General features: G+C 41.1%; 6 protein-coding genes and 1 non-coding gene across 16 annotated transcripts; 3 read left to right on the top strand and 4 right to left on the bottom strand.

Moving 5' to 3' along the window:
- The first annotated feature begins 10,673 nt into the window (after window positions 1-10,673).
- Window positions 10,674-29,364, top strand: SLC25A51 (solute carrier family 25 member 51). Of its 8 annotated transcripts, XM_006063470.4 has the most exons (4): window positions 10,674-11,033; window positions 13,386-13,511; window positions 14,647-14,771; window positions 24,889-24,913. In XM_006063470.4, the coding sequence occupies exons 1-4, from the start codon at window positions 10,867-10,869 to the stop codon at window positions 24,891-24,893; spliced, it is 423 nt and encodes a 140-aa protein (XP_006063532.3). In that variant the 5' UTR covers window positions 10,674-10,866; the 3' UTR covers window positions 24,894-24,913. The 8 variants fall into 8 exon arrangements, with proteins under 8 accessions (XP_006063532.3, XP_006063534.3, XP_006063535.3 ...); XM_006063472.4 differs by lacking the exon at window positions 13,386-13,511 and having other exon boundaries at window positions 10,674-10,870; window positions 24,889-29,364; XM_006063473.4 differs by lacking the exon at window positions 13,386-13,511 and having other exon boundaries at window positions 24,889-29,364.
- An 8,096-nt stretch (window positions 29,365-37,460) lies between these two features.
- DCAF10 (DDB1 and CUL4 associated factor 10) lies at window positions 37,461-92,826 on the bottom strand. The gene is made up of 7 exons (XM_006063477.4): window positions 92,167-92,826; window positions 77,662-77,775; window positions 57,886-58,083; window positions 49,241-49,443; window positions 47,672-47,785; window positions 43,881-44,026; window positions 37,461-42,855 (listed from the first exon to the last, which is right to left on the bottom strand). The coding sequence occupies exons 1-7, from the start codon at window positions 92,715-92,717 to the stop codon at window positions 42,487-42,489; spliced, it is 1,695 nt and encodes a 564-aa protein (XP_006063539.2). The 5' UTR covers window positions 92,718-92,826; the 3' UTR covers window positions 37,461-42,486.
- Window positions 92,827-94,099: 1,273 nt separating this feature from the next.
- LOC102391904 lies at window positions 94,100-114,007 on the bottom strand. The gene is made up of 7 exons (XM_045164720.1): window positions 113,999-114,007; window positions 113,793-113,858; window positions 113,554-113,733; window positions 102,409-102,591; window positions 99,680-99,779; window positions 97,805-97,935; window positions 94,100-95,520 (listed from the first exon to the last, which is right to left on the bottom strand). The coding sequence occupies exons 1-7, from the start codon at window positions 114,005-114,007 to the stop codon at window positions 95,227-95,229; spliced, it is 963 nt and encodes a 320-aa protein (XP_045020655.1). The 3' UTR covers window positions 94,100-95,226.
- Window positions 113,745-120,376, top strand: EXOSC3 (exosome component 3). Of its 2 annotated transcripts, none has more exons than XM_044940050.2 (4): window positions 113,745-113,872; window positions 115,003-115,754; window positions 116,488-116,637; window positions 119,913-120,376. In XM_044940050.2, the coding sequence occupies exons 2-4, from the start codon at window positions 115,431-115,433 to the stop codon at window positions 120,003-120,005; spliced, it is 567 nt and encodes a 188-aa protein (XP_044795985.1). In that variant the 5' UTR covers window positions 113,745-113,872; window positions 115,003-115,430; the 3' UTR covers window positions 120,006-120,376. The 2 variants fall into 2 exon arrangements, with proteins under 2 accessions (XP_044795985.1, XP_006063540.1); XM_006063478.4 differs by lacking the exon at window positions 113,745-113,872 and adding an exon at window positions 118,681-118,832 and having other exon boundaries at window positions 115,031-115,754.
- A 1,616-nt stretch (window positions 120,377-121,992) lies between these two features.
- On the bottom strand, window positions 121,993-135,472 carry TRMT10B (tRNA methyltransferase 10B). Of its 2 annotated transcripts, none has more exons than XM_006063481.4 (9): window positions 135,369-135,472; window positions 132,927-133,180; window positions 132,364-132,472; window positions 131,615-131,739; window positions 129,116-129,268; window positions 127,882-127,960; window positions 127,188-127,255; window positions 123,426-123,549; window positions 121,993-122,822 (listed from the first exon to the last, which is right to left on the bottom strand). In XM_006063481.4, exons 2-9 carry the CDS (start codon window positions 133,110-133,112, stop codon window positions 122,716-122,718), a joined length of 951 nt encoding a protein of 316 aa, XP_006063543.4. In that variant the 5' UTR covers window positions 133,113-133,180; window positions 135,369-135,472; the 3' UTR covers window positions 121,993-122,715. The 2 variants fall into 2 exon arrangements, with proteins under 2 accessions (XP_006063543.4, XP_006063544.4); XM_006063482.4 differs by having other exon boundaries at window positions 132,927-133,129; window positions 135,369-135,452.
- Window positions 135,473-139,291: 3,819 nt separating this feature from the next.
- On the bottom strand, window positions 139,292-242,954 carry FRMPD1 (FERM and PDZ domain containing 1). Its single transcript, XM_044940049.2, has 16 exons — window positions 242,812-242,954; window positions 183,206-183,310; window positions 168,939-169,096; window positions 167,992-168,094; window positions 164,678-164,723; window positions 161,126-161,233; window positions 158,021-158,116; window positions 153,493-153,618; window positions 152,265-152,384; window positions 151,715-151,851; window positions 150,575-150,701; window positions 150,329-150,424; window positions 148,423-148,605; window positions 147,446-147,593; window positions 144,506-145,312; window positions 139,292-141,800 (listed from the first exon to the last, which is right to left on the bottom strand). The coding sequence occupies exons 2-16, from the start codon at window positions 183,304-183,306 to the stop codon at window positions 139,417-139,419; spliced, it is 4,740 nt and encodes a 1,579-aa protein (XP_044795984.2). The 5' UTR covers window positions 183,307-183,310; window positions 242,812-242,954; the 3' UTR covers window positions 139,292-139,416.
- Window positions 208,022-208,093, top strand: TRNAC-GCA. Its single transcript has one exon. It is a non-coding gene; the product is annotated as a tRNA-Cys (tRNA).
- Window positions 242,955-243,284: the final 330 nt, after the last annotated feature.

Raw genomic sequence — 243,284 nt, 5'->3', positions numbered from 1 at the left:
TGCCCGTGAAGGGTCCTGGCGGGATCAGATGGTCATCCAGCAAGCTGCCACGTCTTTTACCTTCCACCAGCGATTACTGACAGAGACAAATGGGGCAAGTTGTCCAGTGGAACGAGCACAACCCAGAGCCCAGATGCAGGAGAACCTTCCAGAACCCCACAAAGACCCTCTCAGGCACCCCCTGGGCATGGACAGCCCCCAGTCTCTCCCCTTCTCCTCGGGGCTGTTGTGTCACTGCCAGGAGCCTTGTGACCACCACCTCCTGCTGAAAGTGTCCTGTAAAGATCTAATTCTGTGTGATGAACTGTATGATAATGTATATTTAATGTGAAGCTTTTAATATACACGTGTTTTGTTTAAACTGGACCTCACTGAGCCTGCATGTTTTCTTTCTTTCAAATACAAACGTGTGCCAGGGGTCTAGTTTGATTGCCTTCTTCTTGCCGAAGTTGAAGTTCTGCCATCATTCCCCAAAGATGGATCGTTATGGAAAAAAAGGAAACTTCCTGCTTCGTAATTAGGAGGAAGCTAGAGCCCTAAAGAGCTCGTTAACTGAAAACAAATTAATTTGTTCAGCAAACATGTGTTGAGTCCTTGAGCCTAGTGGCTACAGAGGAGAACAGAGTCCAAACCCTGCCCTCAGGAAGTTTCCAGTGTGGAGGTAAACAGGCAACTCCACGTGATGCAATAGAGGCGGGCCGGGGGTGGGGGCAGATGAGGGGGGATTGAGTCTGTTTGCAGCAGTCAGGAAAAGTTGTGCCTTGGAGGATGAGTCAGGAGCCTGAAAGCCTGGTACTCCCAGCAGAGGTAACAGGTGGGGGGTCACGGTGTAGCACAGCCTGCAGAGTAGGAGATGGCAAGGTCTCTGGGCCTCTGAGGGCTTCATCCCGTGGAAGCAAGGAGAGGGGCGTTCATCGCTTGTGGCAGGAAACCATTCTTGGTTTTCCTGAAGACTGGGAGGTGCTGGCCTGTTGAGGCCTTACCTGGTGACTCGGGCAGTAAAGAATCTGCCTGCAATGCAGGAGACCTGGGTTTGATCCATGGGTCAGGAAGATCACCTGGAGAAGGGAGTAGCAACCCTCTCCAGTATTCTTAGAGAATTTCATGGATAGAGGAGCCTGGCAGGCTACAATCCATGGGGTCACAGAATCGGACACAACTGAGCGACTAACACTTGCACTTTCTGCGTTCCGGGGAGAGGCAGGTAGGATACGACTGGCATACAGTCTGCCATTGTTTGTTCCCCTGTCATGATCATGATGATGTCCTTATGCAGCCTGAGACACGGAGGCCCAGGAGGGTCTGCAGCCTGAGCTCCTTCCTCCCTCACAGGTCAGCACCTGAGGAGGCACAGGGACCTCCCCACCCCACACCCCTGACCCCAGCTCGCCTGGAAGCCTGCTCTGGAGTGGAGCCCCACCCCCACCTGGCCCCGGGGAACTCCCTGTCTCTCCCTCCCTCCTGAGGGTGTGGTCCTCTGTCCCCTAGCAGGCTGCTTTCTCCACCACTGCTCCCCCAGGTCTCAGGCCTTGATTCCACATTGCAATCCTCAGGTCCAACTCCTGAGCCTATTAGAGCACAGCCCTCCCTACCACACAAACACACACACACACACACACACACACACACACGGCTTGCTGTAGGAGGCCCATGTTCAAGGGAGGACAAAGCCCTGGCATGTTCCCTGGCCCAACACTGGCAAACACCAGTGCTCTGAAACCAGGGATATTTCCTGAAGAGAGGAGAAAATGTCTCTGGTGGTCACTTCTAAATGCCTATTTCATGTTTGGGGAACTTTTTTAAATTTCTGTTTTGGTTCAGTTTAACAAACACTGAGAATAAAACAGGGCCTGGGAAGAGCTGGTGAGCAGGAGCAAGGTGAGCCCAGGTAACATGTTCCTTAACTAGTCGACAGGAAATGGTGGGCGACCTGGCGCCTGCCCCCCCTGCATTTCTGCACAGGGACCAGCATCGAGGGCCAGAGACTGAGGTTCAGAGAGGGACAGGAGGCCGCTCAGAGCCACACAGCGAGTCCATAGCCCCATGCCATGGGTGTTTGAGGGTGGCCAGCTCAGAGCGTTACCTTGGCTGGTGCAGCAGCTCTGGGAAGACTGGGGTAGGGGTGGGGGTTTTTCTAGGACAGTTTGTGAGCCAGTTCCTTGTCTCTCGCTCCCTCCTGAGTGGGAGCGTCCCAGCCTGCCGTTACTAGTATCATCTCTGGCTTTGGGGGACAATTTTGAAGGGACCATGCTGACTGGGAGGCAGGATGTCACCAGTGTGGTTTTGGCGCCCTCATGTGGTTCTCTTCAACACTGCAGCCAGTCTCAGCGGGAAGGGAAGGCAGCTCCAAGTCAATTGTCCTGTTACACAGACAGAAACTGAAGCCCAGGCTCTTGTGCTTTCCAGCTGTGCGACCTGAGCAAGGTGTAAAAAGCTTCCATTTTCTCCACGGTAAAGTGGCATGAGAAGTGACCTCACGGGGTTACTGCAAAGATTACACGAAGTGTTGGATAAACACCGTTCACATGTCTTAGCTTTCGTCAACCTACAGACAGCATCAGCTAGGATGAGAACAAGGTGTGCTTTCAGCAAAGGCAGCGTTCATTACAGCCACAGAATTCAAAGGAAAGAGGGTCTGGGGTTCTAGGAAGGCTTCCTGTAGGAGGTGACAGAGGAGTCCACTTTACAAGTGAAAAGTGCCCCAGCACCACTGAACATCATGAAGGATCAATGCTCAAGATCATTTTCCTGTCCGGATTGAAGTCCAGAATTGCTCTCTTCATTCCCTACCTCTGCATCTTCTGCTGTCCCATCTTTATGTATTTAAATTAATGCTAACATACTATATTATTTAAATAATAAGCAGCTGTTGTGTTTACCATTTAACTAATTATATGACATTTATTGTCTTTACTGTTTAAGCATCAAATCCATGCAGTGTGTTCACTGTTTATTAAACACATATCATGTTCATTATTTATCTGTCTCCACCCACTAGAATGTGGACTCCACACAAGCAGAGGTCTAGGAGAGCTCCTGACACATAGTAGGTGCTTAATAAGTATTTGTTAAATGACGTAACAATGATAAAAGTTCCCACATACGGGGGGCTTACTGTGTGTGCCCTACACGTTGTGCACACATGGTCTGTAGGTGTGTAGGTCTAGGACTCAGACCTGGGTCTGCTGATCTTGCAATGTGCCACATCTACTTCACTGGGTCCCACCTTTGCCTCATCATATAGTTCACTCAGGCCTCTTGTAAATTACAAATTCCTAAGCCCTTCTTTTCTAAGTACTTGGATGCAATCTCAAAAACGACAGAATGATCTCTGTTCGTTTCCAAGGCAAACCATTCAATATCACAGTAATCCAAGTCTATGCCCCAACCAGTAATGCTGAAGAAGCTGAAGTTGAACGGTTCTATGAAGACCTACAAGACCTTTTAGAACTAACACCCAAAAAAGATGTCCTTTTCATTAGAGGGGCTGCTGCTGCTGCTGCTAAGTCGCTTCAGTCATGTCCGACTCCGTGCGACCCCACAGACGGCAGCCCACCATGCTCCCCCGTCCCTGGGATTCTCCAGGCAAGAACACTGGAGTGGGTTGCCATTTCCTTCTCCAATGCATGAAAGTGAAAAGTGAAAGTGAAGTCGCTCAGTCGTGTCCGACCCTCAGCGACCCCATGGACTGCAGCCTTCCAGGCTCCTCCATCCATGGGATTTTCCAGGCAAGAGTACTGGAGTGGGGTGCCATTGCCTTCTCCGAAGAAACACCTGGAGTAACAGGCAAATTTGGCCTTGGAATACGGAATGAAGCAGGGCAAAGGCTAATAGAGTTTTGCCAAGAGAACGCACTGGTCATAGCAAACACCCTCTTCCAACAACACAAGAGAAGACTCTACACATGGACATCACCAGATGGTCAACACCAAAATCAGATTGATTATATTCTTTGCAGCCAAAGAAGGAGAAGCTCTATATAGTCAGCAAAAACAAGACCGGGAGCTGACTGTGGCTCAGATCAAGAACTCCTTATTGCCAAATTCAGACTTAAATTGAAGAAAGTAGGGAAAACCACTAGACCATTCAGGTATTACCTAAATCAAATCCTTTATGATTATACAGTGGAAGTGAGAAATAGATTTAAGGGACTAGATCTGATAGATAGAGTGCCTGATGAGCTATGGACTGAGGTTCATGACATTGTACAGGAGACAGGGATCAAGACCATCCCTATGGAAAAGAAATGCAAAAAAGCAAAATGGCTGTCTGGGGAGGCCTTACAAATAGCTGTGAAAAGAAGAGAAGCGAAAAGCAAAGGAGAAAAGGAAAGATATAAGCATCTGAATGCAGAGTTCCAAAGAATAGCAAGGAGAGATAAAGCCTTCCTCAGCGATCAATGCAAAGAAATAGCGGAAAACAACAGAATGGGAAAGACTAGAGATCTCTTCAAGAAAATTAGAGATACCAAACGAACATTTCATGCAAAGATGGCCTCGATAAAGGACAGAAATGGTATGGACCTAACAGAAGCAGAAGATATTAAGAAGAGGTGGCAAGAATACACAGAAGAACTGTACAAAAAAGATCTTCAGGACCAAGATAATAACGATGGTGTGATCACTCACCTAGAGCCAGACATCCTGGAATGTGAAGTCAAGTGGGCCTTAGAAAGCATCACTGAGGACAAAGTTAGTGGAGGTGATGGAATTCCAGTTGAGCTATTTCAAATCCTGAAAGATGATGCTGTGAAAGTGCTGCACTCAATATGCCAGCAAATCTGGAAAACTCTGCAGTGGCCACAGGACTGGAAAAGGTCAGTTTTCATTCCAATCCCAAAGAGAGGCAATGCCAAAGAATGCTCAAACTACCGCACAATTGCACTCATCTCACACGCTAGAAAAGTAATGCTCAAAATTCTCCAAGCCAGGCTTCAGCAATACGCGAACCGTGAACTTCCAGATGTTCAAGCTGGTTTTAGAAAAGGCATAGGACCCAGAGATCAAATTGCCAACATCTGCTGGATCATCGAAAAAGCAAGAGAGTTCCAGAAAAACATCTACTTCTGCTTTATTGACTATGCCAAAGCCTTTGACTGTGTGGATCACAATAAACTGTGGAAAATTCTTCAAGAGATGGGAATACCAGAACACCTGACCTGCCTCTTGAGAAACCTATATGCAGGTCAGGAAGCAACAGTTAGAACTGGACATGGAACAACAGACTGGTTCCAAATAGGAAAAGGTGTACGTCAAGGCTGTATACTGTCACCCTGCTTATTTAATTTCTATTCAGAGTACATCATGAGAAACGCTGGGCTGGAAGAAGCACAAGCTGGAATCAAGATTACCGGGAGAAATATCAATAACCTCAGATATGCAGATGATACCACCTTTATGGCAGAAAGTGAAGAGGAACTCAAAAGCCTCTTGATGAAAGTGAAAGTGGAGAGTGAAAAAGTTGACTTAAAGCTCAACATTCAGAAAACGAAGATCATGGCATCCGGTCCCATCACTTCATGGGAAATAGATGGGGAAACAGTGGAAACAGTGTCAGACTTTATTTTTTGGGGCTCCAAGATCAGTGCAGATGGTGAATGCAGCCATGAAATGAAAAGACGCTTACTCCTTGGAAGGAAAGTTATGACCAGAGACATTACTTTGCCAACAAAGGTCTGTCTAGTCAAGGCTATGGTTTTTCCTGTGGTCATGTATGGATGTGAGAGTTGGACTGTGAAGAAAGCTGAGCGCCGAAGAATTGATGCTTTTGAACTGTGGTGCTGGTGAAGACTCTTGAGAGACCCCTGGACTGCAAGGAGATCCAACCAGTCCATTCTAAAGGAAATCAGCCCTGGGATTTCTTTGGAAGGAATGATGCTAAAGCTGAAACTCCAGTACTTTGGCCACCTCATGCGAAGAGTTGACTCATTGGAAAAGACTGATGCTGGGAGGGATTGGGGGCAGAAGGAAAAGGGGACGACAGAAGATGAGATGGCTGGATGGCATCACCGACTCGACGGACGTGAGTTTGAGTGAACTCTGGGAGTTAGTGATGGACAGGGAGGCCTGGCGTGCTGCGATTCATGGGGTTGTAAAGAGTCGGACATGACTGAGCAACTGAACTGAACTGAACTGAAGCCCTTCTTTTGAGCGAGTTTGAGCCAGTAGGTCTTGACGGGCACCAGGAGCCTGTGTTGGTAACAAGCTACTCAGATGCCTTATGATTAGAGCATCCTGGGTGAAGGGCCAGTCTGCTCGCTGCTCTGCAGCTCACCATCCATAGATTCTTCCCCAAGTACCAGGCACCAGCTACTCAACAGTGCTTCTGTTCTCAAAGATAGTGGGAGGTGGTGCTGCCCAACCTCACCTCTTGATACCTACTAAACTTAAGCAGGTCACAGGACTTCCCTGCGCACGCAAATTACATGAAAACCAGAGGGGATAGCTATCGCGTCACTGCTTGGAAAACTCAAAGACTGTTGTGCAAATGTTTGATGTTGTTTTATTGACTCGGCCCTTGCCAGATAGAAATGTGTTTGTATTTCACAAGTATGTGTCACTTAGATACAAAGTAAGGTGTCCCAGGATTCCACCCCAAGGTCAACAATGTTCTGAGCCCTGAGGGCTACCAGGGGCCATAGGCTCTGCTCAGAGATGTGACTGGGAGAAAAGCAAAGCTGGGGGACAGGGATGAGGTCAAGGAAAATGAGAAGCCTGCTGTCTCCTTCCTTACACACTCCTTCCAGTCCTGTGCTTTTTCTGGAGCCCACCTTGTTTTAAGTCCTAGTTATGGTTTATGGGTCACCTCTTCCAGGTAGCCTTCCCTGATTGCAGCTAGGGCATTTTCATTCTTCTATGGGCATTCACAGTGCTTGGTATATGTCTGTTTCAAGCCCTGCTCATTTCTTGTTAAAACTGAACCCCAATTTCCTCTCTGGGCCACATTCCTAAGCCCTGCCATTGGGGAATTCAAACTTTAGGTTAGTAAAATTTTCAAACTTTAGGTTACTATTATGGATCAGGATATCGGTTCAGAGCTGTTGTTTCCCTAACGTGTCTAAAAAGAACCACCTGAGGCTTGTGTTTGAGCTAAAGAGGCCAACAAGCCTCTCCCCTGGAAATTCTGATTTCATAGTGCATCTGCTAGGATCTAACTTTTTGATCTGTAAAATGCATACAAGTCACAAAGGACAGCCCTGTGAGGGAGCTCTGTGTCAGGTAGTGAGGTCAGAAACAGCAGCAAGAAGCCTCTGCCTAAGCTGAGCAGTGAGGGGTGAATACAACTCTGTCATGAAGCAGGCAGAGCCTTTGAGGCGCAAAGGACAAAATGTACATGGTTCTAGGACAAGTCAAAGAATGCAGGGAAGTGAAGGCTCAGGGAAGGGACCCAGAAGTGGCTGGCCTGTGGCTGGAGCCTGGGGATGTGTAGGGGAGTGGCCAGAAAGGGAAAGAAACGTCACTGACCCCTTGCTAGGGACAGAACCGGTGACCTTATCTGGGCAGAGCCTCTCAAGGTAGCCAAGGCTCCACTGACGACAGCTTGTGTAAAGCTGTTTTTGTGGACATAAGGGCCCATAAGTGCACTAGACAAGTTTCTAGAAAGCATTTTAATGGGAGGTTGAAGGGGGAGTAGAGGGTGCTTAAGCAAAGATTCATCGGCAACACTCCCATGGCCCTTTTCCCAAGAACCCAGACCCTCTCCACCAGCATTTCATTTGGGGAAACACCCTTTATGCCAAGCACTGAGTTGGAGGGTCAGAAACGTCAGACAGCTCTGCCCTAGTAGAAAAGGGAGACACCTTCACAAGTGATTGTAACATAAACAGATATTAGAAGTGCCCCAAACTGTGTGCGATGGGCAGGGCAAGGGCAACCATGTCTGCCCAGGTTAATAAGACATGCTTTTCCAGGGAGAAGGCAGAGGGCCTTAAATGGTTAACATGTTTGACTACTGAGAGTCAATGATGAAAGAGGGAGGGAGGAAGGTTTAAGAAACAAGGGTTTGCAACACACTGAGAGACTGCGCAACGCTGAAGCACAGAATGAAGCTAGAGATGGGGTGGACAGATAGTAAAGGGGCAGGACACCAAGAACCCATGAGCCAAGTTAAGGAGTTTGGATTTGTTGCGGAAACAAGATGGGGCCCTTAGAAGTTTTTAAGCTGAGGAGTGAGATAATAAAAACTGGGTTAGACACAGGGGGCCTAGCCTGACACCCTGTGATGACCTAGAGGGGTGGAAGAGGATGGGGGAAGAGGCTCAAGAGGGAGGCTATAAATATATGTGTTTATATACATATTTATAGCTGATTTGCATTGGTATATGCTATCCTCCAATTTAAAAAAATTTTAAGTGAAAAAAATATGAAAAAGAGATGACTTCTCCATCAGATGGGCAGTATTCTTGGGCTTCCCTTGTGGCTCAGCTGGTAAAGAATCCACCTGCTATGCGGGAGACCTGAGTTTGATCCCTGGTTTGGGAAGATCCCCTGGAGAAGGGAAAGGCTACCCATTCCAGTATTCTGGCCTGGAAATTTCCATGGACTGTATAGTCCATGGGGTTGCAAAGAGTTGGACATGACTGAGTGATTTTTATTTTCTCCATCAGACAAAATAACATAAAATACCATCCAAATAAATAAAAGAAAACCATTAAATGCTTAATATTTGCAACTTGGAAAAAAAAAAAAAAGACTCGGTTAGAGGATGTTATCTGACAGATGCTGTGGAAGCTGGAGGTATAGACAACACTTTAAGAGACTGAAGAAAGAATACAACAATGGGTGGATGAGAATAGAGAAATGAAAGGATAACTTTATGATGAATCCTGAATCAGATAATAGAGGTTTTTGACCTTCAACATTCATATGTCCAAGAATAGCCAATTAAGGACCTGGGAGGTTTCTGACAAGGAACTAAGAGCTGGTGGGGGAGAGGCCACTGCTGTGACCTGCTGCATAAAAGAAACAGCTGGCTTAGCTCCAGACCTGAGTGTTCCTGTCCACACTGCCCTCTTTTGAGGGGATTCCCCCCTCTTTTGAGTCTGTTGTGACCCAGCTGTGTGTTTAGTTTCCATTTCTGCCTCCTCTTCAGGCTCTACCACAGGAGAATAACCTCTCCATTCTAATCAGAAATGAATTATTTATGCTATGAACACGCTGGGTGCCTGCCTAATTTATTTATTTTTCAAATAATACATCTGAATAGGAATTCACAAAAGACAGGGCAAACATAATTCTGGCATAAATGCCAGAATTATGTTTGCCCCAACTGTTGCCTGATTTTAATGATTCCAAGGTACAGAATGGCCTTGTCATTATCCGTGGAGCCTGAAATCTATCTCTGCACACTGGTTAGATGCCAGGTGCCTGCATCTGACGGTCAAGGTTTGCAATATCAGACCCCACCACCTGACCTTTACAATTTTACCTCCTATTCACTAGTCCAAATTCCACTCATTCATCCCCCAAGGCCTAGATGACTTCCTCCTCTGTGACGCCATCCCTGGTTCCCTCTTAAGGGGAAAGGCCCCTCATGCTTCTGAATTTTCAGAGTTTTTGCTTTTACAGCCTTCACTGCACTCTAAGCTCCCCCAAGAGAACACAGTGGCACACAGTAGGTACCTCAGCAGAGCACTGGCTGAAATTAGGTAGCACGGCCTCCCACATCCCAAGAAGCAGTTAATCAGACCAGCTCAAGCAGTCAGTATCTACAAAGTGCTCTCAGGGGAAGTACAAGAGCCACCCACCCTGTTTCACTCCAGGGAGTTGCTTATTGGACAAACCCCAAGTAAAGAGCATGTTGTTGTTGTTTAGTTGTAAGTTGTGTCTGACTCTTTTTTGCGACCCTATGGACTGTAGCCAGCCAGGCTCCTTTGTCCATGGAATTGTCCAGGCAAGAATACTGCGGTGTGTTTTCATTTCCTACTCCAGGGGATCTTCCTCACCCAGGGATGGAACCAGTGTCTCTTGCACCTCCTACATTGGCAGGCAGATTCTTTAGCAACGAGCCACCTGGTAAGCCATCACATATTTGATGATCCTCAAGAGGACCTCGCTCCCAGGCTGACCTTTCCAATTCCTTCGGTCCCTCACATCTGTGTGCCTTCCAGTTGATAAAAGAGTCCGATCATTATTCCCAGTGATTCTTACAAAGGCCAAGGGATGCATGCAAGGCAGGTGTTACTTTTCAGAGATCTGGGGCTCAAGGATCGCTATGACTTGACCTAGGCCTCCTAACCCCGACTGCAGTAGAGTCCAAGACGTGCAAGTTGTCTGAAATTGAAGGAAACAGGGTTTTTAAATAATCTGTATATTTTAGAGCACACATATTTGTATATTCTACAGGTGTTCTGTGAACTGCAGTATCAGTACCTGACAAAAGGCAACTCCAAGCGTTTGATGAAATCTAACCAATGATACAAAGGGTAGCGAGGTGGGGACTTGGAAGGCCTAGGCCCACGTGCGACCTTGCCATCCATAACTGTCGATTCCCAGTGGTCCTCCCACAGGCTGTGCACTAGCAAAAGCGTTGGCTATTTGTGGCACGGCAAGGCCACCATACACCAAGGGTACGCTATTCCAGCAAGCGGAATCCCAAAGCCTGACGACAGGTGTGATGGGTGACCCTACACCTGCCCTGCGGCGGCGAACCGCTGCCAGGAGTTAGCCGGCATCACCTGACCCTCCGCGGGATTACCGAGAGGTGGTGCGGCCGCGTCTCCCTCACGTGACCGGGCTCGGCGGCGTCGACCGCGTCACGCCCCGCCCAGAGCTCTGGGTCGGTCAAGGTCTGCGCCTGCGCCGTCTCGCAGGCTCACCAACCTGCCTGCGGGCCGCAACCGGGCGTGGAAGCCGGGCGCCCGCGGCGATGGGTGAGTCGGGAGGCAGGCGAAAGGAAAACACGGCGTTCCCCCGGCCTCCGCGTGGAGTGAGTGGAAGCACGAAGGAGGCTCTGAGGAGGCCGTCTGCCCGGCCCTCTGGCTCGGTTGCTCGGCGCCCACCCCCGTCCGCGCGCGCGCGCACTGCCTCCCCTTGGTGCGTCCCGCTGTTCCCGCGCGCGCCATCCAGGGTGGGGTCCGCAGTCGCCGGGGCCAGCTCTACGCTCCCTGCTCTGCCGCCCTCCACCGGGCTTTTCCGGGCCGAGGGCGCCGTCTGGCTGCTGGCAAGAGCCTTTTCGGCAGAGGAGGCTGTGCGTTCATTTGGGCGCGCCCCGGGCGCGGAGGTGCCTCCCGGCGAGCCCTGAGAGCGGGGCGGGGAGGGGCCGGGCTTTGCCTGAGTCCCGGGAGAGCGGCGCTGGGACCGCTGAAGGGCCCTTGCTATCTCGGGGCCTGGGATTCCAGGACCTCTGGTTCCGTTGAATGTCAGGGACTGGAGAGGCCTGGACGATCCCGTCCACTCCCCTCCCCTCCCCCTTAACCACAGACCGGGGAAATGGACGCCAGGGAAGCGGTAAGTTCAGCTACCCGGCCAAACAATGCTTGTTCTGCGACACCATGTTGCTTCGCGTTGCGAGAAACTCCGTTGTACTAGGCTGGGTTTTTTCCGTGATGGTGGGGAAGTGGAGGTGGGCATTGTTGTTAATTGAAAATCTCTGTACCAATTACTAAGCTTATCTAGTAGCTTATCTAGGTGGAGCGTGTCGGTGCCTCAGCTGCGTTTACGCTTTTCTTTTTTGCCCCTTTCAGCTGTACACATTTGGTCTTAATCCCCACCTGCAGGCAGTGAAACAGAAGCCCTTAAGTAACTCTGTAGTGCCCTTGTTTTGAAAGAATTCCATAAAATCAAAAGGTGTCAGGACTGGGTGGGCCCGTTAGTGGTTCCAGAGCACAGGTTAGGCACTTTGGATCTGGAGTCACCTCGAGTGCATCCCAGGGAAAGATCACAAGCTGTTACCTTTAAGAGGGAGTGGATTTATCTGGTCTCTCCTTTGGTAGATTAAAGTTAGCCCAGAGAAATGGAATTTTTAAATTATAGACATTGCTTTGTATTTATAGTATCAAGATAGTGTCCTAACTAGAACTAGAATCCAGATTAATCTTGTTCTGAATGCTGACTCAGACGTGCTGACTTGTGGGAGTCAACATCCTTTGAGAATAACAGTTGCTTTCTCCCCAGTTTTTGCACACAGACCTTTGTGCTGGCTCACATCTCGGTCTTACCTCGTGGGCTGTAAATTACAGTGAGCACTTAGACTTTACACTGTTTTCTTCTGCCGCAGAAGTTTAATTGACACTTGGAGTTTAATGAAAGTCAGCTTAATTAACTTTGTTTCCTAATGTTGACATAGGTTGAGTGTTTTAGGTAGCAAACAAATGTAAAATTATGGCAAATAAGTTTTGCAATAAATTGCAAAGAATTATTATCCATGTTAAAGAATTTAAATATATAGATCAGTTTAGCAAAGAAATTTAGTCATGTTCACACTCTAGATAAACATGCAAAATTTTAAATTTTGCTACAGAAGACTATCCTGCACACTAGCCTGCCTTCTGTTGCTAAATTGAGAACCTGTTCACACTATCCTGGTGTGTAGGATGAAATGAGGGAGAAAGCTGTAAATCTGTGAAGTATGGAAAGATTTCATTATGTTTCTTTTTCCTAAGTCCAGGCTTATTTTTTAAAACTCTGAAACGGTAAATGTACACATGTTCTTCAGATTTCTTAAAATAATTCAGTACAGTAGTAAAGAAATAACTGGCTTCTATTAGCCACAGATTTCTGTTTGTTTAATAACAGACCCAAAGAGTCATGACAAAACTAATTGAAGTACTTTAATTTGCAAAATTTTGAAAAGTAATGCAAGTACCATTCCAGTCATTAAGGGTGAACATGAACAAAATTTTGTTGTTCAGGTGTACAAGTATCTTGGTTTGTGTTATCAAGGATGTATATTGTTAAATAGCTTGTAGGTTGTGACTTTATAATTTAGATTGTTATGTGTTTTGTATGCAAAAATGAAATTTTTTTACATTTACAAATTGTCACTGTGTTAATGGCAAATAACATACATGAATCTGGATGTTTTTGTTGATTTTAACATTGGTTATTCCTGAAACTGAAGAAGAGCGAGAGAAGCATTACATGGATATAAAGTATTTCTATGCTAAGTTGTTTTTAAAATGTTGGTTAATCTTAGATTGACAAGTGTAGTACTAGTAAGAGTTTGAACTCATGTCTGGCAGCTGAAACGATAAGAAGAAAGGATATAGAAGACTGATCGATGAATAATTATCAAACTCTAGGCCCTGGCAAACTTCTCAAGCATCTATAGGACAAATTTTCTTTAACTAAAAATGCTGTTGACGCCTTGAATTCGTTAAGAGCACAAAATGTAACCGAAGATCTGTTTTAAACAAATTAAAAAACTGTTGTGTTTTTTTTTTCCAGTTCTCCCAAAGTCAGATTTATGCACCTGCAAAAGTTGTGTGTGAAGGACAGCTGTCATACATGCAGATCGTATCCTGGATTAAGGGAGACAGCTGTTGAAAGGGGAGTTAGCACAGTCAGAAACAGGCTAATAAGTTTAAAAATTGAGTCTTCAAATACTACACGGCACAATGTCAATACTATATAGATTAGTTTTGGTATGAAGGAGGAAGTCTGTACAGCTTTTATCAAAAGCGCTTTTCCAGAAAAAGAGTCGAAATAGTGCAGTCAGCAGGTCAAGGAGGCCCCAGCTGGATACCAGATTGCAGCTTCTCATATCTGTGCTGGAAAATCCTGTTTTTCCTGGATGGACTAAAAGTTCAGAACAGACATTTTAACATTTCTGGCTTCATTTTAAGATCTCAGTTTCTTTCCTCCTCACTCTGTATTTCAGCATGATCCGGCAGAAAGATGGCCACTTTGAAAAGTCTGTGTTTTATTTTCTTTCTGTGGCGAGACTGTTATGGAGCCTGGCTACTTCAGGCTTGTGTACATCCATGACCAGTGTCCCACTGTGATCAAAAAACTTAGCAGTGGACTTGGTGAACTTGGCTGCTTGCTGCTGCTTTGTTCTCCCACTGATGAAGGTCAGCCTCAAGGTGTTTTTGTCATTCAACCTTTTCAGACTGGAGGGTAGTTGTCAGATATCAAGGTTCATCCCTGTAGGATCTTTCCTACACAAGAAAGATTCTCTTCTCCTGAGCATAAATTAAAGATATGCTGTGATGCACGAACCCTAAATAGGCCTGGACTCTGGAAAGGGTGCATGTCATCCCAAATCAAAGCCACTGTGGTGAAGAACAGGAGATGATACAGATGGTAAGGTAACCACCAATTAGACCAAAACTCTCCATGGAATGGCTTAAAAAGTAATAGTAAAGGTTTTGCTTAAAGCAAAATACATTGCCTTGAACACTCAAATTATGAAACAAAGAATACATAAAAGTAAGAAAATTCCCTTTAAGAAATTAGAAGAAAATAAGCCCAGAGCAGGAGAAATAAGATGATAAAGAAGAAAAACAAAATTTTTGAAAACTGAAACGTAGTAAAATTGGTAAATTTAAGAACTGGTTCTTTGCTGTGATGAGAGAAATGTAAATTAGGTAAACTGGCTACCCTGCTCAAGAAAAAGGGAATGTAGACACACAAGAGTAAAAGTGTTCTTTTAAATAACAAGTGCTTTATAAAACTAAATAAATCAGACTTTTTCTGTTCTGTCTAGGGAAATCCAGTTATCACAGTTGACTCTGGAAAGTGAACCTAACAGGCCAGTAACAATGGAAGAAATCGAGAAGGTCTTTGTAAAGCTGCCCTCCCCCAAAACACCGGGCCCAGATGGCGTTTCAGGTGACTTCTCTTAACTTTCAAGAAAAAGATAATTATGATAAGATTTAAATTGTTCACCAGCTTAAAGAAGGAAAAATGACAGAATTCTTTTACAAAGGGAATGGAACGTTGACATCTGAACTTTACACGAAGGTAGTACTGAAATCGGAAACTCAGTATGTTATGAATAATGATGTGAAATTTTAAAATATTAGAAAACTGTAGTGGTACATTAAAGGAATATTCCACTATGGCCAAGTAGGATTGCAAGGGTGACAGATTGTCAAGCAACGCACTAACGTATACACCAAACAGATACATCAGAAAAGAGCAGCAGTACTTTATCCTTGTCGAGCCATCTGTTGTGCTGTAGATTGCTTTCCTGGGTGCTTCCTATGTATTTCTTCAATTAATTGGCTGGCCTATGAGGTAGATAGCATTCTTATTTTATAAACAAGGAAACTAAGCCATAGGGACATGCAGTAACTTGCTGAAAGTCACACAGTATATACATAGTTCAACCAGGATTTGAACCCAGGCAGTTATCTGTACCTGTTAAATGTTACACTGGCTCTGTCTCCAGGGTCCATAGGATCCTCTCAGTAGCTTCCTGGAAGCAACTGACCAGAGTTCAAGATAGATTCCTAGCGTAGTGGTGGTGGAAAAGGGTGGAGGTGATCATAAAACAGGAATAAATGTGTATTCCCTTCTCATGTTTGAAAAAACGAAGAGGCCCTTATTAGTTGATTATTAGTGGCCAAAGCAAAAACAACACCCAGTTGTGGATGTAATGGGTAATAGAAGTAAAGTCTGAGGCTGTAAAGAGAAATATTGCATAGGAACCTGGAATGTAAGGTCCATGAATCAAGGCACATTGGAAGTGGCAAGAGTGAACAGGAGATGGCAAGAGTGAACATCAACATTTTAGGAATCAGTGAACTAAAATGGACTGGAATGGGTGATCTTAACTCAGATGACCATTATATCTAGTACTGTGGAAAAAAATCCCTTAGAAGAAATGGAGTAGCATCATAGTCAACAAAAGAGTCCAAAATGCAGTACTTGGATGCAGTCTCAAAAACGACAGAATGATCTCTGTTCCTTTCCAAGGTAAACCATTCAGTATCACAGTAATCCAAGTCTGTGCCCCAACCAGTAACGCTGAAGAGGCTGAAGCTGAAAGGTTCTATGAAGACCTACAAGACCTTCTAGAACTAACACCCAAAAAAGATGTCCGTTTCTTTATAGGGGGCTGGAATCCAAAAGTAGGAAGTCAAGAGCTACCTGGAGTAACAGGCAAATTTGCCCTTGGAATACAAAATGAAGCAGGTCAAAGGCAAACAGAGTTTTGCCAAGAGAACACACTGGTCATAGTAAATACCCTCTTCCAACAACACAAGAGAAGACTCTACACATGGACATCACCAGATAGTCAATATCGAAATCGGACTGATTATATTCTTTGCAGCCAAAGATGGAGAAGCTCTATACAGTCAGCAAAAACAAGACTAGGGGCTGACTGTGGCTCAGATCATGAACTCCTTATTGCCAAATTCAGACTTAAATCGAAGAAAGTAAGGAAAACCACTAGACCATTCAGGTGTGACCTGAATCAGATCCCTTACGATTATACAGTGGAAGTGACAAATACATTCAAGGGATTGATTAGACCTGATAGAGTGCCTGAAGAACTATGAACAGAGGGTCATGACATTGTACAGGAGGCAGTGATCAAGACTGTCCCCAAGAAAAAGAAATGCAAAAGGCAAGATGGTTGTCTGAGGAGGCCTTACAAATAGCTGAGAAAAGGAGAGAAGCGAAAGGCAAAGGAGAAAAGGAAAGATATACCCATTTAAATGTAGAGTTCCAAAGAATAGCAAGGGAGATAAGAAAGCCTTCCTCAGCGATCAATGCAAAGAAATAAAAACAATAGAATGGGAAAGACTAGAGATCTCTTCAAGAAAATTAGAGATACCAAGGGAACATTTCATGCAAAGATGAATACAATAAAGGATAGAAATGGTATGGACCTAACAGAAGCAGAAAATATTAAGAAGGGGTGGCCAGAATACACAGAAGAACTATACAAAAAATATCTTCATGATCCAGATAACCACTGTGATAGAGCCAAACATCCTGGAATGTGAAGTCAAGTGGGCCTTAGGAAGCATCACTACAAACAAAGCTAGTGGAGCGGATGGAATTCTAGTTGAGTTATTTCAAATCCTAAAAGATGATGCTGTGAAAGTGCTGCACTCAATATGCCAGCAAATCTGGAAAACTCAGCAGTGGCCACAGTGGCCACAGGACTGGAAAAGGTCAATTTTCAGTCCAATCCCAAAGAAAGGCAATGCCAAAGAATGTTCTGACTACTGCACAAGTGCTCTCATCTCACACACTAGCCAAGTCATGCTCAAAATTCTCCAAGCCAGGCTTCAATGGTACGTGAACCATGAACTTCCAGATGTTCAAGCTGGATTTAGAAAAGGCAGAGGAACCAGAGATCAAATCACCAACATCCAGTGGATCATCAAAACAGAAGAGAGTTCCAGAAAAACATCTCCTTTTGCTTTATTGACTACATCAAAGCCTTTGACTGTGTGGATCACTACAAACTGTGGAAAATTCTTCCAGAAATGTGAATACCAGACCACCTGACCTGCTTCTTGAGAAATCTGTATACAGGTCAAGAAGCAACAGAACTGGATATGGAACAACAGACCTGGTCCAAGTCGGGAAAGGAGTATGTGATGGCTGTATATTGTCACCCTTCTTATTTAACTTATATGCATAGTACACCATGCGAAATGCCGGGCCAGATGAAGCATAGGCTGGAATCAAGATTGCTGTGAGAAATACCAGTAACCTCAGATAGGCAGATGACACCATCCTTACGGCAGAAAGCAAAGAAGAACTAAAGAGCCTCTTGATAAAAGTGAAAGAGGAGAGTAGAAAAGTTGGCTTAAAACTCAGCATTCAGAAAACTAAGATCATAGCATCCAGTCCCATCATTTCATGACAAATAGATGGGGAAACAATGGAAACAGTGACAGATTTTATTTTGGGGGGCTCCAAAATCACTGTAGATGGTGACTGCAGCCATGAAATTAAAAGATGCTTGCTCCTTGAAAGAAAAGCTCCTTAAAAAGCAGAGACATTACTTTACCAACAGAGGTCTGTCTAGCTGAAGCTATGGTTTTTCCAGTAGTCATTTATGGATGTGAGAGTTGGACTATAAAGGAAGCTGAGCACCAAAGAATTGATGCTTTTGAACTGTGGTGTTGGAGAAGATTCTTGAGAGTCCTTTGGACTGCAGGGAGATCCAACCAGTCCATCCTAAAGGAAATCAGTCCTGAATATTCATTGGAAGGACTGATGCTGAAGCTGAAACTCCAATACATTGGCCACCTGATGCGAAGAATCAACTGATCAGAAAAGACCCTGATGCTGGGAAAGACTGAAGGCTGGAGGAGAAGGGGACGGCAGAGGATGAGATGGTTGGATGGCATCACTGACATGAGTTTGAGTAGGCTCCGGGAGTTGGTGCTGGACAGGGAGGCCTGGCATGCTGTAGTCCATGGGGTTGCAAGGAGTAACATGACTGAGCGACTGAACAGAGTGCTAGAAAAATGGAATCCATTTTTAATGGGAAACAAATTTCCTAGTAAATGGCAGGGGGCAGGGGCTTAAATTATCATTGTAGATGTACTAATTCTTAGAATGAATGCAGAGTGAAGTGTTGGGGGTTACAGTGTAATTTGTCAGATGAAATTGCGTAATGGCTCTGGGAAGACATTCTCCAGTTCATGTTTGCAGCCCAGTCCTGAAGATGGGCAAGGAGAGATGGTAAACAGATTACTTGAGTGGGAACAAATTTTACATGGTCTTTTTTTGTATCATGATGACTTGTTTCCCCACATAAGCTTGAAACTGCTAGGACTTGGTTATAAACAGTCAGATGATAAGAACCTCATGTTCCTGAAACCACAAGCCAGCGTCATGCTTCACATACTGGAGTCCCCACAAATGTCAGAGTGTAAGGATGTTTACTATTACCATAATTCAGTTTTGTTCAGCAAGTACATGCCAATCCGATAAGAAAGATGCATACTATAAAGGAGAAGGCAAAGTTGTTTGATATTTTATGTAGTGGAAATGAGCAGATCCACCAAAAAAAACTGAGAAATAGAGGCTGTTGGCCACCTTTAACCTTAATACACAGAAACTGGTAACTGTTTCATACGCAGACAAAGAGCAGAAAATTAATTGGAAGAAAATAACTCTTTCATAATAGGTACTAAAAAGGTAAGATACCTGGTCATGAGAAATTTCAAGATCTGTGAACAAAATTTTAAATGCTGCTAAGGTTTCTAAAAAGTAAATAGGAAGAAAGCACATCCTTGTACAGTTTTTTGTTTTTAAAGGTTCAATTTAAGAGAAAGTGACAGTTATTTAAATTTATAAAGTCACTTCTATGAAATTCCAAGATTTGGGGGAGGAATATGACAAAAATAGACTCAAGTTTACCTGGAAACTTAAATGAAAGTGGTAAATGAAAACCACAGAAGTTGTAGAAGGAAGTGTGGATTACTTATAATCCATGTTTATACTTCAAGAATAGTGAAGGCCTTCTGTGGAGCACACGAAACCTAGAAGCCAGAATCAATAGATGTCAGGTCAATATTAGGAACTTCAGTATCACAAAAATGATACAAAGTGGAGAAAGTATTTGCCACAACTTGGTTAATGTAACTAGGATTGATTTTCTTCAGATACGAAGAAATCTTACAAATTAACAAAAAAAATGCCTTCAGAAAAATTGATAATGTGAAATTTTATAGTAAAAGAAATTCAGATGGTCAATAAAGCATGACCTTCAGATGAAAAATGCTCAATTTTGATTAAAAAATTTCAGTGACAAGCTTTTTTTCACCCATCAGATGGGCAGAAATTACTGTTTCATATGTGGTATTGGAAATGGTAGGGAAACTAGGAACTTGCATACTCTTAATGGAAATGTAAATCACAGTAAGGTTTCTGGGGGCAATTTGGCATATCTTTCAAATTAAAATATACTGCTGCTGCTGCTGCTAAGTCGCTTCAGTCATATCCAACTCTCTGCGACCCCATAGACAGCAGCCCACCAGGCTCCCTGTCCCTGGGATTCTCCAGGCAAGAACACTGGAGTGGGCTGCCATTTCCTTCTCCAGTGCAGGAAAGTGAAAAGTGCTGCAGTCCATTCTAAAGACTTTACCCTACAGATAAACTTGTGAGAGTTCACCAGATGTAGTTACAAAGTTGCCCCTTGCAGCATTATTTAAAAGGAAAAAAATCATAAACAGTGACCATAAATAGGAGATAGAATAAATTACATATATCCATTTGATAAACTGCTATATGACCATTCAAAACACTGGGGTATCTGCTGCTGTTAGCAGATTTTTAAATGATGGAGAGGTTGGTGGGGATGAGATGCAGTGTGTGATTAGAGTCAGGCTGACTAGTAAAGAGGGTTTGTCAGTGGTCAGGCAGGAGATGAAGAGGACCTGGGCTAGGGCAGTGAGCCTGGAGGAGAGGACATATGTGTATTTCATTAATTACACTTTTATTTTTCTCTTAAGAAATATCTTTTTTAAATGTGTTTTTTTAGTTTATTTTATTGAAGCATGGTTGATTTAAGTGTTATTTTCTACAGCAGAGTAATTCCATTATCTAGCTCTATATATGTATATATACACTCTCTTTCATATTTATTACCATTGTGGCTTATCACAGGATATTGAACATAATTTCCTATGTATATGGTAGGACCTTGTTTATCCATTCTCTCTATAATAGCTTGCATCTGCTAATCCTAAACTGCTGCTCCATCCCTCTCCCAGCCCCCTCAGCAACCACAGTTTTTACCGTCCCTTTATTCCCCATCGTGATAGTACTAAGCAACATTTAGAGATAAGTCCCAGTCCTCCAGCCTCTGCCAGCGGTGACGTTTGTTCAGGTGAACACAGTGTTTGGTGTCCAGGGGTAGTGTGACTGCTCTGGTGATGGGGGCGAACAGTGAAAAGTTAGGACCCTGGCGCTGTCTCCTTTTACAGGTGTGACCAGCTGGCAGCAGGGAGAAGAGCGGACTCCTTTTATTACCTTCTTAAGGCAGGCTTTCCTTGGAGAAGGAAATGGCAGCCTACGCCAGTATTCTTGCCTGGAGAATTCCATGGACAGAGGAGCCTGGCAGGCTACAGTCCATTGGGCCTGCAGTGGTTTCCAGGCATAATTTTTCTCAACTGAGGGCATGTTTATCTTTTCTAATAGAAATGTGATAGCAAGCCAGCTCCAACTGCAAACAGCCATTGGGCTAGAGCATATAGATGTCATATTTTCTTCTTAATGTAGTCTGTCTTCTGGGAGACGGGCACACAGATCTTGGTATAACATGCCTAAGGAAAATAGTCTATTTCTATTGGCTTCACATGAGAAAGGGAAAAAACAAACCATAATAGCATCAGAGGGTCTTGGTATCATCATGAGGGTCTCTGGTAACGCAGGGCCTAGCCAGCTTTTGTGTTACTGACTGCCACTCATCCATCTCCCTCCACAGTAAGCTCCAGCCAGACATACTCCTAAGGAATGTGATCCTGCTGCTCCTTTGATAACAGGGCCTCCATTTTAGCCTGTGCTGCCTTTGGCCAAAATGTGCTTCACCCTTACGTACAACCAGAGTCCTATTCACCTTCCAGAGCCCTGCCCAGAAGTCATAGCCCACCCTGTCTTTCCCTCCAGACAGCTAATTAATGGCCCCTTCCTCTGTGGGGCCATATACTTTGTACATGTCCCTGTGGTTGCATTTATCACACTGTGATCCAGTTATTTGCATGTTGTATCTCCCCTGAGGCCAAGGTAATTTTTATCCCTAACCTCTGAACATTACAGGAGTTGAATAAATTGATTGAATTAAAATAAAATCTCTTAATAGACTGAGGAGACCAGTGTAAAAGCAGGCAAAGAAGGAATTCCTAACAGAAGTAAATGAAAATAACATCTTGATGATGTTATCATGCAAGTCTGAATGAAGCAAACAGAAGAACACAGTTCAGAACTCGCTGTGTCTGTGTCCCCAGCATACTACTGGGACCTGCCTGCTGTACTCTGCAGCTGACTTCTGCCCAGAGCACGGGTGGGCAGCCATGGCTGGTTGCACGTGTGGAAGCAGCCTCAAGGAGGCACAGCAATTTGCCTTTGGTCACTTGGGAACTTATCACGTCCCCCTGTCACTGTTGGCCTTTTGTCCTCCTGGTTAGACCTTTAGATTTATCACTGTCTCCAGCTAATTCAACTTGAAAAATATAGAAAGGGAAAATATAGCATTATCATTAAATCAGAAAATATAAAACTAATTTTGGCTTTTCTATTTCTTATCTAAATAATAAAAACGTGATTGTGCCATGTCAATAAAAGTATTCTCCCTTATTTTTTATTTTTTCTGTGATACTTTATTGATCAAAAGAAGGACTCGCTGCTGTCCAACACTTAACACCATTAAAAATTCAAATTAATCTACTGAGCCTTAAATGTAAATACTCCTTCATTTTTAGTACCTGTGTGACATCCTGTCGGTTGGCCACGTCTTCATCTGTGCAGTGCGTGCCTTTCTGTTCCACATTTTGACTCTGTATTTCTGTTAAGAGCACTGTCGTATTCGTCCTGTAGTTGAGTCTTTGTGTACCTCTTCTATTAATAACTGTTTGCCTAGGCTGTATTTCTAGAAGGAAAATTAGAGTCGTGTAGGTGTGTTCTGTATTTTCTGTCCCATGTCTGTGGCTTCTGCACGTGTGAACTGAACATACGCTTTCTGATTGTGCCCCTCACTCTGCACTCTGCTCCACCTTCACATGATGACATTTCTCTTTAACACCTTTTGTCCTGAATGGTTAGCAGTTTACAGCAGCATGTGTGTGGTATGGGGACGAAAGAACAATAAATTTGTTTGGGAAGGGGGGTGGTTTTATTTTGGTCATATGTCAAAGACCTAGATGGTTTATGTAGCCTATTTTATTCTTGTAATTACTTATAATTGAAACCCTTATATGTATTCTTTTCTAGGTATGTGGTTAAAAAAAGAAAAAATGTATCCTAAGATTTACCATCTTAACCAATTTTAAGTATAAATTCAGTAACATTAAGTGTATTTACATTGCTATAAAACAGACCTCCAGAAGTTTTCATCTTGCAGAACTGTACACATTAGTGAACAGTATAACTCTGTTCCCACCTCCCCCAGCCTCTGGTAACCACCATTCATTCCACTTTTCGTCTTTATGAATTTGACTACTTTAGGTACTTGTGTAAGTGGAATTACGTGGTTATTTGTCCTTTTATAACTTGTTTATTTCCCCTTATCCTCACAGTTGATTCATGTTGTAGCATGCAACAGGATTTCCTTCCTTTTTAAGGCCACATAATATTCTTTTGTGCGTATATACCACGTTTTGTTTATGCATCCAGACACTGGGGTTGCTTTCACCTCTTGGCTCTGTGAAAAGTTCTGTGAACTTGAATGTGCAGAAATCTCTTGGAAACCCTGCGATGAATTCTTTTGGATGTGTACCCAGAAGTGGGATTGGTGATGGTATCATATGGTAGTTCTGTTTTTAATTTTTTGAAGAACTGCCATACTGTTTTCCATAGTGGTTGCACCATTTTGCATCCCCACTAAACAGTTGTTCTTTTCTTTCTTTTTTACTAGCAGCTGTCCTAATGAGTATGAGGTCTTCATTTGCATTTCTCTGACAATAAGTGATATTGAGCATCTTTTTGTATGTCTGTTGGTCATTTTGTATATCTTTGGAGAAATGTCTGTTCAAGTCCTTTGCTTGTTTTTAATTAGGTTGTAGATGACTGGCAAGGAGTAATCTGGCTCTTTTTAGAAAGCGTATGTATTCCAGGGGTAGGACGTTGCCTTCATTCTATTCAGTGGGCTAAGCCTATGTATTTAGGCTTCAGATCTTTTTCAGCATGGTCTGGTACAGCCAGTCTGTCCCAGGACAGCCTACCAAAGTCACTGCCATCTGTGGTGTGACAACAGGAACATGAACTCTGGAGGCAGACTTCATTTCAAGATGCCAGCTCCACCAGTTACTAACTGTATCTTGGATGAAGGGGATATTGGTTTTTCATTTGTAAAACTGGGAATGTAATGTTTATGGAGTTGTTTTTGAGAATTAAATATGTGAAGAGTGTATAGTATATACCTGCAGGCTCTCTTTGATCCTGTTCTCCCAGCCTCCACTTCACAAAGTATATACTTGCTGTCCCTTACCTGTGTTCCCACAGTAGATATTTATCATAGAAGGTATTACACTGAAGTGATTGTCTACCTTGGCAGTCCTCTGTTAGATTGCAAGTTCCTTGTCTTTGAATCTGTGGCACTTAGCAGAGGACCTAGTTTACAGTAGATACTAAGTAAGTGTTAGCAAACAGAATGATCGAATGTGTGTCTTGTTATATTATTACTTACAAGAGCCCTTTGAATCTGTTTCAGAAGGATAATCGCATGTACCATTATGTAGTTTAGGCATTACATATGATCTAGTCCAGTGGTTCTCAAATTTTTTGGTCCCTTTACAAACTTAAAAAAATTTTGTGGACCCCCCCCCCCCCAAAGAGCCTTTATTTGTATGGACTAATATTCATGGTCTTAGAAATAAAAACAAAATTTTTAAATATTTATTAATTCACTTCAGAATAACAGCAATAAACCCATTACATGTTAACATAAGCAACATGTTTTCATGAAAAATAATTATTTTCCCTCCCCAAAAATTAATGAGAAATACGTTTTACAGTTTTGTAAGTCTCTTTAATGTCTGGCTTAAAAGGTCAGTGGCATCTCATATCTACCTCTGCATTTGATCTGTTGTGGTAAATTGATTTGGTTGAAGTATATGCAGAAAATCCAGCCTTACGCAGATATGTAGCTGGAAAAAGGAGGACCCCGTGGACTGCTGAAAGGGCCTCAGGCCGCACCCCGCCCCCCGCCCAAATGTGTAATAGAGTCAAAAAATTGGAGGAAGGATTAGGGGAATTTTTCATATGTTTAGTACTGTATATAAAGGTTTACCTATTATCATTTTGTTGTTTGTAGGTTAGAAAAGTCCTTTGTGACGGAGAAAGATCTTAAGCAACATGATGGATTCAGAAGCTCATGAAAAGAGGCCCCCAATCCTAACATCTTCAAAGCAAGATATAGCACCTCATATTGCAACTGTTAGTGAAATGAAGCATTACCTGTGTGGCTGCTGTGCAGCATTCAACAACATAGCAATCACATTTCCCATTCAGAAGGTTCTCTTTCGGCAACAGCTGTATGGAATCAAAACCCGGGATGCGATACTTCAGTTGAGGAGGGACGGATTTCGAAACTTGTATCGCGGAATCCTCCCCCCATTAATGCAGAAGACAACCACACTGGCACTTATGTTTGGTCTGTATGAGGATTTATCTTGCCTTCTCCGTAAGCATGTCAGTACCCCAGAGTTTGCAACCCGCAGCATGGCCGCAGTCCTTGCAGGGACAACAGAAGCAATTTTCACTCCACTGGAAAGAGTCCAAACATTGCTTCAGGACCACAGGCATCATGACAAATTTACAAACACTTACCAGGCTTTCAAGGCACTGAAATGCCATGGAATTCGAGAGTATTATCGAGGCTTGGTGCCCGTTCTCTTCCGTAACGGATTCAGCAATGTCCTTTTTTTTGGCCTTCGAGGTCCTATAAAGGAGCACCTGCCTACAGCAACGACTCACAGTGCTCATTTGGTCAATGATTTTATCTGTGGAGGCCTGTTGGGTGCCATGTTGGGAATCTTGTTTTTTCCAGTTAATGTTGTAAAAACTCGCATGCAGTCTCAAATCGGTGGGGAATTTCAGTCTTTCCCCAAGGTTTTCCAAAAAATCTGGCTAGAACGGGACAGGAAACTGACAAACCTTTTCCGAGGTGCCCATCTGAATTACCATCGGTCCCTCATCTCTTGGGGCATAATTAATGCGACTTATGAGTTCTTGTTAAAGATTATATGAAAGAAATTGGTTCAATGCCATTTGTCGACTGAATAGACCTAAGATGGATGCAATTCGGCCTTGTTTCTAATGGGCCAAATACAAATTGGTGTCCATATCCAGGGCCCAGTGAACTCTGGGCAAAGCTATTTTCCTTAAGCCCCAACAAATTCAGAATAAATGGTTTCAGTAGGAAAATTTAAAGGTTTTTTTTTGAGCGGGGTGGGATTTTTTAAATCATTATCTGAGACCTTTAGGCTAGTTGCCTTATTACTAGCTGTCTCTCATAGCTTTTGACAAGGAAACAGCCAGCCAAGGTATGATTTTCTTTTCCAGAAGTCTTCTGTACTGAAACATAAGTGGCCATGACCAGCCAGAGAAAAGGCTCTTAGGGTCCCATGAATTCTCAAACTTACTTCTGTTACTCCATTTCTTGCTTCTCTGCTCTTAGGAGGAGTTGCAAAGGGTAGTTTTTGTGACCTTAAGCATGTACATGGTAGAACAATGGAGCAGAACAGAGAAGAAAAATAGTTTATTATGTGTAGGCTTTTCATGATAAATTGCTTGTATTCATTTTGAAACTAAGCACCTCTTGTGATGGTCATTATGTGAGTTATTTGTCTAGACATGGTAGACTCAAGCATCTAAGGTTTGCTTTCTAGGGTTGAAAGTTTTCTCTGTAGTTCTGAACGTGACTTTAAACCTTTCCAAAATATTTTTATATTTCACTTATTTCATTGCCAAAAGATCTGGAGACTTAAATTTTGTTAATTTTGTTTCATCCCATTAAGTTTCATATTGCAGGTATCCCCCACTTTTCCAGAGTTTCCTTTATGCCACTTTGCTTTTACATAAGACCTACATTAGTACCTATTTTCACTAACTAAAAGTTGATTTTTGCTTTTACAAAAAGTAATTGCTTCTTCACTTTATGCCATTTTGACTTACGAAAGGTTCCATGGGAATGCAGGGGAAACCTATAATTGTATTTCAGATCTAGCTCTGTTAAGCTCAACTTCTTTGAATTGTTTTTGACAACTTAGTGAAGAACTTTGAAGTTTTTTTTTCATTTTTTCCTTTGAGTATTAGTTTGTCATTTTCAAGTATCCTATTCTCTTGAAACTCTCTTTAAAAAACAACAAAAGTGCTTCCATTGTATTTTGGAAGTCTATTAATCGGACCTCAGATTTTTTTTTTTTTTTTTTTCTGGTTTCGAAGTGTTCCAGAGGAGGAGGAGAAAAAACTCAGGATAACTTTCACCCACAGTATTAAGCTGTCTTTTTTATTTTACTCTTGGAAATAGAAACTTCTTTTAGGATCTTTACATTTTGGGAACTCAGTTTTACCATTTTATCATTTAAATAGTAAGACAGTTTAAGAGGATAAGGCTTAAATAAAGATATTTGAAATATTTTAAATTCAAGAAGTTGGTGATAGCTGGGTAGCATAGTTATCCCTTACCTAACAGACAAAAATTTGCTTGTCAGAGGAATCAGATTTTAAAATATTTTCTTCCAGATAAAAAAGCAAAGTGATTCTTTCAGTTGGTATTGAATAACTAGTAAAACATACCAGATATCCCAGAAAAATGGTTAATCAGTTTTTTAAAAATCCACATCTGTAAGTATTATGTAGTTAAGATTGCTTTCTAGCATTTGACATGGGCAGAGCACCTAGCTATTATCACCAGTTTTTCATCTTTCTGGATAATTGCATGTGAATATGTGCACATACTGACCAAAATAAATCCAGGGCCTCAAATGATAGTTTATTCAGTTTCTGGACAGATAGTCCAACAAAGATGTTTACCTCTCAGTGCAGGATGGCTGGTCAGGTGACAGGACCATCATCCTTCCGCTGTGAAGGATGGGGGGCGGTGTCAAGTGTTTGCCAGGTGGTAATGAAGCTCGCCAGCTTTACAGAGGCTCTTTGGGAATGTTGTGCTGGAAATGGCAGTTTATTCGAGAAACGAGGTGCAGGTGCAAGGATTTGAAAAAATAAGAATTTAACGCCAAATAAATGAGAGTAGCATCTTTTGGCCTATGGAACAGAGTCAGGATTTAAAACAGATTGAATTTCAGGGATGGGTGGCAAAGGCACTGTGGTGCCTGAACCTCTCGTTCTCTTGTGTGTCCCACGCTCGGGGGCATATCTGGGTGCTCAGCATGTGGTGGGCGAGTCAGCCTGGGGTCACGTCCTGGCCCTGACTCTCCTGGCGTTCAGTTCTACAGGGCTTCCTTTTGCCTATACACTCCATGTAGGTGATAGAAATCTAAATTCTAAAGCACTTTTGTGAAATAGAAGTGAAGTGAGAATTGGAAGGCTGCTTTGGTTTCTGCTATCTCAAATATGTGGCATTTAAAAACAATAAATATTTTTTAATGAATTTAACTCACTTTATTGATTTGTCACTTTTTACAGCTTTTGAAGACCAAACTGCAAATACATTACCAGGGATGGTTTTGTGTTGTCCTGTAGTTTCTTAAATTTGACAGAAAACTCAACAGAACTTGTGGTAGCCAACAGCTTTGTCTGAAATTTAAAAGAAGTCAAAATGTGTTATTAGTAAGTAAGAGATTCTAACTATTGTTTTTACCTTCAGTGTGAACTAGTATGGTAATAATTTTGAAAAGGCAAATAATGATCGAATGACTTTATCTGAAAAGCTTTAAAAGTGGCCTTTCTGTTACATATGTGGTGCAGACGGCTCAGAGCACAGGGCAGTTCGGGTCTTGCCTCCTATACTTCATTCTGATGCCACCAAAAATATGTTATAGAGTCTATACTAAACACCCTTAGAGTGGTATGAGCCCTCAGGACTGCACTACAGAGTAAACACAACCTCTATATGGTGGCAAGTGTGTCTTCGTTTCTTTTATGGTCGGAGATAGTTGGTGCTTTTGTTTAAGTAATAGTTAATATTACATATAATCACCTGCTATATATTGTGAACTGTGCAATGAAACAGAACTGTGTGTATATAATCAGCTTTGGAGACCTGAAATTCCCTAGCTTGATAACATGGTGAGACTCAGTTATCAGGCAATACAGACCTTAAGATGACGACGACGGTGGTCCTGGAGGCCTTTACGGTAAGCCAGTCATACTGACCAAGACTATTCAGTGTAGGTGAAGTACTGTCGTGTGAGGGGTATGCAGTCAAAATGAAGGTGCAGTGGCGATCACATTTAAAGACAGGGTAAGCACTCGGACTTGATTCTTTGAAAATAATCTGTTTTCTCATGTGCTTATAAATGAGTATCAAAGACTTGAATAGGCATTCTCCTTAAATTTGAGGATTTTTAGTTTTTAATGCTGCCTTTTTGCCTAATACTGAATATATGCTTGCCTGAATGGCTCCCAAATTGTGGGGGAGTCTCTATATGTTTGCTTTTTTAAAGTTTCATTATTAAAAGTGGTTAAGCACACAAAGCTGGTTTTGTTTGATATTTTCAGTTTTGTGACTATATCAGTTTAAATGAAATCTGTTAAATGTTTCAGAGTTAATGTGCTTCTTTTGGTATTTCTGTTTGGAATAAAGTTTTTTTGTTTTTTTTTTTAAGTCCTTTCTATTTGGTCTTCTCTTGTGGTTGGGTTACGGTTACTAGCACTTTGCTTTCTGTAGTAGGTTAGTCTCTTAGTCTTTTTCTTGGTAGACCATTTAGCATGCTACCGTGACTCCGCCTCATACCTTTGTAGGTAAAACAGTTCTTCACTGATCCATTTTGTTTGGTCAAGAAAAGTTACAAATAAGTTTCTTTTCGAAATAGGTTGACTGCAAAGCATTTTTTTTTTTTTTTTAAGGAATTTTCCAAATTAACTTTTCCCTTACTGAGTATAAACTGTCTTGGTAAATTCAGCTTATTAATACTTTGTATTATAATAATGTATCTTCAGGTCATGCTTATTCCCAAGCTAAATGGTCTGGATATGGGTGCTTTCTGAGCTTGTTATATCTGCTTTTCATTTTGCTTGTTTCTGTTAGGAGACTGTGAAATCATATGAGCTACACTGTTGGTTTACACATTAAATTGTAAGGCGCTCCCTGACCCTTACAAAGGGATAGTTGAGCTTCCCTGATGAGGGACCACCAGATGAGGAAGCAGTTGCCATACATTAATAATTACTCTAAAACATTCCAGTTTTAGAATTTTTAAAGACATTTATCATAAAAGTGAATATCCTGAACTCTAGAATTGATGAAAGGGGTGTTCAGCACGTCTTCTGATAAAATGTCATTGTAAACTGCCTGCAGAGTGAAGGGAGTAGAGAGCATTTCTCACAGTGTGATGCGGGGTGGGGGGCCTGGGGAGGTCTGCAGCTGCAGCACCTCCCAGTCTCCAAAGGCTGATCCCAGCTTCCTTCCTTCCGAATCTAGTTTCCAGTAGGGAGCTTTTTCTGCGGATGACTGTATCTGATTCTGAAGTAGAAATGGATAAAATAGGATTTATCAGGGTTCTCCTCTCCCTTCAGTCCATTCTTCATTATTTCTGTATTTTTTTTAGATCAAGTGATCCAGGCCCTGTCTCCCTTGTTGTCATCTGCAGCTAAAGCTGCCCTGCCCAGCCAATGGGGACTTCTGTATTCTCTGGTCTCCCAGCCTTGCCCATGCGGAGTCCCGCTGTACTGGTTCACTCAGTAAGTCCTGCTTGATTGCCTCCAGATCTCAGCTCAGATGTCACTTTCTCAGGGTTGTCAGCTTACACTTAAGGACCAATTCGGATTCCCCTCTTACATACTCTTGTGGTACCATATTCCTGTGCTGTTTTCATAGCACTTACCTATTTTATTTATATTGTCATTATTTGATGCCTTAGCCTGGTGGCTCAGACGGTAAAGCATCTGCCTGCACTGCTGGAGAACCCGGGTTCGATCCCTGGGTCGGGAAGATCCCCTGGAAAAGGAAATGGCAACCTACTCCTACAGTACACTTGCCTGGAAAATCCTGTGGACAGAGGAGCCTGGTAGGCTACCGTTCATGGGGTCGCAAAGAGTTGGACATAACTGAGCGACTTTACTTACTTAGCTTTTCAAATGTCAGCTCCACAAGGCAGAGACTGATCTAATCAGTTTCCACAGTTGCAAGCACCTGGCACAGTGCTTTACACCTGGTAGATATCTGATAAATACTTCTTTTAAGAATCAAGAGAGTGAAGGGACATATGAATATTCAGCATCACAGCAATCTGGAATATCCTGTCTGACTTTCATTCCTTGATGGGTCATAGAAGTTTTTGGAAACATTTTAACACTACTCGGGCTGCTATAATGAAATAACATAGACTGAATGGCTTAAGGGGTTTCCCTGGTGGCTCAGTGGTAAAGAATCCTCTTGCCAATGCAGATGTGCCTTTGATCCTGGGTTGGGAAGATCCCCTGGAGAATGAAATCGCAATCTATTCCAGTATTTTTGCCTGGAGAATCCCATGGACAGAGGAGCCTGGCGGGCTACAAGTTCATGTGGTCTCAAAAGAGGTGGACACGACTGGGCAACTAAACAACAACAAATAGCTTAAACAACAGACATTTCTCAGTTCCAGACACTGAAAAGTTCAAAATCAAGGTGCTGGCAGATTTGGTTCCCCATGAGAGGCCTCTTAGTGTACAGACTTCTGTGTCATCACATGGCAGAGAGAGAACCTCTTGACCTCATGTAAATGTAATCCTCCCCGCAGGCTGCCCTCCAAATACCATCACATCGGGGGGGTCAAGAGTGCCACATACAAGGTGGGGCACACAAACCTTCAGGCTATAACATACATGTGCTAAATGAGACTTTTTTCCTCTCCTCCTTTACCTTTAATGCTTGGTTATCTTTTTTTTTTTTAATATATGAATATAGTCGATTTACAGCATTGTGTTAGTTTCAGGTGTATAGGAAAATGATTCAGTTATACATTCTATCCTTTATCCAGCCAATGAGACAAGTCTGCTTGAGTCAGGATTCCAATGTGCAGGCACTTCATTTTTCTGTTCTTGCAGCTGTTCGTGAATTGTGGAACTCAGCTGAGTCAAGCTGACTGAGAAGGGCAAGAAGAAAGTATTCCTTAAAATTAGTTTGTCATTGATAGCTGCTTTGTTACTATAGAAGTGCCATGACTTGTTTTAAGCAGACCACCTCAGTAGGTGCTCTTCCTTTTACCATCAACGTTCAGTTTAAGTTCTTTTCAGTCATTAGTCAGCAGTGACTTGCTCCTGACAGAGTACACCAAAAAAGGGGAATGCGGTTAGTTAGACTGAGATGCTAGCTAACTTTGTTTCAAATGATAGGAAAAAGACTAATTTCTTTAAAGGGTCATCGTATCTGTAGCAATAGGTGGCTCCTGGTGTATAGCTTTCTCCTTTCTCTTTGGATAAAAGAAGTTTCCAAACTTTGCTTATCCCTGTCATACTTTGCTGGAAGAAGAGTGATTAATCAAATTTCAATACCATCACATTTTCTTGGGCTCCCCTCATATTTCCCCACTAGAACATAGGGCAAAGTTGGTATATAAGGGATCCAAGTACCTTTCATTTGTAATTTGTGTGTAAAATTTGAAGGTAATGAGTGAAAATGAGTTAGGGAAGTGAGGGCCTAAACTTGGAGATATATTGGGTGTGATAAGCCTTGAGAAAGCTAAGGCAAAGTCCAGGAAGATTTAAAGCTTTGCTGTTGCTGTTTGGAGCCCTTCAAAACTTCTGCCACTTGTGGTCCAGGACCAGAAAAGCATGGAGTTTTTACATTTGGAAGCAATGCTGAATACAGCATCTGAGTTTATATCAAACTAGAGAAAACAGTAACCCCAATTTCAGTTTGTAACTTTTATAGTTTCTTTGGCAGAACGCCTTACATCTCAGTACTGTAAAACTGCCCTTTTAAGGACAAATCATTTTGAGTTACAAGATTCTAGAATTGCAGATAATACAGAGTATTGGCTGCCTGAGATAAGTTCCTAGGTACAACGTTAAATTTCCCTTGATTCCCTTCTGGTTCCCAGACTGTATTAGGTCTCCTTCTGTGGCACGTGATGACTGTCTCAACTCCAGGACTCTGACCAGGATGTATCCCCTCAAGACAGTGTGAACTCCTTGAGGGCAGAGATTGTCTGTCTGATCTCTGTATCTACAGAGTAGAGGTTCTCATAATACCTGCTCAGTGAATGCATCAGAATCTGATCCCAGATGTTGTCTTTATCACTATTCTCCCTGTTTCAGAGACACTTTGAATTTCTTAGGAATTTGTTTTCTAAAAATTATCATGGGGAATACATAATGTCTGAGTCCATTTATGTGAAGTTCTAGAACAGGGAAATCTGGTAGGGAAAAAAAGTGGTTGTCTCTGGGAAGGGACATGAGGGAACTTTCTGGGGTGATGGTAAATAAGAATATTTTGAATAGGGGTGTGGGTTATATAGGTGTATGCATTTGCCTAAACTTATTTAGCACAAGTACCATTAATACTTGTGCACTTCATTGTATGGAAATTTTACAACAAAAGAAGAATACCGAACTTTAGTTAATAATATGTATTGCTGAGGAGTTTTAGAAGGATGGGTGTAAATAACTGCAATTCATTCATGAAAATACATCAAAAATGAAGATGGATTGATAGGTGGATAGACTATTGGATAATTGATATATAGTAAAGTGTTGACAGTTGAGTCTTGCTAAACATATATTCCCTGTAAAATTCTTCCAACCTTCCTGTATGTTTTGAATATCTCATAATAAAATGTTAAGAAAAATCATTAGGGTGTTGTCACAGTATTTGATGTCAGCACATATTGAGAGACTCGATTCAGTTCTTTTAGTATACTACTAATTCTTAGATTGCCATGAAGTCAGGACACACAGAAACACCTGCTGGAGGGGAACACAAACCTATGGCATATTACTAACTTAACCGTCCCACTAGTCCTACTAATGATGTGGTGGCCACCAGCTCCCTCTCCTCAAGCCCAGAAGACATGCCAGATTGGGAGAGGACTAGTAATAAGCTGACGCTAATAAGCTGATGTTTTCCTTAAGACTACCCCAAAAGTGAGTGGTTTACTCACACCCGAAGTGACCAAGGTAGGTGGGCATCATGATTTTCCTGCCAGTACTCTGCAACTTTTAATAAAGGCCAGGAAGTTGTTCTTTTATACAAATGTTTATTGTATACACACACAAAATCTCTAAGGTAATAGCTCCCTAAGAATAATGTGTTCAGAACAGATCAGACACTTTGTATTTAAGAAAGTATTCTTTTTAGAACAAAATTTGGATTCATCTTACCCAAAAACGAATCTTTTATAGGGATGGGCTTTTGCAAGTTAATGTAAACAGAGCAGGCTCATGTACCCATAATTTAAATAGCTTTCAAAAGAGACAGCCATCCATCCCCCACCTGCCAAAAAGGGTTTAAAAGCTGTTCTGAGTGGTCTGTACTCTGGTTAGAGCTGCTATCCCTGTTCTCAACTGTTATCCTGTCCGCAGCTGCTGTAAGCTGTTGGGAGCTCCCTGTGTTTCTGTAGTGCCTCCTCTCATGTAGTTAGAAGATAAGCCACACAGCACCAGGTCTGTTCCTGAGAAGATAAGATGATCTTAGCATAATTAACTGCTCAGTAACGTAAATGCCATTTGAGAATAGGGAAGTCTTAGCTCTAGCTCTTGCTGAGAGGACGCTGTAGCTGACGGGAAGCATGGTTATCCCTCTCTCAACCTCCAAAGTTAAGATAGTCTCCAAACTGGCGTTCTTTATCTTCACAGAGATTCATGGAACTGTCATCCATGAAAAAACTAAACCTGAACTACATTTTCTATATCCCTGGTTCTCAAACTGTGGTCCCTAGATCTTCAGCATCAATGGGGAACTGGCTAGAAATACAAAATAGGGGCTCCCACCCCAGAACTGTGAAGTCAACATCCCTGGGTGTCAGCCTAGCAATCTTTTAACAAGCCCTCCTGGTGATACTAATGCCTGCACCACTTTTCATGTTCTCTGCCAGAAGGGAAGGGCCTAGAAGGAAATTTCTTAACCATTAAGTTTTTGGAAATTTGTTATATCAGTAATAGGAAATGAATATAAATAGTTCTTTAGTATTAATGAATGCCAAATCTCTTCTATTTAAATAAACTATAAGTAATCTATGTCAGTCATATTTCAGGAATAATTGAAATAGTGATCATTAATGCTATGGTTAAATTATCTAAAGAATGATTAATTTCTCCAAATAATCTGAACTGAAAGAGATTCACTCTATTTTCCTTTTCAGTGACTTACCAAAAGTTAGCATCCCATGTAGGATTGTCATTTTTCTAGTAAATTTAAAATAGCATGGCAAAATGAACTGTCACTCACACTATTAAATAATACAAGATGTCATTCTAGGGAGCAGTGTGAAAAATAAACATGTTCTAAATTTGTATGAGAACTAATCACTGTATACAGCTTGACAAAAAATTATCAACTATGCTTCCTATTTGGAATGAATAATTTTCACTGAATAAATCATTTATGAAATGACATACATTCATATTGGAGAAGGCAATGGCACCCCACTCCAGTACTCTTGCTTGGAAAATCCCATGGACGGAGGAGCCTGTTAGGCTGCAATCCATGGGGTCGCTAAGAGTCAGACACGACTGAGCGACTTCACTTTCACTTTTCACTTTCCTGCACTGGAGAAGGAAATGGCAACCCACTCCAGTGTTCTTGCCTGGAGAATCCCAGGGATGGGGGAGCCTCGTGGGCTGCCGTCTATGGGGTCGCACAGAGTCGGACATGACTGAAGTGACTTAGCATAGCATATACACATTCATATTGAATAAACTTGTAAATGGCCAGAACTTTAGTGAACAGATGTGAATGGTTCAGATCTTAATAAATGTGTTTTCAGTGTAAAATGCCAGTTCTGTGTTTTACAATAGCCTTCACAAAGTGCAGTGTGCACATAGCAGTGGAAAGACAAGGTGAACATAAAAGTGCAGGAGGTAATGTAGAACTTTGATTTTTTTGAAGCTGAAACTCCAGTACTTTGGCCACCTCATGCGAAGAGTTGACTCATTGGAAAAGATCCTAATGCTGGGAAGGATTGGGGGCAGGAGGAGAAGGGGATGACAGAGGATGAGATGGCTGGATGGCATCACCGACTCGATGGACATGGGTTTGGGTGGACTCCGGGAGTTGGTGATGGACAGGGAGGCCTGGCGTGCTGCGGTTCATGGGGTCGCAAAGAGTTGGACACGACTGAGCGACTGAACTTAACTGATCCTTCTAAAGTTTGCTTTATACATGTTTTATGATGTATATAATAGATGAGTATAATATGTGTATAATTTATAAATAACCAAAATTTAAAGTGTTTTCTCTCAACTTTTTCTGTTAGGAGTTACATGATCAAAAAAGTTTAGAATACCACTAACAAGAAACACCACTGCCTCTGTCATAGCCTTATGGTTGATTCTGGTCTAAAAACAAACAAAATGTAAACAAACGTTTTCAAACTAATACTAAATCCAAGTTTGCTATCTTTTAAATAGGTTAAAAGACACCCAAAAGGTGTGTCAGATGTTTCAAAGTAGCATTTATTTTTTTAAAGCACATTATGAGGTAGACTTAAACTATTCAATGCATATATTAATAAAACATTAAAAACCTTAAAATTGTATGTAGGTATGTAGATAAGTTCACCTGTAATTCTACCATCCATTTGAAAACTCAGAAAAGGTAAAAACCTATAAATAACGTGGGAAGAAGGAAGTTTTGTTTCAATTTTAGATTTGAGAAGTTACTAATTATTTTATGGCTAGTTTTCAATGAATGTGAATATCTTTACTAGAAGGTAGATAAAAGGTACTCTAATGCTTATTGTTTTCACTAGGTCAAAATGATACTATCCAAGCAGGACCAGCTACATAATTTGTGAGCCCAGTGCAAAATAAAAATGCAGGCCCCGTGTTCAAAAAATTAAGAATGTCAAGATTGCTTCAGCAGAGCAATAAACTAAGCTTGAGGCTTTTCTTAGTAAAGGGCCCTTGTGACTGCATAGGTCACATACCCATGAAGCCAGTCCTGGGTCTAAGTCTGTGTCACCTGCAGTTATGGAATACGAAAACCTTAGTTATCTTTGTCCCTTGAGCTCTAGTACTAGACTAGGCATCTAGTAGGGAGTCACATATTTGTTGAATGAAAAACTGAATCTCGCGGTTTTCGAGAACAATGAGAAATGCTTGGTTTTTCTGTCCTACTGTCAGGAAAAAACCTTACTCCAATGAATAGTCTGTTCATTATAATAAATGATGGACTTCTGTAGTACTGAATAATTTACACATCAAAATTCTGGCCTCACGGGAACTTGAGACCACATACAGTGAATTTGATTCATCCAACATTCAATTTATTTGATTGATCCTGCTGGGCACTGGGAATAAAAGTCCCTGCCCTCAAGGAGCTTACAGTTTGGTGTAAGAATCTAGTGAGAAAACTTTCTGGTGTTTGGCATATTATCTGGGACAATCTAAACTTCCTGAAAGTGTTAAATCTAAGATTTTCAGAAAGCACAGTCAAGAAATAGAAGATGCAGTGAAATTTAAAAGAAAATTCAAATATTCAACCTTTAATGTAAAAACTGAAATCTATATAAGGTAAAAAACTCAGGAAAGCTGAAAATTCTTTCTTAAGTATTTTGGACCAGATTTAAACTTTAAAAGTTGTTTTATTATGTCTGGCATTTTCATTTATAGTGACATTTATATACACATACATAGAGGAGGGTATGTGCATGGGAGATATATTCCTTGGAACTTTTGATAAAATCCATTAATAAAATCCATTTTCCCATCACTAATTCATTTACAACTAAAGCAGCACACAAGTAAATTTAAGACTTTGCTTTTGATAATAATTTCATATCATTTGAATGTGAGAAATTCTTCAGAATTGTGTTTAGGTTATAAATTTCGGTACATCTCATTTTACACTGAGATTAAACTATCTGTACAATGTGATAACCATATTTTTTAATAGTTATCGACAAAATTTAATGGCATTAAGAATACTCTTAAGTCTACCTGGATTTTTATTTTTTCACTCTGCACTCTTCTTTTTTCTTCAAAGCATGAAAGACCCCTGTGCAAATACAGAGCCTTTGTTTTTCCTTCCCTGTACTTTGGTACATTGCTTTCCTTAATATAGCAGCATCCTTAGCTTTTGTAGTATTTTACTTAGTGGCAACTGAAGAAAATCACTAGCCTGGGCTTTAACTGGGAACTTCAGAAGGTTGTTGTGAAACTGTCAGGAAGGTGGTGAGCAACCAAAAAAACTCTCATAGATTGTGCACCCAGAGCGCATCCAGCTCTTTAAACACTAAGCAGACTTGGTTATCTCACCTCCCAGCTCCTAACAGATGAACACAGCATATTAGAAGGAAGTGGGGAGCCTGTTAGAAGCAGGTGTATTGATAAGTGTAGTAAGAAACCACTATATAAGCAAAACAGACTGCTTAGCAGAGATAAAATTTTTTAAATTAAAAAAAAAAACACACCAGCAATCTGAGGCAAATGATTATATACCTTGGGGCTGAGGGAATCACTTTATAATAATATCAATTTGTTATAGCCCTTTACAATTTATGAAGTATTTTACATACATCAGAGCTCTTTAGATATTTGTAATAACACATGAATATCACTTACTTTTCACCATGAAAAAGTGAATTATACTGAGCATGCTGTTTAAGAAGAAGGCAGGTAAGGTATACTGACATATCTGAAAGACTTGCATCAAAAATAATTACAGGTTTTAAATTTTGGCACTTAAAGAGATATGCATTATTTATCCCAAAATTAATATATATGCTTTTCTTCATAACCCACACGGTGTTACTGAGTGAGTTTTCATAGCTCTCAGTGACTGCTGGTCATTAAATGGGGATGATTGTCATCAGTAAGTTATCAAATTATTTATCCTGTTAAACACAAGCTTAACAGATCCTTATGGATGCCAACACCATATATTCTAATATGGGAAACACTAGGCTCCCAAAAGATTCTCTGAGTGTTTTTCCTATATTGCACTTTCTAGAAAACAGCTTTAACAATAATGTGATGTGATCCTGGTTCTAGATATATAAGTGGGAAACAGGTGATTAACCTTTTCCATGCTTGTTTTCCTCAAGTTTTTGGTATAGCCTCTCTTCAGGGATGTAACAAGGAGAAACAACAAAATACACATGCTTTTTGGGCTTCTGAGAAAAAAAGACCACAGACATTTTCAAAAGATTAAAATACAGGTCTCTTCTGCATCAGCCATTTCATTTTCACAATTGAAAATGTGGAGTTGATGTTCTTAAAGTCATTCAACATAGCTTTGCCATAAATATACTACTCTGCAGAAAGCTTTTAAAAACAAGTATAATTTATACTATACTTACCAACAATTATAATACTTATCAATTATAATACAATTTACCAGTTATGAATAAAAATAACTAAAAATTTTGAGTTAAAAACACCAGATTAGACTTTATACTGTAAGTGAAATGGGACCTCAAAATTTTAAGTGTAATATCTCCCACTACTAATAGTATAGCATTCCTGATGCCCTTTAATTTCTTAATATTACCTGATGACGTTTTGATCATGATCATACCTCAGAGGAGGCTTCCCTGGTGGCTCAGAAGGTAACGCATCTGCCTGCAATGCGGAAGATCCGGGTTTGATTCCTGGGTCAGGAAGATCCCCTGGAGAAGGAAGTGGCAACCCACTCTAGTACTCTTGCCTGGAAAATCCCATGGATGGAGGAACGTGGTAGGCTATAGTCCATGGGGTCGCAAAGAGTCGGACATGGCTGAGTGACTTCACTTCCTTCTATACCTCAGAGAAGACAAAAATTTTACTGAGTTTGCTGGCTATTAATTTTTCATTCTCATCTGTGTGACTCTGTACAAGGCTATTAATCCTCCATTTTTCTTTATAGTTATTTATCCTACTTGAGGGTTTTTAGTTAGGTATGGACTGTATGTACACCCTGCAGTTTATGGCACTAATTCTAATGGAAACTGTCAATCTTGTAAATGTTCTTTTGCATAGTAAAGAAAATAAGCCAGCTCTGTTAATAAAAGACTTCCAGAGGGTGTTAAATAGGTAAATTAATAGGCCAGTTTACCATCCTTTACAAACTAAAGGGTAAAATGGTTGGGTAGTAAGCACAGGCTAGGAACTAAGACACTGGGTTTGAAATCCAGTACATGTCAGCTCTGTGCTCAGGGCATATCACCTAACCTGAGTCTCCATTTCCTCCACAGTAAATTGGTGCTCACATCACCAACCTTGCAGTTTTTGTGAAGGTTACCAGTAAAGTATGTACATTATTTGACATATCATAGAGTGGTTTAAGAATCATGTACTGAAATTTAGAGTTGGGCAACATTTGGGCCCAGCATCTAACATGGAGTGCTCTCCAAAGGAGATGCAATATATAGAAATTTCTTATAACCATTGTACTTAGTAGCTTATTTTTACTATCAGCATTAGGCATTTTTGTCTCCCAAACTTTCTTTTAAATATGTATTTTTTAAAAAGTTTATGGCAAACTTGTTTTTCAGTGTGTACTTTTTATGATGACTAAAAAAATTTACAATTTTTATTTTAACAACCATGGTAAAAAAAAAGATGTAATTTTTAAAATTTGTCCTAGAGCCAACATTATCTAAGTGAGATGTAACCTCTATGTGTGTAAATGGCTGTCTGGTAGATTCTACAAAAAATGTCATTTTTATTCATGCATTTGGGTTGCATAAATATTTCTATAAGATTTAAAACAGTTTCTCCTTATCACTGGAATTCTCAGCATCAATATTCTCATGCCTTTCTTTTTCGATCTATTGGCCAGTTTAAGGGTATCCATAGTAATACAACTTAAAGACAAAAAAAAAAGTCTTTATAAATCTTTAACAGCCAGCATAATACAGTAGAAATTGCCCTGAGCAAGGAATGGAGAGACCTGAATTCAAGTCCTGGCTCTGCCACTAATTTTGCAGGATGACCTTAGCTAAGTCACTTAACTTCTACATTCATCAAATAATGAGATTGCATCCATTTTAAGACTTCTAAAATTGCTTTCATTTGCTTATTTTTTAAACTATCAAAACACCTTCTGGGAGTTATGGTAAGCACCGGATGGGTACAGAAATATTTACTGATGTTTAAGGTAGTAATGTTTCAAGCTGTGATCTAGGAACCATCTGAATATAAATTATTTGGGGTTACTGTTAAAAATACAGATTCCTGTCCTCTCCCAGGCTGAATCAGAACCTCCTAAGGTGAGGGTCAGATTTCTCTATTTTTTACAAGCTCCTCAATGATTATTGGAGAAGGGAAAGGTTACCCACTTCAGTATTCTGGCCTGGAGAATTCCATGAAGTAGTCCATTGGGGTCACAAAGAGTTGGACACGACTGAGCGACTTTCACATCAATGATTATAATGCACCCTAAATGTTTGAGAACCACTGGCCTAAGAGAATATGTTCTAAGAGGGAAAAAACTAGCACGTGGCTCAAATTACTCTAACCTCTGGCAAAATCTCCTCTAAAGATAATCCCATTCAAAGCAGAGAAGACTAGAAAAAAGCTGCCTGCATCAGCAGAGTAGTCAGCCTTATGCCTGGCCCCTGCATGATGCTTTTTACTTGCTGTGTTCCATAACAAAACACAACAAAAGGTCTTGACAGCCGAGTCACTGACTGCCACAGTCATGACAACAGCTTGAAAACAAATGGAAGTTATCTCTTCATTAATAGTAAGAGTTGAACTCAAGGAAAATGAGAAAAACACAACTCTCTTTACTCTCAATTTTCCTTCCACCTGTCACTCTGTGATTCAAATAATGTGGTGGAGGAAACAGAAAATCTAAGCTACATTGTTCTCATCACTCGGTGGCCAGACAGACAGTATACTAATTTAATAAATAAATCCTCTTCATACAATAGAAATGACCCAAGCCCATTCCTTCCTCTCTCTTCCTTTCTAATGCTGTTGACAGGAACAAAATATCAACTAAGGACATATGCTGTAGACTTAAAAATTCATACAAATACAGTAAATTACAAACAGAGGTGATAATGTTTTTTCTAGAATTTCACAACAAAATTACTCTCATGGTGAAAAACATAATTTTGACAGGAAACCTAAAAGACATTTTGGTGCAAGACTGTAACAGTTGTAAGGATAATGCCATCATCTGTGCTCATTATAGAGAAACTAACAGCAACTTTAAAAGGCCAAGAATACTGATAAGTGAAGATGAAATTTCTTTTCAGCAACCAGTATGCCAACATCAGACTTCCGGGTTTTATTCAATACTAGCATCACGAGTGTCTCCTAATCCAACCAAAACTCCTGCCAAATGTCCACAAAATTCACACCAAAATCAAAAACAGAAAGAGAATTAAAAGAAAGAGACCTGACAAAGCTACCAGCAGAGCTGGAGTGTAGTGGCACGGGTCAGCAGGAGCGGAGGAATGCTGCAAAAGGAGTCTAACTTGGCGATGCCTCGTGATGCTGGATGATCAAGTACTCAGGTCACAGGTATGTTTGTGGACCCATAAGAACCAGGATCTTGACCCAAACTTTTAAGATCTTCTAAAAAGAAAATACTTCACCTAAATTGAAGTATATAGAAGTCGAACACCAGTAGAGTTTCTTATTTGACGTTAAATTGTGCCTAAAACTTTGGCTGATACAAAGAAACCCGTCCACTAAGGCACCCAGAGGCGATCTGACAATGTGTTGGAGAGAACTTTGTCGTCAGTACCACATCATTGTGAGAGTACAGAGAACGGATCACCCGCAGGGGACTGGCTTCTTTGGGCAAACAGTCAATAAGTTCACTGCACTGTTTGTCAAACCCCAACAAGCGAATCCCATATCCATGTGGGGACGAAATCATTCGCCCATCAGGGCTGAAGCAAAGTTCTTTGATATAACCCCTGCCTACATTGGCTTCTTCAATGTAATGAGTCAGGCGTAGAGAACAGCGAGGTGCAACTGGTCTCACAGGTGCTCCTTCTTGGAATTCATAGACACAAGTCCACTAGAGGGAGAGAAGAGAGCGAAGTCAAAGTTACAGAGCCTCATAAATGGAGTATCATCTTTAAAAATTGTGAATAACTGTAGTCAGCTGTAACTTATAAAATGCAGTACAGCAACTACACTTCAACTAAAATTAATTCAAAAACAAAGTTATAGAGCCCCAAACAGTGCTACAGATAATCTTTCTTTCCCCCAAAGGCTCAACAGAATGCCACAGCTACATCCCTGCTGCAAGAAAACATCCAGATGAATGCTACCCCTCTCCCAATTAACAAAATCTGTAGGCCCCACACTGTCTTATGTACATTCATATCAAGGTTATTGCTGTACTGTGACACTTGGAAGCATTTTATTCCCCGAGGCTACTGTGACTTCTAAAGTAATAATTCCCCTGACAGTAACAACAATCTTGATATTTTAGGGTTAAGATATCTAAGCCCTAGACTACCTCTCCTACACACTTCGAAGACTCTTCTCTCCTGTTAGCTGTGGCTTCTGAAGCTAGTGAGATTCTTGGAAGACACTAGCTTTCCAGAGTAAGGAGGATCCTAAGGTCATACAAGACCTTTCCCCCTAGTTATTGTTATCAGTTCAATCCCTTCCTTTCCCAAAGCTTTGTTTTTTTTGTTTGTATTTTGCCTGTGCTAGGTCTCAGTTACAGTATGCAGGATATTAGTTGTGGCATGTAGGGTCTAGTTCCCTGACCAGGGATTAAACCCTGGCCCCCTGCATTGTAAAAAGAGAAACTCATAATACTCCATTGACTTAGCAAAACCTCCCATTTAGTCAGCTTAGCTCAGTCCTGGGTTTACTATGTAAGAGGTTTTTTACAATGAGATGAAGGAGGCAAGAATTAAACTGGGCTTAATCCGAGCTGATGACTGGTTTAAAGTACTTCCCACTTGCCAAACCCAGGCCAGAGAGGAGGAAGAAGGATTTTGAAGGGATAAAGACACCATGAGCACACATGGCAATGGCAGTTTGTTCAGTCAGCCCCGTTGAAGGTGCAGTGGTGCTGCCCCGTACCTCCTGATCATCAGTGTTGCTTGAGCACCGAAGAAGAGTGGCCCAGCCTTTTGGGTGCAGCTGTAAGGATGTGATGCAGTTTCCACGGTCTCTCTCACCAGGAACTTCAGGGGTTAAGACTTCAAGACTATTTCGTGGTGAAATTCCTGAGATATAAGAATATTAGGATGTGGAATTCGTATTATTAAAAGACTAAGGCAGCTCATCAAAGCTTTGATTTCTGGCAGCCACCCTATCGGGGCTTTCTTATTTCTTCATCTGCCCTTTATGCTACCACATGTAAATACACTGAGGTGCCCTTCAGTGTATGGGCTATGTTTCTGGAGGTGGGTGTAGGGGAAAGGGTATGACAGGAACTAAAGAATCCAAGTTCCTGCAGCAGGAATCAACAGTAATCTATGTCTAAGGCAGTAATGGAGAAGGAAATGGCAACCCACTCCAGTATTCTTGCCTGAAGAATCCCACAGACAAAGGAGCCTGGTGGGCTACAGTCCATGGGGTTGCAAAGAGTCGGACACGACTGAGAGACTAACACACACACACACACACGGCAGTAAAGCTGACTAGGAGTCCTTTTGATTTGAATCTGCATCTCAGAAAGCTATATAAGAATCGAAGTTATGTGGTATGAAAGGAGTCTGGAAAAGTAAAAGATAACAATTCTCATCTCAGAAGACCTGGTGCTCTCTAGTCCAGAGAAAGAAATACTTGGAAGCCATGAGGACTGCCTTAATGTAGATTAAAGATATATGTAAGGAGAAGGACTTACAGCCCCTAGGATAGTACCATAAACAATAAATTGACCTATAATTTTGGAGGTAAGAGAGGACAACTCACACAGAGACATGTCAAGACAAGGGGTGGGAGATACTGCCAACTGTACATATTCCTGGTACTCTGCTATGGGCATCATTTCTTTCTACCTAGCCACTGATGCAAGTGACTGCTGTAGTGAGCCATTGTTACAAATGGGAGTATGTCATGTCCCTGAGTATGTGGAAAACCACTTTCATAAACATTGTAAAGAAGCAACTTCGAAATTTAATACCAAGAGAAATATTTCAACAATTCTGTGCCTATGCTGCTGCTAAGTCGCTTCAGTTGTGTCCAACTCTGTGCGACCCCGTAGACGGCAGCCCACCAGGCTCCCCCATCCCTGGGATTCTCCAGGCAAGAACACTGGAGTGGGTTGCCATTTCCTTCTCCAATGTATGAAAGTGAAAGATGAAAGTGAAGTCGCTCAGTCGTGTCGGACTCTTAGCGACTCCATGGACTGCAGCCTAACAGGCTCCTCCGTCCATGGGATTTTCCAGGCAAGAGTACTGGAGTGGGGTGCCATTGCCTTCTCCGAGGAGTTAGTTTAAAAATAATGAACTGCCTCTGTCAGACCCTTTGTGAATTATTTCTCACTTAGATGTGGTCTCTTCTTTTAAAAGCTTCCCTTTAGATTACTGCACTGACAAAAACCTGTTATGTTCTAAACTGCAGTTACAACCAAATTATATATAAGTAATTTCCCATGTGATTAAACTTTAACAACAATTTTAGGGAAAAAAATCCTATTTCAAGAATTAATTTTGAAAATCTATAACCTAAGCAGAAAAGAAACTCATTCTGAATAGATAAGCAGCGGTTTTTGAGTCTCTGCTCCTTGGAGGTTGCTTAAGAGCTGGCTAAAGGGAGGAACCATACAGGGTCAGAGTGGAGATGGGGCAGCAAGACTGGAGGGTCAAGGGCCTCTCTAATTACACTTGGATCAGTTACTCTACTTTTATTTGTGCTACATCCCTAAAAATCCACAGGAGAAATACTACATATCCAGGCATAAATCTCTAAGAGGAGAATATTTAACCTTAAAATGAGACAGCACAGTCTTTAACATCCAGAGGACCAGATGATGGATAGTCAATAGGTTAGGTTAGGAAAGACTCTCAAACCATTCTTGGCAGTAGCCATAAAACGTAATCAAGTAATTAAATAGGCATTTACCAGGTAAGGCCACCCAGGAAAAACCTGAATTAGAAATCTAATGTACGGTCTCTCCTCTAAATTTCTAGGTACAAGATATCTCCAAAAGGTGACCCAAAACTACCAAAAAAACAAAAACAAAAACAAAAACAAAAACAAAACCTGTATCTAGCCATCAGACCACCAAGAGGAGAACAAATAAAAAGTGTTGTAAGACCTCAAATGTGGGTTAGTATGGAGAGGGATGGTGAGTGAAATTTGCTAGATAGAAAGCATTTCAATTGAGGGGTAGATAGGCTAGATTAACCAGATAGTTCTACCAGACTGGCTGGGAAAAAACTGGCAAAAGCTAAGTGGGGCCACATTGTAGCTCACTTTATCCCACAACCCCTGTGAGGCTGCCAGGCATTGTTGAGGTAAGGAAACAGCAGAGAAAAAAGCCTACTGGGCTGGAACCAGGCGACTTTCACAAGCACCTGATAAATCATCCCTTTATATTATATATTATATAGCACTATCAGATCCATTGTTGTTACTCAGTTTCTAAGTCGTGTCCAACTCTTTGCAACCCCAGGGACTGCAGCAGACCAGGCTTCCCTGTCCTTTACTCTCTCCCAGAGTTTGTTCAAACTCATGTCCACTGAGTCAATGATGCTGTCCATCCATCTAATCCTCTTTCACCCCTTTGTCCTCCTGCCCTCAATCTTTCCCAGCATCAGGGTCTTTTCCACTGAGTCGGCTTGTCCCATCAGGTGGCCAAAGTACTGGAGCTTCATCTTCAGGCATCAGTCCTTCCAGTGACTATTTGGGCTTGATTTCCTTAAGATTGACTGGTTTCATCTCCTTGCTGTCCAAGGGACTCGAGTCTTCTCGAGCACCACAGTTCAAAAGCATATTCTTTGGTGCTCAATCTTCTTTATGGTCCTACTCACATCACTGTAGATCTGTACACATCACTACTGGAAAAACCATAGCTTTGACTATATGGACCTTTTTTGGAAAAGTTATGTCTCTGCTTTTTAATACGCTATCTAGGTTTGTCAGCTTTTATTCTAAGGAGCAAGTGTCTTCTAATTTCGTGGCTGCAGTCACCGTCTGCAGTGATTTTGGAGCCCAAGAAAATAAAATCTGCCACTGTTTCCATTTTTTCCCATCTATTTGCTGTAAAGTGATGAGACCAGATGCCATGATCTTCGTTTTCTGAATGTTGAGTTTTAAGCCAGTTTTTTCACTCTCCTCTTTCACCTTCCTCAAGAGGCTCTTTAGTTCCTCTTCAGTTTCTGCCATTAGGGTGGTATCATCTGCATTATCTGAGGCTGTTGATATTTCTCCCAGCAATCTTGATTCCAGCTTGTGATTCATCCAGCCCAGCATTTTGCATGATGCACTCTCTCATTTAATTTCTGTTACAATCTTAATTGGAGTCTGTATTTCCCAACTATTCTCTCTCCAAACAGGACCAAACTTAAATCCAGGAAGTAAAACCAAAATTCAAATTCCAACAAAAATTTAAGCCCATGATATTCAACCTAGAGACTCTGGTTAGCTTTGTGGGGTTTTGTTTGTTTTTTGGCCACAATGAGGGACGTATGGGATCTTAGTTCCTTGACGAGGGATGAAACCTGTGCCCCCTGCAGTGGAAGTGCAGAGTCTTAACCATTGAACCACCAGGGAATTCCCTGGTTAGCTTTTTGAAAATGATTATTGAGGGGCAAGGAATAACCTCATCTCTATTGGCTTTTATTTTTAAAGATTAAAATCAAACCAAAGAAAGCTATTTTAGCATCTACATACAAGATTATTAAATCCAACTTCTGACCTACCTTCTCTTTGTGAGGTGCGTGACATGTGTTTCTCAGAAGATGAATTAGAATCACTGTGATGACAAGGTGAGCCAGAAACTCTAGGACCAGACGAACTCGACAAAGTGGTAAGATCTTGAAAATACAAAACATTCCAACAGTGAATTCTGGTAATGTCTCAACTTTTAAATAATCTACTTGAATCATATTTTTAAAGTTCATATGAAGCATGGCAACTACATACCCACCTAAAAGTGGTCTATAAATAACTAAGATTGAGGTGGGCAAGATGTTTCTTTGGAATGTCCTATCCATTCCAAGGCTTAGTCGCTTTCTAAAATTCTTTACACCAATGACTTCCTTAAGTGAAATAAAAATGAAAAACCAAATAAACACAGGAACATCTTGAAAAGTGAAAGTGAAGTCGCTCAGTCATGTCTGACTTTTCGCGACCCCATGGACTGTAGCCTACCAGGCTCCTCCATCCATGGGATTTTCCAGGCAAGAATACTGGAGTGGGTTGCCATTTCCTTCTCCAACATCTTAGGTTCCCCATTATTTCTGTAGTGAAATGGAATAAGAAAATTCAGCATGAATGAAAACTGAGCTGCTCAGTCTGTTGTTTTATGTTAGAATAGCATCCAAACAACAGGCCCATTACTGAGAACACGAACAGATCTTCCTTAAAGCATAGCAACAACTTCTATCATGCTTACTGAAATTATGTGAATACTATCTTTGAAATGCAATACAAACATAATATTGAAATCTGAGAAAATAAAATGAATATCAGATAGGGGAGTTTGATGTACTACTCCCAACAGCAGTCTCTATGTCACACTTTTCTTGTAGCCCCACACATCTGTGGGGACTTCTTATTAATCTAATTTCTTTTGATGGTATTAAGTATCAGAATTACCTTTAAAAGACAGAAAACTTTCTTGGTTTTTAAGCAAAACATGCCAACTAGATCTCCTAAATCACTACTTCTCACTAAGCTTAAGTTGACTATTAATGTTTAACCTAACAAATTCTGAAATTAAAAGGACTGCACTTACATGTTAATGAATCTCTTGCTTGCAAATAAGCTGGTAAATCTTAAATTTCTACTTTCAGCAATGAAATTAGGCAACTGCAATACAATGAGGCCTATGCATTCCCAAAGATCCTCAAAAGTGGCCACATGCACAGAGAAAGATTCCAACCATTTGAAGCTGATTTTAAATGCCAATTTATCAGAAAGACTTAAAAAGATTGACAGTACTTTGGGCTATCACTAGTATTTGAGATAATGATGATTTACAAACACTGATGAAGATTTTCTGGCTACCAGAGGGCTAAAATTTTTTTTTTTAGAGTTTGAAGTTATTCTTCCTAGATAATTTGTGAGGTACAAACTAATACTACATCAAAGATACATGCAGATCATTATACTTCTTTGGGAAAAAAGCTCTCACTGAGCTTTCCAAAGAATGTCTTTTAATTTTCTTCCCTTCTTCCTGTTATCATCTCAAAAGAGAAACATATACCATCTCCACGTCTGAGATTATTTAGAAAACTCTTTCTTTTAATCAAAAAAGGAAAGCTTACCTGAACTTGATGTTGTTCTTCTTGCCCTTAAAATGGGATAGCTGCCTACTTCTAAAGACTTGGTTAAGTCAAGATCATGCAAAATCAAGAGATATCCAGAGGACGTTGAGATCAACATTTTGGAACAATCTGGTGTTAATCTCATCCGCATAAGAAAACGTGTGTGAAAGAATTTCTTATGTGGACATCCATCTTCTGTACACCTACAGAAGAAATCAAACCAACAAAACCTAGTTATCATAAACATTCAGTGATAGTCCTATTTTTGCCCTTCCAACTAGAATTTACACTCAATGTATACTCAGACTTCTACAGATGAAAAATTTTTGCTCCCCATTCCTTCTTCCATTTCTTTAACTTTTTTAAAAAAGATTATTCTTTCTTTCTCATGTATATTAAGTAAAACTTGGTTGAGGAAAACTCTCACTTTTTATTGCTCTGAAAAATCTTTATTTCACTCTTTTTGATTAAAGGTTCAGCTGAGCCTATAAGGGTTGATAGTTATTTCTTTCTAAATAGGACAATATTTCATTGAGTTCTGGCTTCCATTGTTGTTATTTTAAAGTCTGTTATCAGTTGAATTGTTACTTTGGATATTTTTTTTTTCCTTTGACTAATCTTCCCTTGTCTTTGGAGTATTGCAGTTTCACTCTGACGTTTGTAAATGTTGATCTCTTATTATTGATCTTCACTGAGATTCGTTTGACTTTCTAAATCTTAAGATTCAAATTGTTCATATATTCTGGAGGATTTTCTGTCATTATTCCAATGTTGCCTCTCACCTATTTCTAAATTCTTTTGGAGTTCTAAATAGATACTTGAAACATTCCCATGAGACTCTTGTCTCATAACTGCTCTTTCATGTTTGCTATCTCCTCATCTCCATATATTGCCTTCTGGGTAATTTTTCAGTATCTATATTAATCTGTTGTATAAACTGTTTCTGCTACTTGTTTTTATAAATTTCAACAGTACTTTTTTTTTTTTTTACTTCTTTAAGTTCTATTTGGCTTTATTTCAAATCTGCATGATCTTTTGGATACATTTTTATTCCTTGCCTAATATTTTTTATTCCCCATTTTATTTCCTTTTTATTTTTAAAACTGTGAAATGTATCATCCTTACAGAAAAGTACATAAAGTACTTGTGGAGTTTAGAGAAAAGTGAACATCTGTAACTCACCACCCATGTTAAGAAGTGTCAATACCAATACTTTAAGTCTCCTGTTTCTCTCCCCTTGTTGCATCCTTCAGTCAGCATGCAGCGCTTCAAGCATGCAATGTCTTTTCTTATCTGAGAGTTTTTCTAAAATTTAAGTCTTCTTCTCCTTATGTAGTCTCTACTTTTTCCAAAATATCTCCCCATTTGTTTAGGTCTTTCTATTAGACACTTCTGTCAAATGTCTGATTATCTTTTGACTGTCTGCTCATAGTTAAGAGTGGGGAACTAAAAAGGTGACTGGGAACTCTAAGTGCAAGGGCAGGCTTCAAAAAAGGAAGCCATTTTTTGAGGAACTTCTGATGTCAGTATCTTTAGTTCAATAGCTGAAAGAACTCTCAGGATATCTGAATTCAGTATTCAGTGTGCATATGGTCATTTAGTCCCCCAGATTTTGGTCAGGTACTCAAAGCCTTCAACTGTGTCTGGCATCCTTTAATATACAGAGATTTCTATTTTACCCTCTTTAGAGAATAAGATTTAAGATTTCTGCTGACAGAGAGGAGGTAAATCATCCAGCAGTATGGATTAAGGGAAGAGATATAAATTCTTAAATATCTTTCATTTAAATCCGTATTTTAGCTACCCTTTCTACTACACAGTACCCAGAGTTGCCAGTTCTTGTGATTTTTGAGGATTTTGTATAAACTGTCTTAAGTTCTTAACGTTTTCCACTGCTAGTTTAGTATTCAGCTTTCTTGTACTTATTATTAAGTAAGTTGCTAAGATGGTTGCCACTCATCCTCCTGCTTTCCAGATTTTAAAATTTTATTGTCATTGCTTTCTTTCCTGTTTCCCCATCTTATGAGTTTATACCCTTCATTTAAAATTTGTTTGTATTTTAGAGGAATCTGCTCATTCACAGACTCTATTCAGGTCTTATAATAACTTAAATAAAATTTTAGTTTTCTCCATAATGGTTATATAAATCTTCTGCTGTAATTTATTCCTGTGTACCAACTAAAATTTTTAAGAGTATTTTATTTATTTAATTTGGCCATACTACATGGCATACAGGATCTTAGTTCCCCGACCAGGGATTGAACCTACTATGCCCCTTACACTGGAAGCACAGAGTCTTAACCACTGGACCATCAGGGAAGTCCCCAGCTAATTTTTTTAATTATTAAAATTATGTACTTAAAATTTTTTAATTAAAGTTATGTATAGGAACACTATTGATTTTTGTATTTTGACCTCAACAATTGTAGTTAACTCTGATTCTAATAATTTGTCAGTAGAATTTCTAGAGTTTTCTATCTAGTCCACGTGTCTAAAAACTGAGGCCTATGGGCAAAATCTGGATTACTGTTTTTTTTATTAATTTATTATTTTTTATTAGAGGTCTTCACTGCTGCACATGGGCTTTCTCTAGCTGCAGCGAGCAGGGGCTTCTCATTGTGGTGGCTTTTATTGTTGCAGAGCACAGGCGGTAGGCACATGGGCTTCAGTAGTTCTGGCACTTGGGCTCAGTAGTGTGGTGCACAGGCTTAGTTGCTCTGTGGCATGTGGAATCTTCCTGGACCAGGGATTGAACTCGTGTCCCCTACAATGGCAGGCAGATTGTTATCCACTGTACCACCAGGGAAGTTCTCATTGCCTGTTTCTATATAGAAAGTTTGTTGGAACACAACCATACTCATTCATGTATTATCTATGACTGCTCAGAGACAATAGAACATGTGTGCATGCTAAGTCACTTCACTTGTCCGACTCTTTGCGACCTCATGGGCTGTAGTCCACCAGGTTGCTCTGTCCATGGGATTCTCCAGGCAAGAATACTGGAGTGGGTTGCCATTTCCTCCTCCAGAGGATCTTCCCAACCTAGGGGTCGAACCTGCATCTCCTAAGTCTCCTGCATTGGCAGGCAGGTTCTTTACCACCAGCGCCACCTGGGAAGCCCCAGTAGAACACACAAAATCTAAAATATTTATTCCACAGTCCTTTATAGAAAGTTTGCCAGCCCCTGATATAGACAATCATATCATCTGTGAATGTTGTTTCATTTTTTTCTTTTCCAATCCTTATATATTACAATCCTTATTTATTTTACTGCACCAACTACGACCCTGCCTCCCTCCACACTAAAACAATAGTGAACAGTAATAGTAATAGCAAGTATGTTCTCCTTCCTGATTTTAGAGAGAAAACTTCTAAAATTTCACCATTTCAAAATGTGCTATAGGTTTTTAGTGCATACTTTTAATGGGTTTCCTTCTATGTCTAGTTAATTAACAGATTGTTTTAAACAGTTTTATCATGGTATAATTTCATACCATAAAACTCATTCATTTTAAGTGTACAATTAAATGATGTTTTTAGTAAATTTACCGAATTGTGTACTCAATATAACCCAATTTTAGAACATTTTCATCTCTTTAAAAATCCCTCTTCCCCATTAGCAGTTACTCCCTTTCCGACTCCCAGCCACAGGTAACCAGTACTATTTCCTATCTCTACAGATCTGCCTGTTGTTGACACTGTATATAAATAGAATCATACAGTAAACTGTCTTCTGGTTTAGCTTTTTCACTTAACTTTTCTGGGGTTCTTCGACATTGTAACACCTAACAGTACTTTGTTATCACATATAATATATGTATAAATATATCATCACATGTTGTTCATCCTTTTACCAGTTTATAAGTATTTGAACTGGTTCTATTTTCTTCTGCTATTATGAATAATACTATTATAAGCATTCTTTGTGCAAACATATGTATTCATTTCTCTTGGGTAGATACCTAGAAGTGGAATTGCTAGATCATATGGCAACTCTTGTGGTTAACATTTTAAGAAGCTGCCGAAACTGTTTTCTAAAATGGCTGTATCATTTTATTTTCCTACAAGCAATATGTGAGATTCTGGTTTCTTCATATTCTTGCCAGTATTTGTTGCTGTCTTTTTTGTTAAAGCTATCTTATTGAATATGAAGTGGTATCTTATTTCGGTTTTAATTTGCATTTCCTTTAAGACTAATGATGTCATACATCTATTCAGGTGCTTATTAATCATTTGTATATTGCTCTTGGTGAAATGTCTATGTAAATATCTCATCTATTTTTCAAGTGGGTTATTTGTAATACATATAAGTGAGCTGGAAGTGTTCTTTATACATTCTGGATACAAATCCTTTAGTAAATGTGATCTACAAATATGCTATCCCATTCTGTAATATTCCTTTTCACTTTCTTAGTGTCATTTGATGTACAAAGCTTTTTAACTTTAATGAAGTCCATTTTATCTATTTTTAAAATCAGTTTGGTGTTATATGAAAACTCACTCACATGTTTTCTTCTAAGAGTTATATAGTTTCAGCTCTTATGTTCAGGTTGAAATCCATTTTGAATTCATTTCTGTGATGTGAGATAATGGTCTAAATTCATCTCTTTGCATGTGGGTATCTGGTTGCTCATATCATTTGTTGAACAGACTATCTTTTCCTGAACCACTGAATTACCTTAGCACCTTTGTTGAAAATCAGCTGATCATAAATATAGGGATTGATTTCTGGACTCTCTATTTTGTCCCCTTATGTTAGATTTCTATCCTATGCCAGTACCACCTTGCCTTGATTACTATGGCTCAGTAGAAATTTCTGAAATCAGAAAGTGTGAATTTTCCAAATTCATTCTTCCTTTTGAAGATTGTTTTGGTTATTCTGGGTTATTTGTATTTCCATAAAAATTTTAGAATTGGTTTAACAATTTGTCCAAAAAAAAAAAAAAAGGCAGCTAGAGTTGATAGGGATTGCACTGAATCTATATACTAATTTGAGAGAATTGCCATCTTAATGATATTGAGATCCATAAGCATGAAATGGTCTCTCCATTCATTTATATCTTATATTTTATTCTTTTTGATGCTATTATGAGTGAAATTTTTCTTTTCATTCTTTTTTGGACTGTTCATTGCTCATGAACAGAAACATAATTTTATATATGAATCTTACATATTTTATGACCTTGCCGAACTTATTAGTTCTAGTAGTTTTGTGAATTCAACATTTTTAATATATACGCTCATATCTTATATATAGATAATTTTACTTCTTTCTTTCCAATCTAAATGCCTGTTATTTTTCTTGTCTGAATGTACTCTCAGTGCATATCCAGTAAGATGTATAAAAGTGGTGAGAGTAGGCATCCTTGCCTTGTTCCCAGTCTTAGTGGGGGTGTTTTTAGTCTTTCAACACCGAGTATGATTTGAGCTGTAGGCTTTTTATAGCTGTCCTTTATCAAGTTGAAAAAGTTCCTTCTTATTCCTAGTTTTATCACAGATGGGTATTGGATTTTGTCTTGTGTTTTTTCTGCCTTTGGATGATCATATATATGGACTTTGACCTTTATTAATATATTACACAAATTGATTTTTAGATGTTTAACCAACCCTATCTATATCCTGGAATAAATTCCACTGGTTGTGACATATAATCCCTTACATATGTTGCTAGGTTAGATTTGCTAATATTTTATTGAGAATTTTTATCAAACTATCAGGAGAAGGATATTGGTCTGTAGTTGTCTATTCTTATGATGTTTGTCTGGGTTTGTATCAGAGTAATACCAGCCTCATAAAATGAGTTGGTAAGTGCTCTCCCTTCCTCTCTATTTTCTGTAAGACTTTGTGAAAGATTGATATTATTTATTCTGTAAATGTCTGGTAAAATTTACCAAACTTCATGAGTGAAGTCTTACAAGTCTGGGCTTTTCATTGTGGGAAGATTTTTAAATTGCCAATACAATTTCTTTACTTGCTATATAGGTCAACAGGTCTAGAGATTTTCTGTTTGCTCTTGAGTTAAATCATTTGTGATTCTGCAGGTATTTGTTTATCGAAGTTGTCCAATTTGTTGCCATAAAGTTGTTCATTGTGTTCTTTTGTGGGGCTTCCCTGATGGCTAAGTGGGTGAAGAATCCGCCTACAGTGCAGGACACACAGGAGTAATGGGTTCAGTCCCTGGGTTGGGAAGATCCCCTGGAGGAGGAAATGGCAATGCACTCTAGTATTCTTGCTGGGAAAATCCCATGGACAGAAGAGCCTGGTGGGCTACAATCCAAAGGGTCACAAAGAGTAGGATACAACTGAGTAAGCACGTATTCCTTTTTAATCCTTTTAATTTCTGTAAGGTTGGTAATGATGTCCCTTTTAATTATGAATGACTGTTGAATTTTATTCTTCAGCTGATAACAGTCATAAGGATTTATCTGTTTAATCTGTTAATGGGATAAATTATACTAACAGAATTTCTACTGATAAATCATCTTTTCATTTCTAGAATAAACCCAAAGTGGTCATGATTATTTTGATTAATTTCTTACAGAATCATTTTTTTTTTTTTAGAATATTCACATCTACATTCATATTACAGACTGAACTTTCATTTTGAATTCAAGTATCAAGGTCATACCAGCTTCATACCTAAGGTAAGGAGAATTCCATTTTTCTGCAATCTGGACAGTTTAATAAAATTGGAATGTTCTGTTTCTTGTAATATTTGGTAGAAGTCACCTGTAAAACTGACATGCTGCTGTTTAATTAGTAGCTATGTTTTAATTGACTTTTTTTTCTTTCATTTCTCTAATGGTTAAAGCAGAGGTGATGTTCAGAATATTTAAATAACCAGCCCTACATGAAAACTAGTCAGAGTTGATGCTGGAATTGGATCCTGAGTTTCAGAGCTTCAGTGCTGGAACTGGATCCTGCAATTAGTTTACTATTTAAGAGTGACTTCGGCTACTGGATCATAAAGAGAGATCTTGAGAGAGGTATCTCCAGAGAGGTTAGTGGGTACCCAGAGGTGCTAGGATATGACACCTGAGGATGATTCATGACAGTAACTATCTATTAGTTAGTTTGGAAGAAATTCAATCTTTTAACAACCTTTTCAGCTGAACCAGTGCATAATGGTTAAATATCTGTCCTGGTAATGTCTATTTTTTTCTATTCCTTTCTTGATCACTTTTGCAAAGGTGTATTTTTTGGGGTAATCTGTCAGTTTCATCAAAGTTTTCAAGTATATTGGCATAAAAGTGACCTTATTATTTTACTTTATATTGTATTTTTTATCGTCTCTCATTGTTAAGATTGTGTCATCTCTCTTTTTTCCTTAATGTATCTTACCAGAGAAGAACAAGCTTTTAAAAAAATCTTTATTGTACTTTCATTTTCTGTTTCATTAATTTCTGCTTTTATCTTAATCATTTCTATATATCTTTCATCAGATTTATTATCTTTTTCAAGTTTTTTGAGTAAGATGCTTAGTTCATTAATTTTTAGTCTATCTTTTAACTTCACTATGATTTTTTTCTTTGACCCATCAATTATTTAGGACGTAAGTTTATAAGTCTCCAAACCTTGGAATTTTAATTTACCTGTAGTTATTTAAACTATACTGATATCAGAGAAAAGATTTGTGTGATAACAATTCTTTGTTACTGGTTGAGACGTACTTTGTAGTCCAGAACACACTCAATTTTTGTACATGTTCAAACTCTGCTTCAGAGGATGTATTCACTATTTGGCAGCAGAATTCTACATCTGCCAACTAAGTCAAGGTTATTAATAACATTAAAATCTTCTAAATTAAAAAATAATTAGTTCTAAGTTTAAACAGGATGCTTGTCTTAAAGATAATCAGTAGCTCTATGCTTGGCTCAAGCACTATGCATAACTAAAAATCTTTAAGAATATTCCCCTAGTTTTACATTTGAGCGCTAAAAAGAATATTTCAGAAACTTATAATTATTTCCGAAACTTCAACTCTTTCAGTTCTCTATCAGGAGATATTCTATTGAAGTGTTTTAGTGACAACTTAGATGGGATGACTGGCCCACTGTGAAAACTACCCCATGCACCGCAGGATGTTTACAAACTCTGATCTCTGCTGACTAAATGTGAGTGGAAATCCTCTTCTCTTCTCCTGTAGTGACAACTAAAACTGCACCACACATTATGTCTCAACATTCCCCTAACATCAGTACCACTCTAACTGAGAAACTACTCTTTTAATGCATGAAAACAAACTTCAAAATTTACAAAATAGATTTAGAATTGAAGGATCAAAGGAAAACATTTCAGTTCCACAAAGGAAATAACAAAATATTCTTCCTTAAATTCAGGAAACTCATCTTATAAACCAGTTTTCATCATTAACTTGGTCTTGGTTAAGTATCTGGTACTTGGTCTCAAGTACCAAGTACTTGGTCTTTTTTCTATATAATTTTCTCCAAGTTTTTTAGTCATGATATATGACTAAGTGCAAGGAACTAAAGACAGAATCACTTTCTGATTGTTTTTCCCAAAGCCAGTTTCTTTCTTCTAAAGAAACATGAGAGCTAAGACAGAACACCGAGTGTTTTTTTTTTACCATTTTAAAACCATTTTTTTGTTGTTCATAATCCTAACATAGTCTCCTGTTCACAAACCTGTTGGTGTCCCAAATAATGACATTTCCATCAAATCCTGACGTTACTAAGAGTCTTGTATTAGTATCATATTCGATGTTCTTCACCCAGCTAGTGTGACCATGTAAAGTGCATACTTTCGTGTTCAGTTTTCTCAGATCCCATAGGGCTATTGTAGTGTCATCAGAACAGGTGGCAAACAGCCGGTTATCAAGAAATCTACAAAGCAGAAAAGAAAAACTGGTTTATTTAATCTCTTATTAAAGAAAACTGCTGTTACCTAATCAAGAAAACAAACCAAAAAAGGACTACAAACTTACTGTACAAACCCAGTGATTCTAATATATAACAGTAGTAAGTATACTTTACATAACCAGAGGATACAAGGAGTTAATGAGGACCATGTTGTAATTTTATCTACTTGTGTTAAATTATTTTATTGAAAATCAGGAATAGAGGTGGGTGTTTAGAGAACAATGCTAGAGAAAATGAATTTTAGAATCTATATAGGAAACACACATGGTAAGAGACAATAGGAGACAAAGGAGATTTTGAATACTTAATTGCAGGTGAAACATGTTAAGCATAAAGTGTTCAAAATTATGACAAATATTTACTTTGCTACAAATAACATCGCTTTCTATTTAGTGTACATTTCTCTTTAAAATATATTTACATATATACAAAATCAATTCAAAGTGAAAATGAAAGTGTTTAGTCACTCAGTTGTGTCCTACTCTTTGTGACCCCATGGACTATAGCCCACAGGGTCCTCTGTCCATGAAATTCTCCAGGCAAGAATACTGGAGAGAGTTGTCATTCCCTTCTCCAGGGGATCTTCCTGACCCAGGGATCTAATCTGGGTCTCCTGCATTGCAGGCAGATTCTTTACCAATTGAGCCACCAGGAAAGCCCAATTAATTCAAAGGCATTCCCCAAATAACTCACTTCTAGGACAATGAAGAAGAAATGGAAAAATTCTTAAAAAGGTACAGTCTTGAACCAAGATTAAACCAGGAAGAAATAGAAAATACGAACAGATCAATTATCAGTAATAAAATTCAATCAGTAATTTAAAAAGTCCTCACAGGGAATTCCCTAATGACCCAGTAGTTAGAACTCTGCTCTCACTGCTGAGGGCCAGGTTCCATCCCTGGATGGGGAACTAAGATCCTGAAAGCCACATGGCACAGCCAAGTAAATAAATTAATAAATATTTTAAAATTTAAAAATAAAAATAAAAACTCCCCACAAACCAAAGTCCAGGACCAAATGGCTTCACAGGTGAATTCTACCAAACATTTAGGGAAGAGTTAAAATCTATCCTTCTCAAACTATTCTAAAAAATTGCAGAGGAAGGAACACTCTCAAACTCATTCTATGAGTTCCTGATACCAAAACCAGTCAAAGATATCACATGCACATAGTAATTACAGGCCAGTATCACTGATAAACACAGATGCAAAAATCCTCAACAAAATATTAGCAAACTAAATCCAACAATATGAAGAGGATCATACAACATGATCAAGTCAGATTTTATCCCAGGGATACAAAGATTTTTCAATATCCACAAATCAATGAGTGTGATAAATCACCTTAAGAAATTGAAGAATAAACACCATACGATCATCTCAACATATGCAAACAAATCTTTTGATAAAGTTCAGCATCCATTTATGATTAAAAACTCTCCAGAAAGCAGGTATAGAGGGAATCTGGCTTAATATAAGGCAATATATGACAAAGCCACAACATCATACTCAATGGTGAAAAGCTGAGGGCATTTCCTTTTACCACATTATCGATCAGAGACGTATCAATATGTCTTTTGTTATCCCAAAATTATTTATCAGAGACATTTCAATATTCATTTACATAACAAACTGCCAGCCACAGGCATTAGTTTCTGCAAAAATCCCCCAGTCAATAATGCGTTAAGATCAGAAACAAAACAAGGATGTCCATTCTGAAGTCCTATCCACGGCAATTAGAGATGAAAAAGAAATAAAAGGACTCCAAATAAGAAAGGAAAAAGTAAAACTCACTGCTTGCAGATGACATGATACTACATAACAGAAAATCCTAAAGATACCACAGAAAACTATTAGAGCACATCAACAAATTTGGTCAAGTTGCAGGATACAAAATATACAGAAATCTGTTGCAGTTCTATATGCTAACAATGAACTATCAGAAAGAGAAATTAAGGAAACAATTCCATTTACCATCATGTCAAAGAGCATAAAATACGTAGGAATAAACCTACCTAAGGAGATAAAAGACCTATACTTAGAAAACTATAATACACTGATGCAAGAAACTGAAGATGAGAAGACGACACAGAAAGATATGTGTCCTTGGAATAGAAGACCTACTATTATTGTTAAAATGACCATACTGTCCAAGGCAGTCTACAGATTCAATGCAATCCCTATCAAGATACCAATGGCATTTTTCACAGAAGTAGAACAAATAATTTTAAAATTTGTATGGAAACACAAAGACTCCAAATAGCAAAGAACAGAGGTGGAAGATTCATGCTTTCTGACTATACTGTGCTGTGCTTAGTCACTCCTCGTGTCTGACTCTTTGCGACCTCATGGACTGTAGCTTGCCAGGCTCCTCTGTCCATGGGGATTCTCAATGCAAGAATACCAGTGGGTTGCTATGCCCTCCTCCAGGGGATCTTCCCAACCCAGGGATTGAACTTAGGTCGCCTGCATTGCAGGCAGATTCTTCACCATCTGAGCCACCAAGGCAGCCCTCAGACTATACTACCAAGCTACAATAATCAAAGCACTATAGTACTGGCACAAAAACACACACAGATCAATGGAACAGGATGGAGAGCCCAGAAATAAACCCACATACCTATGGTCAATTAATCTATGAGCAAGAGGCAAGAATATACAACGGAGGAAAGACAGTTTCTTCAATAAGTAGTGCTGGAAAACTAGACATGTAAGAGAATGAAATTTGAACATTCTCTAACACCATATACAAAAATAAATTCAAAATGGATTAATGACCTAAATCTAAGACCAGATACTATACAACTCCTAGAGGAAAACATAAGGCAGAAGAACACTGTTTGAAATAAAACACAGCATTTTTTTTTTTTCTGATCTGTCTCCTAAAGCAAAGGAAACAAAAATAAATAAGATCTAAGTAAACTTAAAAGCTTTTGCACAACAAAGGCGACCATAAACCAAATGAAAAGACAACCCACAAAATGAGAGAAAATATTTGCCAACGATTTGACCAACAAGGGATTAATCCCCAAAATATACGAAGAGCTCACACAGCTCAAAATCAAAACAACAACCCAATCAAAAAAATGAGCAGAAAATCTAGACATTTCTCCAAAGAGGGCATACCAATGGCCAGAAAGCACAAGAAAAGATGCTAATATTTTGAAAAACATGCTGCTGCTGCTGCTAAGTTACTTCAGTTGTGTCCAACTCTGTGTGACATGCTGGACACTGCTAATTATTAGAGAAATGCAAATCAAAGCTACAATGAGGTACCAATCAGAATGGCCATCAACAAAAAGTCTACAAACAATAAATGCTAGAGTGGGTGTGGGAAAAAGGGAACCCTCCTACACTATTGCTGTGAATGTAAACTGGTACAGTCACTATGGGGTACATTATGGAGGTTCCTTAAAAGTCTAAAAACATAACTGCTATATGATCCAGCAGTCCCACCCCTAGGCATATATCTAGGAAAAAACCATATTTTGAAAATATTTGGGACATGCACCCCAATGTTCACTGTAGCACTATTTACAACAGCTAAGACATGGAAGCAACCTAAATGTCCAGTGACTGATGAATGGATAAAGAAGATATATATATACAGGGTTGGCCAAAAAGTTCATTTGGCCAATCTAATATAATGGAATACTACTCAGCCATAAAAAGAAAAGAAATGATGCCATCAGCAGGCACCATGAATGCAACCAGACGTTATTTCACTAAGTGAAGTGTCAAAAAGAGAAATAACACATGATATCACTTACATGTGGAATCTAAAATATGGCACAAATGAACCTATCTACAGAATAGAAACAGACTCACAGACACAGAGTGATTGCCAAGGGGTGGGGGTGTTGGGCAGAAGAACGATGGACTGGGAGTTTGGGGTTAGTGGATGCAAACTAATATATTTAGAATGGATAAACAACAAGGTCCTACCTGTATACCTTGTATATCACAAGGAACTATATCTAATCTGGTGGGATAAAACATAATGGAAAAGAACATTAAAAAAAGAATGTATATATGTATATAACTGAGTCACCTATACAGCAGAAATTAGTACAACATTGTATAAATCAATTATACTTCAAATTTAAAAAAAAGACGTGGTACATATATACAATGGAATCTTACTCAGCTATAAAAAACAATGAAATACTCTAGAATTCAGTATTAAAAATATATGCATAGAAATAATACAAATATTAAGAAACACAAATAGAAAAAAAAAGAATGAAATAATACCACTTGGAGCAACATGAATGGTCCTAGACAGTATCGTGCATGTGTGCTCAGTTGTATCCAACTCTTTGCAATCCCATGGATTGTAGCCCACCAGGCTCCTCTATACATGGAATTTTCTAGGCAAGAATACTGGAGTGGGTTGCCATTTCCTACTCCAGGGGATCTTCCTGACCCAAGGATTGAACCTGTGTATCTTGTGTCTCCCGCAATGGCAGGCAGATTCTTTACCACTGTGCCACCTGAGAAGCCCAATAGATTATCAAACTAAGTGAAATAAATCAGTCAGAAAAAGACAAATACCATATAATGTCACTTATATGTGTGGAATTTTGGAAAAATGATATAAAGGAACTTATTTACAAAACAGAAATAGACTCATAGCCTTAGAAAACAAGCTTATGGTTACCAAAGGGGAAAGAGGGTAGGAGTTTGGGATTAACATATACACACTTCTACATATAAAACAGATGATCAACAAGGACCTATATATACATACATACATATACACACACACATACATATATATACACATATACATACATACACTTAACTATGTATATATAAAAACCTAAACTACTCTGCTGTACACCTGAAACTAATACAATATTGTAAATCAACTATAGTCTAATATAAAATAAAAATTGTTTTTTAAATGAAAAAAAGGACTTAGGGTTGGAAGATGTTGTTCCTTAGTGATTATATATATTTCAAAATAATTTTATGGCTATGTATAATTTGTGAACCACATTAATAAATTAATAAAAAAAATTTTTTAACTTAAAGACTTTTGTACAGTAAAGGAAATTACTGACAAAATAGTTTGAAAAGACAACCTACTGAATGGGAGAAGTTACTGCAAATGATATGACTGTTAAAGGGTTAATATCCAAAATATATAAACAGCCTACACAACTCAACATAAAAAAACAAACAACCCAGTTAAAATATGGGCAGAGGAAACAGACATTTTTCCAAAGTTGAAATGCAGATGGCCAACAGGCACATGAAAAGATGCTCAATATCAATAATAATCAGAGAAACATAAATTTAAAAATCACCATGAGGTATCATCTCATACTTGTCAGAATGGCTCTCATCAAAAAGAACAGAGATATCAAATGTTGGTATATATGTGGAGAAAAAGGAACCCTCATACACTGCTCATGGGAATGTATGGATACAGGCACTGTGGAAAACAGAGGTTTCTCAAAAAACTAAATTAGACCCATGTGACCCAGAAATTCTACTCCTGGATATATATCTGAAAATAAAATTCAAAAATATATATGCACTCCAATGTGTACAGCAGCATTATTTACAACTGCTGTGATATGAAAATAACCCATGTGTCTATCAACAGATGAATGGATAAAGATGTGGTGTATATATATATGGAATACTACTCAGACATAAAAAGGAATGAAATTTTGCCTACAGCAAAATGGATGGACTTGGAGGGCATTATGCTAAGGGAAATAAGTCAGACAGAGAAAGACAAATACTATATGATATCATTTGTAAGTGGAATCTAAAAAATACAACAAATTAGTAAATAAAAAAAAAAAGAAGCAGATGAACAGATACAGAAAATAAACTAGTGGCTACCAGCACTGCGAAGAAGGAAGCAAGGAGGGGCAGAAGAGGGATAGGAAGGGGAAAGGGGAGGGTTTATTACGGGATTATATGAAATCATCTATGTGAAACTTTTTAAAATTGTAAAGTAAAAGTGAAAGTTGCTCAGTCGAATCTGACTCTTTGTGACCCCATGGACTATACAGGCCATGGGATTCTCCAGGCCAGAATACTAGAGTGGGTACCTGTTCCCTTCTCCAGGGATCTTCCCAACTCAGGGACCGAACCCAGGTCTCCCACATTGCAGGCGGATTCTTTACCAGCTGAGCCACCAGGGAAGCCATTAAAATTGTAAAGCACTACAGAATTTTTAAAATCTTTCGTTCACCAAAAAAGAGGGAAAACATGCCATCATTTTTAATCTATTAAACTGGAGTGGGTAGCCATTCCCTTCTCCAGGGTATCTTCCCAACCCAGGGATCAAACCCAGGTCTCCTGCACTGCAAGCAGATTCTTTACCATCTGAGCCATCAGGGAAGCCCATTATTTCAAATGCATTCCCCAAATAATCTCACTTAGCGACATTTTACTAGGATCAGTCAAGATTACAAAATAATTAACAGTTTTCCAAGGCAAAAGAAATGAAAGACAAAATAGATAAATGGCACTTATGCAAACTTATAAGCTTTTGCATAGCAAAGAAAACCATAAACCAAACAAAAAGACAACCTACGGACTGGGAGAAAGTACTTGCAAATGTGACCTCCAAGGGCTTAATTTCCAAAATTTACAAAAGCTTGTACCACTTAATAATAAAAAACCCAATAAAAAAATGGGCAGAAGACCTATACAGACATTTCTCCAAAGAAAACATCTAGATAGCCAATAGGCACATGAAAAGATGTTCAACAATGCTAATTAACAGAGAAATGCAATTCAAAACTACAATGTGGTATCCCCTTACACCAGTCAGAATGGCCATCATTAAAAAGTGTACAAATAATTAACGCTGGAGAGTATGTAAAGAAAAGGGAATCTGTCTACATTCTTGGTGGGAATGTAAACTGGTATAAGCACTATGGAAAACAGTATGGAGGTTCCTTAAAAAACTAAAAACAGAATTGTCATATGATCCAGCAATCCCATTCCTGGGCATATAGCAGAAAAAATCTAATTCAAAAAATTATATGTACCCCAATGTTCATAGCAGCATTATTACAATAGCCAAGACACAGAAGCAACCTAGATGTCCATGGACAGATGAATGAATAAAGAGGATGTGATAATACATACATATATAGAGGAATACTACTCAGCCATAAAAAAGAATGAAATAACACCATTTGCAAACATGGATGGACTTAGAGATTATCATACTAAATGAAGATAACAGATGATATCACTCATATGGGGAATCTAAAAGATGATATACAAATAAACTTATTCACAAAACAGAAACAGACTCACAGCCCAAGAAAACAAACTTATGGTTACAAAAGGGGAAAGTGGGGTGGATAAATTAGGAGTTTGGGATTAGCAGATACAAACTATTATTTATAACACAGATAAACAACAAGATCCTACTGTATAGCACAGGGAACTATATTAAATATGTTGTAATAAACCATTATGGAGAACATGAAAAGAATATATATAACTGAATCATTTGCTGCACCCCAGAAAACAATACTGTAAATCAATTATACTTCAGTAAAAACAAAAACACAATTAAAATACTCTGTAATTCAGATTTTAATTATTTTACATTAATTTCTCAATCAGTGGGAATATATTTACAAATATTTAAAAATTATAACCTATCACATTTTAATTTCTGCTTAATTCAATATTAGGATGCTTTCTCTAACATATACTATTGTATGTAACTACCTTATCTCTCAAAGAAAAGAATTCCTCCAAGATAAAATTATATAGAATTATTTTCTATCAGAAATCAATATCCACAAGCACCATAATGGCCTTCCTGAAACAACAATTTAAAAAATTCCAGGCTTTTGTACAGGCTGTTTCTGCTACCTGAAACCACATTCTCCCGATTTCTTGACCTGGATAACACTTATTTCCTTTTTAATACTCAACAATTAGCCCTTCTAGGAAGACCTCTCTCTATATCCAGTCTGGGCCAGATTTACTGATCGTCTAATTTCCCAAAGCACTCTATACTTCTATCACAATACTTAATGTTACAGTGTAAGGGAATAACTTTAAAAGGCTATAAACTCCTTGAAGGCAGGCAAAACCTGTGTGCATAACTCATGGTTAGATCTTGTAGTACCCAACACACACAGTCCTACTCACAAATTCACAAATATTTATTAAATGAATGAGCACTTCACTGCCTAGTGGAGAAGGTATTATAAATATATAGCTATACAAAATAAATATGTTGAGTAAGCAAAGAAAAGAGGACAGTTAGTAAATGTTTCATGGTAGTGTCATTTGAACTTGTTTTTTTAAAAAATGAGCAGCAACTCCCTAAGGGCAAGGGGTAAGCAAAGGTACAAAGATATGCACAGGGATGTTGTACTCTGAGGCAACAGCAGTTAGATGTGCTGTGTGTGGAAAACTAGAGACAAGTAGAGCATAAATCATGGAATCATTCTATAGTGATTCCCAATAACTATTTCTTAATTATAAATACATATCCATTGAAAGTATTTTTTAAATGGAAAAAATCCACTACCAAAAATAACCACTGAAATTGATATTTAGCTTAATTCACCATATCCCATGCTTAATATTATTTTATAAATATTTTACATGTCATTATTTATTGACAAAATAATTTTTAATGGCTGAATAGCATTCACTATGAATGAATCATAATCTTTTCTCTTTTTTAAACTAACTTGCAAATTGCTGGATATTTAGATTGCTGCCAATTTACTATTCAAAACACTATGATAAACATCCTAACAGTCAAACATTAACCACATTCCTAGTTATTTTTCTAAATACATTTGCAGGAAAATGTATTGCTAAGTAAAAAGGGACTTTTTAAATGTAAGGCTTTTGAATATAAATAGCCAAATTGTCCTCAAAAGAACATACTAATAATAGCCAGTTCCACGAGCAGTTAGAATAGTGTCTGTTTCTCCAAACCCTTCCCAAACAAGTTATTTATATATTAATTCTATTAAGTGCAAGGAAAAAAATATCATCTTGTTTTAAGCGGAAATATTTATTCTTGGTAAAGTTAAACTTTTTTCATATTAATTGGAATATTATATTTCTTCTGGGAATTGCTATTCCATATTCCTTACTGATTTCCCTCTTGCAAAATGAGTTATAAAATCTGTTTGTAATAAGGATAATATACTTCAGTTTTTCAAATACAGCATGCTGAATGTTTTACATATGTTTCTATCTTTAAATGTGATTTATAGTTTTTACTATATGAAAATTTTAATTATATTGTCAAATCCATTTTTCCCCTTATAGTTTTAAATTTACTGATGAGGCTTTTAATAGTATTTCAAAGGCTTTCACACTTGACAGGAATTATATGATTTTAAAAAATACAAAATGACAAAGGCTAATGAAAAGTCAAACTTTTTAAACTGATTATCATCATAAAAGCATCTTCATACATTTGAAAAATTTAGGGAAAAAAACCTAAGATATTTTATTTAGTATAGAAAGAACATAATGTACATATGGATTTAAAACCCCAGTGGGATTATATTGCTGTAGACCATACCAGTCCACCCTGAAGGGTTTTAAGCAAGAAAGTAACATGATTGGTTAAGACTTTCAGAAGAATCTCTGAGCTGACCAGGTTCCAAAAGTATATTCATAAAAAATAAAATAAAGTGAGGGATCAGTTTAAAAATTTTGTCAATAAGGTCACTGAAAAAAATTACCATTGTTGCATAAAAGGATATTTTAATACTGCAGAAAATATAATCTTGGAAAAAAGTTAGTAATTTTGAACTGAGTAAGTTTAATGAAAAATTCAATACTTCGACTTTAGTTTTCTCATTTTTTGCCTCAAAATACATGTTCAGTTATTCAGTCATGTCCAACTCTTTGCAACTCTATAGACCTATAGACTGCAGCACGCCAGGCTTCCCTGTCCTTCACAATCTGCTGGAGTTGGCTCAAACTCATGTCCACTTAATCAGCGATGCCATCCAACCATCTCATCCTCTGTTGTCCCCTTCTCTTGCCTTTGCCTTCAGTCTTTCCCAGCATCAGGGTCTTTTCCAGTGAGTCGGCTCTTTGCGTCAGGTGGCCAAAGTATTGGAGCTTCAGCTTCAGCATCAGTCCTTCCAATGAATATTTAGTGTGGATTTCCTTCAGGACTGACTGGTTTGATCTCCTTCTGCTATACAGTGCTGAAAAAAATAAAGACTTGTGTGTCTTACAGGTGTAAGAAAGGAATGAAGGAAGATGACTGATGATAAGAACTCCTAAAAGTATTGGAGCTTCAGTTTCAACAACAGTCCTTCCAATAAATATTCAGGGTTGATTTCCTTAAGGACTGACTGGTTTGATCTCCATGCAGTCCAAAGGATTCTCAAGTTCTCCAGCACCACAATTCGAAAGTTATCAACTCTTCAGCACTCAGTCTTCTTTATGGACCAACTCCCTCACATCCACACGACTCCTGGAAAAACCACAGCTTTGATATATTGACCTTTGTCGGCAAAGCACATGAGCTCAGTCAAGTCCAACTCTTGGTAACCCCATGAACTGTAGCCCACTAGGCTCCCATGTCCACGGAATTTTTCAGGCAAGATCACTGGAGTAGGTTGACATTTCTTCATCAGGGGATCTTTCCGACCCAAGGATTGAACCCATGTTTCCTGTGTCTCCTGCATTGGCAGGCAGATTTGTTATCACTGCACCACCTGGAAAACCCTAAAGTTATGTCCCTGTTTACACTGCCTTGGTTTGTCACAGCTTTCCTTCTAAGGAGCAAGTGTCTTAATTTTATGGCTGCAGTCACCATCTACAGTGATTTTGAAGCCGAAGAAAAGAAAATCTGCCACTGTTTCCATTCTTTCCCCATCAATCTGCCATTAAGTGAAGGGACCAGATGCCATGATCACAGCTTTTTGAATGCTGAGTTTTAAGCCAGCTTTTTCACTCTCAAGAGGTTCCTTAGTTCCTCTTTACTTTCTGCCATTAGAGTGGTATCATCTGCATATCTGAGGTTGTTGATATTTCTCCCAGCAATCTTGATTCCAGCTTGTGATTTATCCAGCCCAGCATTTCTGCATATGAGTTAAATAAGCAGGGTGACAATATATAGCCTTGTCATACTCCTTTCCCAATTTTGAACTAGTTAGTTCCATGTCCAGTTCTAACTGTTGCTTCTTGACCAGCATACAGGTTTCTCAGGAGACAGGTAAGGTGGTCTGTACTCCTATCTCTGTAAGAATTTCCCAGTTTGTTCTGTTCCACACAGTCAAAGGCTTTAGCATAGTCAATGAAGCAAAAGTAGATGTTTTTCTGGAATTCCCTTGTTTTCTCCATGATCCAACAAATGTTGGCAATTTGATCTCTGGTTTCTCTGCCTCTTCAAAACCCACTTTGTACATCTGGAAGTTCTCAGTTCATGCACTGCTGAAGCCTAGCTTGAAAGATTTTGAGCAAAACCTTGCTAGCATGTGAAATGAGTGCAACTGTATGGTAGTTTGAACATTCTTTGGCATTGCCCTTCTTTAAGGACTGGAATGAAAAGTGACCTTTTCCAGTCCTGTGGCCACTGCTGAGTTTTCCAAATTTGCTGGCATAATGACTGCTGCAGTTTTAGCTGCATCATCTTTTAGGATTTTAAATAGCTCAGCTGGAATTCCATCACCTCCACTTGCTTTGTTCATAATAAGGCTTCGTAAGGCCCACTTGACTTCACACCCCAGGATGTCTGGCTCTAGGACATAATGTGTGCTCAGGTGACAAGTGGTGTCAGACTCTTTGCAACCCCATGGACTGTAGCCCATCAGGCTCCATTATCTATGGGATTTCCCATGCAAGAATACTGGAATGGGTTGCCATATACCTCTCCAGGGCATCTCTCTGACTCAGGAATCGAACCTGCGTCCCCTGTACTGACAGGCAGATTCTTTACCTCTGAGCCACCAAGGAAGCCTAGGATATAATAGAACCCCATTTAACTCTAATACATGACTATAGGAGCTCTGGATAAATTGAGGTTTTCATTTTCAGAGGATAACAGCAACTGAAATTGAATTTTCTTAAAACAGGTACCAACATTTCATTGTACAAGGGAAATGTATCTTAAAACCAAAATCATATAATAAGCCTTTTTGCATTTAATTATATGCAAATTCTTAGAAAGAGAATAAGTTAAATGTATGGGTTTTTACATAACATTTCCTATGAAATTATGATGCAGAATATGACATCCTTACTTTTGAATTTTGTACTATAATAAAAAGAGGGCCATTTCTGTATAATATTCAAGATCTTCATCAATTTTCCCAAAGGCCTTTCCCTTAGTCCTATGAGATATTCACTTAATTCTCTGAAGTTTCTATCATGTCATCAATTCTGTCATTCTCTTTTTTGTAACTGATAACTGGTCTAACTCTATCATATCCTCATTTGCCAATGATTTTGACCAGTTCATTAATATCACTTCTCAGGGTCTTGCAAAATTGTACATCCTTTACAAGATCAGAAATTTCATGTTCCCCATGATAAGGACTGTACCCACATTATATTGTCTGAAATGTAACAATCAGAAAAAGACCAACAAAGACAGTAGGAAGGAAAAGAAGATCCTAGAATATTTAAATGGGCACTGATTTTTTTAACTGCCATGTTGCTAAGTAAATAGTCTTATGATAACTTCACTTCCTCTTGCAACCTCATAACTAGGGAACCTTGATTATTATATGGACTCAAATCCTCATACAGAGTCCTCATGAATGAGAAAGAAGGCTGTATAATGGGCTTAAGAATTTAAATTACATATTTTCCCCCTGACTTTCACATGAAGCAACAGAAAATACTCTACAAATATCAGTATTTTAACTTTACAAGATAAGCAAACCTCAAAACTAAGAAATGAACTACAAAACAGCACTAAGTATGTGGAAAATGACTATCTAGAACCAAACTGGGAAACGCACGCCTGTACTTCTGAACAGTACACTGAGGTGGTCTAATGGAACTAAGTATGAATTCCAGTTCTATCACTTACTATATATAAGAGCACAGGCAAATCTCTTTATCTGAGTTGCAGTTTCTTCATTCCTTACAAATGGGTACAATATTTGTCTCACATCAGGATACTGTGAGGATTAAACAATATAGTGTATTAAAAGTGCTTCACAAAAGGTTTGGCACATGGTAAGCACTCAAAAAATAGAAGTTAGTATTATTAATAAGTAATGCACACTTAAGCTCATGCCAGAGGATCTTTCTGATGTTTATTCAAAACACTTATGAGATACATACTTCTAAATGGCTTCATAATCTGTTTTTCTAACAGATAAGAAGCAAATTCAAATTTGTGTCAGGTACTAGAGCAAGCACACTGACAGCAGCAGATGAGAACTGATATTGAAAAACAGCACAGATTCTAACAGCAAATTAGTCAGAGGTCATTTTGCATAGTGGCAAAGAACCTGACATGTCTTTTCTGAGATGAGAAATTTTTAAATTGTAAAAATATTAGAAACATAAAGAAAATAATGAAGAATATAACACACACCTGTGATACCCACCACCCAGCTTTATCACATGTGAACGTTTGGTTATCTTTTAGATTTTTTTTTTTGAACATTACAAACAATCAAAGAACCCTGTATATCCCTCCCCAATCCCATTCCCCTCCCTCCCTCTCCAGAGGGAACCACTATCCAAAATTTGTTACTCCCCTTGCAAGTTTTTAATACTATGAATTCACAACTGTATATCCATCCATAAGCAATTTAGTTTTGTTTTGCATTCAACTTATTTTGTCAGTATTTAATGAGCACCCACATGTGGCACAGTTCCAGGTGCTGGGGATAAAGCAGAGAACAAATACATGCCCTCATCAAGTTTACGTTTATTTAAACTTTATATAAATGGTATCACACTGTGTACAGCTCATTCTACAATTTGTTTTTCTGGCTCAATCCTGAATTTCTGAGATACATCTCAGATGCTGATGCTTCTACTTCATTTAACCGATGTATAGTATTCCATTGTATGAGTATACAATTTATTTATAGTCCTCTTGATGGGAGATTTGTTTCCAACTTCTATTACTGACAATGCTATAATGAAACTTCTTTACACATTGCTTTATTCATATGTGGTTTCTTTTAAACAACTGATATTCAATTTTAACCAGATATTGCTAAATTGCTCAAAATAATTTTACCAATTTATACTCCATCAATAATGTCTAAGTGTCTATTTTTCAGCATCTTTGCCAATACTCGTTCTTTATTGCTATTTTATTTGCATTTCCATGATAACTAGTAAGCTTGAAAATCTTTCCATATTTATTGCTCATTTTATTGATATTTTCTCTTAGTGAGTCTCTGCCTATTTTGCTTTAAGGTAATTTATTCATATATTCTGGATACTAATCCTTTTCTTGGCTATGTGCATAGAAAATATCTTCTCCCACCAGCTTATCGCGCATCCTCTCACACTGTTATGTCTTTAGTTACAATGAAGTTCTAAATTTTAATATAGGTGACTTTATCAATCCTTAATGGTTTATACTTGTTTGGTGTGTCTTAAAAAGAATCCTTTATTGTACTTAGAATATAAATATATTCTATATTTCTTCTAAAAACAAAGAAACTGGCAGTTATTTTTAGTTATGATATGAGGTAGAAATCTAATTTCATTTTCATCTTTTATATATATCCGATCAGATCAGATCAGTCGCTCAGTCGTGTCCGACTCTTTGCGACCCCATGAATCACAGCACGCCAGGCCTCCCTGTCCATCACCAACTCCCGGAGTTCACCCAGACTCACGTCCATCAAGTCACACACAAAACCAATCTCTTTTTCATTTCCCCCCACTGGTTTGTAAATAACCTGCTGTCATAAATCAAATTTTCATGTAGGCATGTGTCTGTTTCTGGAAGTTCTATTTCATTTCATTGGTCACTTAATTTATCCCTGTCCTAAGATAAGGTCTGATATCTAGAGGGGTGGGTACTCTTATCATCTCAGTCTTCCTCAAAGTTTTCTCAGACATTCTTGGTGCTTTATCGTTAAGTATGAACTTTTATATCAAGTTTTAAAAAAAAACAACCCTTTAAAAAAAAATTAAAAATAAAAAATCCTGTTGGGATGTTTTATTAAAACTGCACTAAATTCAGACTACTTTAGGGGAAGAACTGACTTCTTTATAATACTGAGTTTTCTCCTCCAGAGATTTGCATTTCTTCTCACAGCACTACTAAGCTGGAACCAATTTAAAATTGCTGGCTGGAGGAGTTTGGACCATATGGCTGTGTGAAGGCTGCATGAAGGCTCGCTTGTGGTTAGTAACTCACAGAGATTTTTGACATGCCTCTACCCAGTGCCACAGTCTAGATAAACAAGGTGGTTTATTTCTAGAAAACCTTAATGCTGAAACTGTAGCCCTTTGCAGAATTTGTAGCCCCAGTCTTATGCATAGTTTTCTACTAGACTCCTCACCTTGAACTGGATGTAGAATTAACTCTCCTGTCCTTTGTACTTCTCATACCTGTCAAAACAGAAACTCAAAGAGTCACAGGCATTTAGCAGATGCCTCCAGGGTAAAAGCCAGCTGAATACATGTTTACTTCTTTGCATTCTTGCTTCCACTTCATATTTGGCCCTAGGAGTCCTTACTTTCTTATCAGCTCAACTCTACATTAAAACAATATTAAAGAAAAATTATCCAACATTTCTGTTTTAAGCAGAAAGGTTATTCAAAGTATTTAAAATCTTTTACAACTTAATTTTTATTTGCTTGATTTACCAGTTTTTGTACAGAACTGTATTAAAACCTCTTACTATGATTATAGACATGTATTAGTAATTCCTTATTATTCTGTTTTTGCTTTCTTAATTTCAAGTTTTATACAAGTTCATGATTATTATATATGCTTGGTGGATTTTTCTTTTAATATGTAGTTACACTTTATCCTTATCAAAGAAAGCCTCTGGTCTTCCATCTGTTCAACAGGGATAACCTACATCAATTTTCTTTTCCCATTTCTGGGTAGTTTTATTTTTGGTATCTTCATAAAGAGTATATGTGTGATCTTGTTTTTTATTCAAATTTCTGTCTGTTAATAAAGAAGATCAATTCATTTATATGTAAATGTAGACTATTAATATTTTGGACCTATTTCTACTTCTTGTTTTCTATTTATCTTTCCTTTCCTTTGCTTTTTTATTTTTACTTTTTTAAGCTTCCCTTCTGTTTACTGATCAAGTTTTTAATAGTCTCTGCCACCCCCTACCCCACTCTGCTGGTTTGAAAGCTATAAATGAAATTTTTATTAATTTTTTATCATATATATTTAATCATAAATTGTTCTGAAAGAGTCAGAAATTACTTAGTATTTCTATCCTCTTCCTAAACATGATGTGAACCTTAAATGTTATACCTTCCCACTGAACAAATCTCCTTCACCCATACAACCTATTTGTTGTCACCATCCAGAGCTACAGTGTGCAATTTGGTAGCCATTAGACACATGTTGCTTTTGAGTCCTTAATATGTGGCCAGTCTGACTCAAGATGTGCTCTAAGTTTAAAATATACACTGGATTTTGAAGATTTAGCATGAAAAAAAAAAAGGAAGTAAAATATCTCAGTATTTTTAATACTGATAGCATGTTGAAATAACATTTTAGGCATATTGGAGCAAATAAATTATTAAAAATTAGTGTCTTTATGTGACTACCAGACAATTTTTAAGATAGTGCTGATCTAGAGCTTTCATTATAACTTTGTTTTAAATGCACCTTCTTCCCCCTAAAATCCTAACCTACCTTCTATTAATAATAACATTTATAATTATTATATATAATTGAAATTATTTATCCTAGAATAAGAATTTATCTGGATATGAAATGGTATCAAACATTACTTTGTCTTGCTGCTGCTGCTGCTAAGTCGCTTCAGTCGTGTCCGACTCTGTGCGACCCCATAGACGGCAGCCCAGCAGGTTCCCCCGTCCCTGGGATTCTCCAGGCAAGAACACTGGAGTGGGTTGCCATTTCCTTCTCCAATGCATGAAAGTGAAAAGTGGAAGTGAAGTCACTCAGTCGTATCCGACTCCCAGCAACCCCATGGACTGTACTGATATTTAAGGTATTACTCCTTTTTCTTCTAGCATCAACTATTGGTGATAAGAAATCAGGTAGTTTAATTATCATAGCTCCATAGATAATCTGGCTTCTAACTTTGGTGGTAAGATTTTCTTTATTTTTGATATCCTAGAGTTTCATCACAACCTGTCTAGATGTGAATTTATCCTTGTTTAACCCACTAAACACTACAGTTTACTTTTAATTCAAGAATTCAGGTCTTTTTTCAATGCAAAAAATTCTCAGCCTTTGTGTCTTCAAAATTTAGTTCTCCTTCAATCTCTGCAACTTCTTTTTTTCTGTATTTGATATATTACATATCTCAATTAATCTCTACGTAAAATTCTTAGTAATATTTTCCAACCCATTAATTCTCTCATCAGTGGTGTACAGGGTAATAATTATCCCATCTATTAAGTTTTTTAATATACCAACTATATTTTTAATTTATAAAAGTTCTAGTTACTTCTTTTCCATATTAACCTATTCTTGTTTCATCTCTTTTGTTTCATAATTTTGAGCTCTCTATTAATGGAAAGTATCTGGGTTTTTTTTTTTCTGTTAACTTATTTGAGCATCCTAAAAATGCTTTAAAGTGTCTTCCAATCAATGGAATACTATGCAGCCGTTAAAAAGAATAAAATCATCCCATGGGTACAAATATGGAATGATCTCTAAATATGTCATTAAGTGAAAAAACCAAGGTATGTATTAGTATGTGTAGAATGCTACCATTTATATAAAAGTGTGTATATATATATATATATGTGTGTGTGTGTGTGTGTGTGTGTGTGTGTGTGTGTGTGTGTGTGCATGTATGAGTGTATGTGTATATATGTTTGTACATGCATAAACTATTTCAGAAAAGATACCAAGAAACTGGTAATAGTGGTTGCCTCTGGGGAGAGGAACTGGGTGGCTAGGGGACAGAGGTGGGAGATAGACTTACTTTTCACTGTTTACCCTTTTGTACCTTTGAATTTTGTACCACGTGCATGTATTACCTAGTCAAAAAAAATAAATAATTCATTTTTTAAAATAAAGTCTTTGTTGGACTACTCCATAAAAGTTAATTTCATCTGGAGAAAATGCCTGTTCCAGTTGCTGATTTTGTTATATTAATATTAGATTACCTTAATGAGTTTTAGAATTTTGGTTGTAGACTCCTTTTGAGTAAGAAAGATGAAAAAAACAATTTCTTTCTCTCTTCCTATTTAATGATTTTATAGTTGTCCTGTTTGGATTTCTGGACCCAAATTCACTACTCGGTCTCATTGAGATCAAAGCTTCCAGTTTCATGATGATATTGGAACTATCACATATATACCTTCAATCACTGACTCAGCAATGGCTTCATTCAATTCATGGTCATGAGGCTATACAAATCTTTATCAGCTAAAAGCTATAGCCCCAGGTAATTAACAGCTTTCTCCTTTTTACAGCCTTTCACAAATATGGGACAGACATTCCAACTAAACCCCTGGCTTCATGTAATAATTCTGGTTCTGGTTCCTGCCTCACATGAAATACTTTAGCATTTTTGATTCCGGACAGGAGTTAAACTACTACATGTCAGTGCCAGCCTGAAAACCCAGTGGGCTTGTGTCTTCAGTTCTTTAACAGCTTTTTGTGTATGTTCCAGTCTGGCCACATGGCCACAAAGATGTTTATGTTGTTTCAGAGCCTAGCTGTATCTTTTGTGCTATTTAACCTACTGTTCTATATGTTTGGAGCATTTCTTTTTTTTTGATAATTAAAAGTAATCATTACAAAAGTCATATAATCTCATTATATAGTTTTGAAAACAGAAAACTACTCATAATCCATTCATTCTAATATATCTACTGTAAGCATTTTAAAATACTTCCTCTTTTTCTTCTGCATGTCCTATTTATACAGTTTTTATGATTTTAACCTGTACTATTTCAAGCATTTGTCCATGTTGATATGCAGCATCTGTAATCATCATTTTAATGACTGTGTATTAGTCCACCAAACTATACAACTGTTATTTCCCACATTATTGAGAATTTAAGGAGCTTAAAACAATAAAGAAGTTCTCTGTGCCTATCTGTTTTTTTCCCCTCAACAGTTTGAATCTGGGGGCTGGTGGTGAGAGAGGCTAAGCAATGGCACTGCCCAAAGCATTACAGGACTAACAAAATACATGGCTGAGGTTCATAATGATGGCCCTAAAACACAAAGAGAAAAGGTAAAATTATATGGAAGTGAAAATGCATTTCAGAAAGATTCCAATCCAAAATGGTTAACAGTAACTTTTGTAATTAAAAGGAAAAGTTGCACAATTCACAAATGTGTACCATCTAGTACTGCTGGTCAAGGCATTATAAATTTTCACTAACTTCCAAAACAGAATATTTTGGGTCACATTAATAAAATTTACTTTCTCACAGTAATACTAACCTTATATTATTTACACAGTCTTCATGAGCTTCAGAAAGTGTTTTTATGTGCTTTGAAGATATAGGATCAAAAAGTAGAACTTCAGTCTGTTCACAAGCAACTGTCAGCACTGACCTGGAAGGAAATGACACATTTCTTTTAGTTTATTTAGCATTCTCGTTTTATTGATATTCATCTATTTATGACTATATAAGATATACATGAATAACTTCTGTCCACATTAGTAGCAAATATTTAAAAGATTGAGACTATTCACTGTTCCAAGTAGTAGTAGGAAATACTACTCTCATACATTATGGTGAAGTATAAGCTGGATGCAGCTTGTATGGAGAGTACCAGTATCTACCAAATTTTAAACGTGCATATCTTTTATCTCAGCATTTTTTTTTTCTGAGAATCCAATCTACAGAAATAATAATTTCCAAATACAAAGAAGCACATATAAAGATATGCTTCATTGTAGGGAGAAACTAGAAGTAACCTAAGTGTACATGAAAGAAAGATCAATTATATAAGCCATAGTATATAATACTTTGCAAAATGGTGCAACACTTAAAAAGGGATAACTTTATATGCATATGAAGGAGCCTAAAAAACATATTTTTACATGAGAAAAGCTGGCTTCAGAAAAACATGCTTAAATGAGGCAACTTAAGATCATATAAATTAGGCAATTCTTCATCAGCATCTATTAAAATGGACTCAAAGGTCTAGCATACATCTTACCAAACCAGTTTTAGTTAAACTAAACCTTTTCTTTTATGGATTTTAGTACTGTTTCTTGTTTCAGCCCTTTCCTATTACAAAATTACATTTTTATAAACCTTTTACAAACACCATTTTTTAAACTTTTTTATTGAAGGATAATTGCTTTACAGAATTTTGTTGTTTTCTGTCAAACCTCAATATGAATCAGCCATCAGTTCAGTTACTCAGTCGTGTCTGACTCTTTGCGACCCCATGAATTGCAGCACGCCAGGCCTCCCTGTCCATCACCAACTCCCGGAGTTCACTCAAATTCACATCCATCGAGTTGGTGATGCCATCCAGCCATCTCATCCTGTCGTCCCCTTCTCCTCCTGCCCCCAATCCCTCCCAGCATCAGTCTTTTCCAATGAGTCAACTCTTCACATGAGGTGGCCAAAGTACTGGAGTTTCAGCTTTAGCATCATTCCTTCCAAAGAACACCCAGGACTGATCTCCTTTAGAATGAACTGGTTGGATCTCCTTGCAATCCAAGGGACTCTCAAGAGTCTCTCCAACACCACAGTTCAAAAGCATCAATTCTTCTGCACTCAGCTTTCTTCACAGTCCAACTCTCACATCCATACGTGACCACTGGAAAAACTACAGCCTTAACTAGACGAACCTTTGTTGGCAAAGTAATGTCTCTGCTTTTGAATATGCTATCTAGGTTGGTCATAACTTTCCTTCCAAGGAGTACAATCACCATCTGCAGTGATTTTGGAGCCCAAAAAAATAAAGTCTGACACTGTTTACACTGTTTCCCCATCTATTTCCCATGAAGTGACGGAACCAGATGCCATGATCTTCGTTTTCTGAATGTTGAGCTTTAAGCCAACTTTTTCACTCTCCTCTTTCGCTTTCATCAAGAGGCTTTTTAGTTCTTCTTCACTTTCTGCCATAAGGGTGGTGTCATCTGCATATCTGAGGTTATTGATATTTCTCCCAGCAATCTTGCTTCCAACTTGTGCTTCTTCCAGCCCAGTGTTTCTCATGATGTATTCTGCATATAAGTTAAATAAGCAGGGTGGAATTAGCCATAAGTATACCTATATCTGCTCCCTTTTGAACCTCCCTCCCATCTCCCTCCCCATCCCACCACTCTAGGTTGATACAGAGCCCATGTTTGAGTTTACTGAGCCATACAACAAATTCCCGTTGGCTATCTATTTTGTATATGGTAATGTAAGTTTCCATGTTACTCTTCCCATACATCTCACCCTCTCCCCATGTCCGTAAGTCTATTCTCTACATCTGTTTCTCCATTGCTGCCCTATAAATAAATTCTTCAGTACCATTTTTCTATATTCCATATATGTGTTAGAATAAGATATTTATCTTTCTCTTTCTGACTCACTTCACTCTATACAATAGGTTCTAGGTTAATCCACCTCATCAGAACTGACTCAAATGCACTCCTGCTGAGTAATACTCTATTGTGTATATGTACCACAACTTCTTTATCCATTCATCTGTCAATGGACATCTAGGTTGCTTCCATGTTCTAGATATTGTATAGTGCTGCAATAAACAATGGGATACATGAGTCTTTTTCAACCCTGGTTTCCTCAGTGTATATGCCTAGGAGTGGGATTGCTGGGTCATATGGTGGTTTTATTCCTAGTGTTTTAAGGAATCTCCATACCATCTTCCATAGTGACTATATCAATTTACACTCCCACCAATAGTGCAAGAGCGTTCCCTTTTCTCCACACCTTCTCCAGCATTTATTGTTGTTGACTTTTTGGTAATGGCCCTTCTGACCGGTATGAGGTGATATCTCATTGTGGTTTTGATTTGCATTTCTCTAATAATGAGTGATGTTGAGCATTATCTTTCTACATGTTTTTTAGCCATGTGTATGTCTTCTTTGGAGAAATGTCTGTTTAGGTCTTTTCCCCACTTTTTGAATTGTTTGTTTTTCCACCACTGAGTTGTATGAGCTGTTTGTATATTTTAGAAATTAATCCTTGGTCAGTTGTTTCATATGCTATTACTTTCTCCCATTCTGAGGGTTGTCTTATCACCTTGCTTATAGTTTCCTTTGCTGTGCAAAAGTTTTTAAGTTTAATCTGGTCCCACTTGCTTACTTTTGTTTTTATTTCCATCACTCTAGGAGGTTGGTCATGAGATTAAAAGACGCTTACTCCTTGAAGGAAAGTTATGACCAACCTAGATAGCATATTCAAAAGCAGAGACATTACTTTGCCAACAAAGGTCCATCTAGTCAAGGCTGTGGTTTTTCCAGTGGTCATGTACGGATTTGAGAGTTGGACTGTGAAGAAAGCTGAGTGCCAAAGAACTGATGCTTTTGAACTGTGGTGTTGGAGAAGACTCTTGAGAGTTCCATGGACTGCAAGGAGATCCAACCAGTCCATTCTGAAGGAGATCAGTCCTGGGTGTTCTTTGGAAGGAATGATGTTAAAGCTGAAACTCCAGTACTTGGGCCACCTCATGCGAAGAGCTGACTCATTGGAAAAGACTGTGATGCTGGGAGGGATTGGGGGCAGGAGGAAAAGGGGACGACAGAGGATTTGATGGCTGGATGGCATCACGGATTTGATGGACATGGGTTTGGGTGAACTGCAGGAGTTGGTGATGGACAGGGAGGCCTGGTGTGCTGCAGTTCATGGGGTTGCAAAGAGTCGGACACAACTGAGTGACTGAACTGAACTGAGGAGGTGGGTCATAGAGGATCTTGCTTTGATTTATGTCATCGAGTGTTCTGCCTATGTTTTCCTCTAAGAGTTTTATAGTTTCTAGTCTTACATTTAGGTCTTTAATCCATTTTGAGTTTATCTTTGTGTATGGTGTTAGGAAGTGTTCTAAATTCATACTTTTACATGTAGCTGTCCAGTTTTCCCAGCACCATTTATTGAAGAGGCTGTCTTTGCCCCATTGTATATTCTTGCCTCCTTTGTCAAAATAAGGGCCCCGTAGGTGCATGGGTTTATTTCTGGGCTTTCTGTCTTGTTCTACTGGTCTGTATTTCTGTTTTTGTGTCACTACCATACTGTTCTGATGACTGTAGCTTTGTTGTATAATCTGAAGTCAGGGAAGTTGATTCCTCCAGCTCCACTCTTCTTTCTCAAGACTGCTTTGGCTATTCAGGGTCTTTTGTGTTTCCATATGAATTGTGAAATTTTTTGTTCTAGTTCTGTGAAAAATGTCATTGGTAATTTGATAGGGATTGCACTGAATCTGTAGATTGCATTTGGTGGTATAATCATTTTCACAATATTGATTCTTCCTACCCAGGAACATGGAATATCTCTCCATCTTTTTATGTCATCTTTGATTTCTTCCATCAGTGTCTTAAAATTTTCTGTGTACAGTTCTTTTGTCTCCTTAAGTTTATTCCAAGGTAATTAATTCTTTTTGTTGCAATGGTGAATGAGATTGAATCCTTAATTTCTCTGATTTTTCATTGTTAGTATATAGAAATGCAAGTGATGTCTATGTATTGATTTTGTATCCTACAACCTTGCTAAATTCACTGATTAGCTCTAGTCATTTTCTGATACTATCTTTAGGGTTTTCTATGTACAGTATCATGTCATCTGCAAACAGTGAGAGCTTTACTTCCTCTTTTCCAATCTGGATTCCTTTTATTTCTTTTTCTTCTTTGACTACTGTAGCTAGGACTTCCAGAACTATGTTGAATAGCGGTAAAAGTAGACACCCTTTTCTTGTTCCTGATCTTCGGGGGAATGCTTTCAGTTTTTCACCATTGAGAATAATGTTTGCCATAGGCTTATCATATATGGCCTTTACTATATTGAGGCAGGTTCCTTCTATGCCTATTTTTTGAAGAGTTTTAATCATAAATGGGTGCTGAATTTTGTCAAAGGCCTTTTCTGCATCTATTGAGATTATCTTATGGCTTTTATCTTTCAATTTGTTAACAGGGTGTATCCCATTGATTGATTTGCATATATTGAAGAATCCCTGCATTCCTGGAATAAACCCAACTTGATCATGGTGTATGAGATTTTTGATGTGTTGCTGAATTCTGTTTGCTAAAATTTTGTTGAGGATTTTTGCATCTGTGTTCATCAGTGATACTGGCCTATAGTTTTGTGTTGTCTTTGTCTGGTTTTGGTATCAGGGTGATGGTGGCCTCAAAGAATGAGTTTGGAAATGTTCCTTCCTCTGCAATTTGTTGAAAGTTTTAGAAGGATAGGCGTTAGCTCTTCTCTAAATGTTTGACAGAATTCTATAAAGCCATCTGGTCCTGGGCTTTTGTTTTTTGGGAGATTTTTGATCACAGCTTCAATTTCAGTGCTTGTAATTGGGTTGGTCATAATTTCTATTTCTTCCTGGTTCAGTCTTGGAAGATTGAACTTTTCTAAGAATCTGTCCATTTCTTTAAGGCTATCCATTTTATTGCCATATAGTTGTTCATAATAGTCTCTTATAATCCTTTTATTTCTGCATTGTTTGTTGTAACCTCTCCTTTGTCATTTTTAATTTTGTTGATTTGATTCTTTTTTTCTTGATGAGTCTGGCTAAAGGTTTGTCACTTTTATCTTCTCAAAGAACCAGCTTTTAGTTTTATTAATCTTTACTACTGTTTCTTTCATTTCTGCTCAGATCTTTATGATTTCTTTCCCTCTACTAACTTTGGGGTTTTTCTGTTCTTCTTTTTCCAGTTGTTTTAGGTGTAAAGTCAGGTTGTCTATTTGATGTTTTTCTTGTTTCTTGAGGTATGACTGTATTGCTATTAACTTCCCTCTTAAGACTGCTTTTGCTGCATCCCATAGGTTTTGAGTTGTCATGTTTTCATTGTCACTTGTTTCTAGAAATTTTTTTATTTCCCTTCTGATTTCTTCAGTAACCTATTGGTTATTTAGAAACATGTTGTTTAATCTCCATGTGTTTGTGTTTCTTACATTTTTCTTGTAATTGATATCGAGTCTCATAGCATTGTAGTCAGAGAAGATGCTTGATATGATTTCAATTTTCTTAAATTTTCTGAGGTTTGTTTTGTGACCCAACATGTGGTCTATCCTGGAGAATGTTCCAAGTGCACTTGAGAAGGTGTATTCTTCTGCCTTTGGATGGAATGTCCTGAAGATAACAATGAGATCCATCTCATCTAACGTATCATGTAAGACTTGTGTTTCCTTATTAATTTTGTTTTGATGATCTGTCCATCAAAACTGGGGGTGTTTAAAGTCTCCTACTATTATTGTGTTACTGTCAATTTCTTTTATGTCTGATAGTCAAACACCATTTTGATTTCTGAAAATCTATTGTCTTTTATTGATTTTGTCTTAGTTTTCTGTAAATACTGATATTTTAGACTCAGACCTAGCAAACGAAATCTTGATTTCAATTCAAGATTGAAATGCATTGATTTTACTTTCAAATGAAATTCTGAAAGTGCAATCTTTTCAATTTATAATTCCAAAAGCACATGGGATTTTTACACTTTAAGATGAAAGTGCGTAAGATAGAATTCTAAATGGCCAAACTTTAAAATTCAGAACAAAGGTTTAACAAGGTAAGGGGAAGCATCTACTAAATTGAAATCTTTTCCATATTTAGAAATCATGAAATTATCCTTTAAAGGATGTCCGTCTAAATCCTTTTGTGAGGTATCTGAATTTAAAAAATTTAATAATATCCGTAGGATTTTTGTTTTAGTTGACTACCATGAGTAAAAATGTTCAAATATATGTAATTTTAGAAGACGCATAAATATTTCTTTTTGTTAGAAGAGTCATGAAATGAACTTGTCTTCTTTTCATGCATAAAAGTAATGAATCAATGATTTTTGGAAAGTCTTAATATTAAACATTATAAACAAGAGAGCTATTAAAAGATCAATAAGACTGATGGTCATTTTTTCATTTTAATATAATCTATTTTTGTACATGGCATAATTTGTAACTTTTAAAACTAGATGTCATTTGTCCCAACATCAAACTCTATACCTTTGTAAATTCCATCTTTGTCATATATAGATTTTCTTTTAGGACTCTATATTCTATTTCATGCAATTTCTAAAAGGTCTGGCAAGTAGCAAAGCAAGACCCCCTCACTGCCCCAATAAACATTTTAGGGGAAGCTAATGTCATACTCTCTTCTCCAAATGAATTTTAGGTATAGTATGTCAGGTCCTACTAAAAAATCTTGTTGGTATTTTTATTAGGAGGCAGTGACTTTACAAATTAATCTTGTACAATTTATATCATACAGCATTGGATCATCTCATCAGTAATATGCACAGTTTTCCATATATTTAAGATATTCTTAGCAAGAGAACTGTAACAATTCTTTGTACATCCTTATACATTTAGAATTGACATAGGAAGTTATACATACAGATACATATCCACCTGTGGATTTTGAGGTTGTAATAAATCTATAGAAAAGTTTGCATAGAGTTGATAGTTTTATAATACAAAGACTTCCAATCCTTGAACATGACATATCTCCATTTGCAGTGGAGATTTTCTCCATGTAGATCATGCCTATCTTTCATTAGATCTATTCTTGGGTACTTGAGATATTTTTTGATGCTCTTGTAAATTTTTTTTTTTTAATTTTGTTTCATTTGCTGCTGGTGTACAGAAGGTCAACTGATTTTTTTAAATGTTATTTATTCATCAATCTTATTTTAATATTTATCACATGTTATTTTAGGTTTTCTTTGTCAATTATCATTAATCATCTACAAACAACTGCTTTCTTATTTTTAATACTTTTTTTCTTTGCTGCACCGGCTAGGACCTTCAGTACAATGTTGAACAGAAATGTTTATATAGCAAGCACTCTTGTCTTATTCCTGATCTTTAAGAATACAGTCACCAGTTCATCATTAAGCACAATGTTTGCTATAGGGTTGGTTTGTTTGTTTTGGTAGATTCCTACTATTGGATTAAGGAAATTCTCTTCTACCTCAAATCTGTTACATTTTTTTTCATTAATATACATTAAAGTATATAAAATATTTTTTAACATTTACTGAAATTATCCTATAGTTTTAATATGTTAATGTAGTGATTTACAATTAATATATTTTCTAATGTCAAATCAATCTTTCATTTCTACCATATTGCTACATTCAGTTGGCTAAAAAGGTGGATTCACATCTCTGGCTACCCTCCTTTTGCAGAGCTTAGCCCTGCAATTTCCTCACTGCCTCAGTTCTCTATTCCCTTCAAACGTAACTGTTTATATCTTATATTAGATGTTGATGTTTTTCTGTAGATTTTCTAATTATTCTCAGTTGGAGGGTTGGTCCAAACCACCTATTCTGCTACTTCTGGAAAGCTACAATCTCTGCTTCTTGCATCTAAAATTATATCCCCCTTTTCATTCTAAATATTGTTTATCTGGGTATTCTATTGATCAATTTAATGAACATGTTTCATTATTCTTTGTCTTTTCAAAGACAAATCTTTCTGTTGCATATTTCTATTGATTTTTAGAATTTCAATAATTTTTTGCTATATTTCTGTATTTCCTTCCTCTGGCTTTCTTCAGATTTACTTTGTTATAACTTCACTATTCTGTTATCGTTTCTTGAGATAGATACTCTGCTAATTAATTTTCCTTGTCTTCCTTTCTAGTTTATTAAAAATCATAATTTTCATACTAAGTACAGATTTATTTATATCCCACAACTTTTGAGATGTGGTATTTTCATTTAGTTCTAAATATTTCTAATTTCCATTATCATTTCTACTTTGACTTATGAGCTATTTATAAATTTTTACTTATAAATATTTAACTTGAAAATACATGCTATTGATTTCTAGCAATCACATTATCCTGAGAAACTATTTAATGACAATCTTTTGAAATATGTGGCCTTATAAGAGAGGAATTTTTAACTCATCTTTGTGTGTGTGGGGAAAAAAAAGCCATGAGGCAGCTGTTACATAAGTGTGATATTAAAAAATACTAAATATTCAATAGTAATATAAATTAACATATGAATAAAAATTTTAAATTTACAAAATTAAAAAATAGGCTAACCTATAGGTTATAAAAATGCTTGCCAAGTGATATTAATTCTAACTCAAATTGTTTATCAAATTATTCTAGTAACTCCCAAACATTTATTAATTTTAGAAATTGTAGCCATAATTATCTCTTTGACCCAGATGCCTTTGTTTGGACCATGAACTGCCATAGGAAACTGCATAAAGACCCTCCAAGAATTTCCACATTAAACAGGTAGTCATCATATAAAACAAACATGGTTACAAAAGAGGAAGGAAGGAATGATAAATTAGGAGTGCTGCTGCTGCTAAGTAGCGTCAGTCGTGTCCAACTCTGTGCGACCCCATAGACGGCAGCCCAGCAGGCTCCCCCGTCCCTGGGATTCTCCAGGCAAGAACACTGGAGTGGGTTGCCATTTCCTTCTCCATTGCGTGAAAGTGAAAAGTGAAAGTGAAGTCGCTCAGTCGCGTCCGACTCGTAGCGACCCCATGGACTGCAGCCTACCAGGCTCCTCCGTCCATGGGATTTTCCAGGCAAGAGTACTGGAGTGGCTTGCCATTGTAGGAGATTTTTTTTTTTTTTCATTGTAGGAGATTAACAGATACAAACCACTACAGATAAAATAGATAAGCAACAAGGATTTACTATACAGCACAAAGTATAGTCAATATCTTATAACATCTATAATGGAAAAAAATCTGAAAAAATATACATATATCTAAGTCACTTTTCCGTATACCTGAAACTAACACAATATTGTAAAGCAACTATATTTCAGTTTAAAAATTCCTTATAAATAGGTAGTTATTAAGTAACTTGTGGTCTTGATAAGTAAAAAAAAAAAAATCACTCTTAATAGCAATAAAATTGTTCATGGAGCTGAATCCTCTTTTTATCTTTTGCTGCAGTTAACAGTAAGTATACTGGAAAAAATTTAGCCCTTATAATGCTTGCTGTTAATTTTTACATTCAATTATATTAATAACTGTCACAAAATAATTGATACATCATATTTGATATCAAACCTAATCCTTCAGCCCAGATGAGACATAATGTAATACAGTAGTTAAGAGCATAAACGTTAAGAGTACAAATCCTTTAACATCCTTTCTGCATCTCAGTTCTCTTAACTAAATGTTTCTGATATAGAGAACACTTACTTTGGCAGTCATGTTCATTAATAGAGTGTTACTGATGCCTGTGGTGGGTATGTATTCAGTGGCTTTTGGGAAAATTATACCACTAAATAAAGGTGAAATTCAGTAAGAACGATAAGATTAGGGATCTGTATCCATATGGTATTCATCCACAAACCACCCCACTGACCTCATTTACCTGCCACGGGTTCTATCCTGCAGTGGGTGTTCACACTTTGTCAAGAGAATTAACGTTTGGATGGTGCCTCCAGTAGTGCCATTACTCTCATCTGACTGCTCCTTTTATCTCTGGATCTCCCAAGAGTCTAGTTACCACAAATGGGTTACTCTAGGAGATCCTATGGAAGGTGCTTAAGTACTAGGAGGGCACTCAGTGGACTTGGGGCAGTAACTAACTATTCAACCACCATGGATATATATTAATATTTTAACAACTGGTACAGCTGAACCAATGTGTACTAGCTGAACATCAGGCCTGAATGCGGTACTCTATACTCTTTAGAAGTAGTACTGTTTCTGTCTGCCTGATTTAACTGAGGTATGCTATAATGTACATTAATATCAACTCTATAAGTTTTCTCTTTTCTCCTTGAAGTTATCAATTTTGGAGTATATAAGTTAAAAAACTCAATTTCAGAATTTTTTTATTTTTCAGGTGAATTGATCTGAATATAAAGTAACGTATGTCTAGTAATTTTTTTGCCTTAAAGCCCATTATGTTGATATTAAATATAGCTCACCATCTTTCTTTTGCTTAGGTGTTTGATATATCCTCTATCTTATGTACAAGAAGTACATTTAGTACTTCTATATTGTAATTAGTAATATTTGTATTTATTTTCAGTGATTCTTTGTGTTTTATTATACCTTTTCTACTTTTCTTCCCTTTCCCTTTCTTGTCTTCTAGAATATGTTTTCCTCATTCTAAAATTTTTTCTTCTTCTAGTCCTGAAATAATACACTTGTCTTTTGGTGGTTACCTTGTACATTTCAGTATGTACACATTAAAGCCTAAAGTGAATATATCACAATTCTCCCTCAAAAAAATAAGGAACTTCGAACATCCGTTCATAATTTATATGCTATTGTTGTCTTCTATTTTAGCTACATCTTTGTTAATCCCCAAAAACAAAATCAGATTGTTTTACATACAAATTTCCCACTTTCTTTGATCTTAATTCCTTCTACTATCTCAAGACCTTACAGCTGAAAACACTTTCTTCTCTCTGAACTTAGAATTCCATTACTGAAGGTCTGGTGGCAAACTTACTCAGCTTTGATTGGATGCTTATGTATTTATCTCATCTTTGTTCTCGACAAGAACAAAGAACCCATATTTGCTGGGTATAGACATTCAGGTTGGCAGTTTTTCCCAGCATACTGAAATGTAATCACCACTATCCTCTAATTTACACTATTACTGATGACTGATTGGCTTTCACTTGCATAGTTACTCCTTTGAAGGCCTTTTTCCCTCTGGCTTTTACTATTTTATATCTGTTGTCCTGCAGTTTCCTCTATGGCAAGGGAGAATTCCTGCTAGGCGTGTGTCAGGTTTCTTAAATCATTTGATACCTTTCTTCAATTCTGGAAAGTTCTCAGCTATTGCTGCTTCAAGTTTGTTTTATCCTATTATTGCATTTTCGTTAGGAACTAATCAGATACACAGTATGCATTTTTCTCTTTGTGCTTTGTGTCACCAATCCTCCTTCATATTTTCAGTCTCTTTGCCTCTCTTGTCTGCAATCTGGATAAGTTCTTCACTTCTATTTTCCACTATACTAATTCTCTCTACATCAGTGCCTAATGTATTCTTATAGAGGATAGCGTAAGAAAATCCATATTATTGCAAATATTATCAAATTTCCTTTTTCAAAATACCATTTTAGGAGGTGACACACTTATCTTGACAATGCTGCTATTGCTTAAAACATTTTACAGTTCTTTACAAATTACCTTCTGGTCCATGTAGCCTTCATTTTTCTTTCTTAGTGCCAAATTGTTTCTAGTCTGGTCTCTATCAAATACTTAATTTTAATTCTTACCTTCTGTATCACCTCTTCTTTTTGTGCTGAGAAGTCCTTGTCAGTGGTTACAGTATCCAGTAGGCTGATTTAACTTATATGTAACTGAAGGATATGTGAAATCATCTCATTTAACAAGATATGTCAATTTATATAAAACCATTTTAAGTCCTATAAAAAGTGGGGCATATTAGATGTAGTCAGAAGACTAAAAAATTAAAACACTGAACTATTTTCACCTATTACCTTGACAGAAATGAAAAAGAATGGCAATGTGCAATACTGGCAAGGGTACAGGAAGACAAGCACTTTCATTGGGACTGATAAGAATAAGGATTGGTACAGTCTTCACAAAGGACAATTTAATAATAGGAATCCAAAATCTTCATAACCTTTTACTCATTCTAAGGACTTACCATAAGGACATAAATTTAAAATATCAGTTTAGAGGTTTTATTTTAACCAATGAAAAATTTTAAACAATGCTGTAGAAATATATTCATTAACATAGATAATTTATAATGTATGAAAAAAAGCAGGCTACAAAACAGTAGGTTCTATTTTTATGTTAAATATACAAAGGGAGTTCCATGTAGTGCAATGGTTAGGACTCGGCACTCTCACTGCCATGGCCCATGTTCAATCCCTGGTCAGGGAACTAAGACCCACAAGCTGCACATGGTGCAGTGAAGAAGAAAATTTTTTTTAACAAATAAAAAAGATATATACAAAGAAAAAGATTCCTTAGATATTCATTTACTCTCTGGGATCATAATGGATATTCAGCTTCTTTTAGTTTCATTTACTGCCTAGGTTTTCTACAGTAAGTAATTAGTAATTGTATAGTTGCATGTTATTGCATGAAATATCAGAGTACCTAAATAAAGTACCACCCTTTACAAAAATGTTACTATAGGAAAACATAGCCCATATTCAAACAAGAACTATCAGTAATATACTCCTCATTCTTATAGTACTGGTAATGAGAATTCCTTCTTCATAACTCATTCTATCCCTCTCACCCTCTACTTAAAATTCCACCTTCAAAGAGTAGAAACAACTATTTCTGAAGGCCTGAGAAAACAGGTAGGAGGCTGGAAGGAAAGGAGCTGAGATATGCTGAAGAGAGGAACTGAAGGGTTATGAAGAACAAACTGCTGATATTTTGGGAGAAACTTTAGGAATAGCACTTGGTTGGAGGAAGGAGTGAGGAGAGGAGGTTCCACAGATAAACTTCAGCAGAATAGTTTCTCCTCTCACCAATCTTCCCTGTATTCAGGTGCACAGTCACTGTTTCAAGTCAACTACTATACTAAGAAAAAGCATTTGCAAGTGAAATGAAATAGGGTGTACCTGCTCCGTGACCCCAGATTCTAGTACTTTGCTCCTTCGTTAGCATATTTTATGTCTTTCTTCAGCACAATTTTTTCCTTTGTTAAGCTATCGTCTTTCAGTTTCTCTAACATGATATGTTAGAGAACCATAGGTCGTTTGACATACCAGTTCCTTCATCTGAAATATTTCTATCCCCTCCTCAACACTGTCTTGACTAATTTATCTCCTACTCATCTTTCCATCTTGGTTAAGTGTCACTTTCTCAGGGAAACCTTGAACACCCTAGTCCACAACAGGTTCTTTCCAGCCTTTATCTCAACTTGTAAATATACATTATGAAATTATCTAGTATGCTTATTAATGTCTAGTTGAACCAATAGGTCCCAAGACTAATGAACGCGATGCCATTTGTTGTTTTGCTCACCACTGCCACCTCTGCCTCTGGAGCATAGCAAGTGCTCCACAAATACATGCTGAATGAGGGACTGAGTGAATGAACAACTAAGCAAATGACTAGGAATCCAGAGGCCCTGATTTGGTAAGAGTTGTATTATTTATGTCTCCTCATGGTGGAACCCTGTGTAAAGTTTTTCCTTTGACTGCTGTTGAACTTGTTCCTGTACTCAAATAACAAAGTTTAAAAAATAGATATCACTTTGAAAATTCTCCATAGCTCAAAGTAAACCGAGGCCAAACATGGTATTTTAATTAGCCAAGAAAAAGGCTAGATACCGTTAACAGAACATCTAGTCTAGCCTGGAAACTTCACAGATGCCCACATCACAAGATATCTCTCTGCAGGATCTTAGTATCTTACTGGAGAAAAGGAACGAAGAAACCCACACTTGTACCCTCAGCGCAGGTCGGGCACAGGGAACAGGGATTGTGCAGGCTCCATACCCTTGACAAAGCTTAGGTGGGAAAAACATGCCTAGGGTGCCGGGGGAAATGGGAATTTATTCAAAGTGAACTTATTGAGCATCTGCGGTGTACCAGAAAACCTTAACTGTGGACTGGCTCTGACAAACCTGCCGGGATTGCTTTAGTCACTTCGGAGAGCTCTGGTCCAGAAGAGGAGCAAACCAGCCCCGGGTTCACCTACCTCCAAGTGCCGGACGGGGCCTCCAACAGCGACAGAGCGCTTCACAGAGTCAGGGGCACGAAAGCCGGCTGCCCCACTGGGACTCCCAAACCCCAGGCCTGGCTGGGCGAGCAGGCCCCGGGCAGCCGCGCACCGGCAGCCTCGCCAGGAGAAGGCGGGTCCCCGCCCTCCGAGGGGCCGCGCTTACCCGTCGGGCGAGTACTCGAGGTTGAAGACTGCCCCGTGGGTGCGGGTGCTGAGGTACACCGAATCCGCGGGATGGATGGAACCATAGAGGTTAGTCATGGTGCGGAAATTGTCCCGCGCCGGGTCCACGAACAGCCCGCGGCCCAGGCTGCGCTCTCTCAGCCACCCGAAGAGCCGTGCGCCAGGGCCGCCCAGGCGGGCTTTGAGGCAGGGCTGGCCACGGCTCCCGGCCCTGCAGTCAGGCCCGGGTGGCCGGCGTGGCGGGGAAGGCGGTGAAGGATCTCCTTGAGCGGAAGCGGCTGAGGACTCTGGAGCTCCGGGCAGCCCGAGCTCCAGCGCGCGCCCGCCGGGGGGCTCCGAGGGGGCGCAGGGACTGCGAGGGCTCCCGCCGGGCGACGGGGGAGGGGCTGCGTCAGCCCTGGGCTGTAGTGGCGAGGGCGGGGAAGGGAGCGGCCCGGCAGCAGCCGCCTCTCTCCTATAGGGTGCCGGCTCCTCAGCCCCGGCTCCAGCCGCCCTGTTCCCTCCGGGGCAACGGAGCCCGAGGGGAAACATGGCCAACGCCCCCGCCCCCGGCTCCCGGCCGCAGCACAGCCGGCCAACACCTCAGTACTCCCGCTCCAGCCGCCACTTCCGGCGTGCCGCCGCCTAACCTCGCCGGCTGGGAAACCCGCGCCGCCTCTCGGTATCATCCGCCGGGGACCAAGAAAGCGGAGACACCATTCGACTGGGGGTGCCACAGTCGAGAGGGTTGAAGGTCTAGAGCTACCGTGTGTGTGCGACAGTGAGGATGCCCAGGGCCTAGGCTGCATGGGGTAGCGCTAGCACCGGGGAACTGCGTGCCTTATTGTCGGTATGTGGTTATCAATGACCAGACTGTGTCTTTGGGGATGACAGGGTCTGACTGGTCAGTCCCAGAGGCTGAGTATGATTGGGTACTGTTTACATAATCATCTCTACTTTACACTGAGACCAACGAAGGTAAGAAATGACCATATTATGTGCTGCTCACACAGTAAGCAGCATGGTGTACTGCCTACTCAGCCTGGGAATCTAGGGACTCAGGTTTAACTTCTGCACTGAAAAGCCCTGGATGGAGCTCTGCCCAGTTACCAGCAACTTTACCTACTAGGTCAAGCCTTTACCAAAGCCTTCCTCTCTGCAAGGAGCATATACCCAGCCAGGAGTCACTGAGAGGAGCCGAAATCTGAATTCAACCTTACAAGCGACAGAGCCCAGGGTCAATCCTGCTTACATCTGCCAAGCAGGGCATAGAGGGCATAATAGATGCTGTTAGTGCTGCTGAAGATAAATACATAGAATTCATTTGCAGAAAAAGCTTAACTGGAATTGGGGTGTTTCTTGAGGAGAGAAGGAAAGTCTTCAAGGAAGGGAACCTTGAGGTATAAGAAGAGGTAGGTATACGAAATGACAACCCTTCCGGGCCTTGGAGCTTCCCTGGTGGCTCAGCTGGTAAAGAATCTGCCTGCAATGCAGGAGACCTGGGTTCGATCCCTGGGTTGGGAAGATTCCCCTGGAGAAGGAAAAGGCTACCCACTTCAGTATTGTGACCTGGAGAATTCCATGGATTGTATAGTCCATGGAGTCACCAAGAGTCAGACATGACTGAGAGACTTTCACTTTCCAGGCCTTGAGCAAGAACTGAGTTACAGAAAGCTGTGATTTGGTGACGGTTTAGGATAGTCTGAAAGATGCCAGGAGGAAAGGAATGATATTTAGACAGGGCTGAACATTCAGCAGGTCCTCCCACCAGCAAAGTTAGTAGTTACTCAATAAGCTGACTGAAACATGGGCAAGAAGCAAGTGTCTGGTGTTGAGAGAAGATCAAGGGAGACATTCTTCTGGAGATATTCCTTGTGTAAGGTTTAGAGGTCTGTTTTATGATTAACAAATAATGTCCCTTAGTGACCCACAACTTCTGACTGCAACAAATGTTTATTAAAGGTCCTCTGCTTGATTCCAAGTTATGGCCAATGGCTAAAATTTCTTTGGTCTATAAAACTTTGACCATGATATTCACCAACATTATTAACTTTCTCAGTAAGTAAAATAAAACTCAACTTTCTTTCCTTTGTCTGCCTCCTTCCCTCAAAACTCAATGTTAAAAGGTTACATATTCCAAAGTATTTAAGATATAATTCCAACAGAGCTCTGCAACAAGAGTTGTGCTGTCTCAAGATAATCAGGTTTCACAGTTCAGGCAATTCAAAATTAACTCACTATTGCTCCCAAACTAATTAAGAACTGTTCACTGGCAACTTAGAGAATCTAAAGAAATCCAATGGAAACAAAAACATTTTGTAGGTTTGCATGTACATCTAAAAGTTAGATAGCGAAAATGATTCCTGAAAAGTTAAGATAGCCACAAATCTAAGGTGGTGGTTGTGGTAACCATTTAGCAGTATTAGGTTTGGGGTTTTTTTCTTACACTTCTACTCAAAATGTTTCACCATTATTTTAAAACCTCTCAGTGAAAAAAAATAAAAATCACTAGAGATTACCAGAGAAGGCATTAAAGACAGAACAACTCTATACATGCTTCTATTTACCTGCCTTTCAGAGCCCTTAAATACCACTGTGTTAACAAGAAATCTATTTCAAACTGCAGTCTATAGACCAATTTCTATGCAATGCTATTTTTTAAAAAACTAAAAAATGTTCAACTTCAACTGCTGAAATTCACAGATATCAATTCTGTCTGAAGCATTGGGATATAGCATATCCCATATCATTTTGATATCCCATATCAAAATGTCTGAAGCATCTTCTGAAATCCTTTGCCCCGATACTCTTTTCTAATCCCGATGCGCCTTTCCAATCACAACAAAAGTAAAAAAAAAAAAAAAAAAAAAAGAAAGCAAAACCACATGTGATATCCATCACATGTCCTTTTAGCATCAATCTCATTAAGGAGGCAGAGAACAAATTTGTTTACTTTCTTCCCTATCCGTTGACTAAACATTTTTTAAAAAATTATTTCCCAACTGGTGTCTTATAATGAAATGTGCTAGAAATGTAAACACTGGCCTTTCCGTTCAGGCTTTTATATTTCAGGAGCAGCAGGTTCACTCCTGATGTCTTTGACATCACTGGTTCTGCCCATCAAATAGAATTCTTTGTTGGGAACAAGATTGACAAAATGAGCAAGGCGGTTGGACATGGCATAAAAAGCTGAAATTGCAGCTATATCCCAGGCATCTTCCTGGTTGAAGCCATGCACCTCGAGCTTTTTGAAATGGTCATCTGTTATGTCATCAGCTTGGGAAATAGCAAGTGCAAATTCCAGCATTGCCTTTTCCCGGGCAGGGAGGTCAGACTTTCTCCAGTTGATACAGACCTGTAAGAAAACACACAGAGACAGAATCTCTGTCCATCACAACATAGCCAATAAAACACATGGCCTAACAAAAGCAGCATTAATGAAAAAACCTAAGTCAGAGTAAAGAGGTGAAGTGAGGCCAAAATAAACTTTACAGACAGGAAGTATCTTGGTCAAGTTCAATATAATGCAAACCTGGAACTCTAGCTCTGCCAGGAAATCTTTGCTCACTCCAACTACAAGTACTTTTTTCTCCTCTAAACACCCATAGCATGAAAAACCTCGGAACCAAGATTCAGAGACTCTTAATACATAAGGGCCCGCAAATATCAACCTTTTTGTATGAGAAAAGTGAAGCTCAGATAATTATCCCTTTATCCCCACTTAAGTATCAGCTATTAATTTGCAAAATTAATAGCTGATACTTAAGCAATGACTATGTGCTAAGAATGTGCTCAATGCTTCATATTCATTATCTCATGTAATTCTTATAAAAATCCTAGGAAGTAATGTTTTTTATTAGTCACTCCCAATTTTACTGGCAAAGAAACTGAAGCTCAAAGAGTTCACACACTTTCCCAAGGTCACACAGCTCGAGTGGCAGAGCTGGGATATGAATCCAAGTATATTTGATTCCAGTGACTATACTGATAATCATTACCCTTACTAAAGCAAAATACTGGAAACCATTAATGACCTGGGGTTTCCTGGTGGCTCAGACAGTAAAGAATCTGCCTGCAATGCAGGAGACCTGAGTTTCAATCCCTGGGTCAGGAGAAGAGAATGGCAGCCCACTCTAGTTTTCTTGCCTGGAAAATTCCATGAACAGAGGAGTCTGGTGAGCTACAGCCCATGGGATCACAAAGAGTCAGACACAACTGAGTGACTCACACACACACTCACACACACACACTCACACACTAACTACCTAAAAATCGGAAGAACAGTTGAGCAAATGGTGTGATAGTACATCCTATAATCACTAGGGAGACTATGTTTGAGACTGGTCCTGGATGAGCAAAGTTCTGGTGAATAAGCAGGCAGCTCTGAGAAGGGCAAAGGTGATGATATACCTGTCTTGTTTAGCTTTTGGGTGGCAACAGAGGCCCTTGGAACAATTTTCAAGGTCTCCACTCAGGTGGGGTCAGGAAGGAAGGTTGGAGGATAGGAAAAGACTGAAGACTCTCCCTCAGGAATAAATGCATAGAACAGAAACATCTGTTTCTGAAGAAACATCTGGGTCAGAAGATCAGGAATTTCACTGTAGGGATGAGCAGGGTTTTGTAAACTTGGTGACAAACCCATGTTTACTGTGTCTTTATCCTCGGTTCATTTCTCTAGGAAGAATTAGCACGACCTCTGACATTCAAACAGCCTGACTCTGGATGAAACAAGAGTAAGCTGCTGGCTGGGGGGTTGAGACCCATTTCACAACCAGTCATGGTGGGAAAGAGCAGGTAGGGGCAGTTCCAGAATGGGAGACTGATAAGCCCAAGCTTGGGGCCAGCTGTACGAAGTAAAAGAAATCTTAAATCACCAGTCCAGGTTCAATGCATGAGACAGGGTGCTCAGGGCCAGTGTACCAGGATGATCCTGAAGGATGGGATGGGGAGGGAGATGGAAGGGGGGGCTCAGGATGGAGAACACATGTACACCCATGGCTGATTCATGTCAATGTATGGCAAAAACCACTACAATACTGTAAAGTAATTAGCCTCCAATTAAAATAAATTAATTAATTTAAAAAAACTGTTTAGAGCCCATTAAGAATAACTAGTGGATAGACTAAACTCACAAGGGCTTCCCTGGTGGCTCAGACAGTAAATAATCTGCCTGTAATGCAGGAGATGCAGGTTCAATCCCTGGTCGCGAAGATTCCCCTGGAGGAGGGCATGGCATCCCATTCCAGTAGTCTTGCCTGGAGAATTCCATGGACTGAGGAGCGTGCTGGGCTACAGTCCACAGAGTCACAAAAAGTCAGACACGACTGAAGCGACTGGACACGCACGCATAGACTAAATTCATACTGGAAAATGCATACTATACAATGTAGCAGAGAAAGTGTAAACTTTGAAAGTGGACTCTGCCATTCTAGTTGTGCACCCCACATTAATTCCAGGTCTGAACCTCAAAGGTAAAAGGGTTATAATAAGGTTCAACTTAGGGAGTTGTGTGCATTTAAGAGAATGTCAGGTCTGGCACAAGGCTAGAGCTTAGCTATCCCTTCGTCCCAAACATCACGTGCACACCGAAGCAGGTGGGTACAGGAATGGGAAACTGTCACGGGGAGGTGGGCATTCACCTGGTCAGAGAGCACTGGGTTCTTCGAAAAGACCCTGTACCGGGCACTGTGGACAACCACGCTATATGAGCACCTGTTGGCCAGGCTGGTCACCAAAATGATGAGTTCCTTGTCAGCTCTGCTGAGCTGGCCTGGGGAGGGAGAAGAGAGAAGAGCTGCCGTAAGCCTGGAGAGCAGCTCAGAAGAACCTAAACAGGCTCAGCCATATTTTAGCCAGTTGTGCGCCTATCTGCTCACTTATTCATTCCCAGTCCTGTGCTATGAGCTAACCTATTTTATTTTCTTCACAATACTTAACACTTTCTGAAGTCAACTTGTTCTTTTATTTTAAGTTGTTCACTATTTTCTCCTCTCTGGAATATACTTGAAAGTCTATGCATTTTTCTGATTCGTTCACCACTGTATACCCAGAGGAATGCCTAACAGATAATAGTTGCTCAGAAAATACGTGAATGAATTACTAATTCAAGAAGTATTTTCTTAAAAAAAAAAGTATTTTCTGAGGCGCATCAGGTACTAGACACTTTTTGAAAAGGAGGTTAAAAAAAAAAAAGACATTTTCCAACCTCAGGGGCCATGCTACCTCTAGGTAGAGAAAGGCAGAGAAGGGGAGAGTCCACTTTGGTACCTGGTACCATCTGGGAACTTTAGATAATCTTCACAACAGCTCTGTAGAGGAGGTATTAATACCATTTTACTAGTTAGAAAACCAAAGCACTGAGACATTTAAGTACTCTGTTGAAGCTCACATCATGATTTATGGCAGAATCAGTTCTGAACACAGGACCTATCTCTTCCCTCTAGGATGGAGAGGCTGAGGCAGTTGTGGAAGATACAGCAGACAGCACTCTGCATGCCACTGGAAAAGGACAAATGAGGGAGGCTGTGGGAGGTCAGAGGAGAAAGAGTCCCTCATAAGTGAAGGCAGGTGAGATGGACTTTGATGGAAAGTTCAGATTCACAAAGCATGGATAGGAGTCAAGGCAGCCCAGAGGCACAGTAAAGTGTGATCCAAGCTAAAGAGGAGAGATATCATGAGACTGGAGTGCTTTGGAGAGTAAAGCATAATTCACAGTTCACTTTGACTTGAATGGACAGAACATGAAGAGAGGCTGAAGGAAATGAGGCTGGGAGGCAGGCTGGTGTCAAGCCATAGAGAGTCATGGTGACAGGCTGCCTCCCATCTCTGCTGCTCACTCTTCCTTTAATAATAAAATCCCTTAGTTTTATCTGGACACATGGCCAGAGAGCCTCCCTTGCAGCTAGATGTGAGGCAAGTCTAGCCAATGGGAGGTAAATGGAACTGATGGGTGTGGCTTCCATGTCATGACCATAAAGGAAGGGATATGTGTCCACACATACCCTTCTTTCTTTTTCTGCAGGTAGTAGTGGTAAATCCACATAAGCATGTAAGCAAGGGCAATTCCAGATAGCAAACAACACTACACTGCCCCTCAGAAGCTCATGTGAGACTATAGGAGAGACAGAGAGAAAAAATACCTTGTTTAAATCAATGTGTCTTTGGTCTGAGCAACAGCAGCCTAACCTGAATCCTAAGCAAGAAATCCATGATTACTGGTCTAAAGTCCCTGAACTTTATCCAGGGTGTTGTAGGGAGCCAGAGAGGGCCTTTGAGCACAAAGAAAGTCGAGCCAGAGTTATTATCTAACTTATTTCCGTTCTATACCTATAACCATCAAGTAACATTCAGACCTCAGCGTCAGAATCCAGACAATGTCTCTGCCAGCTCCAGTCCTTCTGAGCTTCTCCCTAGCTCCACAGTAATCTGGGACTATGTGGGAATGAACTCTAGCGAGCAGGCACCTGGATCTTATCTAAAAATGACTTAGCACTTCCCCCGCGCCCCCCACTTACCTGTTTTCTTGTTACAGATGACATTGTAATAAGCAAAGAAGGCTCTGAATTCCAATGGCCGGTGAGACAACACTTTAAATACATTTGGTAAAAATCCTGTCTGCAGGGAAGGAGAGAAACAGGGAAATGTAAAATGACAACTAAGAACAGGATTGGCAAATAGTAACTGGTAGTCCCCATACTGTCTGCTGAATGCCAGATGCAGTCTTAAGAAGGCCACAGCCTTGTGTCAAAGCACAACCCACACATCCTTTCACGTTTTAGGGGATTATAAGGGTTACTTCTAAAGGCATATGTAATTTCTTTTTAGTAAGGCATTTTATAAAATTTAGAGAGTTGTATGTAAACTAAATGATATTTCTTAGAATTTAGGCTATACTTATTACCTCCCTTTTCACAGAGGGGCTGATGGTGCTCATTTATTTCTAAGAATTAAATCAGTAACAAGCCTTGATATTAGTAAAGTTCTTTCATACATCCAATCTCGTTTTTTCTTCTCCACAACTCTCTAAGGTAGGTAAGGCAAGGATCATTATCCCAGTTTACAGATAAGGAAACTAAGGCCCAGAGAGGTTGACTGACTTGCGCAAGCCAAACCAAATCTAAGAGGCATGTTTGCGATTTTGACATTGGGTTTTCTTTTCTTTTTTAAAAAAAAGATATTTATTTACTTATTTATTTGGTTGCTCTGTGTCTTTGTGGCACATGGAATCTCTGATCTTGGCTGTGGCTCAATGGCTTAGTTGCAGCACACAGGATCTTTAGTTGTGGCATGTGAACTCTTAGTTGTAGCATGTGGGATCTAGTTCCCTGACCAGGGATGGAACCCAGGCCCCGTGCATTGGGAGTACAGTCTTAGCCACTGGACCACCAGGGAAGTCCCTCAGTATGTTTTCCAATGGGACGCTATGGCAGAAAACTACTGACTGCTTCCCAGTAGCCATTTCTTTCCTCTTCCCTTGACAGTGGATATGGACGTTGTTCAGATATTAGATTGCCATGGGCTCCAGGGAAGGTTAAACCCTTCCCCATCCCCACTGGGTGAATCCTGATTGATCTAAACCAATTATAGTGATTCTATTCTACTTGTCAGTGATTGGCCTAGGAATGGGCATGTGACGCCATTATGCCAAATGAGAAATGAAGGGAAATCAGCTGGGAGACTTCTCCCCACAAAAGGAATATGGGAAAAGGGTGTGACCTCCACATCCATTCTAGGAGCTATGCAAGGACGTAATGTTTGCTGCTGTTATACCCAGGAACCAGGAGGTCACAAGTCTGAACACACAGTTCTCATATCAAGGAAGTCAGAGCTTAAAAAGGCAAAGAACTTGATCCTTGATATCACTGAGCAACTGGATTAACAATCCAGAAATCACCCTGTGTCTGGACCTACTGTTAATACAAGACACTGAATTGTCCTTGCTGTTATATCAACTGAATTGGATTTTCTGTTACCTGTAGCTGAAAGCACTCTAACTGATAATAGATGCTAAAGTTCATTACTGATCTAGAAGACATGGTAAAAGAACCATTTATGTCTGCTGGGGCAGGAGCTAGGGAAGAGGTGATGATGTGAAGAGGTACAGACAGGTACTGAGAGAGAGGCTGGGGGCTCCAAACCTTTCCCACCAGAGCAGCTGGGTTTCTATATACTTATAAATGGATTTACATACAAGATTCTGTCTGGAAAAAAAATCCACAAAGTTTCAGCACCAAGTTTCAAAAACAAAGTTTAGAGTAAACATCTGCATTCAGACAAGGGTTTTATAATTTGACAATATAAACCATCAACTTTAAAAAGTACCCTTGGACTTCCCTGATGGTCCAGTGGTTAAGAATCTGTCTGCCAATGCAGGGGACACAGGTTCAATCCCTGGTCATGAAAGATACCACAGGCCTCAGGGCAACTAAACCTGTGTACAACTACTGAAGCCTGCACACCTAGAGCCCCTGTTCCACAACAAGAGAAGCCACTGCAATGAGAAGGCTGCATACTTAGCTCCTGCTCACCCCAACTAGAGAAAGTCCACATGCAGCAACACGAAACCCAGCACAGCCAAAAACAAATAAATAAAAAATTTTAAATAATAAAAAGTATCCTCAAGAAATAATTCTGGGATGTTCAAAAAGATATCTGTATAAACATGTTACAAGTCACAAATATCCAAGATTGGGAGATTGCTGAAATAAATTAAAACATCTCTATTATACAGTGCTATATCATGCAGCCATTAAACATGATGTTTTAACCCAGAAAAGTGTTCATGTTAACATGATCTCATTAAAAGAGTTACATGTATATTTATTTTAAAAAAATAGGGAAGAAGTGCTACAAGTGACTGACTTTGGTGGAATTTTTATTTTTGAAATTTTTGCTTATTTTTCTAATTTTTCAATACATAATTGCAGGAAGGATCAAGGTACCTCTCACATTTACTGAAGTATCTGGCACGTATCTCATGGTTCTATCTCCACACCATATTATGGTGCTAAAGGGAGCTACAGGTCACAATGGGCAGAGAACTGAGTGACAGAGTTCCAGAACTTAAAATGGTGTGCCTAAGACAAGAGGAAAAAGTGCATGTTCTTCTGACTGGGAACCCCAAAGGAAGGGCTCATGCACAGTGGGAACTGGGGCAGACCGCGGCAACCAGTTCCAGGGATTACACTCCAGCCAACAAAGGTCTGCACTGGCTGTGGCTCTCTGCATGAGGCGAGTGTCTCACCTTCTTTTCTGTCTCCTCCATGAGCTCTAAAATGTCAAAAGGCAGGTCCTTTTTGTAGGGAATGGGGTAACGGCTGATGGGTTTGGACTTCTCTTCCTGCTGCTGAGACTCATAAAGGCGCAAGTTCAGGGTCACCAGAGGCAACTTTTTCCAAAATTTATTGGTCACAAGGCGAAGAAGAGACTGAAAGGAAACAAAGACAGGATTGGAATGGGCTACTCAAGGAATGGCTTGGATAGCTTGTTTGTATATCTGGACTTAAAGAAAAAATGGTACTTCCGGGGTCAATTCCCATTAACTACAACCAATTCTTGAGCAATCATGAAATGGATTCTGAGCTCAACAAGAAATAATGCTGTAATCCATTGATAATGTCTGACATGAGAAGAGGATATTGAGGGCATGATGGTCCAAATAACATATCTACAATGCTTGCCTTAAAGCCCAGCTCAGATACCACCTAATAACAATAAAACCTCCTGGGGTTCTTCAACACCATGAAGACTTTCTGAAGCCTTTTAAGGCTACCAAATGATGGCCGGGATTTATACATATCATCTGCTGCCAATAGCAATGACAATAACTGTCATATAATGAGCAACTGGTATGTGTCAGGTTTTCTGCATACACTCCCCCAAACTCCCAGCAATCCTGTACTTTACAGATATGAAATCTAAGGATCAGATGGATTACGTCACACAGAGATAAAATTCAGGTCTATCTGACTCCAAAGTCTTCATTATTTTCACTTTACAATCCTGTCTCTTAAAAAAGAATCTAACTAAAAAATATAGAAAACTAAAAACTTTACATTTATTCTAAATGAAAACTGAGAAAAACCAACATAAACCTAAAAGGGCAACCTCTTTATTTTTTTTACATTAAAAAAATTATAGTTGATTTACAATGTTGGAATAATTACAGCTGAACAGCAAAGTGATTCAGTAATACACACATACATGTATACATACATATATATATATATGTACACACTATTTTTAATATTCTTTTCTATTATGGTGTATGATAACATACTGAATATAGTTCCCTGTACTATACAGTAGGACCTTGTTGTTTATCCTTTCTATATATAAAAGTTTGTATCTACTAACTGCGGCTTCCCACTGCATCCCTCCCTCAACCCCCTTCCCCATGGCAACCACCAGTCTGTTCTCATGTCCATGATTCTGTTTCTAGATGGGTTCATTTGTGTCATATTTTAGATTCCCATATAAGTGATATCATACGGTATTTGTCTTCTCTTTCTGACTTTCTTCACTTAGAATCATAATCTCTAGTTGCTGCAAATGGCATTATTCTTTATAATGACTGAGTAGTATTCCACTGTATATATGTACCACATCTTCTTTATTCATTCACCTCTCAATGGACATTCCCACATCTTGGCTACTGTGAAGAGTGCTACTATAAACATAAGGATGCATGTATTTTTTTGAATTACAGTTTTATCTGGATATCCCAGATAATCCCAGGAGTGGGATGGCTCAAACATATGGTAATTCTGTATTTAGTTTTCTAAGGAATCTCCCTACTATTTTCCACAGTGACTGCCCCAACCTACATTCCCACCAACAGTGTAGGAGGGTTCCCTTTTCTCCTCATCCTCTCTAGCATTTGCTATTTGTACACTTTTTAATGATGGCCAATCTGACTGGTGTGAGATGGTACCTCACTAGAGTTTTGATTTGCATTTCTCTAATAATTAGAGATTTTGAGCATCTTCTCATATGCCTATTGACCATCTGTATGTCCTCTTTGGAGAAATGTCTATTTAGCTCTTCTGTAATGGGTAGCCTCTTCATGCATTTTACCATACAAGGTTCTAAAATGAGTGCAAGAAAACAAGATTATGCTTTCCTAGAAAACTCAGTCTGGTCAGTAATCCAACTGTGAAAGATAGTATAATATAGGGCTGTCTGAAGCCTAACTGCCTGGGTCCAAATCTTGACTCTGCTACTTATGTGCTATGTAACCAGAGGCACACTACTTCTCTGTCCCTCCATTTCTTCACCTATAAAGTATGAATTGTAATAATACCAACTCATAGAGCTGTTATGAGGATTTAATGAGTTAATACACACAAAGCTCTTAAAACAGAGCCTTGCACTTAGTAAATATTGTGTATTAAATAAAGTGTTACAGGTTTAAAATAAACGTGTGATTAAAGTATATTGGGTACATTATGGATCTATCAATTGACATTTGCTTATATATTCAGTATGAGACCCACAGAAAAGATCTGGACAGCTCCCTTCACAGAACCCACCTGCCAATACAGGAGACTTAAGGTCTGATCCCTAGGACAGGAAGATTCCCTGGAGAAGAAAATGGCAACCCACTCCAGTATTCTTGCCTGGAGAATCCCATAGACAGAGGAGCCTGGCACGCTACAGTCCATGGCGTTGCACAGAGTCAGACACAACGGAAGCGACTTAGCAACTTCACATCCTCTGGGGACCCCTGATGGGTTCTATCTACTGTATGCAGCAGCCTACCTGCCTGCCTTTCACATCTGACACCTCACCTATGTGCCAGCATATACATCCTACTAAAGGGGAAGGCCTAGGCTGTGAAACTCTGTAGCTTTTCTACCTTAGTTTTCCCTACCCATTAGCTAGGGTGGGGCAAGTATCTGAGTATCCAGGCCACAGACTGGCCACTGCTCCATGAGGCTACTAGGACAAAAAGCTCTGCCCACCTAGATTCATACTCTTTGGGATCTGAACTGGGAAATCAGGAGTGAGCTAGCTGGCAATGAGAGCTGGAGCTGAAAAGTCATGAGGTAAAGCCAGGCCACTGAGGTCATGCTGGTCAGTTATGCACCAAAGGAGCAAGAGAAAAATCAGGAGTAAACGGCAGCTATGAGAGGGAGAAAAGACTCAGGATAGAGGGTCATGAAGAACACTGGTGGTAGGAGGAGATGCAGACAGACAAAAAGAGGTAGAACTGAGAGTAACTGAGACTTGTTCATGACACAGTTCCCAGGGTCTGGCTGCAGAGGTCCTCTGAGGTACCAAAATGACCTCTCAGTTTCAGTTCACATGTAACATGATGCTTACTTTTATAATACTTGAGACAGAACTCATGCATTGCCAAGAAAAATCAGAATGACAAGAAAGAGAAAGCAAACATGTCTTCTCAATCAATGAACCTTCTCTAACCCAAAGAAAACAATGGAATCAGAAGTAAAGGGCTCCTATCACATAAGCTTATTTTAAAAATAAACAAAAAGTAAACACTCAGAAAATGCTTAATACATGCCTAATATTCTGGCTGCTTTATCTATATATTATTTCAAGATATGTCGGTACTGTTCTTGTTCTCATTTTAGAAATGAGAAAACATTTCTCATTCTCTGTGCCATCTCAAAATAGGCACAGGAAGGATAAGTCACAAGAGCCTACAAGTCACAGAGCAGGATTCAACCCCAGGCAGCCTACCTCCCAAGTCCACGCTTATAATCTTTGTGCTGTGTTGTATATACAAGCTCATTGCCAAGGACAACTACTACTTTTTTTTTTAGTCCCTAAATCCAAACTAATCTATAAATGTCAGGTCTTGTCCTCCTATTCCCTTGAATGAATGAATGTGAATGTGAAGTCGCTCAGTCGTGTTCGACTCTTTGCGACCCCATGGACTGTAAGGGACCTATTCCCTTAAACACTTGCAAAATTTTCATTCTGAACCTTGGATAACCAGAATACTATTTTAAAAGAACAACTTCCATTAGTACTTCACCAGGCTTACTGGCAGGAGCTTTACAGGTATTGTCCTCTGAACGTTAAATGTCACCACTGTATATTCCTCCACTGGGGCACACCAGACCTCAGCTACCAGGAATGCGTTCAGGATCAGCACTGTCACAACTTTTTCAAGAGAAGCTGCAAATTGAAGTTCAAAATAAGACCTGCTGTCTGCTTGATGATGCAGCAAGAAACAGGACACAGGACTATGTACCTAGCATACCTAGCACAGCAAGGAAGCACCTCCTGTGATTGTGGGTAAAATCAGAAAACACAGCCACCTCCATTTTCCACTTTCTCAGGGCACTAAGCCCCAAATGCTGGACTTTTCACCTGGAACAGTCACCTCTGAACTGTGCACACTTCTCTGTGGAAGTGGGGAGGGGGGCAGCTATGTCCTTGATTCTGTGATTCTATGTCCTTGACTCTCTGCCCTGCTTGTTTGCCAGTTTGATACTACACTGAAAGAAAAACAATGTAAAGGTGATATTATTCTTTCCAATCTTTGAACTCATACTGGGTGTTCTGGATTAGCTCATCAGAAATTTTCAAGTAAAACTGCCTGATTATTAAATGTTGACTCAATTGTTTTTCCCATGAGTACAGATGTGGCAGGACTGGTGGCCACTGGGGTTCTATTTTGGCTACATGGAAGTTCACTATAGTAGTCTGCCACCTTTTATGTTTGGAATCTTCCATAATAAAACAAATTTAAAATGATAATTATTTTTTAAAAACCTGTAGGACAAATACGTATTTTTAAAAAGTCTGTAAAATGTTAGCTTACATTTTCTAATGTAAAAAGCCAACTGATGAAACCATCTGAGGTATGTACACAGGCACAGTACTTGACATTAGATGAGTGTAAAATGACAGCTGTTATTGGTGAACTATAGGTTAAAACTTTAATTCTGTAAAAATGTCAGATATTTCATGATTCTAAAATATAGAGACTGGGTTCCATTTTGTTGTTGCTGGTCAGTCGCTAAGTTGTTTCTTGACTTTTTGTGACCCCATGGACTGCAGCACGCCAGGCTCCCCGTCCTTCGCTATCTCCCAGAGTTTGCTCAAATTCACATCCATTGAGTTGACGATGCTAACCATTTCATCCTCTGCCACAGCCTTATCCTTCTGCCTTCAACCTTTCCCAGCATCAGGATTCCACTACCAGTGGTTACTAGTTCAGTTCAGTTCAGTCACTCAGTGGTGTCTGACTCTTTGCAACCCCATGGACAGCAGCATGCCAGGCCTCCCTGTCCATCACCAACTCCCAGAGCCTACTCAAACTCATGTCCATTGCATCAGTGATGCCATCCAGCCATCTCATCCTCTGTTGTCCCCTTCTCCTCCTGCCTTCAATCTTTCCCAGCATCAGGGTCTTTTCCAGTGAGTTGGTTCTTTACATCAGGTGGCCAAAGTATTGGAGTTTCAGCTTCAGCATCAGTCCTTACAATGAATATTCAGGACTGATATCCTTTAGGATGGACTGATTTGATCTCCTTGCAGTCCAAGGACTCGCAAGAGTCTTCCAAAACACAGTTCAAAATCATCAGTTCTTCAGCACTCAGCTTTCTTTACAGTCCAACTCTCACATCCATACATGACTACTGGAAAAACCATAGCTTTGACTAGACAAACCTTTGTTGGTAAAGTAATGTCTCTGCTTTTTAATATGCTGTCTAGGTTGGTCATAGCTTTTCTTCCAAGGAGCAAGCATCTTTTCATTTCATGGCTGCAGTCACCATCTGCAGTGATTTTGGAGCCCCCCAAAATTAAGTCTCTCACTGTTTCCATTGTTTCCCCATCTATTTGCCTTGAAGTGATAGGACCAGATGCCATGATCTTAGTTTTATGAATGTTGAGTTTTAAGCCAACTTTTTCACTCTCCTCTTTCACTTTCATCAAGAGGTTCTTTAGTTCTTCTTTGCTTTCTGCCATAAGGGTGGTGTCCTCTGCATATCTGAGGTTATTGATATTTCTCCCGGCAATCTTGATTCCAGCTTGTGCTTCATCCAGCCCGGCATTTCACATGATGTACTCTGCATGTAACTTAAATAAGCAGGGTGACAATATACAGCCCTGACATACTCCTTTCCCGATTTTGAACCAGTACAGCACAATCCAAAAAGAAAAAATCGGTACACTGGATATCATCAAAATTTAAAACATGCTTCAAAAGACACCATTACAAAGATGAAAAGACAATCCACAGACCAGTAAAAAATATTTGCAAATCATATACTTGATAAGGGATCTGTACCCAGAATATATTTTAAAATATTTTATAATTCAATAAGAAAGCAAATAACACATTTTAATAGTGGGTAAAAGATGTGAATAGACATTTCACCAGATTAGTCATACAAATGGTGATTTAGTACATGAAAAGGTGCTCAACATTATTACTTATTTGGAAAATTAAAAATAAAACCACAATGAATTAATACTTCATACCCACTTTAATAAAAAAGACAATAACAAGTATTAGTGAGGATGTGGAGAAACTAGGACCTTTATATACTGGTGGGAGAAATGTAAAATGCTACAGCATCATTAGAAAAGTTTGGCAGTTTCTTAAAAAGTTAAATAATAAGTTTATCACAAGCCGAGCAATTCCTATCATAAGTACTCTATCCTAGAGAAATGAACTTATACATCCACAAAGGCTTGTATGCAAATGCTAACAGTATTATTCATTAGAGTCAAAAAGTGAAAACAACCCCAATGGCCTTCAACTTGTAAATAGATAAACAAAATGTAGTGTATCCATGAAATACTGGGTTGGCAAAAAAGTTTATTTGGATTTTTCCATTAGATATTACAGAAAAACCTGAACAAACTTTTTGACAAACCCAGTAGAATACTATTCAGAAATAAAAAGCAATGAACTACTAATACATTCTACAAACATAGATGAACCTAAATAACATCATGCTAAGTGAAAAAAACCCAGACACAAAGAAACTACATGCTGTATGATTCCATCTATGTAAAGTGTCCAGAAAAGGCTAGAGAGACAGAAAGTGGGTTAGTGGCTGTGTGGAACTGGGGTAGGAAAGATGTTGATCACAAATGGACATGAGGGATCTTTTTAGGGTGACTGAGGAGAAGGCAATGGCACCCCACTCCAGTACTCTTGCCTGGAAAATCCCATGGATGGAGGAGCCTGGTAGGCTGTAGTCCATGGGGTCACTGAGGGTTGGACACGACTGAGCGACTTCACTTTCACTTTTCACTTTCATGCATTGGAGAAGGAAATGGCAACCCACTCCAGTGTTCTTGCCTGGAGAATCCCAGGGATGGGGGAGCCTGCTGGGCTGCCGTCTATGGGGTCACACAGAACCGGACACGACTGAAGTGACTTAGCAGCAGCAGAGGTGATCTAAAACTGGATTTTGGTGATGGTTGCACTACTAATACATTTACTAAAACTAACTTAATTGTATATTTGAAGTGCATGAAATGTCGTCTGTATAGCAGTTTTAAAATCCTGCATGTATGGGGGGTATAAAATATCATGTTTAGTTTTAGAGTGAGATTTGGAAAAGGTTTTGCCAGAATGGAAGAAGAGCAAACTTCTGTACCCTGCCATAGTTTTATTTTGTTTTTGCCATAGTTGTTTTAAGACTCTGATAACGAAGTAATGCCTAGAGTCTGACCTAAGTGTACAGGAGAAGAGGTGGTTGCCTCTTGGGATAGGGACTAGAGGAACTTTTCTCATCTTCCCATACTGAAACTCTTTAACTCCCCTTCTCCCTACCCCTGGCAACCACCAGTTTTTTTCCTTTGAAAACCTTGTAGACTTTTAAAACTCATCACCTACATTATTTAAAGGAAAATTAGAAGTGAGACACACATTTTCAAAGGTGGGAACCATGTTTTTCCTCAAATATATTGTTTTTAGCCTAGAGCAAAAGTAAACTAAGTAGTTCCTGCAGGCATATGTGACATAAAATATTAATTAAGCTAGAGAATTATCTGACAAGAGTAAGGCAATGGGGCTTTTTCTGGTATAAAACTCCTTCACAGGTATAGAAACTCCTTCATGTGATGACTTTAATATACCAGTTTCTGCATCCCAGGGGTGTGCATAAATTTGGTAGTTTCAGTAGAGACAGATGCAGCATCTTTCTTTTGCCTGTAGATATCCAGTTGTTCCAACACTACTTGGGACAACAGTACTGGAAGATTTTTCTTCCCCCAATGAATCATCTTGGCACCCTTGTCAAAAACCAATTGACCACAATTGTGAGGGTTTACTTCTGTATTCTCAATTGTATTCTGCTGATGTACATCTATGCTTATGCCTCTGGCTATCTTAATTACTGTAAGCTTTGTAGTAAATCTTGAAAGCAGAAGTATAAATCCTCCAAATTCATTCTTTTTCAGTTTTTTGGGGGGAGGGTGTGGTGCTTCTCTAGGTCCCTTGCATTTCTATCTAAGTTTGAGGATCCATTTATCAAATTTTGCAATGAAGACAGTAGAGATTTTGACAGGGACTGCTTTAAATCTGTTTATCACTAATTCATCTGATCCATGAACATGAGGGTACCTTTCCAATTATTTAGATCTTTAATTTCTTTCAACAGTGTTTTGTAGTTCCCAAGGTTTTAAGGTTATTTCTTTTGTTAAATTTATTCCCAAATGTTTAATTCTCTTTCCTATTGTAAAATAGATTCCTTTGAATTTTATATATACCAGATCATAGCACCTGCAAGTTTTACTTCTTTCTTTCCAATCTAGATACCTTTTATTTTTCTTGCCAAACTGCCCAGGATAGAATCTTGAATACAACGCTGAATAGAAGTGAAGAGAGCAGACTTCCTGATCTTGTTCTTGACCCTGGGGAGAAAGCTTTCATTCTTTCACCGTTAATTATGATGTTAGCTGTGGGTTTTTCCATAAATGTTCTTTATTAGGTTAAGTGGTTCCTTTCTAATTCCAGTTTATTGTTTTTTATCATAACAGGATATTGGACTTTTCCATATGCTTTTCATCCATGTACTGAGATGATAATGTGGATTTTATTTTATTGATATGGTGTATTATATTGATTGATTTCAGATGTTAAAAGAGCAGGTATTCCTGGGATAAATACCATTTGGTCATGGTATGTAACCCTTTTTGTAGGTTACTATATTCAGTTTGCTAGTATTTTTGTGTTTATATTGATAAGGAATACTGATCTATGATTTTCTTTTCTTGTGATACCTTTCACTTTGATATTAGGGTAGTATTGGCTTCATAAAATGAATTAGGCTATGTTTCCTCCTCTTCTATTTTTGGGATAGAGTTTGTATTAATGGCTATTAATTCTTTAAATATTTGGCAGAACTCATCAGTGAAGCCATCTGGGCCCAGGCAGACTCTATCTTACTGCTATTACTGATGAATTTATTCATCTTAAAACCTCTCATGAGACTCCGGGCCAGTTATCAATGTATTGCCACTCAGCTCTAAAATCACCCTTCACTGCCTGCTCTGAGAAAATGGATCTGGGCCTTTAAAACATTTTTCCTTTGCTATCTATCATGAAGACAACCTTTGTAGGCAGAATACCCTGCAGAAGCACTGCAGAAGGAATGAGATTTGGCTGGTAGTTCCACTGTGCTCTCTGGCATATTCCTGCAGTACCACAGCTTCTGCAGCATCAGCTCCTGTTTGGTTTGGTGGGTGCAATCACCCAGCAGTCAGCAGTTTCCCCTAGCATGCTATTAGGCAGTTTTATAACAGATGCTTCCAAGAAACACCTCCCCAGGAGTAGCTTTCCCTCGCATCCTAGAAATGCCAGCAAGTTCTGAAGGGTTGATTTCCAGCAAGTTCCACTGGCACAGATTTATTTCTTTATTGGCTGTGGTGGGTCTTCATTGCTGCATGTGAGCTTTCTCTAGTTGTGGAGAGTTCAGGCTTCTGATTGTGGTGGCTTCTCTTGTGGAGCATGGGCTCCACATGGCATGTGGGCTTTGTAGTTGCAGCTCATGGGGCTCTAGAGCACTGGCTCAGCAGTTCTGGTGCAGGGGCTTAGTTGTTCCGCAGCATGTGGGACCTTCCAGGACCAGGGATTTAATAGGTGTCCCTTGCATTGCAAGGTGGATTCTTAATCACTGGACCACCAGGGAAGTCTGGCACAGATTTCTAATGACTTCCTGCCATTTAACAAGCCATAACAATGTCCTCTACAACAAGGTCTCAATCAGGCCAGGCCAGTGAAGAGAGTTTGCTTAGGTGAGCTAAGTACTAGGAGTAATGGCTGTTCCTTATATCTGCTATTCTTAAACCCTTTAAAGCTCTCTTTAGTTTTCACAAGCCATGATCATTTGTGATTAAAAATGTTTATTCCAAACAGATTCTCACTTGTGTAGTGATAATTGTGAGCATTTCATTTAAATTCTTCACTTGAATAAAAATATTAACTTTCATGGATTCTTTTCCTATTAATTTTTGTATATAAATTAGCATGCAGTTCATTCATAATTTTTAGAAACCTGTGAACTAAACTAATTTAAAGATTCATTCAAATTCTACTTCTTTATGGACATCTATTCTGACTCCCACCTTCCTCCGACATAGAGGTAATCATTTCATCTTTTGTACTCTCGGGGCTGACACACAAATCAGGTTGTTATTGTCAGTTACACTTGGTATTTCCATGTGGTGACAGTCATCTCCCCCAGGGCAGGGACCATGATTCAGCTGGTTTCCGGGCTCACTGCCCAGCTCAATTCCTGGTCCAGAGCACAAGCTCAACTAGTCTTGACTGAAAGTGACAAAAACGCCCAACTTCACCAGTCAACAAAGAAAAGCAACCATGAGATAGCACTTTTCCAGCTTCTCAAGTAGCAAAGATTTCTAAAGAGGAAGTTCTGGGAAAGAGTTCAGAAGGCCACGGTCTGGACCAACCTTTCCGAAGGGCAATGTGGTTATTTTCTCGAAGGAAACGCTAAGAAATGCTGGGGTATGTCCCAAACGCAGTCGAGGGCGGTACCACTCCTGCTGCACAGGCTCCAGGCCCGCAAGTCCCCCAAACAAGTAGCCGGCCTAATTCACCCTGGTGGATACGCCCGGAAGACCCCACGTATCAGCGGAAAGCTACGCAATGAAAGGCGCGCCATCGACTGCACGGGCCCCCGCCTCCTCTTCATTCCCCAATGGCAGCGGCCACTTTCATACCCAAAAAAGGCTGCATGCGCCATTCTAAAAGCGAACTTTTCAACGAGCCCCCACACCACCCGCGCCCCCTTAGTCCGGGTGCGCAGCTCCGAGCCGGGCTCCGCACACTTGGCTGCGGTCTCGGTTTCCACCCTCTCACGCAGGTGGACCTCAGCACCCCTGGGCCTGCCCGCCGCGCCAGCCACGGCCACGGCCACGTGCGCTCACTCACCGCCGGCTGCACGACGCCGAGACGGCAGAGAACCGACACTGCGGCACGCGGCGCACGAACCCGGATGCCTCTAGCGTGCTCCGCCCTCTGGGCGTGTCGCGCAGGGCACCGCCCTCCAGGGGCCTTCGACCCGCCCTCCAAGCCTGAACTTCCGGTCTCAGGTGACTGTTCTTTCCAGACCTATGCTTGCCATTGTGGACTTGGCAATGTACCAGACCAACACCCACATGCGGACACACCTGCCCGAAGTGCCCTTGGTAGACCTCCTCAGCCAGATTTGGGCCACGTTTCTGACAGAGGCTCCTCTATTGACGTAAAGGTGCGTGAGAGATAATCCAAGGATCATTTCCTGACCTCTGTCTCTGGCCGGGACCTGAGGTCATTGAGTACCGTACAGCATGGCCTTAGGCCAGCTGCGATAGAGGTAGTCTTGGTCACTGATTACCTGCTCCATGCAGGCCCTCTGGAACTGGGTTGGAGTGGGGAGGAGAGAAAAACATATCTACGCCATCCCTTCTGCAAAGGTAGCCAAACAAGAACAGCTCTTGCAATAATCCGTCGCAAAACCAAAGTTCCATTTCAGTTGGCCTCTATTATTGTATTTGGGGCTTCCCTTGTGGCTCAGCTGGTAAAGAATTCACCTGCAATGCAGGAGATCTGGGTTCGATCCCTGGGTCGGGAAGATCTGCTGGAGATGGGAAAGATTACCCACTCAAGTATTCTGGCCTGGAGAATTCGATGGACTGTATAGTCCGTGGGGTCCAAAGAGTCTGATACGACTGAGCGACTTTCACTTCATTGTATTTAGTTGATTCACCAGCGTCTTATAAAATTGTGAAGGTATGTTAGAGATGGTCTAAAATCCTAAAAATCTAAAGACTCAGGTTGGAAGCAGATACCTCAAAGAGCTGAGCAGTAGAAACAGAAGACAGCTAAAAGCCATTGGTCAGGGCCACGCCCTCCCAAGTCCCCAGGAGTTCCGACTCCTACTGGATAATCTGACCAACGCTAATTGGAGGTACCAGTTGACAGAGAAAACTGATTTCAAGTGAGAGCCTTGAAAGTCAGAAGGGCAGACCCGATGTGCTATTGATTTGCAATTCAGCTGCTCTTCACCTGGGCAACTAAACCGTGCTCCAAGGAAAACAGTAGCAAAAATTTAACTGCAGTTACTGATTTTCCCAGGCCGTGGAGGGGAAGCTCAGTTATACGGAAATATGCATGTGATATGTAAATATTTTCAGGGGGAGGGGGAAGGAAACGCACACCAAAATGTCAACATTCATTTTCATTCATGCATTCACCAGGTATTATTTATTTCGTGCCAGGACCTGCGCTAGAAAAAAAAGGGAGAACTAGCTGACAGCCTAGCAGAAAGACAAACAGGGAGCAAAACTAATGCTTTTCATTTTCTTGCTATTCTTCTCTGGTCTTCCACAACGTGAACAGATAAAAGTTTCCTACGCAAAAGAAAATACTGAATACTCTTCCTGGTAAAAGATTAGCGGTCCCTCTGAAGGTAGAGTCAGAAGAGAGAGCCAACTCCCGAAGGCCTGCTCAGTTCCCAAGGTTTCCACGAAACCAAAGGTGGCGGGGTCTCATATCCCACTGTGCATCTCAGACACCGGGAGAGGAGGCTCCGCGACTAACTCAAGCTACGCGTTTCTCCTGCGGACCTGCGAACAGACTGCTGGATGGGCGGCCAGCTAAAGACAGAATCATAGCCATCATTAAGGAACCCGCCGACCAGCGCGATCGGACTTTGGAAAACAGGTTCAAGTCCCACAAGTCTGTGCTGCCGGAAACGGAAAGTCTTGGGAGGGCTGGCGATTGGTCGCGGAGCCGGAAGCCGGAAACTGTGTATAGTGACGCCCGTGATGGCCGAAGCAGCGGGTGTTCCAGCGGAGTCCCTGGCTGGCTGCAGGGCGCGGGCAGCACGGACGGTGCTAGATCAAGTGGTGCTGCCGGGCGAGGAGCTGCTGCTGCCAGATCAGGAGGACGGAGACGGCCCAGGAGGTGCAGGGGAGCGACCGCTGCGCCTAAACGCCGCAGCGCGCTCCCGGGGACGCGTGGTGTGCGGCCCAGGCTTGCGGCGCTGCGGAGACCGACTGCTGGTCACCAAGTGCGGCCGGCTCCGTCACAAGGAACCTGGCAGTGGCAGCGGCGGTGGCGTTTACTGGGTGGACTCGCAGCAGAAGCGGGTAAGCTGGGACTCCGGAGGGGTTGTCCGGCCGGGAGAAGGCTGAGGATACTCTTAGGAAGCACGGAAGGGGCCCTGGAGCCTTCCTCTGATAAGGCTAGCCAAGAACCACTGGAGTCTTGTGCTTACTTCTACAATTCCTTTAGAGGGACCGTGAACAGCTGGAACGTGGCCCTAGATGGGCGACCAGGAAAGAAATGAGCCTGGGAATATAAGGGCGCATAAGAGGATAAAGACTGTGAGACGTGGTCATTGTCTTCAAATCCCCATAGGTCAGGTAGCGGCAGACTTGCCTTTCGGGGTTCCAAAGAATCGAATCAAGTTCAGTGAGTGGATGTCACAGGGAGTTCAGTTTCTCTTAGAATAAGTAAGACATTTCACATAGGAAGAAACTAACAACAGAATGGCCTTGCTTGGTTGTGAGGACCCCTGTATCACTGGACTCTTGCAAACAATAGCTAGGGAGTTTCTGATAATGATTCAGAAGAGATAAGATGATACAGACTTAAATGAATACTGTTAGAAGCTGGAAATCTGAGTTTATCATGTGATTGGTTTTCTTTTAGGGAGAGTGACACATGATCAGGTTTGTTGTAAGGTTTGTATTGATTTGTAAACATGGGTTTTAAAATATTTTCTAAATATTTAAATGATAAACATAACAACTGCTGAGGACTTGTTGAAGATGTCTTAAAAATGATTGTCATTTATGGTTGTTCTCTCATTTTTTGTAGTATGTCCCGGTGAAAGGAGACCATGTGATTGGCATAGTGACAGCTAAGTCTGGAGACATATTCAAAGTTGATGTTGGAGGGAGTGAGCCAGCTTCCCTGTCTTACTTGGCATTTGAAGGTGCAACTAAAAGAAACAGACCTAATGTGCAGGTAATGACAGGACCTTTGGTTTCAAAAGTAGCAAATATCCATTTCCTAAACACTCATATATCCAGAAGGCTACCGGAACTGTCTTATTTTCCTAGTGCTATTGGATGATCTTGGAGCATCTTTGTAATCACTCCAGGCTTCAAGAGTTCTTTCAGATGCTCCACCTCTGGGACCAAAGCCACATACTTAGTTTACATTTGCTATGTTGGGGGATGTTTTCATCTCTGCTGAATTGAAAGGTTATATCAGTTATTTGTTATATCCATATACACTGGGCAAAGAAGTAAGCCAGAGGCTTAGGGGAGGAAGGAAGGAACGGTGGTGTAAATTGCCGTATCACTCATCCATCTTTCCTGGATGTGGTCCTGGGACTTATATCTCACAGCTTCAGTTACATCACTGTTTCCCAACAATCCCATTTTGCAGCTGACAAGAGGAGCAGTCTTGCTACTTCAGGTTTCAACTTGGGCTTTTCAGTTGGCATGGCCACACTCTTCCTGTCCATCCAAGCCAGAAATTTGGAGGTTTCTTTGCCTTTTCTCACTCATCCCTCATATCGAGTCTCTCTGATTTGCCACATGTCCACCACTTTATCTCCACTTAGCAAGTTCAGGCCTTGGCTGTCTCTTTGACTGGACTTAAATCAGTGATCTCCTTAGTAACATCCTGCCTGTACACTTCTGCCCCTTCATCCAGGCTTTTAAGAGCTGACAGCCTCTCATACCCCTTTCTGCAAAAGAAAAAGTTCTTCAAAACCTACCTATTACTATTTCCAGAGATCTTCCGTCATCCATAATTATATCTCCATGTGGCCCTGCCTGAATTACACTGAACTATTTAGGAGTACCACTGAATTCATAATCTCCTGCTCCTGTACCTTTGTTTATGCTGTTCCCTCTGTCTGGATTGCTTTATCCTCTTCTCAACCTGTGGAACACATTCTGGTCTTTCAAGACCCAGGCTGAGCACCACTACCCCTCTGTAAAAACATCCCTAATTTTCAGTCATTTTTCTTACTTACTGGATTCAGCTGTGAATGAAGTTTGTTTACATATATATCCCCACTGCCCTCTGAAACTAAATGCTTCTAAAAGGCAGAGAATGTTCTCTCTAGTTCCTTGAGTCACCAGCAGTTGTTGGTACTTAATGGAACAAGTTTACTCTTCATTTCCATAGTTTTTGTCATTTTGAAGTTCAACTCTTGAGGCTTTTAAAGCAATTATTGTATGGAGAACAGTCAATGAATTGCCAGTGTTGTTTTGCTTTGAATAATTTGCATGCCAGGCGTTGTTTCTTGTGTAGTTCCCTAAAGCAGTGCTGTGCAATAAAACGCTGTGGTGATGCTTGCGTTTTACGTATGCACTGAGTATTATGGGAGCCACTAAGTCACACATGGCTATTGAGCATTTGAAATGTGGCTAATGCAACTGAAAAACTGCATTTTAAGTACATCATTTTAATTAAATGTAAGTTTAAATAACTACATGTGAGTAGTGGCTACTGTAGTTGACAGTGTAACCCCAGTGGGCACTCTGGCTTTGCTGAGGCTCCCAGTCTGGGGATTTTCTGACAAGGGAAGGATGAGGGTACACACTTTAATTTGCCTTCTTTTAGGACGCAACTCCAGCGGGACTGTGAGAATCCTGGAGTGTAGTCTGTCATTTAGCCACAGAATTGCAGATGACTGGCATTGATGTCATCAGCCAATAGCAGCACCTATAGCATAGTTCCGGAGAAGACAGTGGCACCCACTCCAGTACTCTTGCCTGGAAAATCCCATGGACGGAGGAGCCTGGTAGACTGCAGTCCATGGGGTCGCTAGGAGTCGGACACGACTGAGCGACTTCACTTTGTTTCACTTTCATGCATTGGAGAAGGAAATGGCAACCCACTCCAGTGTTCTTGCCTAGAGAATCCCAGGGAGGGGGGAGCCTGGTGGGCTGCCGTCTATGGGGTCGCACAGAGTCCGACACGACTGAAGCGACTTAGCAGCATAGCATAGTTTGCTGAGAGGAAATGATGTTTTTTTAATTATCATTGTAGGTTGGAGATCTCATCTATGGCCAGTTTGTGGTTGCTAATAAAGATATGGAACCAGAGATGGTCTGTATTGACAGCTGTGGACGAGCCAATGGAATGGGTGTGATTGGACAGGATGGTCTGCTTTTTAAAGTCACTTTGGGCTTAATTAGAAAGTAAGTCTGATGCTTTCCAGCTTTCCTGTTGTCTTTTATATTATACCTTCTTAGAAAGCTGACTAATCTTTGGCTATAACAATGGCTGTATTTCTTCGAAGTTAAAAATCAGTATCCATTTTAGCACAGTTGTAAACTCTTGCATTTAGCCCCATCCTCACAATGTGAATACATAAAATTCAGACATATTTGTCATTATAGTTTCTGTATTGATATGGAATCTGGACTTCTCTGCTGGTATGTCAGTTGTTCCTTATATATACTCAGACCAAATGTGAAAACTGGCCTTTCCCCTTCTACGTTACTTGAATACAGATGCAATTTATTATTGTACAAAATCATCATATTTCTCTTATAATGGGAGCCAAATTAAGCTAGAGTGATGCGACCCTCAGACTTATGCAGACATTCACAAAAGGCTCCTGCTTTACTGTCCTTTTAATAGTTCCCAGAGGCAGATTCTCTTTGTTAGGTTTAGATCTTTACCTACCCAAAGCTATGCCCTGTTAAACGGCTTTACTCCTAAAGCTGAGGGTCACAGCTATCTTGTATATCTCTCTTTGGTACTTATTTTGCAGATTTGCAGAATTAGTTCAAGACATTTAAAGAAGCATGTTATTAACCAAGCAACATTTTGTGGTTTCAAAGAGTCAACACTCTTCTCCAAGTATTGAATTCAATACCAAAGAATAATTTACATGGTCAGGAAAACAAGGTTAAACTGTTCTGTTAGCACCAGAGACAATAAAAAAAGCTACAGTTCTAAAGTCTAGAATTAAGGTGCTCTGACAATGTGCAGGAAGAACTTTATGTATTTTTTTGTGAAGTTGGTGGCATAGGGAGATTGGTTTCTTTGTAGAGGATAGCCCACCATTGTGACCTCTGGTATACCTGTAAGTTATAAAGCTTCTTGGAAGAAAAGGGGGAGCAGATGTTTTCATGTGCCCTGTTGTTTTGCAATGATGTTGGTGGAGCTTTGAGTGACTGGGGAGAACTGCCCAGAAGAAGAGTCCCCTGAAGTAAAGTCAAGGCACACCCTGCCACTTAATAAAGTTTTGTTTTGTTTCCCGTCCTCACCAGGCTGTTAGCTCCAGACTGCGAAATCCTACAAGAAGTGGGAAAACTCTACCCCTTGGAGATAGTATTTGGAATGAATGGAAGAATATGGGTTAAGGCAAAAACCATTCAGCAGACTCTGATTTTGGCAAACATTTTAGAAGCTTGTGAACACATGACAGCAGATCAAAGAAAACAAATCTTCTCCAGATTGGCAGAGAGCTGAAGGACCTATGTGGGTTTTTTTATGGGTCAGCTGAACCAAGAGACTGGGTTTCCTGGGGAAAAGGTTCTCAGGTGAATTCCACATTAAATTTTCAGGAGACAAGATGTGAATGTACATAATGTCTATTACAGTCCTAAATAAAATATTTTTATAAAAAAGTTACTCGTTGCCACCCAAATTCTTATGGGTGAGAAAAATGAAAAATGAAGCCATGATGTAGTTTTTTGTTTTTTTACAATAAAGTTTACTACAGTTACTGTTACGGTTTATTTGATGTTAACTGTTACTTTGGCCACCTCATGCAAAGAGTTGACTCATTGGGAAAGACTGATGCTGGGAGGGATTGGGGGCAGGAGGAGAAGGGGACGACAGAGGTAGAGATGGCTGGATGGCATCACTGACTCGATGGATGTGAGTCTGAGTGAACTCCGGGAGTTGGTGATGGACAGGGAGGCCTGGCGTGCTGCAATTCATGGGGTTGCAAAGAGTCAGACACGACTGAGTGACTGAACTGAACTGTTACTTTGCTAGAGTGTAGCTTCTGCAAGTGGAAGTGAGCATTAAGATAAAATTATTTTCTGATAGTAAGATATGTTCACCAAAGAACATGCAGAATACATAAAAAAAATATAAAACAAACAAAAACCACCTGTAATCCCACTATTTAGTGCATGAGTATGTAGCAGCTAACAATTACTGGTTCCAAGTATTTTGCATGGATTAATTCACTTAGTAACTGCAAAAACATTTAACTTTTTAGTTGAAGAAACTGAGGCATGGATTAACTTGGCCTACATTCTCAACTACTATATGTGAATGTGTTTTTCAAACTGGAACTACAGGATTATACTCTATATACCACTTCATTATATACTTTGTCCACTTCAAACAACATGTAATATATTTTGTGACTGCTATTAAAAATTCAATAGTTGTAGAATATTTCATTTTCATGTTATAGGATATTTTAGATATGTGTAGTTTTTTATTGTTCTATAGATAACACTATGATGAAGGTCTCTGACTCCAAGTCTAGCCAGATCTTACTTTGTTAAAATCATTTCTGGGAAGCCAAACAAAAAACTACCTGTGGGTTTTGAAAAAAAACAGCAGAGGTTTGTGATGGAGTCAGAGAGGAAATTTGCATTTTAAGCAAAGCCTTTAAAGGTGAAAATGAAGCCTGACAGATGATCCAGGTCAGTGCTTCTGTTAAGAGACCTAGTTACAGACCCCTGAAGCCTATCCATAGGTTCTTTCTGATGACAGAGATTATAGAACACATTCAGTAAGTTGATAAAGACCAAGGAGCATTATGTATTCCTAATGATGTTTCCTGAAGACTGGGCCATTTGTAAGTAGTAAAAAGACACTGATAAAATGTATCAAGTGATCACAGCTCTTGAGGAACTTAAATTATGAAAGAGAGGGGAGAGAGCAGAAAAGTAACCTTTTGGTTCTTCTAAGATACAGAATACATTTTCTGAACTTGCTAGCAGCTAAATTAACAAGTTTACTACTAACCCAAACTGGCTAGAGTAACTGAAGTAACTCTACCTGACTAGGACATGAAAAAAAGGGATCGCTGAGATTTAGGTTACCTAACATACTTGTCGGAGAAGGCAATGGCACCCCACTCCAGTACTCTTGCCTGGAAAATCCCATGGATGGAGGAGCCTGGTAGGCTGTAGTCCATGGGGTCACTAAGAGTCGGACATGACTGAGCAACTTCACTTTCATGCATTGGAGAAGGAAATGGCAACGCACTCCAGTATTCTTGCCTGGAGAATCCCAGGGACGGGGGAGCCTGGTGGGCTGCCGTCCAAGGGGTCGCACAGAGTCAGACACGACTGAAGCGACTTAGCAGCAGCAGCAACATACTTGTGTCAGATGCAATGTATTTTCTGTCTCTTCAAGTTAGACTTAAAATACTGTGTGCTTTTCAATTTGACCTGTTAATCACAAGTTTATATGAAGAATCTAGTTGGTACAAAGCTCATAAGGATACAAAGATACTGCACCAAATTGTTACAAGGCTACTATTAGGAAGAGAGAAACACTCACTGCCCATACTCAGAATAGGGGAGACAAAGTAGGAGCCACAGATGGAACAAAATGCTATGGGGGCTTAAAGCAGGGCTGTTAGGACAGGCTGACCCTGCAAAGTCTGTATAGCATATTACTGAGCTGGGGAAAATCAGCATGTTTGAGATGGCTGGACAAAGTCATGCAACTTTATGATGCCTGTGCAGTGAAAATTTAACTCTTGATAGAACAATTCTTACTTGATTATTTAAGCTATTCTTAAGAGTAGCTATTTTACAAATAGATGTACAGAAGATGAATTAACATCCAAAGCCATGTAGTCTTAGGGCTAATTCATTGTTATGTAAACTTTCTAGTTAGTCAACATATATCTGGGCACTTCCTGTGAGGCACTATGGGAGATACAAAAGAGCATAAAATGTGGTCCCTCTTCATCCCAGTGAACAGCCAAGATGTCAAGTAAAGGCCAATGAGTACAACCACCATTTTCTGCTCTGCTCTTTGGTCAAGACAACTCCAGCAACTTCACCTCCTGCAGCTGCCTCCTTAGGCTCTCCATCATTCCACTGAGTTCTGGAGAACATAGCCTTTTCTGGAAGAAACTCCTTTCTTCAATGCTTCAGGCCAGTTTTGAGTCTCAAAGTAAGTAGACAGGATATCAAACACTGTTAGAAGGGTAAACGGAAAACAAAGGGACCACACAGAGGAAAAAAGAGCATTAGTATATGACTAACAAGGAAAAAAGTGTTCTGGAATATTTCAATCAACAAATCTACTCCACCACATATGGTACCACATATGTCTCCTGGGGAGACAGGCAAAGACAAAGGCCCTGCTTACCTACAAGGATCTCAACCTACACTGAGAGATACAGGCCTGTGAATGGACAATGCTGCAGCAGAGAGGGACACAGTACAATGGGAACACAACAGAGGGGCCTGACATGGCCTGAAGGGGAAGGGAGCAGCCAAGATGCCTGTGAACAGAATCATGAAGGACAAGCAGGAATTCACTGTTCGGTGACAGGCTGAAGGCATGGCATACTAGGACAAAGAAACAATTTCAACCATCTGTAACACAGTTGGGAATAGGAAGAAAATGCAAAATGCCTCTGAGAGGCCAGGATACCTGTCACAAAGTGCATACAATAAAGTCCAAGCACATTAGTCACATGGGAGGCTGCTTCAAGGACCATTTATACTTAAATACAATGTAAAGAAGCAGTAGCATAACTAACATATATTAAGCATGGGCCATGTGAGCAGTACCTTGATTGATGGTCAGTATCTCTGAATGATAGTTCTTCCCATTCTGGCATTTGACCATATATTCCTGGATTGGTAAGCGGGCAGTCCTAACAGAGTGTTCTTGGGCCTTCTGAAATGTCACCTTCTGTAAATCACAAACATTTTTCTTATAAAAACAATACATGAAGTTATTCTCAATATAATATGCAGCAGAGCAAATTGTGAGAATTCCCATTTACCATTTACATCTGTAATCATAATTAAATAAGTGTATTAAAAAAATAGAAAGGAAGAAACTACAGATAATGAGTATTTCTGGCAAGTAAGAAATGGCTTATGCAGCAATAACTCACTTATTTGGAAGCCATTTATCTGCTAGCTTCTACTTGCTGCTACTTATCAATACAACCAAGAAGGAAGGAAGTAAAAAGAGGCATATCTGCAGTCACAATCTGCATCCAAAAATCCAAGCAGTCTAATCAACCAGAGAACATTACTGGCCCGAATTCAGTAAGATCCAATTCTGGATATCTGGAGTTGTCAGCCATCACCAACTGGTAGCAGCAAATTAGAAACGAGGAGACAGGATTCAAGTTAATTACACCACTAGTAACAAGACAGCATTAAGGTGTAAGAACATACAGCCCGATACAGCCCGATGAAAAGGCAAGGTTCTGAAAACTACAAAAAGGAGACAGAACTCAAAAAAATCCAACAATCCAAGGTCATTTAGCTTCAGAGTACTGAGGCCATTTAGCATTACAGTACAGTTATTAATGTCCCTTAAAGATGTCCCTGAGTCATGGACTGAGTTTAAATTATACTCACTACCTTTTAAGAAGATCCAGGAAAGTCATCTACATATTTAGAATCTCAGGATTAAAGTTTTAGATTACTGAGAAAATTAGCATACTCAGGTTTGAAAGGGACCTTGATAGTCAACTATTCCACTTCAACCACCCATTCAATGTTTGTCTATTCTCTATGACCTCGTTCCCAGGTGGCCTCTGGCTTTAAATGGACAACTCTTGTGACAGGGAGTTCATGCGTCCTGGAGTAACCCATTCCAATTCTGATAGTAGCAGTTAATAGGAAATCTTGATATTGAGGCACATTTTCTATTTCCTCTGAGACTTCTGGTCATTTGTTCTAGTTCTTTTCCTCCAGAGCCATACCAGGCAAGTCAAATGGCCCTTCCACAGGACAGCCATTCAGATACTTAAAGGCAGGGATCATGCCCTATGAATCCTCTCATCTCCAGGCTGACAGTCTCAGTTCTGTCAACTTTTCCTTGACCATGATTTAGTTTTGAGTCCCTTCATTATTCAGGTCAACCTCTTCTGAACTTGTTCTAGCTTGTCAATGTCTTTTCATTTACCATCCCTTATTGACTGACCACTGTGGGTGTGGTCTAAAGAACTGGAACAGCATAGAGCAGGCCTAGCACCTTCCTTCTTCTGACACTGGACTACTAGCCTCTCAGATTCACATGAAACACGGTTCCAAGAAAGACCTTCCAAAAATGTTTTAAGTGATGCAATTTGGATGAAATAAAGGTACAGCTACTCAAAGGACTTCTTTGAAAGTTAACAACCTCTTGCATATATGAGCTGTGATTATTAAAGTCTACTCCATTACTTTATAATTAATTTGAACTAGAGTACACAGGAGGAGACTTGGATGCTTCCCTGAAGGAGTTTACAGTCTAGTTTCTGTTCTCTGAACATTTAAAGATAAAATGATTCCCCTTGAATAAATGTTGTTCTTAGCATATTTCTGTGATGGAGGAAATGGCAACCCACCCCAGTATTCTTGCATAGAGAATGCTGTGGACGGAGGAGCCTGGTGGGCGCTATCCATAGGGTTGCAGAGTCGGACACGACTGAAGCGACTTAGCATGGATTGGAAAAGTAAATGGCAACCCACTCCAGTGTTCTTGCCTGGAGAATCCAAGGGACAGAGGAGCCTGGTGGGCTGCCATTTATGGCATCACACAGAGTCGGACACAACTGAAGCAACTTAGCAGCAGCAGCAGTGAAGGAGCCAAACTCTTAAGTAGCAACCAGAAAGTTCTATACCTTTGACAAATCTTCGTACCAGTTATTTTTCAGTTTAAATGTTGGTGGAAAACAAAGAGGACAGTGTGTTACATTTGTGCATCTATATATTACACACTGCTCACTGGCCCTCTAGAACTGTATGCTTCAAAAAAGGGGCTGTCACTCTGCTGCGGGAGACTGCACTTTGCTGTTCTGTCTTTTTAATCTTTTTAACCTAAAACAGCCCCCATAGCCATATCAGTTTTCATTACACTGACTTCTTTGAAAGTCTGGTCCAGTTGTCTTATAGAATGTCTCACATCCTAGGTCTGTTGATGATTAAATTCAGTTTAAACATTTTCTAGTAAGAATACATCACAGGTGAGATTCCATCATAAGGAGGTACTTGCCACCACTGGGGATTCTGTTTGATCATTTGTTAAGATGGTGAACTCCAGATCACTCCATTTTAAGGGTACACTTTTGCCTTTCTAATCTGTGGGCTGGTACTTTGAGACCACATGAAGAGTTAGTTCCCTCACAACCTTTCAGTCAGTTCCCTGAATCAGTGATTACACTGGGAGTGGCACAATGACGACTTTTCAATTCTATCATCCGCTTCGCATTTATTAGCTGACATTCTTTACAGCCCTGCCCTACCCCTACCTCCTCCTGTCCAGATTTTAAGACTGTCATTATGGAGTTGTGGAACACTGACTTTTTTTAGAATAAATGCAATACAGTTAAGTATCATTTGTGTTAAATATGTGTATGTATCTCACATACATATGAAAAAATACACTCTCATACATGAACAAATATATTAATTTAATATGCCCATAAACCCATAAACACATACTTGTGTGGTCACAGAATATATCAAGAGATACACAAGAAAACCATGGCTGCCTCACACTGCAGACGCTGGGCGACAAAGATGAGAGATAGACTTATTTTTCGCTGTGCTCCTTTTTATACATTTTAACCATTATATCATTATTTACATCTACAGAATATCCTAATTATTAAGCATAAAAAATTATCTCAACAAATATTTGTATAATAGAAGTGTGTTTCAAAACTCCAATTATTCTCATAAAATTCAAATTCAACAAAAGAAACCTGGACAATTCTACTGCGGTTGAGATTATGGGTAAGACATCTGTCAACAGGGAAGATGATCCAAGAAGGAACAAACTACTCTTTCAACAAAGAACAAATAGTTGGTAAGAATGTTGAAAGCGTCCCTGGTAGGAACTTCCCTGGCAGTCCAGTGGTTAAGACTCCTGGCTCCCAATGCAGGGGGCCTGGGTGTGAGCCCTGGTCAGGGCACTAGATCTCACGTGCCACAACTAAAGATCTCATGTGCCACAATTAAGATCTGGTACAGCCAACCATTTTTTTTTTTTTAAAACAAACTCCTTGGTCAAGATCAGAGTAATCCCTACAGAACTGAAGACAAGAAAAGAAGAAAGGAGTTCAATAATGGCTATTTACGTAATTACCAAATACTCCCCGCTCTAGTCCCTGACTGGATTCTGTCAGGTATCAGGATTGTTAACATTGGTGATGAGAAGAGAGGGAACTTGGCAAGTAGGAGGGTCAACCTAGATAGAGTAGGCTCTTTCTTCCTACTCCTTCTGGATTCTCACGTCTTTTGGGTGAGATTATGACAGGGCAGGTGCCTCTAAAAGAAAGCTTCATTTTTCAAAATGCAGTTGTCAGGCCTAAAATGTACACTTACCTTCTGAATGCTTTCATCCACAAGTCCACCAAGGATGTAAACTTTGTTTAGATCAACATTTTCAAGAGCTAATGAAAAAATAAAGGCCATTAAGATTAATCTGTTTTATAATTTCTAAATCCAAAGACTGTAAAAGGAAAGAATTTATTAATGATAAAAAGTAGAAATTTAATGAAATAGGAAATGAAAAGAGAGTAGATTTGCTAATCCCCTGGAAAGTTCAATTAAATAGATAAACCACTGGCATATCTAATCAGATAGGCAGACTCAGATCACCATTAGGATTCAGAAAGGAGGCAAAATTTCAGAGAAATATAAAGTAATTAGAAGACAACTACTGAGATCAACTTAATAAAACTGAAAATTATGTGAAATAGATAATTTTCAGGGAAAAAAATATTTATCTAACATTGATCCAAAAAGAGTCAATGCAAGGAGGTGACCAGGAAAACTCAGGAGGATTACCAAGTAGCTCACAAGGTCCAACTGAGGATGGAGACCCTAAATCTGTGCAGCTTTGTACACATGGCAGGACAAATACAATGTATCCAGTGAGGTCTCTATCCATAAGAGGTGTGCAATTAATGTTCATTCCTTTTTTACCCTGGATACACCATGGGTGGCTTTAACAAATTCTGACACCAGGAATAATGAAATAAAGGGCTAAGAAGCAATGAATGCATAAAGAACATACCATGTTCTGAGTCCGGAGTCAGGTACACAAGGGTTTCCAGAGGAAATAAACTAAAGCAGTCTTCTTCTGTTCTGTCTAGCTGAAAAATGTAAACAATCCAATGTAGTGTTAACTAGGTTAAGACACAGCCCACACTGCAGCACCCAGTTACTTACAGAGCATGCAGTGGTTTCTATCAGGCCTGGCTCCAGATGCATCAGGGGGATACATGTCTGACAACCTGTTCTCAGAACGGGCTCAGTTGGGGAGCAGAAGTAGAAAGGCACAGACATTCAACCTTACAAAATGAGACAGAAAGTGGTAATGAGGCCCTAACAGACACACAGGGAGCATGCCCTGGGACTACAGAGCGAGAATGACAGCACCAGCAACGACCTTGTAGTGAAGGGAATGCTGGAACTGGGTTTCTGAAAAGAGGTGAGACTGACACAGACAAAAGGAAAAGGTATTCAAACTGGAGGGAATCATCTAAGAAAAGCACGAAGGCAGGAAAGCAAGAGGGCTGAACTACATGGGCCTTAGAGTGGATCTGTCTGGCTCATATGCAGGAATCACAAAACATGTACAGAGAAATAAAGCTGGGACTGGCGCATTACAGGAGGGATATGAAGGTAACAGCACCATGACTAACTGTGCAGCAATGCAAACGGCACTTTTCACACCTGGGGCCTCTGAGGACCTCCCTGGGAAAGGTCACACTACTCAGTCTCAGCTACACGATGCAAACACACAAGGGCACTTTTAGAGTCACTTCTTAGGCACTGATCTATAGATTCCTGCCTGTATACCAATGTCTACATTTAAGAGATCCTAAGCAAAGTACTGAAAGTAACTTAATACTCCCTAAAACTCACCTTAAATCCATATTACTTCCATAAGGATTCTCTCTTCCCCTCAAAACTCATGTTTCCAAATTCTGCACTTTAAGAACAAGGAGTCATGGCATTTCCCTAAAACATTCCTGGAATGCAGTCTAGTATAAAATACACCAGATACAAAATACAGCCCTAGATACTGGTAATACTAGTTTTCCAATGCAGTGGGAAGGATGAAAATTTTTAAATATAAGAACTGATGAGAGGTTCTAAATTTTTTAAGACTGTAATAGTGAAAATATATAAATTATATAAAATTTTTTTTACATCAAAATATGAAAAAGTTAAAAAACTTACTATTATCTCCTCCAACCTACTTTTCAAATGACAATTCAAATAATATGCAAAATAAGGCTTACCAGATAACTGGAAAATCCATCATTCATCCTCAAACACTCTTCATACAGGGGGCTGTCTGTGGTGAACCCAGTGAGGTAGATCCAAAATGGCCTGTCAGCTTTCTTATTGGAACCATACAACCTTCGGATCTGTCCAGCCAGTCTACTTAATTCCTTCAAAGTAAGGATAACTTAGGGTAGTAACATGCCCACTCTTTCTAAATTCATTATCAACAAATGGTTACTGAGTAAGTTCACTGAATACGACTCTGGGAAAGCTCATGAAATACAATGGCCCCTTTTACTCCACAAGTGCGTACACATATGTATGCACTTGTGTTACATCCCATGGCATCATACCTTATAGATGAAAGTTAAGGTAATGATACCAGCCCAGAAATAGTCAGTTAATGAGAAAACTAAGACCTCTCCCTCCTTCTGGACTGGCTAATACATACATATATATACATGTGTATATATATTTATTTTAGCTTTTTAAAAAACTTCTATTGAAGTATAGCTGACGTCCAATATTGTATTAAGTTTCAGGTGTACAGCAAAGTGAATCATTTATACCTAAACCCACTCTTTTCTAGACTCTTTTCCCATATAGGCCATTACAAGATATTGAGTAGAGTTCCCTACGCTATACAGTAGGTCCTTGCTGATGCTACTGCTGCTAAGTTGCTTCAGTCGTGTCCGACTCTGTGCGACCCCATAGACGGAAGCCCAGCAGGCTCCCCCGTCCCTGGGATTCTCCAGGCAAGAACACTGGAGTGGGTTGCCATTTCCTTCTCCAACTCATGAAAGTGAAAAGTGAAAGTGAAGTCACTCAGTCGTGTCCGACTCTTAGCGACCCCATGGACTGTAGCCTACCAGGCTCCTCCATCCATGGGATTTTCCAGGCAAGAGTACTGGGAGTGGGGTGCCATTGCCTTCTCCGACAGTAGGTCCTTATTAGTTATCTATTTTATACATAGTAGTGTGTATATGTCAATCCCAAACTCCCAATTTATCCTTGCCCCTCCCTTTACCCCATGGTAACTGTAAGTTTGTTTTCTATATTTGTAACTCTATTTCTCTTTTAGCTTTTATCAAAAAGCTTACCATGTAATATTTACTATTTATTAAAAAGAGGTTAGATTACTGTATAGGCATTTTTATACTCCCTCAGGTAAACTTGGCACATTCTCCCTAACTCCAGGAAATGTCATAGGTTTGGAATTTTTAACTTTCCATCCTGATTCAGAGACATAACCCTTATAGAAAGGTAATTTCACAATCTGGCCTGACTTGGTTCAGTACAGGAAAAAATAAAAACACACAAAAAAAACCTTAGGCTTTGATTTAATCTGATATCTCAATGAATACAAACAGAAAATTCTTGGTTGACCTTTTCAGTGGGCTATAGTTAGAGGTTTCCTGGAAGAATCTCAGATCTTAATTCTTCTGAAAAACATGGAGACACGAGCACGTACAACAGGGACGATGGGAAACAAAGATGCGTTTTAAGGTATAAGGCCCAAAAGCAAGGTCCAATATTGTGTGCCACTTTGTTATCTGGTGAAAATGAGAGGGCTGTGAAGGGCTAAGCTGCAAGTTCCTCTCCAAATTCTGCTGCCACTGATAAGGTGCACAAGCTAAACAATTCTTTTCTATCAAAGGGATTCCTCTGATAAAGGGCTCCTGTTTATCCCTGAATGCATGCATGTGTGCTAAGTCCCTTCTGTCATGTCTGACTAGCTGCGACCCCATGGACTGTGTCGCAGGCTCCACTGTCCATGGGATTCTCCAGGCAAGAATACTGGAGTAGGTTGCCATGCCCTCCTCCAGGGCATCTTAATGGGTTTCAATGCTCCTGCCAACCCACAGCATTATTCCAACAAATCAATCAATCTTCCTGCAGAAACCTATAAAGTCTGCCCCCTATGACCCCTGGCTATTTATTCTGTTCCCGAACGCAATCCCATGTGGCCCAAATGTTGTGCAGTATCATGCTCCTTTCCGGATAAGTACATGTGACCAATAAACGGTTATCAATCTTATCTGTCTGGTGTGGAGTGTTGTATGTTCAGCCACCCCCAGAATCCTAGGGTGAAAAGCCATCCTTCACCAACAGGGCTTTACAAAACACCTACAGTGTAGAAAGACCTCCCACCAGGTAATCTCCCCACAACATGCAACCAGGCAAACATTCCTCTCCCTAGCAGAAAGCCAAAGATTTCCCTGGAGAATTACACCTGAAAGGCTCCTTCTAGACTTGGGACACCATGAACACAGTGGCAAATGCATTGGGTTTAAAACAGAATATAAGGCAAAAAATCTTAAACTAAACCAAAGGATGTCTATTCTCTTCCTATTTACAATAGCCCTCTTGGAACTGAGTAGCCATAACTAAGCACATTTCCTGGATTTCTAGAGAATCCTAGAGACTGGAGCTGGCCATGCTCTTTGTAAAAGCTGCTCCCACCTGAACCTCTCTCATGTGAGCAGACATTCAGAGTTCAGAGGATGCTTTACCTTCTTAGACATGTGGTTAGTCATACTCAAATCGATACAGAGTCTTGGGCCTGAGTGCTTGGCTTCCAAAAGTCTTTCCTTGATTATGGATCTCAGAAAACGTTTGCTGTGCTGCGGGTAGATGCCTAGGGTAAGAAATACCAGAAAGGAATAAAAGTGGAAAAGCAGAAAAATATTATTCAGTAAGAACTAAATGTCCCCAGCCAGGTGAGTACTTTTGCATAAGAAGAGAAACTGGAAGCTCATACAAGGTATTCATTCATTAGGCAGCATAGGTATCGCAGAAGAGTGAAGTCAGTGCTCTGAACACACTGCTGGATCTAAGGCAGAGTTCAGTTTGTTCATTTATTACCTATATGATCTTGGGCATGTTATTTAACTGCTTTGAACCTCAATCTCTTTGCTGAGAAAATGAGGATAATAAAAGTCCCCTTATGGTAAACCAGGTAAAATTCTTAGCAATGAACCTAGTACATAGTCCTGAATAAACATTAGCTGTTGTTAGTATCATTCCTTCTACTTCTGAGCTTATAAACACATATATGCACTAGACTGCTTATATGTGAAAGGCAGTCTCAAATTTTGCTTTCTTTGATACTCTGATTCCCGACAAAATAGAACAATAGGTCATATCTCCCAGATGTTTTTACTTAAAAACAATATCCCCACTCTTCCAGGAACAAGCAGGTATCAGTTTGCTAAGAAATAAATATACTAATAATTACACAAACAATCTAATTTACTGTTACCTGAATTTTCTACACGGTTGGCTTTTCGTCTTTCTTTTTCTTGTTTTCTTTTACTCTTCTTTGCCGCAACTATCTTTTCCCAGTGTCTCTGCTTTCTTTGGACATTTTTCTTATGTTATCCAGAAAACAAAATTGTTTGAAAACTTCATAAGCACCAAAAAGGAAAATGAATATTAGAAATAGTTACTTATTTTTCAAATTTAGATATAGGATTAGGAGAGAAAAGCGGTGTTAGTCTTAAAAACAAAAATGGCCTAGATTGTGTTTAGAGAAAGCAGAACCCCAGAAAAGAGAAGTGGCATGCCCAAGGTCACAGTAAATTTATTAGGAACAGGGTTGAGATTTCCTGACCTTTCTGAGGTATACAAAGATTCCTCTTGAACTTAACTTTTTCGATGATCCAAATGAAATTCAACCTTAAACCAGGTAACATGAAACTCATCCCTTGGAATACACCTAACTCACTCCCAATCTTCTCGTTACCAGGATCTATCCTTGAAATAGGGGCCTCTGGGACATTCCATCATCTCAAAGCCTGTGACCTGGCAACTCGTTCCACTCACCGAGCACCACGCTGCACCGCCTGTGGGCAGGGCCTCTTGTTCCCAATGCTCACATCCCACATCAACCTGTAGAAGCTGGAAGCTCTCAGAGACGCCATCTTCACCTGGGTCGTCCAGGGTGATTTCCTGCTCCTGCAGCACCCGTGACTCTGTTTTCTGAGCACTCCCTTCCAATTTCCAGTCCATGCGTTTAGTCCTCTGTCCTTGTCACTCAGATTAGAAAAAGGAACTATTATACTTGCAGAAGTATTTCCCTATATCCAAGTGACAAATAGTGTTAAAGTGTGTAAAATACTAACACAGAGAAAAGCATGTGTGTCTTCTTGAGAAATATGTAAGCGCAGAAACCTTTCAGTAGTAAGGAAGCCAAATTTCCTGTTTAGAAGACAGGCATGACTCCTGACACCTCCAAGCAGTAATTATTCACTGATGCAGTGACATCAGTTCATTTTCTTTGGAATGCATGCATGAGTTGAGGGTGAGACACAGAGATGGTAAAACCTACCTATCCCATTACGTTTCCATTTATTTTCAAAACCATTCTTTTAGCAAATATTTACTAAGCACCTATGCTATGCAAAGTCCTGTACTAGAAACACCCTGGAAGGTTTAGAGCTGGCCAAAAATTATGGTAAAGAGCAGCCCAAATCCCACCAAGGATTCTAAGGTGCTGGTGATGTATCAGAATTCACTTTTCAAATCTACATATTTCCTCCTCTGACTTACATATTACTGCAGCAGAAAGCCATAGTCACAGAGGAAATGGGTAATATCCATCAGAAGAGCTGAGGTAGAAAAATACGAAGAATCACTGTACAGCACACTTAACTAGTGTAATAATTTCAAAGTGGTGTTCAAAATCCCTGAGGAAGATATGTAAAAGAAGTGCTCTAGTCTACAGCCAAGTGGCAAACTAAGAATGCTATAACCATTGCTCATGACTACTCCTCTGAGTCCAGTGTGCTACCAACATAATAGGAAACGTGTATCTTTGAAAAAGTAAATCTCTGTAATGATCCATTGAAATTAAAATGGATGGGGAGGGAGGAAGGAGGAGGGTTCAGGATGGGGAACACATGTATACCTGTGGCGGATTCATTTTGATATTTGGCAAAACTAATACAATTATGTAAAGTTTAAAAATAAAATAAAATTGAAGAACAACAACAACAAAAAAAAATAAAATAAAAATAAAATAAAATGGAGTAAGAGTTCAGGCAGACAAAAATGGAATTGGGTGGCCACTGAAGATCTGGTTGCAGACAAGTCTCTGCACCACTGAGAACTTGAACTTTCTTTGAACTGTACCAGACCCCCAAGGACACTATCAGTCATATTCAGAATAACACCAGCCAGCTGCAACCCTACAGTCTCAAGATCTCCTTTCATAACTATGCAACCATTTCAGACCTTAACCAATCCTTACTAATAATCACCCTTATTTCTTGCCAGCTCCAATTATAATTCATGACAAGTAACTCATGTAACTAACTGTAACCTTGCAGTTTTTACCTATATAAGGTTCTCCCATTTTGTTGTCTGGTGGAACACACTTCAGGTGCTTCCTGAATTTATGTCTCCCATGCTATACTCCTCAATTTGGCTAGAATAAAACTCTCTTCTATTCCTATTATAGATTGCTTATTGGTTATTTTCCTGAACACTTACAATGGCCTACACTGATTGTTATTGATCATCTACTGTTGTCTGAACTATCTGGTCTACTTGCTGTTGACCAATACTTGCTATATTTATGTTTCTTAAATATACTTAAGGATATAGCACCTTAGGGTCTTTGCACTTGCTGTTTTTTCTACCTCAATCCTCTTCCCCTGGATAATTATATGACTACTACCTTTCTCACTACATTCCAATTTTCCCTATCCAACATGGCACACATCTTACTTATTTTTTGGTCTGAACGTCCCCACTCCTGTAAGTGTTATGTTTGTATTGTTCACTATATCCCCTATGCCTGAAAACAGGCTTCGTACGTAACAGACGCTCAGTAAAGACTTGCTGAATTAATAAATCCTCCACTCCACCCCCATTTCTGAGTTGACGGAGGCCTCAGAACTTTTCTAACCCATGTTCCACCTGATGAATATATCCCTGGGCGCTAAGTGATGGACCAGCCTCTGAACTCTTCTCTTAGTTTTTCATTCTAGGTTTTAGCTACCAAAGTCGGCTCTCCTCCTCTGGCACCTTGAGCACTAGAACACACTGAACCCAAGCTCGAAGAGTACCCCGACGTAGGCCCCGTATGGCCCACAGGCTGCGAAAGCGACGGGAAGCAGAAAGGAACATCATCAAGAGTTTGGCTCCACACAACTGCAGGGCGAGCGCCTGCTTCCCAGGCTTCTGCCACACGGTCAAAGGAGGCGGCTATCAGAGGCCGGACCCTCATCCCCGATTCCTCCCACAAACAAACGCCTTACGTACCTGAACCAGTCTCCTCCCGCGGCGGAAGCGGCACTCACCAAGTCCCGCCTCCGACTCCACTTCCGGTTCCGGCCCCTCTCCGACTAGCATTCTGGGAGTTGTCGTTTTCAGCCTGGCTGATCGGTGTGCGGCGAAGGCTCGGGCTTAGGATGCCAAGCGCACGGTGGTACTAAGGAGCTACGTCCCGCTACAAGGTTCCTGCGCCTCGCTGAGCCTCGATTTCCTTGCCTGTTCGCTGGGGATACAATCCCAGCCGCTTGCCGACCGCACAGCGCTGCTGCAGATGACCAGGCGCTTTGATGGCTGTTAAGGTCTGAACTGTGGTGTTGGAGAAGACTCTTGAGAGTCCCTTGGATTGCAAGGAGATCCAACCAGTCCATTCTAAAGGAGATCGGTCCTGAGTGTTCTTTGGAAGGAATGATGCTAAAGCTGAAACTCCAGTACTTTGGCCACCTCATGTGAAGAGTTGACTCATTGGAAAAAACTCTGATGCTGGGAGGGATTGGGGGTAGGAGGAGAAGGGGACGACAGAGGATGAGATGGCTGGATGGCATCACTGACTCGATGGACGTGAGTCTGAGTGAACTCCGGGAGTTGGTGATGGACAGGGAGGCCTGGCGTGTTGCAATTCATGGGGTCACAAAGAGTCGGACACGACCGAGCGACTGAACTGAACTGAAGGTCTGAACACAGCGAAACTGGACTGAAACCAGACGTGAACCACCCCTCATCTGGCATCCTGGGGCCTTGCCTTCCCCATAACCAGCAGAGCCCTCGGGATGACACAGTTCCCCTCACCACAATCTGGTCATCCAGGATAACAGATATCCTAGCTTGGGCAGATCGCAAATGAATCTAGCCTCTGGCCACTCTCCCTCCTTCATCTCATCTCACAAATCCACAGGGAAACTGACTCTCGGAAACCTAAAGTGTCTTGTCCAAGCCTTGGCTTGATAAAAACTATCAGCCACTCTTTATTCTTGCAGCCTTAGATGTCTCATCCTTTTGAGAGACCCTACCCTGAATGAGCCTGAAATATCTACTGTCCAAGAAACCACAGCCTTGTTGGATCTGTCCTTGGCCCCACAGTTTTCCTCTTTTCTTTCCACAACTTCTCCAGCACCTCCCACTCCCAGTCCAAGCCTTAATCCATCCTTTATCTGCCAGTGGAACAACTTGTAAAATACTGAAACCAAACATGATTTCCTCCCTCAGAAGGCTTTTTTCTGAAACCCAGCTCTAAAGTCTCTTCTTTGCTCAGAAGTTGGCCTTGGCTTTGTACTCAGCAGGACTTGAAAATTGGCCAAAATGGTCTTCAGTGGCTCCCACACCTACCAATCCATGCACCTTGCACTCAGCTGTACCGAACACCATTCCTGTGAGCTCATGGCCACTTCCCCACGGAAAAGAGCACCTGGCTGGTGTCATTGCCCACCCTGCTCTGCCCCCATCCATTTACCAGATGACTATGTGTGTCCTGTACTCCCTCTCAGTGGTTTCCCTTTGTACTTGAAGGTAAAATTGAATCTTCCTAAGACCTTGCACAGTCTGGTTCCTGGATGCCCCTCCAACTTTATCTTTCACTCTTATTCCAGCCTGCTGTGTTCCAGTCACACCCATCTTGAAATGATTAAAACACATGAAATGTTTCAATGATTTAAACAGTACTTTGCAAGTACTGTTCCCTTTTCTCTCACTTTTTAAATGCCTGGCTCCTTCTTACCCTTTCGGTTTCAGCTTAAACCTTCCCTCCTCAGAGAGACCTTTACTGATCCCTGCTAGGGAAGATAGGCTCATCCCAGCCCCATCTTGACACTCTTCATTTTGTTTATTTCACCTTCACCTATCAGAAATCTTTTTTCTGTCTTCCCTGATAATACATCTATCATGTAAATGATTATATTCCCAGTGGCACTGCACAGTGAATATTCGTCAACAGGATAAACAAATGAATGATTTTTCACCTTTCCTGAGAATAACTTACCTTCCTATCTACTAAACCCAGGACCTGACACACAGTAGCTACTCAACAAATACTTCTTGACATACTGGTTCTAATTAATGCTGCCCTACAGGAAGCCTTCCCTGATCACCAGGATTCAAGACCTGATTGCATTGAAGTCCTGAGCTCCTTCCCTAAGCTTGTGAATACATGGATTGTGTTCACATAAATTGGTCATGTAGCTCTTCATAGATGTCTGCTTGTTAAAGTATTCAAGTCCTGTTTAACATCATAACAATTTTTATTATTTCTTTGTCCTGTTGTTCCTCCCTTTCATGGTCATGAAACCACTTCAAATTTGTTCTCAAGAGCCTTATTTAAATTTTGTTCAAAGTATTCTGTGAAAAGAAACAGGCCTCTAAGAAAATAAATCTTGTCCTGGCACAAGTACTGATTAACTGGTTACTAGTCAACAAGTAACTGATAACAGGTGATGGGAAGATTCTCCTCCCTTCTCCCCCAATACTGCTTTCCTTCTGATTGGCAAGAGCTTGGGTATCTCACTTAACACCCCCACCTTTGCTCTGCTTTTGCTGGGTGAAGGAGAGGAATTAGGGAGCCTCAGAGGAGAGGGCACACTGAGCTCACAACTAATCAGGAGCCCCACAGGGGGTTGAATAAACTCTGATAGCCCAAAGTCAGTGTCTAAATTATCTTTGGCCTGGACAGAGAAGTCGGGGGGAAAGGCATCCCAAGGGTATCTAGAAATCAGTTTTCCTGGAAACAAAATGCAGGAAAGGATTTCAGATGGGGAGAAGCATCCATAAACTTTGGGGATGATTACTAACTTTTATTGACCGTTTACTAGTTTCTACCACGCAAAGTAGGCACTACTAATATCTCCGATATTCAGAATAGAAAACCAAAGCGCTGAGAAGTTAGGTAGCCATCTCGAATCAAGGTCCCACCAAGATTAATAGGGATTAACTGGCTCAACTGGAATTAGTGAGAAAGGTACGGGATATATTTCTTTTGCTGTAATATTAGTCTTTAAAAGGCAAATCTAGATTCAGGAATTTAATATTTGCCTTTTTAGCTATTTAAAATGGATAGAAGTGACCTAAGTGAAGTGAAAGTCGCTCAGTCGTGTCTGACTCTTTGCAGCCCTATGGACCATACAGTCCATGGAATTCTCCAGGCCATAATGCAGTAGATAGCCTTTTCCTTCTCCAGGCGATCTTCCCAACCCAGGGATCAAATCCAGGTCTCCTGCATTGCAGGCAGATTGTTTACCAGCTGCGCCACAAGGGAAGCCCAAGAATACTGGAGTGGGTAGCCTGTCCCTTTTCCAGCAGATCTTCCTGATCTAGACATTGCAGGCTGATTCTTTACCAACTGAGCTATCCGGGAAGCCCTAAATCGGATAGAGGGTACAGTCAATTTCAGGTCAAGCACAGAGCACTCCCGGCTGTGGGGGCCATGTAACCAAAGTGCTTACTGCCACCTAGTGGCAACCTATGCTCATTGCAGTGAGGCCACCAAGAATACCAAGCCTCCAGGTAGAGATGCTGCCAACCCTAACTTGTGAAGGTAGAATCTATCAGATATCACAGGTATTCACTCCTATTTGCAGAGGTTACTGCCAAATAAGTGTGCTGTGAGAGGTTAAAATGATTTTTTAGCAACTCCACCTTCCTCCCCTATCCCTGCCTTCTTGGGACAGAATGTGACTTCTTGCTTCCACACTCGCAGAGTATACTCCTCCTAGGGTACACACATTACTGATGGCAATCTGCTTATCTGTACCCACCCAGAGGGGCTGTGAGCATCCTGGCCAGGGGCAGGGACTTGTCTTACTCATCTTTATGAATAAGATCCTAGTACACGCCCTGACTAGAGGAGGTATCCAGTGAATGTTTGTTGAATGAATAAGAGTGAATGCTTTTGACCCAAACTTGTCATCACTTTGTAGAATTCAGGCAAAGATTAAGCAGTAGTTTATTTGAATACTTTAAATAGTAAACATTTGAGAGGGGTGGGTAGAAGAATGGTAGACACCACTCGGGGAAGTCAGGGCAGAGCAGGGGGCCGGGGCGACTGGCCTGCTCACAGGGCAGTGGAGGCCCGGAACTTCTGGGTCAAACAGAACACGGAGGCCGTGAGGGCCGTGCACTGACGGGCTAAGAGTTTCACACTCAGGTCATGGTAGCCTCTCTCACAGGTCAGCTTAGCGGCCTCCACAAACTGGTGGTAGGTGTACACCACATCTCTCAGGTTCCCCGCTGCTTCCCTGTGGCGGGTGGAGCAGCGGCTGCAGTCTGTGAACTGGAAGCACAGGCTGGCCAGCTGGACCAGGTGCTGGAAGGTGTCCCGCACAGCACTCTGCATCTCCTCCGGGGTCTGGTCCATTCTGATCACATGCTGACAGCTCGACAGGAGCTTTTGGGAGCCCATGCAGAGGCGGCTCCGGCTTTCAGAAAAGTGCCAGGTGCACTTCTCGGGGGGGTGTTTATTCCCATTCCCCCAGGAAGCTTCTAAAATGTCCTGTAATTCCAGCAAGCTCTCCATGAGTTGGATGAAGCCCTCAGGGATGCTGGCAGGGGCAGCTTTCAGCTGTCTTAGAGCCCTGGAGCAGTACTCCGGCCAGATGTGGCTGTTCCTCGATGGGAGCTCAGCGCTGCAGCTGTGAGCCCGGGCAGGCCTCCAGGGCAGAGCCAGCCGGCTTCCTGCAGAGGGCGGTGAGGTGAGGGGGCCTGTAGGACATGCTTCCAAGTCTCTGTCTTCCTCCTCTGTCTCTGGCTGCAGGCCAGGGAAGCACGTGGCATAGGAGAACTGGCAGCTGCACTGCTCCATGCCCATCCTGGGGGCCACGGTCTCATTCACACCTGCAAACCCCAAAGACGGGGCTGTCCTGAGACTGTCAGAACCTTTAGGATAGCTCTCTGGGGCAAAGCACAGAAGAGACTTCTCAGCAGGAAGGCAGATGCTAGGCCTTTTGCCTTCGCTTTCTGGCACCGAAAAACGGTTTGAACCTTCTAAGTGGGGCTGCTCTTGGGGACACAGTAGTGGTTCCGGCAGGGCAGGCCCTGGATTCAAAGAGACGTGCTGGGGAATGTCCCTAGGGGTGGTGTCTTCCCCTGTCACATGATTAGATGGCTCTGCCTTGACCTCCTCTAGAGAGAAGGCTGATGAAATGGTCTGGTCCCTAAGCAAGAAATCTGAATTAAAATCCAACTCTGCCGGTAGTTTTTGTTCTTGGGCCTGGCAGGCTTGACCTGGGATTTCTCTGCTTTGTCCTTGGGGTTCTGTAGGGGAACTTGGTGGGGTCTGCTCAATCCCTGTAACAGGAGTCTCCAAGAAGAGGGAGGCTACCATGCCACCAGCTGGAGCACTGACACCAGTAGTCTGTGGAAGAACATCCAACCCATCAACCTTGGGGTCACCTGGATCCTTCCCAGACTCATCATGAAATAAGCTGGTGTCATTTTTGTTTGTAACTTCTCTACCATGTTCCAGAGATAGTTGTCCTTGTTGCTCCTCCTTTGCAGGGAAAGAAGCCATCGTCTCTTCCGAATTTATTCCACAGTCATCACTTTTAGGTCTGTCTTGAGAAGACAACAAAGGCTCTGTGTCCTGGGGGGCAGTTTCTGGCATAGGATTTATAAACAGAGATCCCAATCCTGTTTCCAACTGAACTCCTCCCAGCTCCAGTGTGTCTCCTTGAGCAATAGTATGTGGCCCTGGGCTGACGGTCAGGCAGACTCTGTCTGGGTTCACATCAGCACTGGAGAGGGACGAGGTGCTGTTCCCAAGCTCCATGGTGAGTTCTTGGGGGGCACTGCCATTCAAGTCTTGAAATGGAGATAAGGCCTGGGGAGGCCCTGCCTGAGCAGTATCTGGGCCAGATGAGCCTGGGTTGAGACCGTGAGGGGTGTTTGCGGGGGAACTGGCGACACTGGAGGTCAGAGGGGCAATCCCAGAATTCTCTTTATGGTTAGGGTCAATCCGGAGGCGAATGGCAGAAATAGATGACACTCGAGAGTCGATGACAGATTTGGTTTCCATGGTCTCTGGCTCCATCTCCATGGCCCGAGAGGCTGGGTTTTTGCTCTTGGTCTCCCTCAAGGGAGTCAGCAGCCCCAGGGCCTTGGTCTCCAGGACGCCAGGCTCACCCTGCACGTCTTGCAGCGAGGACACGGTTGGGGAGGGCGCACCGAGGGCCAGGTAGGGCTCCCGGTTGTAGTAGCACACGTCGTCCACGCTCTCCAGGGAAGCTGATGCCACCAGGGGGAAGGAGACCTGACAGGTGTGGTCGGTCTGCAAGAAAGACCTTCTTTTCCTCAGGGTCTTGCCATACTTCTTCACCCCTCCCCTTCTGTTTGGCTCTCTTCCATCTGGCCCAGGATTCAGGCTGACCTCAGGGCTGCAGGGGCTGGCCTCACTCTGTGATCCCGTGGCACTGGTTTCTACAGCAGAAGCAGCTCTGAGCCCTGAGAAACAAGAAAGGAAAAAGAAGATGAAAAGCAGAATAACAAAGAGACGTGTAGATCTCGGGCTCAGGATGCAGGATGGCCTGGGTTTGAATCCTGCCTGGGCCGTGTAACCTGGGGCATGTTAAACCTTGAGCTCCTCAGTTTCCTCTTCTGAAAGATGGGGATGGGCACTGTGGTAGATGTGTTTTGATTCTGGGTTGCCCAACATCCATTGCCTTGTCTTTTGGTCAACTTCCTTTCAGGAGATGACATCTCTCCAACAATTATAGGCTGCTGAAACTATTAATGAAAGAGCCCTATCCATGTCAGCCAAGTGGTCAGAGGTATGAGCTAGAAAGTCAGTCACAAAATTTCCTAAAATTTCAAACTCAAACATATTGATAGAAAAACAAAAAAACCAGTACAACCCATTCTTTGCAGCCATGGAATCCTAATAGTACAATGAGGAATCCTGCTGCCTAGCCTCCTGGTCTGGTATCTCTGCCTATGTCAGAATCAGGGCTTCACCTCTGCTGGCAATTCTCTAAGCTATCTGACATCCTTCCAACACTATCTCACTTTCTCTCGTTAACCCAAGTCAGGCAGTACCAGTACACTGCCATGCTGGGTAGATGACTTAGTACATATCAGGCTCCTAGCACAAGCCTGTGCCTAGTGGGTGGTCACTAAAGGAAGCCTGTGCCATTACCGTTAGGATCATCACCACAGGGTGAGCGTTCTGAAGGAGCTTTCTTTTGACAAAAAGTGACTGCAACTCTCAGTCTCGGGCATGAGGGATCTTGTGCATACCGAGAAGGATCATTCTGAAAGGAGAAACACTTCTATGAAGAAGTCCTGGGAATCAGCCAAAAGGAATTAGGATCACAGGCTAATGCCTGAGAATCAGAGGCCTCTTATACTCGGACCGTTTTTTTCCAACCTGGCTAAACCTTATTAAAAGCCTCATCAAATCCTATGCTGCTCCTCACACCTCCTAAAGCAGAATCTTTGAGGCTGGGTCTAGGAATTTATAGTTTTTGACTCAGGCCCCTTGGGTGATTTTGATGCCCAGACACCTTTTGAAGTTGCTGCTCTGCTCTAGGCCCCTTCAGCCACTGGCCAAGGGTGTTTCTGAAGCTTAAAAAAGGGAGAGGCTCTCACAGTGAGTCAGCGGCCCAAGCAGACCCCGGGCCCATGAGTCTCAGGTCTGGGCTGCCTCCCCAGCACCTCACTGGCTCTCCATGAAAGAGGAAGTGTCCAATGCGGATCTTATCTCCCTGACTGGACTCCCACAAAGGAAGGCCTTGAGTGATGGTCTGTTTCACCTCCATCATGTCTCCAGCACAATGGCTGGCCTAGCGGGACAAGACTGGAGGCATGGATGGCAGCTGACTGTGTTCTCTGGGGAGCAGTGTGCAACCCGGCCGTGGGTTTCTGCTAATCAGTTCATGAAATCAGGGTAGGTGGTGGAAAGGGCATTCATTCATCCATCTAGCAGCAACTGCCAGGAACTCTGTAGCAGGACACAGAGGTGAGTGTCAAATGCACTGTTCCCACATCACAGAAGCTTTCGCTTTAGTGAAGGAGAGAAATATCCATACAAAAAATCACACAAATAAATATGCAGCTACAGGCAGGAAGCACCCAGGGTGTGTGATGGGGGTGGGGAGACCTCATCCTGGCAGTCTGGTTAATATACCCAGAGGAAGTGAATTTCCAGGTGGGGCCTGAGAGATAGAAGGGCAGCAGCAGCCAAAGATGAGGGTAAGGAGTGTTTCAGGTAGACGGAGCGGCATGTGCAAAGGCTGGAGGCAGGAGAGAACCGGGCACCTTTAAAAATGCCAAGGAGGTCTGTGTGGCAGGAATGCAGGGAGAGGGCTCAGGGGGAAGGAGAGAGACACACTGAGGCCATGTCACAGAGGGCCTCGAGAAACCTCACAGGGGCTGCTAAGGAGTTGGCCTTTCTCCCACAAGCAATGGGAACCCACTGGAGGACAGGGAGCAACAGGAAAGGGCTGGGCACAGAAGAGGGCTCACAGCTTCCCCCGCTCCTAGTAGGTCACTCTTAATGTCTGGGTGCCATTTTCCAATTTTTTTTTCCTTCAGAGTGCAGTGAGAGAGAGGGAGAGAGAGTGTATGTGTGAGTGTGAGTATGAGTGTGTGTGTGTATGTAAATGTTCTTCAAGGACCTCAGGTCAGCTTAGCAAGTCATTCTATGAGTAAAGACACCCCACACTCTTTGTGGAGGAAAGAATGAGGAATCTGATCTTCCCACCTATGTCTGAGTCCCTTAAGGACCACCAGTGGCCTGCCAGTTAGGTTCTTTTTGTTTTAAGGCCTCATTTAAAGCTTCCAGGTCAACAATAGCACAGCTGCTTCCCTCTACTGGGCGCTCATATCAAACCTTTTCTTTCTCTGTGAATTTTGTCCATCTCACAAGGCCTGGCCCATTTGCTGCCTCTTCTGGGAAGCCTTCCCTGATTCCCACTGTAGAATTAATGCCACCCATCTCTGCCTGTCCACAGTTCTCTGAACCTCCCCTGTAGCCCTTACTTGAAGTTGGGATGCCTACAACGTGGTCCACTGAGCCCAGGGAGCCCACCTCAAAAGAGCATGAGCACCCATGCTTCACCCAAATGTTTTCCCCTCAGGCTTGCACACTGCCCTCCCTGGGGACTGAGGAGCTGCCTGCACGATCCACAGACCTGCCGGGGAGGGCTCACCTGAGAGGGCCTCTGGGGGTGTGAGCTTGTCAGCTGCATCATAGTATTCCTCGTCGGAACTGCCATCCTCCAAGGCTAGTGGCAGGCCTGGGGCCAGGGCTTGCAGCAAGGAGCTGGACGGGGTCTCAGACCCTCCCCGCGGGCTCAGGGCTGCCGTGCCCACACCCTGCCTGGTAGCCGTGCTATCAGAGCTGTCGCTCAGGTGGCTGGCGGGGGAGACATTGGCACACAGGCTGTAGTAGTCAATCTGGCTGCCCTCGTACAGCCTGGGGTCCAGCCTGAGCGCATTCAGTTCTGGCCCCCAACTGAAGGCCTCAGGAGCAGGACTCGCAGAAAACTCTGTCTTCTGGCTCTGAGGGTTGGCTCTCTGGGCCAGGTCCAGGAGACAGAGGAAGCCACCAGTTTCAACCCTGCTTCTCTCCTCCTGGCTGTCTGAATCAAGACTCTCCGGGAAGCCAGGCAAGCCCAGGTGGAAGAAGCCGGACCTGCTGGAAGAGCAGGCATCCAGGTCATCCTCCTCCAGAGCGTCCATGGACTCACTGGAGCCGCTGGTCCTGCAGCCTCGGCTCTCGGTGTTGGCCGAGTCAGATGCCTCCGATTCGGCACTGTCTGTTGTGCTGCTGGCCCCACAAGTGCTTGGGCCTTTCCCAGCCACTGCAGGCGTGGAGCTGTCCCCAGGGGGCTGCTCTTCTTCTGTAAGTGGTCTGCAGGGGCCCAGCTTCGGCAGGCATCTGTCAGAGAAGGGCTCCGGCACGCAGTCCACTTCGGATGACTCCTCGGAGTCACTGCAGGCCCTGGACTCGTAGCCTGACACAAGAGTTATGTGACACGATTAGGGCACTGGCAGATGCTCACGTGTCCACCCGCCCCCACTTTGCCTGCCCTCTTATTTTGCAGATGAGAGAACAGAGGTCCAGCAGGGTGACAGACCTGGACCATGCTACACTGACTGACACGGGATCCACAGGACTCCAAATTTCCACATTCTCCACACAACTGTCAAGTCTCCTTCCCCACATCTATAAGCCACCTAAAGAAGACAGGATTACCTCCACCTCCAAGGAGATCTATCTGTTTATGGAAACAGCCGGGTATTTAGGTGGTTTGCTACACCTCTCCTAAAAATCTCAGCTCTGTCCTGACTGGGTATCAAAATCAGACAGGGAATCATATTTAAAAAACAAGAATAACATATCCTTGGACCTCATCCTGATGTATTGAGTCTAATAGCTAGGTAGTGGAGCCTGAGAATCTGTATTTTTATTAACTTTATGGGGGTCCTGAGGCTGCTAGGCTGGCATCATTCTGAAGCCTGGCCTAGCGACCCACTGGTACTACAGAGCTTTTAGAAAAGTGAAAAGTGACCCACTGCTGGTACTTGGAAGGATTCATGGTGAGAGGGTTGGGGGGCATTGAGCCAGGTCTCAAATTGCTCATGCACCATAAACCTCCAGGTGCAATCTGTTTTCAACTTCTCTCTGGGGACTTCCCTGGTGGTCCAGTGGTTAGTGCTCCATGCTTCCACTGCAGGGGGGAAGGGTTTGACCCTTAGTCAGGGAACTAAGATACTGTATGCCATACACCACAGCCAAAAAAAAAAAGTCCCAAACAAACAAACAAACCCACTTCTCTCTGATAACATCACATTGTATTTAAACCTCTGATGGTTTCTCTTGCCTACAGGGAAGAACCTAAGCTCTCCTACTGAGGCTGGGGGCTCTCACAGGGTGACCCTCAGCAGCTTGGTCACCCTCTCACAGTGCAGGTCCCACCCTTCCTCAGCAGCCTGGTCGCTCACTGCAGCCTTCCCCAGGCTCTAGCTACTACAGAGAGCTTTTCAGCCTTCATGCCTCCATTGTGTCCCTCTGCTTCAAAGGATCACTCTTCCCCTCTTTGCCTGGGTAACTTCATCATGTTCGTCATAACCTATTACAAACAGGCTGAAGTAGGCCTCCTGTGACCACCCCACCAGGCCTCCACAACAGCATGGCTCCATGGGGTGCCGTCTCAGAGGCATCATCCCTTGTTAATAAGCTGTGTTAAAGACAGAGGGAACAAGTACAGGAAACGCTTCACTTCTGAATTCTTAGTTTCCTATCAGCCAATCTCTGAGATTACTTATGCTTGTCTTATCCACATGGAGGAAATGCCATACAATGGTGTGCTACTGAGCACCTTTCCCCACCTCCACGTCCAGTGACAGCATGTCAGGGGCTTGAAATTTTATCTTTGACAGTAAAACAAGATGTCACTTATTTGTTTAGAAAGTATAGCTGACACGGTGGGAGTGTTTCTGCCATTGCCGATGTTTAGGCAATTGCTTCAAATCAGGGTTCTGTTTCATTTTGTTTCTTCCCCTGCAGAGACAGTTGTTAAACATTTAACAGCAAACCGCTGGGGAAAATGCTGCATCAATAGTGCGGAAGCAAAAGCCTGGTGGAAACTGGGAAAATGTTCACCTAATCTGGCCTCCCCTACTTCATTCCTTATGTTGTATGATTTTTAGCTTCTATCTCCATGTACCCTGTTCTTATAAACATGTAAGGCAGAGAATTTTTATTATAATTCAAGAGAAGCAAAAGAGGCATGAGATGAGAAGCTAGGTCAGCTATACTTTCTAAACAAATAAGTGACATCTTGTTTGACTGTCAAAGATAAAATACTGTGGATCTTGGAGATGATTTTAGGTAATACTACAGGGAATCAGAGACCTTCCACAGCCTTGCTTGGCTTTATGGGACTCTCAGGTACAAAAAATCCTCTCTATTTAGGATTTTGGAAAGATCAGCTGTTAACCAAGAAATGAATGGCGAAACAGCTCTCATCCCCTTGAGTGGAAGCCTCCGCTCTACTCAATGCACCATCCTCTTTTAGGCTGCCTTGACCTACAAGGCAGCGAAGTGGGCCTGTCCTTCCCGGGTCCAAGCCTCAGCACCTCACCTTCTTCAGCAGACACCCGGTGCACCTGCTGTTTGTTTCCAGGCCAGAGGAAAATGGAGGTCACTGGGTCGACAAACAGCCTGTAGTACCCAGCAATCAGGCAGGCTAGGTCTTTTGCACTGTTGGATTCCAGCAGCAAAGTCAGAACCTTTGAAGGTAAAGAGGCTCTTAAGCGTATAAAGGGCTAAGGCTGGCAACAAGGGATACAACGTCTGAAGGCTGGCAGCAAGCGATAGAAAGGGCAATCAGGCCATGTGGGGCCCATGAGAGATTTCAGGTAAATCCAGCCACGGTCCATAGACAGGCCCTCTGGTGTCCTGACAATATACCTGTCCTCACCTACAAGATTTGAAATGAGTATGCACACACACAGCCACACAAGCACTCACACATGCGGTGGGTTCCTCCCAACCAGTCTCCACAGTGACTATCCTTCTATCCCAACCACCCCACACTGCTCATTCATGCTATGGGACCTCTTCAAGACCTGACCTAGAGAAGAAAAAGGAGCAGGATCGAGTAGAGAAGGAAAGAGAGGGGGATAAGAAGAATGAAGTACCAGTCCCGTGCATGTTGGGATTAAGTCAAAGGAAGCAGGATAAATGTAGGACCTTCCAGGGAGGTACAGGAAGTAGCCTATACCACTGATCTATTTTAATTGCTGTCACCCAAAATCTTGGGCAGCCATTCTGGTCTAATGTATGTGATAATACCCTCTGGTGCTCCCATCTAGGTTGCTGAACCTGTCAGGAAAGTACACGGTCAAGCACAGTTTATAGGAAAAAAACCTTTTAGGACTTGCCCGGGAAAATGTACCCTGTTCATTACTTTCCCTTTGATGAGACAGGATGGACAATTCCATCTTTTAAGAAAATGTTGGACATGAGACTCTGTTAATATCCAAACTCACATAAACTACACTCAAGTAATTTAGCCCCAGATTCCAGAAGCTGGATTAAAAATTTCTTCCCCTTTACCTTGACATCCTGAAGATACACTTTGACCATGCTCACTTTCTCAGACTCTTCTGTCAGCTCTACACGGCTGATGTTGGCAAACTCTGCCAACGTGGACATGATGTTGAGTTTGCTATTGATAATTTGGCTAATGCCATACTTGGCTCCAACCAGAAGAGCAATGTAGGATTCTCTGTCCTGTAACTGCAGAGGGCAGGAAGGGGAATTAGTTTCCATTCACAAGCTAGGGAAAATACATTATACACGTAGGACATGATACCTCTTTCTGCAAACCCCCACTCCTCTAGATGACCAAGTTAGGTGACAGCCTAACCTGGGCCCCATCTACAGATAAACTCAATATTAATTTATCTCCCATAATACTCTTCACAATAGAGGATCAAACCACGGGACTTTTACCTGTTCCATAAACACAACCATATACTTGCACACCTATATGCCTAAATTCACATTGTGCCCTCCACTTGGGATCCCTTATTATCACTACCTATCGAAAACCCACCCTTTTTTAGAACCTTCCATTAAAACCTACTGCCCATTGAAAACGCCACCTGATTTGCTCCTCAAACCAGAACAGTCGTTTTCTATGTTGATTCCACACCATGTCCTCTGTCCTTCTCAGACAGCACGGGACTGTCTAGGACTAGGATTTCTAGGACTTCTAAGCTCAGACTTCTTACTGTTATTATTTGTATTTGAGTTGCATATTCCATTAAGGTCCCTGACAACAGAGTCTGTGTATGTCTATGTCTGTACCTCCAGTGACCAGCAAGCACCCTGAGCCAGTTCAATGTAGTTGGTTTCTTCTCCCACTCCCAGGTCTTTCCTTAGACATGAAAGGTAAAGCGGAGTTGGAGATAGGAACCGGACAGCTGGCAGAGGGCAGGATTAGCCCTAGAGAAAAGTGGGTAGTTTTTCTTGTACCTTCAAGTTTCCTTTCTGTGATCTAGTGTCTTCTCCATCATTTAGTCCACTACTTGTACAAAGACTCGGCCAATTTTTCTCTTCCCCAAACAATCAGATACTCTTCCTTTCTTTCAAAACATCAATTCTCTTTTTCCATCTACACTGTTAGGTCAGCAGCCTAATTAAATTAACCCATCACTGTAAATGACTAAGAAGCACACTAAATCCACTGAAAGGAGCTTTGCTATTATTATTTTTTTTAATCTCTAATTGGTAAATTGTCTGGCTTTGTGCTTGAGAGTTCTGGGGCTGACTGGTGGGGGCAGAATTCCCTTAAGCCACATCCCACATCACTGACTGCAGCAGAGCACAGAGCTCCAGGCCTAGGCTCCAAAAAGCAGACCAAGGGAGGAATGGATAACACAGCAGAGGACTCTTCTTGTTTTCCCTTCTCAGGTCCACTCCTCACTTCTTCCCTTCTGAATAATCAGGGCCCCAGCCTCCAGTCTAACATTCTTATCTTTTCTTCATGATTTCCCTTTTTTCCCTCTTCACCTTCATATATCCAAAGCTCCAGGGTAAACTGATCACAGTATCATGCCCTCAGAATGCCTTTCCTCTGAAATCAGGCCAAATGCAATCTTCTTGCCTTTCCTTAATGCCTTCTCCTTCCCCATTCAACCTGAAGCTGGCAGTGGTGGTCTCTGTCTTTGACTTTTCAGTAATGGTCCTTTGCCTCTCATGGCTTTGCTCTGCCCTGTTTGGGGCCTCGTTGCATCATTTGAGGATGGGAACCGTGTCTCATTCAGCTCTGCCTCCCCCAGCATCTGTCAGAGGGCTGGTGTCAAGCAATGGCATGATAGATGCTCCCTGACATCATAATGTTCACTTTCCCAAACAAATTCTAGCCCATGACAGTCCTCAGGAATTTTAGACTAAAAGATACATTGATGTTCAGAGGCTCTCTTGCATCCCTTATAAGAAGTTCTTTAATACATACCATTAAAGTAGCATTAAAGATTTTCCCACCGTACGTCTTGAGTTCCCCAAGGATCTGTAGGTAATTTAAACGTAGCTGGGCAGCAGAAATAAGTTGCTTAAATAAGGGTGAAAAAAAAAGAAAACAAGAAAAGACTGTTGAAGTCAGAGCTATTCACTTGTCTAAAATGCAGGCAATGTTGAAAATTCTCCCCCTGAGGTTTCACAACAGTCAGCGTGTGGTTGGCAGGGGCTGTGGCTAAATTACCTTCTGTCTGGGTTCCAGCAAGTTCTGGTTCCTCTTCATGTGGAAACTGATGGCTTTCTTGATGTCTTTTCCTTTCATGTTTCGTAATAAAGTTGGAGATATAAAGTTCTCGATTCCCCAATCCTTCCTGCCATGAGACATTGGAGACAAGGAGGCTCATGTCTACAGCGAACTTGACTCTAATGAAGAACGTAATTATATTTGATTCAGTAGTTATTGCTCCAAGAATACTGTAATTATGAGCTTCTTTCTCGGCAGAAGATATCTGGCTGGTCTTGTGGAGTATATGTAAATATATATATACATGAATACTGTATATGTGTGATATCTATCTACCTATTTATTTATACAAACACACACACAGTCCACAAAAATGAGCCATTCTGGAATTAAACCCCATGATCATTCAAGGAGCCCATTATTCCTTACACATGTTCAGCACAGTCTCATAGGGCAACACACAGAACACATGAATCCCTGAGGCCATGCTTGAGGATGATGCCAGCCTAATCCCCCACCACCCCACCCAACAAACTAGTTAAAAATACAGATTCTTAGGTCCCACTCTCTAGAGATTTAACCTAGGATATCAGGGGGAAGGCCATGGATTTTTTAAAAAAATTTAAATATAATTCATCAGCAGGCAAGACAGAGCTGAGATTTGGTGAGGAGATGAGTAAATCTGGGTGATACCATCCAGAGCAAAGTGACATTTTAAGCTAAGAATCTGGAGAGATGTCAGAGCCTCAGGACTTGAAACTGCTCTAATAGAAATGTAATACAACAGGATTTTGTTCACCACAAATGAATTTCCAGGGAATTCCTGCTCTCAGAAGAGCTTGATGCTGAAGTTGTCAGGATTTCCTGAGATATCCTCCCAGGAACTGGGAATTTACGAAGGGATCCTGTGTCATTCCATCTGGAGTTGGCGTGGGCCCCAGAGGGAGCATCCGGGTTCTGACCTGGGGGAAGCCAGGCTGTGTTGGAAAGGGTGCAGAGGGAAATGAAGGGAAGACAACGGACAGATGGGGCGGTGGGTGAGTGTCAGTGTGGATTCTGGCCATCCTGGCCCAGCGCCAGCCAAGTGATAAATGCAACACAGCTGCCGTTGGCGGGACATCGAAGTCCCCTGCCACTCACTCTATGTACTTCAAAGAGATCTTCTGCGGCTGCGCACATGCGTAGATCCGCTCCTGGATGTGCAGGGCTGCCAGGCGGAGCGCCGAGCTGCACTTCATTTCAACCGCAAAGCGCTCCTGGAGCACATCGCTGCAGCTCTAGGAGAGATGAGATCAGAGACACTGGGAAAGAAGAACACATGGATTGGGTTCCTAGTGCTCTTGGGTGAAAGGCAACTTGGAGACCTAGCTCTGCCAATTCTTGCCTGTGTGACCTTGGTTGCCCCTTTTGGCAATAAAAACTTAACTCTAAAGATCCTAAATGGTGTTAGAAAATGTAAATCTACATGGAGGACTAAGCTTTAAGTTCATTAATATATTGCAAATCGCCTAACATAGCAACTTAGTGACATAAAATGGAATTCTAAGGGATAATCAGGCCTACTCTCCCTCAGACCAAGATAATCCCTACCAGTGAGTTGCTTAATTGCCTCGAGCTCGTGTTGAAAATAACCCAATGTGCCATCTTTGAGAAAAACCACTGTTATTTTAGGAAGGGCAGACCAGGTCACCTGCAGATAGAGGTATTCAAAGGCCACGGGGTCTTCTTTCAGGAGGTCCAGGGGGTCCCTGGGGACAAAACAAACCCTGAAGAGGCAGCGGTAGTCATGTGACTCCTCCCTTTCCACTACCTGCAATGCATAAGAGAGACACAGTTCATCTTCTGTTTTTGTTCTCAGTTATTCCACAAACGACTTAAATAAAAAAAGACAATGAAAGGCAGTCCCTAGAGATTTCAGTTTTGGTTCTTCCCAAGGCAGCACAGACCTGTGCCCTTGATTGACTTTCCCATGGGTATAAGATGTAAAAAGCTCAAAAGAATAGTTTCCCACTCATCCCATCAACCTGTTCCCTTTTCCAGAAGAAATCTCTGCATCTGGTTTCTTATATACCCTTCCAGAGACTGTCTATGGGTATTTATGCTCCTATAAATGTACATTCCTTTATTTCCCACAAATAGTAGTATACAATACATTATGTGGGTATATATAATAAATATGCCCTGTACCTTACTTTTTTTTCACTTCAGCTATTTCAGTGGTTTAATTTGATCTCTTTTTCCAATGCTAATGGAACAGAAGTGATTTTTTTTAAAGTTTGTAAGCAGCAATGTTAGGAAATGAGTGACCACGGCAGGAATTCGTCTGCAATGAGGAACACTCAGAGTGGTTTCCATGAGCTCATGCCTTGTTCACGCTGCTCCTCTTCCTAAAAAAGCCCCTTTTCCTTTTCCAATTACTGAAATCCTACCCATCTTTATAGTAGTACACACTCAGTAAGAATTTATGGAACTGACCTGTGTTTGGCTGTTGAAAGCTGGTATAACAAATCACTGCATGGCTTAAAGACTGAGAGATACAGATGGACAGTGTTAGCCCTGTCCTGCTCAGGACAAGCTTCACAGAAAGGGCTGAGATCCAGCAACAGATGCTTCCCTGACATCTCAAAGGTGGGAGGTTCAGAGGAAGGTCATCAGAGCTGGGAGCAAAAGATGGGGTCTAGTGGTTGCGTTACCTTGAGTAAATTACCTCACCTATCTAAGCCTCTTTCTCCTTGTCTGCAAAACGGAGGCCTGCCTAACTTTGTTTGCAAACCAGGCTGAGTGAGCTCTGTGTTGTCGGGGCACAAGGAAGCACATCAAGCCTGCAGATGCGCTGCACCCTGTACCCAGAGGCTGTGGCCGAGGCAGGCAGCTCACCCTGCCCAGATCTCCCCACTGGGAGCAGAGGCAGGAGGTACCTGCTGGATGAGCTCCTCCTCATGCAGCAGGTGCAGCCGGGAGACGTTGTACTGCTCCTCCAGGACCAGAGCAAAGTACTCTGTGCTTCGGATCGACAGCTTCTCCTTCACCGTGAGGATGATGTCCTGCGGGCACAGAGGCACAAGGGTCACCAAGGAGCGGGCCGGTCCTCATGTTCAGGCACAGAGTGGGGAGGACTCCCCTGACCTCCCCTCTGCTCCTCCGTGCTGCCAGGGAGAGAAAGGCCCGTGCTGGCTGGGTCCACTGCCAATACAGGAGGCTAATCTTGATGGGCCACATGTGGGACTTTTCATCACCCCTTCAGGGCCCTGTGCCCGCTGCTCCCTTCCCCTCAGGGCTCCAGTGCCCCCCGCATGGCCGCCCTCTCTGGCTTTACTTGGGAGGCTGAAGCTATCCCTTGGGGCCTTACGCCCCTCTTCAACGTCTCCAGATCCATCCTATCTCTGGAGTCCGCACTGTCAATTGCTTACCAGACATAATCCCAGCACCAGCCCTCTCTGCCACTGACGGAAATCAATCTTATGCCTCTGAACCTGTTTCTTCTTGTGAAATAGAGGATAACGATGCCCACTTAGAGGGGCTGATGGGGTGAGTCTAGCATCTAGCAGGTAAATACTGGGCCACCAGAACGGCCATGCCACACTCCCCTCGTTCACTACAGGGCCCCCTTGGCATCACAAGGTCTTTGCTGCCTCGGGGCATTCAAAGTGCTGTTTCCTCTGCCTGGCACACTCTTCCTGCACTCTTCCCAAGGCTACCTCTGGTCTCTGTATCTAAATGCGACTGTCCCTGTTATTCTGTCCCAGGGTCCTTCATCACTATGAGATCTTCTTCGATGACAGCACTGTTCTTCAGTAATAGACAGTACAGTGAAGTGAGTGGGCTCCAGACCTAGACTTCTATGCTGAATGGCAACATGGTCAGCTCCAGTGCAGGGTTCAGGGACAACAGACCAAGTTGGAAGAACTGATTTTGATGAGTTTCGGATATCTCAGTGTTCTCACCTGAAAAGTGAGACACTTGTCACCTTACAAGGTTACTGGGGGCATTAAGTGAGATAGCAAATAAGGAAGTGCCCAGGGAATGCCAGACATGGAATGACACTGAACAAATCTGTTCCTCCCTCCTATTCCTCCTCTGGGCTTGAACTTCCCAGGGCCAGACAGGCTTTCTCCAGCTTCTCTTCAGTCACGCTGAAGTAAGAATGGAATAGGGCATTTGGGGCAGCCCTAGGAACTGCCATTAAGGTATGACCTAAATCAAATCCCTTACGATTATACAGTGGAAGTGACAGATTCAAGGGATTAGATCTGATAGACAGAGTGCCTGAAGAACTATAGATGGAGGTTCATGATGTTGTACAGAAGGTGGTAGCCAAAACCATCCACAAGAAAAAGAAATGCAAACAAGACAAAATGGCTATCTGAGGAGGCCTTCCAAATAGCTGAGAAAAGAAGAGAAGTGAAAGGCAAAGGAGAAAAGGAAAGATATACCCAACTGAAGGCAGAGTTCCAAAGAATAGCAAGGAGAGATATAAAAAAGAAAGTCTTCCTAAGTGATCAATGCAAAGAAACAGAGTAAAACAATAAAATGGGAAAGACTAGAGATATTTTCAAGAAAATTAGAGATACCAAGAGAATATTTCATGCAAATATGTGCACAATAAAGGACAGAAATGGTATGGATCTAACAGAAGCAGAAGGTATTAAGAGGTGGCAACAATACACAGAAGAACTATACAAAAAGGATCTTAATGACCCAGATAACCACGATGGTGTGATCACTCACCTAGAGCCAGACTTCTTGGAGTGTGAAGTCAAGTGGCCGTAGGAAGCATCAGTACAAACAAAGCTAGCGGAGGTGATGGACTTCCAGCTGAGCTACTTCAAATACTAAAAGATGATTCTGTTAAAGTATGCACTCAAAATGCGAGCAAATATGGAAACCTCAGCAGTAGCCATAGGACTGGAAAAGATCAGTTTTCATTCCAATCCCAAAGAAAGGCAATGCCAAAGAATGTTCAAACTACCACACAATTACACTCATCTCATATGCTACAAAAGTAATGCTCAAAATTCTCCAAGCCATGTTTCAACAGTACATGAACCGTGAACTTCCAGTTCAAGCTGGATTTAGAAAAAGCAAAGGAACCAGAGATCGAATTGCCAATACCCGCTGGATCACCAAAACAGCAAGAGAATTCCAGAAAAACATCTACTTCTGTTTCATTGACTACACTAAAGCCTTTGACTGTGTGGATCTCAACAAACTGTGGAAAATTCTTCAAGAAATGGAAATACCACACCACCTTACCTGACTCCTGTGAAACCTGTATGCAGGTCAAGAAACAACAGTTAGAACTGCACATGGAACAATGGACTGGTTCAAAATTGGGAAAGAAATATGACAAGGCTGTATGTTGTCACCTTGCTTATTTAACTTATAAGCAGAGTACATCATGAGAAATGCCGGGCTGGACGAAACATAAGCTAGAATCAAGATTGCTGGGAGAAATATCAACAACCTCAGATATGCAGATGACACCACCCTTATGGCATAAACTTGAAGAGGAACTAAAGAGCCTTTTGGTGAAAGTGAAAGAGGAAAGTGAAAAAGCTCACTTAAAACTCACCATTCAAAAAACAAAGATCATGGCATCCAGTCCCATCACTTCATGGCAAATAGATAGGGAAACAATGGAAACAGTAACAGATTTTATTTCCTTGGGTTCCAAAATCACTGCAAATGTGATTGCAGCCATGAAATTAAAAGACACTTGCTCCTTGGAAGAAAAGCTATCACAAACCTAGACAGCATATTAAAAAGCAGACATTACTTTGCTGACAAAGGCCCATATAATCAAAGCTATGTAATCATGTATGTGTGTGAGAGTTGGACCATAAAGAAAGCTGAGTGCCAAAGAACTGATGCTTTTGAACTGTGGTGTTGGAAAAGACTCTTGAGAGTCCCTTGGACTCCAAGGAGATCCAACCAGTCCATCCTAAAGGAAATCAGTCCTGAATATTCATTGGAAGGACTGATGCTGAAGCTGAAACTCCAGTACTTTGGCCACCTGATGCGAAGAGTTGACTCATTTGAAAAGACCCTGATGCTAGGAAAGATTGAAGGCAGGAGGAAAAGGGAACAATAGAGAATGAGATGGTTGGATGGCATCACTGACGCAATGGACATGAGTTTGAGCAAGCTCCAGGAGTTGGCGATGGACAGGGAAGCCTGGCATACTGCAGCCCATGGGGTCGCAAAGTGTCAGACACAACTGAGCAACTGAACAACAATAGGAATTGCCAAAGGAAGGTGCCAGGGAACACTGGTGGTATGTGTGCATCATGTTTGCATGTGTGCACACAAGTGTGTGTGCAATATGTGTGTGTGTGTATCTTGTCCAGTACCTAGAGGCGTACCTACCCACCTGAACCTGCTCTTCTTCTAAAAACAGAGGAACTGGGCTCAGTGTTGACTCTTACATGGTTTCTAATGTTTGAACAAATTCTTTATTTGTTTCTTCCCTGGAGCCTGCCTCTAACACTATTTGCTCCCTTATTGAAAAACTATAGTGCTATCCCATATCGTCCATGGATAAAATCCCAATTCCACTGCCTGCCATGCAAGGCCATCCCTGCAGCCAGTGTGCACCCTCTCCCACTCCCTCTACAAGGAAACGGTCTCTGCTCCAATCCCATGGGATGGTTTACTACCTCCTAAGCGATGCCTGTCTTACTGGCTCTCTGCCTTGTTCATGGGACGTCTTCAGCCTGATTTACATCCTCTGACCCCTCTACAGCTGTGCCCCCACCTGCCCTTGATGAATTCTTGTCACCCTTCAAAGCCTAGCTCAGGTCCAGCTTCTCAGCAAAGCCTTCTCTGACATCCTGACGGGATGAGACAGAGGGCTCCTTCTCTTGTATGCTAAGCATGCCCCTCGGCCCTCTCTTTACAGCCCTTCCTTCATCCTGCCCTGGACTGTTGGGAGCTCCTTGGATGTCCATTTTCCCTCAACTAGACTGCAAGCTAGGGGGACAGAGACCACTTTCTACCTCTCTCTGTATCACCCGCCTCAGAGTGCCTCCTTTGTGGGAACGTAATTAAATTTAATTCAAACTGACTTTCATCCAGAACAGAATTCCCAGGGGCCTGGACCTGCCCTGATACCTTGCCTGGGTTTTTTAGTGACTCTGGCCTTTTGGGAAGCAGGTGGAGCCCCATACAAGAGGCAGGAAATCCCAGTGGTTAATGGGGAAGGCTAATGAGTTGTATTGGGTACTTCATCTCTTTGAACCCTGATTCCCTCCCCTGTAAGAGGGTGATTAAAATAGCAGCTTGCTGGGTGTTTGTGCAATGAACTGAGATGACACAGTGCGTGGCTAACTGCAGGTGCTCAGACCATGGGATTGTGAGATCGCCGAGGCAGCTGCTAGCAAGATGCCCGGGGGTCCTGGGAGCCAGCAAATTCTCACCAGAAAGAGAGTCAAGTTTACTCCAAATTACCTTCACAGTCGTGTGTGCCTCAAACTTGAAAGCTTTGGTCTGTCCATTCTCCAGGTACAACTTGAGCACGTTGGGCATACACAGCAGAGAATTACCCTGGAAGACACAAAAGCAGTGTCAAAACTATCCCTCCCTGTTCCTGGGTGTGAGAGAGCCTGTTTCCCTGGCCCTGCCTTGGTGTGGAGAGCAGGATTCTCCCCAACTTCCTCACCACATTGTAGGCTGACTCTTGACATTCAGAGATTTCTGCAAGGGAGGAGGCCTACGCCACATAGATACAGGCTTTGTTCCAGGGCCAGCCACAAGAACTGTTCGACAGGAGGGAGGAGGGTGAAGAGTGAGCCCTGCCACGGGCATGCTGATGGCATTGCGCAGGCATGTATGATATCATGCGCTGACACGTCACTGCTCATTGCCACCTACAGCAAATCAAGTGACAAGCATGCCCACTGCCCCAAATGGGCCTTTCTGAGATTCTCTCACTGTGCCTTGTAGGCTTGGGTGAAATGGGGGGCAGAAAGCTCCCTGAGAGTCCCCTCAACATTTCACTGCCGCATTCTCTGTAGTAAAGCATCACCAAAAGGCAGAGGGCTGCTTTCCACCTCTTGTTGTTGCTCAGTTGTTCAGCTGTGTCTGACTCTTTGAGACCCCATGGACTGCAGAATACCAGGCTCCCCTGTCCTTCACCATCTCCCAGAATTTGCTCAAACTCATGTCCATTGAATTGGTGATGCCATCCAACCATCTCATCCCCTGTCACCTCCTTCTCCTCCTGCCCTCAATCTTTCCCAGCATCAGGGTATTTTCCAGTGAGTCAGCTGTTTACACCAAGTAGCCTCTACTCACTCCAACTATCACTCTGGATTCATGGGACCCCTTGAGGGGTTCTGCCATTCTTGGAGGGCTTTTAGGGAGGGAAGCACAGGACTGGTCTGTGATTGGTGACCCCAGGCCAGCCAAAATTCCTGAGGCAGAGCAGGGCAAGGGAATCATTCCCTTTGGGTTTGGAGAAACCCTTAGGGCTGGCTCTCATAAAAAGTGACTTCTGAGTGTTGAGCTGTCAACAAAGAAGTGGCTGGTGCCCTCCAGAACCTGTAAGAGATTCTAGAGTCTCCAGGATTTGAGCTACAACTGCCCCCCAGCTCTCATCTCTGGAAGCCCACCTAGGTTAGAAGCTTATCACCTATTTTCAGAAAACTGACAGTCTTTTTCAGTTAAGAATTTTGTATCTTCTAAATATAAGGGCATTTGTATCTTTTAAGCAAGACACATTCATCACTCTATATAACTTTTTTTTTTGAAAGCCAGAGTACTTTTATGGAAGAAAAGGCATATGTTCATACCCCAGGGCCCGTTCACACTCAACCAGGGATGAGGGATTTTAAACCCTTCACTCTGCTGTCATCTCCTGACTCTGGTTTTAGGTATTTAGAAATCTTAATCTTTGGATTTTCCAAGTATGACTGCTTTCCTTGATCCTTGTGATTTACAAAAAAATACATTCATAACATCACCACATAACTAACACTATTTATTTTTCTCTAAGGCGTCTTCCAATTTTTATCTATACCTGTAAATAGCTCTCAGAGAACTGCACTAATAGATTATGCACAATTCTATGTGTATTTTTACTCAATGCATATATACTTCTTCATGTGAGTTTAATGTTTATAACTTTAATGGACTTATAAATATTCTATTGAGTTGAAACATCAGAATTTCTTTAACCATTTCTCTGCCTAAGCATTTAACATTTTCCCAAAAATTTTTGTGATATATATATATATATGCAAAAGATATTTTTAAATACATGGATTTTTGCATTTAAATTATTTTATAGAAATAAATTAATAAGAATGTGATCCTTGGACCATTTTTATGGTATTCATTAACTTTTTTTCTACTCCCAAAGATTAAACCAATTTAGAAAGCCACCAATTAGTACATGAATGCAGCTACTTTCTCAGTATCAGGGCTTATATTTTCCTTTTTTGTGCTAATTTACTAATAATAAAGTGGCAGTATTTTCCTTTGCATTTCTTTAATGGCTAGCAAATTTAAGAATATTTGAAGTGTTGGTTTCCTTAAGTCAGGCAGAGAAAAATGATACTGTATGATATCACTTATGTGTAGAATCTAAAAAGTAAAACAAACTAGTGAATATAACAAAAAGAGACAGACTCACAGATATAGAGAATAAACTACTGGTTATCAATAGGGTGAAGGAAGAGGGGAGGGGCGTGGTAGGGGTAGGGCATTAAGAGGTACAAAGTATTGTATATAAAATAAATAAGCTACAGATATATTGTATAGGACATGGAATATAGCTGATATTTTATAATAACTATAAATGCAGTATATAACCTTTAACAATTGTTAGCCACAATGCTGAAACCTGAAACTTATATATCAACTATACCTCAATGATTAAAAAAAAAATCCAAACATGGTTTTTCATTTCAGATTCTTCTAGGGTCAGTCTTGTCTCCTGAACCCCCATATTCAATCACATCAATCCTGGGTATTCCATATCAAAAAGGACTAGACAGCATATTATAGTGGAAAACAGAAAAACTAAAGTCACACAGACCTATTCTCCTGTATTTCCTAGCTGTATGATCTCAAAAGTTAATTCTCTTAACCTCTTTAAGCTTCTGTTTCTTCTTTGTTAAAATATCTTCCCTTACAGGGTATGGTGATGATGAAGGACTATGTATACCCAAGATGTTTTGATTCACGTATCAGAGATTCAGTAGAAGATAGGGTCTTTTAAAAAAGCAACCCCTGCCACCATCTCTACTATCAATGTATCACCTTCAGAGGCAGTACTAAGAAGATTCAGAATGAGAGGTGAATAACTGGAACATGTTGAAATTTCAACCCAGAAAAATGGAGTCTCAGAAAGACACAGTCACACCCAGTGTGTCTCTCCCTGTCCACGGTTTGTAGGCACCTTACTGAGCGAGCATAGAGCCTCCAGCGAGCCCACTACACTCCCACTTTGTCCCCTCCGTGCTGTGGATTCCAGCGTCTCCAGGAGACAGTGCCAGGAGGCAGCTTGCCTGCTTCATGAACAGCCATTGCCGCCCCCGACCAGTGCCACACCTGGCTGTGTCCACTGACGAGCACTTCCTCCGCAAAGTGCACCTTCACGGGGTTGGTCTTCAGCCTGGCTCGCTTCTCTTCTGTCAGGAAGGAGGACTTGGGGACTCCCTGCAAAACATTAACATGACGCTGTTTAGAACAGGACTTTCAAAAAAGCCATGTACATCTTCTCATTTCTTAAAAGCAAAAGCTCTGACAGCTGCTGAGAACTCAATTAAAACCACAAAAAAGGATGATATCCAATTAAAGATCTCTTTTCATAAAATTTAGAGATCTCAACCAAATATGTCTTGTGTGTCTGAGAAAAGCTAAAGCTTTAACACATTGGCCCAAGGCTGTGGTATGATGAAGACAAAGAGAGTTGGCCTGTGAACAGAGAGACCTGAATTCTAACCCAACTTCAGCTACTCAACAGTTCTGAGAACTACCTTAAACACAAATTATTATGGAAGAAAACCAGTTGTGAGTGTGTGTGTGTGTACATTTCCCTCTTTGGCCTCCAGTCTTCTTTTCTGCGCAATAGGGGAGTTGGACCAGGAGGTAAAAACAGCATAATGCTAACGAGCATAGGTTCCAGAGTCTAACTACCTGGAAAAATCCCAGCTCTACCGATTTCTGAATGTGAGACCATGGGTGTGTGAGGTCATAGTGTCCTCATCTGTAAAAGGGATATTACCAATATATCTATCTTGTAGGATTTTCTTTTGGCAAAAATTAAATAAGACAAATATTAGCATTCATATTCTAATAAATAATTAATGTAATGCTTATTATATTAATAAATAATTAATAGAAATACAGATATAGACAATTAAACCAAAATATATTTTGATCATAAAACTGTATGTTCTAGAGAAGCAGTCATTAATATTCCAACTTTGGATATTATAATTCCTAATCAATTTCAAATCATTTGAGGATTCTAAGAATCCACTCAGACAAAAATGAGTATTCTTGTTGAAGTAAAATATATATGACATGTGTCTTGTGATCCTATCACTTCTGGTGAGAGGCCTGAGTGGGCTAGACAATCTTCAGGGCGTTTCTCAGGGCCTCTGGGACCATCAGCTGGGCTGGTATCAGCTTTCCCTGCAGGACCTCTAAAGTACAGTATTCACACTCCTCTCTTCTGGGGAACCTCATACTGGATCATGCTAATTTTCCTCTCTTTATACTTTTTATGTTTTAAAAGGAGGCAGCTATATGCTGTTTCCCTCTCTCCTTACTTAACAAGTGCTACCTTCTGCTTTCATTTCTTGGAAATAGAGTAGGAAAAGAACTACCTAATTAAAATTCAGATGTTCTCCATTGAGATGATAATCAGCTAGATGAAAAGAATCTCTCAACACCTGCATGACTATTTATAGCAATTAGCTTTCAGCCTGGAGAATCTCAGGGATGGGGGAGCCTGGTGGGCTGCCGTCTATAGGGGTCGCACAGAGTTGGACATGACTGAAGCGACTTAGTAGCAGCAGCAGCAGCAGCAGCAGCAATACTGCTTTTTATGTATTGGTTTCACATTATTCCATAGATAAATTCTTCTATTTAAAATAGAAGAATCTCCATTTATGTGTGTGTAAAACACTTGGTCTGTCATATTTATGGCAAACTTCCTAGTTCTATTTAGGTGAGTTTATTTCCTGTTCTATTTCCAGGAAACAAACAAAAAAGATAACACTTGTTAAATAAGGAGAAGAGACAATTTCTTTGCACATAATCAAAGAGCTGTCTGTTCTACTGTACTTCCTCCCACTCCCTATGTGCTTAGGAATTCCTTCTGCAACTTACGACCAAATAGATGCCCTTCCATATTGTTGACATTTCTATGATTTGTTTTTTATATTTAAATTTTTAACACTAAATGGTGTGGGATTAGACTTATTTTTTCCAAATACCTAAAGAAATGTCCCAGTACAATTTCTTGAATGATCATCTTTTCTCCCATTGATTTGGGATGCCATATTTATTATATACCAAATTCTTATACTAGTATCTATTCTTGGACTTTCTATTTGATTAGATTGGTATATCCAACATTTCATCAATATCATATTGTTTTAATTATTGCAGCTTTATTAGTTTTAAAATCTTGTATCTCAAGGCCATCCTCATTATCCTTTTCAAAAAAAAGATTTTCTTGATAAGTCTCACCTTGACATACATTGTCAAAATCCAAATAAAATTCCTACAGGGAGTTTGAACTTGCTTTAAGCATATACATTAATATGAGAAAATCTGATGTGTTAATAGTCTTCCTATCAAAGAATATAACATGTATCTCCTCTTTATTAAAAAAAATATTTTATTTCCTCCAGTATTACTCTAGTTTCCTTCACATAAGGCCCACATAGTTCTTTTCCTTCAAGTTCTTCAATTTTTTTACTTTTTCCTGTAAAGAACTAGCCCTTGGATTTACCAACTTTCTAATTTTTCTGTGTTCCCAAAGCATCATTTAGATTTAAATTTTTATCATTTTCTTTAATGTGCTTTATACTTATTTTATTAGTCTTTCTTTATGCTTCTGGCACTGAGTATTCTCCTGACCTGTTTTCTTTTTTCTTGTTAAATAATGAAATCACTTTTAAGGTTACAAATTTTACTCTGAGTATAGCTCAACTGTATATAATAAGTTCTAAGAAGTAGAGCTTTAAATTTTAATTATTTTCTAGCTAGTATATAATGATAATTTTTAATTTTCCATTTGATTCCATCTTTACTTAGGAAATTGCATTTTTATTCCAAATGACTGGGTGGTGTTAAGCTTTTGATAGTTATCAATTTGTGCTTTATTGTATTTTAGAGAAGACACTTACACAGTTGCTTTGAGAAATTTAGCTTTTGGGTAGCCTGATATGGGATCAATTAGATTAGATTATTAAATGCATTATTAAAATTCTCTATGCCCCTATTTATATTTTTTTCTCTATTAGTGACCAAGGGCTGAGAAGTATGTACTAAGGTCTCTCAGAATGAGAATTTTCTGTCAACTTTTCCTCCTTGGTAATTTTCTCTTACAATTTGATTATGCACTTTTCCCTCTACCACATACAAAAGGCTCTTGGATGTGTGGTGGTTTAGGATGGCTGTTGCTGCCCTGGGCATCATCTGTTTCTTGTCCTGTGCCTTGCCTTGTGGCTGACAGAACACGCTCACATCCAACACCTCACTGGGTCCTCATAACACCCATTAGATAGATGGGGCAGTTATTGTCCTCATCTCTGTTTTACAAAATTCAAAACTGAAACTAAGGGACCTCTGCACAGTGATGCCACTCAGATTTGTCTTGAAACTCTGAGCTTGGTGCCCTTGTCACCTGCATAATCACAGGCCTGTCTCCTTCGCTAGACCATGAGTTCTCGAAGCCTGGACCCACATATGAGTTCTCCATAATACGAGCACATATGTGGTCTTCAAGCAACACTGACTGCCTGACAGCTTCTCTGATGCCCTTTGCCTTCCCCGTTTATTCTCTGAGGAATATTCTGCTGGTGGTACAGGGTCTTGGGGCCAAGAAGGGTGCAACTAACACACAAGACATAGAAAGAGCTTTACCGATGTGCAGCGAACAACCGTGATTGAAAGAGAATCTTCAGCTTCCCTGAAAAAAAAAGAATAAACAAAAAAGGTGTCATTGTCCTGGGTGATACATGAGGGTACATGTGTGGGGTTGGGGGCATCAAAGAGACTGGTAGAATTACAAAGCAGCTGCTCTTGCCTCAGCAAAATTGAGAAGGACATTGAGAAAGCAGTGATCTGTGAAAGAACTTAAGTTGTCCCAAATGCCACTGTGACCTTAAGAAAGTCTTCAGATACTTGTCTCTACCATCTTGTCTATACCTACAGCCACTAAATGAAGTTACTTAGCCTTTATTTAGTCTGTATGATGGAAGACTCATCTAGTTGCTATGACCACTAGCTAGGTTTATGTCCAAAATATTTTTGAAGAGAAAACAGTAACACAGATAACTTAGGTTGCTATTTCAGAAAACTTGGCTAAATATCCATGAAACAGAATAAAAGAATGTGGATAACACTTATCAGATTAAAGCCAATCAGTTTATGGTGTTTGAGCAAATAAAGTCAGTGTAATGAGCACAATCATGTAATCAAATAGTAGACATTTTTGTTTTGTTATAATCTCTTAGGTTCCAAAGGTGATCAAATCAACTAGATAAGCACCAAACTTCAACTTTTTTGAGGATAGAACTGAACAACTGATTCATGTTTTCCTTTTCCTTTTTCATTGCTACATAGAAAAACAAATACATTTGATTTCTTGCAATATGAAATTGAGGCCTATTTCTGCCCGTGTGTTACTGCCTCAAACAGATAAACTCAACCCAAGGTTTCTAAGGGTCTGGAGACTGCCTCTTACCCATTTTATGTAAGAATAGGTCTTTTCCAAGAGAATTCACAGCAAACCAATGCCCAAGAGCTCTCAGAAGGAGAGTTTGGCCTCATAGATAATTGGAGGAATTAGAGATTTTGCTGGTTTTTTGTTTGCTTGGTTGTTTTCCTTTTGTAAATGGCACTGACACTGGGAACTCTGCTACAAAAGTAAGCAGTCCCAGCATTCCCACACAAGGCATGTAGCTGAGAGTGCAGGGGCAAGCAAACATTAGGTCACATCCCTGCTCAGCAGTCTTCGGTGGCTCCTCCTGCCAGAAGGAGAATAACTTGCTGTGTCAGCACCAAGACCCTCCATCATCCTCTGGACCTCACTTGTCAGAACTTTGTCTAGGCATCCGGTGCCTTAGACATACTGAACCATTCAGCACACCCAACTCCCCAGCCAATGGCGCCTCCTGATCACTTTACTTGGTCTGCCCTTCACCTCCATCTTTGAGGCACAAATTCTGCCCAGCATTTAAGGTAGAATTTGGTCAGCTGAAATACTTCTGGACTCTTCTATATTTTGTCAAACCACAACTTCCTCACAAGTTGGAGGACTCTCCAGCGTTTACGACCCCTTTCCCCTGTTTAGCTCTCTTTTTTAAATTAATTAATTAACTTATTTATTATTTCTGGCTCTGCTGGATCTTCATTGCTGCCCATGGGCTTTCTCTAGTTGCGGTGTGAGAGGAATACTCTCCAGTTGCAGTGCGTGGGCTTCTCATTGCGATGGCGTCTCTTGTTGCTGAGCACAGGCTGAGGCACACAGGCTTCAGTAGTTGTGGCACAAAGGATCTAGTGCGCAGGCTCAGAGTGGGCTTAGCCACTCTGTGACACATGGGATCTTCCCTGATCAGGGATCAAATTCACGTCCCCTTTGTAAGGCGGACTTTCAACCAATGGACCACCGGGGAAGTCCTCCCCTACTTCTCCGGATGCACTCTCTGCCCTCCATCTCAGTGGGGTTTATATGACTTATATCTGCACTATGAGCCTAAGTATCGGGGAGTAGAGTCCGTTCCCCTAGAGGGTTCCTTGCCCAGTGAATCGATCTGAGTTCAATGTTACCTAAACATCCAAATTCTAGTCTACTGTTTTAAATTGTGAATACTTTTTCATTTATTAGTCAGACTTCGATCTAACTTGGCAGAGATATTAGTGGCACTGAAAATGTAAAACCCATTTGCTGGACTTGAGAAATTCTTTGAGAAAATCACCCAATAATTGGGAAAGCAAACTTCACGATTTCCATAACCATATTTCATTTTTAAAACTGAAATCATCAAATCCTTTTCCTGGCTGCCCAACCCACTCACCTTAGCCTGGCAATCCTATTTTCTACACTTTGATGGAATCTCTGTAAATCTTACACTGTGTGTGTTTCTCCACAGTGAGACTGTGGGCTTCCTGAGGGTAGAGACTGCATCTGCATTTCCATTTTCTTTCTCTGACTTTGCTATTATTGCCTGTTACTCAGTGTGTGCTGCACATGACAGGCCCTCAGAGAGGAAAACCACCACTCACCAAAAGGCACAAACTCAAGTACAAACTTGATGTATCTTCAAGGTGGCTTTGCTCTATTTCTCATTTCCCTTTATTTTATTAAAGTCATTCAAACAGAGTTGGGTGGAAGTTTTAAAAGCCAAAGCCTGCATCGACCTATAGAACGTCCGTCAGGCCTCCTCACTCCTGTCACTGATTTCCTCTGTCTTAAGACGAGGGTCACCAGCTGTCAGTGCCAACCTCGTTCACTTGTTTCATTGAGCACCTGCTGTATGCCTGGTCTCAAGGTGATCACAGTCAAGGCAGAAAGTGAGGCATTCACAAAGATCACCATGACACCAGGTAGAAGGTGGTGAGTGCTGTATCAATGGAGCTACATATATATCAAGCAGGCTATACCAAGAAGAATTAGGAAGAGATATTAAAAGTGTTAAAGAACAACAAGTAGATTTAGTATCGGTTTAGTCCAATCTTTGCCATATGTTACAACAGCCCTACGCATCCATAAGGGATAAAAGTGTTAGTTCCTTAGTCATGTCTGACTCTTTGTGACCCCCACAGACTGTAGCCCACGAGGCTCCTCTGTCCATGGAATTCTCCAGGCAAGAATATTGGAGTGGGGAGTCATTTCTTTCTTCAGGGAATCTTTAACAACACTATATTGTACATCCTTAAGGGGTAGGGCCTATGTATCATTCATAATTACATTCCCCACAGCACCTAGCACAGTGTTTTGGGCATTGCAGGGGGCTGATGAATATAGGACCCATGCCTCCTAATCTCATTTATAAGCAGGTGAAAGGGAGCAGGGAGGAACCGAGATGGAATTCTAAAACGAGGCTATTGTTGCTGCTTTAAAGGAGCCTGGACCTAACTTAAATCACAGCGGATCAGCTATGCCCTTTCTGTCACTCATTCCTGCTGTGTAATAATCTGTGCAACTCTATGGATGATGGAAGCCAATTTAGTACCTCAGAATATTGACTGCTCGTTCATAGGAAAGGTCTTCAGCAGGCACATCATTCATCTGGAGGATCTGATCACCAGGGAAAAGTTTACCGTGAGCAGAGCCCCCTGTTGGAGAGAAAAGAAATACCTGGTGCTCATGCCAGGAGGGCCCAGACCCAGTGTCATAGCCACTCAGCTGAATGGCAGCCTGATCCAGTCTCCGGGATACCAGCTCATCCCCACCCCTACCCAGACTTGGGCTCACCTGGATCTCAGTTTCCCTGTTTACAAATCTTGGATAACATACCTACCATCCATCACCTTCAAGGGATGTTAGGAGACTATCCAAGGAAAGAGGACTAGCAGAAGAAATCCCCTGAATCAACAGAGCCAGCCAACAAATCTACTACATTCATCTCTAAAGAAATCTGGGTGTGTGTGTGTGTGTGTAAATTCAGATTAATAGATTTTAACTGGTCCCAGATCTCACATCAATACATAACTGAAGAATGAAAACAAACACTGGACATTCCCAGCCTACTCCTCTTCCCCAATACAGCCTATATTTTACAGAGACTCAAGTGAAAACAAATCAATAATTTCTATTACTGTCTGACCAGAAATTCTCCCCAGCTCAGAGCATGCAGGGTTCAGAGAAGAGGGCCTGCTGATCCCAAAACTGTCACTGTTCCTGAGACTGGCCAGGGGGCCATGGATGGGCAAAGCCTCAGCTGAGGCCAGTGGACCTGCAAAGCAGATCAGCAAGTGCACTGGGGCTCCTCTTCCCTGTACCATAGGAAAGTGCAAAGCCCCAGGCAGAATTAGGTCAAAATTAGATGTGCCCTTTCTAACTTCCTGGGCACAAATGCATTTTCTGCATTATGTTACAGCACAGAGATATGGGAAGAGAGCTGGGGATAATCCCCCACAAGAAGCCCAAGTCCTTTCTTGTTTCCCAATCAGCCCCTACCTGCTGTGACGGACACCACTGTGAGGGGAAGGCCCTCGGAGATGTGAAATCCAAAGTCCTGGAGGAGGGTGTCTTTGTCTATTTTCACTGTGTGTTTCACAGGGATGATGGTCTGGGTTGGGACCCCGGGGGGCCCATCAGCTGTGGCAACTTTAGCCCTGGAAGAGAAGCAGTGTGTAAAAGAGACAGCGAGGGGAGTCTAGTGGGTGGCACAAACCAGGTCAGCCTCAAACATCCTGGAGAAGGAAGATGGAGAGCTGAGTGGACACTAACTCTCCTCTTGAGAGAAAGAAGACACAAACACCAGCAAATAAAACAGCAGGACTCAGCACCATGCTCTGAAAGACAAGTCACAAAGTGCTGTGAGTGTGCAAAGAAGAGGCGGAGCAGTTTAAACTTTGTGGGGCTAGGGGAGAAGGAATCAGGCAAGTATTTGCTACCTGGAAGAAATGGCATCTGAGAGATTTCAAGGGTATATCTACCCAAACCAAATCCTGGCACGACGAAGATATTCAATAACTGCTGCTGAGTGGATGGATGCATGGATGGATAGATTGATGGATCCATGGATGGATGGATGGATGGACAGACAGGCAACCCAGGCAGGGGGCACTGCCTCAGTAGAGGTACAAAAGAGGAAAAACATGGACTGTGAGTAGGAGCAAGCAGTTGCTCAGTTTGGATGTCTGATGATGACTAATTTTTTATAGGTGAATTGTTTCTTTGGTGATCTTTTCTTTTTTTGCTTTATGATGAATGCTGCTTCCCCTTCAACGTTGTATCTATGAGGATTCCAATATAAAATCCTAGAGAGCACAGAGTCCCTCTATATTAATTGTTAAAAATACGTGTGTTTTCAGTATATCTAAAAGCAGATAAGTTGAAAGTTGTATCTTCTATCTCTCAATATCACAAAGGGAATTTACAAGCTACTTTTTATTTGTGACAAATGTTTTTTGTCTTTATAAGGGTCAGTGGTTCTTTCTGAGGAAGGTCATATAGTGAGAGATAAGGTGTTTATTGTCATTGTACACAACAGAAATGTGGAGGAGTAACAGCTTCCTTGGGGCTCTGCAGTTAAGGTTTTTCATTTATTCTCATCCATTTACCAAATACTGTCAGGAACTCTTCCTAATGCAATAGGACCTCACTTATCTGAAAATCACCTCTCTGTCATTTATAATCATCTGAAGTTTCAACAAGGACCAGGAAACATATTTTTTAAAACTGCCTCAAAGAACCAACATGCATGTGACAAGTCCAAGCACAAAGCCATATTATGCACATTACCCATAAAGGAGTTCCCTTAGGAACAAAGAAAGGATTTCTCCCAGGCAAGCACATGGGTAGTACTGAGAAGTATTAGAAGCCAGACCTAACAAGAGAGAAGAGACAGAAAACTCTATAATTTATACTGAATAAAACCATAGGTTTTCCTGATTAAAAAAGAAAAACTTTAAAGCTTTGAGAGGGCCTCTCTAAATAAAATAAATAATATAGTACACTGAAAAACAAAAACCAACATTTGTGTTCCTTTGAAAAAGCAACAGGAAGGACACCCTAGACACTACTCCTATTTAAGTGGCAGGAGAAATGCCTGGAATAGTTATTGGAGAAGGAAAAATGATAAGAGGAGTAATAAGCATACCTTTTTTTTTTCTCAAACAAATGACGATCTACACTGAGAAAATGATCCACAAAAAAGAATTGCTAGTACTTAAAAAATAAGTTTAGTGGAGTTTCAGGATAAATACATAAAACACAGCCACAAAAACCATCCTACAATCCATTAAAGACAGAACAGCTGAATGTGTATCAGGAACTAGGTTTTCTTAAAAAGTTGACGTAATAACAGAAGACACAAGTAATACTGATGCTGGATTCCTGGTTGGGAAGATTACAGATTCAACAATGAACTGGATGAAAATATAAATTCGATGGAACACTGGTTCAAAAGCCTTCCAGATTAAAAAAAAAAATCTAATAAATTGATGACAGTAAGAGTAGCAGTAACAACAACAATAATCACTTGCAACATTCATTGAGCACTAACTATGTACCAGGCAGTGAGCTAATTCATTTTCATGCTCCTATCAGAGGCCAGCAATGATCAAAACTACCTGGTCTTTACCAATGAAAGTGAATAGAAATTCCAGAATGTCTTTTAAAATATTATGTGGCTAGCCAGAAATACGGAGAAGGCAATGGCACCCCACTCCAGTACTTTTGCCTGGAAAATCCCATGGGCGGAGGAGCCTGATAGACTGCAGTCCATGGGGTCGCTAGAGTCGGACACGACTGAGCGACTTCACTTTCACTTTTCACTTTCATGCACTGGAGAAGGAAATGGCAACCCACTCCAGTGTTCCGGCCTGGAGAATCCCAGGGACAGGGGAGCCTGGTGGGCTGCCATCTATGGGGTCGCACAGAGTCGGACACGACTGAAGTGACTTAGCAGCAGCAGCAGCAGCCAGAAATAATTCAACATGGTGACAAAATCATCACACTGTGGTACTAAACATTATACAAAGTATTAAATTTCAAAAAGGTCAAAAAAGAGAATTATAAAAACTGGAAATAAATGTGGACCCTTTGTGCCAGCTCTGGAGAGGAGATACATTTCTAAGGATTGGAGAATTAAAGATAGGCATAAGATATAAGGGGGATGGTTTGAATGTGAAATTTCAATAACCAATACATCAGATCAGATCAGTCGCTGAGTCGTGTCCGACTCTTTGCGACCCCATGAATCATAGCACGCCAGGCCTCCCTGTCCATCACCAACTCCTGGAGTTCACTCAGACCCACGTCCATCGAGTCAGTAATGCCATCCAGCCATCTCGTCCTCTGTCGTCCCCTTCTCCTCTTGCCCCCAATCCCTCCCAGCATCAGAGTCTTTTCCAATGAGTCAACTCTTCGCAGGAGGTGGCCAAAGTACTGGAGTTTCAGCTTTAGCATCATTCCTTCCAAAGAAATCCCAGATTCAACTAAATAAAAAATTGGATAACTACATAGAAAAGCACAAAGAGAAATTTAAGTGCAAAAAAGCTTTTAACTTCTTCTTCTTATAAACAAAAATTAACTCAAAACAGATCACAGATCTAAATACAAGAGCTAAAATTATACAACTCTTAGTAGAAAATATAAGAATATCCCTTTGTGACTTCGGTGTCATTTTAGATATGACACTAAAAGCACAAGCAACAAATGAAAACATAAATAAACTGAACTTCACAATTGAAAATTTTGTGCTTCAAAGGACACCACTGAAAAAGTGAAAAGGCAATGCCCAAAATAGGAGAAAATATTTGCAAACTATATATCTAATGGGACTTCCCCGGTGGCTCAGACAGTAAAACAAACTGTCTGTGATGCAGGAGACGGCTTCAATCTCTGGGATGGGAAGATCGGCTAGAGAAGGGACTGACTACCCACTCCAGTATTCTTGCCTGGAGAATTCCATGGGAAGCCTGGCAGGCTACAGTCCATGGGGTTGCAAAGAGTAAGATAAGGACCTGGTATCTAGAATATATAAAGAATTTTTATAATACAGTTAAACAAAAAAGACAAACAACCCAAATAAAAATTGGGTGAAGGATTTGAATAGACATTTCACCAAAGAAAATACACAGTCAATAAGGACATGAAAAAATTATTAGCAGTTATGGAAATACAAATCAAAACCAAAGGGACATACCACTTTACACCCACTAGAATGGCTATAATCAAAAAGATAGATCAAGTGCTGACGTGGAGAAAAACGAAACCTCATATAGTCTTGCAATTCCTTAACAGACTAAACACTGAATGACCCAGCAATTCCACTCCTAGGCATACATCCAAGAAAACTGAAAAGCATATGTCCACACAAAATTTGCAGGCAAGTGTTTGTAACAACATTACTTATAATAGCTCCAAAGTGGAACCAATCTAAGTCTACCTCAACTAAGGACAAAAACAATATTCTATAGCAGAGTATTATTCAGAAATACAAAGGAATGAAATACTGATATGCACTATAACATGGATAAACCTTGAACACATCATACTAAATGAAAGAAGTCAGTCACAAAAGACCACATACTGTATGATTCCATTCATGTGCTATGTCCAGACTAGATAAATCTATAGAGACAGAAAGTAGATTAGTGATAGCTTAGTGATAGCCTAGGGCTGGGGAAGGAGGGTTTAGAAAGGAAATAGAGAGTAACTGCTAATACATTCAGAGTTTCTTGTTGGGGTGATGAAATTTTCCAAAATTTATTGTGGTGGTGGTCTCACATTCCTGTGAAAACACTAAAAATCAGTGAGTTGTGCATTTTAAGTGAATGAATTGCATGGTATGCAACATATAGATAGAGCTGTTGGAAATTAGTAAATCAACTTATAAAATCCTGGAGGGAAAAAGCTTACACTAAAAATATATGCAGAATGGACATAAAAACATGCAGTAAATACCCAGACTTCACATCCTCAAAGCAAGTGAGTGGAAAACTCACACATGAAGAAATAAAGCTTGTAAATAACAGAAAATGTACAACTCTGGTGATTAAAGAAGAACAACTGAATGGACTACAGAGAACTATTACATGTCACTAAAGCACCATATAGGAATAAAAATAATAAAGTCCAACATGTGTGGGCCCTGGGATTTAAGGGGGACCATATAAATTGGCTGCTTACTCTCTTTGGAAAGTCATCAGGGAAATTATAATATGAATTTAAAATTTGATCCTTTTCTTTGACCTTCTGTTACCATTTGGAATAACATTCCTCAAAGTAATATGCATCCCCCTAAAATATAAAACACTGTTTGCACTAGACTATGAGTTCCTAGAAGACAAACATTCCCTTGTATCATAAAGCCCTAGAACAGAGTATGAGCTCAAAACACCCTGGCAATTGTGTATTCAAAAATATTTACCATAGCTTTATTTATAATAGTTGAAAAAATTGAACCATCCAACAGAGAATAGATCAAGGCATAGTAAGGAATTGCCCCAAGACTCTACAAAAATGAAGGGCCACAAGCCTGTGAAACTTAGACATACATGGAAATATAGCTTAGAAAATACTCTTCCAAACTGCCCAAACCCCCTTGTGTGGATTATTCTGCCCCTACAACTCCCCATCACCTACAGGATAAAAGTTAAACTCCTCAACCTTACCCTCTTGGTCTTTTGTCTTTAGGTCTCAGGTCCCAGACAACATTCTCCACCCACTCTCCTTCCCAGGCCTTCTCTCCAGCCTAACCTTTCCTGCTGCACCAGTTTTACATTTGGGCTTCAGTTCATGCAGCTGCCTCACAGGAAACTGTGAGGCCAATCAAAATCCAGCTCAAATGCTACCTCTTCCAAAAATGCTCCTCTGATTTCCTAGCTAGACATAAGTTCACTCATCTCTGAGCCCTTCTGGCCTTGAGCACCTCAACTGTCAGTGACAGCTATTTGATTCCTTATATCATCACCCCACATAGAGTGCAAATTCTCAGAATTCAGGAACCATTTTTTACCCACCTCTGTATTTCTCACTATATCGAGTGAAGAACTTTGCCCACAGAAAGCATCTCTATTTATTAGGTGAATATATGAGCAAAATACTGAATATAGAGAGCATGATACAAAATAGTACACCTAATATGATTAGCAAAGGTGGAAATGTATATATAGCCACTAATAAATAGCAGTAAATTTGAATATGACAGACTTCAATGTTTGTCATTTGTCCTGTAAGTTTGCTTAATTTGATATACAGCGCAGCCTTTTGACTATGAGTCCTAATCAGGACCCATCTTCTCCATATCCCAGAGCTCAATAAATGGTATCTGGAGAACAGTGATCAGTTGCTAAAGACACACTCCTGGAAGTAATCTTTGACTTTACCCTGCTCTCACCCCTAGTATCCTATCAGTCATGACTTCAAAACCCTCTAAAGATGTCTATTTCTCTCTGTCTCCATGACCACCATTCTATTTCAGGACCTTGTCACCTGTCCTACAGACAGATTTCTCTAAGTGTCTCCTCACTGGTCTTCCCACTTTTCGTTCTTTTTAAAAAAAATATATCTATTTATTTGGCTGTGCCAGGTCTTCATTGCAGCATGCAGAATCGTTTAGATGTGGCATGTGAACTCTTAGTTGCAGCATGTGTGATCTAGTTCCCTGATCGGTGATTGAATCCAGGCCCCCTGAATTGCAAGCATAAAGTCTTAGCCACTGGACCACCAAGGAAGTCCCTCCCCACTTTTCATTCTTGTCTCACCTAAATGACTCTCCATCCAGCAAGTAGATTGATATTATATTAATAAGTGCAATCCTGCTCATATGTCTGCCCTGAATGAATGACTTAATCCAAAAACCTTAGTATGGCTTAATACAGCCCCTGCTCGCCACTGAAGCCTCTACAACCAAGCCATTCACTCTCTCAGTATTTTTGTTCTAGCCAGACAAGTCCCTTTGGAGTTCCTCAAACACACAAGGTCTTCCTTCTGCCTAGAATATCCCCTAGCCCTTGACACAGCTCTCAAAACACCCCACCATACACTTCACCTGCACAGCTCCTACTCAATCTTCTGTTTTTGGTGGAAATACCCCTCTCCCTCTGCTGAACCTGTACACAAAACTGTACATCAATTTTTGAAACATATCATATTTGTAATGACCAGTGTGAAGTCTCTTGTCCTTTCTAGACAATAGCTCATATAGTACAATCGTGTCTTTCTTGCCCCCATGTGCTGAATTCAATGCTAGGCATAGAGTAAGGCTTAATAAATGTTTACAAGACTAAAGAAAAATACAAACCTTACCACGTGGTTAGAACAGAATTCATTTGGATGCTTTTCAAGTGAGTAGTCTTCATTTATCTGACTTTTCCATTTGGAAGGGTGTGCTCCCCAACAATGGTAGACAAACGAGGCCCTGCTGTGTTGATTAATCCCTGGGCAGTGTCAGGAGCTTTGGCCCAAAGTCTGGATTTGACATTTTCCCCGAAGGCCACATCTAGGCTTTTGTTTGGAAAGGGATTGCTTAAAAACAGGACAAAGCCATAGTCTCTCCTCGAAAAGAATGTTCGACAGGGAACTGAAGGAAATGATCTCTGCAGCAAAATTTCCTCCTCTGAAGAATCTTATAAACATCAAACTAAACGCTGACAATCCAAAAGCCTCTGTCTGCTGCCTTTGTAATGGTTTTAAATCACAAATCTGAGATCATTCCTGTGGTTTTACATCGGAACAGCATAAGACCTGGCGACACTAATAGAAATTTTATCAGATAACTGGATCCTAAGGTAGAACTGGAAAACACATGTTAAATTTATCATGAAAATAGCTTCATTCTATATTTTATGGGTTATAAATTCACATTGAGCTGATCAATAACCCCAAGAAGAAAAAAAATACCAGATGGAGACAGATTAGGCTTCAAATATTCTCTGGCTTTTTATCTGCTCTCTAATAGGCTGTGAAATATATTTGCCCCTATCTTGTAACAACAAAGAATTCACCTCTGACTTCCAGCAGGATGTGGAGAAACTATTTTGAATCTGTGTTTAAACACTGTATTATGTTCAGCTTGAGTGATTTTAAAAGTGAACGTCTGGTATAAACTGGATTTTTAATCTAAAGTTTATTCAAAGAAAGAAGAAATAGAGGGAGTGGCCTGTTTCAGAAAGAAATTTCTCTTGTCATAATCACAGGACTAGGCTTGTGGCTGTGATAGTTTCTAGAGACCACTGAATGTATATCTTGTGTGTACAGTGCTATATGGCAAAAGCTTACAGCTGAGAGGAGAAAGTATTCCATTGCTACTTTAAAAAAGAGGTTCAGAAGACAAGGGTGACCCTACAGACACAGCACAGGAACTTTCTAACCTGTTCTCTTAAAATCTTTCCCTTTTGTCCATGGTCAAATAGCAATAAAAAACTGGTACCTGAAATGGTCTTTCTACACCATTAGGAGTATTAGAAAGGTCAAAAACACCATTCCTATAACTAGTAAACAGACTATGGTTATAATGAACCAGCAAATTTAGAAGGAGGGAAAAACCAATAGCCAAGACTTCTGACACAGAGATGCCATGATGCATGTTTGCACATTTGTGAATACATATGCCTGTGTGTACATGTGTGTGTGCATATGTGTATTCATTAAACATACATGTGTGCACATTAGATTAATACTAATACACACTAATATTAAGATTAAATATAAATTGAAAGAAATCTTTTTAAGCTTTGAAGTTTATAAAACCAAGCACCAAGAAGAAAGCATGAAATTCATCAAACTCCTTAGATTTTTTTAAGTCTTGACCTATAAAACCAACATTTCTAGATTACACATAAGAGAATTCAGTAAATCTTACACAAAATTGTTTCAATCATACAATAAAATTATTCTAAAGCTCACATGGAAAAGGCAGATAAGAATATAAAATGGCAAATGAAGAGAACAAAAGTCTAGTTTAACAGACAATAAATATAAATAGTTTTAATACAGGTGTGTGAAAGAAGGCAGTTAGGTCAATTAAACAGAATAGCTAGCCTAGGAAGAGATACAAGTTTTCACCCACAGACACAGGAATTTCATATATGATAAAATGAGACCATAAGTCAGTGAAGAAAGGAAAGGTTACTCACAGTTAATGGTGATGCAAACACTACTTATTTTGGAAAAAAACAAGCTAGATCTTTATTTCACAGCCTGTACTAAAATAAACACCAAAGTAAAAACTTAAATATAAAATATCTTAAACTATCAAATTGAAAATTAATTAATTAATTATTGGGTAAGGATTTTCTAAGCTTTGAACCAATCAAAGAAATCAAGAGATTATCATTTAACTATATAAAAATCAAAAATTGTAGGTATAAAAAAATGGTATAATTAAGCAAAAAACTATTCTATAACATGTCCTTCTCATCTCATTTTATCACCTCCCTAGTTATAGAAAGTGGTAAAGAAGGTGACAATTTAGTACAAAGTAAAATGGTTAAAAATTAGTTTATAATGTAATGTCACTATGTTATAGCTTTTATTAAGTGGTTTGTATTACACTATTTTTACAGAAATTCAAAACATGCCACAGAGACTATTTGAGGGGGTTAGCTATTTCTAAAAGAGCACTGACACTGTAAATGTTATTTTTATATTGGAATGTGAAATCAAGTGGTAAAATAGCAGTCATCTTAATAATATCTGAGTAATTTTGCATTTCTACAATTATTGGTATCACTAAGCTTCCACCCTACCCAAGCACGCACACACACACATTCAAACTGAGTGCCACTATCTGAATTTGACTAGGGATTGTCCACTCATTTAAAATTGAAGAAATCAAAGTAACTTTGAAAGTTGACACTCTTCCCCAGAAAAAACCATTTTAAGATGACTTATAAAGCTCTAATATTACCCAAGTTCATAAAAATTATAAATTTGTTTAATAATGTTTGGAAATGGAAATTGTTATTTTTGACTAATTTCTTCCTAGACAGTTCAATTAGTGTTGGAGATAAAATTTAACTTTATGGGAAAAATGGCAATTATAATTAAGTAAGTACAACCAGCTAAAATGAGTAGAAGCTTTTAAAGGTCTGAAAAGATAGCAAGATTGTTGAAAGATGCATGTAAACTTATGACTGCAGATTAATTTCTGTTTCCTTTTCTCTGGACTATAAAAAACACTTCAATGAATTTTTTTCATTTCTTGACCTGGCTGTCAGGAAATGCAGAGCCAATGTTAGTACTCAAATGCTAAATCCTACATCTAATTGGTTTTCTATTCTATCTATAGAATTTCCAGTCTTTATTTAAAAGTTTTTATGCATTTTAAAACTGTTAATCATCAAAAATTCCATTTGGAAGAAGAAACAATGCAAAATTTAGATATATTTTAAATAAATAAAAATAAGTAATATAGTCCCTGACTGTGAAAGCCCTTAATCAATAAAAATTTATTGAATATCTACTTCATACTATGTATGCATTCTTCTAGGGCTGAAGATACTTTTTAGACAAGATAGTTATGGTCTTTGGTCTTATATGTGGCAGGAGGGTTGGGGGAGAAGAGTCATATATTAAGCAGGCAGGGGGTTAGGCAAAGAACAAGCAAACAAATGGATATATTGTTATAAACTGTGGCAAGGAAGTAGGAGGAACAAGATGAAGACATGAAACCAGGATGAGATTGTAAAGGGACTTGTAGGCTATGGCATGGTGGCAGGTGGTCACTGAATGGTTTGGGATGGGGTGGAGCCAGAAGCGAGCATGTGGGACAGGAGCAGTGTGTATTTTGAAAAGCTTACTATGGCTTCAGGGTGGAGCAGAGAAAGAGTGAGTGACTATGGCAATGCCCTCTTGGGACAGAGAGGTGGACAGAGTGGAGATATGTTTGAGGATGAACTGACAAAAGTTGCTGATGGGGTAGATACAGAGTATGAGAGAGAGGAAAATTCAGGATGACTCACAGGTCTCTTGGTTAAGCAATTCTGTGGAAGGTGGTACCATTTACTCTACTTCAGGAAAACAAATTATGCTTTTCAATTCTTGACCATTTTCAACTAATCTGAAGACAGAAGAACCCAGCTTGAATCAAGGTTGCAGGATTAGAGATGAGAAACAATTTCAATAAGACTACATGTGATTTATCCTGCTGCTGCTGCTGCTGCTAAGTCGCTTCAGTCGTGTCCGACTCTGTGCGACCCCATAGACGGCGGCCCACCAGGCTCCCCCGTCCCTGGGATTCTCCAGGCAAGAACACTGGAGTGGGTTGCCATTTCCTTCTCCAATGCATGAAAGGGAAAAGTGAAAGTGAAGTCGCTCAGTCGTGTCCGACTCTTCGCGATCCCATGGACTGCAGCCTACCAGGCTCCTCCGTCCATGGGATTTTCCAGGCAAGAGTACTGGAGTGGGGTGCCATTGCCTTCTCCAGTGATTTATCCTAGAAACACAGAAATAATGCCTTCCATGGACACTTCTAGGAATCACTCCCTCTTTTTCTTCTCTTTCTAAAGCACTTGGAAAACAAACTTCCTACTAATTTCATGGAAAGATGCTCAACATCATTAGCTATCAGGAAAATACAGATCAAAACCACAATGAGATACCACTTCACACCCACTAGGATGTTTATAATAAAAAATAGCAGATAATAACTGTTGCCAAAGGTGTGCAGACACTGGAACCTTCATGTCCTGGTGGTGGAAATGCTTTAGAAAACAGCCTGGCAGTTCCTCCAAAGCTTCAACATCAAGCTGCTATATGACCCAGCTATTCTAATCCAAGTATAAACCCAAGAGAAATGAAAACATATGTTCAAATAAGAAACGTTTATAGTAGCATTATTCACAATAGCTCCCAAGTGGAAACAACTCAGGTGTACATTAACTGATGGACAAAGAATATATACCATAATAGAATATTATTTGGCAATAAAAAGGAATGCAAGCACTGTTTACAACAGCCAAGATATGGAAGCAACCTAAATGTTCATTAACAGAGGACTGCATAAAGGAGGGGCAGTACATATTTACAATCGAATATTACTCAGCCATCACAAAGAATGAAATAATATTTGCAGCAATATGGATGTGGACCTTAAAATTGTCATTAGAAAAGACCCTGATGATGGGAAAGATTGAAGGCAGGAGGAGAAGGGGACGACAGAGGACAAGATGGTTAGATGGCATCACGGACTCAATAGACATGAGTCTGAGCAGGCTCCAGGAGACAATGAAGGACAGTAAGGCCTGGAGTGCTGCGGTCCATAGGGTCACAGAGTCGGTCACAACTGAGCAACAATAAAAATTGTCATACTGAGTGAAGTAAGTTAGACAGAGAAGTAGAAACATCATATGACATCCCTTATATGAGGAATCTAAAAAACATGATACAAATGAACGTATTTATAAAACCAAAACACACTGACAGACTTAAGAGAATGAACTTAAGGTTGCAGCAGCAGTGGGGGGCGGAGGATGGGGGAAGTTAGTTAGGGAGTTTGGGATGGACAGGTACACACTGCTATATTTAAGATGGATAACTAACAGGGAACTCTACTCAACGCTATGTGGCAGCCTAGGTGGGAAGGGTTTTGGGGGAGAATGGATACATGTATATGTATGGCTGAGTTGCTTTGCTCTCCATCTGAAACCACTATGACATTGTTAATCCACTCTACTCCAATACAAAATAAAAAGTTTTTAAATAAAAGGAATGCACACTGATGCATATTATAACACAGATGAACCTCAAACACATTACACTAAGTGAAAGAAGGCAGTCACAAAGACAATATATTGTATGATTCTATTCACAGGAAATATCCAGAACAGACAAATCTAGAGAAACAGAAAGTAGATGAGTGGTTGTCTAGAGCTGGGGGAGGGGCAAATACGGAATGACTGTTAATGGGTATGGGGTTTCTTTAGGGGGCATCGAAAGTATTCTAAAATTAGATTGTGGTAGATTGTTGCAAAATTCTATATATACACTAAATATATACTGTATATACACTAAATAAATCTGTACATTTTTAAATGGGTAAATTTTATGTTATGTGAAACATATCTCAAAATAGATGAGGGAAAAAAAACTTCCTAGATGTTGCCTTTTATTTACACTCTGTGAGAGAAGCTAGATATTAGAGAGTTACATGGGCGAATATTCAGGTAAGGCCAAGTCAAAGTTACACAGGTCTTTTTCTGCAGGACTTCTCAGAGCCTTTAATGTGCCAAAACGCACTATGAATTACCAAGAGTGGGTGGGTAGGAATCGGATATAGGTTGCATCACACACACACCACACACAACTAGGTTTTGCAGAACCCACTTCAGAAAACAATGTATCTAGGACTTTTCCCATTTATTCACCAAGCACTACCTGAGTCCTTGCAGTCTCCTGGAACTCAATCGGGGCTATGAGGTGAGGCTGATACTTTCCCTGCCTTCCACTGAGCTTGTATAGAAGCTCAGAAGAAAGAAAAGGGATGTGCTCAAATTTAAGCTGAACACATCAGGAGAAGCACAATGCTGATGCTACAAACTAAATACTATGGGACCCCTTGGGAGAGATTAATTCTGGCTGTGGACTGTGGAACACTTCATGGAAGACCCAGCATTTCAGCCAGACCGTGAACTGTGAGTGGGGTCTAGACACATGGAGATGGGAGGAAGGGATGTGGCACAGGAACCCAGGTCTAGGTGGTGGAAGGGGAAGTTGGGTGCTTGGGTCGGGGAACAGCGAGTAGGTCATTTCAGCTGGAGTATGATGTGAATGAAGCAGAAGAGTAAGACAGACAGCTGTAACAGATTGTGGGTTGATCACAGAGAGCCTTGAATGTCCAACCAAAAATGTTTGTACTCGTCCTATAGGAGATGACGACCCAGCGAACATTTCAGAGCAGAGCGGGTGTGGATGGCTGTGAACGAGATACTCCCTGAACCTCAGTTTTCATCTGTAAAATGGGGCTAGTCCTCCCAACCTCATCCTATTGCAATGTGTGAGGACCCGAGCACTTGGACACAGGGCAGTGCAGCTCTGAGCAAGTTTACTGCTCGGCAACAGGACAGCTGTTCCCAGTTCCTTTGGAAGAGTATGTGTATCAGAAACACCTGACACGTGATATTTCATCTCCATGTCAGGGCCAGACAGGAAATCTGAGATGGAAAATGAGCGCTTTCAAACAGAACATATTTTAAGTTCTCTTGTAGCAGTCAAATCAGAGCTGTATTTGATTTCATTTCATTTTGTTTAGAATGAAATAGGGACTGCAAGGAAGGAACAGCTGCTGGAAACAAAGACGGGGAAAGAGTATAAACAGCAGATTGCCTGACATCAAGTACTAAGACAAGGGGTGTGTGTGAGACAGACAGAAACAGTGAGCATGTGTGAGTGTGTATTCAAAACTGTGTGTGTGGGTGTGTGTTTCAGAGCATATAGGCACATGGATGAAAGTATGTGGGTATGAGCGTGCATATGTCTCTGTGTGTGAATGTGTGTCTCTATAAATGTGGGCATGAGTTTGAGTTTGGGGTGAGTGACTCTATGTCTGTGAGTGCCTGTTGAAGGATGCAGAGGGGAGGAATTGGAAAGGAACAGAGAGAAAGGCACTCCAGCAAAATTGCTGACCCATTTACACTTCTCCCCTCACAGGATGTAAGAACAAAGCAAGCCGGAGACAGTGATCCCCAGGCGCTGCCAAGACTGCAAAACCTCCTCCCACGGGAACACTGAACCCTTACAGACAGAAATCTCTGCCAGCCCAGGAGTCTTACCGGGCTGAGCTGTCCCGGGAGCGCCGGAGCCATCTTGCCACCATTTGTTCTATTCTGTGTGCTTTCCGTGTTTGGAATAAGCTGGTCTCCAGCTCTTCCATTTACCTAAAAAGAAGAAGAGTTTTCTTAAGAAGCTAACCAAAATTCTTGGAAGAGGATTCTAACAGATCACCGTGATGCTTCCTATGTTTGCCAATTTTAAGACACGCTGATCAAATAACCAGGGCTTTCTTTGTATCTGAAATTAACACACACAGGTGCTCAGAGTGCACAGAGTGAACAACTTTAGCAGCCCTCTGCCCTAAAGAGCCCACAGTCTTGTGATACACAGACTGGCTTTATTTCTTCAGTGGTTAAAGATAAGGATTGGGAAATGTAAGTAAGGCTTCTCAAACTGTGACTATGACCCACTGTCAGAGACACACCTTCTGAGACGCTGCCCTTCCATCTCAACTCTGTGTGCATCCCTGGACAGCACAACTTGGTTTTGACTGCATCGGGAACTACATGGAGATGGAAGCATTATAATCACATTGTGCCCACTCGTCTGAGTGCTGGTTGTTTTTTTTTTTTTTTTTTTGCTTAGCATTTTATATCTAATTTTTGAACAGGTAATTCTGAATTTGTATAATTCAAACCCAAGATTTAAAAAAAGAAAAAGATATACAGTTACTGTATTGAGCACTTAAAAATTTGTTAAGAGGGTAGATCTCATGTTAAGTGTGTTCTTACCATAAAAATAAAAAAAGATATACAGTGAAAGGTCTCCCCTCTCCTCTTCCCTAACCCCATCCACTCAGTTCCCATACTGATACATAATCAGTTTTCCCACTTGAGATATCTGTCTTTCCAGAGTTTCTGGACGCCTGAACAAGCAAATACAAATATAGATTTTATGTATCCTCTTCTTAACACAAAGGATAGTACACCATACACATTGTTCCACACCAAGCTTTCTTCATCACTATCTTTTCACATTAATACAAAGAATGCCTCCTCATTCCTTTTGACAGCCTCTGAGTATTACACTGTATGAATGTACTCTAATTTAAGAAGTGGTCTTCCCTTGATAGACATTTGGGTTATTGCCAATCTCTCTATTGTAATATTGCAACGAGTTATGTTGTACAAATATCATTTCTGTACAAATGCAATTATATATTTGGTTAAGTTTCCAGATATTGAATTGCGAGGTCAAAATTTACATGCATTTGTGCTTTGATAGATATTATCAGGTTACCAAGAAAAACAGTATATATGCTTGAGATTAAAGTTTCCTCAAACAATATATAATTTTCTACTTCTTAAAATACTGTCTCAACTGATCAAGTTAATTTCACAATCCAATAAATACCCATACAAAATAATATATGACACTGGGAAATAACCATGGATACAGAAAAAAAATTTTTTTAATTACAAGAGATTATGTTGCTTAACAATACATAAATACCTTTGAAAAACTTAATAACTAGATGGTTTTCAAGGGAAATATAAATGATATGAGATGACCCTAGAAGAGACAGAATGTCTAAAAGACAATTATCACAGAAGAGAAAGTTGTTAAAGAGCTACACTCAAAAAACATTCTGGGCAATAGGCTCAAAAGTGAACTCTCACAAATTTATAAGACATAGCTCACCCTAATGGTTTTTATTTGTTTTACTTTAAATATTAAAAAAAAAAAAAGCTATTCCATGCAAATAGAGATGAAAAGAAAGCAGGAGTAGCAATACTCATATTAGATAAAATAGACTTTAAAACAAAGGCTGTGTGAAAAGAGACAAAGGACACTACATAATGATCAAAGGATCAGTCCAAGAAGAAGATATAACAATTATAAATATATATGCACCCAACATAGGAGCACCACAATATGTAAGACAAATGTTAACAAGTATGAAAGGTAAAATTAATAATAACACAATAATAGTGGGAGACTTTAACACCCCACTCACACCTATGGATAGATCAACTACACAGAAAATTAACAAGGAAACACAAACTTTAAATGATAAAATAGACCGGTTAGACCTAATTGATATCTATAGGACATTTCACCCCAAAACAATGAATTTCACCTTTTTCTCAAGTGCACATGGAACCTTCTCCAGGATAGATCTCATCCTGGGCCATAAATCTAGCCTTGGTAAATTCAAAAAAATTGAAATAATTCCAAGCATCTTTTCAGACCACAATGCAGTAAGATTAGATGTCAATTATAGGAGAAAAACTATTAAAAATTGCAACATATGGAGGCTGAACAACACACTGCTGAATAACCAACAAACCACAGAAGAAATCAAAAAAGAAATCAAAATATGCATAGAAATGAATGAAAATGAAAACACAACAACCCAAACCTATGGGACACTATAAAAGCAGTGCTAAGGGGAACGTTCATAGCAATACAGGCTTACCTCAAGAAACAAGAAAAAAGTCAAATAAATAACCTAACTCTATACCTAAAGCAACTAGAAAAGGAAGAAATGAAGAACCCCAAGGTTAGTAGAAGGAAAGAAATCTTAAAATTAGGGCAGAAATAAATGCAAAAGAAACAAAAGAGACCACAGCAAAAATCAACAAAGCCAAAAGCTGGTTCTTTGAGAAGTTAAATAAAATTGACAAACCATTAGCTAGACTCATCAAGAAACAAAGGGAGAAAAATCAAATTAACAAAATTAGAAATGAAAATGGAGAGATCGCAACAGACAACACAGAAATACAAAGGATCATAAGAGACTATTATCAGCAACTATATGCCACTAAAATGGACAACTTGGAAGAAATGGACAAATTCTTAGAAAAGTACAACTTTCCAAAACTGGACCAGGAACAAATGGACAATCTTAACAGACCCAACACAAGCACAGAAATTGAAACTGTAATCACAAATCTTCCAGCAAACAAAAGCCCAGGACCAAAAGGCTTCACAGCTGAATTCTACCAAAAATTTAGAGAAAAGCTAACACCTATCCTACTCAAACTCTTCCAGAAAATTGCAGAGGAAGGTAAACTTCCAAACTCATTCTATGAGGCCACCATCACCCTAATACCAAAACCTGACAAAGATGCTACAAAAAAAGAAAACTACAGGCCAATATCACTGAAGAACATAGATGCAAAAACCCTTAACAAAATTCTAGCAAACAGAATCCAACAACATATTAAAAAGATCATACATCATGACCAAGTGGGCTTTATCCCAGGGATGCAAGGATTCTTCAATATCCTCAAATCAATCAATGTAATACACCACATTAACAAATTGAAAAATAAAAACCATATGATTATCTCAATAGATGCAGAGAAAGCCTTTGACAAAATTCAACATATATTTATGATAAAAACCCTCCCGAAAGCAGGAATAGAAGGAACATACCTCAACATAATAAAAGCTATATATGACAAACCCATAGCAAACATTATCCTCAATGGTGAAAAACTGAAAGCATTTCCCTTAAAGTCAGGAACAAGACAAGGGTGCCCACTCTCACCACTACTATTCAACATAGTTTTGGAAGTTTTGGCCACAGCAATCAGAGCAGAAAAAGAAATAAAAGGAATCCAGATTGGAAAAGAAGAAGTAAAACTCTCACTGTTTGCAGATGACATGATCCAATACATAGAAAACCCTAAAGACTCCACCAGAAAATTACTAGAGCTAATTAATGAATATAGTAAAGTTACAGGATATAAAATCAACACACAGAAATCCCTTGAATTCCTATACACTAACAATGAGAAAACAGAAAGAGAAATTAAAGAAATAATTCCATTCACCATTGCAACGAAAAGAATAAAATACTTACGAATATATCTACCTAAAGAAACAAAAGATCTATATATAGAAAACTATAAAACACTGATGAAAGAAATCAAAGAGGACACAATAGATGGAGAAATATACCATGTTCATGGATCAGAAAAATCAATATAGTGAAAATGAGTATACTACCCAAAGCAATCTATAGATTCAATGCAATCCCTATCAAGCTACCAACGGTATTTTTCACAGAACTAGAACAAATAATTTCACAATTTGTATGGAAATACAAAAAACCTCAAATAGCCAAAGCAATCTTGAGAAAGAAGAATGGAACTGGAGGAGTCAACCTGCCTGACTTCAGGCTCTACTACAAAACCACAGTCATCAAGACAGTATGGTACTTGCACAAAGACAGAAATATAGATCAGTGGAACAAAACAGAAAGCCCAGAGATAAATTCATGCACCTATGGACACCTTATCTTCGACAAAGGAGGCAAGAATATACAATGGAGAAAAGACAATCTCTTTAACAAGTGGTGCTAGGAAAACTGGTCAATGACTTGTAAAAAAATGAAACTAGAACACTTCTAACGCCATACACAAAAATAAACTCATAATGGATTAAAGATCTAAAGGTAAGGCCAGAAACTATAAAACTCCTAGAGGAGAACATAGGCAAAACACTCTCCAACATATGACCCACCTCCCAGAATATTGGAAATAAAAGCAAAAATAAGCAAATGGGGCCTAATTAAAATTAAAAGCTCTTGCACAACAAAGGAAACTATAAGCAAGGTGAAAAGACAGCCTTCAGAATGGGAGAAAATGATAGAAAATGAAGCAACTGACTAAGAATTAATCTCAAAAATATACAAGCAACTCCTGCAGCTCAATTCCAGAAAAATAAACGACCCAATCAAAAAATGGGCCAAATAACTAAACAGACATTTCTCCAAAGAAGACATATAGATGGCTAACAAACACATGAAAAGATGCTCAACATCACTCATTATTAGAGAAATGCAAATCAAAACCACAATGAGGTACCATTTCACGCCAGTCAGAATGGCTGCGATCCAAAAGTCTACAAGCAATAAATGCTGGAGAGGGTGTGGAGAAAAGGGAACCCTCTTACACTGTTGGTGGGAATGTAAACTAGTACAGCCACTATGGAGAACAGTGTGGAGATTCCTTAAAAAACTGGAAATAGAACTGCCATATGACCCAGCAATCCCACTGCTGGGCATACAAACCAAAGAAACCAGAACTGAAAGAGACACATGTACCCCAATGTTCATCGCAGCACTGTTTATAATAGCCAGGACATGGAAGCAACCTACATGTCCATCAGCAGATGAATGGATAAGAAAGCTGTGGTACATATACACAATGGAGTATTACTCAGCCATTAAAAAGAATACATTTGAATCAATTCTAATGACGTAGATGAAACTGGAGCCTATTATACAGAGTGAAGTAAGCCAGAAAGAAAAACACCAATGCAGTATACTAACACATATATATGGAATTTAGAAAGATGACAACAATAACCCTGTGTGTGAGACAGCAAAAGAGACACTGATGTATAGAACAGTCTTTGGGACTCTGTGGGAGAGGGCGAGGGTGGGATGGTTTGGGAATATGGCATTGAAACATGTATATTATCATATGTGAAATGGATTGCTAGTCCAGGTTCGATGCATGATACAGGGTGCTCAGGGCTGGTGCACTGGGATGACCCAGAGGGATGGGATGGGGAGGGAGGTGGGGGGTGGTTCAGGATGGGGAACAGATGTACACCCATGGTGGATTCATTTGTCAATGTATGGCAAAACCAATACAATATTGTAAAGTAATTAGCCTCCAAAAATAAATAAATAGGAAAAAAGAAAAAAAAATTCCGGGTAAATAGGTTCAAAGGTGAATTCTCACAAATTTATAAGACATAGCTCACCCTTACGATCTTTATTTGTTTTACTTTAAATATAAACTTTAAATTTTGGAATAATTTTAGATGAACACAAAGGCTGCAAAGATAATACAGAGAATTCCATTACACCCTTCATTCAGCTTTCCCTAATGTTAGCATCTTACATAATCATTGTAACTTTGTCAACACTAAGCAATTAACAATGGTACACTAATATTAGCTAGGCTGTAGATTTTATTCAGATTTCATCAGCTTTTCCATTTATGCTTCTTTTCTGTTCTAGGATTCAATCTAGGATATCACATTGCTTTTAGCCAGCTTAGTTTATTCCCCCCAATGCTATGCCAGGTATTCAAGAGCATTGAAAAAAAAAAGAAAGCTTCCAAAATTTTTTAAACAGTCATTATAACATTGATACCAATTCTGATAAACATACTACGATAAGGCAGAAATACCATCTCCCTTACAATTATCAAAGTAAATATCCCAAATAAAATATTAGCAACTAGAACCTATCAGAATCTACAGAATAATAATGGAATCTATACTAGGAGTGCACTAACCGTTTTCATATAAAAATGAAAGCAGGACACCCAAACTCATCACTTGGGAAACACGGAGACAGCATTTTTCATCAAATGGCAGCCAAATACAAATTAATGGGTATAAAACATAGACTGCAACCAAAAATAAATTCCATTTGGATCAAGGGATGTGTCAGTCTAGCTTTTTTCCTATGGGGACAGCAGACCTGAATACTATCTTCAGTTCTACACAGCTCACTTTTTATAATTATAAAAGTGAGAGATTTCTAGTTAAACATGGTGAATTGAAACAATGTCTTAATCTCTTCTCTTTTCTAAATCTTACAAATTACAATAAAAGAAATAAACCCATAGAATAGAGAAGACCATAGATGAGCAATGTTGACAGTGTCTGGAAGATAAACTGTTGGGAGGAGATATAACTGAGCAGAGCAAAGGAAACAGAAACCAATGTGCTTGCAGAAAGAGACTCTGATGGAAAACAGGCTGATATGCCATTTGATGGCTCAGGAATTAGAGGCAGCAGGTATGGGAGAAAGCAAGGATGAAGGATAGGGCTGAAAACATGAAACATGTCTGTATAAAGCAGCAACTATATTCACAGGCCCCATCCTACTACCTGCCTAGACAACCATCCCTTCCCTAGCCTTCTGGGGGAAAAAGACTTGTTCTTTAGCAAATCAAACATGAGAGGCTGCGGATTTGTGGAGAGCAGGCACAACACAGGATATAGGAATGAAATAGAAGGATTAAGAAAAATTCTTCTTACTAAATGACAAGAACTCCTTTGCCCAGTTCCCAGAATCCAGGCAGCTAGGAATTTACATCCAAAGAGACAAGAGATCTTTTTCTGGAGAACTAAAGAGCACCAGAGAAAAGACCTTTAGATAGTGATACTTCAGGTAACTTGCTGCCAGATCACCCTGGCTTGAAATCTGCCAGTGTCCTGTCAGTGGTCTCCATCCATCCATCATACAAAGCTTCCAATCATTTTGGTTTTTTTCCCAAAACATCTCAGATCTCTTTTTATTCTTTGATAATCTCAATGCCCTGACCATGCATACATATTGTTGATGACCTGCCCCATCCAATTGCTTTTATTTTTTATTTATTTTTTTTTAGCCCTCATATAAAAACTTTATTGGAAAGCAGGGAAAACTACCAAGATATGAATGAAGACAAAAAATAAAAAAAGTTCAGACATAAAGTGTATGACCTTGGTTTAAGTGGAAATGGAATCGTTTGGTGGTTTGCAGTTAGTGACCTATATTTTCACTTTGTGGCACTGATGCTGCTACAGCTAAGTCGCTTCAGTCGTGTCTGACTCTGTGCGACCCCATAGACGGCAGCCCACCAGGCTCCTCTGTCCCTGGGATTCTCCAGGCAAGAACACTGGAATGGGTTGCTATTACCTTCTCCAAGGCATGCATGCTAAGTCGCTTCCGTTGTGTCCGATTCTATGCCACCCTATGGACAGCAGCCCACCAGGCTCCTCTGTCCACAGGATTCTCTAGGCAAGAATACTGGAGTGGGTTGCCATTTCCTTCTCCACCAATTGCTTTTAATGCTTCACTCTTACACATGAATAGATATTTGAGGAAACCTATACTATTTTAAAAAGATCAAAACAAATGGAACTCAAACAGAGACAATGCAGGAAATAAGAAAAAATGTTAATCTACAATTCAAATCCTCAAAAAGATAAGATGTTACATCTATGAAACAAGAAGAGAATTTTCTTTGAAAAAGAATAATCAGAGAACATAAATCTGGAAACTAAAAATAAAATAGCTGGAATAAAAATTCAGTTAAAAAGTTGAGAAATGTAGTCAATGAAATATAGAAAAAGTAACCAAGAGCCAAAGACAGGGTAAAAAGAAAAAAATAGATAGGTATAGTTAACAATCCAGGACGTCCAAAATTCATCCACCATGAGTTCTGTAAGGAGAGAGTAACGGAAATGGAGGTAAGGAAATTGTTAAATAAGTCAATAACGTTTCCCTTAGAAGCTTGTTTCCAGATTAAGAATGTTTACTAATTACCCAGCATAATTAATGAAAAAATACCCACATCAAGAAATAACATTGTAAAATTTCAGAAACTAGAAACAGAATATCTTCAAAGCTTTTGGAGGAAAAAAAATGGATCACACACGAAAAACTGAGAACAAAAATGGCATTAGACTTCTCGGGAAAAACAGAGGCTGGAAGACATCGAAGCCGCGCCTTCGAATCTCCGAAGGAAAATAATTTTCAATCTCTAGGTTGAATTATAGATTATAGATTCTATAGATTACAGAATTATACTATCAGTTCAGTTGAGTCGCTCAGTCGTGTCCAACTCTTTGCGACCCCATGAACCCCAGAATGCCAGGCCTCCCTGTCTGTCAACTCCCGGAGTCCACCCAAACCCATGTGCACTGAGTTGGTGATGCCATCCAACCATCTCATCCTCTGTCGTCCCCTTCTCGTCCTGCCCTCAAACTTTATAAGCATCAGGGTCTTTTCAAATGAGTTAGCTCTTTGCTTCAGGTGGCCAAAGTATCAGAGTTTCAGCTTCAACATCAGTCCTTCCAATGAACACCCAGGACTGATCTCCTTTAGGATAGACTGGTTGGATCTCCTTGCAGTCCAAGTGGCCCTCAAGAGTCTTTTCCAACACCACAGTTCAAAAGCATCAATTCTTCGATGCTCAGTTTTCTTTATATTACAATTCTCACATTCATACCTGACTACTGGAAAAACCATAGCCTTGACTAGACCGACCTTTGTTGGCAAAGTAATGTCTCTGCTTTTTAATATGCTGTCTAGGTTGGTCATAACTTTCCTTCCAAGGAGTAAGCGTCTTTTAATTTCATGGCTGCAGTCACCATCTGCAGTGATTATGGAGCCCCCCAAAATAAAGTCAGCCACTGTTTGCACTGTTTCCCCATCTATTTGCCATGAAGTGATGGGACCGGATGCCATGATCTTAGTTTTCTAAATCTTGAGCTTTAAGCCAACATTTCACTCTCCTCTTTCACTTTCATCAAGAGGCTCTTTAGTTCTTCACTTTCTGCCATAAGGGTGGTGTCATCTGCATATCTGAGGTTATTGATATTTCTCCCGGCAATCTTGATTCCAGCTTGTGCTTCCTCCAGCCCAGCATTTCTCATGATGTACTCTGCATATAAGTTAAATAAGCAGGGTGACAATATACAGGCTTGATGTACTCCTTTTCATATTTGGAACCAGTCTGTTGTTCCATGTCAAGTTCTAACTGTTGCTTCCTGACCTGCATACAGGTTTCTCAAGAGGCAGGTCAGGTGATCTGGTATTCCCATCACTTGAAGAATTTTCTGCAGTTTATTGTTTTCCACACAGTCAAAGGCTTTGGCATAGTCAGTAAAGCAGAAAGAGATGTTTTTCTGGAACTCTCTTGCTTTTTCAATGATCCAGCAGATGTTGGCCATTTGATCTCTGGTTCCTCTGCCTTTTCTAAAACCAGCTTGAACATCTGGAAGTTCATAGTTCACATATTGCTGAAGCCTGGCTTGGAGAATTTTGAGCTTTACTTTACTAGCATGTGAGATGAGTGCAATTGTGCAGTAGTTTGAGCATTCTTTGGCATTGTCTTTCTTTGGGATTGGAATGAACACTGACATTTTCCAGTCCTGTGGCCACTGCTGAGTTTTCCAAATTTGCTGACATATTGAGTGCAGCACTTTCACAGCATTATCTTTTAGGATTTGAAATAGCTCGACTGGAATTCCATCACCTCCACTAGCTTTGTTAATACTGATGCTTCCTAAGGCCCACTTGACTTCACATTCCAGGATGTCTGGCTCTAGGTGAGTGATCACACCATCGTGATTATCTGGGTCATGAAGATCTTTTTTGTATAGTTCTTCTGTGTATTCTTGCCACCTATTCTTAATATCTTCTGTTTCTGTTAGGTTCCTACCATTTCGGTCTTTTATCGAGCCCATCTTTGCATGAAATGTTCCCTTGGTATCTCTAATTATCTTGAAGAGATCTCTAGTCTTTCCTGTTCTATTGTTGTCCTCTATTTCCTTGCATTGATCACCGATGAAGGCTTTCTTATCTCTCCTTGCTATTCTTTGCAACTCTGCATTCAAATGGGTATATCTTTCCTTTTCTCCTTTGCTTTTCACTTCTCTTCTTTTCACAGCTATTTGTAAAGCCTCCTCAAACAGCCATTTTGCTTTTCTGCCTTTCTTTTTCTTGGGGACGGTCATGATCCCTATCTCCTATACAATGTCACGAACCTCTGTCCATAGTTCATCAGGCACTCTGTCTATCAGATCTAGTCCCTTAAATCTATTTCTCACTTCCACTGTATAATCGTAAGAGATTTGATTTAAGTCATACCTGAATGGTCTAGTGGTTTTTCCCAATTTCTTCAATTTAAGTCTGAATTTGGCAATAAGGAGTTCATGCTGAGCCACAGTCAACTCCCAGTCTTGTTTTTGCTGACTGTATAGAGCTTCTCCATCATTGGCTGCAAAGAATATAATCAATCTGATTTCCGTGTCAACTGTCTGGTGATGTCCATGTGTAGAGTCTTCTTTTGTGTTGTTGGAAGAGGGTGCTTGCTATGACCAATGCGTTCTCTTGGCAAAACTCTATTAGCCTTTGCCCTGCTTCATTCTGTACTCCAAGGCCAAATTTGCCTGTTACTCCAGGTGTTTCTTGACTTCCTACTTTTGCATTCCAGTCCCCTATAATGTAAAGGATATCTTTTTTGGGTGTTAGTTCTAAAAGGTCTTGTAGGTCTTCATAGAACCATTCAACTTCAGCTTCTTCAGCATTAGTGGTCGGGGCATGGACTTGGATTACCGTGATATTGAATGGTTTGCCTTGGAAATGAATAGAGATCATTTTGTCATTTTTGAGATTGCATCCAAGTACTGCATTTCAGACTCTTTTGTTGACTATGATGGCTACTCCATTTCTTCTAAGGGATTTCTGCCCACACTAGTTCATATAATGGTCATATGAGTTAAATTCACCCATTCTACCAATCAAATAGCGGAGACATTAAAAAATGTTCAGTTCAGTTAAGTCACTCAGTTGTGTCCGACTCTTTGTGACCCCATGGACTGCAGCACGTCAGATTTCCCTGTCCATCACCAACTCTCAGAGTTTACTCAAACTCATATCCAGTGAGTTAGTGATGCCATCCAACCATCTCACCCTCTGTCATCCCCTTCTCCTCCCACCTTCAATCTTTCCCAACATTAATGTCTTTTCAAATGAGTCAGTTCTTTGCACCAGGTGGCCAAAGTATTGGAGTTTCAGCTTCAACATCAGTCCTTCCAATGAACCTTCAGGACTGATCTCCTTTAGGATGGACTGCTTGAATCTCCTTGCAGTCCAAGGGACTCTCCAACACCACAGTTCAAAAGCATCAGTTCTTCAGTGCTCAGCTTTCTTTATAGTCCAACTCTCACATCCATACATGACCACTGGAAAACCTCAAAAATGTTCAGGTCTATAAAAATTTACTTCTCATATACACTTTCTCAGGACTCTACTAGAGGATGTATTCCAGCAAAACAAGGAAGAAAAGAAGAAATGGAATCGAAGAAGATAGGGATGAAATACAGACAAGAAGCTAAGGGAATACTCAGGATGACCATGAAAGGATGTACTACGGTAATGCCTGTCTATAAGACCTAGAGAGAAACCTATACAGACTGGTACATGAAGACACAGGTCTTAGAGAAAAGAAATATGAGCAGATAGATTATCTAATCTGTTTCTGCAGAAATCTCACTGAGATAGTGTTGGAAAGTGTGAAAAGTATTAGCAATAAGTACATGGAAAACTAAACAAATCAAAAACAGGGAATTATAAAATCAAAAAAAAAAGTTGTATAAGAAAGGAAACAAAATTAGAGCTCACTACTTGGCTCAGTATTGAATAATATTTACATTTCTATAATAATATAAACACTGAAAAATTACTTCTCAAAATTAGTGACATGATGATATTGGGAGGATATAGTAAAGGAAAGCTAGTACAGTGGTAAAAGAGCTAAATTCTCATCTGCCATAATAATTAAACAATCTATAAAATTAATAAATTAGGGAAGTAATTTAAGCATACAGTCCATGGGGTTGCGAAGTCGGACATGACTGAGCGACTTCACTTTCACTTTTCACTTTCATGCACTGGAGAAGGAAATGGCAACCCACTCCAGTGTTCTTGCCTGGAGAATCCCAGGGATGGGGGAGCCTGGTGGGCTGCCATCTATGGGGTCGCATAGAGTTGGACACGACTGAAGTGACTTAGCAGCAGCATCCTATATATGGAAGAATAAAATAGGAAACAGAAGAGTAGAAAGAGGTTGCTTCTAAAAAAAAATAAGAAATTAGAGGCTGAGGAGGAGTGGAGTGGAGACTGGTGTTTTCCATTATAAGCCCTTAATATTATTTTTTAAAACTATTTACTTTTAATTATTTAGTTTTAAAAGTATATATACTTATAATAAACACACAGAAAAATATAAAAACAAAATCTCCTGTAGTCCTAACTCTTAGAGTTATCACTTGTGTATTTCCATTCTTTTTCTACATTTATACATGCTATATATTTTTATTAAAATGAGATATTATACATTTCCCACTTAATATTTCATGAACATTATTCCATATTAATATTTAAGCATTTAAATAATTTAAAATTTCTACACAGTATTGTTTTCTTTGGTCATATCATAATCTATTCAGTAAGTCTAATATCAGATATTTGTGCTATTTCCAATTTTTCACTATTATAAAAGCTTTATAATGACTCTTCTTATTCATGGTAAATGGCTACTTCCCAGGTATTTTCTTGGGATAATTCCTAGAAATAGAATTATTGGATTTAAGCATATGTTCATTTTTAAGAATTTGGATGTATTACGTCAAATTGCTTCCAAGAAGCTACCAATTTGCACACCAGCCAGGACTGACCTTTGTAAATATTGAATACTTTTGAAAAATATTTGCTAACAGGATGGAAAATAGTGATTTAAATATTTCTATTTTGAAAAATACATCAGATATAAGTAAACAAAATCCACATTCTCATATAATATTAAGATACTATGCTTTAAATATTTGCTAATGGGATGGAAAGTAGCATCAAATTATTAATTTAAATATATTTCTTGAGAAATATAGAAAACAAAAGTAAATGTCACATATAATTCAATAACATTAAAAATTATATAAGTTGAGTATCTTTCTTCAAACATCCAATCTAGTTCCTAGAGATTATCACTGTTAACAATTTGCTGTGTATTCATTCTAACTTGGACTTCCCTGGTGGCTCAGATGGTAAAGCAGCTGTCTACAATGCGGGAGGACCTGGGTTGGGTCCCTGGGTCAGGAAGATCCCCTGGAGAAGGAAATGGCAACCCAGTACTATTGCCTGGAAAATCCCATGGACAGAGGAGCCTTGTAGGCTACAGTTCATGGGGTCGCAAAGAGTTGGACACAACTGAGCGACTTCACTTTCACTTTTCACTTTCACTCTAACTTTGCCCTAAACTTATAGAGATCTACATTACATATATTAAAATATATAGGCCACAAAAATAGAATCATGTTATACTCAGTGTCTGCATCTTGCATTTTTTAATTGATTAATACATTGTAGATATATTTCCAGATTAGAATGCATTATAGTTTTGATTTGAAGTTACCTGATTACTTGTATATCTGAAAATTTTTTATGCACTATGGCCATTTATGTTTCTTTTTTGTTACTTTCTCATTTTTGTTTTCTCCTTATCTTTCTACTAGAATGTCTGCCTTTCTGTTATTGCAAAAGCACTTTCATACTAAGGATTATTTAATGTCCTTTTGCCAAGGACACTAAGCCACATCATATTTCTATGAGACTTACCAGGGAGAGTCAAGAATGTAGGTTCCAGTGTCCTGACAACACCAAGACTAATCACAAAGGATACAAAAATAAACATTCAGTAAAGTCCACAGGATATTGCTTTCAAGTATCAATTGCCTCAAACACGCCCTTAACAGGAATGAGTTAGCTAGCAATTCTAGGATATGGATGTTAATTCCGTTTGCCTTATGTCTGAACATCACACTTCCAGCACCTCTCCTAAGGGTCTGGGATGCTAAGGAGACTTAAAACCAAGTCATATGAAGATTCACTAAAAAACTGTTTTTGTTCAGTCCCTCAGTCATGTCTGACTCTTTGCGGCTGCATGGACTACAGCGCACCAGGCTTTCCTGTCCATCACTATGTCCCAGAGCTTGCTCAAACTCATGTCCACTGAATCAGTGATGCCATCCAACCATCTCATCCTCTGTCGTCCCCGTCTCCTCCTGCCTTCAGTCTTTTCCAGCATCAGGGTCTTTTTTAAAGACTTGGCTGTTTGCATCAGGAGGCCAAAGTATTGGAGCTTCAGTTTCAGCATCAGTCCTTCCAATGAATATTCAGGGTTGATTTCCTTTAGGATGGACTGGTTTGATCTCTTTGCAGTCCAAGGGACTCTCAAGAGTCTTCTCCAACACCACAGTTCGAAAGCATCAATTCTTTGGTGCTCAGCCTTCTTTATGGTCCAACTCTCACATCCATACATGACTACTGGAAAAACCATAGCTTTGACTAGACGGATCTTTGTTGGCAAAGTAATGTCTCTGCTTTTTAATATGCTGTCTAGTTTTGTCATAGCTTTTCTTCCAAGGAGCAAGTGTCTTAATTTCATGGCTGCAGTCACCATCTGCAGTGATTTTGGAGCCCAAGAAAATAAAGTCTGTCACTATTTTGTTTCTTTAAAAAATTAGAGAATGTTTATTCAACAAAGATCTGTAGGTGGCCTGTTATGATCATGGTTCACAAACGCCCAAAAGGCTACCAGGTAGAAGAGACATGCCATATGTTTCTGGAGTGCAGGGTCAAGATTAATGGGGGAATGCCACAGAGAGGGAGACTCCAGCTCAGACTGAGGTTAGAGCTCTCTAGTGTTCCTAGTGATTCAAGGATGGAATGGGTTTTCTCAACAGTTAGCAAGATCCAGGTCACTGAAGGCAATCAAGCAGAGTCTAAATAAATAACTCTGCTTGGATTACAGAAGGGACCTTACAATAGAGCACAGGGACCAGATGACTTCTTCAGTTGCTTCCATCCATGGAACTTTTATCTAAAAAAGCAGACGAGATGATATTGTGTTCTGTCTCAGAATTCAAAGACCCACATCCCCTGGGGAGTAGCTGGAACTCCTGAAGTCACCACAGTTCTGGAAGTTAAAAATCTCTGACCACTATGTTATTTCAATCTCCAAATGACCGCAGAGTTGCTAAGGATCTCAGACTCATCCATAATGATGCTCCATTTCTTTCAAAGGTCATCTGACTGCAATGGTAACTTACAGGAGACTGTTACAAATGCTGCCAAATATAGTCTAGCTAATTGATTTCTATAAACATATATAGCTCTAATTAAAGTAATTAATTTGAAGTATATATCTGGACTGTGGATAGGCACATGCCTTCATCTAGGGATCCCCAAAGACCAAACAAATGATATCAACCAAGCCATTAAAAGTGCTCCCTGACTCAGCAAAGCCTGAGCAGGAAAGTTTAAAGTCAAGAAAATGACCTGCTAATGGTTTTAACATTTGCCTTGGGAATGCTGAGCCAATAGAAGAAAATAAGAGCCCAGATACTTTCCATACACTTGAATCTTCTCTATAACCCCATTGCTAAGAAGTCATCCAGCCTCTAATTGTTCTGTCATTTATTGTTAGAACTATCTTACTGCCAGAAAATTGCTTTACATAAAGCTGAATTCCACACCCCACACCAGCACACCAACCAGAATAAAGCAGCTCCCTCTTCTATACATCAGTCTCTCTGGACTTGAACAGAGCAATCTTGCCCCCTCTGTCCCAGACCAAGCATCCTCAGTTCATTCAAAAGGTCGTCACACAACAGGATCACTTTAGATTGTCCTCCTAGGGGCACACGCCAGCTTCGCAAAAAGAGCATGAATCTCCAAACGGAGCACACTTCTGGTTGTCTGGAACAAACCACTGTGAAGAGACAAACTCTCTCAAAATATTTTGCAAATGGAAAAGACCAAACACACTAGGGTGATAATCATCTTATAAAGCAAACAGACAAGGATATAAACCCTTCAAAAGGGATATAAGGGGTGATAATAAAGAACTTCAAGAAACCATTAACTGCTAATGAGTAATGAAAAACATCAAAGGAGGCAGCAATGGATAGAAGATAAAGTGAAGAGCTAAAAATCACTTACACTAAATTGAACTTCAGATACCAATTCAAGTGAAACTGTCAGAGCTAGAATCAGGTTGAGGATATTCAGCTTACAAATAATAGGAGCTAGTAAAGAAAGAAAAGGAACGCACAAAATTGTAATAAAAAAAGTTAAAGGTAAATTTCTTGAGCTGGAAAATACATTTCAAATATAAAGAACACAAGAAGCAGCTCTCAGATATATGCCTCAATGAAGGTTCCTTACACATCAGCTCGAGTTCTTAAGTGCCAAAGATTAAAGAATCACCATTAAAATCTGTTTTAAAGGAGTTAAAAAAAATATCATTTGAAAAAGAAAAGATTAAGCTCTTATATTTTGTAGCATATTATTTAGGTATAAACATAGACTCAGTTCATTATTTCTCTTTGGGGAATGTAAAAGCTTTACAAGTGATGTTTGATGCTGTATCCTTGAAAGATATCCCTGGGAGTCGTTCTGTGATTTTTTTTAACCTACTAGTGAAGGTCGTTTGTCCGCTTAGTGGCTTTTTTTTCTTTCACTATTTCTTCTCTTATTACTACTATCAGAAACTTGAGCATAAAGAACATGCCTTATCCCTTTTAATTCTCTCTCAGGACCTGTCACATAGGCTGAATAAACGTTTGTTGAATGACTGAATTAAAATAAAGCAGAAATAAACCAGAAAATAAGAAAAAAAGAGTCACTTAATAAAGACAAAATTAATGTGGGTTCTTAAAGATTGACAAAAAACAGGAAACTACTGGTACAAGTTATTATGAACAAAATGAGAAATGAGCAAAGACAAACAAACATTAGGAAAAAAAACACTAGAGAGTCCTATACATGTTATACACAATTTAGATAAGCTAAGAATATGAGTGGCTTTGGAAGATCTACTGGGAATGCATCTTTCTAGATGCATTCTTCTCATAAATCCTTCAGTCTTCTTGAGGGGCAGACTTCTGCCTAACAAGGTCAGCCCCATAGAACAGTGTCTCCCAAGATTTCCATATCAACCCTTGGTATGTAAATGCATTTGGACCTGTGAAGGGATTTTCCTAGACCAGTTCTTTGGGCAAAGGGGAAGAAATACTTTCTATGTTGGGTGTTAAAAGGAGAAGACTCTAAGACCCATAATGAAGGTGAAAATAGTGAAACACCCTGGTAGTAGCCTCTGGGGATCTGAGATGTTGATCTTTCTTGGATGTGTTAAGATATATACCATTTGTTTAAATATAAATCCAAGTGACTAAGCACACATTCATTGAAAAAACACTCAGGGCAGGTGACCAAGAATGAGAGATGAGTAAGATGCAGCCCCTACCTCAACACCTTTACCCTCAAAGCAAACAACCAGAATTAAAGTTAAAAATTTGAGTAAATTTATACCCGTGGAAGAAATTTTGAAAGTCAATTTTTCAAAAATCTATTTAAAAGTCTACATAGAACTTGCTGTTGTGTTTATCAGAGAATTATTTCAAACACTCTCTCAAAAACTAATGGACAATATTCTTCAACAGAGAAAAACAATAGCATGCGACCAATTTCTCCTAATAATGTAAAGGTAGCCCTAAACTTAAAATTAGCAAAGCTTATACTAAAAAGGGACATCGAGGCCAATCTTACTCATAAAATATTCACAAAATTTCTAAACAAGATTCTAGCCAGAAATGTTAATAATTCCTGATGCTAGCAGATGGGTATTTAAACTTCATTTTACCATTCTCTTGACTTTTGTGTACTTTAAAAATCTTCTCAATAAACTTGTTTTTTTTTTAATTTAAAAAAACCTCCAGTAAAATCCATAAACAACACATTAACAGGATAATATATCATAATCAAGCTGGATTTATCCTAAGAAAGAAAAGTTCCATTTAAGGAAAACTATTTATATGTTTTAGCTCATAAACAGAAAAAAAATAATGGATGATCACATCATAAGATTCTGGAAAATCATTTGTTTTATGTAATCTAATCTCCTTGTTTTGATTTTAAAAAACCAGAAATACCAGGCAATTCAAAATTACTTTAGAATAAAAGATAAAAGCATTCCACTCACAAAGGAAAATAAAAATAACAGTGTTCATCACAACATTAGGGTCACTGGCTAGTGTGATATAACATGAAAGAGAAATGAGAAGTAAATAAACCAAAGGAGCTTAAATCACCAGTGCCTACAGTTGGCATGACTGCATATGGGCCTCAATTTCAAAATATCAGAAATAATAAATAACCTGAGCAAAACTGTTCAGTTGTTAAGACTTAAGAGACTTTATGGACAATAACAAGTACTGGAAAGGACTATACGTGTAAAAGGTGCCTGAACTTGTTCTGAATGAAACCTAAAGTAAAAATTTATCTAAGCTTAAGAAAACAATATAAACAACTTTTCTCTTTAATTTTTCTTAAGGGAAATTTCAAAACATACACAAATCAGACAATAGAATCATGAATCTCCATGCACCCATGGAGTTAGCTTTTATTAATATTTATTGATTTTGTCCACCTTGTTAAACACTTCATAATCAGAGCTATTATACCAAAATGGCATTGGGCTACCCAGGTAGAGAAAGAGCTTTTATATGTGTATCTTTTTATAACATCTAATCTCCAATATACACTAGATCTGAGGATATAAACCAATTGATGATATAAACAAGAAACAAAATGCATGGCAAACATCCAGCCTTTTGAAGAATGAGAGAAAATAAACTACCAAACTAGCATTTTCTCTTAAGCTAACAAATAATTAAGTGCTAAAATGTCTTGACCTTCGTTCCTTGGCTCTTGTGACATCTGTCTCCCCAGTTTCCTCCAGCGTCTCAGACTACACCTACTCACCCACTCCTCTTTCCTCCATCACCTAATTACAGGTTTTGGTTCTCAGCTCCCTTCTTATGTAAATAAATGACACATTATTTCTAAAGCAGTAGTTTCTAAACTTCAGGAACATGAGAATCACCAGGGGAGCTGTTAACAATCCCTGATCACACCCTTGAACAATTAAAACAGACTCTTTGAGGGTTCAAGCCAGATACTGTTAGTTTTAAAGACCCGCCCAACCCTGCGATTCCAATGAACAGCAAAGTTTGAGGCTCCACTGCTCTAAACACTCTCCATTCAGTTCAATTCAGTTGCTCAGTCACGTCCAACTCTTTGCGACCGCACGGACTGCAGCACACCAGGCCTCCCTGTCCATCACCAACTCCAGGAGTTTACCCAAACTCATGTCCATTGAGTCGGTGATGCCATCCAACCATCTCATCCTCTGTCGTCCCCTTCTCCTCCTGCTCTCAATCTTTCCCAGCATCAGGGTCTTTTCAAATGAGTCAGCTCTTCGCTTCAGGTGGCCAATGTATTGGAGTTTCAGCTTCAATATCAGTCCTTCCAATGAACACCCAGGACTGATCTCCTTGAGGATGGACTGGTTGGATCTCCTTGCAGTCCAAGGGACTCTCAAGAGTCTTCTCCAACACCACAGTTCAAAAGCATCAATTCTTTGGTGCTCAGCTTTCTTTATAGTCCAACTCTCACATCCATATATGACTAATGGAAAAACCATAGCCTTGACTAGATGGACCTTTGTTGACCAAGTAATGTCTCTGCTTTTTAATATGCTGTTTAGGTTGGTCATAACTTTCCTTCCAAGGAGTAAGCGTCTTTTAATTTCATGGCTGCAGTCACCATCTGCAGTGATTTTTGGAGCCCTCCCAAAATAAAGTCAGCCACTGTTTCCACTGTTTCTCCATATATTTGCCATGAAGTGATGGGACCGGATGCCATGATCTTAGTTTTCTGAATCTTGAGCTTTAAGCCAACTTTTTCACTCTCCTCTTTCACTTTCATCAAGAGGCTCTTTACTTCTTCACTTTCTGCCATAAGGGTGGTGTCATCTGCATATCTGAGGTTATTAATATTTCTCCTGGCAATCTTGATTCCAGCTTGTGCCTCTTCCAGCCCAGCATTTCTCATGATGTACCCTGCATATAAGTTAAATAAGCAGGGTGACAATATATAGCCTTGACGTACTCCTTTTCCTATTTGGACCAGTCTGTTGTTCTATGTCCAGTTCTAACTGTTGCTTCCTGACCTGCATACAGGTTTCTCAAGAGGCAGGTCAGGTGGTCTGGTATTACAGTCAAAGGCTTTGACACAGTCAATAAAGCAGAAAGAGATGTTTTTCTAGAACTCTCTTGCTTTTTCAATGATCCAGTGGATGTTGGCAATTTGATCTCTGGTTCTTCTGCCTTTTCTAAAACCAGCTCAAACATCTGGAAGTTCACAGTTCATGTATTGCTGAAGCCTGGCTTGGAGAATTTTGAGCATTACTTTACTAGCGTGTGAGATGAGTGCAATTGTGCTGTAGTTTGAGGCTAATAGAGTTTTGCCAAGAGAATGCACTGGTCATAGCAAACACCCTCTTCCAACAACACAAGAAAAGACTCTACACATGGACATCACCAGATGGTCAACACCAAAATCAGACTGATTATATTCTTTGCAGCCAAAGATGGAGAAGCTCTATACAGTCAGCAAAAACAAGACCGGGAGCTGACTGTGGCTCAGGTCATGAACTCCTTATAGCCAAATTCAGACTTAAATTGAAGAAAGTAGGGAAAACCACTAGACCATTCAGGTATTATTACCTAAATCAAATCCCTTACAATTATACAGTGGAAGTGAGAAATAGATTTAAGGGACTAGATCTGATAGACAGAGTGCTTGATGAACTATGGATGGAGGTTTGTGACATTGTACAGGAGACAGGGATCAAGACCTTCCCCAAGAAAAAGAAAGGCAAAAAAGCAAAATGGCTGTCTGAGGAGGCCTTACAAATAGCTGTGAAAAGAAGAGAAGTGAAAAGCAAAGGAGAAAAGGAAAGATATACCCATTTGAATGCAGAGTTGCAAAGAATAGCAAGGAGAGATAAGAAACCTTCCTCAGCAATCAATGCAAAGAAATAGAGGACAACAATAGAATGGGAAAGACTAGAGATCTCTTCAAGAAAATTAGAGATACCAAGGGAACATTTCATGCAAAGATGGGCTCGATAAAGGACCGAAATGGTAGGGACCCAACAGAAGCAGAAGATATTAAGAAGAGGTGGCAAGAATACACAGAAGAACTATACAAAAAAGATCTTCATGACCCAGATAATTACGATAGTGTGATCACTCACCCAGAGCCAGATATCCTGGAATGTGAAGTCAAGTGGGCCTTAGGAAGCATCAGTATTAACAAAGCTAGTGGAGGTGATGGAATTCCAGTTAAGCTATTTCAAATCCTAAAAGATGATGCTGTGAAAGTGCTGCACTCAATATGTCAGCAAATTTGGAGAACTCTGCAGTGGCCACAGGACTGGAAAATGTCAGTGTTCATTCCAATCCTAAAGAAAGGCAGTGCCAAAGAATGCTAAAACTACCACACAGCACTCTCCAAGGGTGATGTCATTTACTCTCCCAGTTTCAGCTGCTTAGAGAATCAACTGCTTCTTTAGGATCTCTACCAAGATGTCCCATAAGCACTTGGGCCAGTTATATATAAGATAGAATTCACTGTCTTTCATTGCTCCACTCCTCAAATCGTCTCCTCTAGGGTGGAACATTTTATTGAAGGAGACCACTATTTAATTTTCTAACTGCCCAAGCCAAAAATCATTCTTGACTCTTTCCCCTTGTTACATGCCCCACTTTGAGCAAGTCACAAGTCCTATTGACTTTGCTCCCAATTACCTTTGTGCACGTGTGTGTGCTTTAGTCATGTCTGACTCTTTGTGACCTTATGGACCGCAGCCAGCCAGCCAGACTATTTGTCCATGTGATTCTCCAGGCAAGAATACTGGAGTGGGTTGCCATGCCCTCCTCCAGGGGATCTTCCCAAACCAGGGACTGAACCCGCCTCTCTTATGTCTTGTTCATTGGCAGGTGGTTCTTTACCATTAGCACAACCTGGGAAACCCTCCAATTACCTTCATCTCTCACTAACTCTCCTTTCTTAGTGCTATAGCCATTGCTCAAACTTTGATCCTATCTGAAATACTATGATAATCTCCTAGCCAGTCTCTATGCTTCTAGACTTACCCTCCATCAATCTATCCTCCATGTGGCTGCCAAAATGATATAATGTAATCCTAATTATGTCACTTTTATTTTTAAAATCCTTTAGTGGTTTCCCTTCATCTTTAGGATAATGTCTGAGCTCAAGAATTACAATAATATTAATAACACAAGTACATTAACATACTACCATTTACTATGTGCTAGACACTGGGCTAAGCAATTTATATGTGTTATCCTATTTAATGCTTATTACAATCCTCACTTAAAAAAAGGAAATTGAGGCATGAAGAGGCAATTTGGCCTTTTAGTACATAGCAAGGAAGTGGCAGAAATGAAATTCCAAATCAGATTAGCTTGCTGGTCTCTGGAGCTGGACTCAACTATTCTCTCCCACTGCCTTCCTCCCAGCCTTGAAGTGGCAGTCAAAGCCTTTTGTGAGCGGCCCCCTGCCTACCTGTCTGTCATCTCCCTTACACTGCACACTCCATTAGAACTGAATTACCCACTGTTCCCCAAACACTGTCATGCCTGATTTCTCACACTGCCATGCCTCTGTTGATGCTATTTCCTCTGCCTCGTCCACTTGCCCTGCCTGTCACGCCCCAAATTCCAACTGATACTTCAGTGTGTGGGCATAACAGTACACCGGTCAAGCACAAACTCTTCCCTCTCCAGCTTGTCTTTTCATCTGGAAGAACAAGTGCGATGATTCCTGCATGGTCATGTTCCAGGGTTGGTTAAAGGTTTACATTCCAATGTGTTGTGACAATTCTTTGAAAACTATAAAGTTCTACACAAATGTGTCCAAGGGAAACCTGTTTTTTTGAGGTTGTGTAAAGCTCAGTTATATAACCAAATCTGAAACATAAGTTTGAACTATGAGAAGTTCATCTCTGGGACTTCCCTGGTGGTCCAATAGCTAAGACTCCATGCTCTCAATGCAGAGAGCCTGAGTTCCATCCCTGGTCAGGGAACTAGATCCCACATGCTTCAACTGAGAGTTCACAGGCAACAACTAAAGATTCCACATAATGCAACAAATATCGAAGATCCTGCATGCTGCAACTAAGACCCAGCACTGCCAAATAAATAAATAAATATTAAAAAAAGAAGTTCATCTCTGCCATAAAAAAGGAATGAAGTCCTGGTAGGTGTTGCAACATGGATGAAACTTGAAAACATTACACAAAGTAGAAGCAACCAGACACGAAAAGCCACATATTGGATGATTCTATTTATACAAAATGTGCAGAATGTACAAATCCATAGAGACAGAGCATTGATCAGTGGTTGCCAGGGCCTGTGGGAAAGGGGAAATGAGGATTGACTGCTAATGGGGAAGACGTATATTTTGGGAGTGATAAATACTCTGGAATTAGACAGTGGTGATGGTAGCATAACCTTGCAAATATGCTAAAAACCACTGAATTGTACATTTTAAAGGAAGTTTCTCTCTGGCACTGAGCTTAACCCTTCTGCCCCCTTTCCCTTAATGGTAAGTAATATCCAACTCCAATAAGGAACCTGTCTTTCCTCATATCCTCCCCCCGTTCTTTCTTAGTAAAACCCAGAACACTGGTTCCCAAAAAGCATTACAAGCATCTGGAGGGCTGATTAAAACACCAATTGTAGGGCCCCAGAGTTTCTAATTCAGTTGCCCTACAGTAGTACAGTAGGGCCCAAGAATGTGCATTTTAACATCCCTCTAGATAAAAGCTAGGGAATCTGAAAAGAGCACTGAGCTAAAAGTCAGGAAACCTGGATTTTCTTCCTGACTTTGACTCTAATTAGGCCTGAAATTGCACAAGTCACCAAACTTCTGGTTATTTCTTTTATAAGCACTGAACTTCTCTAAGAATCTGCCAGTCCTAAAATTATGTTTTGGACCTCATCAGTTTCCTCCTTAAGGCCTCCAGGGCTTCCCATCCCTAATATCCAATCTCTACCCAGATGTCCAATTCAACTTCCCACCTGACACATTTGGCAAAGGAAGGGAACAAACATAAATATATAACCTACAGCGTGTCACTGACTTCTCATGACAGCCCTGTGTGGTGGGAATCCATAATTGCATTTTAAGGACAAGGAAGCTGAGTCTTGTAAAGGGTAAAGAACTTCCTCCAAATGACCAAGGGAACCCAAGGCCGCATCCTCCTCCAATCATGTAATTCTCTCTTCCAATGCTTAGCTGGCCCTCGGAAGAGCCCTAGGGGGCCGCGCCTGTGCATTTGTTCGTGATCTCCTCATCTCTGGTGGCTCAGATGGTAAAGCATCTGCCTGCAATGCAGGAGACCCAGGTTCGATCCCTGGGTTGGGAAGATCCCCTGGAGAAGGAAATGGCAACCCACTCCAGTACTCTTGTCTGGAAAATTCCATGGATGGAGGAGCCTGGTGGAGTCCATGGGGTCACAAAGAGTCAGACATGACTGAGCAACTTCACTTTCTTTCTTTCCTCACTCTCTGAGACTTAATCCAAATCCTATCTAACCTTCAAAACTCAGCTGGAGCTCCACCACATCCAGGGTGGGTTCCTGCTTACCAGTCTACCACGAACTACCCAGTTTCCAACATAGCAGAGCTGTTGTGCTATGTCTTACCCTTTCTTTCCAGCACCTGACCTCCTTGTCTATGCTCTCGTCTTATGTTTCCAAACTTCATATGGATTCAGAGTTGTTGTTGTTGTTGTTTTTTGCCTTCCAGATTGTAAACTCCTTGAGAGGAGCAGAAAGGTGTCCTGTTTCTTCATAATCCTTGCAGGGCCCAGCAGAATGCCCCGAGCTCAATCGACATTTGCTGAATTAATAATGGCAGGTTACAGATGTCGGAAATGCTGTGGTGAGCTCAGAACACTAGAACAATAAGCAGCTTTAATTCTTTTTCAAAAACATTGAAAGATTTATTGAATAATTCTATAGTGCCTTACAATTTTCTAAAGTTTCACACACATGATTTCATATAATCCCCAAATAACCCTTCCCCCCCCCCCACCGACTCCTGTATTGCCCCTCCCTCTTCCCCCTCCTTGTAACTACTAGTTTGTAGTTATATCTATAGTTATATCTCTATATCTGTAAGTCTGCTAGACTCACTAGAACAATAAGCAGTTTTATTTCCTGAAGTTCTAAGCCAAAAGGAAAAATTAATTGCAAATATTTTAGGGAAATGCATATTTACGTTTCTGGTCAATTATTTGAGATCATCTTGGTTCATTACAGTGATTATAGCTCAGTGAGAGAGAATGGGCTGCATTCATTTTCTAAAAGAAATTCAGATGAAGATGGTACTTTATCAGAAAAATGACAGTTCTGAGAAAGTGAGAAAGGTAGGGGGAGCAAGTCAGCCAGAGTATTATGCCTGTGACATGCCATCTGCCTAAAGAAAGATTCTATGGTACAGCACCTCCTACTTTACCTTCAGCCTAAATATTAATGATAATATTCATTAAGTCACATGTCTGATCATACTATTGATAGATATGGGGTTTTTTCTTGGTACATATTAAAGTAAATATACAACTATTTAAAGAAAAATGGTTGTTCCTGAATCACCTGAAACCACCCTGGGTGCCACATGGTACAAAAACAAACCTTTGGGAAACACAGGCTCAAGGCATCACCATGCCACCCAGATTTCGCATCTGCCTAACAGGATTAGACATCTCTCAGGAAGGGCATAGCCTCTTATCTAGCTCAGTGCAGATGGCCTCTGCATGGCCCTCTGGGAGCGACAGGGTGGCAGCAGGAGCAGTCAGCACGTGGGGCTGTGCCTTTCCCTTGCTAGTGATCTAAGGGCCCAGTGACACCAGGAGACTGGAAACTGGTCACACAAGGCATCTACTTTATCAAGTGGACAGTGAGCCCTGGAAAGAACATGGGAGAAAGCTGCCACTAGCAATAACACTGTCTCCAAGGCCTCATCTCACCATGGCTATGCTTGAAGGGGCCCTATAGGCAGCCCCGAAAGGTAGATGGCAAAATGGCACTGCTGAATTGGCTGTGGCTGCCAAGCCTGTCAGTCCAAGAGAGACAGAACACCTGCAATCAGCCATACCCTCAGGACACATAACCCAGGTCATGTACATTCCTTCTCTGAGTTTCAATTCTCCTGCCTGTAAAGAGGCAAGCATGGATGTACCTTGAAACCCTGTGCTCAGTGAAAGGAGCCAGTCACCAGGGACATACGTGTTATACGATTCCATTCATATGAGAGTCCAGAAGGGGCAAATCTATAGTGATAGAAAGGAATTAGTGCTGGCTTAGGTCGAGGGGCTTGGGGAAAGAGGAGTGTAACAAAACAGACAAAACTGACGACCCTGATGAAGCTTACTTTCTCATGGAAGCTCTCACTAGACAAGAAATGACAAACATGATAAAGGAAATGAATTAAGAACGTTAAAAACTGATAAGGGCTAGGGAGAGAAAAAAAGAATTAGATTAGTTTATCAGTGCTATGGAGCTGGAAGTCAGGGGTCAGGCCAAAGTTTTTCCCATTATGGGTTCTCCCATTCACATCTCCAGAAGGCCAGAGAGCTCTTCTCTTTCTTTTCAATTCTCATCAAAGCCTTTGGCTATGACATACCTGGACAGACATCATCTTGGCACCTGTTTCGCTTTCCTCCTCTCCAAGCCAAGGCGTACACCCACACACTCACTCAGGAAATACTCACTGATCAGCAGTGTGCCAGGACACAGGCTGACGGGGACACTGAGACAAGCGAGCACAGTTCTCACCCTCATGGAGTTTGTAATTCACTGGGGGGAGTCGGAGCTATAAACACCCAATTGTAATTCACAGCAGAATGGTAGCAGTGATCTGCTGGAGACACACAAGCACGGTTTGCGAAGGTTTTGCACTGTCCTCTGCAGTTTTCAAAGCAGTCTCCGGGGCATGGAGAGCTCATGTGGTGGGCACATCTTCATTCCCTCCTTCTGTGCTTTGACAGTGCTGCTGGGCTCAAGGCTCTTCCCCAGTAACTTCTCATGTCAAGTGCACAGGCCTGGATGTGACCTGGGTTCCAGTCCCAGCTCTCACTCACTTGTACATCTTTCAACAAATACCTTAACCTTCCTGAACCTGTATCAGTGAAGTGGGTTGACTTCACCTACCTCACAGTAAATGAGATAATCTAGTCATCTAATTATACTATATATTATAGGGACTCAGGGGAGGAGGGAATAGGGTATGTTTGTTTGATGGTTTCCTTATGAGATGAAAAAATCCAGAAACTAGTTAGCAGTAATGATAGCACAATACTGTGAATATACTTAATGCCGCTGAATTGTGCATTTGAAAATGATGTTTTAAAGGTAAATTCTATGTTCTGTGTATTTTGCCACACATATATTAAAGAATATGTGACCAACCATTTCAAATACAAGACAGCCAAAAGTCCATCTTGAAAAGGGGCCAAAGCCTTGATGCCTGGGGCCTTCATGATAACACATTTTCCCTGCGGCTACCTGCTGCTTCTCAGGTGCACAAAGTATCCAGGTGCTGGACCAGAAGCTCATTAGGGATTTTCTATCTCAGAGACCGTAAGATCCTCCAGCTTTTAGTACCTGCTTGTTATGGGGTCACACAGAGACAGACACGACTGAAGCGACTTAGCAGCAGCAGCAGCTGACATTCAACGTGAAGTTCTTTTTGTCTTCATAGACTTGTTGGTTATTACAAATGCTCCAAACCTGTTAAGAAAAATCCTCTTTACCACCATTTGGGTATAATTCAACAAAACTGTAGAATGTAGACTCAAAGGCTAGATTTGTTTTTTTATGATCAAATGAGTCATCAAATGTCATTACCTGCCAACTAATTTCAATAGCTTCTGGCATGTGTGATACCACAGGCACCAAAAGCAAAACCCACAGCAAGTACAGTGCTTGGGAAATTCAGACCGAGCACCCCAGAGTGGCTCAAATGAAGCAGCTTGCCACCCGGGTGGACTGAGATTTGCCTCCATGTGTTTGCATCCAGGGAAAGAAAGCAAGATTCCAAATCTACCATGCTAAAAGAACAACAACAGCCACAACTACAGCACAAGAAACTAAGAATGGTTCCCAAAGCTGGGTGCAAGGCATGCTTTTCAGAGCTCCTGCCTCATGACCTGTGACATCAGGCTATGTCCTGCCCAGAGAGATCTTGAGGTCACCTCAAAAAGTCTTTACCCTTCCCATAGACTTGGCACTGGCCATGGGCTTGTAGGCTCCCAGTCCCTGCATTTCTCAAGTCTAGTCCCTGCAACTATCTCAAGTGGAGGGATCTGGTCCAAAAAATCAATGCTTTCCATTCAATTCATATCAAGCACTCTCTTTTTACTGTGCCCTATGCCGGGTGTGGTAGAGGAGATCAAGGTTAGCCAGACACAGCACCTGGCCTTTGAGAGTTTGTTGTGTTATCAAGAGGATTCGACACCTACATAATTAACTCCTAACCAACGTGAGGCCGAGTGTGGGGCCCATGAGAAAGGGATGTCTAAAATGCTCCAGGGAGTCTGTGAAAGGGCTCCTACCAACCAGTGTGGCAGCATGTGTCTTGCTCATCTCTGCATGGGGCTTAGGGATGGCTGGTGGCTGTCAGACAGCCAAGAATACCGGGTGTCACCTGCCCATCAGGACCCTGTGCAAGGATTCAAGCCAATGAGCCACTCTGGCCATCTTAATTAAGCCCTGATTAAGCATTCTGCCCAGAAACCTCCTCTCCATCCTGTAGAATTGCCCAATTTATAGCCAACGATTCAGAGAATCAGGTCAGCTGTTCAGAGATGGCAGCCATTAGGAGCAGTGCCAACAACTGTGAACAGATGCCAACTGGAGTCAGAAATCAGTGAAGACAGTAGGGCCCAGAAACACAGAAACTTAGCCCTAACTGAGCATTCTGCCTTCTGTCCCTGACTTCAGTTCAGAAAAGTGTCCAGTTGGGCCAGTCCACTTTAAAAGGACAGACTCTCCTGGCTGGGAGTTTTGCTCAAGGAAAGAAGGCAAAGGCTGTGCAACAAAGATGCTCAATGAGACAATATCTCCAAGAAAGAAAAACAAAACACCTGACAACAGAGAGTAAGTAAGTTACAGCACATCCTCTTTTCTGAATCCTTAAGAAATGATAACCAGAAGCTGTATAACATTTCAGGAAAAGCAACTGTTTTCATGTAAAGTGTAAACTCTGGGCTATAAAGCCACATCTGTGTTCTGGGTACAGCTGTAAAATTGATGTTGGGCAGTGGCAGGCAGGAGACACAAAACAGCAAGTTTGATCTGATGGATGATGGGTTTAGGCTGTAAATGTCTTCTGTTTTTATTTGCATTCCAATTATTGTTTGTGTACAATGATACCTCATTTTAGGATCAGACTGACAATTTCTGAGCAGAGAAACAAAGCTCTGGGGACTGGCAACGTGGCAAGCAAATGCAGTCAGCCTGAGTGTCAGCAGGGGCACACCTTATGTGCCCCTGTGCGATCTTTAGCAAGTCCCTTTCTTCTTCTAGAACCTCCATTTCCACCTCTAGACCTAGAAGGATTCTAAGGCCCCTGCCACCCCTGATTCCATGATTCTCACCAGCAGAGAGCTCAGAGGTCTGAACTACTCCCACATGACAGACACTAACCAGCCCACACTGCGGCACCTCTGTGGCACGGACATCATGGGCACCATTAAACCCCCCACTACCCCAGCTTCCCAAGCACAGGACCCTGGCATCCATTTGAGAGTCTTTTCCTCTGTCTCACTGCTCTCGATCTCCCAGGGAATGCAACCCTACCAAATCGCTCCCATTTTTGCTCTTGCTGCTGAGCCTTTGCACTTGCCATTTCATTGCCAGGTACCCTCTTCCCACTCCTGGCTTGTCTGATTCATTTTTTAAAAAACAGTTTTATTAAGATGTAATTCACATACCATAAACTTCACCTACTTGAAGTATACAAGTCAGTAGTTTGGGTAAGTTCATGGAGTTGTGCAACCATTACCACAATGAATTTTACCACGTTTTCATCATCCCAGAAAGGAATCCTATAGCTGTCACTCTCCCATTTTCCCCTCAACAATGCCTTCTCAGTCTCAGGAAACCACTGGTTTACCCTAGTTGATTTTTAGGTCTTGGTCTATATCCTAACTGCTAACTTTTTTCTGATCTCCAACTCTGGGTTGGGTGCATCCATATATCCCTAGTTTCCCTCTCTCAGAACTACGTGTTTATATATCCCCTGCTAGAGTATAAGCTCCATGTCAGCAGGACTGTGGTTGTCCAAGTCACTGTGTTTCTTCATTGCCTGATAGTCAGTAAACATTGGTTGAATGACTAAAACCAATGGTGCAATTTAAAGGAGAAGGTGAAAGTCACTCAGTCCTGTCCAACTCTTTGAGACCCCATGGACTAATACTGGAGTGGGTAGTCGTTCCCTTCTCCAGGGGATCTTCCCAACCCAGTGATCAAACCCAGGTCTGCAGGCAGGTTCTTTACCAGCTGAGCCACCAGGGAAGCCTAGAGCTAACGAGTCAAAGCCAAACCCTATGAAGATAGCCCTACTGAAAAAAAAACTCAACAATGAACAGGGTCTTCTCAATACTACATATAGTTGAAGTAACAACACATTAAAAAATTTATGATATTCAGGTTTTCTACCACTTATTCCCACGAGAGCCACCATTGGAATAAGGCAGATCCTTGTAAAATGAATTTTATTCAGGTGTGTTAACAAAATAAGGCCATGAGTGAGAGGGAAAACTGCCTTGGAGGCTGAGTAAGAAGAGCAGAAGGGACTTCCCTGGCTGTCCAGTGGCTAAAACGTCACCTTCCTGTGCAGGGGGTGTAGGTTCAACCGCTGGTTGGGGAACTAAGATCCTATATGTTTCACACCAAAAAACCAAAACATAACACAGAAACAATATGGTAACAAATTCAATAAAGACTTAAAAAAATAGTCATATCAAAAAAAATCTTAAAAAGAAAAGAAAGATTCATGTTTTAGGAATTCAATATTTATAGAGTCTATGTGACCTGGCATTACCAGGTCATTACTGAGGAAAATGAATACAAATACTTTTTGCTTAAAAGAAAATGTCAGGAGAGAAAACAAAGAAGGAAGGAGTTCTGAAAGTTTTCTATAAAGCCATTCTGTTAAGCAATTTCTATTTTCTTGCAGATTCCTCATTATAAAATTAGAGCTGTGTTTCCTTGGACAATAACCTAGGCCATGGGAGCTTATTTCAAAATCCAATGACTCTCATAAGAAAAACCAATTACTTCCTAAATAAACATTGAGATGATTTTTCCAATATATCAACATACTGCTGCAAAACAGTTACAGAATAAAAACAGAAGTCTCACCTACTCCCTCTCACACACTTCAATCTACATCGTACACTAAAAGCAGATTAGACTTACTAAAAGCACAGCTCTAGTCATGCCTAGTCCTCATTCAAAACCCTTCAATGGCTCCCGTTGCCTTAAGGATAAAGAACAAACTGTGTTTGAAGATCCTCCTCCTTTAGGAACTGACCTACTTGTGTAGCCTCATTTCCTGCTGATCACATTCAAATAGGGCTTCCCTGGTGATTCAGACAGTACAGAATCTTCCTGCAATGTGGGAGACTTGGGTTTGATCCCTGGGTTGGGAAGATCCCCTGAGAAGGAAATGGCAACCCACTCTAGTATTCTTGACTAGAGAATTCCATGGACAGAGGAGCCTGGTGGGCTACAGTCCATAGAGTCACAAAGAGTTGGACACAACTGAGCAACTAACACTAACTAACCTTCAAATAACCCCTGATTCAGACAAATGCACTGAGAGCCCCTGCCATGCCATTATCTTTTTTCCACCTCTGCCTAGAACGTTCTTTTGTTGTTGTTTAGTCACTAATTTGGTCTGACTCTTCAGCAACGCCATGGATTGTAGCCCCATCAGTCTCCTCTGTCCATGAGATTTCCCAGGCAAGAATACTGAAATGGGTTGCCATTTCCTTCTCCAGGGGATCTTCCTGACCTAGGAATCAAACCTGTGTCTCCTGCAGTGGTAGGTGGGTTCTTTATCATTGAGCCACCAGCAAAGCCCCAGAATGTTCTTTATGCATCTCCAAACTCTTCATGTCAAAAGCCTGCCTCCTTTTAAGACTCATTCAAATGTTCCCTCCTCCATGAAGTATTCCATGATGTCCTCTTCTGTAACACATCATCTCTATCACCTCTAGGCCTCTATAACCCTTTCACTGGAGATGATTCTCATGTGTTTATCAATGGCTGCCTTAAAAAGTAAGAGACTCAGGTTCAATCCCTGGGTAGGGAAGATTCAATAGAGGAGGGCATAGAAACCCACTCCATTATTCTTGCCTGGAGAATTGCATGGACAGAGGAGCCTGGTGGGTTACAGTCAGAGGGTTGCAAAGAGTCGTGTCTGACTGATATGATTTAGCACACATGCACAGCTTATATTACAGTCATTTCTGAACTTAGTCTCTACTTCCTGATAAACTACAAACTCAAATACATTTCCCCCTCACACTTAACATATGCCATGCAAATAGAAGATACTCAAATATCTGTTGAACGAACAAATTTTAAAAAATGAAACAAAACATAGCGCAATACAGTCAGTGGTAGTCTAATTTATCTCTGTCCTTAGAAAGGTAGCAAGTCTTAAAATTTTAAAAATATACCTCACTGGTTGGAATATTTTGCTGTCTACAAAACTGTTTTCATTGATATCCTCTCTTTACTTTCATTATTTGCCCACAAATATTTCACTCATTGCTAGATTGTGTGTGTGCTTTGTGATGATGGGAGGAAGAGTGAAGAAAGGGAATTATTATTAAAAACTAGCAACAGAGAAGCTCCTTCTTCAGTGAACAAAGTCAAAATCAACAAAAAAGCCAAAGTGTGTCACTACACTGGCTGTCAAACATGGGAGGGGTGGTAGGAGTGGGATACAGTTTAAGACCTGCCAGGCAATGGTTATCTTACTTTACTGAATACAGGCACAAACAAACCTTGTGCGCACCAGAACCCACAGATCCCACTGAGACTGACACAGAACTGTGTTTGGGTGTCTCCTGCAGAGGTACGGGTCAGCAGTGGACTGCTGCAGGGGCAGGGCATCTGGGTGCAGTAGACCTGGGTATGGCATAAGCCCTCTTGGAGGAGGTCACCAGTAATCCCACCATACAGCTACCAGGACTTACACAGAACTGGGGAAACAGACTCTTGGAGGGCACAAACAAAACCTTGTGTGCACCAGGACCCAGGAGAAAGGAGCAGTGCCCTCACAAGAGACTGACCCAGACTTGCCCATGAGTGTCCAGGAGTCTCAGGCGGAGGTGTGGGTCGGCGGTGGCCTGCTGCAGGGTTGGGGGCACTGAGTGTAGCAGTGCACGCATGGGACCTTTTGAAGGACAAAACCATTATCTTCATTACCTCCACCATAGTTTGGCCTCAGGTCAAACAACAGGGAGGGAACACAGCCCTGCCCATCAACAGAAAATTGGATTAAAGATTTATTGAGCCTGGCCCCACCCATCAGAACAAGACCTAGTTTCCACCTCAGTCAGTCTCTCCCATCAGGTAGCTTCCATAAGCCTCTTATCCTTCTCCATCAGAGGGCAGAAAGAATGAAAACCACAGTCATAGAAAACTAACCAACCTGATCACATGGACCACAGCCTTGTCTAACTCAATAAAACTAAGAGCCATGCCGTGTAGGGCCACCCAAGACGGACAGGCCATGGTGGAGAGTTCTGATAAAACATCATGTGCTGGAGAAGGGAATGGCAAACCATTTCAGTATTCTTGCCTTGAGAACCCCATGAACAGTATGAAAAGGCAAAAAGATAGGACACTGAAAGATGAACTTCCCAGGTCAGTAGGTGCCCAATATGTTACTGGAGATCAGTGGAGAAATAACTCCAGAAAGAATGAAGAGAGGGAGTCAAAGCAAAAACAACACTCAGTTGTGGATGTGACTGGTGATGGAAGTAAAGTCCGATGCTGTAAAGAGCAATAATGCATAGGAATCTGGAATGTTAGGTCTATGAATCAAGGCCAATTGGAAGTGGTCAAACAGGAGATGGCAAGAGTGAACATTGACATTTCAGGAATCAGCGAATTAAAATGCACTGGAGTGGGCGAATTTAACTCAGATGACCATTATATCTACAACTGTGGCCAAGAAAGTCTTAGAAGAAATGGAGTAGCCATCATAGTCACAAAAGAGTCTGAAATGCAGTACTTGGATGCAATCTCAAAAACGACAGAATGATCTTTGTTTGTTTCCAAGGCAAACCATTCAGTATCACAGTAATCCAAGTCCATGCCCCGACCAGTAACGCTGAAGAAGCTGAAGTTGAATGGTTCTATGAAGACCTACAAGACCTTCTAGAACTAACACCCAAAAAAGATGACCTTTCCATTATAGGGGACTGGAATGCAAAAGTAGGAAGTCAAGAGATACCTGAAGTAACAGGCAAATTTGCCCTTTAAGTACAAAACAAAGCAGAGCAAAGGCTAACAGAGTTTTGGCAAGAGAACACATTGGTGATAGCAAACACCCTCTTCCAACAACACAAAAGAAGACTCTACACATGGACATCACCAGATGGTCAATATCGAAATCAGATTGATTATATTCTTTGCAGCCAAAGATAAAGAAGCTCTATACAGTCAGCAAAAACAAGACCGGGAGCTGACTGTGGCTCAGATCATGAACTCCTTATTGCCAAATTCAGACTTAAATTGAAGAAAGTAGGGAAAACCAGTAGACCATTCAGGTATGACCTAATTAAATCCCTTACAATTATACAGTGGAAGTGAGAAATAGATTTAAGGGACTAGATCTGATAGACAGAGTCCCTGAACATCTATGGACAGAGGTTCATGACATTGTACAGGAGGCAGTGATCAAGATCATCCCCAAGGAAAAGAATGGCAAAATGGCTGTCTGGGGAGGCCTTACAAATAGCTGTGAAAAGAAGAGATGTGAAAGGCAGAGGAGAAAAGGAAAGATATACCCATTTGAATGCAGAGTTCCAAAGAATAGCAAGGAGAGATAAGAAAGCCTTCCTTAGCGATCAATGCAAAGAAATACAGAAAGACAATAGATAGAATGGGAAAGAGTAGAGATCTCTTCAAGAAAATTAGAGATACCAAGGGAACATTTCATGCAAAGATGGGCTCAAGAAAGGACAGAAATGGTATGGACCTAACAGAAGCAGAAGATATTAAGAAGAGGTGGCAAGAAAACATAGAAGAACTATGCAAAAAAGATCTTCATGTCCCAGATAACCATGATGGTGTGATCACTCACCTAGAGCCAGATATCCTGGCATGCAAATTCAAGTGGGCCTTAGGAAGCATCAAACAAAAGTATGAACAAAGCTAGTGGAGGTGATGGAATTCCAGTTGAGCTATTTCAAATCCTAAAAGATGATGCTGTGAAAGTGCTGCACTCAATATGTCAGCAAATTTGGAAAACTCAGCAGTGGCCACAGGACTGGAAAAGGTCAATTTTCATTCCAATCCCAAAGAAAGGCAATGCTAAAGAATGCTCAAACTACCACACAATTGCACTCATCTCACGCACTACCAAAGTCATGCTCAAAATTCTCCAAGCCAGGCTTCAACTGTATGTGAACCATGAACTTCCAGGTGTTTGAGCTGGATTTAGAAGAGGCAGGGGAACCAGAGATCAGATTGCCAACATCTGTTGGATCATCAAAAAAGCAAGAGAGTTCCAGAAAAAACATCTACTTCTGCTTTGTTGATGACACCAAAGCCTTTGACTGTGTGGATCACAACAAACTGTGGAAAATTCTTCAAGAGATGGAAATACATGACCACCTGACCTGCCTCTTGAGAAATCTGTATGCAGGTCAAGAAGCTACAGTTAGAACTGCACATAGAACAACAGACTGGTTCCAAATTGGAAAGGAGTACGTCAAGGCTGTATATTGTCACCCTGCTTATTTAACTTATATGCAGAGTACATCATGAGAAATGCTGGGCTGGATGAAGCATAAGCTGGAATCAAGATTGCAGGGAGAAATATCGATAACCTCAGATATGCAGATGATAGCACCCTTATGGCAGAAAGTGAAGAGGAACTAAAGAGCCTCTTGATGAAAGTGAAACAGGAGAGTGAAAAAGTTGGCTTAAAACTCAACATTCAGAAAACTAAGATCATGGCATCTGGTCCTATCACTTCATGGCAAATAGATGGGGAAACAGTGGAATCAGTGACTGACTTTATTTTGGGGGGCTCCAAAATCACTGCAGATGGTGACTGCAGCCATGAAATTAAGAGGCTTGCTCCTTGGAAGAAAAGTTATGACCAACCTAGATAGTATATTAAAAAGCAGAGACATTACTTTGCCAACAAAGATCCATCTAGTCAAAGCTATGGTTTTTCCAGTAGTCATGTATGGATGTGAGAGTTGGACTACAAAGAAAGCTGAGCACTAAAGAATTGATGCCTTCGAACTGTGGTGTTGGAGAAGACTCTTGAGAATCCCTTGGATTCCAAGGAGATCCAACCAGTCCATCCTAAAGGAAATCAGTCCTGAATATTCATTGGAAGGACTGATGCTGAAGCTGAAAACTCCAATACTTTGGCCATCTGATGTGAAGAACTGACTCATTGAAAAAGACCCTGATGCTGGGAAAGATTGAAGGCAGGAGGAGAAGGGGACAACAGAGGATGAGATAGTTGGATGGTATCACTAACTCAACGGACATGAGTTTGAGTAAGCTCCAAACATTGGTGATGGACAGGGAAATCTGAGGTGCTGCAGTCCATGGGGTCACAAAGAGTCAGACACGACTGCATGAACTGAGTATGTGATCACCTGGAGGGCTCATTAAAAGACAAATGGGCCCCACCCCCAGAGTTTCTGTGTCTGTAGTCTGGGATGGGGCTGAGATTTTGCATTTCTAACAAGCTCCTGGTAACATTGATAGGGACCACATTCTAAGGATCATCCATGCAGTCTGGAAAATGAATCCAGGGCTTTAACAGAGGAGGATTTGCTGTGGTATATGGCGCAGGCATTCCTAAAGCTAGAAAATTCATCTTTAATTAGATTAAAACACACAGAAAAATTAAGTTGGAATGTGATTTTCTTTTTTTCCTTATCATGTGTAGTTCAGAAGCTAAATTCTACAAGCTAGACCAGAGAGTTTTGGAGAAGCGAGTCAGAAGCCCTGGGTTCAAGTCCTGACTCTGTCACTAGTTAGCTGTGTAACTAAAGACCACTCATTACCATCTCAGGACATCACTGCGCCAAGTGAAACAGATATTCAACCTCTAAATCTCCAGTATCAGGTCTTACATTCTATGATCTCACAATCTTGAAAACCTGTTGGCAGTTTAGTCCCAAAAGTATTTAATGATTATCCCATCTATATATAAAAAGATTAAGTGTTAGTCGCTCAATCATTTCTGACTCTTGGTGACCCCATGGACTGTAGCCCACCAGGCTCCTCTGTCCATGGAATTCTCCAGGCAAGAATACTGGAATGGGTTGTCCTTCCCTTCTCCAGGTGATCTTCCTGACCCAGGGATCAAACCCAGTTCTCCCACATTGCAGGCAGATTCTTTACCGCCTGAGCCATGTCTGCCCTTCATATGAAATGATTAAAGACACTGCAGTTTCAAAACACAAATCATGTGAAATAATTACCAAATTTCAGAATGTATAACAAATAAATTGCAATTATGAGAACTGAAAGAACTTTTACTTAAACAGGTTTGTGCATAATATTAAGTGCTCAAGAACAAATATGCCATAAAAATGGATTAAAAATATACAACAAAGATACTACAATTAAAAAAAACAAAAACAAAAACACCATTCCCTTTCTGAGAAAAGTCTCAGAAAACAGAGAAAACAGAACAGGTTATAGAATGAGAAAACATCAACTCACCAGTCCAGCAGAGTGAAAGGGAGTCCTCCAAGGAAAGAAATCTGTCCCTCTTCCCAGTGCTGGCACCTCCCTCCCATCCCAGGACACTGCACCTGGGCCTCCCAGCACACAGCTATTTTTAAAGATAAAAGGCCACATTCCAAAGATTGTGGCCACAAGAATGTGAATATCAAATAACCTTCCCGGAGTTCGTCAATGAGCCCGAGAAAAACGGATTGCCAGGCCATGTGGGCAAAGCTGGATGGTCTTTGTGGCTTGGGTCCCACATATCTGCTGACACTGGGCAGCTGCAGCTATGTCCTTAACATGAGTCTGGCCTCTCTCCTTTCAGCTCAGCAAGCCCAGAAGCCCTCCAGATGCCATTCTCAAGACCTCAGCCACTTGAGCTGGCTGAGAGAGGAAATCCTAGAGGTTCTTGAATAGCACACTGGCCTCCTCTGTGCCAAGGGCAACACAGAAGGTGATGTCTGAGGTCTCATGAGGCATCCATCTGACAGCTGGAGAATTTATTCTGTGCCTGGTCTCTCACTGTTTCTGCCCAGCCATCTTCCGTTCAAGTTAATAGCAACAGCAATAAGTCGATAAGCCTCACAACATCCCAGGGAGGGAGGTCACCCTCAAGCACATTATCCCTCCTTAACAGATGGGGAAATGACGCCATGGGAAGATTAAATAACCTGCCCAGCCTCAACAGCCTGCCACAGGTGGAGCACGAGATGATACCAGCCCCCATGCCAGCTCATGAACAGAGATGCTCTGGATGAAGACCTTTGAAGTTCTAGGGTCCCAGGCAGTGTGAATGATCTGCACAACAGAGGTCAAGAAAGAAATAAGCACAGAGGTAACCTTTTTAAAACCACTCCAACTGTCTCTCTTTGTGTGTCTTCCTAGAAGGCCATGAGAAAGGAATGATTTTTAATATATATATATTAGCTGAAAAATGGTGTGAGTGCAATGAGAGGACAGAATAGGTCTGTAGGCAGCGAGGGGCCTCAGTGATTAGGATCAAAGGAGGGCTCAGGCCAAGCAGGGTTCTATCAATGATCTCTGTCTTCTGTACCCTGCAGGACCCTGCACAAACTGGTGAACTCTGGCCTGAAATTACACCCATTTCATTTCATTATACAACAAATACTTGCACATCTAACATGAACAAGTCACAGAGAGAGACAGAAAGATGAAATGGACTCTCCCTGCAGTTAGGAATCTTGAAATATCATCAAGAGTGTGCATAAATCACTAAAATAAAAAGTAAAAATTAGTAAGGACCACAACAAAGAGACTGGTAAAAAGCCTGGGTTTGATGGTGGGAGACGACATACAGCTGTGGAAACAGTAGGCTGATATCAGGGCAGGTTCAGTGGAGGAGGTGACCAGACTGTGGAAGACAGGAGGGCACTGGGGACAGTGGCTGAAGAAGGGAGATGCTAGGCACAGGGCTATCCTGAAGACCAGCTCAGCAAGAGGGATGTGAGGTTCAAAGGGTATGTGAAGTAGGGTGGAGGGCTTTCAGGTACATAGGCAGGTATAAGCCATCTCATCAAAGGCCTTCAGTGTGGGATTGAGGAGGTTAAATTTCACTGCTAGCCATAGCACTCAGCATTGTACCTTGTTCACGGTAGGCACTCAATAAACGCTGGTGAAACAAAAAGCAGTGAAGGCAACTTAATCCACGGAAGACGCAGGACGATTGTGAACAAAGACACCAAAAACAAACAAACAAACAAAAGCTTCTATTTTTTTTTAATCAACTGATATCTAGTTAGGACAACTCCTAATTAGCGCTTAGGAGTTTGTCTAGTACTGGACATTTTAACTATTTAAAATATATGCTTGGGACTTTCCCAGCAGGGCTTCCACTGCAGGGGGCATGGGTTCGATTCCTGGTCAGGGAATTAAGATCCTGCATGCATGTAGCATGGCCAAAATAAATAAATAAACAAAAATATGCTATATATTCTGCCCCAAATGGAGATCATAGTACCTACCATCAGCTTCTCACTCAAGAACACCACAAAAATTAATGATGAGGTAATGTCTGTGAAATGCTCAAAGCTCTTTGGAGATGTGTAGCAAAAGGCATCACTCCAATTAATATTTAAAGAGACTCTACCCAGCTCTGATCTCCTTTTCTGCAGACTAATGTTACGTCCACAGGATACGGTGATGCCAGACTGGCCTTTAAATAAACCTTCCTAACAAACAGCACCCAGCACAGGTACCTCCTCCTGAGTTCCTGACCCATGGCTGATCGCACCCATGATCACAGTAAGGCAAAGGTGGTTCCCACCTTGGTTATTGGGAATATCCAGAGTTACCCAAAGATAAGGGGGCAAAATACATGCAAAAGGCAGCTTTTCTTGGGACCCCCTCTTTTAAGCATGAGAGAAAGTCTAGTGGAGACTTTAAGGGGATCATTTTAAGCAAAACCCACATCCTTAGCCAGTTAACATTTTTAGTTCTCATGCAGTGTCCAGAAAGGAAGAAATAAGAATAGCTGCCTGGGCTCAATTACAAATGGAGTGGAAACAATTTAAAAAGTTCAAGGGGAAAAAAAAAAATCAATCTGTTTCCTTCCCCCAAAGCTCTCACTTCTATAAATACACTCCCACAAATGGACCTAAGACCACTCGCCCTTATGAAAACACTACCTGTCAGGAATTTGCAAGATAAACGATGTGCCCAGCTTGCTTTCAACCCACTGAAGTTCGAACAATGCTCTCCAAAAGCTTCTCTCTTCTTCTTAAATCACAGTCGTTTTCCCCGCTTCTGATAATTAAAGTGATACCTGTGTCTGGTAGAAAATATTAAACTTTTTATTTTTTGGAAAGAATAAAAATTATCCACTGTCATCTGTGCTGTGCTTAGTCACTTAGTTTTGTCTGACTCTGCAGCCCCATGGACTTTAGCCTACCAGGCTCCTCTGTCCATGGGATTCTCCAGGCAAGAATACTGGACTGGATTGCCAAAACCTACTCCAGGGGATCTTCCCAACCCAGGCATTGAATCCAGGTCTCCCGTTTTGTCAGCACTTTCTTTACCATCTGAGTCACCATGGAAGCCCAAGAATACTGGACTTAGTAGCCTATCCTTTCTCTAGGGGAACTTCCCAATCCAGGAATCAAACCAGGCTCTCCTGCATTGCAGGCAGATTCTTTACCAGCTGAGCTACCAAGGAAGCCCCCACTGTAATCTACAAGTTGTGAATTACCCTTCCAGCCTTTTTGTGTGAAAATGTACATTTTCGACATAATTGGGAACTTACTGTACATACTGGTTTGTACTCTGATTTTCCGCTTAGAACAATATTCTATATACATGTGTATGTCTATTATTCTACAGTATTATTTTTTATGCCTTATAGAGAGGAGAGCCACTTGTAAAGCTAATCCTCTAGTGCTGGACATTTGGTTTATCTTGTCAATGTCTGTATTACAAATAATGTTGAGATAAATATCTTTGCATGATATGTCTCCAGTTATTCTCTTAGGATAAATTCCCAGAAGCGGCACAGCTGGGTGAAACCCTGGGTAAGTTTATAAGGCTTTAGATGCAGGCAGAAGGCCTCCAGAAAGGTTATCCCAGGCTCTCTTCCCGGCAGTACCAGAGCTACTTCCTCCAGTTGCTCACTGATCCTTAATTTAGTAGATTTATAAAGGGGGTGTTGCTGCTTTTATCTGTAGTCCTTTGAATACTCTGGAGGCAGACTTTTCTCCAAATGTTTTATGTCTACAGTATTTTTGCAGAGAATTTTTAAAACTGTGTACTTCTATTCATCAGAAAGCCAAAGTTCAATCTCCTCTCCAAAAGGTATTTCTGCCACCCCACATCCAAGAGCAGCCCCAGGGTCTCCCTGCTCAGCACCTGCCACCCACATTTTCACCTTGGTGCCCTTCACTCCTTTCTCAACAAACATTTCACAGTTCTTGAAGTATGCCAGACTAAAACCCCCATAATCAGTCATTTATTCACTCAGCCATCTATTCACCTGCCATCTCTTGGGGGTCTGTAATGCTCCAGGTGCTAAAGTATTAATATAAATGAAACACTATAAGAAGCCGGGAGAAGGGAAGTCAATGAGGCCCCGAAAGCAGAAGTACACTTTAACTGAAAGATAACTCATAGTTTCATTGGCAGGTGAAGGGGAAAGAGCAGGCTAGGCAAAGGGAATAGCATGAGCAAAGGTCCTGAGGCTTGCTAGAGAGTCAGGTGTTGAAAGAATATTTTCATTAATAAGGCATGTGAATGAGGGGCTGAGAACGATTTTGAAAAGTTAGCTCCTGGTGAATTCACCTGCTGAACTGCTCTCTTCCCTGCATCTCAACTCTGCTTGTACTCCCTGCCCTGCAGACAGACTCCTCCAAAGCCCTTCTTAAAACCCATCCACACCATCCATCTCTGTATACCTCTCTTTTTGGGGCAGGAATCCTGGCCTCACACCAATCTCCTCAGCAACCCCCAGTGAATAGATGGCTCTGTTCCGCTGATCCCTAACTATAAGTCTTACCAGGCCAGCTAGAGAGAAACCTCTGGATGGTGATATATTCTCTTGTACCCATAGCCTCTCAACATGGGGCTTAACTTATAATTGGTAAATGCTCATAGAATGTAACCGAATTAAACTGGGCAGAATAAATACAAGAAAAGGGATGAGAGTGCACATGTATGCATCTAACTATCATCCAGACAGCTGGGAAAATGGAAACTTCGAAAATTAGCTTCTGAACACAATCACAGCAAAAGACAGATTAATTCTCTTCAGGCCTGCAATTCTGCATCGACCTAGACGTTTCTCAGTCACACAAATGGTACTTGTTAAACTATGCCGTATATCCTAGAAACTTCTGTGCATAAAGGTCAGTGTAGTTTGGAGGTCTGGATTTTTTTCTTTGCGTGGAGGCAAGAAGAAAAGAGAAAAGCCCTCTCTGCTGAGATAGTCCATACTGATAATTCCAATAAAAAGTTAAAATCCTAAGGCCACCTGGGAGGAACCAGTCTTCATCACTCAAGCAGGCAACATTCCTAGATAATTCTTCCCTAAGGGCAAAGAGCCCATATGTCCCTCAAGTAGCTGGTCTCTTTCTGTTCTGGTTTGGATCCCCCCGCCCCCCGAGCTCTGGATTCGTTTCCTACTACAGCATTCATTACACTGCTTTGCCTGTCTGTCCCCACAGTAGACCGTGACCTCTAAAGTCGGATGACTGTTTTCCAATCCCTGTGTGCCCTGAGGCCTGGAACATCACCCTCCACACAGCAGATGATCCATCAATGTCGTAAAATCAAATGTCATGCTAGGGCTGGAAGTTCAGTTCAGTTCAGTCACTCAGTCAAGTTCAACTCTTTCCAACCCCATGGACTGCAGCACGTCAGACTTCCCTCTCCAACACCAACCTTTGGAGCTTACTCAAACTCATGTCCATAGTATCAGTGATACCATCCATCCATCTCATCCTCTGTTGTTCCCTTCTCCTCCATCTTTCCCAGCATCAGGGTCTTTTTAAATGAGTCAGTTCTTCACATCAGGTAGCCAAAGTATTGGAGTTTTCAGCTTCAGCATCAGTCCTTCCAATGAATACCCAGGACTGATCTCCTTTAGGATGGACTGGTTGGATCTCCTTGCAGTCCAGGGACTCTCAAGAGTCTTCTCCAACACCACAGGTCAAAAGCATCAATTCTTTGGCACTCAGCTTTCTTTATAGTCCAATTCTCACATCCATACATGACCACTGGAAAAACCATAGCTTTGTCTAGACAGAACTTTGTTGGCAAAGTAGTGTCTCTGCTTTTTAATACTCTGTCTAGGTTGGTCATTACTTTTCTTCCAAGGAGCAAGCCTCTTAATTTCATGGCTGCAGTCACCATCTGCAGTGATTTTGGAGCCCCCAAAAATAAAGTCAGCCACTGTTTCCATTGTTTCCCCATCTATTTTCCATGAAGTGATGGGACCAGATGCCATGTTCTTAGTTTTCTGAATGTTAAATTATAAGCCAGCTTTTTCACTCTCCTGTTTCATTTTCATCAAGAGGCTCTTTAGTTCTTCTTCACTTTCTGCCATAAGGGTGCTATCATCTGCAAATCTGAGGTTATCAATATTTCTCCCTGCAATCTTGATTCCAGCTTGTGCTTCATCCAGCCCAGCATTTCTCATGATGTACTCTGCATATAAGTTAAATAAGCAGGGTGACAATACAGCCTTGACGTACTCCTTTCCCGATTTAGAACCAGTCTGTTGTTCTATGTGCAGTTCTAACTGTTGCTTCTTGACCTGCATACAGATTTCTCAAGAGGCAGGTCAGGTGGTCAGGTATTCCCATCTCTTGAAGAATTTTCCACAGTTTGTTGTGATCCACATAGTCAAAGGCTTTGGTGTAGTCAATAAAGCAGAAGTAGATGTTTTTCTGGAACTCTCTTGCTTTTTTGATGATCCAACAGATGTTGGCAATCTGATCTCTGGTTCCCCTGCCTCTTCTAAATCCAGTTTGAAATCTGGAAGTTTGTGGTTCATATACTGTTTAAGCCTGGCTTGGAGAATTTTGAGCATGACTTTGCTAGCACATGAGATGAGTGCAATTGTGTGGTGGTTTAGGCATTCTTTGGCATTGCCTTTCTTTGGGATTGGAATAAAAATGGACCTCTTACAGTCCAGTGGCCACTGATGAGTTTTCCAAATTTGCTGGCATATTGAGTGCAGCACTTTCACAGCATTATCTTTTAGGATTTGAAATAGCTCGACTGGAATTCCATCACCTCCACTAGCTTTGTTCATACTGATGCTTCCTAAGGCCCACTTGACTTCACATTCCAGGATGTCTGGCTCTAGGTGAGTGACCACACCATCGTGGTTATCTGGGTCATGAAGATCTTTTTTGTATAGTTCTTCTATGTTTTCTTGCCACCTCTACTTAATATCTACTGCTTCTGTTAAGTCCATACCATTTCTGTCCTTTATCGAGCCCATCTTTGCATGAAATGTTCCCTTGGTATCTCTAATTTTCTTGAAGAGATCTCTAGTCTTTCCTATTCTGTTGTTTTCCTCTATTTCTTTGCATTGATCGCTGAGGAAGGCTTTCTTATCTCTCCTTGCTATTCTTTGCAACTCTGCATTCAAATGGGTGTATCTTTCCTTTTCCCCTTTGCCTTTCACTTCCCTTCTTTTCACAGCTATATGTAAGGCCTCCTCAGACAACCATTTTGCTATTTTGCATTTCTTTTTCTTGGGGATGGTCTTGATTACTGCCTCCTGTACAATGTCATGAACCTCCATTCATAGTTCTTTAGGTAATCTGTCTATAAGATCTAATCCCTTGAATCCATTTGTCACGTCTACCATATAATCGTAAGGGATTTGATTTAGGTCATACCTGAATGGTCTAGTGGTTTTCCCTACTTTCTTCAATTTAAGTCTGAATTTGGCAATAAGGAGTTCATGACTTGAGCCACAGTCAGCTCCCAGTCTTGCTTTTGCTGACTGTATAGAGCTTCTCCGTCTTTGGCTGCAAAGAATATAATCAATCTGATTTCAGTATTGATCATCTGGTGATGTCCATGTGTAGAGTCTTCTCTTGGGTTGTTGGAAGAGGGTATTTGCTGTGACCAGTGCATTGTCTTGGCAAAACTCTATTAGCCTTTGACCTGCTTCGTTTTGTACTCCAAGGCCAAATTTGCCTGTTACTCCAGGTATCTCTTGACTTCCTACTTTTGCATTCCAGAACCCTATAATGAAAAGGACATCTTTCTTGGGTATTAGTTCTAGAAGGTCTTGTAGGTCTTCATAGAACCATTCAACTTCCGCTTCTTCAGCATTACTGGTTGGGGCATGGACTTGGATTACTGTGATACTGAATAGTTTGCCTTGAAAATGAACAGAGATCATTGTGTCATTTTTGAGACTGCATCCAAGTACTGCATTTCTGACTCTTTTGTTGACTATGATGGCTACTCCATTTCTTCTAAGACTTTCTTGGCCACAGTAGTAGATATAATGGTCATCTGAGTTAAATTCACCCATTCCAGTTCATTTTAGTTCTCTCATTCCTAAAATGTTGATGTTCACTCTTGCCATCTCCTGTTTGACCACTTCCAATTGGCCTTGATTCATGGAGCTAACATTCCAGATTCCTATGAAATATCAGTCTTTATAGCATCAGACTTTACCTCCAGCACCAGTCACATCACCACAACTGGGTGTTCTCCGTCTCTTCATTCTTTCTGGAGTTATTTCTCCACTGATCTCCAGTAGCATATTGGGCACCTACTGACCTGGGAAGTTCATCTTTCAGTGTCCTATCTTTTTGCCTTTTCATACTGTTCATGGGGTTCTCAAGGCAAGAATACTGAAATGGTTTGCCATTCCCTTCTCCAGTGCATGATGTTTTGTCAGAACTCTCCACCATGACCCATCTGTCTTGGGTGGCCCTACACGGCATGGCTCTTAGTTTCATTGAGTTAGACAAGGCTGTGGTCCACGTGATCAGGTTGGTTAGTTTCTGTGATTGTGGTTTTCATTCTGTCTGCCCTCTGATGGAGAAGGATAAGAGGCTTATGGAAGCTTCCTGATGGGAGAGACTGACTGAGGGGGAAACTGGGTCTTGTTCTGATGGGTGGGGCCATGCTCAGTAAACCTTTAATCCAATTTTCTGTTGATGGGCAGGGCTGTGTTCCCTCCCTGCTGTTTGACCTGAGGCCAAACTATGGTGGAGGTAATGAAGATAATGGTTTTGTCCTTCAAAAGGTCCCATGCGTGCACTGCTACACTCAGTGCCCCCAACCCTGCAGCAGGCCACCGCCGACCCACACCTCCGCCTGAGACTCCTGGACACTCACGGGCAAGTCTGGGTCAGTCTCTTGTGAGGGCACTGCTCCTTTCTCCTGGGTCCTGGTGTACACAAGGTTTTGTTTGTGCCCTCCAAGAGTCTGTTTCCCCAGTTCTGTGTAAGTCCTGGTAGCTGTATGGTGGGGTTAATGGTGACCTCCTCCAAGAGGGCTTATGCCATACCCAGGTCTACTGCACCCAGATGCCCTGCCCCTGCAGCAGTCCACTGCTGACCCGTACCTCTGCAGGAGACACTCAAACACAGTTTTGTGTCAGTCTCTGTGGGTCCTGGTGTGTACAAGGTTTATTTGCGCCCTCTGAGCACCTCTGGCAGGTATGGGGTTTGATTCTAAATGCAATTTCATAGCTCCTACCATCTTTCTGGGGCTTCTCTACCCTTGGAAGTGGGATATCTCCTCAAAGTCCATGGCTGTGTGGCACTGGAGGGCTGGAAAGGACCCTAGAAATAATCTAGTCCACATATGGGCTTCCCTCGTGTCTCAGTAAAGAATCGACCTGCAATGCAGGAGACCCAGGTTTGATCCCTGCATCAGGAAGATTCCCAGTAGAAGAGAATGGCAACCCACTCCAATATTCCTGCCTGGATAATTCCAAGGACAGAGGAGCCTGGCAGTCTACAGTCCACAGGGTTGCAAAGAGTCAGACATGATTCAGTGACTAACATAGACATATAGGAAACAGAGGCTCAGACATGGGAAGCAGCTTCTCCAAATACACAGAGAGTTGGTGGTAATTAGCAGGTGGAAGAGAGAAAGAAATAAAAGATGTTAGCAATGCTTGAGAAATTAGGAGGCTGAGGGGTTTGATGGAACTTAGAAAGGATCATAAATTGGGGGATAACTAACTTTGGTTTTGGACAGCCTCTAACACAGAGAACAAGCTTTATCTTTCTTCTCCATGACAGCCGTTCAGATAATATAAAAAGGAAATTGACTCTTATTGAATATTTAACCACATACAGGTAGAAAACAGCAATCCTGTCCTCTCTGTGTCTTCTATAAGTTTAACACTCACAGATAATCAATTAAATAAACAAGTAAATTATGTGTCTCAGTTTACACAGCTAGTAGACCTGGGTCTGATTGAGGCCAAAGCCCAGGTGCTTGCTACTGCGTGAGGTCACAGGTAGCCCTGGCCATATCTCAGGGTGACAGGCAGCAGCTCCAGATGCTGAATGTTAGGTCTGCAGCCTCCCCACCCTCTGAAAAGGCAGAGAGCAGGCACCACCCTTCACGAGCACTTGGCTGACAGGCTAGACCCACTGCAGAAACAGGTATAAGACAGAGAAACAAGAGGCCCATATTTGCCCTCGACTTAGAGGATACCACTGATGACTTAAAAGCAATGGGGCAGCTGGGAGCCAGATGCAAGCAAGGCAGTCCTCAGAACCATAGCCCTTGGTTTCATCAGTCAACACTGTATGACAAGCCTCTGCCCAGGACCAGGCCTCTTTTTGTCTTTATATTGAACCAGGCTTGTCCCTACCTGGCAGAAGCTCACTGTCAAGTGGGGCAGGTTACATGGAAACACCCCATGACCACAGGGCCTGGGGAGTGTTATCCGGGAGGGATGACAGAGTTGGGGAGGAGGGCTCTCCTAGCCTGGAAGAGACCTCCCAGACAACGCAGGACACTTTGATGTGGGGATATTTCCAAGCGGCTACACCAAACAAGTCTTGTCAAAATGGGAAGTTGTTCTTTACATCCAGCAAATAAATTGAGTAGAAATCTCTGACGTGCTCCCCCTCTTCTGCCCTTAGGGCTCCAAGCCATAAAGTGGAATATCTGCTTTACTGGACATTGAGATGGTTGGATGGCATCACCAACTGAATGGACCTGAGTTTGGGTAAACTCCGGGAGTTGGTGATGGACAGGGAGGCCTGGCGTGCTGCAGTCCGTGGGGTCACAAAGAGTCGGACACGGCTGAGCGACTGAACTGAACTGAACTGAAGGTCCCTTTCAGACCTGAGGTTTATCCAGGTCATGTCCAGTGGGATGACCAGGAAGGGGGCAATCTAGGGTCCTGGTGGGGACACAACTGAGGGCACCTTTGGGTGAACTGCTCTATCTGCCTTTCCCCTGAGGGCTCAGTTCAAATGCCAGTCCCTCCTCAAAGCCTTCCCAGCCGTCACCCGAGGCATGGCCAGCCCTCTGCTGGGCTCCTGTTAGTCTCTGTAACATGTAGCACTTTGCCCCACACTGACTTCCTCCAGGCTGGGCAGGAACCATCTGATTCACCTGTCTCCACTCCCCTCCCGAACCCTCCTGTCCCCTTCCCCACACAGGCCTTTCTTAGCAAAGCATATTGAACTGAGTGGAGCAGCGGTCCAGGAGGCCACTCTGGGCAGGTGTGAGCCGCAATCCTGGAGCAGCAGTGATGGCCACAAGCAGAGAGCCTGGCGCTGCTCGGCGCCAGGTCCTCCCAGCCGCTCCCTTCCCTCTGGTTCTTCTCAGCTCCCCCACCTGCCTCAACAGACCCAACGCTCCTGCTTGCCCTAGGCCTCTCTGGTACTCTGGAATGTCAAGTGCAAACGAAGTGGTGCACACACTTTTGGAGGGGCAGGGAAGCATATTTTGCTGTGCATTGCATTTGGAGAGCTCCTTAGCCGGCAGCAGATGGAAGACCCCACTTAAAGGACTGTGAACTTCAGCTAGCTGAAGGGCAAGAAGATCACACTGCAATGTGCGTTCAGCGCTGCAAAGCACCATTGCCTCATCACTGACAGAAAGAGACATGAACTTGGGCACTGACAATATAAATAATTTCCCTCGAGTTCAGTCAGTCAAACTTGGACTAAATTAGAGGGGAAATTCAAGGACATTAAGTCTTCCTGTACATGTCCCTTCTCTACCCAGAGCATGTTCATTGTGGGATTTCCCCTAAGTCTAAGACCCGGTAATGAATATTTTAATAGACACAGCTTCTCCTTTACATTGACAAAAACTCCCCCTGATCAGCCAGAGCATGCCTAAAGATGACAGGTGGACTAGAAACACCTGCATTTTCCCTGGCAGCCTAATCCGTGAGCCCCTCCTACATCTGTGGTGGGGTGGATTAGAGCAGGCTCACCACCCTCAGAGTAGCAGCCATGATGCCGAAGGAAGAGACATGAAACATGCAGAATGAAGACTCAAGGCTGACCTGGAGAGCTGGGTCCAAATATAATTGAGAGAACGAACAGTCATGAGAGGTGTCAGGAGAACTGAATTTGACCCCAGCTCCACCTCGTATTAGCTGAGAGGTCTTAGCTTAGGCAATTTCCCTGACACTTAGTTCCTTCATCTATAAAATACAGCTTAAAAATGCAAAAAGAAGAAGAAGAAGAAAGATAGTCACATAAGTAGAAAAAGTAGAGTTAAAAAAAAAGCAAAAAAGTAGACAAAGGCCCACTAAAAAAAAAAATGTTCACGCCTTAATCCCAGGAAACTGAAAATGTTAGCTGACTTGGAAACAGGGTCACTGCATTAAGTTAAGGATCTTATCCTGGATTATTCAGGTTGGCCTTTAATCTATCGGGCTTTCCAGGTGGCGCTAGTGGTAAAGAACTGCCTGCCAATACAGGAGACATAAGAGAGGTGAGTTCGATCCCTGGGTTGCAAAGATCCCCTGGAGTAGGGCATGGCAACCCACTCCAGTATTCTTGCCTGGAGAATCCTATGGACAGAGGAGACTGGTGGGCCACAGTCTACAGGGTCGCAAAGAATCAGACAAGACTGAAATGACTTAGCACGCACGCATGTCTCTATAAAAGTGAGGCAAAGGGAGATTTGATGGATGGAAGAGAAGGAGACAATGTGACTAAGGAAGCAGAAACTGGAGTGAAGCAGCCACAACTCAGTAAGTGCCAGCAGCTACCAGGAGTTGGAAGAGGCAGAGACAGAATGGTTCCTTAGAGCCTCCAGAGGGAGTGTGGCCCTGCCGACACCCTGATTTCAGACTTCTGGTCTCCAGAACTATTGAGAGAATAGATTCCTGTTGTTTTAAGTCAAAGTTGTGGGGATTTGTCACAGCAGCCAGAGAAAAGTAATGGAGTCATGGGACTGATGAGGGATCTGAGTCCCAGACAGAGAAGGGGCAGACTCACCCAGAGCCACTCTGTGTCAGCCACTGATCCGGGACACTCCTCCATGGCCCACCTGGTCTCTGTGACACCAATGTGCATGCAGTCCCCAGTGGCCCATGTAAAGCCCAGAAGCAGCAGCTGATAGCAAACTATATGCAGAGCACATCATGCAAAATGCTGGGCTGGATGAAGCACAGCTGAAAGCAAGACTGCGGGAGAAATATCAATAACCTCAGATAAGCAGATGACACTACCCTATGGCAGAAAGGAAAGAGGATAAAGAGCCTCTTGATGAAAGTGAAAGAGGAGAGTGAAAAAGTTGACTTAAAACTCAACATTCAAGAAACTAAGATCATGGCATCTAGTCCCATCACTTCACGGCAAATAGATGGGGAAAAAAATGGAAACAGTGACAGACTTTATTTTCTTGGGCTCCAAAATCACTGTGGACTGTGACTGCAGCCATGAAATTAAAGACATTTTCTCCTTGGAAGAAAAGGTATGACAAACCTAGACAGCATATTAAAAAGCAGGACATCATTTTGGTGACAAAGGTCCATCCAGTTAAAGCTATGGTTTTTCCGGTAGTCATGTACTGATGTGAGAGTTGGACCATAAGGAAGGCTGAGCACTGAAGAATTGATGCTTTCAAACTGTGGTGCTGGAAAAGACTCTTGAGAGTCCCTTGGACAGCAAGGAGATCAAACCAGTCAATCCTAAAGGAAATCAACCCTGAATACTCATTGGAAGGACACATGCTGAAGCTAAAACTCCTGATGCAAACAGCTGACTCATTTGAAAAGACCCTGATGCTGGGAAAGATTGAAGGCAGAAGGATAAGGGGACAGCAGAGGATGAGATGGTTGTATGGCATCATGGAATCAATGGACATGAGTCTGAGCAAACTCCAAGAGACAGTGAAGGACAGGGAAGCCTAGCATGTGGCAGTCCATGAAATCACCAAGAGTCAGACACGACTGAGTGACTGAAAAACAGGGGCTCACAGAGAGCCCAACTGGGCCACAGGCTGTGTTAATACAAGGACAGACTCTGAAGTGAGGCTCCTGAACCCCACCTGCACAGCTCTGTCCAATTCTCAGCTCTGTCCTTTCCAGGGGACTGGATAAATTGGGGGCATTCTGACTAAAGAAGTAAAGACTCTGGGAACTTATCCCTGTCTTTGAATGTCCAAATGGCTAAAAAGGCTGTCATGGGAAAAGAAATGGATTTTTGTACAGGGCTTCAAAGAGCAGAATCAAGGCCAATGGGGCAGCCGTTGCCTGAAGGAAGAGCTGGGTTCAGCATAGTGAAGAACCTTCTAATAATCAGAGCCAACTGACAAGGGACTAGGAATGCCTCAGGGACAGGCAGGTCCGTGCACAGAGGCTGGGTGTGCTAGGGAAATTCCTGCGCCAAACAAAGGCTACACTTGATCTTCTTCAGGGTTGGCAACTTTGTTTGAAGGTCTGTGCCTTGTGGCTAAAATATCCTGTGTGAATCTAGGTTTTCGGCATACAGACAGGGAACGCTCTCACTAAAACTTATTACACAGCTTTTGTGAAGCACTGAGTATTGCCACTACCCAGGAATGAGCTCCAAAAAGAAAACAATCAATTCTTCCTGTTTCTATATTCAAAATGTCCTTCGTTTCCAAGGAGGAAGGAAGAGGAAAAACATACACTTCTGTACAGACATCACCTGTAAGCTGGCCAGGGGCCAACAGCACGTGCACCAGTCCCAAAGGAGCCCTGAACAGCCTGGGCTTGATGCCCTTCTCCAGGGAAAACCAGAGAGAACACAGACTCCGGCTACCAACTGAATTACTTTCATAAGAACAAATAAACAGCACCCTCATCTTTATTTTGATAACTGCTTTTCCTCTTGCATCCTTCTGAATCGTATATATGGAATAAAGTGAACTACGAAGCAGTAGCCCAGAAGTTTAACCATGTCGATGCTCGCACGATGCTCACAGCTTAGCCTCAGAGAGGTCACCCGGTGGGGACAGCGGGTGGGTAACAGCATTGTTACCACTGGTTGTTACAAGTTCTAGCCTACACCCTACATTCTGGATACTCGGAGAACAGGAAGTGCAGCCTTTCACATCTGCCTGCACATCTGTCTTCTCTTAAGTCTAAGTCTCATTGAACTAAGCACTGTTGAATCCAGATGAATTTCTCTGAAGCTCTTTCTGTTCAGGATTTTGACAGTTTGCCATGTTACCCTTTTGCTGAAAAGGCTGAGCTTCTCCAATCATTCCTCAAGAGAGGTCAAAAGAACACAGTTTCATACTTTTAGATTTACCACCATACCACTTCTAGCCTGTAATTAGAGTTTTTCCTTCCTTTTTTTTCTTTTTTCCATAAGAACCAGTGTTAAGCACACACATCATTTAGCAGCCACTTTGTGAAATGACTGGAAGCCTGAACCATTTCTAACCACTGGCAAAAAGGTCTCCAAACATCAAGTGGGTCCCTGAAAATGTTGTTTCACTTCAGTGAAGATAACTGGCTGCTGCCCTCACATCGATCAGCCAGGCACTAAATCAGGCTGCCCATGGTCCTTCAAGCAGATAGTTAACTTTGTAAAAAATCCTTACATTTGCAGAGCTGCATAATATAATCTGTAGTTACCAAAATAAATGTAAGACTGTTTTACCCTGCTTCCATGAATGTGGGGTAAGTTTGGTGTGTATCTTGGACTATCGTAGAAGTACAGCTACAACAGCTGTGCATAAATCAGAATTTTATATACTGATTGGTGTTAAGTACACAGGCATGCTTGGTATTTGAAAGTTTCCCACATCAAATCTTTGAGTATAGGACAGAATCCTTCTATAATATGAACAATTATTACCAAGTCTGTCTAACTTGAAATTTCAAATTTTACATAGCATATTTATTAAAATGGGTTGTTTAGTCACTAAGTTGTGTCTGACACTTATGTGCTTGTGACCCGGTAGACTGTAGCCCACCAGATTCCTCTGTCCATGGGATTTCCCAGGTAAGAAAACTGGAGCAGGTTGCCATTTCCTTCTCCAGGGGATCCTCCCAACTTAGGGATCGAACCTGCATCTCCTGCATTGCAGGTAGATTCTTTACCAATAAGCTACCAGGGAGGCCCATTTAATAATATAGGCCATACTGAATAAGCTAAACTCAGACTCATCTCTGAGGTTACATCAAGTCTTCATCAAATGAAGGGCCTACATTTCAAGGCATCTGAATGTCACAAGGGAATTTAGCTGAGGACCACACCCCCTGTGCATTAGCATCATGTTTCTGGCCTGATTCAAACCATTTCAGAAATCATAAAATCACCAGTTTCTGTTACTCCAGTATGGCAAAGTCATCACTAGGGCTGGGCTCTGTGAGAAGGGCTGTGGGGTAGAGGTAAGAGGGGGGTTATGCCCACCCTCCCAAGGACTTCTCAAGGCCATGGCCAAATACACAAGTGGCCACACACAGAATCCTTCAAGGTTGACAGTGATGCTGCTAACTGCAGAGGTGGGAGGTCAGGTGAAGATGAAGATCCTGCCTGGGACAAGGGGATAAGGAAGACAATTCCCAGAACAAATCAGATTTGAGCTGGGCCTTCAGGCGAGGGCAAGACAACCAGGGCTGAGGTGAATGCTAGGCAGAGGGGCCATATGGATGGATGAGCAAAGCCCTAGCCCTGGGTCGGGGGGGAGGGATTATGCATGGAGGACAGGGTGAAGGAGAAGAGGGACTGAGGCAGGATGAAGACAGCCCATTGTGTCTGCCAGGCTGAGGTCCCTGGACTTCATTCTCCATATACAAGGGACTCACTGAAGGCCTCTGGACCACATGTTAGAAGAAACAAGTTTGACACTCAGAGAGAGAGAGTGGAAGGAGGAGGATGTGTTTGAGAGAGACTTTAGAAGTAAAAAAAAATCACATGATGAGTGATTAGAGGACGGAGGGATCAAGGGAACAGGGAGGTCCCAGATGACCATTCTCCCCTGCTGTGCGGCTCCCGGCTTGGAGGCGGAGGGGAATGCTGGCCATCGGGGATCCCACAGCAGGCAGGCAAGGCTAGCTTTGATGCCACCATGGGCTCAGCCCCAGTCAAGCTTCCCCCGGGCACATCTATGGGGGTGCCCTGGGTACCTCCATGGGCATTACTCTTCAGAGTTGCAGAGAGAGAGAGGAGAAAAGGGAAAAGAGAAGTGAAGGAGGGACAGAGAGGAAAGGAGAAGCCGACAGGGAAGGGATGCAGAGACAAGGTTTTTGTTTTTTTTTTTTAAGTGAACTGTCAACAACTTTAATGAGCTTGAACTGTGTCCACCAAAGCAGACTGACTCGTGGATGCCTGAGGGTTCCAGCTTCTGTAGTTCATTGTGGCCAGTTCTCTCAGATCAGCTTCCACCTTACCTGCAGAACTGGGTCTACAGTGAGACATCCCAAAGCAGAAACAGCAGCTCACCACACCCCCGGGGCCCAGTCCTGAAGGTGAGAGGGTGGTTGGCTGGATGTGTCTCTTTCCAAAACTCCAAAAACATAGTTTTGCATTCAAGGGGCAGACAACCTGCTCCAGAGTCTCCTTAATAACGATGAGGATGATATCTGTCCAGACAGCCCATCTAGGCCTAGAACCCACCAAGTTCCTTCAGACCTCCAGGCCTTTGCATCTGCTGTTCCCTCTGCCTGGAAGCTTGCTACATCCCTGGCTCTATTCTAATATAACAGCACATGTAATCCCCAAAGCAACCCTATCAAGTAGGATTATTACCTCCAGTTTATAGGTGAAGAAACCCAGAAGACTATATATAACCTGACCGTGGAATATATTTAGTTGTCAGGGGGGCCAGGGCTCCAGGCGGTGTGGCCCCAGGGTTTGCATACATCTATACAGTTGACCCACGTCTTCCAGAGCTGGGTTGCCTCTCTCAGTTTCAGGCATGACTGGCTCCCTCTCTCGCTGCCTCTCCATGGCTCAGACAGGCCTTGCCTGCCCACCCTCAAATGGAGCACTCCACTACCCACCTTCTCTCACATTACCCTGCTTATTTCCTTCCCAGCCCTTAGCACCACCTGCAATTATCTTATTTATGTATTGTTTGTTTATTATGTTTGTCCAACTAGAATATATACTCCAGGAATGCAGGGATCTTGCCTTTTGTTTCAGTGTATTCCTGGGGCACCTAGAATAATTCTCTGGCACAGAGTAGGTGTTCTATGAATAACTATTGAATGAGCAAATGAAGGATAGTGCTTTGGATGCTACATGGCGCTACCCAGGTATTGCAATGCTGTCCTTTACCCCGCTGTCCTCTTCTTCTTCCTTGGCTACTACAAATGCCCCTCCCTACACTAGGCAGATGAGAGCTGGCACCCAGTTCCCAGTATATATGGACAAGACTGATCTATTTATAACTGTGTGGCGGTCAAGTCCCCCAAACCCGGGTCCTTGAGCACTAATAAGCTTGTGGGAGGCAGAGATTCCATCTTCAATTTATCCCTCTGTAGCCTTCCACCACTGAACAGTACTTGCAGGTCACTGGCTGCTGTTGATGTCAGTTATGGTCCGAGCAACCTCCAAAGAACAAAAAGCCCCCACACCTTCAATCAGGAGGCATCTTGAATACAAATCACACTGTCATAGGAACTCCGTCCTGGTGGAGGGGTTCTAACACAACGAAAAGTGAAAGTGAAAGTCTCTCAGTCGTGTCCAGCTCTTTGCAACCCCATGAACTATACAGTTCGTGGAATTCTCCATGCCGGAATACTGGAGTGGGTAGCTTTTCCCTTCTCCAAGGCATCTTCCCAACCCACAGAACGAACCCAGGTCTCCTGCATTGCAGGCGGATTCTTTACCAACTGAGCTATTAGGGAAGCCCTCGAACACAATACAGATTGCTAAAACAAAAGTACTATTTACATACTCCAACATTTAGGAAACTTGCCTATGAATCTGCTATTAAAAGGAACTAACTTATCAAACACTCATTGTACGCAAACACTCTGTTAGACACTTTTACACACAAGACCTCATTTAACCCTGTGAGTCTGGAATTATTATTATTCCCCTTTGACAAAGGAGAAAAGTGAGGCTCAGAGGTCCAACATCCCCAGACCAGTGTGGATCCCAGCCCAGGGTCAGTGCCTTCTGAATCACTTTCCACTGTCCTCTGCTCTGAGGCATTCTGCCCTCTCTTGTGCTTCCACCAGATTTGCTGTTCTTCGTCTGGGCCCTGTGCTTTCCTACCTGTGTATCTTTGCTCATTCTAGTGCTGTGATCTAAAGTGGTCTTTCCACTTTTCACCATCTGTTGAATCCTCTTCTTCCTTCTACTTTCCATGGTGCGCATGTCCCCAGTCTCCCCAGTTAGAATTCACTCCCCATGGCATTCCCAGAGGTCCCAGGGTTTAGCTCCCAGAATGCCCTGTGCTATTTCTCTTTATTTCTCACTAAAATCTGAGCTCCTTGAGGGTAGAGCCCATCAGTATTTTACCTCTTTGTTTCCTCCAGAATGAGTTGAGAAAGTTCTTGCTGAACCACTGAAAAATGAAGAGGGGAAAGACTGGTGGCACTGGAAGGCATCTGAGAGATCGAAGGCTCTGAACAAATTAGCTTCAATTACAGAGTATTGTTCAGGAAAGGCAAATTTATGATTTATGTGCCACAATTCTGCCATTTTCCTGCTCCAGTCCCAAAACACACTCTCATTAGTCCTCTGATTTCATAAAGCTTGAAACTTAAAACCGGGAAGTCTAGGAAGGAAATCAAATAATAAAATCACTTCCATAAGAATCCTTTCATAGTAATGGATTTCACCCACACACTGTGGAGTCACTAATTGCAGCACAAGCAGGAGATGGGGGGCAGGTGGTGCTGGTAAGAGACTGGGCAAAGGACAAAGTTCAACTGCTAGGACGTCACAGTTAGCCACCTTGAGTTTGTTCTGCCATGGATGCACCAGAACTCACTTGTCCTGGAAAATACGCACTTGCCTAACTGTTGGCCTCTCCAATCACAGCTATGTTGAACATCCACCAAAGGATATCTGGTCTATAAGTGATTTCAAATTGTCTTGATTGGAAAACATCTCAGTCTGTGGCTTTAGACTAGAAACTAGGAGATGCTGGCCTCTATGTTAGGACCCTTAGATCAGTGAAGTATTTTTTCCCCACACAACTATTTGAGGTTTTTACTAAAATAACCGACTCACAAACAGAAATGCTTCCTGATCTACAAGCCACTTTGAAAACAAATCATTATGCCCTTAAATATTTTATGATGGTCCAAAGCTCTGAAGGGGGAAAGGTGAGCATTCACCAATCCTTACCATGTCTATTTCAGGACTCGAAACAAACTGCCAATGTCTCCTTTATTTTCTAAACGCCTATTTGCAAGTGCTGCGTGGATTCCTGGTGAAATAGTCCCTCCCCAAATACAGAGACCAGGGGATTTCACTTCACCAGGTTTATAGCCGAAGGATCTCAACGATCAGCTAGTGAACTCAACACCCGCCCCCACCTTTTTATGGGTGGCAAAACTGGTAGGGGGTACTTGCCCAAGGTCACATAGTCAGTGAATGGCAGAGCAGCCACCAGGAGCCAGGGGCCCCGACTCCCCGCCCTGGGAGCATCCGCTATTTCCAAAGGCTGACTCAACACTCCTCCTAAAGCTCAGCCAGAGCTGCTGCAGGTTAGCAACTTTACCCCTGAGATTGACTTCTGTAAGGTCCCAACATTTCTCTACACCCCCAAGGAGCTGTGGAGCTGAGACACTCAGGGGTGCCCCGCGACTCACAAAGTGGCAATAAAGCAGGACGCTTCAGGTGATCGCCCCTGGCAAACCCCTCCCGGTCCAGGTGTGGCCGCGGAGACGGGGTAGGGCGAGTTGGTCTGCGGTCACTCAGAAAGTTGGCCGCTGGCCGTGGGCGCACTTGAACCCAGGTCGTCCGGTTTGCCGCTCTTTTGCACTATGCCATGCAGATCTCGAAAACTTAAGCAATACATTGATACTGTGTAAAGATTTAACCACCGCAGGCCCTGAGCGAGACCGGGACGCGCGCCCCCCACCAGGAGTGGAGGCTCTAGGACTGGAGGCGGGCACGGGTCACCAGGGGCCGGTGGTGCAAGCGGAGCGCACGGCGGAGGGCGGCGCGGAGGAAGCCGCGGGGGCAGGCAGTCTGTAGCTCCCGGAGGCGCAGGCCCGGGGCGTAGGGACCTGCAGTCCCCCCCAAAACTTTGCGGCGCCGGGACCTCGCCCTTACCTGCAAGGAAGCGCCGCCCGCGCGGACGCGGATCTGGCGGGCTGACGCTCTCGGCTAGGGGCGGCCCCGCCCGGCGGCGGCACGGACGCGGGCAAGGCTCGGCCAGCGGCTCGGCTCGGGATCGGCTCGGGCTCCGCCTCCCGCGCCGCGGCTGCAGCCGGAGGGGGGGCGCACGGCCGGGCCGCGCCCGCCCGCGCCGTCTGGCCGCGGCAGGTGCTGAGGCTGCAGCTGCGGGGCTGCCAGCTGCCGGCGCCGCGACCCCCGCCCCGGGGGAGGAGCCCTGCGCGCCGCCTCCGCGGGCCCCGGAGGTCCCGGCCCGCCGCAGTGGGCGGTCCCGCTCCCACCCGGGCCCTGCCTCCGCCGGCCTTGGCCAGCTCCTGCCTGGGCGCGCAGCGTCCGCCGGGTACCCACTGGGAGACTGAGGCCGGGAGAGAAAGGGGCTCCCAGGCTCACCCGGACCGGCGGCGGTGCAG

This window comes from Bubalus bubalis, chromosome 3 (assembly GCF_019923935.1).
Source record: "Bubalus bubalis isolate 160015118507 breed Murrah chromosome 3, NDDB_SH_1, whole genome shotgun sequence".
NCBI classification, from domain to species: Eukaryota; Metazoa; Chordata; class Mammalia; order Artiodactyla; family Bovidae; genus Bubalus; species Bubalus bubalis.
Note: the sequence above shows the minus strand (reverse complement) of the source record. Positions and strands in the feature narration are given on the sequence as shown.

Coding starts and splice junctions, on each gene's coding strand:
- SLC25A51 (XM_006063476.4), top strand. CDS start 24,930: ATGATGGATTCAGAAGCTCATGAAAAGAGGCCCCCAATCCTAACATCT.
- DCAF10 (XM_006063477.4), bottom strand. CDS start 92,717: ATGTTTCCCCTCGGGCTCCGTTGCCCCGGAGGGAACAGGGCGGCTGGA. Junction 49,444..57,885: donor ATTATTTGGGACACCAACAG/GTTTGTGAACAG, acceptor TTTCTTCTGTAG/GTGTACAGAAGATGGATGTC. Junction 44,027..47,671: donor ACGCACCTCACAAAGAGAAG/GTAGGTCAGAAG, acceptor CTTATATCTCAG/GAATTTCACCACGAAATAGT.
- LOC102391904 (XM_045164720.1), bottom strand. Junction 102,592..113,553: donor TCGGCGTCGTGCAGCCGGCG/GTGAGTGAGCGC, acceptor GTTTCCTTTCAG/TCTCTTCTTCGCCTTGTGAC. Junction 95,521..97,804: donor ACCCAGTGCTCTCTGACCAG/GTGAATGCCCAC, acceptor GTTTTCTTACAG/GTCTGTATCAACTGGAGAAA.
- EXOSC3 (XM_006063478.4), top strand. CDS start 115,431: ATGGCCGAAGCAGCGGGTGTTCCAGCGGAGTCCCTGGCTGGCTGCAGG. Junction 116,638..118,680: donor GAAACAGACCTAATGTGCAG/GTAATGACAGGA, acceptor TTATCATTGTAG/GTTGGAGATCTCATCTATGG. Junction 118,833..119,912: donor ACTTTGGGCTTAATTAGAAA/GTAAGTCTGATG, acceptor CGTCCTCACCAG/GCTGTTAGCTCCAGACTGCG.
- TRMT10B (XM_006063481.4), bottom strand. CDS start 133,112: ATGGACTGGAAATTGGAAGGGAGTGCTCAGAAAACAGAGTCACGGGTG. Junction 129,269..131,614: donor CTAACCACATGTCTAAGAAG/GTAAAGCATCCT, acceptor CTTACTTTGAAG/GAATTAAGTAGACTGGCTGG. Junction 122,823..123,425: donor GATACTGACCATCAATCAAG/GTACTGCTCACA, acceptor CCCTTCTAACAG/TGTTTGATATCCTGTCTACT.
- FRMPD1 (XM_044940049.2), bottom strand. CDS start 183,306: ATGGAAGAGCTGGAGACCAGCTTATTCCAAACACGGAAAGCACACAGA. Junction 147,594..148,422: donor TGTATCTTCAGGATGTCAAG/GTAAAGGGGAAG, acceptor TTACCTTCAAAG/GTTCTGACTTTGCTGCTGGA. Junction 145,313..147,445: donor CCGGGTGTCTGCTGAAGAAG/GTGAGGTGCTGA, acceptor CTCTTGTGTCAG/GCTACGAGTCCAGGGCCTGC.